At 44.9% G+C, this 288,358-nt stretch overlaps 1 protein-coding gene across 1 annotated transcript; it reads right to left on the bottom strand.

The window, feature by feature from the left end:
* Positions 1-64,608: 64,608 nt before the first annotated feature.
* Positions 64,609-188,723, bottom strand: ELAVL2 (ELAV like RNA binding protein 2). Its single transcript, XM_035140883.3, has 8 exons — positions 188,594-188,723; positions 122,054-122,144; positions 119,123-119,366; positions 97,693-97,796; positions 86,183-86,336; positions 81,253-81,478; positions 69,366-69,404; positions 64,609-67,461 (listed from the first exon to the last, which is right to left on the bottom strand). Exons 2-8 carry the CDS (start codon positions 122,123-122,125, stop codon positions 67,131-67,133), a joined length of 1,170 nt encoding a protein of 389 aa, XP_034996774.1. The 5' UTR covers positions 122,126-122,144; positions 188,594-188,723; the 3' UTR covers positions 64,609-67,130.
* Positions 188,724-288,358: the final 99,635 nt, after the last annotated feature.

Here is a 288,358-nt window from a genome sequence, read left to right as displayed (position 1 = left end):
TTTCACAGGGAACCCAAGATAGATGAAATGGCAGAGTAGATGGTTAACAACCAGTCAAAATCTATACACAAAACCACGTGTTTAACGATACCCTCCACAGAGCGACTCAGATCAGCAAGGGGTGGCAAGGTGTTCATGGTAGCTACTTCCTAGGTTTGGGGGGGGGGAAACCTCCCCCCTCCCCCCGGGTTTAGTAACATTCAACTGTGAAAAATTAATCTGGGACATTCCAGTTCTGCAGCAGTGGTGAGCAAAGCAATGTTCTAAGGATCTGTTGAAGCATTTTGACTAATTTTTAGAAATGTTTCCACTCTTAAGGTTTTGGGTGTCCAAATGAATGAATAAATGCACCAGCTGTTATGCAGATTATATTATTATTTACAGCGACTTACAAAAACCCCTGCAAGAGTTCCCTATGAAGGCGAATTGGTTGTTAAACCACTCTAGAAATTATGGCTCTTTGAGGGGGCACCCTTAACAAATGCCAGCTCCCAGAATTCTTCAGGGGAAGCCATGACTGTTTACATTGGTATTGTTGTTGGTGGTGGCTTCGAGAACACTGTCCAACCACCTCGTCCTCTGTCGCCCCCTTCTCCTTGTGCCCTCCATCTTTCCCAACATCAGGGTCTTTTCCAGGGAGTCTTCTCTTCTGGTATTATGCTATGGTATAACAATACCATAATTGGTATTATGATGCTTTAAATGTATGGTGAAAAGAAAAAGTTAGCAGTAAAGGATCCCTGGAGGGTTAAGTCAAGTCGAATTCAACTATGGGGTACGGCACTCATCTCCCCATCGCACAGATTCAAATTGCTGGCCTTGTGATTGGCAAGCCCCGGAGGCTCAGTGGTTTGGAGCACAGCGCCACCCATGTGCAGATGCATGGTGCAAACATGGTCCAAGGCTAGATTAGAATGAAGCTGTCAGGAAGGAAAGCCAGTTTCTTACTGAGCAAGAAATTAATTTAATCAGGTTTTGAGGGTGTGCCAACAGTGAATGGCGGCTGTGCAAGTACAGAAACAGGATAGCAGCTTAAAGTACAAATCATTAATTGTGAGCAATGTATGTGCTTCACTTGTAATAAAATCGAGGATTTTGAGCCGGTTATTTGTGAACTTCCATCAGTCGGCAGAGCCGGCTCAAATGCTATGGCCAGTGTTCAGTAGCCATGGCAATCCTTTGATGTTGCCTCCAAGAGCCTCTTATCATAACTTTCATTACAGGTATGTTTGTTTTGTTCAAAGCTAGAGGGGTGACATTCTTAATGCACCAGGCTAATGGAAAACTCTTCAAACAACATTAAATGTTCTGATATCATTGTCAGTATAAAAAGGGAAAGAAATACGGAGCGGATATTGATATACTCTAACACGAGGTCAACTGTAAATAGCCAGCCATTTCCAATAGATTTTGTGTGCATTGCAAACATCAAAATCAATGGCCCGGGGCCCAGAAAACAAATCCAATTCCTCTTGTAATTCTAGGTAAATGTAAAGGGAACCCTGACTGTTGGGTCCAGTCGCAGACGGCTCTGGGGTTGCGGCGCTCATCTCGCTTTATTGGCCAAGGGAGCTGGTGTACAGCTTCCGGGTCATGTGGCCAGTATGACTCCACCACTCCTCATCTAGTCAGTCCCTGACATCGTTCCTCCTCTGGTCACTGCTGTGGATCCACCACCTGACTGATCGCCTCCAGGCACTGAGATGGTCTGCAAGTGATTCCCACACAGCGGAGTCAACGTTGCCAGTTTTCATCTCATGTTTGCAGACCTCTGTGTGTTGCAGAGTAGGTCTGCCAACGGGCCTGATGCCTGAAGCCAGCTTGGGGATCTTGTCATCTTCCATTCTGTGAGCATGGCCAATCCAGTGTCACGGTCTGGTCGGCGGGAGGTAGCAGGCCCGCCTGAGGATGTCAGGACCGGGGGCAAGATGGTGGTGTGGAAGCAGGAACGGGGTCCGGGTGGTGCAGGGCTGAGGGTCCAGCAGCAGGCAGTCACAGGGTCAAGGAACCGAAGGTTGGGAAGCAGGGCGTTACGGAGGCGAGGGCCCGAGGGTCAAGGGTCAAGGTGAAGGCGAAGGTCTGGGAGTTGAGGAGCAAGGTGTCGGCAAGGCAAAGGTCCAAGGGTCAAGGAGCAAGGCGAAGGATCAAGGAACAGGAGGCCAGATGCAACAAGGCAGGGATAGCGTTGCTGTGGCAAAGAGCTGAAGGGAAATGCTGAGCTTTTATCCCTCCCAGCTCCTGCCACCAGGTGCAGTGAGTTATCAAGTGGCCTCACCTGAGTGGCCACTCCTTGCTTCTCCAGCACAAGCTGAGGCTGGCCCCAGTCCTGCAAAGCACTACAGGCCCCAGGACTCCTGCCCATACTCCTGACATCCAGCATAGATGGCGCTAAGACAGGAGTGTGAGCATGCTGGGAATGTGGGCCCCAAACCCGATGCACTGTGTCAAGAAGATTTGGGGCATCCCATAGCAGGATCCCCAAGGACACATTCTACGAGGAGCCGGCTTCAGGCACCAGGCCTGTTGGCAGGCCAACTCTGCAATACAGAGAGATCTGCAAATGTGGTTCTATACACCTATTCCTGCTAGCAATAGAGTGATATGGTATCACTCCATTAAAAAGATATGGCCCTGCCCCATTCTTGTGTGGGGACATTTGTTAATGACTTCCAATGCAGTACTAACAATGTCTACTCAGAAGTAAGTCCTGTTGAATTCAGAAGGGCTTCCACCCAAGTTAGGATCGAAGCCTTAGACACGCAGAGTTTCAGAACATTTGTTTGCAGTTTGATGCCCATCCTTAAACAGATATACTAGATTGTCAACGCGTACATTCAGACACATCTATCTCTATACATCTGTATTCCAGACAACATGGCCAATGGAAAAGGTTGATGGGAGTTGTAGTTTACCAACATCTGGACAGCCAAAGTTCCTGCTCCTTGATATAATGAATGGCATTTGGAGGGTATTTAAGAGCCAGTCATTGGCCACCGCCTCCCTTCGCCTTCTGGAATGTGGCATTCAGCTCTTCCTCCTGGTATGCAGTGTGAGGTTAACTAGTCCCTATATTGGGGGCCAAGTAGGATTTTTTTCATTTCTTTCTGCAACTGGCAGGCAGCAGGGAATAGATGCACTGGATGTTGATTATCTAGACCAGGCATTCCCAAACTCCAGGCATCCCCTCCAGATGTTTTGGCCTACAACTCCCATGATCCCTAGCTAACAGGACCAGTGGTCAGGGATGATGGGAATTGTAGTCCAAAACATCTGGAGGGCCGAAGTTTGGGGATGCCTGATCTAGACTGATTGCTTTAAATTATCTGCTCACTTGGCAGGTATGTGTGCAGGAAAGGGAAGAGGTGGACTTAGATGGCGAGTATCATGCAGCAGTTTCAAGTGACTAGTGGTTCCAGAGGCTTGCATACAGGGTGCCAATGCAGTTCTTAAGTTATTGTTTAACAAGGTGGTCCTGGTTTATCTCACACATGGAGCCTTGGGTCTCTATTTTGGGTCTCTTAACAACTTGGAACCCTGAAATTTGCAGTCTTAATCTAGAATTGCTAAATGGTCTCTACTAAACAGCTGGAGGAAGCAGCATTCAAAAATATGAATTCTGACACAATATGGTTATGTGGCACTGTCTTGAGAGTGGAAAAATAATTCCACTGTCTTGACTGTGGAAAAATAATTAAAACGTATGAGAGAAAGTTAAAGCAAGGCATTCTCAAAGAACCTAAATATAAATCCCAAGATTTCATCAAATGCTTCTAGTCATCAGACCATTTGCAAACTGAAGACAACCTGTTTGTTTCAGCTCTGCTTTATTCCCACATGCACATTAACCTAATTTCACAGCAGAAAACAAACATTAAATAAATAAAAATGATTACTGCAAATACATTACCTTTCATCTCATGACTTTGGAGCCCAGCTGTTATCAGTTGCTTTTTATTGTGGAAGTGGGAAACTTCACAGGCCCCCAAATTAATGAACTGTCATAACACATCCATATTTATTTATTGGCATGTGTAGTCTGCCAATTGAAGTCACTGAACAGATCTGAAAGTGTGTTTAAATTTGCAATAATTTATTGTGCTAGAGGGAGCTGCATCGAACCCCCTTTTTAGTTAATCTCAGCTGGCACTTTATACATGTAAACAATGTACGAGATTGTCTGCATGTATGAAATAGCACCCTGTTTGTATAAAATCAAGGCCCCTAATTAACAAAAACCAGCATCTGTTTAAGATTCTGGGCTGATAAAATATGCCTTGTGAGTGCCATATCATTTGCATCCTGCAAATCTTTAGAACTTGCTCAGCCAAAAGTACAATTAACTTTTAATCTAGTTATGAAGTTAGTCTCACTTTATACATTATCAGCTCTAACACTGCTCATTAAATTGTTGCAGATACCACAATCCAAAAGGATGGGAAAATCTCTGGAAAGTCATTACGGATTTTAGAACTCACTAGCTCTATAAAACTGGGTCTGTTTCAAGCTCCTCTTTCCACAATTTGCCAATTGATTAAACTTCCTGTTGCCAGATAGTTTGATGATGTCACAGGGCTAAGAGGATATCATAGAATCATAGCGTTGGAAGAGACCACAAGGGCCATCCAGTCCAACCCCCTGCCAAGCAGAAAACAGCTGAGGCAATTGCACATCCAAACATTTCCCAAAGACAGCATCAAAACAGGACCACCTCATATTTAACAACATGACTTTGTAGGTGCCTAGGCGTGAGTCCGTATCATAATAAGAGAGTAACAAAATGCCATCACAGTTATTTGTTGTAAAAGTATGAACTGCTTGCATTATTTGTTGTTGTTGTTTAGTCGTTTAGTCGTGTCCGACTCTTTGTGACCCCATAGACCAGAGCACGCCAGGCACTCCTGTCTTCCACTGCCTCCCGCAGTTTGGTCAAACTCATGTTCGTGGCTTCGAGAACACTGTCCAACCATCTCGTCCTCTGTCGTCCCCTTCTCCTAGTGCCCTCCATCTTTCCCAACATCAGGGTCTTTTCCAAGGATTCTTCTCTTCTCATGAGGTGGCCAAAGTATTGGAGCCTCAGCTTCACGATCTGTCCTTCCAGGCTTGCATTATAACTGCCCGCATTTAAGAATATGAAAGCTGCAAACAGAACATTTTAAAATTACTATGAAATTCCAAGCAAGATCTACAAAGGAAGGCTGGTATACAAAATTAATAAATAATACAACTAAATAAATAATATACCCTTGTGCAAATTAATTGAAACAAAGCCCGTTTTCTATCTTACTCATAATCCTGTACTCAAAGCAAACACGAAAAGTCAGTTGATCATTATAGTGCCGAAAGCCTTCAGTCACAAGAAGGAATGATGCGCTCACCACAATATATTGGGGTTCTACGAAAGAGAGTTATTCCAGAGCTGGAAAAGAGGTATCCTGGCGGTACTGGAATATTGCAGCAGGACCTAGCCCCGTTACACATCGAAAGTGAAGAAATAATTCATGACAGAGAAGCAAATACAGGTACTTGATTGGCCAGGGAATTCCCCGGACGTAAACCCATTGAGAATTTGTGGGCTATATGCAAAAGTTGCCTCCATGCTGTAGACTGTACGACTATGGAGAAGCTCATTCAGGCGCTGATTCAAGTGTGGTATAGGGATCCGAAAATCAACAGTGACTGTTCAAAACTAGTAAGCTCCATGCCAAACCGTGTTCAAATGCTGCTTAAAAATAGTAAAGGTTAGGACATCATGATGGAGGATTGGGAAAGGTTGTGGAAGAAGAATATGAAGTTTACCACGTGTAATGTTTTAAGAGAAAATACGATGATGTTGTATAGATGGTATTTAACACCGGTAAAACTAGCTAAGATATATCACAAACAAGATAATAAATGTTGGAAATGTAAGAAAGTAGAAGGAATCTTTTACCATATGTGGTGGACTTGCCCCCAAGTAAAGGACTTCTGGGATAAGATTTATAATGAAATAGAAAAAGTGTTGAAAAACACTTTTGTTAAAAAACCAGAAGCCTTCTTACTTGGAATAGGCAGAGAGGAAATCCCCCCCCCCAAAAAAGACACTGCTTTTTTCTGTATGCCACAATAGCAATAAGAATTTTATTAGCTAAAAATTGGAAGAGAGAAGACTTACCAACAGTGGACGAATGGCAAATGAAGATGATTGAATTTATGGAACTGGCCGAGCTGACTAAGAGACTCTGGGATCAGGGAGAAGAATTGGTGGAAGAAGATTGGAAGAAATCTAAAGCATACAGTATATAAGAAATAAATGCAATATTGAAAATGTTTAATATAGATTTGGAAGTATATAGAGGTTGTAGAGGAAAGATAGGTTAAGATATTATAGTATATTAGAATTTAGATATAAGTGTTAATTAAGAAATGAAATGAATGTTAAGGTAAAATAAGGTGATTGGAATTATTATATAGAAATTGCTAAGGATGAGATACAAGGAAACACAGTGGGGAAGTCAAAAATGTTAAGATACAAGAATGATGAATAGGATTTTTTTTATATATATTTTGTATTTTTGTGTGTTATGTTTTTGGTATTATGTGTATTTTTGTGTTTTGTGTTTTTGTATTGTGTATTTTTTCAGTTTTATAAAATGAATAAATATTATTTCAAAAAAAAATAGTGGTCATATCCGTTACTAATGTACGTATATGTGAGTTTTGTACAATAAACTACATTATTTGTTTCAATTAATTTGCACAAGGGTGTAGTATAGAGATTCTTACAAAACACAACTTCTGAGTCCACTATCTTTGGTATGTTCAGGAGACTTCGTCTCTGCTGTTCCAAACAGAACTTATTTACATGGCTTTCCAGCACGCTCAGTTTGGCCCTGCCTGCCTCCCGCTTCTGAGAGCTGCAATTTAGCCCTTAATTTGGAATGGCAGCCTAAGGATAATTAATGAGGCTTCTTCTATTTTTATTCAATCACCAGGTAATTCAGAGGGGAATCGCCAGCCCTCCAAACGCACCCTTTACCAGTTAAGCTGAATTCCTTTGTCTCAAAGACCGGCTTGCTTTCAGCAAATGAAGGGGGGAACTCAAGTCCAAAACAATGCCCTTCCCTTTGCAGAGCTGCAGGCAATTATCCCTGCCTTTTTATACCAAGTGTTCTGCAGAGTTAGGACAACCCAGTTTTCACATGAGACCCACAGAAAGGAGGAGGAAAGCAGAACCTCATCTGTTTTGGCCTTCTATCCATCAAGGAGAATAGTCTGTTCAGCTTCTCAATAATTTGCTCATACCTTAAATAAAGACATCTTTTTAAAAAGTGTGTGTAGATCATACAAATATTTAACAGTATCGTTCACCAAGATTGTGGTGGGGAGGTGACAATGGTGGTTATCAAACTACAATGAGAAGCCTTTTTTCAGTGCCTCCTATTACGGGGCTTAATTGCCATAAGTACTAGTGAAGTCGTAAGATTTGTCAGCCATTGTGCCATAATACCAGCCCTACAATTTGTGTCTATATTGAAAAGATGAGCTCTCAAGTTAACTATTGGTAAGATTTACTAGAGGCGGACTTCTTAAAAGGCCTTCCTTATACACCAGCATTCCCAGAATATATGATGATCACAGTAATTTAGTTTTGATCAAGCTCAGCTCCATTTTTCTAAACAGATACTCGTTTCTAGAACTGCTGAAATTCTGTAAGAAAAGTGGAATTAGAGGGGATGTATGATGACATCAATTGGGACCCAGGTGGCGCTGTGGTTAAACCACTGAGCCTAGGGCTTGCTGATCAGAAGGTCGGCGGTTCGAATCCCTGTGACGGGGTGAGCTCCCGTTGCTTGGTCCCAGCTCCTGCCAACCTAGCAGTTCGAAAGCACGTCAAAGTGCAAGTAGATAAATAGGGACCGCTACAGCGGGAAGGTAAACGGCGTTTCCATGTGCTGCTCTGGTTTGCCAGAAGCGGCTTTGTCATGCTGGCCACATGACCTGGAAGCTGTACGCCGGCTCCCTCGGCCAATAATGCGAGATGAGCGCGCAACCCCAGAGTCGGTCACGACTGGACCTAATGGTCAGGGGTCCCTTTACCTTTACTTATGATGACATCACCAACTTTGCCCAAATTCAGCAGAATAAAAATATTTTCACAGTCGTACCTCGGTTTAAGTACACCTCGGTTTGAGTATTTTCAGTTTAAGTACTCCGTGGACCCGTCTGGAACGGATTAATCCACTTTCCATTACTTCCAACGGGAAAGTTAGCTTCAGGTTAAGTACGCTTCAGGTTAAGTACGGACTTCCAGAACCAATTACACTCATACTTCGGGTTAAGTACACTTCAGGTTGAGTATACCGCAGACCTGTCTGGAACGGATTAATCCACTTTCCATTAGTTTCAATGGGAAAGTTCACTTCAGGTTAAGTACAGACTTCTGGAACCAATTGTGTTTGTAAACCGAGGTACCACTGTATTCTTTTAGTAAAATATCCAGGTCCAAAGCCATGTGAGTATAGTTGCTTCTTTTTTAAAAAAGAAGAGACTGATATAATTATAGATTACATCAGTCAATGGCTCTGCTGGCAGGGGCTGATGGGAATTCTAGTCCAAAATATCTAGAGCAGAAGGTTCCCAATCCTTTCTCCCAAAATCCACATGAAAATTGCTGGGGGTCTTTGTGGACCACTCAATGATTTTTCCTCCTGTTGTTTCAATTGCAATGCCCTGCGCTGGATGCTTTTTAATTGCATTTTTTTCTTCTTCTTTTCTTTCTTATATACTGCAATTTGCAATGCAAACAAATGCAATGTAAGAAATAAAAGCAAGACAAATACAGTTAAAAATCAGAATGAATATTCAATGCAAGTATTTAATCCTGTCTTCAACCCCAAATCCACACACACACACTGCAGACCACCTGAGCAAACCCTGAGGACTGCTAGTCGTTCACAGAACAGAGTTTGGGATCCCATTATCTAGAGAGCCCCAGCTTGGCGAAGGCTGGACCTGCTGGTGTCTATGAAAGCTCAAACTCTCAGGATGAAATAAACTGGCCTTTAAAGTGTTATTACGAAGTTTATTGTTTTGTGTGTGTGATCTTTATGTCTAGCCCAAACCTTTCTGCAGGCCTGTGTTTAACAGCCCTGGCAGGAAGCTGTATGTAACCTTGCAAATAAATCAGGTAAGTAACATCTTGCAGAGCCTTAATTCAATAGCGAAGGTTCAACGGGCAATACGACATAATCCTGAAACAGATGGATGTGATTCAAATGCTAATCTCATAGAAACTGCCACTGGAAATGCACAGCATGTAAAATAAATGGAAGAGCATTTAGTTCTTTCTTTCTCTTTCATTGCCTGACGATTGGCCTTTGCTATGCTACATCTAGCGCTAACATGTGCATCAACAGCTATGTCCTATGTAAGAAAGATGTGCCCTTTCTTTGCACCTCAAGTTTTCCAGCAAGTCTTCTTCCTCCTTGCTTTATTAGTCCTGTAAAGAGGTGATCTAGCAATTAAATTAAAGGCCCTGTCGTCCTCTGTGATGTAAAGAAATAGAAATAAACAGAAATACTTTATTGTCACTGTACCACTTTGTTTACAGTGAGATTAACCGAGCCCCCCTCCCCCCCACTATCTTTCAGTCCTTGTTGCACTCTGTGTGCTGTCGTATGACCACCCACCCTGAACGTCAGCTGCAATGTTGCTTTCTTCCATTCAGCAGCTTCACGGCCCATGGGTAGAAACTGTTCTTTAACCTGTTGGTGCGGCTTATCATGCTTCTATATCTCCTGCCCGAGGGCAGGAGATCAAAAAGGTGCTGGCCAGGGTATGAGTCATCCCTGAGAATGTTCCTCGCTCTTTTGAGGCAACCGTCTCCTGCGATAACATCTAGCGGATTCGGGATAGCCCACAATAGCATGTGCTGGCTTCACCACCCTCCGTAGGGACTCTCTGTCCATGGCTGTCAAACCAGCATACCACACCATAATGCGGTATGAGAGAACAGTTTCTATCGTGGACCAATAGAAGAAAATCACCAGTTGCTGTCCAACCTTGTTCTTTTGCAAGACCCTAAGGAAATTAAGTCTCTGTTGGGCCTTCCTAACCACCTGAGCCGTATTGACCTTCCAAGTTAGCTCTTCACTAAGATGGACTCCCAGGTATTTAAAGGAAGGGACTCTCTCCACACAGCCCCCCCTGATATACAATGAGGCTAGCTCCCCTCTCTTCCTCCTTTAAGGCAGGTAGAGGAGGAAGTGAGGTCCTCTCCTGTCTGAACCAAAGCTAGAAGGTTGCCACACCATCACAGCAATGCTGGACCATAGCCCCCCAGCTGGCAGGAACCGGTCATTAGCCCTTGTTTGAGGCAGGAAATAGGTGTGATCAGTCAAATAAGTGTTCAGTTATAATACAAGAAGCACCAAGGGACTTTGATGATCCATCCATCCCTTTGTTTTTATACAACACATACAAATCTGTGTAGTCAAGTGTTTCATTATACTTTGCTACCATTTTCATCGATCTAATTAAAATGCTTTGCATGTATTGGAAAATCCTAAAATTCATGAGGAAGGCGAGATTTGAAGCTTAGCAAATGCACTAGACTAAACAGCATGACAAAATAAAACAAAACCCTCCATTGATTTCAGAGGATAAAAAAATCCCAAGGAAGTCCAATTAATTCGGGGGAAGGAGTACTGGAAATCATGTAAAGCCAGAAGAAGAAGTTGCTAACATTAATTTGATATTTTGAATTAAATTAATGCAGTTTTACTCAGGGATTACTCCAGGCTTTCTTCTCACAAGCCTTAACACCAGCGGTAAAGGAACACAGGTTTAAGCAAAAATGCAATTTCAAAGAAGGAGAAAAGTAAATGTAGTTCTCATTCTTACTAAGCTTAAGCAACTACACTGTTGGCAAACCCACTGACCAACAAAACTTGCACTGTTCATATATATATATATATATATATATATATTCCAGGAATACTGAGAGGGATGGCATTTCACAAAATAGCAGGCCTTTGGATAAATAATGAAAAGATGATAAATGCTGTATAAAAACTAAAAGCAAGGAAGACTGGTGTGCGCCTTACATAAAATGGTATTATGAGGCCGATCAAATTAAGCTGCTGGCCTCCAGGATTTAAGCACGATAAAGAACTTTCCGTACACTCAAAGAGCGAAATTAAGAGCTCTGCCTTTTAAGTAACGTTAGAAATTCCTTTTTTAAAAAGGTGACACTACAGGCTTGGGCAAAGTGGAAGAGGAAAGAGACCATGTGAACATGGCTTGGAAGATTCCTGCACGTTATTAGGAAGGAAATCTACAAAAACCATTGTTGGGCTGTACATAGACCTCTATAACTGTGGTGCTGACCAAAGTGGGCATTAGACTGGCATATTATTAGAAACAGCCAAAAATTCCAAACTGGCAGTGAAAAACTACCATCACAACATGTTTTATCTTCATCTTCCTTCCTAAGGTTGCAACTTTTACATTTTAAAATTCCTCATGATTCTGCTATTGCATAGATTAATGGAGCTGGACTTACTTTGCATTTCCCGCAATGGTTAAAAATGGGAAGCTCAGCTTTCAACAGCCTGGTCACCCTTCCGATGATGTTGGACTCCACCTCTAATCACCATGGCCAACTGTCAGGAATCATAGCAGTTACATCCAAAACAAAAGGTTGTGAAGAGCTGGTGGGGACCATCAGATTTAAAAGTATATTTGTCTCTTTGGTCTTTTATTCCATTTTATCTTACTACAAACTGTTTTGATGGCTTCCTGCTGCAAAGAGGTTTATTTTCAATTTTTTGTAGTCATTTTTAATTGATATTTCAAAAGTTCAACATATATACTTCAATGCATAATTTTTTTAAAAAAGATTTTTATTGAAGTACGAGAATTTTTACATACATTATATTCTCTCCTTCCAATTTTTAATTTCCCGTACCATTTTTTCTTTCCCTTCCCACCCCTCCCCCACCCATAATCCATTGGAAGGGTTCAAACTGTTGTCCTCAGCCACGGGCACAATGTCTTTAATTTCCACTGAATGTCTTCTGGTCCAGTAGTTGTTATCCATTGAAGAAAGGGGTTCCATCTGGTCCTTATAATAGTAGACTTGGCCTTCCATGTTATTTCCTGTGACGTTACTGCCATGATGTCTGACTGAATAAATTCAAACAAATAATTAGTCCAGACCTCTACTGTCCATTTTTCTCTATCTTTCCAACCTAAAGCTATTGTTGCCTTTCCTGCTAGTATCAACTTCAATGCATAATTTATCTTTTCTCGACTTTCTGCCCCATTTTCCATGAAGTTTTAATCCCCCCCCCCCGCTGCACAATACCTTCTATTTCTTATACCAACACACCAATACTGTATTTCTCTAATTCCTTCTGTGGCTCATAAATCCTGCTCTTGAGTTCCTCAAACGATAATAGTCCAAAAAGGGCTTCCATTCTTTGACAAAGCAATCACCATTAGATTTTCTTATTTTGGTTGTTAGCGTTGCCATTTCGGCATAGTCCATCACCTTCCTTACCCATTCTTGTTTGGTGGACACTTTTCCCTTCCATTTTTGTGCATAGACAATCCTTGCTGCTGTTGTTACATATATAAGCAACTGAAAGATCCTTTTTTTTTGGGGGGGGGGTACTTCTGTCCCTATAATCCCTAAAAGACGGGCTTCCTGTCCTTTTGGTATGATCATGAGGTTTCTCCATCATCATAATTCCCCACCTCCACAGTCTCCCTCCCTCCCTAATTTTCACAAAAAATAGGGGAACCCATCACTGGCCACTCTTCTTAGAAGAATGCTATGGGTACAAGTGTGTGTGTGTGTGTGTGTGTGTGTGTGTGTGTAAAAAGAAGACATACATTTGCTTTACGGTTTAATAATGCTGTTCTAGACACGTAAAGATACGTGTTTTCAACATATCGTTTCCATTGTATGTTAGAAATATCCATGCAATTGTAAAAATAGATTCCAAATGTGGATTCCAAATCTGTAATAGGTTAGGAGCTGGCAAAGTACAATATCAACCTTGTAAACAGGTAGGTAGCCATGTTGGTCTGACGTAGTCGAAACAAAATTAAAAAATTCCTTCCAGAAGCACCTTAAAGACCAATGAAGTTTTTTATTTTGGTATGAGCTTTCATGTGCATGCACACTTCTTCAGATACACTGAAATAGAAGTCCCCAGACGCTTATATATAGAGAAAGGGTGGGGAGGGGTATCACCCTTTTGAGTGATACGAAAGCTCATACCAAAATAAAAAACTTCGTTGGTCTTTAAGGTGCTGAAGGATTTTTTAAATTTTGTTTCAACCTTGTAAAGTATAGAGTTTGGGGGTTCCCCCCTTTATTTTCCCTTCTACACGGGTTCTGTTTCTCTTTGTGTGGCGATGTCCCTCCCTCCCCGGAAATAAAGCACAGGACACAGTGAATTAAGTTTAAGTGGGTGAAAAGGCCACAACTTTATTGGTTAAGGATGTTGAGCGGTATTGGCTTAGGCATTGGACCCTAACCGACTATATCTGACTGCAACCCGTGTGTTACAGTCTGGGAGAAATTAACCACCAGAAAGGAGCCCAGTGATATGTATCTACTGAGACACCTCCTGTGGCCACCGTTGGGGGGTGCTCTAAGGCCCTGACCTCCGCAGGCCCAGGACAAAGCTACCGCCCCCGGAACCCCTTTAACGGGATTAAATCTCCAAATTTGGGCAGAGGATGACGCAATCTGCCCCCCCATTCTTTATCTATGCAGCTTTCCAATGCCTAACCGCCAAAACCAAGTTGTGACGACATGCTATGAGGTAGGCGAAAAAACCAGATTGGCTAATCCAAGTGGAAAAAAATCCTACCCGGCCCCACGGCCAACCGAGGCGACCGACTAATTCCATAGCAGCGCCGGCCTGCCTACCTAACTGCCTAGCCTAGAGGGCGGGTGGGTGGGTGATCCGCACGCTTGCGGTGCTGGGGCGAAGAGAGGCAGAATTCCCGCCTCCGTCTAGATTTAAACACCGATGAGGGCCCGCCTCCCGGCCGGCCCTATTGGGCGGCTGGGGTATGACGGAGGCGGGAACTTTAATCTCGCGAGAGGCCTGAGCTACAGCCCTCTCGCGAGGGTCGGGCCGGGCCACGCCCACAACACCACCTCCGTGAAATGCGGAACTGGAGTGAAGCGGCTGCTAAGCCTGTTTTAAAGCGAAGGGCCCAGTCCAAGAATGTGCTGAAGGCCTCGAAGGCTGAACATGCAACAGAGCAACCCATCGGCATGGCTTTGTCAATGAAAAACGCACCCTCGAACTTGAAACCTAACCATTTGTAGTCGTGAGGGTGAACCGGCAGAAGCCGAAATGCCGATTCAATATCGCATTTGGCTAGCAGTGCCCCTTTACCGAATTGCCTAACCAGCTTAACAGCCTGGTCAAAGGATGCGTATTTCACCGTGCAAAGGTCCTGTGGGATGCCATCATTGACAGATTTACCAACTGGGAAAGATAGGTTGTGTATAAGCCTGAATTCGCCTGGGGTCTTTTTTGGTACCATGCCTAGGGGGGAGATGTGGAGGTCGGGTATGGGAGGTGTCTTAAATGGGCCCGCCACCCGACCCGCGTCAATCTCCTTATTAATTTTTCTAATTGCTATATCCGGTCTATCGCGGACGGACTTTTGGTTCGGCGGGTCGCCGGTTAACGGTGGAGTAAGTACTGGGATTCTGAAACCCTGCGAGAAGCCGTCCCAAATGAAAGAGGAGGCAGTGGAATTAGGATAGCTGTTTAACAGGATGCGTAGGGGGTGAAGTTTTATGGGGGTGAATGCCAGAGATAGGGACTCATTAGTACCTACTCTGGCCAGGGGCTGGTCCCTGGGTGGCACCTTGAGAGTTCCTGGGGCCCTGGCCTGCACCCCCCCTCTTCCTCCACGAAAGGGCTGCCTCCCTTTGTAGCAGGAGGCTCCAGGGTGCTGGCCAAGACATTTGTCGCACTCGTGTGCGTACTTACAATTGGGCCTCTGACAGAGGCCCTTGTTGTACTCCCAGCAGACCCTGCGACGTGGGTCCTTCCTGGGCTCAAACCTGGCTGACTTTTGCGGCTCCGCCTGTTTCTTTTCGACGAAGGGCACCACGTGGTTACTCCAGTAGTGCTGATTTCTCTGGTCCCAGCGCGTCCTTGAGTTCTGCGAGGCGTTTCTACGGAAATCCTCATCGTAGTTAAGAGCCGCCGCCTCCCCCGCCATCGAGTAGGCCAGCCTAACGTCCGCTATGTAGGCCAACAAATGCATCGCCCTCTTAGGGTATGCTGCCGCAATTACCGCCAGCCAAATGTGGATACCGGTCTGCCAGTTCTCAAACGTGCGGTCTGCACGCAGGGCTCTATACCTGCGCTTTCCAAATTGTTTCCTTTTTTCCCCCTTCCCTAGCATTTGAGACAGGGGCAGCAGCGTGAAAATGTCGATGTAATCACCGTTCAAGATTTTCTCGCGCTTACGATTGGACAGATGGGACCCCAAAATTATATCGATGTCGGAATTGGTGGAGGATTTAGCCTCAGGCACCAACGCACCACCCCTGCACTCAAGGGTGCCGTTAAAACCCTTGCGATGGGAACTAGAGCGCCTCCTGTGTACCCACAGAGGAAGGCCCATCTGGTCTTCTGCCACCCCCCAGTAATCCTCCATGGGAATGTCTGCATCCGAATCGGACGATGTACCTGAGTCCTCGTCTGAGTCGTCCTTCTTGCTGCGTTTCCTCTTTTCCGTCTTCTTCCTTGCTTTACCTCCGGTCTGACCTGTCTCAGCGCCCGCCGACTCGCTATGGGGTTCGACCACCGCTCGCATGCTGTCATCCACCCGTGACGACATCGAACCTGCAGGCAACTGCGGAGGCCCTGCCTGGGCCTGTGAGGGTTGAGACCTAAACATTTCTGAAACAGACTGAGCAGACATGAGGGGCGAAACCGGTCCCTGAGGGGGGTTACTGGGGAGCTGAGTGGCCTGAATAAGGCTATGGGAAGCTGACTGGGAAGCTTGGGCAATGGCCTGACTCTGTTGAAACGGGGCGGCCTGAAGAAGGTTATGGGACGCTGGTTGGGAAGCTTGCGCCATGGCCTGACTCTGTTGAAGGATCTGGAGTGAAGCGGCTGATGTGCCCGGCTGAGCACTCATGTCCCGCAGTGCGCCATGTGGCTGAGGGGCCCCTGCACTTGAGACTCCCCCCCCACTAGACTGGGAGCTGAAAAAAGAGAAGGAAGAACTGGATAACTGACTGTTACCGGGGGGGGGACTCAGGAACACAGGTTTGTGCATTGCCAAGTCCATTTTGTACCCCCCTGTTCGCGGAGGCAAGCGAAACACAAAGAGGGGCGAGCGTGGAACACAGTGGTCCTAACTGATTGCAAATGTTCTGTAAATTGGAAGCCACTTGGGCCAAAGCCTCCGGGTTAAAGGCAGGAGCCGGGCCCGGTGAGGCGGTGCCAGCATCCGCTGCTGGGGCAGCGGCCTTAGAGGATTTGCTGCGCATACTGCGTCCTGAAGACATGGTCTTGCCTAGATATCAGTGCGCTTTGAATAATTAACCCCCAGTGACTTTACCTGATACCTGAATGTACTGAGGCTAATTGACCACTCAATAAAACCAAAATAAATCCTGGCCCACTGAAACGATTTGCGCCAAATTACCCCGCGATCTGATCCGAATCTGCGGGATGACCAGTGGCCCTTAACAGCCAGATGCTAAGCAATACTAGAGATATATGCCAAATGAGCCAAACAAATTGCCAGCAAGACGAATTAGCGACTATTAGAACACCACAATGCTAAACGATACTAGAAGCTGCTGCCTAGGAAACCAACCAAATTACCATAACAAAAATAGTGACTTTTAAAACCAGATAGTCACCAGTACTTAAAATGAGGCTGAAAACGCAAATAAAGCTAAGCTATAAACAGAATAATCAACGGAAAGACCCCAGCCTGTTAACTAACTCCACCATTGAAGGAATATATAGTAATATAGTAAAACCACTATTAATAATAGAATCTACTAACTAAACACGGCCCCCCCGATGAATGGATCCTTAAGAATTATATTCCCAAAGCACAACTTTAATCAACCAAATAAAGCCAATACAGGTAATTTTTCGCAGGTCTCATCAATAATTAAATTGAGACAAAATTGTAGCAAATAATGGCAATCAATGACTGGAACAACGTTCTATGCAAATGAACCCAAAATGGTAATAATGTCACACGCGGGGCAATTCGATGCTAACTATTCCCCCCCAGCAACCTATACCCCTGAAGGCAAGGGGTAAGCCAATGATATGACTCTACCGCTGAGTAAGGTATTATGGGACTTAGGCCTCTGCTAATGCAGCAGTATAAAGGCAGCGAAAAGACAATAGGGGCAAATGAAGCAGAATTCTATTACGACTATTATTATAATTATTATTTTATTTAAATATTTTTAATCTATTTATTCATTTATTTATTTATTTTGAGTTGGGGAACACTCAAAATGGCTGCCTCAGCCGGCACACGTGGACCTTCCCAAAATGGCCGCCAAGGCCGACACACATGTAGGGTGTTCCCTCACTCAAAATGGCTGCCGCTGCCGGTCCACACTCAAGATGGCCGCCGCAGCCGGCCCACGTGTACCCACAAGATGGGAGGAACTAAAGTTACCGGGAACTAAAGGCTGGGGACAGAATTCGGCCGGAACAAAAAACAGGGTACACAACAATACTGGGAAGGAAAACAAACCCCACAATATCACAGCTGCGCGTGCAGCTAGCTCACCACCGCGTCAGCAAAGCTCCTCTGAAGTCTGCGCTGCTGGCTGGGCAGGACGGGGGGTCTGGCGCTGGATGCGGGGAGGCAGCCGCCTCTATCCGGCTAACGTGGATGGCTCCCGCCGGCGCTCTCCGCAAGGTCTTAAACGGCTAGCTGGGCAGGCGCGCGCGTTGTAAGCAAATCACGATGGTGCCCAGCAAGAGCAAGCTCCGCGGGGCTGGAAGCGGCTGCGAAAATGCCCCTCGTGGCCGCTGGAGAGCGAGGGCGATCACGCTTCCCCCAGGGGGGCAGAGCCGCGCCAAACAGAGCCGAAAGGCAAGCGCCGAGCCCGCTGAATCGGGCTGAAAATGCTCCTCCTGAAAAATGCTCCTCCTGGACGATGGAAAATTGGGGGGCGATCCAACGGAAGCGCGCCCGAACGGGGAGAAAGGGAAGCGCCGAGCCCCCCGAGCCGCCTCCTGAATGCTGCCCACGCCCGCACGCCTAACAGCTGTTCAGCGGGCGCTGCCGCCTGCTGGAGGAGAAAGCGGCGGCGCCGGCGATCCCTTGGAGCACGGCAGAAGATCCGTAGGGGAACCTGCAAAGGGAAAAACCTGCAAAAAAAAAAAACCAAGGCTGAAGTGGCACGGAGAATTCCTGCGAAGAGGTAAGACGATCCGCACGCTTGCGGTGCTGGGGCGAAGAGAGGCAGAATTCCCGCCTCCGTCTAGATTTAAACACCGATGAGGGCCCGCCTCCCGGCCGGCCCTATTGGGCGGCTGGGGTATGACGGAGGCGGGAACTTTAATCTCGCGAGAGGCCTGAGCTACAGCCCTCTCGCGAGGGTCGGGCCGGGCCACGCCCACAACACCACCTCCGTGAAATGCGGAAGTGGTTTTCTCTCTCTTTTATTTACGTCTCACAATGTTTAGTGCACATATAATTATGTACTTTTTGAACTTTCAATAAAGATGTTGAAAATCTTTATTTTTTTAAAGAATAAATAAAGTGGGAGGGGGGAGGAAAAAAGAAATGTCTGTGCACCAACAAGCAAATGCTTGGGTAAACAGAAGTGGAAAAGAAGAGTAGCAAAATACAGGTTTTTTCCCCTTTTTCCTTTGCTTTGTCCAACATAGTAACAAATCTGCATATCCCCCCCCCACTTGACTGTGAGAAGCAGGGGGGGGGGTGATGCATCACAGTGACAGGATGCCTGATGGCGGATAGAGGTGTCAGCCGGTCTCCTTTTTTACATCCCCCGTTCCCCCCTCCCCCCCGGATATAATCTCTCATCTTTTCAAATGCGTTTAAAAGCAGAGCCGAAAGTGCGACAGGGCATACCGGCTTGTCATTTCGCCTGCCTCTTTCCTTCATTACTGTACTTTGATGAATGGAGCGGCCTCAAGCTTGGAAGCCTGGGTGAACTTGCCACTTCACACACACTGCACAAAAGCAAGCCTTGGCTCGCTATCCTGGCAAAGTGAATGGGGAGCTGCAGCCAACTGTGGCTGCAGGGCTGACCCGAGACCTTTGGATGCCTGAGGTCAAGTTAACAAGATGGCCTCCCCCTCCTCTTTCGATGTACAGGACTGGCTCTTGAATCTTAATTCAACATTAGGGACATGGTGTCACCATCTACCGCAACCAAAGCAGTGGGCAGTGGTTATGGGAGGTGTAAAGAATGTCCTCCAATAAGTGGAAATGGCAAAGGCCCCTAACCCCCAGAAACTGCCACCTGAGGCGGCTTTCTCACTTTGTCTAATGGTAGGGCCAGCCCTGTGTCACATGAGCATAACATAGTTGTTTTTGTGTGTGTGTGTATGTGTGCACACTTTGAATGAAGTCGTCCTTAGCCACTGAAGTGGCTCTGTTGGGTGACTGAGCACATCTCCAAACATCATTTTTAAGCAAAGTATTCTTGACCATTTTCTAATTTGCTTCTGAAGGAACGCTGGGCAAATACTGTGAATGTAGTAATAATGGATGAATGTTCGTTCATTCCCAACTTAAGAATGGAAAATGTGGACAACAAAAGAGATTTAAAGACGCTCATGGATGACTCATGGATAGGGCCAGCTATATATTTACAGATTTATTAATGAGTTTCTGGAAAAAATGGTGTTCAAGAGTCCATTCAGAAACCCCATTCTGCCTCTCTCTAGCTGTTTAGCCAAACTACACATGTTGAAAACAGAGCGGTGTGTTTAGGGCTGGATGGATCCGTCTATTTTCCATCTATATCACATTCAGATTCATTCATTTGTAAGTCCATTCTATTCCATTTCCCCATTCATCTGCAAATTCAAATACACTTGAAAATTCACATTATTTTTAAATGTACGTTATCCTAAAATACATGTTTTGAATGCATTGTACCATGAACCACAAATTTCCCCTTAAAATATTTTAACCTAAAATGCATATTTTCTTACATATTTTGGTACTTTTTTTAGAGCAGAGAATTACTGGCATGTTGAAGATTCAGAGTAGGAGTGAAAACCAAAGGATAATTATGTGAAACGAACAAAATAATCCAACTTCCCTAGCTGAGATAGCAGACAGCAAATGTAATGGAGCAGAGCCACAGGAGCAGCCTGTTGTTGGAATAAGGATGGCAGGTCCTTGTCTGAATTAAACTGCATTAAACATGTGGCCCAAGATATTTCCATTCCAGAGGCCAAAGAAAAACCCACCTCCAAATGACGATTGATGGTAGTCAAGTTAAACACTCATGTTTTTTTTTAAAGTGACAATTAGCTTCTGCTTAATGGTACTCCCAGAATCTACAGTCTAAACTGGGACACCTCACCCCCAATGAAATGGTCGGGCCAGCCCTGCTTCTGAAGGACAGTCTGGAGTTAGAACCAATAGCTGTGCTATGTTAGAGGTAAAGGACTTGCGCACAAGATAGCTGTAGTGATTGTGCAATTCTGAGAAAAAGAAATGGACCAGGAAGACTGTAACACAAAGAAGTCATAAAGAGCAATGAACAGAGATGGGGAAGGCACAGCACGGCGGTTACGTAAAAGCAGCCCTTCCGCAGCCAAGATAATGTGCTCTCTGGCAGCCTGAAGACCCAAACGGGAAAGAAGATTGCCTTCATCTCTTGCCATTTGGTTTATGTTTATTTTTCTCCTGCTCATTTCCCTGTATCAATTATAGCATCACCATCCTCATGTGCTTTAGAAAGCATCCTTTTAATCGTCCTTGATTCTGCTAACTGCTTTTCCTCTAAAAAATACATTTGAGTTGTGCTCCAATACTTTAAACGCCGACAGCCCGAGACAGTGCCCCAATTACAATGGAAGGGTGGTTGGTTGTGGAAAAGAGCACGTCAGGACTGGAAATAGACAGTTGTGGGTATGTTTATTTGTTTGTTTGTTTGTTTGTTTGTTTGCTTGTTTGTTTGTGGCTGGCACTGTAACAGAAACAGCACTCTGCAAATTGTGCAACAGAAAGAATCACCAAGTCTTGACGTAAAATAATGGGTTTCTGGATGGGGCTTTGGGACAAAGCTGTCAATCAAGAAAGGATTAGAAGAAAAAGTCCAGCTGGTATGTCTTTATCTCAAGGTCAGCTCAAAATTAGTTACAGGTAGGTAGCCGTGTTGGTCTGACGTAGTCAAAAGAAATAATAAAATAATAATAATTAATAATAATAATAATAATACAGTGGAACCTCAGTTTATGAACACCTCGGTTTATGAATTTTCGGTTTATGAACGCCACGGACCCATCTGGAACGGATTAATTAATTTTCCATTACTTTCAATGGGAAAGTTCGCTTCAGTTTATGAACGCTTCAGTTTATGAACAGACTTCCGGAACCAATTACACCCATGCTTCAGTTTATTAACATTTCAGTTTAAGTACTCCGCGGACCGTCTGGAACGGATTAATCCACTTTCCATTACTTTCAATGGGAAAGTTCGCTTCAGTTTATGAACGCTTCAGTTTATGAACAGACTTCCGGAACCAATTATGTTCATAAACCGAGGTACCACTGTAATAATAATCCTTCCAGTAGCACCTTAGAGACCAACTAAGTTTGTCATTGTTATGAGCAGGCATCCCCAAACTTCGGCCCTCCAGATTTTTTGGACTACAATTCCCATCATCCCTTGACCACTGGTCCTCTTAGCTAAGGATCATGGGAGTTGTAGGCCAAAACATCTGGAGGGCCGCAGTTTGGGGGTGCCTGGTTATGAGCTTTCGTGTGCATGCACACGAAAGCTCATAACAATGACAAACTTAGTTGGTCTCTAAAGTGCTACTGGAAGGAATATTATTATTATTATTATTATTATTATTATTATTATTATTTGTTTCGAGCACAAAATTAGTTTGTACATCTGCGGTGATGTAAATGGTTTAATTTCAAGACAGTGTCCCCAGGGAACCAAGGCACGGTGGCATGTGGCAGATGTTCTATGAAAGGAGCTGGAATCTTTGGAATAACACTTAGTGAACAGATGCCTTTAAAGGGAGATGGGGGGTATCTCTATTCACCCATTGGAAGAGAAATTGAAATGTCCTCCATCCTCACCAATATGATTAAAAGATGGTCCCCTTCAAGAACAGGTTCGAAAGAGGGCTATTGGCTGCTTGAAACTGCAAAACACCTGGGCTACAAAACAATATGGAAGGAAGAAATGTAATGAAGTATGCCGAAAAGTTCCACAAGACACATGGCATGGGTGGATCAATAGTCTAAGCTGGTGCAGCCTTGTGGGCAAAAAAAGCACATGGCTACCATGATTTGTGCCCTCGTGTTGGCTTTTTCTCAAGCTGCCACCAGCTGCCGCCCTCCGAGCCTTCACACTCTGCTGGCCAGCCTGAGTCAGACATTCCTAGAGAGCAGTCTAGGAATCCGTTGAGAGACAATATCAGGTGGCAGTCAGGCACCTCTCACAACAAACTCAACGCTTTCAGTTGCAAAGGTTGGCATTCACGTGCCACGACCAGCAGGCAGTTCTCAATTGTCACCATGATGGGCGCCCATAAATAGCACCAAGCAGTGCACAGGAACGTCTCCCCTCTGCCACGTCTTTGTCTGAGAATATGCTGGAAGTGCCACATATCAGTTTTAAGTGGGTCGGTTCTTCACTCTCCGCTCAAGGGCTCTTGAGTCCCACACTTTGGGCTCCTGCAGGCAGGCATCCTTCCCATATGCATTTCAAGTGCATTTATAAAAACAAACACAGCCATCACAAGTCACAGAGAAAACAGCCACTCTTTTCATGGAGTGTTATTTCCTGACCTAAATCAGTCTTTTGCCTTTGAATCAGTTTATGTTGCTAGTTATTTAGTAGATTGATTGCTGCTATGGCAACTGCGCATCCCGCCTGGCAGACATGAGCATTAGTCCTTGATGCATTCCCAGGGAACGTTCCCTTCACCAAATGCTTTTTTTTTTTTGCCTTTGCATTCACTCAAAATTAGAAAACATTTGGGGAATTAATTTGCTTTGACGTTGCTGATACCAAGCTCATATTGTTTTGCAAAGATAAAATGAGCCTTGAGGTGTTAGCCACCAAAAAGAAAAAAAGAAAGAGAAGAAAACGAAAAGAAAACGAACAGAAAAAAGGAAACTGCTTTTCTTTCCAAACAGCAGCAAGCAATCTGGGTGGAATTGAAAAAAAGTACTGCCACATCAGTTCTCCTTATCTTGGGTTTGCAAAAAATTCCAACCAACATGCCAAACTGGGGAGTACACATCATAAGAGACTGGATAAGACAGCACTGGCTATAAAATATCATGTGTGTATCTTTTACTTCTCTTTCACACTAACGAAAGGCAATTCTGCTTTTCCTGCCCTCTGCACAGCCCCTGATGTTATAGGGGCCACGGCTGAATGGGAGAACACACACACCGCACATCCCAGGTACAGCTTCCCTGGCAAATAAGGGGTGGGGAAGTTGTGGCCCTCTGGATAATGCTAGACTACATATCCCATCATCCCTGGCCATTAGACGCGTTGATTTGGACTGATGGGAGTCAAACAACGTCTGGAAGAGATCCCTCACCCCTGAGTTGGGGAATCTCAGGTAGCATGCTAGAAAAGTTGTCCAACAGAGAACTTGGAGAGCCGCTGGCAACCAAGAGCGAGAGATACTTGGCAAACAGAACAAGATTGCACCCTGCACCCTTGAGCAATTGATGTCACCAAGCACAGCAAGGTATAATAATAATAATAATATATTATTATTATTTACACCCTGCCCATCTGGCTGGGTTTCCCCAGCCACTCTGGGCGGCTTCCAAAAGAATATTAAACAGAACAAAACTTCAAACGTTAAAAACTTCCCTAAACAGGGCTGCCTTGAGATGTTCACACAGGACACACATAACTGGCGAAGCTTTGGAGTGTAGTGTGAAAAGCAGCCTACTAAAGGTTATCCTTGCCTTGCAAGACCTTTTGGGTCCTCCCAGAGCTACAAAACTATAAAGCTCTTGGCTAAATAGATGTGTGGTGCCCACTAGTAATGACACTGCTGGTTTCTGGACAAGAAGTAGGCTGAGAAGCCAAAAACACAGGCTGCCCTTCTCTGGCCAGGCTATAAACCCAACCATCTGCTGGATTGAACAAGGCTTGGGGGAGACAGGTGTGTGTGCTGAGGCTCTAGCAGCAAATAGCTGGTATCAAGATGCCAAGCAATCAAGATTGGCCATGCAGGACCTGGGACAGCTCCCGGTGCCATTCCTAAGGAAAACATGCAGGGCTTCAAAAGGGATCTGAGTGCAGCTACTTGCATTAGATGGTGCCTGCAAACACACTTCCAGGGGTGCAATTTCACCTGGACTTATTGTAGGTTCCACAAGACTATCAACAGTGCCAGCAGCTATACCAGCATCAATGTCCCCACCCTCGATCTCCTCCTTGATTGCCCCACCACCCAGCGATACAAATTAATGGCTATGTATTGTATTGCAATCAACGGCTGCACGGCTCCTTGGAGAGAATTTGATTGAAAGGCAGTGCATAAATCTGTAAAATAAACATTGAGTGGGCGACTCCTGTGGGGAAGGGCCATAGCTCAGTTAGAGAACATAAGCTTTGCATGGCAAACCTCCAGGTTCAAACCCTGGCATCCCCTAGTAGGATTAGGAAAGACTCCGGTCTAAAATGCTGTCACTCACTGCAGACAATAAAATGGCACCTTGGTACTCAAGTGGCTTGGCTCCTGGACAAATTGGCCCCTGAAAGCCAAAAACCCGGAAGTAAGTGTTACAGTTTGAGAACGGATTTCGGAAGCCGAATGTCCGACGTGGTTTCCACTTGAGTGCAGGAAGCTCCTGCAGCCAATTGGAAGGTGTGCCTTGGTTTTTGAATGGTTTCGGGAGTCAAACGGACTCCAGAAACGGATTAAGTTTGAGAACCAAGGTACCACTGTACTGGGATGGATGGAGCAATGGGATGTCATGTTGCAGGAATGTTCCCTATGTTCCACAGCACCCACCCATAAGCCACCCAGTTCACCAATGTCGGGGAAGGGAACCATTAGATGTCACTGTCTCTACCACGAAGGTCCCCTATCTTCCTTTGAGTTCCCAAGTCCTATGTTGGAGCTAGAAACCAGCAGGAATTTGAAGCGACTGAGCCCTGGGTTTCGAGAACTGTCCTTGGGCAGCTGTAGAAACACTGGAGTTATGAATTGTTTGTTTGTGGGATCTGAACCCATCCTTTAGCTGAGTAAAGCATTCAGTCTTTCGGAGGTATGTGGGACGAAAACATATGTTTCGGTTACCGAAAGCGCCCTTCCTTTCAGGTCTCACTTTTTTGTTTGTATTCTTCTTGTTGGTGGTGTTAAGTCGTGTCTGACTCTTCGTGACCCCATGGACCAGAGCACGCCAGGCACTCCTGTCTTCCACTGCGTCCCGCAGATTGGTCAGACTCATGTAGGTAGCTTCGAGAACACTGTCCAACCATCTCGTCCTCTGTCGTCCCCTTCTCCTTGTGCCCTCCATCTTTCCCAACATCAGGGTCTTTTCTTTTTGTATTCCCCAGTAATTTGAAGAGGAGACTCACAGCTACCTGCAAGTTCCATGTTTTCCACCTAACTGGAATGACTTTTCAGACGTATGACAACCTCATACCTCTGCCAGATTCCGGACAGGTAAGAAACAAGCATTGTATTGGAAGGAATCATGCAAGGAACACACAGACCCTGTTTGCTTCATGTACACACACCTTTATTAAGAAATGAATGTGCAGCCTCACTGCTATGTGGTCTTCCATAGACAGGCCACTAAGTCTGGTTGGAGTCCATCATATCTGCAAGGTATCTCATCCACAGCCCCCCACCCCACATTGGACTCGCTGCCTGAGATGTTTGGGGCCATGGTGGTCGTCAGCCTGCATGAAGTGTCTCCCTTTTAATCAGCTCAAACTGCTGTCAAACAGCAGCCCTCCATTCCAGTTCAAGCTTGGCCTATCATGCCAATGGCACACACAAAATGTTGTTTTCTTTTCATCTTTCAAGAGCCCCATGGAGAACGGCAGGTAGGCGACAGAGAGGCTGCAAAAGGCACGGGGAGACCAGAAGTGCGTCCACATAAAGAGACGCACTGTCTTACTACAAAAGAATTTCAGAAACAGACTGGAGAGAGAAGTTGCTGAATTGCAACTTATCACCAAGCTTAAAACCATGGAGAGACCTGGCTTGAACAGAGACGTTGGATTCTTATCTCATTATACAGGATAAAGCGATCCTCAGCCACCTCACCCCTTGCTTTTTCATGCAAGTCCATTTGCAGTCGTCAACAGCTATCAGTCAGTCTATCACCCATTTCCACCACCCCTCCCCACCCTTTCTCTACATATAAGCATCTGGGGACTTCTAATTCAGTGTATCTGAAGAAGTGTGCATGCACACGAAAGCTCATACCAAAATAAAAACTTAGTTGGTCTTTAAGGTGCTGCTGGAAGGAATTTTTTAATTTTGTTTCGACTACGTCAGACCAACACGGCTACCTACCTGTCACATAAAGAGATGGTGCCTTTCGTTTGTGATTGACTGAGTTTTCATCAGAGTGAAATCTAGCCAGCTCAGGAAAACTGACATTAATTAAAATAATCCCATACATACCTGCAGCAAGCCCATGTGAAGGATGGATCTTTTAATTACTTGTTTGTTTTTAAATCATTTGTTAAAAACACACACACACACAAACTCAGCAACTTCAATACAAGGGACTTGCGCTGTTGCATCAGGAAGTATTTCAAATGCTTATATTTTCAAGTGAGAAGCCCTTTCATTTGGTGTTTTGCTGTACTAAAAGTATTGGTGTTTATTATAGTTTCGAAATCAGAGTACAAAGAGGCGGAAGGAAGAGAAAATTCCCCTAAGCAGGCTGCCTACTGCCTTTTATTTTGATCAAATACACTATGCTACACACAAAACACACAGACGAACACAACCCTTTGGAGAAATGCAATCTCCAAATAACTTCCTCTGCTCTGTGACTTTGCTTGAAGAAGGAAGAAAGCACGCAGCTGCCGAGTTATAAATAAGCTACTGTATATGGATAATTTCATAAATACGATGATGGAACACGATGTTGCTGCGATCCATTGTCCCTGCATGGAGTTAAAGAAGAGCAGATAGAAACACAACTCGGTGAGAAAATTTGCTAAAGTAAGAATCGCCACGGAGGCTGGAGCCTCTCCCTGTGATACGGGCTGGAGGGCTTCAGGGTTCGGTATTCCCAGGCTCTGGCCAAGTCCCCATCTCACAGCAGGGACCCCATCACCAACTCCTTGCATCTTCCTCCTCTTTTATTCCTACCAATTCACATCTGTTGCAGGGAATGAGCAGTGATAGGAGTAAGAAGGAGGAGGAGCCATCTCTGCTTGCCTAGCCCCTTCTGGCAACTGTGCAGATTGCACTCAAAGGAATAGGGGGAATAAATGGGAGGGAGGAGGAAGAAGAGGAGGGGCGCACTGAGGACATTTTGCCCAAGCCACTCCCCTCCCTCCCCGAAGGAGTTGACACTGTTTAGAGAGGTACCAACCCTAATTGCAAACTAGAAAAGTCCCGATTCAAATTCCACCTCAGCGCCAAACCTAACTAGGAATTACGTGATACATCCTAAGCTGATTCTGATTAAAAATCCTAGCCATTAAGGGCTCTTCCACACTTCTGCTTGCCCCGTGCTTAGAAACAATGGGTCCGAGGGGTTTTGTCTTTGCCCCACCCGCTTTCTGCTGGAAAGCCTGCTCTTTAATGCTAAACTGGAAGAAACAGCAATCTGCAGAAAATTGCCAGTTTGTTCTGATTCAATGCTAAACGGTGGGTTTTTCCATGGGGGAAAGAGGCAAGGCTGCCTCTTCCTTCTGGGAGAAAGAGAGAGCTCACCCGCCTGCCCCCGCTGGTGAGGGTTTTATCCACAGGGCTGCTGGTGCCTTCAAGCAAGTGGGCTACCTCTATTCCCAGAAGGAAGAGGCAACCTGCTTGCCTCCAACTTCCCAGAAGACGGAGGGAGCCCTGCGGATGGAGCCTGGCAGCCTCAAGCACAAAGGGCCCCCAACTTGCCCTCCGGCTTGTGCGAGCCATAGGTGAGGTGGGGGCTCCTTTAAACTTCTCCATTCAGGGGCGTGTGGCTGCCTACCCCTCATTGGAGACATCGGGGCTCGCTCAGCTGTGGGGCAAGAGCCCTTCCATTCCCATCTGAGCCTCGCAAAGAAGCCCTGAGGTCCCTACCACCTGCCCGCCCTCCTGCCCCCCAGCTGAGCAGCGCTAACAAGCTGCATTGTCCCGGCCCGCAAGGCACTGGGGAAAAAGTGCCTCAGCTCCTGCGGTCAGAGCTGCGCCAGTTTCACTCTGTGTGTCACCAGTTGGGGCCAATGCAGCTTGCTTCAACATTGCGGTGTATCACCAGATCGCGATGTTTTGCTGGTGATACATCGCAATGTTGAAAACTCGACATCGCCAAGCCCTCTTCTGCAATCGAAATAAGCCACAACCGACAGTCCTAGTTTGCTAAGACTAGATCTTGGGGTCATGTCTGGAAGGTTCCTAAGTTAGGGTGTGTACATCAATCTTACACACACAGACACAGCAGTTTCACGCGTGTAATTTTCATGGTTTAATCAGTTTCCCTAACTTGGGTCTCCAGCTGTTTTCAGACTACAATTCCCATCATCCATGACCACTGGTCTTGCCACGTAGGGATGAAGGGGAGCTGCAGTCCAAGGACAGCTGGAGGCCCAAGTTTGGGAAACGCCAGTTTAACACATGCAAAGTACGTGCCGTGGTGTATATTTCTGAACATTTCTGGTGCGGGGCATTTTATCATTTTGAAAGCAGCCCTTAGAAAGGAAAACTTTTTTTATTTCCCCTTACTCCGATCAGATCTCTAAGATATGTAAAGGGAGGGATAATCTTAACGGGGAGGACCAAAAGACCATCTGTTCAAATCCTCTGCTAGGAGCTGGGATGATCCATCCATCCATCCTTTGCAGAAGAAGCATGCAGCTGTGTGGCAGAATGTGCCCGCAGAGCAAATCGCTTCAGGAAGACTCGGGGAAGCAAAGATGCAAATATCTGTAATACATCAGTCATCAGATGAGAGTCTGACACGCACACAGCACCAATTAAGCTCCTCAAAGCTGGTCTGACAGTTTTATTTTGCTGGTCCCACATCTATTCTGGCAGCAGTAAGAATCGTAAGCCCTATTCAAGTCTGAAGGGGGCTTTTAAGCACATTCCGCTGAACGCGCTTAGAAGACTCGCTGCAGTTGGGGGAACCAGCCTTATCAAGATTTGCAAGGGGGATTATTATTATTATTACTATTTTGTTTCAATTATGTGAGGGGTACAACAACAACAACAACAAGAAGAAGAAGAAGAAGAAGAAGAAGAAGAACTTATTTATACCATGCCCATCTGGCTGGGTTTGCCCAGCCACTCTGGGTGGCTTCCAACAAAAGATTAAAAATACATCAAAACATCAGTCATTAAAAACTTCCCTAAACAGGGCTGCCTTCACATGTCTTCTAAATGTCAAATAGTTGTTTATTTCCTTGACATCTGATGGGAGGGCGTTCCACAGGGCGGGTGCCACTACCGAGAAGGCCCTCTGCCTGGTTCCCTGTAGCTTTGCTTCTCGCAGTGAAGGAACCGCCAGAAGGCCCTCGGAGGAGGATCTCAGTGTCCGGGCAGAACGATGGGGGTGGAGACGCTCCTTCGGGTATACTGGGCTGAGTCCGTTTAGGGCTTTCAAGGTCAGCACTTTGGAAACGTACTCATTTCTAGTACGTTTTGGAGATCCCTTCACACTGGCCTGCTCAACATGGACCACGGGTAACAAACCGTATGGGAAACAGCCCTACTAGAAAAGCTAAGCAACAAATTGAAAACAGCACAGGGACAAACCAAAGAGGATGGCTTTGCCCCTGCGTGGCTCCCCTTTATTACATACACAGCCCAACGGGACAACAAGAACCCACTGAGAGCATACAAATCGATTTGGCTAACTTGACCCAACAACCCCATCCCCTCTTGTAGACGCAAACAAAACTCGCTGCAGTCCGCTGAAGGCAACCAACCCTGGGCCCTAAATCTCTCTCACTACCAATGAAAACTAACAGACGAATAGAAACAGAACCTACCCATGAGATGTTGGCAGAAAGAACATCGCGCACGCACTATGTGAAAGGATGAAAGTTTGCCATCACTCCTCTCCCTCCCCTAAACTTTATACTGTCTATAACATTAGTGTCTCACATCAAATATAACTGATCTGTAGACTCTATGAACTGAAAGCAGAGACACTGTGTGTACTTTTGTAACCCAAGAAAATCTTAAAAACTTTTTTTTTTAATGCTGCCCCCCACTTAGTGCCCTCACCCTTTTTGGCTGAACACCTGAACAGGGTTCAAGTCCTTGCCCATTTCCCCTCATTCCTTTGCAGCATCAGACACGAGAGGTGCTGGGTATTTGCACTTTTGTCAAAACCACAGATGTTTTCGGTGGGGCTGTAGCTCAACAGCTTTGCAGGCAAAAGCTGTTTCCAGGAAGGGATGGGAAGACACCCTGCTTAATATCCTAGAGAGCGTACGACGGCTGCCCGAATGGTATATGCTCAAAGATGGAAAGAAGAAACAGTCCCAACAAAAGAAGATTGGCAAATAAAACTGAGTACGCAGTGATGGTGAAACAGAAGAATAAGAGACCACGGTGAGAGACTCTGTTTAACAGAATGGGGGAAATGTGTGGAATATATGAAGACAAATCGCAATTAAAAAACATTAGCAGGATTGACATTAACACAAGCAGTACAAAACAACTTATAGAGAGCAAAAAGATTAAATTTATTAAAAGGCTGGAATTGGTTATGCAGCAAGATTGTGATATAAAATAAGGAACTGCAGAGAGGGAAGTAGAACCAAATGTTGGTTTTGGTCTAGGTGCCATTTTTGTGGTAGAGTGCAGAGTGGTCTGACTCGGTATAAGACAACTTTCTATGTTCCTATGTTTTGACCCCCCCCCCTTTAGCTGGGTGTTTGTTCTGCATTCTTTCCAAGGTGTTTATTCTACCTTTAGTTGTTGCTTTGTGTACTTTACTAAAAGCTATTCTTAGCTGTGGTTATGTACGTGACCTTGAGAAGCATATGGAAGGCAATCCATAAACAGATGATGATGATGATTGTAATTAGTATTGTTGGTGCAGAGGCAGAAATCTTCCTTGGTATGAAACGGAGGAGACTTTTCCCCCATACATGTAGAAAATGCCAGACGGGGAAGAGAAGCCAGCTTATGCAAATTAATCGAACGGCAGCCCCTCCCTTGCCAGTGTCCACGATCTATAAAAAGGCAGAGGTGAGCAGAGTGGGTCCTGCCCCGATTACTTGACCTGAGTGGTGTAGCATGGGGTGGGGCAGGGGCGTTTGGAAAAATGTTGAGGGTGCAAAATTTCAACACCTGGTGCTGCCTCAGTTCAGCTATTCTGGGCTCCGTTGAAAAAGAATTCTCCATGTGAACTAGGAAGTGACCTCTCCAGACAATGGAACAACTATTCCATTGATAGCCATGTTCAAATATATAAAAGGATGTCATATAGAGGAGGGAGAAAGGTTGTTTTCTGCTGCTCCAGAGAAGCGGACATGGAGCAATGGATTCAAACTACAAGAAAGATGATTCCACCTAAACATTAGGAAGAACTTCCTGACACTAAGAGCTGTTCGGCAGTGGAATTTGCTACCAAGGAGTGTGGTGGAGTCTCCTTCTTTGGAGGTCTTTAAGCAGAGGCTTGACAGGCATATGTCAAGAATGCTTTGATGGTGTTTCCTGCTCGGCAGGGGGTTGGACTGGATGGCCCTTGTGGTCTCTTCCAACTCTATGATTCTATTCTTTTCTTATCTCTACAGCAATGGTCTCCTGGGTGATCCAGACCCTGTTAGGCAGTTGAATGTGCATGCGAACTGTGTCCATTTCCCTCCTTCCTTTTTGCATGGCCCCGGGCACAGGCAACCCAGCTATGCCACTGCTTGCCCTGAGCCACAGCTTTCTGCACACACAATTATGAGCAGGGAATTAGAGGGAACCCGTTTTGCTTGAAGACTTGTACACACGCATACTGGGCCCTTTGCCAAAACTGGGTCTTCTGGGTCTTCATCCATTGGAGGAACAGCAGGTGGAAGGAAGGGGTGGCAGGTGCAAGGGGCTGCCCCAGCCCTTGGCTCGTCTGTGCAGCCCTTCATGGAAGCTGCTTTAAGCACCTCCATCAGCCTGCATGATGGGCTGATTGCGTATCTCAGACAAGATGCTCTTAGGACTGCAAGGCTCCCTAAAGTGAAATGGGAAATTAAAAGTTTTAATGTTGATGTTGGAAAGCTCGTAAGGAAAGAGGCCTTATGCTTGATTAATGAGGCCTTCCTCGGAGAGCATCCCCCCACAATGTAAGGGGGGAGGAAATATAGAGGAGACATAGCTAAGAGCACATTTAGAAATCTTTTCCCGTTGCCGCTAAACCTACGAGGCAAAATGCAAAACATTGCTGGTAAAAGGCTGTCATATTAAATGAATGTTGCCAGCAACCCTTTTCCTGTTCTCTCTTGCTGAAAACGTTTGAGCACATGGATTTACTGCAACTTTCACATACTGAATTTTAAGTACATATGGCAATGGCCATGGAAAATAAATGTCTGTTTTGTAACTGACACCCTATTGGCATTCAAATGTGGAATGGAAACACCTGTGTTGTTGTTGTTGTTTTTGCCTGTCTTATGAGACGCTCCACAACATCTTCACCTATTTGCCCTCACAAGGTGTCATTCATCACACAATAAGAGCTCTGCTGGATCAAACCAAAGTATCCTGCTCTCAAAGCTATATAGTTAGATGTGATGGAAGCTACAAATTCTGCCTGGTCCGGTAGGCACCTTGCTTCCTGGTCTACCTTGTTCTGAGACATGCCTGCATTTGAGCTAATGGCCAGCAGGGCAGACTTTGGGCTCCTCTATATTTAGACCTGCTGTGACCATAGTGGAGATCGGTCAATGCCACCCAGAGAGGTGAGCAGAAGATGCCAGAGCCTGACAACCTGCTTATGTGCCCTATATGTCCCTTCCCATGGGCAAGCTCTTCTGCTGGATCGCTGGCTCACATTCTGCTTTCACGGTAGTTCGGTTTCCCTTCACAAAGACCAGGGGTAGCCAACATGGCGCTTTCCAGACATTGTGGACTACAACTCCCATTAGCCTTAACCTTGACCTTGTTGGCAGGAGACTGGATGATGGGAGTTGGAGTCCACAACATCTAGAAAGAACCAGTTTGGCTACCTATGCCTTAGACGCTGGCCTTCAGTATGATCTGGATTTCAGATTGACTCTCCTGTAGATTTATTCCAGTGCTGCATATTCTGGTTCCTGTTTCGCTGGGGTGCACTGCATTTCAGCTCCTCGCGAGCTTGGCTGCATGTCAGTACCCAGATAATTGTGGTGAAGTGGGGGGGTCCTTCATACAATCCACAATGCACACTTCCTGAATCCTAGTGCAGCGTAGTGGTTAAAGAGTCAGACCAGGACTGGGAAGACCAGATTCCACTCAGCCATGAAGCTCACTGGGTGACCTGGAGGCAGTTTTCCTCTCTCCACCCAACCTACCTCACAGGGATGTTGTGAAAATAAAATTAATACAGTAGGGGGACCATGTGCACCACCTAGAGCTCATTGGCGGAAAGATGGATGCAAATGTAATAAATAGTAAAATTTAGCCAAAATGTGGTCCTTGTAGCCTTCTAAAAACAATGACTAATGCGGGCATCAGGCTATCCAGTACCCCACTATATAATTTGAGCACAGACCGATGAATAATTTTATAGGGGATTGAATTTTGAAGATGTGTGTGCTTTAGATCTGTTTTATATTGGGACCTGTCCTGTGATCATTTTTGGATTAAATGCATTTTATAAATAATAAAGAAAATGCAGATCCAACTTCCACAACTTTCCATCTTTATAGCAATGGGAAATGTCCCCCCTTTAAAAAAACCCAAACACAAATACTTTAATTAAAAAGTGCTAAAAGGTGTCTGGAATAAATATGAAAACACTGATGGCTTTCCACATCCATGTGAAAGCTCCCCCCCCCCCATTAACAATACACAGCTGTGCCATTGGGCCATAAAGATGGGTAGAGTTTATTGCCTCTATTAAAATATTTTGGCCTTGTTTGTTCATTAAGTCCAGAACTGTTTCATTATCGCTTGGGTCTGATAAACCGACAGAGAAAATGGAAGATTTCTAAGAGGGATAGCCTAGATCTTTTGTATGACGATTCGTTCCGGATCATTAGCCTTGATGGTACCAACAGATCCTGGACCCACTTGTGGCAATGAATAGTATGGAAAATTTAAGATGTGTGTGTGTGTGGAAACCCTGTGTTCTCTGCCCATTCCATTATTTACAATATGCTACTTACAATATAATGGGACGCGGGTGGCGCTGTGGTCTAAATCACTGAGCCTAGGGCTTGCTGATCAGAAGGTCGGCGGTTCGAATCCCCACGATGGGGTGAGCTCCCGTTGCTCGGTCCCAGCTCCTGCCAACCTAGCAGTTTGAAAGCACGTCAAAGTGCAAGTAGATAAATAGGAACCGCTACAGCGGGAAGGTAAACGGCGTTTCCATGCGCTGCTCTGGTTCGCCAGAAGTGGCTATGTCATGCTGGCCACATGACCTGGAAGCTGTACACTGGCTCCCTCGGCCAATAATGGGAGATGAGCACCGCAACCCCAGAGTCGGTCACGACTGGACCTAATGGTCAGGGGTCCCTTTACCTTTAAATGTGATGTGATGGTGAGACGTTGGGTAACATTATAAGGTTTGGTCCAATAGTGAGTAGAGCAGGGGTCCCCAAACTTATCCAGCTTCGGGCCAGTTCCTCCGGCGCCAATCGCGCGGCGGGCCAGAGGGCAGGGGAATGTGCTCCCATACGCGCGCACACTCGCTTTTTCCGGCGCGGCGCCGGAAATGGCTTCTGCACATGTGCAGACATCATTTCCAGTGCACTTCTGGGTTGGTGCAGCACCAGAAATAGCTTGTGCGCGTGTGTATTGGAGCGCGTTCCTCCGCCCGCACGTGCGCACAAGCTCTTTATGGCGCCACGCCAACCCGAAGATGGGCCACCGCACCACGGCGCGCCGATAAGAGCGGCCGGCAGCGGGGGTCTTCGGGGGCCGCACAATTGGCTCACGCGGGCCGCATCCGGCCCCCGGGCCTTAGTTTGGGGACCCTGGAGTAGAGGATGTAACGCAGGGATGGGGAATTTGAGGCCCTCAAATAATCTCTCAGGTTCAGCCCCCTCCTGCCACACTAAAATATGCATTCTTTTTGGGGAAAACATCCCACTCCATTTAGCTGAAAGGGTCTGATGAGATCATATATTCCTGTGGAAAGTGCAAGTCTAGGCAATTTTCAGTTTACTTGCCTTTTCTCAAACACGCCCGTATCTCAGGAATCCGGTGAATAGGAAAAATCCGTATAAGAACAGCGACACCAGCTCCTGTATTTAAAAAGCTTCTAGAAGCTGAGGAAGTGTAACAGCGGGCAAGCTTAGGACATGTCTGCCGAATGCTGTCAAACTCATACTTTGATTAAGCATAATAAAACTGAAGAGGCAAGATGCTAAAATGTTAATGAAGTGTTTTTGCTTTCCCAGTCATTGCCATCTAATAAAGCTGGCTTGATCTGTTTGCAAAATAAAGTCATATTACTTGGGACTCAAGGGTAGTCCTTTGGCTGTGGGAGGTAATCGTATTCTAATTTAATAGCAAAAATGGCATGCATAGCTAAAATATCTATTATACCGGCTCTCCAGTTTCCAGAAAATTGCATATTGCAAAGGGATGGAGGCATGTCAGAGCTTGTTAAACTGTTGGAATTAACATGTTTAAACTTCATTTACAGCATACGCGATTTGATTCATTCTTCGAGAGCCCATTAACAGAAATAGCTTTTAATGAATACCTTAAATATGTTGCTGGGGAGGAAGCAGTCTACTAGGCTCCCCAGACGCATATGAAAAACAGAAAAAGTTGCAGTAGTGTAAAAAAGTAATCAGAAGAAATGTATCTACACAGAAGCAATGCTGTTTAAAATTTCTGTGTGTGCCTGTATATTCTCTCCTTCCCTCCTTCTCTCTCTTTCTACACACATGCTACACAATGCTTCCCTATCTATCATCTATCATCTATCTATCTATCTATCTATCTATCTATCTATCTATCTATCTATCTATCTATCTATCTATCATCTATCTATCTATCTATCTATCTATCTATCTATCTGCTTTTTATCTCTGTGTTGAGGTGCCTGCTAACTTAGAGAAGTAAGTCCTATTGAACCTAAGTGGGACTTAAAGGGAGCAAACATGCTCAGATGTATTCTGTGACACACACACACACACACACACACACACACACACACACACACACACACACACACACACACACACCTGGTTAGGAGTTCAATGTGTTTCTTAAACTGGAAAATGCCCAGAAACACAAAGCCAATCAGTGACAAAACAGATATGAGAGGCTACCGTTAAAATCCACACCAGGCATTTAAATCAGGATCATGCCACTTTAAACAGTCCTGGGCTTCCCCCAAGGAATCCTGGGATCTTTAGTTTGTTGTGGGGGGTTGAGAGTTGTTAGGAGACCTCTGTTCCCCTCACAAAGTTGCCAATCCCCTATTCCTGGGGAACAATTAGCCTTCTTCAGACTACCTTCCCCAGGGGTGCAGGAAGTGGGGTGGGGGCGGACCGCACCGGGTGCTCTCACTGAGGGGGGTGACATTTGGCGTGCCACCCGTCCACGACTCCTAAGCCTACCCCGAACCGTCGGGGTAAGGGGGCAGCTGCACCGCTTTGCCGGCGGCATTCCCCCCTTCGTTTTGACTGTCTGGGGGTGGCTCAGGAGCCGCAGGTGGGCGGCGCGCCAAATGTCCGCCATGGGCGGCTCGCTTCGCCCCCGTGGGCGGCTAGCTCCACCCCCAGATGGAGGGTGCGTACGCCACTCCAGGCATCCGAGCAGCTATCCTGGCTTCCTCTGCTGCATTATACGCTAGTGTAGCTTGATCATTACCGGACCAAAGTTTCAAACGTCTTCGCTCCGATAGCAGCAAGATCCAAGACAGGTTGGGCTCATTTCTATTCAGGTCCTTCTACCACACCCGAAGCACACTGCAGCTCTGAGAACTGGGCGGTTCTGCTCTTTATGTACTGAGAAAAGGAATAAATCACCCAAAGTGTTCTCCGGAGTTTTGAAAGGAGGCATAGAAATATGATCTCCCTACCAAAATGGGTTGAAGCAAGCACTCCACAGGAGAGGTCCCTCCCTGTCTGTCTGCTGCTACAGACACAGACACACAAGAGTCTTATGTAGCGTTAAGACTATCGATTCAATAAACCGAAAGCTTCAAATTCAATCCAGGCTGAAAATTCTCCTTGCAAATTTGGTGTGGGGAGCAATAATGAAAATACTTTTGCAGTCAGTCAGGTTAAAGCAACTGTCTTTTGTTTCAACTTGCTTACTTGCTACTGAGCACTGAAGTTCTGCTAAATGCTTCTTGAGCTTGGCTGAATGTTTTTCTTTAAGGGAACTTCAGTTTTTTTAATAAAAAAATATATATATTGCAATAAATATATATAATACAAATAAAGAACTGCTTAGAAGGGTTTCTTTTCTTTTTACAATCGAGTGGTATAAAGTTTTCGTTAAACAAATAAATACAACAAAAGTAGGATCATCTGTTTATGCAATTCTTTACAATGCTACCATTAAAGGCTGTATAGTGATTGCTTTGTTGTTTTAAACTATTTATTTGTGCTTTTACCTTGATTTTTTACCTTGTGAACTGCTCTTTAATAAAAACAATGAGAGACAAATTTTACTCCAAGTGCCAATCTGCAAAAACAATCAAGGCTTCTATAATTTTACAATAGGATTGGCTAGTTCGTCTAGGATTGGGTGTTGTTTTGTACATTATCATTGCAAAACGTTCTGAAAATACTCAGTTTTTCAATTAACTGAGTACCTGTAAACTTTACATATCACATTCTTAAAAGCCAACCTGTAACACAGAGCTGATGCTACTTTTTCTTTCTTTCTTGCCACCATTAATTAATGAACAATCATTTCCATGGCATTCAGAATGACCACAGATGAAACAATGCAACCAGCGAAATGAATGACCACAAATGAAACAATGCAACCAGCGAAAAGACATCAGCTTTCATGTATTTAATTTGACAACAAATTAAATTTCTAACCATGGTATGCCCAATGAACATGGAATATACTTACTCAGGGAGGGCACGTCTGTTAAAGTTATGTGTTCTGCACAAAGTGAACGGACAGAGCAAACCCAACTCTGGTCAGGAAGCGACAGGATAATAGAATGGTCGCATCCACTGTTCTGACACTCCCACTAGCTAGACCAGAAGGCAGGCAAATCCCTGTTCTGTGCTGTGCTATGTTCTAGGTGCTATGTTCTTGAAAGACCTACATTGGCTCCCAGTACGTTTTCTGAGCACAATTCAAAGTGTTGGTGCTGACCTTTAAAGCCCTAAACGGCCTCGGTCCAGTATACCTGAAGGAGCGTCTCCATCCCTATCGTTCCGCCCAGACACTGAGGTCCAGCTCCGAGGGCCTTCTGGCAGTTCCCTCACTGCGAGAAGTGAGGTTAGAGGGAACCAGGCAGAGGGACTTCTCGGTAGTGGCACCCGCCCTGTGGAACGCCCTCCCATCAGATGTCAAAGAGAAAAACAACTACCAGACTTTTAGGAGACATTTGAAGGCAGCCCTGTTTAGGGAAGTTTTTAATGTTTAATAGATTATTGTATTTTAACCTTCTGTTTGAAGCTGCCCACAGTGGCTGGGGAAACCCAGCCAGATGGGCAGGGTATAGATAATATATTATTATTATTATTATTATTATTATTATTATTATTATTATTATGCCAGAAACATCATGAAGTGATGGCCATGAGGCTAACAATAACAACAACAATAATAGTAGAAAAGGTAAAGATGCCCCTGACCATCAGGTCCAGTCGTGTCCGACTCTGGGGTTGCGGCGCTCATCTCGCTCTATAGGCCGAGGGAGCCAGCGTTTGTCCGCAGACAGCTTCCGGGCCATGTGGCCAGCATGAAAAAGCTGCTTCTGGCACACCAGAGCAGCACACAGAAACGCTGTTTACCTTCCCGCCGGAGCGGTCCCAATTTATCTACTTGCACTTTGATGTGCTTTCGAACTGCTAGGTGGGCAGGAGCTGGGACCAAGCAAATCTGGTAGCTGTTTTTCTCTTTGACATCTGATGGAAGGGCATTCCACAGGGCGGGCACCACCACCGAGAAGGCCCTCTGCCTGGTTCCCTGCAACTTGGCTTCTCGCAACAAGGGAACTGCCAGAAGGCCCTCGGAGTTGGACCTCAGTGTCCGGGCAGAACGATGGGGGTGGAGACGCTCCTTCAGGTATACGGGGCTGAGGCCGTTTAGGGCTTTCAAGGTCAGCACCAACACTTTGAATTGTGCTCGGAAACGTACTAGTTTAGGATCAGCCCTTCCCTGTCCCTGGAACGTCCTGTTCTGAGAAATTCCATGGGCTAGAGCCAGTGGAAAATTCCACTCACCCTCTTGCTGAGCAGAATGGGATGCATCACATCAGAGAAGAGATGTTGGCTCCCCTCTGCTGGTGGAGGCTGGTGGAGTTGTTTTAAGGGTGCAAGAAGAGAGACCTTCACTTCAACCAATTGCCCTTCACACTAGCATGGGAGATTGTGCGTTGGATCGCCATCTTTAACCTAAATGGAGTCACATGCAATCTATATAGAATATCTATATCTCCTCCCCTTAATATTCATGCATTAGCATATTGCCAAATCCCTTCAGGTATTGCCCTCCTAGGATCTGAATAGTTCCTGGTATCAAGTCCATGATAATCTTACACACCTCACTCAGAATAGTCTGATTACCTGAAATCAAAGACTCAGGTGGTGCTCAAGGGACCTGCAAAGCGATATATTTGCAACATGCCAAACATGTCAGGACTGACATATTTGAAGTCGGCAGGCAACCAGCACTTCTTAAATATCCCCAGACCCCTATCAGCTACGACTTTGCATATTTCAGCTAAGTCATTATCTTCCCAAGACAGCATATTTCCCAATAAATCCCGATTTTTCAGTTTCCCATTATAATGGATTGATGTCAGTGGAGATAAACCTGGACTTTAGTTCTGTTTAAACATATGCGGGGAAAAGAAATATGGGCTTCAGTATATGGAGTAAATAGTCATTTTCCTATTGCTAGAATACCAGGGTGTGTGTTTAAAAGATGTCCCTATCTCCTGTTTCTCCAAAATCTTCAACCTATATTAAATGAACAAACCTTTCAAATGACCCAACATTGCTCAATTTAATCTCTCGAAAGTGCTAGCTGTTACTCATGCATTAAAATGCAGGTGATCTTTTCTGCCAAGTTTCAAATAACGAGGAAGTAACCTATATTGGTGGAATCTGCAGAAATAAAACCAGAGCCTGTGGCAATATATGCATTTTCAAAGGTGAAATTCTACCTAGTCACAAAAATTTGAATTGGATCCATTTAGGCAAATCTCATCTCAGACGTTTGTTATGATTGAACGGCCCTAAATCTAAGTTCTGGATTATCCAAATCCTGAGAGAAGTCAGACGAGAAGTTATTTCCAGTGAATCTACATTTGCTCCAGTTATTCTGCCTTCACCAGTTTTATCTGTGTTAAATCTTTCCCACTCAGCTCTGGTAATTTTTTACCTTGTGGCTTGGGATATGGAGATAATTGGTTTTTTTCAACGAGCATCAATCGTTCGTGTCAACTGAACCAGCATATAACCCATGTGCTCGGCTGGCAGTTAGGGAAGAAAAAAGTTTAGAAATAGAAATAAAGTTCCACAAGTGTTGCTTTGGAGGGAAATTGATTCTGAGTGTTTCCTTTGTGCTCAACATACAGATTTGTAAAGGGAGATCAGAAGAGTCTGTAGCATTTCCTCCAAGAATACATCCCTGTACTATGTGGACTATGGGACACGGGTGGTGCTGTGGGTTAAACCACTGAGCCTAGGGCTTGCCGATCAGAAGGTTGGCGGTTCGAATCCCTGCGACGGGGTGAGCTCTCGTTGCTCGGTCCCAGCTCCTGCCAACCTAGCAGTTCAAAAGCATGTCAAAGTGCAAGTAGATAAATAGGTACCGCTACAGCGGGAAGGTAAATGACGTTTCCGTGCGCTGCTCTGGTTTGCCAGAAGCGGCTTACTCATGCTGGCCACATGACCCGGAAGTGGTACGTTGGCTCCCTCAGCCAGTAAAGCGAGATGAGTGCCGCAACCCTAGAGTCGGTCACGACTGGACCTAATGGTCAGGGGTCCCTTTACCTTTACTATGTGGAGAAGTGGAGAAATACACTTGCATAAAACAAGAAACACACACACACACACAGAGAGAGAGAGAGAGAGAGAGAGAGAGTGAGTGAGTTGGACACTTGGTTAGAGTGTCCAACTAGGACCTGGGAATCCAGGGTTCAAATCCCAACTCACTGGGTTACCTTGAGCCAGTCACTGCCCCTCAACCAAACTTACTTCACAGGGTTCTTGTAGGGATTAATTGAGGAGGGGGAGACAACCATAGATGCCACCTTGAGCATCCCAATTCTTTGGTGCCTAAAATGTTCATCTGCAAGCATTTGACGCAGCCCCAAATGTTAGACACAAACGCCTTTCTGCCAATGAAAACATTTGCCAACTCTGCAGAATGTATCTATACACACAGTTCCCTTTTGGCAAAGCATTTAGAAAACAGCTCAGAACCTGACTAGCTAAATCCGTCTTCTCCCCTGCCATATTTCATATTTACATTGCGTATAGAGTCAACACAGCATGTGTTCAGCTATTTTTCTTCACAAACCAAGCATTTCTCCAATACCTACATACATTCCAATTCTTTCAGACCAATTAAAATGCATCGTTGAGTTGGCAGCAGCATGAATTATTGGTCAAGCAGCTAGCATATCATTACATTTTTACAGTTAAATGCAGGATTGCTCTCAACCATAAATATTCACAATTAAGCTACGCCGGTTAATATTCATGCATAGTCAGGCTTGGAAACAAGGGTAAAAAAACTGGGAATCTTTAAGGATGACTAATGTTACATGACTAGGTTGATATTCTCTGCATCATCTCACTAAAGAGCATGCAGCTTCAAGATAAAAGATCTGTACCTGCGGTGGACGACAGGTGAAACCAGAGCGCATAATGTACAGATGCGAATAAGGAGAGGGCCACAGTTGTGGTGCACCACAAGTCTCAGGGACTAAAACAGAAAGAAAGAGTGGAATGCAGATGTCATACCTGTCTACCACCGCTAACCATTACCTGATGGTGTCTTTTCTTCTGGTCACACTAGAACTCCCTGGTGACTTCCTTAAGGAGCACCACCCTCCTTGAGGATTGTCTGTGGCTGTCAGGCTTCGGGGAATCAGATCCCTCCCCCGGTGGCAGTAAATAAGCAGATCAAACAAAAGGAGTGCAGTCTTACCAGATAAGTTCTTTAATAATCACAGCGGGAGACAAAGGAATGCATCTCTCTCTAAAAAATGGCGTTGCTCCCAATAAAGGTTTACCCACTCCATCCCCATTAATCTACGTCACTACGTCAGGTAATCTGAGCTTGTTGCCGTTGCACGCTCTGTTCTATCACCCTCAAAGCCTGCCTAGTCTTGGGCGAAGGGGGGTCAGAAATGCTCCCCAAGGACCCTGAATCTGCCAGCTGTCTCCTGGTGGTGCTTCTTCTTCTTGCTGCTCCTCACCCAGTATTTCCCAGCTTTCCCCCTCTGGACTATGCCCTTCTGCAAACCACTGTTCTAAATCAATACTGTCCTCCTGCCCTTGGGAAGGTTCAGAAAAGGTGGGGGGGATGGCTCCCACCATTTCTCCTTAGTCCAGTCCCTGACAGTGGCCCATTAGCTTGTGGAAAGGGCCATGGGCCCAGTGGATTGCTCACAGAAGGAAGACTAATCCCTGGTGTTTCTGGGTAGGGCTGGATGTGTATCCAGTCTGTGTATGTTGCCGCCAGTCAGGGTAGATGATACAGACCTAGCTAGACCAACAGACTGACTTGGTATAAGCCCATGTTCCCTATCTATCCTTGCAATCTCTGCTTCGTGGCAAAGCTTGAGTCAGGCAAGAAAAGTACCCAGCATACATGAAAACCCAGAAACATGTGGATCAGTTATGGGTTGCCATATTTCAAGAAGTAAAATTCTGGATGTAAAAAGTTGCTGGGTTTTTTGTTGCTGTTGTTTTTGAGAAAGCTGTTGAGCTTTTTTGGGGAAAGTTGTTGACATTTTGCCGATTTCCCGAAATTACCCCCAGATACTAATTCCGTCATTGGAATCCCAGACACGTCTGGGAAAATCCAGAAGTATGGCAACCCTAATTAAAGAGAAAACGCTTGTTGCATGAGTTTTCTGACTTTTAGAAGACATCTGAGGGCAGTCTTGTTAAGGGAAGTTGTTAATGTTTGATGTTTTATTGTGTTTTTAATATTCTGCTGGGAGCTGCCCAGAGTGGGTGGGGAAGCCCAGCCAGATGGATGGGATAAATTATTATTATTATTATTATTATTATTATTATTATTATTATTATTATTATCATCCTCACCCAACACAACCTGCAGCACCATAAAGCACCCTCATACCACTTTCACAGCCACAGCTTCCAACGAAAAATCTGGGAACTGTAGTTTTTTAAGGGTGCTAGGAGTCATTAGGAGACCACATATCCCCCTGCCTCCCACAGCTACAATTCCCATAGAATAGTTCATGAGTAGGCAAACTTAGACCCGAGGGCCAGATCCGCCCCAACCGCCTTCTCAGTCCGGCCAGCGTGTTTTTACACGAGTAGAATGGGTCCTTTAATTTAAATGCATCTCTGGGTTATTTGTGGGGCCTGCCTGGTGTTTTTACATGAGTAGAATGTGTGCTTTTATTTAAAATGCATCTCTGGGTTATTTGTGGGGCATAGAAATTCATTCATCCCCCCCCCCTTTCAAAATATAGTCCGGCTTCCCACAAGGTCTGAGGGACAGTGTACTGCCCCCCTGCTGAAAAAGGTTGCTGACCTTTTTAAAAAACTAAAAAAACAATTCCTCTTTCCAAGAAACTTTGTACCACTGAGAGGGGAATAAGGGTCTTCCAACAACTCTCAACAAGCTATGCTTCCAGAATTCTTTGCGGGAACCCATTGCTGCAAAGGTGGTTTCAGAGTGCTTTAAACGTGTGGTGCCAATGCGATAATACAGTGGTACCTCTGGTTGCGAACGGGATCCGTTCCGGAGGCCCGTTCGCAACCTGAAAAGGTCGCATCCTGAGCTCTGGGTCTGCGCAGGGGCATGATGTAATTTGTTGCTTCTGCGCAAAGTGTGATTTAGAGTTTCTGCACATGTGCACAGGTCACGGACACGCCGAACCTGGAAGTAACCCATTCTGGGAATTCCGGTTTCGGCGCGTCCGTATCCCGAAAAGACGCATCCTGAAGCGGACGTAACATGAGGTATGACTGTAAAGAGTCACATTCCTGGAATTATGGGAGGGAGGCTAGTTTCGCAAAGCAGAGACTGGGAAATTTCCCATTCTGCCTTCTTCTGGGGGTGATGCTGGGGGGTGGTCACCCAGTCCCGTGCTCACGGTCACAATCCTCTCCCACTTCTCCAGCAAGTAATGTACTTTTCCGTCTAAAAGACGACTCCATGTATTGGATGACCCCTATTTTTGGGGACTCAAATTAAAGAAAATGGGGGGAGATGGCACAGGGTTGTTGAGATTTCTTTTGGGGAGGGGAAATTGTCCAGAGTTGTTGAGGTTTCTTTAAGGGGGGATTGCCAGAAATTGCTCACCAACATGCGTCGTTAAATGCGCCTCCTGCCAGTCACATCACCGGCAGAAGCTGTAAATCGCCCACCCAACGGCCAGAGCTTCAGCCAATCAACACCACCCATTGACGCAGCAACCAATAGCATGCACAATAGCCGCAGACAGCCTCGGCAGCAACCGGTCAAACGTCCACCTTATGCATGTGTAAGACGACCCCAACTTTTTAGCATGATTTTTACATAAATAAACTTAGACTTATACACGGAAAAGTATGATGGATATGCAGATATCTGCTTCGGGCTGGGGCAATGATCAATCTTAAATGGAGAGAGGACTCGGGAGGATTTTTTTTTTAAAAAAAACCAGCTTTTAAAACAAAATATATGTGCATTTATTTAGGTCTAATGCGCAAAGATGCCTTTATTTCTGTTACACGGCGCTTCAGTAAATTCTGTTTACATAGCAATACTTTCAGCTGCCATATTGCTAGCCTTTAGAAATAATCACATCTGACAAGTGCAGCAGAAATATATGTTCTCGACTATCACGCTCCCGACAGCCTTCTGCAAAAGCGCACTTGACCTAAAAAGTTAAATATAAGCTCTTTGGAAACAAAATGCAAGCCTTTTGCCTTCCAATAAGGCACAAATGTGCATTGCACATAGTAGGGTTGCCATATTTCACACAGCAAAAAAGAGGACACCATGAAGATTCTCATTTTAAATACTCCTACTATAAGTAGGCTATAGAAGCTGTGATATATTGCTGGGGGGGGGGGCAGGAGAAGAGAAGAGGAAAGCAAGTCAAATGCAAAAAACCCCACCCGGACAGAAATTTCACCCCTGAAAAAGAGGACATGTCCTGGAAAAGGAGGACACATGGCAACACAGGACAGTCTGAACACTATTATTGTGCGATTGATGCATCCTGCTCTGAGCACAAATGCACCAGGAATCTGCTATGTGTTTCCCATAGCCATTTCCCAACACAATTATTGATAACCGTGTGGCTAAAAAGGGATTCCACGCAAGGGGAAGGCGGGTAAGAGACCATGTGCCTTAAAAATTGTCTCAAAGTTACAAGCCGACAGATTTCATACTACGCCGATTTTTGTTTGTTTCATGCATGGATTACAATTTAAATGCTTTCAATAATACTACAGTTTTATTCAAGCACATTGGAAACCCAGAATAGCCTTGGGTCAAACAAACACATGAGTCATCATGTCTCTGTTTTATTTAAATTTATCTATTTCCCAAAACTCTTTCTCTTTAATATAGGCCTACATCATGCTGCTAATCCATAAAACTATCAAAACAAATTATTATTATTATTATTATTATTATTATTATTATTATTATTATTATTATTATATACCCTGCCCATCTGACTAGGCTGCCTCAGCCATTCTGGGCGGCTTCCAACATAATATAAAAACACAACTAAATAGCAAGCATTAAAAACGTGTGCGCTTTTATAAAACTTATAAGCTCTCCAAGTAAACCATTAGGAGCAAACAAGATGAATTTTAACAAGGAGAAATGTAATGTACTACACTTGGGCAAAAAAAATGAAAGGCACAAATACAGGATGGGTGACACCTGGCTTGAGAGCAGTACATGTGAAAAGGACATAGGAGTCTTGGTAGACCACAGACTTGACATGAGTCAGCAGTGTGATGCAGCAGCTAAAAAAGCCAATGCAATTCTGGGCTGCATCAATAGGAGTATAGCATCTAGATCAAGGGAAGTAATAGTACCTCTGGTCAGACCTCACCTGGAATACTGTGTCCAGTTCTGGGCACCACAGTTCAAGAAGGATACTGACAAGCTGGAACGTGTCCAGAAGAGGGCAACCAAAATGGTCAAAGGCCTAGAAACTATGCCTTATGAGGAACGGCTTAGGGAGCTGGGTATGTTTAGCCTGGAGAAGAGAAGGTTAAGGGGTGATATGATAGCCATGTTCAAATATATGAAAGGATGTCATATGGAGGAGGGAGAAAGATTGTTTTGTGCTGCTCCAGAGAAGCGGACACGGAGCAATGGATTCAAACTTCAAGAAAGAAGATTCCACCTAAACATTAGGAAGAACTTCCTGACAGTAAGAGCTGTTCGGCAGTGGAATTTGCTACCAAGGAGTGTGGTGGAGTCCCCTTCTTTGGAGGTCTTTAAGCAGAGGCTTGACAGGCATATGTCAAGAATGCTTTGATGGTGTTTCCTGCTTGGCAGGGAGTTGGACTGGATGGCCCTTGTGGTCTCTTCCAACTCTATGATTCTATGATTCTATGTAGCATGGAAACTAAAGTGCCACATCTGAGGACACAGGGATATTGGACATTTTCTCCTGCAGCTGGCAATATGCATTAAAAACGAAAAAACTGTGTTCGGAGACAGCAAAACAACTCAACACTCCCGTGATCAGTTGACTTATTGCTCTTATTCTTATTATTTTAATATGAACGTGATCATCACCCTTCTGTAAGAGGAAAGCTTTGCTTCTACACCAAGGGTTGGGCCAGACATGTCTCCTGAAAAGAGGAGTTCCACAGCTGCGGCATAAGAAGGACCTCTGCTTCTTCAAGCCCCTCAACCCAGAGCTTTCCAAACTGTGTGTTGCAACACTGTCGTGCAAACACTCCCTGCCCTCCTCCCAGGGCTGGAAAGGGGTTAGTTTAACCTCCAGTTTGCCAGTAAAACTGAATGGCTGTGTCGTGAAATGATGCATGTCTAAAAAGTGTGCAGCTAACGTGACAAGTTTGGAAAGCTCTGCCCTCACCTAACCTCCAAAGACCACATGGAGAGCAAGGCTTCCCAAGAAGATCTTATGCCCCTTGGTCTATATTCAACCAGAAAAGTGCAAAGCCCGTGTTCAGATTAACCTTCCACCATGTATTCTAGTCTAGACAGGTATCGTTTCAATCACAGCATTCCGTATTTGAATAAGATTTGTTTTTCCTTTAAGGAATCACACAAAAGCAAAAAAACAACACCCCCTTATACTCTTGAATATAACACGCACTAAGGATTGTATTTCCAGGCAAAGACATTCCACTTCTCCCAGACCTTTTGGCTAATTAAACCATCTATGGCCCTGCGAGACGGGGTATCTTTCTGTATGTATTTTTGTCTTTTTATATTGCAAAACGCCCTGTGATCCTTGGATGAAGGGCTGTATAGGCATCTAACAAGCAGCCAGCCAGCCAACTAAGCCAGCCTACTGAAATTACTAGACCTAAGTTAGTCATGTGTCCATTAAGTTCAGAGGGCTTGCTCTGGGAATAACCAATGTTGCATACACAGCTAGGCCACTGCGTTCCCCCAACACAGGCCCATCTGTGCCAAAAAAATTACCTGATGTTGCCAGGTGTACTGTGATGTCTCCTCTCAACTGCTGACCATTGATGTGTTTGGGATAGTACTTCCAAGCCGTGTGAACACAAGAGATGCTGTAAACGGGAAAAAGAGCGTTCCAAAGTGGCATTAGTATGAGCACATTGCAAGAAGACTTGGCGGCATGTACAGTGGTTCCTCGCTAGACGAATTTAATTCGTTCCACGGGTCTTTTCTTATAACAAAAAATTTGTCTAGCGAACCCCATAGGAATGCATTGAATTTTTTTTGAATTTTTTTGCCCATAAGAACGCATTAATTGAATTTCAATGCATTCCTATGGGAAACCGTGATTCGCTAGACGAATTTTTCATAAAATGAATTCGTCTAGCGAGGCAACCTCCGCTCGAAAAATCCTTTCGTTAAGCGGAAATTTCATTAAGCAGGGCATTCGTTAAGCGACGCACCACTGTATTCAAGCAAAAAGCAAGAACCTACCTTCAACCAGCTGATGCAGCCATACCGTCAGAGTGGAAGTATCCCCGCCATGCTGGTATTTGGGGAACTGGAGGCAGACGGATTTATCATACTGGATCTTCGACAGCATGGTTCTCCTTGCGCTGCCTGGTGTTTCGACAAAAGAGACTGAAGCAGAGGCGTAGGCAAGTGGTTAAAAGCAGTAACAAGCAAGGAAGGACCAGAAGGGAGAGCTCCAGTCTCAGATCCCAGATCTTTAGGGTCCAGGCTTTGAGTGTGGCAGGTTAAGCAGATGGGAGATAGAGGGTTGGGGAACAAGGGTCACTTCAACAGCTTCTGGGCTGCAGCCTGCACCATTGATGGCCATTGGCCATGTTGGTTGGGGTTAAAGGGAGCTGGAGTCCAGAAATCTGGAAGGCTACAGGTTAGCCACTCCTGGGGCAGAGGAAGAAGACTCAGGTATTGAAAGTCTAGGTTCCCAGACTCTACGTCCAGTTAGAGCCGGCCAGTCCTGCACGGCAGGGGGTCTGTCTCCATGACCCTTGGGGGTCACTTCCAGCTTAACAATTTGATGATTCTAGGCTTCTTTTTCAGTCTCTAGCATCTGTGCGTCACTTTCTTGTGTGAGGTGAACTCAAAGGGAACAAAACAAGAGTCCCTGCTTCCTTTATAGTATCATAGAATCACAGAATTGTAGAGCTGGAAGGGACCACAAAGTGTCATCGAGTTCAACTTCCCGCAACGTAGCCATCTCAACACGTGCTTCCCTCCGCTCCAATTTGACACCATACCAGACCTTGCTTAGCTTTGCAAATGTGCTGGCAGCTTTACTGCTGCACCACTGCTAGAAGGAAATTAAGCATTCCGGTTTTTACATTATTTTTTAAAGGATTAATACTGAATTATTATTATTTTTTAAAAAAATGGCTGCTCAACCGCTTTCCCGGTGGGAGCCGGTTGCAGATCTTCGCTGTCCGCCTCCTTCCGGCCAAATTCCCCTCGGCTGTTGCAAGCACAGGGGCGTGACCTTGGTCAGGATTAAGCATATTTTATTTATTCAACCCCCCCCCCCCTTTACGCTGAGCAGCTCAGAATATGCAAATTGTATTTGCTTTAGCCTTCCAACATGGCAAAGTTTAGTCGCCCCGAGAGGAAGCAACTCGTCTGCGGATCAGCCTGTGAGCTTAGGGCTCGGCAGAGATTTGAACCTGGGTCTTCCTGGACTGCGTCAAACACGCCGTCTGCTCCAGTGTCGGCTCTCCAATTTTACGACACTGAACTGTTATCCAGTGTTTGTAAGCTCACAGATTCTGACAGAGACGGTGCACCAAAATATGCTGCCCTGCTTAGTAACACATGCAAGAAAAAAAAATATTTATGTCTCTCATTGAGGCACAAAGCAATCGGAATTTTAGCCTGGCTGCTGCTTCTGTTAGCAGCACATTTGGTTCGTCTCCCCTTGTCAGTGCTCTGAAACACACTGACAAAGAAATGCAGATCCCCAGAGCAAAACTGAAACAGAGGTGCAAATTAGAATCACACCTCCCCGTCTCATTTGGGTATCACTTCTCGTCTTGATAAACAACACTTAGTTTCACTTCCCTACTCGGTGGCAAGTAGCCATAGCTAACACATGCGTTCGGGATCAGTCACAACACATTACAGTTAAATATCTCCCGAGTCAGGCATAGCAAAACCAAGAGGCCTCAGCTGGTCCGCGGATTTGGATAAACAATGTTTCTCGAAAGACAAGAGTTATCTGCTCTTATAAAGGAACCCGCCGATCTGAAGAGCGATTCTGTAATAAGGAAAAGTTTATTGTTCCTGACAGCTTTAAGAAAAAGAAAACAACCCAAAGCAACCAAACAAAGAGAAAATGCTAGTTAAGGGTTGGATTTAGATACAGTGGTACCTCGGTTTACAAACACAATTGGTTCCAGAAGTCTGAACTTAACCTGAAGCGTACTTAACCTGAGGCGAACTTTCCCACTGAAAGTAATGGAAAGTGGATTAATATGTTCCAGACGGGTCCGCGGAGTACTCAACCTGAAGTGTACTTAACCCGAGGTATGAGTGTAATTGGTTCTGGAAGTCCGTACTTAACCTGAAGCGTACTTAACCTGAAGTGAACTTTCCCATTGAAAGTAATGGAAAGTGGATTAATCCGTTCCAGACGGGTCCGCAGAGTACTTAAACTGAAAATACTCAAACCGAGGCGTACTTAAACCGAGGTATGCCTGTACAAACATAACAACAGCAGCACAACAGCCAAACTGGCGTCCTCACAATTAATTGTGGCGAGCAGCTATTTATGTATGGCAGGTATGTCCAAAGTCGGTTTTGGGGGACCAAATCCGGCCCACCGATCAGTTAAATCCAGCCCATGGCAGTTTATTTCCTGGGGTAAAATCCTTTTTTAAAAAAGCAACAACTCCAATCTTTAAAAAAAGCTTGGGCAGCCCTCACGCATGCTCACTTCATCAAATGTGGCCTTCTTTGAAAAAAGTTTGGGAACCCCTGATGTATGGAATACATCCAATTAGCTGGTTGAAGATGCTCTCATGTGAGATGCTATTAAAATTAAATATTTTGCTGTACACACATGCACTGGGGGGTCAACAGTCACTGAAGTGGTCAACCTGGCCAGAGTGTGTGGCCAGGGTTCAAATCGCCACTCAGCCATGAAGCTTACTGGGTGACCTTGGGCCAGTCATTGCCTCTCAGCTTAATCTACCTCATAGGGTTGTTGTGGGAATTAAATGAGGAGGGGGACCATATAAGCCTCCTTGAGTTCCGTGGAGAAAAAGGTGGGGTACACATGGGGGAAAACATGATAAATACCTAAATAATGCTTTATTAATACAGTGGTACTTCAGGTTAAGTACTTAATTGGGTTTCAGAAGTCCGTACTTAACCTGAAGTGTACTTAACCTGAAGCGAACTTTCCCATTGAAAGTAATGGAAAGTGGATTAATCCGTTCCAGACGGGTCTGCGGAGTACTTAAACTGAAAGTACTCAAACCGAAGCTAAACAACAACAATGATTGTACAGTGGTACCTCAGAAGTCGAACGGAATCCTTTGAACTTCCAAAATGTTCGGAAACCAAGGCGCTGCTTCCGATTGGCTGCAGGAAGCTCCTGCAGCCAATCGGAAGCTGCGGAAGCCGCATCGGATGTCTGGGTTCCAAAGAAGATTCGCAAACCGGAACACTCACTTTCGGGTGTGCGGCATTTGGGAGCCAAAACGTTTTCACAAGCCGTTTGTCAACACGGTACGACTGTATCAGCAAAATTACTAACAGTAGATAGGAAAGTAGCCCATCAAAGTAGCACGGTTGGTAGAGCATGAGACTCTTAAATCTCATGGGTCACAGGTTCGAGCCCCATGTTGGGCAAAAGATTCCTCCATTGCAGGGAGTTGGACTAGATGCTCTTCGTGGTCCCTTCCAACTCTACCATTCTAGGCTTCTATGCCAATGATAAGGTATAAACGGCATCTCCAACTCCTCAAAAGATTCCATCAATGGTGTCTCTGAAAATTTTTCCATATCACTTGGGAAGAAAGGTGAACCAATGTCAATGTACTGGAAGAAGCAAAGATCACCAGTGTCAAAGCAGTGATTCTTCAACATCAACTTTGTTGGACTCATAATGTTGTGCGGATGCCTGATGATCGTCTTCCAAAGCAACTACTCTATTCCGAACTTAAAAATGGAAAGCGTAATGCTGGTGGTCAACAAGAGGTTTTAAAATGCTCTCAAATCTTTAAAAATGTAGAATAAACACCAACAACTGGGAAACACTCACCAGCAAGCGCTCCAATTGGAGAACAGCCTTTACCAAAGGTGTCATGGGCTTTGAAGACACCCGAACTCAGGAAGAAAAGGGAGACATGTGCTAAGAGGAAGGCACGTTTGGCAAACCCTCACCGTGGTAAACTCCCGTGCGTAAACCTATGTCCCCACTGTGGAAGGATGCATCCAGAATTGGCCTCCACAGTCAGTTACGGACTCAGGGTTAAGACCATGTTCATGGAAGACAATCTTATTTGGCTACGAGTGATCTCCAAAGAAGAAGCCTTCTCTTCACCATGAGGTTTTCTTCTTTTAATACAACTTTTTGGTATAGAGGATCATTCACTCAAGGTGCCTTACTTGTGGGGGAGCTCATGAATGAGAATTAGGTCATCATGAGAATGACTCAAGGATAGCAGGGGTGGAAGCCTGACTAGAGCCACTCACCGAGTTCTTAGATGAGCAGAAATCTGAACCAGGGACGCCTCAGCTCACAGCTCATGCTCTTCATTCCTTAATTCTTGCACATGCCAAGATAATTAGCAGTGCTATTTTGTGTACCTGCCAGTTGTTTGCTCAATAGGCAGCGGAATATAGAGGGGAAAGAGAAAGAAACCGGGGCGGGTGAGAGAGGGAGAACCATTACTGAATCCAGCTCAATGAGTCATTTAGGGGCAGAAGGAAAAGAATTAGCTCTCTGAAAAGAAGTCACACAGAGGTTATTTCCAAAGAGGGCTCTGCAACATGCATTTCACGTCAGCAAATACAAAGGCAGGCTTCAAACGACAGCAATGTTACAGAGCCGATGGACCAAGCTGTGTGTTTTGATTCCGAATGCACCTGCCGGTTGCCTTCTTTGTGTTACCTTGAAGACGATGCGTATTTAAGAAACGCCCCCCCCCCTTTGGTAACTCTACACATTTGCACACATGTTGAAGGAGAGCATCAAATCTCCCCCCCCTTTTATTATCACTGTTGGAGGATAAGCCATCTAACAGCTGCGACAGCAACTGTTCCAGCTAATTGCTCCCAGCTACAAAAAGAACAAACAATCACTACGGGAAGATGCTTTAACCAGTGAAATATTAATACATCTTTCAAACGTTAAAGCCTTACTATTTGAGCTGTTTTGCCTGCACAACAGAAAGATTTGGGAAGAGGGTGGGTCTTCCTCCCCCCCAATATCCACCAACACATTCCATCACTTGTCAACATCAGAGGATAAGGAGAAAGATTAATACCTGGCTTTCCATTTTCAGCAGATCCTAGAAATGGTACTTCAGATGCCGAGACACAGCTATGTCAATCTTTTACAGGCAGCAAATTCAACAAGGCCATCCCGCAGCACTATAAGGACTAAGAGGCCCTTCTTTGTAACAGGAAGACTGGAAGCTGCTCTATCTAGTTCAGCATTATCTACACAAGTGCCCTTCAGACTTAGGTCACCAGTTGCGGTAGGACTACAACTCCCATCACCCACTGCTAGCTAAGTCAATGGGTCAGGGATGATGGAAGTTGTAGTCCTACAACATGTGGGGACCCAAGGGTGAAGAACACTCATTTGCAGCAGGGATGAGGGACCTCATGTCTTGGTTCCCATTGGATGAAGAGCTGGAACACATGCAGCGTTTTCTACCCAAATCTTTACTGTTCAAAACAGAGGAGTGTACAGGCAAAAATGAGGTCCAGGGGCACAGCAGGTGAAGACAACAACAGCACACCCCCTGCAACCCCATTATAAGGAAAGGGGTCAGTGACCTGGACGATGGAGGAAGTGTTCCTGGGCGGAAGAGACGCAAGAAAGATCAGAACATTGGGCTACCTAAAGGTGGACAAGGAGGTCAACTATGGAAGGCAGCCAAGTCCCAGTGAACACACCTAAGCGACCATCGCACCCAGTGGTTGCTGGGATTCTCACAAGAAAGCTGCATTGGGGAGCTCTTGGTGTGAGATACCCCTTTTTAACACTTACAAGCCAAGAAAGCCAAGAAAGATGCTGTCTAGGTTTGTCATTGCTTTTCTGCTTCTTGGGAGAAAAGCAATGACAAACCTAGACAGCATCTTAAAAAGCAGAGACATCACCTTGCCGACAAAGGTCCGTATAGTTAAAGCTATGGTTTTCCCAGTAGTGATGTATGGAAGTGAGAGCTGGACCATAAAGAAGGCTGATTGCCAAAGAATTGATGCTTTTGAATTATGGTACTGGAGGAGACTCTTGAGAGTCCCATGGACTGCAAGAAGATCAAACCTATCCATTCTGAAGGAAATCAGCCCTGAGTGCTCACTGGAAGGACAGATCGTGAAGCTGAGGCTCCAATACTTTGGCCACCTCATGAGAAGAGAAGACCCCTGGAAAAGACCCTGATGTTGGGAAAGATTGAGGGCACTAGGAGAAGGGGACGACAGAGGATGAGATGGTTGGACAGTGTTCTCGATGCTACCAACATGAATTTGACCAAACTGTGGGAGGCAGTAGAAGACAGGAGTGCCTGGCGTGCTCTGATCCATGGGGTCACGAAGAGTCGGACACGAGTGAACGACTAAACAACAACAACAAGCCAAGAAAGCATGTTTTAGATCTCTTAACACAGGTCCCTTGCGCCTTAGGTTTCCAGAGATCTCGAGTGTACACATTTGGTTTGCAAATTACAAATATCCACCGCGGGGATCGCTGTGTCTTTAAAAAGACCACTCAGGAGTGACACTACCTACCCCCTGTGAGGTAGTATTTCTTCTTAAACCCTGTTATAAAGGAAAGTGGGTTTTCTATTGACAAGGTAAATGCAGGAATTTAACGTTGCTCTTGCGTTCTTTCACCTGAAGTGGGGTGCTTCATATCATACCCAGTAATTAGGGTTTTAAAAAAAGATCTTCCAGAACAGTACGCAGAGGAAAATGGAATGAGGAAAAGTACTAGTAAGATCATTTCTCTTTATGCCTGGGTCCTGGATGAAGTGTTAATCATGACTAAGCTTTTGTTCCCAATCCAATCACCAAGGCAAGCGCAATCACCATAAGAAAGTACTTGCACTCCACAGCAAATATCAGCAGGCAGAGCTATTCAGAGGAGACTGTCTTAATCACCCCAGTAAATATAGCCGAATCGCTTGTGGGCCTACGCTCACCTTTCGCACTCATGTGCGTAGGCTGGGGGGGGGGGAGTGTTGTCAGCAGCCAGGCTCAAAGCCCGGTGACTCTCACGCCTGAAGTTCTGCATGTGTGAATTGGCTCCTTGGCTCAATCCAAGTAACTGCTTGGGCTATGCCAGAAGCACCACCCTGATGACCAAAGGAATTCCTCCCTCCTCTGCAAAACTCCAGCCTGATGCGAGATATAACCTTGCACTGAATTGGCAGCACCACTAATGAACAAACAAACAAAATGCAAAAAGGAAAGAATGTCTAAGGGCCGGCCTTACTAAATAAAGTAAGGAATGCAACTGTTCACAATCCATCTGCATTGGTGAAGACCAGAACAACAAAATTTGTAGTCATACCTTGGATCCCGAACGCCTTGGTACTCGGACGTTTTGGCTCCCGAATGATCAAAAACGGGAAGTGAGTGTTCCGGTTTTCTAATGATTTTCGGAAGCCGAGCATCCGGCGCGACTTCCGATTTGCAGCCAACCAGAAGCTGCGCTTTGGTTTTGGAAGTCAAACGGATTTCCGGAACTGATCCCGTTCAACTTTCAAAGTACCACTGTATTGTCACCTGCTTTATTTTCAGCAGATACTTACCGTGAAAGGTATTTCTGGATCCCGTAAAAGCTGCCGCCATATTGGGGCTAGGTATGGCGCTGCCTGGTGGTCAACAGGCAACATTGCAAGCTTGCAAAATAATAATAATAATAATAATAATAATAATAATAATAAAATTCAAACAGGAAGCTGTCATCTTGGCTCCTCCCTGCTCCTCCCTCCCTCAGTTTTTAGATAACAAGCCAGAAAACGAGGAGATTTGGTATTAGTATAGTATTAGTATAGATTCACTGAGACTCCCTGGTAAGAAAGGTAGAAAAGTAATAAAGGGAGAAAAGTATGATGGGGGGACTATCAGAAAAGGCATGCAAGGGTAGAGGTACCACAGAATAAACAGCTGCTGAAGGCCCAGGATCTAGAAATACCTTTCACAGTAAGTACAACGGCCTTTTCCGGAGACCCCATAAAAGCTAAGGCCAAATTGGGATATGCAAAAGCCTTTGGAACCATGAAGGGTGGGGGAAATAGAAAGCAGGACATACTGTAAGGCCCTCCTGCAAAAGGCAGCCTCAGGTGAGGCGAAGTGTCAATTATGTCATGATAAAGGAATGTAAGGTAAAGGTGAAGGACCCCTGGACGGTTAAGTCCAGTCAAGGGTGACTATGGGGTTGCAGCGCTCATCTCCCCTTTCAGGCGTTTGTCCACAGAGTTTTCTGGGTCATGTGGCCAGCATGATTAAACTGCTTCTGGAGCAACGGGACACCGTGACGGAAACCAGAGCACACGGAAACGGCGTTTACTTTCCCGACACAGTGGTACCTACAGTCATACCTCAGTTTAAGTACACTTTGGTTTGAGTACTTTCAGTTTAAGTACTCCGCGGACCCGTCCGGAAGGGATTAATCCACATTCCATTACTTTCAATGGGAAAGTTCGCTTCAGGTTAAGTACGCTTCGGTTTGGACCCGTCTGGAACGGATTAATCCACTTTCCATTACTTTCAATGGGAAAGTTCGCTTCAGGTTAAGTTCGCTTCAGTTTGGACCCGTCTGGAACGGATTAATCCACTTTCCATTACTTTCCATGGGAAAGTTCACTTCAGGTTAAGTACACTTCAGTTTAAGTACTCCGCGGACCCATCTGGAACAGATTAATCCACTTTCCATTACTTTCAATGGGAAAGTTCGCTTCAGGTTACGTACACTTCAGTTTGGACCCGTCTGGAACGGATTAATCCACTTTCCATTACTTTCAATGGGAAAGTTCACTTCAGATTAAGTTCGCTTCAGACTTCCGGAACCAATTGTGTACTTAAACCGAGGTACCACTGTATTTATCTACTTGCCCTGGCATGCTTTCGAAGTGCTAGGTTGGCTGGAGCTGGGACAGAGCAATCGAGCTCACCCCATCATGGAGATCCGAACCGCCAACCTTCCAATCGGCAAGCCCATGAGGCTCAGTGGTTTAGACCACAGCACACAACTCACTGTGGAATGTGGCAACCATATGGGTGCTCTGCCAATCTTTTGTGGAGGGGTATTAAGGGAGAGGGCTGCAGGGGTTGCTGTAGGCCTGGTCGAGTGAGCCTTGATTCCAATAAGTAGAGGGAAACATAAGCCAACAAGATGGATCCTTTTAGCCATCTAGCTTGGGTAGCAGCTGAGACTTTTTTCCCCATCAAGGGAGGAAGAAAGGAGGTAAAGAGCCAGCTGGTCTGACATAGGGATAGTGTACGATGGATATAGACCTCTTGTGTTCACTAAGCATCAAGGGACTGTCATGTCTACTGATGGACGCACCGGAGAGAAGCTGAATGACAGAAGGATCAGTATCCATTGGCAGCGGAACTGTGAAAGTACCTTTGGTTGGAAGGAATGATGGGTTGGTTCGCAGGAACGCCCTATCCATCCCTGTGGAGAATCCCAATGATGTCTGATGACTGACAGCGCACTGGTTCTGAAATGCATCTGGTAGAGGTAATGCCTACCAGGAACAGAACTTTAAAGGGCAGTAAGCACAGAGAGACCTACTTTTAGAAGACATCTGAAGGCAGCCCAGTTTAGGGAAGCTCTTAATGTTTAACAGACCATTGTATTTTAATATTTTGTTGGAAGCCGCCCAGAGTGGCTGGGGAAACCCAGCCAGATGGGCGGGGTATAAATAAATAAACAAAACAAACAGATTATATTATTATTATTATTATTATTATTATTATTATTATTATTATTATTATATGGATGTTATAGACTCAATAGGATAGTACACAGGTCCCAGTTGAGGAACGTATTTGGGGCGAGAAGTCTTGCTCAACGGAAAATGAAGCAGGAACTGGTGAGCTGACTTAGGTCAATCCATGACTTTGGAGAGGATAGATGGAAGTGTTGAAGCCTGACAATGCAAGGTATTGGTCTTGAGACCTATAGGTAAGCCTCCCTGGCGAAACTGTTGGCCGCCTGGGACAATTCTATTTATTTGACACCCAGGAACAGACCTGGCATCAGGTCCTCCAATATAGGTGTACTGAGGACAATCTTTCAGAGGCCAGAATAGTGTCTAGTGTTGGAAGACTGGCTTTTGAGGAATTCCTTACGTCCAAATTCCATAAACGTAGGTGTAGCCAATGTGGGTCCAGGTGCACAGAGGGCCCTGAGAAAGGTCTTACCTGATGGTTAGTGGGCATGAAAACTGCGGTTAAGGACATGAAAATGCAAGGTTGCCTTGGCCCTTTCTTCTTAAATCTTGCTTGGGCTTTTGCTATCAGGGATAACTGAGAGGAGGCATTCTGTAGCCCCTATAGCCATGCTGTGAGGGCAGCTGTTGCTTCTGTTGACCAGAAGTAAAATTGGAAGAAGGATATCCTGACTTGTCGGTGTCTATAGTGGTGAAGAGACTAACCTCCGCTTCCCTGAAGTGACTGGTTATGATGGAAGATCTCTGGATGAAGTTTTCATTCCCCACGTTTGAGACATTCTCTGCTCAGTCAATTGTACACTAGGGGTTTCTGCTTTGATGGAAAGCTACCTAGAGGAGTAGTTTGGCGGCTTCCTGCTTTGAGGCACAGGTTTTCTTACCTCCTTGCCTTTTTATGTGTGTGCCTTTACAATGAAGACTTATCATGTGAATCAGGATTGCCCAAATGCACCTGTGAGCTGCAAGTGTTGTACTGTGAGTGTGATCGCTCAAAGTTCCATTATGACTCATTGGTAGGAGAGCTCTTCCCTGGACCAGGGATTCTGGTCTGGATGTTCTTCACAAACTGTTCCCCAACCGGTTGGAATGACTTCTGTGGTGGTTAGTATTGGTGGGGGAACATTGCCTAGGGAAGCCATCTGCAACATCAATGGAATTCAGCCATCAGTTCAGAGAATTTCCCACTGACCTGGGCAATCGGATGAGAATTCTGCACTTGTGAGTGATAAATCTCTGATGGGGAAAGAGGAGCCACTGAGTGGGGCGTGAGTGAGGTCTAGCCCACGGAATCACTGGTAGGGCAGATACAATTAGCCCTAGCATCCTTGATATTAACATTAAGACCACAGATTGATGGGGTCAGATGTAAGGACATAGTTGAGAGTTTTTTCTTCCCAGAGATAATGCAATTGTCTCTGCCTGAATGCATGTGAGGACTCCCGATGGATCGTCTGGTGGGATGGGAAGGGATGGCCCTTTGTGTCACTGATCATGAAGCTGGGACCTAGGAGGCTGATAGAGCCACATAAGGTTTTCCATTGAGTGATACAATTATGTAGTGGCAAGTAGTATGTTGTCAAGGTAAGGAAAGAGCCAAACCGCATTACGTTGTAATGGAGATGAAGGCCATCGTAGGCACACCTGAGGCACCTGCCGTGTGGTGGAAAAAATTAGGAAAGACTAAGTAGGCTTCTGCCAGGTAAGATTGGGGGCTAGAAATCTCACCTTTTAGAGACTCCCAAAAGTGGTCTCCATCCAAAAAAACAGTAGTCCTTTGTGAACTGGTTAGTAAAGGTAGACTAGAATTCCTGATCTGCATTCTCCTGAAGAACATGCTCCACCACTGCTACATCGAGTCAGTTTTGTATTGCGTCTCTGAACCAGACTCTCTCGGAGGGGTTTGATGAGACTGGAGAAGGTAAGAATTTGTGTGAAGACTAGGTTAATTCGAGACAAAGACCATTGCGGATAGTGTCCAGCACCCACCGGTCTGACGTGGAATGCTGCCGACTGTGGGAGTATCGCATGAGCTACGGGAGTGGGCACATTGCTGCGAGTGATAGGATCATTCTGTTGTAGGTAGGAGTAGGATGGCTGAATTCTTTTGAATCCTCTGCCCTGCTTGTTCTGGGGAGTGGGGAGGACCAAAAAATTCTTGTCGGATTGAGAAGGCGATTCGGCCAGATCCGGCCCCTGGGCCTTAGTTTGCCTACCTATGGGTTAGGGGTTAAAGTAGGGAGATATTGCTCATGTTTATACAAGTGGGATTTTCTTTCCCCTTCAGGTGACATTCTGGAGTCAATGAACATTGGATGAGACCCGTTTACTGCAGTGGTTTAGAATTGGTTGGTGGTTCTCCAGATAGTTCGCCTATCATCTTTGACCACTGGCCATATTGGCTGGGGAAGATTTTGGCTGCTGAAGAGCCACACGTTCGACATCCCTGGATTTATTAAGATGGGGAAAGAATCTGTTGTCGTAACCATAAGGGTATCACTGGAAAAGAGAGTAAATGAAACAAGAGATTTTGGAAAAAAGGGGGGAGGAGATCCTTTACAGTGGTACCTCGGTTTATGAACACAATTGGTTCTGGAAGTCTGTTCATAAACTGAAGCGTTCATAAACTGAAGCGAACTTTCCCATTGAAAGTAATGGAAATTGGATTAATCTGTTCCAGACGGGTCCGCGGAGTACTCAACCTGAAGCGTACTTACCCCAAAGCATGGGTGTAATTGGTTCCGGAAGTCTGTTCATAAACTGAAGCGTTCATAAACTGAAGCGAACTTTCCCATTGAAAGTAATGGAAAGTGAATTAATCCGTTCCAGATGGGTCCGCGGCGTTCGTAAACCGAAAATTCGTAAACCGAGGTGTTCATAAACTGAGGTTCCACTGTACTTTTGCTAGCGGGATTTCATGTTTTTGTTTCACTAGTCAAGATCTATTTAGTGATATGCAAGTGAAATGCTACTGAGCTATGCTGTTTTTTTTTTAAAAAAAGCCTTGTAAGCTATTTTAAACAATCCAAAAAGACATACATCGTTAAATGAATAAAATTACTATTTTCTAAAGCTGCTGCCAAGCAGCTTCATTTGATAAACAAGCATTAGTGATAAAATGTATTATTCAAACCACTTACATCAAAATTTCAACAACGTTAAGCTAAAGAGCTCCAAATGCTTTAAACCATTCATCCCCGCCCCAAAAGATGATCTACTCCCCCAAGCATTTTATAGCTGATGTTTCCCATTTCTTCTCAAGTTGTATTCTATTCTTTTAAAGATATGAATATATGGAATGGCACACTAGCATTCTGATCATAGACAACATTTGTGTGTGTGTTTGTTTTTAGGATAGTGAAGAGGGTGCAAGAGACAGCTTACACTTATTTTCAAAATAAAAGCTGCCACTCACTGTTTGGAATCAAGGCAATCTTCAATATTTTCTTTTTCGTTTCCTATCACTCCGACACACCACCGAAAAAAATAAATCCTCAGCTTTCCATCTAATTAGAAGTGGCCTCTACCACTTCATAATCATATGAAAGCTTTAGTTATTAACCTGCTGATTAAAGACTGCAGAGTCCCAGTTTCAGCACACTGTTATTGGGTTGATGCTGATGGTAAACAAACATGAAATAAAGAGCAGCAAGTCAGATGTCTGCAGCAGTTCATGCACACATCAACATATGAAAACAAGGAGCACTGTAATTTAGCACCTTTCTACAAAACAAGCCATTCGCACTTCCCGTTTTGATGAAAATGATCTCTTGCCTTTACAGTACTGAACATTTTTAGTGGGTAAGGATTATCTCAGTGGTAGAACGCACAGTGTGCGCGCAGAATGTCTGAAGTTCGACTCCTGGCACTAGGAGAGATCTCTGCCTGAAACTTTGTTTTAAAAGAGGAAGAAAAGGCAGTCCATAATGAGGTTCATGAATTAACAGTGTGTGTAAAGACAGCTTCCTCCGCTCCCAATATTTCGCTCATCTCAGATTAAGGCTGGGCGATATATCGATATAGCTTCCAAAACCGATTTGAACTCCATAGTGTGATATCAGTTTCGCAATATTTGACATGGCAATACAGTGAAACCTTGGTTCCTGAACACCTCCGTCGTTGTAAGTTTTGGTTGCCGAATGCCGAAAACCTGCAAGTAAATGCTTCCGTTTCCGAACCTTTTTCGGAACCTGAACGTGCGACACGGCTTCCGCTGAGAGCAAGAAGCTCTTGCAACCAATGGGAAGTCACACCTCGGTTTTCGGATGTTTCGGAAGCTGAACGGGCTTCTGGAACGGATTTCATTCAAGAACTGAGGTACCACTGTATATCACAAATCATGTTTCTTAGGGCTGCGTGATATATTATCCAAAACTGGTTTGAAGTCCATATTGTGATATAGGTTTCATAATTTTTGACCTGGCAATATATTGCGAGTCCGTGTGTGTGTGTGTGTGTGTGTGTGTGTGTGTAAAAGGGGGAAGAGAGAGAGCTATGCAAAAATCACAACGTGAGAAAAACCATGAAGACAGCCAATAGTTCTCTCGATTCCTGCACCCCCTTGTTAACTCTGCTGGCTCAGCAAATCACAAGAGCAGCGCCAGCAAAAACCACTATGCAGGAAAATCTGTGAAGCCAGCCAATGCCTCTACGTAGCTCCATCTTTATTTCAGGCTTCGCAATATATCACGATGTTTAGCTGGTGATATATCACAATGTTGAAAACCAGGTATCGCCCAGCCCTATCTCATATTTTTAACAATTATGGAGCGAGGCGATAGCTCATTTCCTTGTTGACGTCCACTAGACTCCTAGGTTCAAGGGGCTCAGAATGCTAGCAATCCATCCACCCTATCTCTTAGACCCTCCCCACCATGCAGAGATTGAAGAAAATAGAGCAGGGCGACAGGTTCTGCTGCTTCTCTCGACTCAAGTGTAAAAAAGTTGTTATGGCGGTTAGCAGCACCGCATCGGCATCCACACTCCACACTTTAACAAGCCTTAAACAGAAAGGAGACCCCTGTACTACAGTGGTATCTTGGTTCTCAAACGTCTTGGTACTCAAGCAACTTGGAACCCAAACACTGCAAACCCAGAAGGAAGTGTTCTCGTTTGCAAACTTTTTTCGGAAGCTGGACGTTTTTCCGATTTTGAGTGCCACATTTCCGTTTTGAGTGTTACACTGAAGTCTATCTGATTTTGCTATTTCACATTTTTGTTTTCGTGGCTCTTTTTGTTTTTGACTGTGTGGAACCCAGTTGAGCTACTGATGAATGGATGGATTTGATTGTTGTTTATTCCTTTCACTTTATCAATCAATGGTCTCGCTAGATATTCATGTCAAACTGCTGTTTTAGGGGTTGTTTTTAAAAGTCTGGAACGGATCAATCCGTTTTGCATCACTTTCTATGGGAAAGCACACCTTGGTTTTGGAACCGACTTCTGGAACGGATTAAGTTTGAGAACCAAGGTACCACTGTATAAGCCTAACATAACCCCTGCCATTGTTGTCTCTCTTCCTGGCTTTGGCTTCAGGCTCAACTCTGCTTTTTTTACAAACAGCAGAAAGCCACTCAGGTGCTCAACAGAGGAAATTTCTACTGCCTTGAATTAACAGGGGAAAATACCAGGCTTTATTTCAATACTGTAAACACAGATTGGCATTGCATGTAATCACATCCACTTCTGTATGCCCCCTTACTAGCTTGCATTAACACCTGCCATCTTGAAGAAAATGCTTCTGCCACCTTGGGAAGGTCAGGATGCAAACTTGCCTGACTTGTGGGTGCATGTGAGCTTGTGGGACTGAAACACCCACTTTCCTCAAACCAATGGGTGTGTGTGTGTGGAGAGAGAGAGAGAACTCTTATGCCCACGAAAGCATACTCAAAAAAACAAAAACTGGTAAAGACCGCTGTACCACACTGTTCTTTCCCTTCAACTTTTGTTTATTGATGTACTGAACATGAAAAAGTACAAAGGATCCAAACACAAAAGAAAACATGTACAGCCTCTTTTTAAATACTCAACAGAATATATTTTTGTTCTACTCCAACAGATGTGAATTAAGTCATACTGTACAACTTCAAATAAATACCAGCCTTACATTTTATTAAGTGCTCTGATAAACAGTGCAAAGTGAAGCCCAACAGACACATGCCTCCTCATCAATGCCCCCTTTTGCGTGGATTTTTCATTTTTATTTTCACTACAGTCGTATAAAGGCTGCAGGTACCAGATGTTGGACACCCCCACCCCCACCACAATGGAACCCCATCACCTTCTGAAGCACAGGAAATTTGTGTTAATGCGGATCCCAAAACGAGTGGGGTGGAATTAGGATTAAGCCAATTGATCTGAGGAGCATTGAATGAGTCCGGCATGAGAAAAGTTGTTTTGTCACTTTAGCACACTTTATTCTCTCACAGGTTTTTTTTTAATGTACTGTACTATACTGAAAATTTTATAACTACAATTCTTTTCTTAAAAAATAAGAATCGGAAAGCAACTGCAAATATCATGTACAAGAATGTTATGCATAGCACATTGCTTGGTTCTAAGGGGAAGCTTGTGAGCATCTCAGTTTATACAAAAAGCAGGACGGATCTATATAGTTAGTCAGTGCATCCTGGGAAAGGCTCTGCGGCCTTCAGCTTTTTAAAAATTTATTATAAGCTAGATGCTAATCAGAAAATATTTGTACTTTTTTTTGACCTTAAATTTCTTCCATACATGGTAAAGTCTTTATTATTTTCCCCAAATAAGTGTTTTTTAAGCGTCATACAAAGTTAAATTTCAATAGCATACAGGTATTTATGATTCTGGTATGAAAAATGTAAGGAATTTGTTCAAAACCTATGGTTATACTCATTTTTTTTTTACCACAAACATATTTATAAACAAAAATTTGGCATCACCATAAACAGCTGAAGCTAGACTATCTACAGACAAAATTGCAACGTATCTGATACACTGTAAATTCAAGTCCTCAGGACAACAGAAATGAATTAAGCAGACCTCAAGTAACAATCTTAATGCCATTTATACAAAGGAAAAGGAAACATACAAAAACATTCAGAATTTTGAACATCACTTGGCATGTTAAATAAGGGAAAACGGAAAAACCAGAAGGAAACTCAAAAGTTATCAGCTGAAAAGAGGTTCATAAAACAAAAAAAAGATATTATTTACATTACACAAAGCTCAGGTGTTAGCCTTGAACGTAACTTTCAAAATACCTTCAAATATATCCAACGCAAGACTGCTTCTTTCCTGGTCTGCCATTGGTGCAAACCGTGTGCAAACATCTTTTTTTAATTTTTTTTAAGACAAAACAATTCTTCAAACAATACTGGAAGTACATCACTAAACACCATGAGCTCTATCTGAAGGGAATTCTATAGGAAGAACAGATTTATTTTTCCCCTATCTCAGTTAATTTAAATTTCTTGCCTGCTCTTATATACTTTTAATTTTTTTTCTCCTTTTGTTTCAAAACCGCACAAGTTAATGTGAGCCACCTATCACATAGTAACCAGGATGTTCAGAGACTGCACCAACGATTACAAAATCAAAAACCAGCCGTGCATTTCTCAGTGATTCCAACTTCTTGAGTAACAAAGATCTCTAAAGAATTTCTACATCATAAATCTCTCTAAAGTGTTTTTTTCCCCCAACCACTGCAAATTTCCTGGTAAGTTTTAAAAGCTCACTAGGTGTCATATGAAGAGATTTCTCAAAGTATTCAAGTCAAAATATTTGTTCCAGGACCTGTAAAAAGTTTCTCCAAATTTTCTCTTTTTTATAAAAATAGATGCTTTGTTTTGTTTTTTTTAAACCCACATCAAAGAGGCTCTTATCTCTTTGGCAAGGTTCTGCTTTACGAAAAGTTCTCCATTAATCTTACAATAAGCTTTTATAATGCACCACCCCACCCCTTCCCCCAGACCCAAATAATAATAATTACAAAATAAATACTTTCAAACTTTTATAAATAAAAATGTAAACTTCGAAACACTTTTCTTGAACAGACTAAACTGCAAGGCATTAAAGTGTAAATCAAACACAACGAAAGACTAAACCAACTCAAGGATCGTTAACACAAAGCCTCAATTAACTACTCACAGGTTCAAGGCAGTCGTGTAAAAGAAATCGTCTCCCCTTAAGCTCAAACATTTTAAAAGGTTCCGCCTTCTTCAAAGAAGGCAATAGAATGCATTGTGACAGGTAAAAAACCCTGCACCTCGTCCATATTCAAACATAAGATATTTAAGAAGTTTTTTTTTTATAATTCAAATACTAGCAATAAAAAATCTCGCATATTTCTTAGGATGCTAGTCTTTTATCCCCGCCCCCCCATCTCAACACTGACTTACAAAGACATTTACTAATGTATAAAGTTTATTTTAACTTGCCTTTGTCGAATAAGTTTTCAAATATAAACTGGGCCGAGGGCAACTCATTAGGCTTTGTGCGTTTTGTTTGTTTTAAACGAGACCTGCAAAACTCTGTCTCCAAGGCGGTATCCGTTCAGGCTGGCGATAGCCATGGCCGCCTCGTCATAGTTTGTCATAGTCACAAATCCAAAGCCTTTGCATTTGTTTGTGTTGAAGTCGCGGATGACCTTCACGTTGGTGACCGCCCCGAAGGGTCCGAACATTTGCCACAGGATGCTCTCGTCTGCGTCGGGAGCTAAATTGTAAACAAAAATGCACCATCCGGTCCCCGCATGTCCCGGGATATTGATCCCCGCCAAACTGGTCATTCCATCAATGGTCATTGGAGAAAACCTACTAACCAACGGAGAGGGGCAAACACAAGAGAGAGAGAGAGACAAAAAGGAGATGTTTTATTTTAAGGAGAAGGCTAGTTCAGAACATGAATTTAAAAATGCAGTATGGTATCAGCATGCTGCACAAGTTAAAACTGAGAGCCTTTCTGCCTAGTTTTGTGCCTCAAATACGCACTGATGGAACGGCCTTGTTTCCAGCGCCTGCAAAGCATGCGTTTGGGGGTGCCAACTTGAATGAAATATTGGGGAGGGCCAGGTAAGTCCTGCCACACATAATCACATGACACAGAACACCCACACCCCATTTGAATTGCAATGGCCATCAACTTCAGGAGGCCCTGGCTCCTTCAAATATTTTATTGGGGGGTAGGTGGCAGCGAATGGATCTCGGCCCCTAGGAGTTGGCTCCTTTGCAAACATTCATTGCTGTAGCTCGGCAGTTTTCATACTAGGTAGAGCACAGGGCGCAAGCACAACTCAAGAAAAATGCACATCCAGGAATTATCATTAAGGCTTTCGTCAGGCTTTGTGGATCCCCTTCGACAAGACTATTCTGCTGTTTGCCTGCATTGGGCCTCAAACGTCCTCAGTGGCGTGTGCCTCAAAGCCAGGAGACATTTGAGAAATGCTGAAAGTGTCGGCGCTTGGAAGCCAACTCCTCATACAGTTAAAAATGAGGCAAATTGCAGCCCTCCCCACCAATTCACCTTCTCTGGAAAATCACCTTGTCACTGCACAAAAGTCGAAGGGAAAAGCTCCCCCCAGCGGGCAAAATGTTGGCCTAGCACTGGTGTCAATATTTTTGTGAAGAAGTTATTTGTAGGCTGTACTCTTATCGTACAGCTCCAATGCAGATAGGGTCATCTAATCCTTTCTTCTGCAGTGAAGTTATCTCCATTTACTGAATATTTTTGATTTGTTCCTTTATTATAGCCTTGCGAACTATCAATTGCTCAAAGATCCCCCTTGTCTTATGGCGCAGTATCTAGTCGGACCCCTGAGCTGCCCTAGGAAGACGTTAACAGCGACACATCTGACTAACAGCGACACATTATTTAGTTTCTAGTTGTCCACACCTTTCCTTCCTGTCGGGACACTCAACGTGGCGTTTGCGGACTGGTCAAACTTTGCCTTAGCCACAAAAGCAAGAACAAAGGGTCCCTAAGACAACTGGGTATTAGAAATCCAAATACTGTACTTGTCTCTTTTTAAAAAATGCAGATCTGCAATGAAATATCTACTGCAACCCTTCACTATTCGTGAAGTTGCAATACGGAAATATTACCACCCTGCAGGTTGCGTTAAGATTTACCAAGATAATACACGTGAAGGACTTTTAGCACTAAAATAATTGCATCTGCGTTACATAGCCATTATCATTGCACCAAGTGTGGCCCTTATAATGCCAAGGTTATGGGCTTGATCCCCTTATGGGACAATTGCAGGTTCCTGCATTGCGGGGGGTTGGACCAAATGATCCCCACAGGATCCCGTCCAATTTCATGGATCTCTGGACCATCTGCTGGAACAGATACAATACTATTGGCACTGGTGGGGAAGGTTGAATAAGCAAAACTCTAGTGCAGAAAGGCCCTAAGTTGTTGCAGATTGCTAGAATGATACAAAAGGCAATGCGATAAAGATTAATAAAATGCCAGCCGTTAACTGAAAAAGACAAATACCACTGAAAACAATGCTGGAAGCTCTTGAAATTATGGATGTGATGACGAGACAGAATGTGTTAAGTGATGTACTGAAATAAAAAATAGCTTTTGTTTAATGTCTGAACATGCAGAGACAATTCAACTAAAAATAAATTGGCTCCAAAGTACGTTCAACTCAAAACAGTATAATTTATTATTAGGAAGGGTTAAGCGTTATGGACCTAACACAATTCTTCATTACCTCTTTACTCCATAAGCCATATTGAGCAGATTGTCCAACCTGCAAAACACATTTAGCAAAAGTGTTCAGTCTTTGGATCGTATACCTTCAAGTGCAAGTTGCTAGTTGGGTCTTGAAAGGCTTCTCACAGAACAGACTTACAAGGCTGAAGATGCACAATCAATATATATTACCTCCATCGTTCTCTGCCCTCCCCGCCCCCGATACAGAGAGATCCTGCAAGTATCCCCACAAAGGCAGCCTTGATTAAATTTCCATTAGGTGTTTATGCAAAAGAGCAGCTCAGCCTCAGGAGGACATAAAACAAGGCTTTCCAATTCCACGCTACCAAGACAATTAGGGATTTTTTTAAAGGGACAGAACACACGTATTAAAATACTGGTTCAGAAAATGAATTTCACACAGAAGTCTTTACATGAGGGACCAGACCATTTTGTCCACACTCCCACCCCATTATTGGAAAACCCTTTGGGCTGAAACACGTATTAAGTTACTCCTGCACACGTTTCCTAGAGTCCGTTCCTCAAGATTTCTGACAAGACATTACGTTCTCGTACCACAATTAAATATTATGCTCTGGGTTTATCTTCAAATGTTTATAAATGTTGTGCCCTGCACAGACACTTGCTTAAATGTCAACCGTGCTGTCACACACTGCAAACATTTTCTACCGTGCCAGCGTAACTTGCAGAAAGGAATGCCGATTTGATTTTACTTTTAACCCACCGTGAAACATGAACGTTTTACGCAAAGCAAGAAGTTTTATGCTCAGTCAGAGCGATAGAGATAACCAAATGGGTCAGTGCTGGTTCCTATCACTTACTGTTGAGAACTCAGAAGCCACACTTGAGAACATATACACTTACTTACTGTCCAGGGGGGGGGGGAATCTCCTCCTGCCCATCCCATATTAACTATATTTGGGACTGCAACTCCCATCATCCCTAGCTAACAGGACCGGTGGTCAGGGATGATGGGAGTTGTAGTCCCAAAATATCTGGAGGGCCGAGTTTGCCTATGCCTGGCTGAGTGAAAGGTCGGCACCAGCCGTTACCACGATTAATACTAAGTCACTTTAATCCGCTCTCAAAATGGATGTGGCGATCGGAGGACCAACTCTGCATTGCAAGTGTGACATGAAGGCTGGCAACATTAACCCCGCCATGTGGGAATCCCTTGCAGATGACTGCAGGGCCCTGGAGACAATCGGTGAGGTCAGATGTCCGCAGCAGTGACCAGAGGAGGAATGACCGCTGGGAGGAATGCAGAGAGAAGAAACACTGTGATATACTTGCACCAGCACAACAAGATGCCTTTGTTTCCCTGTGAGCTGAGAGGGTTAATAGCTCAGCAGTCGTCCTGTATCACGGGGCCTGTGTGTGACGTGTCCATGTAAACAGGAAGTAGTACCTGTTGCTGTTGTATACTTTCTGTGATATAGGACTGTGTGTATGTATCCTGTTTTTGTTCGCGTCGCAGCTTCCAGCGAGATGGGTTTGAACTCTCCCAGCTGAGTTGCTCTAAGCAATAAATCTTCTTTGTTTTAATGAACAAGGAGTCGGCGTGAGTTATTTTCCACAGGCACGGAAAGTCGGATTAAAGTTTCCGCTGCTACAGGCTGTTATCTAAACTTGGGAGGAAAGTTTTCTGGACGTTTTGAAACAGAAGCAAAGACATTTGTGACGGAGTGTACTGGGCGAGTATTTTTTGCAAGTGTCTGCAAAACACAGCTAAAATTGTTCGTAGGCAGATAGATTTCTCTGCTATCCTTCTGTCTCACAAAGCTGTGTTATTGGTAACTGCCAGTTAGACAACTGGACAGGTCAAGACTCCCCACCTGCAACAAAACATGTCTCTCCTGTATCGGTCTCCACAGTCACAACAGGCGCCCTAACTCTCCAACAGTTTGACTTCACCCTGAAGACACTCTCTTCCATTTCCCCCTGAAACAGATGGATGCCAACCAACCAAGCAAGGAGGAGCAGAAGTGCAAAGATTTGCCTTGTGCGCTCACAATGATGGATGCAACACTAAGCTGCTGCTGACTTGGGATTTGGAAACACACAAACATCTATTTCTGAGCTTTGACTGAAGCAGGAGTGGTTTGGGGAGTTGGCCAACCCTCACACACCGAGGTAGCTCCAGTCATCCTGCCGATGTCTTCAGAAGAGACTATCATTCATGACCATCTTTGAGAACCGGCACTTCAGCGGCTCTCGAGAGCGATGGCGACAGGTCACCCCTCATTGGAAGGAGTTCATCCGAATACAGAAGGGCAAACAGCCGTGCTGCTGAGCAGCGCTATTAATGAGCGACCGGAAACCAACACAAAGCACACACATACAATCTGGAACTCAGCTGCCCGAGTCTCTTTTCTTGGGGTGGAAGAGTTACTACATACAGTGGTACCTCGGTTTATGAACACAATTGGTTCCGGAAGTCTGTTCATAAACTGAAGCGAACTTTCCCATTGAAAGTAATGGAAAGTGGATTAATCCGTTCCAGATGGGTCCGTGGCGTTCGTAAACTGAAAATTCGTAAACCGAGGTGTTCATAAACCGAGGTTCCACTGTAATGGAAATCACCTGAAAAATCACCTGGGGCCCTTGGATGAAGCCCAGGGAACCCATGTAAGGTATAAATCTGTGGGGAAAATTAAAAATAAAGGATGCGTATGTCCCAGACATTAGCCACCCCTGACCTAAAGGGCTTGTTTGTCAATTAAAGAGTAGACTTGGGGTGGACAGGTGTACAAAAGCACAGGAAAGAATGCAGCAATCTTGAAGCAGAGTGTCTAAACCAGGCATAGGCAAACTCGGCCCTCCAGATGTTTTGGGACTACAGCTCCCATCATCCCTGACCACTGGTCCTGTTAGCTAGGGATGATGGAAGTTGTAGTCCCAAAACAGCTGGAGGGCCGAGTTTGCCTAGGCCTGGTCTAAACCCTGAGAATCAGAGAGGTGAGTGATGAGGCCAGTAGACTTCTCCCAAATGCAATGCTCTGTTTTATAAAATGTTCATTGCATCTCTGATTTTTTTGTATTGCAAGCCACTCAGGGAATGCAGAGACGTAACATTTAAATTTCTAAAATTAATAAATGATAAAGCTTAAGTGGCAATATGTAAAAAGAAACTGATTTGTTTTCATTCTGCCTTTCAAATCTTTCATTCCGCCTTTCAAATATGCTCGCAACCATGATTAAAAGCAGTTTTAAAAGTACAAATTGGAAGCAGTGCGTTTTGAGTTTAATGAAAGATCCTGAATTCCTAAGCATAAAAGTGTGTGCTTTATTGGCTTCTTTTGAAAGAAATTAAATTTCCGTAACAAGGTAGTCACCTTAAGAGGAAGTGGCTCGTGGATCAAGCCTGCTTTAGTCCCATTATTTAGAAAAAGGAGCATATTCTACAGGCTACAAAATACATTGGTCTGTGTTCATAAGATTCATTCATCCCATTATCAAGCCAGCCACAAAGTTGAGGTTGGATGGCCATCTGTCATGTATGCTTTAGATTCCTGCATTGCAGGGGGTTGGATTCCCTTCCAACTCTACAATTCTTTGATTCTAGGATAGCAACATTCATACAGTAGTACCTTGGAAGTCGAAAGGAATCCGTTCCGAAAGTCCCTTCGACTTCTAAAACGTTCAGAAACCAAGGCGCAGCTTCCGATTGGCTGCAGGAAGCTCCTGCAGCCAATCGGAAGCTGCGTCGGACGTTCAGGTTGCAAAAAATGTCCATAAAACTTCCAGGTTTGCAGTATTTGGGAGCCAAAACGTTCGACTTGCAAGGTGTTTCTGCCGATAATTCCCTGTCCAACACAAGCCACTTTGACACTGAACACGTCCACACTTTGACCCAATTTCCGCACCCAAAACTCCCAAGAAGCAGCTCTGTTTTAGACCTAGCTATTGCAACCTTCAAATATCTGCGGGTAATTATGCACAAACTAATTTGCACAATTATAGAAGTAAATGGAAGACTATGTTAAGCACTTGATGTTATCAGCCTATGGAATAAATTACTTAATTACGCAAATTGTTCAAGTGAAGGGAAGTTGTCACTATGAAAACACTCTGATCACCTCAACATGAGATGTATGAACAGTGACAAAGTCTTGGAATTAATCGTTGCCTTTTTATGGAAAGAAATCCTCTGGAGATGAAAACATCATATGAAAACTGGAAGTGGTGCAATAGGAACACTGTTTCTTATGTCCCTCAGTTGCCTTTGGCGAAAACCTGTCTTGAATAGCCTCTGAAACCACATTACACACTTCCATGTATGTGCTCCTCATCTCATTGTTGGCCCTAGTGAGGCTTAAAAAAGCAACAAAACTCAACTCAGACTAGATGCGATCGTGGGATGAACAAGCAAATCATGAGCATCAACAGGGTTTTAAAATCACTTTTGCAACCCATCAAAATCTATTGCCTATGCTTGCTTTTCAGCAAATTTCATAGCTAAACTGACATGTGATTCATTGTAATCAAATAAAAGTTTTGTGAATGCCAAGGGATACACATCTCTTCATTTTTTTCGGCAGGGGGATATACATGAATTCTGTCAATTAGGCAATTATCAGCATTTACTGGTGAAGAAATAAATAAATAATAGTTAAAAATAATAATAATAATTATTATTTATTATTATTTCTACCCTGCCCATGTGGCTGGGTTTCTCTAGCCACTCTGGGCGGCTTTCAACAGGAACATTAAAAACAGAATAAAACTTCAAACATGAAAAACTTCCCTAAACACGGCTGCCTTTAGATGTCTTCAAACATTCATCAAATTAATCTGAGGTTGTCAGTAGGCAATTAACGACACGCACAAAGTTCTGGGCATTTACTTGGTCGGTGGCCACGGAGAGAGAATATTTGTAAGGCGGAGTGTTTGTTGCTCTTGAATGCTTGCTTAAAAGTCTGCCCCAAAAGTCTGCCCCATACAACCTTTCAAACTCTTGCTATCACCTTTTTAATGATAATCAGTGTAGCTATTTCAATTCAACCGTCTCTTAGTTCCAACTGCTCCCATTTTGCCGTGCTTTAATCCAAAACATGCCACCACCAACTAGTAAGAGGGGCAAGAGCAGGGGTCCCCAAAACTAAGGCCCGGGGGCCGGATGCGACCCAATTGCCTTCTAAATCTGTCCCACGGACGGTCTGGGAATCAGCATGTTTTTACATGAGTAGATGTGTTCTTTTATTTAAAATGCATCTCTGGGTTATTTGTGGGGCCTGCCTGGTGTTTTTACATGAGTAGAATGTGTCCTTTTATTTAAAATGCATCTCTGGGTTATTTGTGGGGCATAGGAATTTGTTCATTTTTTTTTCAAAATATAGTCCGGCCCCCCACAAGGTGTGAGGGACAGTGGACCAGCCCCCTGCTGAAAAAGTTAGCTGACCCCTGGGCAAGAGCAACACTTTATTTGCAAACAAACAGAATCCATGTATTTCTATAATGAAGACCATTATTCTGAACCCTGAAATTTCTATATACTTGACACACAACTTCTACATGGTATTTTAGCAGCAAAGAACTAACCTTGACTGATGAAGCATAAATATCAATGCTTGGGGGGGCGGGGGGGGGCAATGGTAGTTGCATTAATGAATGCAGGATTCCCACTTTTCCAAATCAAATTGAGACAGGCATTAAGATACCTCTTTAAGTATACAGTTTTAAAGCTTTTTTTTTGCAAGTTTTACTTACGATGTCTATGCTTTATAATTAATTTACAATAATTATCATATTGCACTTTTTTTGTTTACTATTAGTGAGCTGCTCTGGGAACTAGGGCTGGGCGATGTATCAAATAGATTATCCAAAAACCGCTTCAAACTCCATTTCATGATATCGGTTTAAAGTCGATAACCAGTTTAAAGTCTGTATCATGCTATAGGTTTCATCATGTTTGACCTGACAATATATTGCAAATCACTATGTGTGTGTATGTGTGTGTGTGTGATGCAAAAATTACAATGTGGGGAAAAGCCAGCCAGTGCCTCTACATCAGGCATCCCCAAACTTTGGCCCTCCAGATGTTTTGGACTACAATTCCCATCATCCCTGACCACTGGTCCTGTTAGCTAGGGATCATGGGAGTTGTAGGCCAAAACATCTGGAGGGCCGCAGTTTGGGGATGCCTGCTCTACATAGCTCCAGCCTTATTCCAGACATCGTGATATATCAGTATTTCACGATGTTTAGCTGGTGATATATCACAATGTTGAAAACCAGGTATCTCCCAGCTCTACTGGGAACATAAATTTATGTTGAAGGTACAGGTTTTAATTAAATAACGCAGGTGTACACGACCTTTACATCTTAAGTCTCGTGTCCTAACTGTTGAACATTTGGGATGGGAGTTGAGAAGCTTGCAACACCTTTTCTCCCCACTGACTCCTGCTTCTGCCACCAGTGCAGCCAAGACAGAGCTAAGATCAGGCACCCCCAAACTTCAGCCCTCCAGATGTTTTGGACTACAATTCCCATCATCCCTGACCACTGGTCCTGCTAGCTAGGGATCATGGGAGTTGTAGGTCAAAAACATCTGGAGGGCCGCTGTTTGGGGGTGCCTGGCTAAGATGAAGGGAAAACATGGGCAGCCATTCTGGACCAGGAATATTTCCTAGACCTTTGGCGGCCCAAAATTTGAGCAGCCGAGTAGCAGCCCGAGTATCTGATAACTTGCAGAAAACTTATTAGGGCGAAGCAAAGGTAGGTATATGTTAAGTCTGGTCTATTTTACTGTATTTTACTGTATTCTAAATATAACTTTAAATGTAACATTCGTTGGGAGGTTAAGGTATAAATACCACAGATCTAGACACTGGCAAATGCACAGTGGGAATCCCCTAAAATCTTGGATAAGACCTACACTTAGAAATGAGACCTCAGATTAAAAGAAACCAGCATAATTCTCAAATCACTTCAGAAGTAAGAGCAAGAGGCTACAGGACATTCTGGATTCCAAAGTCTGCAAATTACATTTATGTAATGTGAAAAAGGGTAAGATGGAAAAAGGGTAAGATTATCAAGGAACTATATTGTTCTGGCAAATTCCAGACAGCAAATGTGTTGATACATTCATCCTGCTCTAGTATAAAGCATGAAAAACTTGCCTTGTGTTTTAATTAAGTGATGGGCAACCTTTTGAACTTGGTGTTTCAAAATTCGCAATAAAAACCCGAGCATAACTCAGGTGGTGTGTCACTTCGAGAAAAAAACCATTTCGCGATATTTATAGTTTAAATAACAAATATGTATAATTGTAATATATAACTCTATTTAATAAACCAAAAACTAATTATTTAACCAAACCAAACCAAAAACCCCTTATTTATCACAAAGTGCCCAGAGTTGTTGAGTTTTTTTGGGGGGGAGCTGCTGACCAAAGTTTTGGAGGTTTTTTGGGGGGGTGCAAAAGTTGCTTTGCTTTTTTTGGGGGGGTGCCCCAAAGCTGCTGCGCTTTTTTGGGGGGAAAGAGAACAGAAATAAACGACGAATAATACATTCGCTGGAACTAACATGCAGCACCGACATAGTCTGCCAAAGCGGCCAAATACCAGCACAGAACGAGTTAAAAAACGAATGTTGTTACACCTAATCATAGTCTGCCAAAGCGCCAGGAAAAAACAGCACAGAAAGGGTTAAAAAACCAATCTCTGGCTACCAGCAACAACAACAACAACAAAAAAGGATCCGGGTTTTAACAGCGGAGACAAGCTGTAGCGTGAGGAGGAGTGGGAGAACAAATTTGGGGGGGGGACAACAACAGCGTGAATGGGTCGATGGGGCGCATGCCAGCAGTGAGGGCTCTGTGTGTCACGTCTGACACGCGTGTCATAGGTTCTCCATCACTGAATTAAGCTGTTGAGCAAAGTGCTTGGGCATGAAGTAATATGCCATCAGAAACATGGGTCCAAGTGAAACTGATGGTCTTAATTTTTAATTGAATTTTAATTAAAATGGAAAAGTTTTAATTGAGGGAACTGAGTAAGAGGATAATTTATCAACCTCTGTGACTAGTTATCTGTGCTACAGCTATTATACATAGGTGTCACAGTGTCTTTTTTTGGGGAGGGAATTCCAGTGCCAGATTGGAGCTGATTAAGCACACCTGAAAATCTTCTGCATTGCATCACGATCTATCCTATCCCAGCAGTGAATAGGCTACAATCCTAAGGACAGGCCCTTGAAGAGCCCAGGACGGGAGTCTTGTTAGAAACAAAAAAGCAGCTCATCCCTGGCGGGGAACCCACGGGCAGCTTAGCCCTCCGATGTCCCGGGCAAGTGTACCGGGCGGCTCCCGCTATCTGCCCAGGCCTGCCAAAGGATGCAACCGGTAATTAACACCCACTGAAAATAGTCCGACTAGCTTACGAGTCACAGGCAGCAGTGTCAAGAACTAGAATCAGAGGTGCCGAAGTTCTCCTGTGTCACATTCAAAGAATGGCTTCAAGGGCTTGTGGAAATTAAACTAGAAGAAAACTTTGAAAGCTGCTAGGATCAAGTTCTGAGCCTTAAGTTCCCTGCCCTCTACTAACCCATGCTGTTCCACAAAATGGCAGTAGGAGCAGCAGTCAACAGAGAGGGAAGGTAGTTTTTCCACTTTGATACACTGAGTAGCAGGTACACTGGGTTGTAAGTCCCATAGACCAGTCTAGCTACTGCACTTGCAGAAGTCCTAGAGAGAAACACGTCCTTCTCCTCTCCCTGTGTGCCATTTCTGCTTCCTGACATTACTACGTGATGGAAGACAATGGAATGGGGGTTCTGAATTTTTAACGGGCTCTGGGTTGGGTTCGGGAGAAAAAACGTTCAATTTGGGGGGAAGAACTTTGAAAATCTCCAAGTCCCTCTGGGATGAGCCAAGGAGATCTTGCCCATCCTCTACGCCAGGGGTGGTCATGGTTGCCCACTCCATTTACTGTTGGACTACAACTCTCATTATCCCTAACCGCAGGCTCTGCAGACTGGGGATGGTGGGAATTGAAGTCCCAACAACATCTAGACAGTAAGAGCTGTTCGGCAGTGGAATTTGCTACCAAGGAGTGTAGTGGAGTCTCCTTCTTTGGAGGTCTTTATGCAGAAGCTTGACACGCATATGTCAAGAATGCTTTGATGGTGTTTCCTGCTCGGCAGGGGGTTGGACTGGATGGCCCTTGTGGTCTCTTCCAACTCTACGATTCTATGATTCTAGAAGGCTCCATCTCATTTGAAAACTTAATAGTGGGGGAAACCACTCCGGTTCACAAAATTAGTGCTGAAGGATGCCTTGGCAATAAAGTGCGTTCTCCAGTCAAAGAGAGCGAGGGTTGCGGAAGGGGTTAAAGACAGCCCCAGGGTTGGGGGTGGTGTCGGTGGAGAAGGAGTGAATGTAATAGGACCCTTTTGGGTTGCTGGGGAGAAAAGCATGTAGCAAGTTTGATTGGCAGGTACTGACCCTTAAATCCTCAGCGTCCTCCAGTTTGTTCCACTTTTGCAAAGAGCTTCGGATCTCCCTCCCGCCCACCGCCTTTTCTTAATGGCTAGCCTGACATTGCTTTGCCTGTCATGGGGTCGCTTGCTTTGCAAGGGCCAAGTAGGAATTTTGCCAATTGGCTCTTGCCATTGGTTTTTGCCTACTGCTTAGCAAACCGTCACAACTTGTTAGGTTGGCGGTTAGGCATTGGTTATTAATTCTGGTTGGTGGAGGGGCTTGGCATGGAGGTGCCTACCCCTCATTAAATTGTCGCTCCACATAGAAGTATTCCGTTAAAGGAATCCTGGGGCTCCGGGGCTCTAGTCCATACACCCCCGCAATGGGCAGGGCTGGGGCCATTACAGAGCATGAGCCTTGGGGAGCATTTCTGGTCGGGGGGAGAGTGCCTGGACACAGTTACCTCCTCTCCCATGGGGTGTTTACTTGACTTCCCTATACGGCTAGGGAAGTCGGAGCTGATCTGTCCAGGGCGGGGGACAGATGGATTAACCAATGCCCAAGCCAACACTCACATTTAATTTGTATTTGAATAAAGTTGTGGCCAAAATAATGCCAAAACCCAAACTAAAATTCTGAGTGCTCTGTGAGTTATTAGGGGGGATGTCTGGTACCCTCGATACGCCAACGCCAACATATTCTCTCTCTCTCTCTCTCTTTCAAACTTTAAGAAAGGTACAGTGGTCAAAGCAAGCCTATACTGGAAGTCGTTAAGGAATGCAGGTACCCAGAAGTAATGGCAGCTCTCAGAATTCATCCCAACATTTCCCAACAAGTACTGCGTATTCCAATGGTTCTCAAAGCTACCAACATGAGTCTGACCAAACTGCGGGAGGCAGTGGAAGACAGGAGTGCCTGGCGTGTTCTGGTCCATGGGGTCACGAAGAGTCGGACACGACTAAACAACAACAAAATTTGCGTATTCCAGCACGCAACGCCACATTCCCCTTCAGATCCAGCTGCCCCCACTCGGAACACAATGAATATCACTCACAATTTGTAAGCGTGCAGGTGATCTAGGGGAAAGCTGGGCTGGTGGGATCTTGGAGAAAGACTGCTCAGTTTGTGTGTCCCAACCCTGGCAGTCGCCATTTCTGCAGGAGTTTCTTTACCTCTTTTTCATGTCAGTGCAGCCATTCCCCAATGGCCTTAACTTCAGGCACAGGGCATTCTGGGGTTCCTCTTCTGAGCAGTGCTACCTCTGCCCCGGCACTCAGTACTGGAGCAGGCATTCTGCCTATGGAGAAAGGGCAAGTCTACTTTTATTCAATATTCAGCGGCTTGACAAGAGTATCCTTTTGATGAAAAAAACACAAAAAAAAACAAAAGAAAACCTCCGGGAAGATTAGAAAAATCCACTGAATACTGAATAAAAACAACTGCCTTTGCTCCGATAGAAGAGCTCGCCAGGACGAACGCTTTTAAGGGTGAACAAAGTTAATGGAACAAAATGCAAAGAAGTTGCCTGGATTTCGTTTAAGCATGCCATTGGCCAGGTGCTTAATTGAAACATTAAAATTAAAGTCCTGGCAAAGCCTAGGTTCCCCTACCCCCCCCCCCCCCGCCCAATGTGAGTATTCTGCTTCTCTTTGAAGGACACCAACTCATCCAATTCTGTTTTTGCTCTACTTTGCAGCAATTCTCGGCCGACTCCAACTCTTTATAACCTTCCTGGAAAACCCGGATTCTAGTGCAAGCCAGTGTCAAAGTTTAGAGCATGCATGTGCAAGTGTGCATACGCACATGACACAAAATCTCTCATAGCACGGCGCTAAATAGAAAACCCCAAAGCGGTTACTGAATGTAGATCAACACAGTATTTGTTTCAATTCACACCATCTGTCCTTTTCAGTACACTAAAATATCACAAGTGAAAAACATATGGCTGCAAAGCTCTGTGTCACAGGAACAGAGACCCACACAAAAAACTGTGCAAACTACTTAAAAAAACAAAAAAACCCACATTTTTCCCCCACAGGAAAAAAGAAGGAACAAGGTTAGAAGGATGATCCAGAAAGTAGAGAAGCGTGAACAATGTCCAAGGCAAATTTTTAAATAAAGAGGATTGTATGGTTGAGAAAGGATATCTGATTTAGTAGAATTATTTGCTCTAGAAGTTTAAAAATAACCCTAAAATCCTGGTTGGAAAAAAGAATGTTTCCCCATTTTAAAGCGTTACTAATTAGTGGTTTAAACTCTTCTGTTTATAGCTGCCAACAGATTGCAGTGCTGTTAAATAAGTGTTTACTGCTATGCCTTCCAGACACACACAAAAGTTTAAGAAACTCAATAACTCTCATATGAGGAAAAGCAATTCCTACCAGAGAGAGGACAACCTGGTTCAAAGGAAAATTCAGACTGAATGGTTGGGGTCTCAAGGGGGCTACTGTACATTTCCACTTACCTAAAACGTTGAGCCTGCTGAGCTAGAGGTCCGGGGTACCTTCTGTTTGGAGACTGGTACAGCTGGGAAAGGATGGCCTGGTTTGTTTTTTGGCTTGGATTGTTGGCGAACTTTACAGTGATTGGCTCTGTGGCACTCGGAGGTTTCTGTCCGTTCAAGCCTTTGATGGCTTCTTCTGCCTCAATCCGCTTGTCAAACCGGATGAAGCCCACACCCCTTGAAACTCCTGCATAAAGGTAGAAGGCTCGTTCACTGCTCTCTTCCCAAACAATGCCCACCCACCCAGCACACCCATTTTCATAGCTACATGTAAGCCAACAAGCCATGTGAAGCAACGGAGGACAAGACCATCTGCAGAAGCTGAAGAGGTCATTCCCGCCCCCACCAAGGTTGTAACACACTTGTTTCCCAAACTTGGGTCTCCGGCTGTTTTTGGACTACAACTCCCACCACCCCTAGCTAGCAAGGCCAGTGGGTTATGGAAAATTGGGATTGTAGTGCAAAAAGCAGCTGGAGAGCCAAGTTTGGGAAACCCTGTTGTCGTAGGAAAGGGAGTCAAGGGGTTAGGACAGGCTTCCCCAAACTTTGGGCCTCCAGATGCTTTGGACTACAATCTCCATCATCCCTGACCACTGGCCCTCTTAGGTAGGGATCATGGGAGTTGTAGGCTAAAACATCTGGAGGGCCGCAGTTTGGGGATGCCTGGGTTAGGACCTAACAAATGGGTACATAACCTTTTCTGCGGTGGCCCCATGCTTTAGGGGTAAGAACAAAGGGTGACCCGAAAAACAACACCTGCGGTGCTGAATATTCTGAAGTGGTTCACCATCATATCCAACCCGCTGTAGCCTGGTCCTGGTTGTGTGCAGCAACAGCTGGAATGTTGGAGGTGACACAACAGTGGGCTGCTCCAGGGAGCCCCATCAACTGTGGTGCCTTCCCCAAAAAGCAAGCCTAGATTGAGAGACCAGGGTGAAGTCAGCAGGTTCCAGGAACCCTCTTCAATGCACAATTTTGGGGGGTGATCTGTGAGTTTGTGCAGGACCTGGTGAGACCCAGGAAAGATGGGTTGAGTCTTAAAGAAGCGCCAGCAGGCAGAAATATCTTCAGTGGGGAGGTGTGTCAGGAGGAGAAGAAAATGCTACATGTGTGTGTGTGTATATATATATATATATATATATATATATATATATATATATATATATATAATATTATTAGTATGTTGCATTAATTGTTTTATTGCATAATTTTGGAACATTTGTCCTTGTTGTTTAGTTTTCTGGAGACTGCTTAGAGCAGTGTTTCCGAAAGTGGGCAATACCGCCCTTCTGGGGGTGGGGGGCAGACGGGTGCTGGAACGATCCAGGGGGGTGGTAGCAACCTTGTATGCAATTGGCAGGCCTTGAAGAAATACAAGCGGGAGGTGGTAGCATAAGGAAAGGAAAATTGGAAAACCCGTTCTTACTACACCAGTTTCATCAGTTGTGTAATGACATTTACTGTCAGGTCAGGAGGTGTTGGGAGGCAGCAACCAGGCCTCCCCTGGATCCGGTGATCATGCTGGAGGCAAGGGGTTTCCAAGGCTTGGGGGAACTCTTTTCGGCTTCACCCAGGCCTGGGAAGTGGATTGTAGCCTGCCTGCCTATTTAGCCAATGGCAGGTGGGCTGCAGCGCTAGCCCCACCCTTGGGGCAGATGGGACTGAGCCATCAGGCTTCACCTGAGTAATTTTTTTCCTGAAAAGAGGGCGGTAGGCCAAATAAGTTTGGAAACTTCTGGTTTAGTGGTATTTCCACCTATTAAGCGGTACACAAATTGCTTCACACTCAACGTAATGTTAACACTTAAGCTTAAGGGATCAGAGAAGATCATAGCCTTCTGGAGGCACAGAAGGCCCCCAGGTTCTAACTCTGGAATCTCCAGGTAAAGGTAAAGGGACCCCTGACCATTAGGTCCAGTTGTGACCGGCTCTGGGGTTGCGGCGCTCATCTCGTGTTATTGGCCGAGGGAGCCGGCGTACAGCTTCCAGGTCATGTGACCAGCATGACAAAGCCACTTCTGGCGAAACCAGAGCAGCACACGGAAACGCCGTTTACCTTCCCGCTGTAGCGGTACCTATTTATCTACTTGCACTTTGACATGCTTTCAAATTGCTAGGTTGGCAGGTAGGGATGGGCAAAACCCCCTGCCTGAATCCCCTGAAAGCCACTGTTTAATTAGTACAACATAAGGCAATGATATTAGGTGACTTGGTTAATTTTCAGAATCAGGCACTTCTACTCAAAACCACGCCATTTTGCTTTTGCGCGTGAATTATTATTATTTGCCTTTCGCTTTTCCATACACGGTTACTTTGTCTGCCCAACGCCGACACAAATCTGTGTGTGGTGGAGAGGGAGAATTCTCTGGACCTGCCTTTCCTAGGTTCGGGCTATTCCCGATTTTGCACACACCGCTATGAGCAGCGAGATGTAAAATCACATGTGTCATACAGGAGGGACTGGATTAATGCATACGGCAGGGGAGAAGGCAACACACAACACCAGGACTCTACCGAGAGCCCTAGTCAATGGCTATGTTATGTTGCAGCTGCATCTACCCTCCTTCAAGGAGTCAGGCTGGAGGGAGGCATCCCCACATGCAGCAACAGGACTAATTTTAATGTGGATTTCCATTTTGCAATGTTAACTGGGAGTACGCCCTAATCAGCATTGAAGTTCCAGAGTCTACCAAAGCACAGGAAAACTTTACAATCCTCCCAATTGAATGCATGTTTTAGAAACACACATTGTTTTTAAGTAACACCCCCCTGGAATGTGCTATTATATTTTTTTGAAGAGGGAATTTCAGGGAACCCTGAAAAAACTCATTAAAGGTAAAGGGTAAAGGGACCCCTGACCATTAGGTCCAGTCGTGACCGACTCTGGGGTTGCGCGCTCATCTCGCATTATTGGCCGAGGGAGCCGGCGTACAGCTTCCAGGTCATGTGGCCAGCATGACAAAGCTGCTTCTGGCAAACCAGAGCAGCACATGGAAACGCCGTTTACCTTCCCGCTGTAGCGGTTCCTATTTATCTACTAGCATTTTTGACGTGCTTTCGAACTGCTAGGTTGGCAGGAGCTGGGACCGAGCAACGGGAGCTCACCCCGTCACAGGGATTCGAACCGCCAACATTCTGATCAGCAAGCCCTAGGCTCAGTGGCTAATTCCCGTGTAATACTGCAACAATGCATCTTTTTTAAAAAGCAGACAAAACAGCAGGCCTGCAGATAATGCAGCGTTCTCTACAAAGTATGTCTGCATAACCGTGGTTATGTTGATGGTGACAAAAACAAACCCCTGTGTTGCAATACAGAATAATCTGCTCAAATACAGCTGCAACCATGGTTATGGACATAACTAATATGTGGTACTCTAACCTTGCCTCTTGGTTTACCACAGCCCAATAGGATGCTGGTCTAGACATGCTTTTGAGTGATCCATCGGTACGGTTATGTTCTTACAGTGGTGCCTCGCAAGACAAATTTAATTCATTCCGCGAGTCAATTTGTTTTGCGAAAAATTCATCTTGCGAATCGCTGTTTCCCATAGGAATGCATTGAAAAAAATTTCCCCCATAGGAACGCATTAATTAAATTTCAATGCATTCCTATGGGAAACCGCGATTCGCAAAACAAATTCGTCTTGCGAGTCACCATCAGATGAGTCTTGCGAAAAATTCATGTTGCAGGGCATTCGTCTTGCGAGGTACCACTGTACATACTGAATTTTTCCTGTGTATAACACGCCCCCGTGTATAGGACGCCCTCTATTTTTTGGGGGGACGACGACTCCAAATTAAGAAAATCCCCCCTATGCACTATCCATGTATAAGACGAGCCTCAAACTTTAACACAATTATTTAATAAGAAAACCTAGTCTTATACACGGAAAAGTGCGGGACTTAGCCTTTGCATATGCAGTTCCATGGCTGAAATGGGACCCATGCACAGAAACCTACTTTCTGTTCAAATCAAAACCTTGGTTTAGCATAAGCAGCTGATGGTCACAAAGTCACCTGGTCCCATTTAAATTTTGTTCATGACATTGAAGAAAACGCTATCTAGCGCGCAACGCTAGGAAATTACGGCAGAATAATAATAGGAAAGCCTGCTGTATATTTTCCTAGGATTTGAAATGTGTTGGGAGAAAATAGAAGGTCCCTGAACCCTTAATAACGAGAAAGGGTGCTCCATCCTCCAGCCCCTCTAACGGATTAGTCTACTTTACTGAGATTATATTATATCAGAAACAGAAAAACTATCGAGCAATATGCTTACTAGGATAGCAGTGCCTGGAGAGTTAAGACTGAGTTTAATATTTATGCATCAAATCAATATGCCTTTCAGACTTGTTTTTTTAAAAAACCTGTGGGATTTGTTTTCCTCTAGATCTCACAGTTAATATTCTTCAGCACTAGGATAATGCAACATTATATATATATATAAATCTAAGTAGCAATTACTAGTTTGCATTTCATGTAGACTTAACCTAAGATAACAGCAGAGCACTTCCATGTTAAGATTTTGTATTTCCTTATTTTATTTTTAAGGCTGTTTATTAGCACTTTATAAGGAGTACAGGGACTATTTTCACTCGGCGGCTTGGAAATGGGGATTATAGCAGCTGTAAATTTATTACAAGGCATGAAACAGGCTTCAAAACCTGCACCTTCGAGGTGGAAATGACTCAGGGTTGGCTGACTACACTCTACAATCTATTTTAGTCCATGCATATTTATGAAAAACTCCGGCAGAAAATTGCATTTTCTGGCCCATATATACCTTTGATATATTCTGAAGGCAGGCTTGCTGTATTGGAAGGTGGAATATCTCACAACCTGCTAGGCTGAGAAAGGCGAGAGAGATAGCAGGCAACAGCTGTCCACTTACCAGTGACTTGGTCCACTAGAATACGAGAAGTAATGATACGTCCGTACTGGGAGAACAGCTGCTCCAATTCTTTCTGGGTCATCGTTTTTGGGAGACCACTGACATACAGATTTGCATCTCTAATGGAAGCTGAACTCGGTCGCGCATAGGAAACCTGTGGGATGAGAATAAAGCGTTGGCTGTTTCGTCATGAATGGCCATACAAGGAGAACGGAAAGATTGAATTGCGTTTCAAAACCAGATGGGCAATCGAAACGGAGAACCCTGCAGCCTTTGCAACTGGCACCGTGCCGATTGGATAGGTTATCCAATGCCAACAAACTATACCAAATAACTTAGACGTATATTTAAATGTCCTTGTTTTTCGCAATTGCTCTCTAAATTGTGTGCTAAGACACCAACGGTTACAGAAGTCGTTGACGCCATCTCTTTCATCTTCAGCGATGGGTCAGAATTTATAGCAAAATGAAATCAAATCAAAAGCCATCATTGACAAAAAAAAAAAGAACCAATTAGCTAAGGAAGGGAGAAACCTGAAACATATCTAGGGAGGGCAAAAGGAGAGGCAAGTACCCCCTCTCCACAGTGATCCGTGAGTCATTGGGGGTTAGTATAATATACACTACTGATTGTCAGTGTTAGAAACTCATGATATGCAAGCCATAGCTGCCAAGTTTTCCCTTTTCTCACGAGGAAGCCTATTCAGCATAAGGGAAAATCCCTTAAAAAAAGGGATAACTTGGCAGCTATGATGCAAGCTAGGCGCCAATTGGCTCCTTAAACCAGGATTACAGTCACCTAAACTGAATGCCTAGTTGCCATTTGCGGGGGCAATATGACCTGTCACCTGGGCATTGTCACATGGCCGACAGCCAGGTGCAAAATGCGCCTGGTGCCTTGCAAATTTCAAAGACTGCTGTTAGTAATAAAAGCTATAAATGGAAGCTGTACTATGATCTCATTTAGCCAAAGCAAAAAATGTATTTCCCTTTTACAATTTCCAGAACCATCAACAGGGAAGCAGGGCAAGAAGTACATCAGCAGCACCCGCTTTCTGCCCCCAGAGCCCCCAACACTTGTGACACATGAATAATAATAATAATAATAATATTTTTTTATTTGTACCCCGCCCATTTGGCTGAGTCTCCCCAGCCACTCTGGGCGGCTTCCAGTCGAGTATCAAAACAATACAGCAATAGCACAATTACAAAAGTCACAAACAATACATAAACCACATCAAAAAAGACACAACCGAATAGAAAACAATTTCGACATAAATCAAAATCTAAAACTAAGAACACATCCTTAATAGAGTTTAAAATAACTGTATTGAGCATTTGGGGCATTTACTGAGAAGAGGATCACAGACTTGCAGAGTTCCATGGATTGTGTTTCCCATCGCCCTCACAGGCTGCAACAACTACCCAGCTGGCAGCATTTAAGCCAAATGAAAAGCTAGGCCTGTCACCCAAAACAAAAATCAAAAATAACCGATGTGTTATTAGAGACTGTACTGCAATTGAAACACCAACAGTTGCAAAGGTGGCAGGCCAACACTTGTGATTCCAGGAATGGGTCCCACGGCGATCAAATTTGAGGTTTTTGTCAAGAGGACAGAAACAAACCTACCAACTGTGCCAACAAGAGAAAGCCAAGAAGCAGAAAAGGACCTAAACCAGGCATAGGCAAACTCAGCTCTCCAGGTGTTTTGGGACTACAACTCCCATCATCCCTGACCACTGGGTCCTGTTAGCTAGGGATGATGGGAATTGTAGTCCCAAAACATCTGGAGGGCCAAGTTTACCTATGCCTGCCCTAAATCCTTCTTTCTTTTGTGAATGGCAGTGCCCTGTATGTACAGTGGTACATCGACTTACGAATTTAATGCGTTCCGAACGCACATTTGTAAGTCGAACAAATTTGTAAGTCAAATCCCATAGGAATGCATTGGGAGAAAAAATTCGTAAGTCGAAGCAGCCCTATCTAAAAATCCGTAAGTCGAAAAAATCCTATCTGAACCGCATCCAAGATGGCGGACAGAGCTCCGTTCGTAAGTAGAAACATTCGTAAGTAGAGTTATTCGTAAGTCGAGGTACCACTGTAGTTGCAGAAATCCATCTTGTTCTCGCATTTTTAACAACAACCACTTTTATTATTTATACCCCGCCCATAGTTTTCCCGACTGTTTTTCCTTTCCCCTCGCCTTCACACCTGCAGATTGGCTCCATGTTTGAATGGTGCTCATCAAAGCACCACTATTTGCTGCATGACATGGCGAGAGTTGGCCTTGCGCGGGACCAACATGCTGCCTTGGTTTCAACGCCGCCGCTGCTGTAACGGACTTTGCTACGATTTAAGCTAACCAAATTTATTTCCTCCTGTTGATATCTCAGTGATTTGGACTAGAGTGAGAAAGAGGTTTGCAAGCTAAACGTGCCGAAACAATATCAAATTGCTCTTCGTAGGTTATGGGAAATTTTAAACTGTGGTGTCTCCCCCCCTCCAGCTTGCCAATGTGGGAAGGCATATATCATACTATGCAGGGCGCAGAGATTGGATGCCTGTCACCAGCCTCCAAGTGTTTTTTGCTTGCCTGGAAGGCATTGTTGAAGTTCAATGCAAGGATGCAACAGTGTACAGTATTTGTGTGTGTGTGTGCCGAACTCCGATGTTTGTGGGGTCTACTGTATTAAGTTGTATGGATTGCTCCACTCAAAAGGCTGCGCACGAGGGAGGAGGCACTGGCCTCTGGTTAAAAATGGTCCGTCCCCCCCCGATAGAAAATGTGTTTGATATAACAAAAATATTGTCCTAAGCATCCATGAAACAATTTATTTACATTTCTTGCAGGGTGGGTTTGATTTAAATCAAATGGATTTAAATCACAATTTAAATCACTGGTCAGTAAGGCTTGATTTAATTTTTTTTTTTACATTCTTGCTGGCATAATCTTAATATTTACAATCAGATGAAGGTTTCATTTTTGGAATAATAAAATTTCAGAATGGTTTTTACAGTTCTCTCAAAGATTACTGATTTGGTTATTCTAGAAATACATAGATGATTATGAAATTATTGCTTATACTGTATTTGGAAAACTTTTCTGCTGTAATTTATTGGAAGGAGAAAAGTAATCATTTCCTTAAGAACAATTTAAACAATTTATTTAACTAAAACAATAACACTGTAGCATATGTATCCATGTGTGTTAACTGATGTGGTTTAAACGATTAAAAAAAAAAAAACCAGACTGAGTTTAGCACACATTAAAAACTTTAAACAAATCCTTATTTCCTGATGGATATAGCCTTTGGATGTAACTTAAATAGAAAACTATCTCTAAAAGATTTTTCCTCCAACAGCATTTTATTTTAAAAATCCGATTTAAATCAAAAGAAATCTGATTTAAATTTTAAAAAACCCGATATTTTTTAAAAATTGAAAAATCATTGATTTTTATCCATCCTGCATTCTTCTGAGCTGTCTTGAGTGTGAATGTGGGAAAGTGGCGTAGAAACCAGAGTCGGGGAACCAATAGCTCTCAAGATATTGCTATACTACAACTCCTATCATCCTGACTATTGGGCCAGGCTGGAATAAGAGCTTTTCAACAGGTTTTGAAGCAGAGGTTGGATGGCCAATGGGTCAGGGGTGCCTCAGCTGAGATTCCTGCATTGCAGGGGGTTGGACTAGATGGCCCTTGGAGTCCCTTCCAACCCAACAATTCTATGATTCTGCGATAGATTGCTGGAGCACATTTGGGAGGCCACAGGCTCGCCATCCCTGAAATAAATAAGCTTGACGATGGAAGAGATTGATGAATATTTCAATACTGTCGTTCAGGCAAGTTCTCCCAGCAGTTTACAGAAATTGAATAGCATCCACAAACAAAATGTGTGTGTGTGTGTGGCATCCCACTCAGACTCAGAGTAGACCTGCTGGAATAATTGAAGTCCAGTGATTTTAATAGGATTACTGAGTAAGACTCAAGGGCTTTTTTGCATCCAGAACTGGGCACTATTGCCAAGATGAGAACAAACTTGTTCATGGCAAGTTCCAGCACCTCTTTTTTTCTAGAAAAATAGCAGTGATATGACTGATATTTGCTATCGGTCAAAACAATTCTGATCACAATTTTTAAAACTCGTGTAGACAATTTAAAAAGGGACCTAGATTTTTTTTTATTATTATTTTTGGTCCCAACACAAATTGTTATTCTCCCTCGCATCTGCAGAAGCACTTCACTTTATCTTGAAAGTACAGTCCTGTGGTATTTAATTACCCTGTCAAGAGCACTAAATGGCTTGGCACCAAGCCCTTTCCCTCAATCTCCACTGATTGATAGCATCAATAAAATCCACTCACTTTAATTAAACCTCCAAATAGGACCTCCTTTCGCCACTCACTACGATCAATGTTCTTTAATATGGAAAGTACAAAATGCAGAGGTTGCAAAGGGGGCTTCTTCCTCCTCACCTTCACAGTTCATTTCCTTCAGATGTTCTAAGGGGATTTTTATACAATGCATACATATTTCACCGTTCTCTTGACACGTTGGGTAATGGAAAAGATCGCCGTTAAAAACTGTCGCCTACCAAACCATACTTCTCACTTGCATGAGATTTTCTGCGGCTGTTTTTCTCTTCTTCAAATATGTACACTGGAAAGAGGCGGTGCTACTTTCCCGCAAAGTATATTTGGTTATCTATATTTTCTAACGTCCGACAACTGTAGTTCAAGCATTTATCCCGCTCTGAAAAGCATGTTCATAAATTCAGAAGTTTGCAGAATACAGACGGCACTGGAACAATTTATTACACCAGTGTATGTGTTTGGAAGTAACCCTTGCTGCCAAGTGGAAGCGAGACCTTCCTTAAATACAGAAGCCTATTTAAGCTATTTGTTGTCTTTGTCCATGGAGTTTTCTTGGCAGGGATACTGGAGTGGTTTGACAGTTCCTTCTCCAGGTGGATCACGTTTAGTCAAAACACTCCACTATGACCTGTCCATCTTGGGTGGCCCTGCACGGCATAGCCCATAGCTTCTCTGAGCTATTCAAGCCCCTTCGCCACGACAAGGCATTGATCCATGAAAAGGTCCGTATAGTTAAAGCCAGGCATCCCCAAACTTTGGCCCTCCAGATGTTTTTGGACTACAATTCCCATCATCCCTGACCATTGGTCCTGTTAGCTAGGGATCATGGGAGTTGTAGGCCAAAACATCTGGAGGGCCGCAGTTTGGGGATGCCTGGTTAAAGCTATGGTTTTCCCATTAGTGATGTATGGAAGTGAGAGCTGGACCATAAAGAAGGCTGATCGCCGAAGAATTGGCGCTTTTGAATTATGGTGCTGGAGGAGACTCTTGAGAGTCCCATGGACTGCAAGAAGATCAAACCTATCCATTCTTAAGGAAATCAGCCCTGAGTGCTCACTGGAATGACAGATCCTGAAACTGAGGCTCCAATACTTTGGCCACCTCATGAGAAGAGAAGACTCCCTGGAAAAGACCTTGATGTTGGGAAAGATGGAGGGCACTAGGAGAAGGGGACGACAGAGGATGAGATGGTTGGACAGTGTTCTCGAAGCTACGAACATGAGTTTGACCAAACTGTGGGAGGCAGTGGAAGACAGGAGTACCTGGCGTGCTATGGTCCATGGGGTCACAAAGAGTCAGATATGACTAAACGACTAAACAACACCAACATTTAAGCTATTTAAGTGCAATGTGACTTTTAAGCATGTACATTAAAACTTCTTTGCTGCCTGCATTTTTAGGTTTACCTAGAAATAAAAAATCAAGAAACATCCATCTCGCTACCAAAGAGGCAAGTCAATTTTAAACTCAAACGTGGCTTGGCTCTTCAACAGTAAGCCTGGTTGCACTTGGAAACAGAAAGCAAAGCAAAATAAATGTAGGCCTGTGAGCTCTGATACCCTTTAAAAATCAAGTTCCTTTATCCGACTCTTATATGAACCAATACATTTCACAACAAAGTTTGGCAAAAAACAATTTCAGTAACTGGGACAGTTATTGCATAGGTAACTATTAAAACTTTAGAGCAGTTGCGTTAAAAAAAGAAGAAGTTTCAAATTCCACTTGCCAACACCTCCGTAATGGCAATGCATTTATGATTTTTTAAATACTGCTGAGTGGGAAGAAAACCTACAGAGATAAAATGAAGGTTGTTTTTTTTTAAGCTATATTCCCCTGACAGGTGATAATTATACATACACACATTAATTGACAATGCCGAAGAAATGTCATGTCAAGAAATCTTCCATGAAAGAAAAATGGAATATTTGGCTAGCCTTTGCCCGGTGAGGAATTAATTCTAACCTGCACTGTGGATTTAAAGACAGGTTTGTTTGTTTTGTTTTTATTAGCCAACCCAAAAATAAATAAGTAGGAAGAGTTGTTCCAATATTCCTACTCTTCTCTCTATGAGCATTTTGTAAATGCAATTTACAAAAGCCCCAATTTGCTTTATCTTACCCATAGCATGTCCTGCCTAGAGCTGACAACTAAGCAGGTTAGTGAAGTCTAGTAAATTTAATTAGATTCTTCTATTTTTCTGAGAGAGTAGGGAGGGCAAATTGCTTTGGCTGAGCAACCGAGGAGTTTCTATCCTGGTATCATCTCTGGCTGCCCATCTCACTTCACAACGTGTCGTTGTGACTAAAAATGCAACCAATGTTATGCTTTTCTCTTCAGAAAGCATAGTATCCCACTGTTTAAAGTCTGATGACCATGCTTAACGTGCGTCAAATCCACCAAGGGCCAGGGATGCCTAAAAAGTAGCCTTCTGGCTTCTACTTCTCATGTAGCAATGAGGTATTTGCACCAAGTCCACCTTCCCTACCAAGATTTCCTCTTCTCCATCACTGTATCGGAAGGCATGCAACGTAATGCTGCCATGGCAAAAAGGGATTAGACAGAGGTCTGCCTGTAACTTTGGAAACCAAGATGTATGATCAGCAGGGAGGGTAAAGGCAAAGGTAAAGGTAAAGGACCCCTGGACGGTTATAAGTCCAGTCAAAGGCGCCTATGGGGTTGCAGCGCTCATCTCGCTTTCAGGCCAAGGGAGCTGGCGTTTGTCCGCAGACAGCTTTCTAGGTCATGTGGCCAGCAGGACTAAACCGCTTCTGGCGCAACAGGACACCGTGACAGAAACCTACCTCTTTTAAAGACCGGCATGTGAATGAGTCAGCTTTAACTAAAGCCTCTTACTGCTTTGTGCAAGCCACATCTCCTGAATCTTTACTTCATGGTTAACTGCAATGGTAGAAGTCCACTAGAGATGCAGGTGGCGCTGTGGTCTAAACCACAGAGCCTAGGGCTTGCCAATCAGAAGGTCGGTGGTTCAAATCCCCGTGGCGGGGTGAGCTCCCGTTGCTCGGTCCCTGCTCCTGCCCACCTAGGAGTTCGAAAGCACATCAAAGTGGAAGTAGATAAATAGGTACCGCTCCGGTGGGAAGGGAAACGGTGTTACCGTGTGCTGCTCTGGTTCACCAGAAGCGGCTTAGTCATGCTTCCCACATGACCCAGAAGCTGTACGCCAGCTCCCTCGGCCAGTAAAGCGAGATGAGTGCTGCAACCCCAGAGTCGTCCGTGACTGGACCTAACGGTTAGGGGTCCCTATACCCTTTACCTTAGAAGCCCACTAGATCAGGCATCTCCAAACTGCAGCCCTCCAGATGTTTTGGCCTACAACTCCCATGATCCCTGGCTAACAGGACCAGTAGTCGAGGAAGATGGGAAATGTAGTCCAAAACATCTGGAGGGCCGAAATTTGGGGATGCCTGCACTAGATGGTTCCATTTTGGCTCTAAGTCCTAGAGGACCTGCTCCCTACCTTGCAGGCCTTTTTCTACCTGACCTGGGAGGGCAGGACCCTCACCAACCCCATCAGCCTCAGCTAAGGTAAAGGACCCCTGGACGGTTAAGTCCAGTGGAGACTATGGGGTTGCAGCGCTCATCTTGCTTTCAGGCCAAAGGAGCCAGTATTTGTCCACAGCCAGCTTTTCCAGGTCATGTGGCCATCAGGACTAAACCGCTTCTGGCTCAACGGGACACCATGACAGAAACCAGAGCACACGGAAACAGGGGCGTAGCCAGGATGAAAATCGGGGGGGCAAGGGGCGGGGCCAAGGGGCGGGGCCACATCGGAGCAGCCCGAAATCGGGCTGCTCCGACTCCCTCCTTCCCCTCCGCGATAGGAAGGGACGAGGGGGAGCCAGGATCAGCCCGAAATCAGGCTGCTCCGACTCCCTCCTCCCCCTCCGCGATAGGAACGGACGAGGGGGAGCCAGGATCAGCCCGAAATCGGGCTGCTCCGACTCCCTCCTCCCCCTCCGCGATAGGAACGGACGAGGGGGAGCCAGGATCAGCCCGAAATCGGGCTGCTCTGACTCCCTCCTCCCCCTCCGCGATAGGAACGGACGAGGGGGAGCCAGGATCAGCCCGAAATCGGGCTGCTCCGACTCCCTCCTCCCCCTCCGCGATAGGAAGGGACGAGGGGGAGCCAGGATCAGCCCGAAATCGGGCTGCTCCGACTCCCTCCTCCCCCTCCACGTTCGGAAGGGACGAGGGGGAGCCAGGATCAGCCTGAAATCGGGCTGCTCCGATCCCCTCCTCCCCCTCTGCAATCGCTGGGGCAGGTGGAGGGAAAGCCCCAGAGCCGCGCAAAGCGGTTGCCTGGCTTTCCCTCCGCCCGCCCCACAGCCAGCCGGCTAGAAGGGAGGTCTCCCTTCTCCCTTGCTGGCTGTGGGGCGGAGGGAGGGAAAGCCAGCCAAACGCTTTGCGCGGCTCTGGTGCTTTCCCGCCGCCCGCCCCACAGCCAGCCAGGGAGAAGGGAGACGGCACCGGGCGGGCAGTGGGGCAGGCTGGCCAGTGGCCCTGCTTCTAGGGGGGGCAATTGCCCCCTCCCGCCCCCCCTGCCTACGCCCATGCACGGAAACTTTGTTGCCCTTTCTGCCGCAATGGTACCTATTTATCTCATTGCACTGGTGTGCTTTCGAACTGCTAGGTTGGCAGGAGCTGGGACAGAACAACTGGAGCTCACCCCGTCACGGGGATTCGAACCGCCAACCTTCTGCTCGGAAGCCCAAGAGGCTCAGTGGTTTAGACCACAGCACCCCCTGGGTCCCTCAGCAGGGAAGACGAAGTGGTTAATTACTAAGACAAAGTCTTAGTTTAAGTCCTGATGATAACACAAGCGTGACCACACTGCCAAGGCCACTATACACACTGAAGGGGTATAGGTGGCATCCTGCAGGCAACACACAAGCACACTGTACTCAAAAAGGTTCACGCTTGGCTCCAGGTCATGCGTAGGCAAACTAAGCCCCAGGGCCCGGATCAGGCCCAATCGCCTTCTAAATCTGCCCTGCAGTCCATCTGGGAATCAGCATGTTTTTACATGAGTAGAATGTGTGCTTTTAATTCAAATGCATCTTTGGTTATTTGTGGGGCATAAGAATCCCCCCCCCCAAAATAGTCCGCCCCCCAAGGTCTGAGGTCTAGTGGACCGGCTCTCTGCTGAAAAAGTTTGCTGACCCCTGCTCCAGGTAATAACCGTGCAAAAATTCCCGGGAATGGATTCCGAAATAGCATAGCACATTCAAGGAAGGTGACCTTCAGTATGAGTAACATGCTCATGGGGTGTTTACAATGCAGTCAAACTAACCATGTATGTTTGCTAGATGGGCGCATGAAGTGTACAGAGTTTCCCAGTAAGTTTAAGGGGGGGGGGAGGTGTAGCCACCTACCTCCACACCTGGCCAGGCCACTTCCTCTTTGCACTTTGGCTTCCCATCACCAAGCCATAAATGTGAGAACCATCTGCATGCCTGAGCTCCATTGCTCAGACACCATCTTAAGCCGTTTTAACCCCGCCAGAACAAAGCTGCTGTATCTGTTACTCTTCAATAGGTATTCCGAGTGAGTAAATTCTATTTTTACGTTTTACAAGATTTGTTTGTGCGATTACTGCTTTAAGGTGAAAATACCTTAAAGCATCCTGGGTTACTTAAACAAAAAGGCTACAACAAGCCTATCTAAGCTTCCCTTTTAAGCTGCAAAGGGATGCACTTCTGCTGAACTCACAGATGTGAGGAAGGAAGTATCGTATCTAATAGATATACTGTATTTCACTGCATAATGGTCCTGTTTTTAATGCTGATTTTGTTTTTCAAAAAAAGGGGGTGCGACCAGAGGCATGGGGAGAGCAAGCGGAAGCGGAAGACAAAGCAACTGTTGCTATTTGGGCCTGTATTTCTGTAACACACCACTTGAGGCGACGGCTTTGCAAGAATGGAACAGCCGTTCCAAGTTTGGACAGGAAGTTCCAGTGAGGAATGCCGCGGGAACAGAAAAACGAGCGGTGATGGCGCCACCTGCAGCCAGGCCTGCTAGCGCCCAACGCATCTTCCTGCAGCCCAGCAGACCCCAGCATTGGTTTCCGCCAAAATTAAAGGTTTTTTAAAAAGATTTTAAAAAGGAGGAGGAGGAGGATGGGGAGAAATGTTCCCACCTGCTCCGCTTCCCCTAGGAGCTCGTGGCGGAGGAGGAAAGAAAGGGGCCTGAGGCTTAGCAGAGCCTCAGAAGCTGCCCTGCGACTATTATGCAGTGAATGCTTTGGGAACGATTTCCAGGTCTTGGAAAAAATGGGGTGCGACTATTATGCGGTGGCAATGATTATGTGGTTAAACACTTTATCCTCTCCTAGCATCTAAACCAGGGATCCCCAAACTGAGGCCCGGGGGCCGGATGCGGCCCAATTGCCTTCTAAATCCGGCCCGTGGACGGTCCAGGAATCAGCATGTTTTTACATGAGTAGAATGTCCTTCTATTTAAAATGCATCTCTGGGTTATTTGTGGGGCCTGCCTGGTGTTTTTAAATGAGTAGAATGTGTCCTTTTATTTAAAATGCATTTCTGGGTTATTTGTGGGGCATAGGAAGTTTGCTGACCCCTGATCTAAACACTAGAACGCTATGTATTATTACCAAGTGTAAGAATGCCATTTCAGAAAACAGTGGTACCTCTACTTACGAGTAACTCTACTTACGAATGTTTCTACTTACAAATGGAAATCCGTCCGCCATCTTGGATGCGGTTTAGATAGGATTTTTTCTACTTACGAATTTTTATATAGGGTTGCTTCTACTTACGAATTTTGCTTTATATAGGGTTGCTTCTACTTACGAATTTTTTCTCCCAATGTATTCCTATGGGATTCGACTTACAAATTTGTTCGGCTTACGAATGTGCGTTCGGAACGCATTAAATTCATAAGTAGAGGTACCACTGTATTTGCAAATGCCTGCTATGGGGATAAAAACTTGCCCTAAATATCCTTGCATATGCAAACTAGTAGAATAGGCCCCGGGAATCAAAGGAATAAACCACCAATTCCAAAACCAGGTATAGCTTTTGGAAACCCTCAGGACAAATAGCAACGTGCATTGTCTTCCAGTAGCACTTAATTCCCTCCATAAAAATTCTACATACTTTTATTGTTTTGGTTTGAAGTCTCAATCCATTCAGTGTGTTGATCGCCTTTTCAGCATCCTTAGGGTCAATGTAGTTCACAAATCCATACCCCAAGCTTTGTCCTGAATGTAAAAAAGAAAAAAAGAGGAGGAAGAAAAATATTATTACCGAACGATGCAAGCAATTACATTTGTATCTTAACCCTTTATTAGCAAGAGGTAAGTAAACTAGTTTACGCTGAAGACAAAAAAAGACAGCCTAAGTAACTTTTAAAATAATTTATAGTCACCGACTAATTTACTTCCTAAGTACTCACTGAAGCACACAAACAAACTATGCTATTGTCAGAAGAACAGCAATGGTGCAATTTGTCACAGAACTTTAAACAGATGCTGGTACACAATGTTTGGAATTTCTGAAGCACAAGTTAGCATACAGCAAATATACTTAGATATACAAATATAGGTATTCTATTCAGGGAGCCTGGTAAAATGGATCCAAGCTTTTTGCAGGGTGAGCTCTGCTCTTGAGATATGAAACACATTTTCTATCAGGGTAGGGGTACCATTTTTAACCAGAGGCCAGTGCCTCCTCCCTCATGGGCTGCCTTTTGAGTGGAGCATAGGGTTGCCAGACTCAATAGAGGACAGGACTTCTGTGCCTTTAATTGCCCTGCTCTCTTTTGAGTCTGGAAGCCTTAAAGAGAAACCAGCAGACCCTTTGCTTGGAAATTAAACAAAGGGTCTGCTGTTTTCTCTTTACGGTTTCCAGACTCAAAAGAGAGCAGGGCAATTAAAGGCACAGAAGTCCTGTCCTCTATTGAGTCTGGCAACCCTAGTGGAGCAATCCATACGACTTAATACCCCCACAGACATCAGAGGAGTTTGGCACCCACCCACACAGAGATTTCTCCATCCTTGCAGCCATGAGGCATCGTTGAACTTCAACAATGCATTCCAGGCAGGCAAAAACACCTGGAGGCTGGTGAGAGATACCTGCTTATGATGCAATTATCCCCCATGTTAGGCAACAGTCGCATATAATAAATATTGATAGTGGACATAAAGTGCATGTCCTTTCTGATACACTGGTTTGTTACTTGTGGACACATGCATGTTCCCATCAATTCCCTCTTTCTCCCAAAGGTCTCCTGCGCTCTCCAAAAATCTGAATTTGGAGGGTTCACCCCAGAGAGCTGTAAGACGTGTTGTGGGGGAAAGGGAAAACGAGTCCCTTGTCTTTCTACCAGTGGGAACCACCATTGTATCAAATGCTATTTTGTTGACCTGTAAAAGGATAGCAAAGAGGAAAGCAGGCTGTCACCATAAAAGACCTATAAACTATTAATATTTATTATATTGACAGTGACATAAAGTCAGACATGAAAGATGCTACAGTGGGGGGGGGAGTATTTGAGCCCCTGCTAAATTTGCCCGTTTGCCCTCTGACGAAGAAATGACCAGTCCATAATGTTAATGGTAGGTTTATTATTGCTGTGAGAGACAGAATAACAACAGGAAAACCCCCAGAAACACAGAAGACAAAAGTCAGAGATTGAGGTGCATTATAATGAGTGAAATAAGTATTTGATCCCCTATCAACCAGCCAGATGTCAGGCTACCTGGTAAATTCACTGTATGTAACCTGTAATCCCGGCTCATTACAGTACCTGTACAAAAGACACATGTCTACAGAAGCAATCAATCCAGCAGATTCCAAAGTAGCCACCATGACCAAAACCAAAGAGCTGTCCAAGGATGTCAGGGACAAGATTGTAGACCTGCACAAGGCTGGACTGGGCTACAAGACTATTGCGTGACGAGGCTACCAGAAATCCCCCTTAAATAACTCACAACACACACACTATTTTAGGTTTGGGTTTTTGGCATTATTTTGGCCACAACTTTATTTAAATACAATTAAATTTTGAGTGTTGGCTTAGGCTTTTGGTTAATCCATCTGTCCCCTTCTTGGGACAGGACCATCTCCATCTGTCCCGCTTGGGACAGGACCAGCTCCGACTTCCCTATGCGTATAGGGAAGTCAAGCAAACACCCCATGGGAGAGGAGTAGCTGTGCCCAGGCATTCCCCTCCTCGACCAGGAATGTTCCCCAAGGCTCGTGCTCTGTAATGGCCCCTCAGCCCCGCCGATGTATGGACTAGAGCCCCAGAGCCCCAGGATTCCTTTAACGGAATACTTCTATGAGGAGCAATATTAAGTATTTATTAACCAAAGCCTAACCGCCAACCTAACAAGTTGTGACAATTTGCTAAGCAGTAGGCAAAAACCAAGTGGCAACAGCCAATCAGCCAAATGGCAAAATTCCTACTGGACCCTTGCAAAGCAAGCGGCCCCGTGAGAGGCAAAGCAAGGTCAGGCTAAAACAGGGGTCCCCAGACTTACCGCGCAGTGAGCCGGTGCCCGCTGCGCCGACCGCGCGGCGGGCAGGAGGGCAGGGGAGTGCGTGCGCAGCGGGCCGGAGGGCGGGGGAGTGCGCGCCCGTGCGCATGCGCACACGCACACGGGCGGGGGGAAAATCGCCGAAAACCGCTTGTGCGCATGCGTATGGGCCTCCCCTGACCCGGAAGTGCATCGGAAATGACCTCTTCTGGGTCGGGAGAGGCCCATACGCATGCGCAAAAAGGATTTTCGGCAATTTTTTGCCGATTTTTCTGATCGTCGCCGCGCCGTGCGCCGTAAGAGCGGGCGGCGGCAGCGGGCGGCGGGGGTCGTCGCGGGCCGGATTGGGAGGCCGATTGGGCCGCATCCGGCCCGGGAGCCGTAGTTTGGGGACCCCTGGGCTAAAACCTTCAGAAACCGCGGCGGGTGGGAGGGAGATTCAAACTTGCAAGAGTGAGGCAAAAACGAAAGACGCTGAATATATAAAGGGGGCCAACCTGCCAATCAAATGTTGCAGCATGCTTTTCTGCAACCACACCCCCTTATCCTTCAGCTCTGGCTTAGCCCAACCCCCACCCAAACCCTCAGGAATTTCTTCCTAGCCCTTCCGCAATCCTCATTATCCCTTATTAGATAAGGAGCTTTGCTAAGCAGCTTGGTGAGAAGGTGACAAGAGTTTTGTCTTCTGGGTTTCTGGGGGTTTTCCTGTTGTGTTATTCTGTCTCTCACAGCTACAATAAACCTACCGTTAAAATTATGGACTGGTCATTTAGCAGGGGATCAAATAATCCCCCCCCCCACACACACTGTACATATGTATCAGGAACACTACATGTGGAGCAGAGGAAAGCAGGGAGGTCCAGCATCTCTGCGGCTTAGAGGGATGGAGCAGGGTCCTGTGGTTGCGCCAATGGAAGGTCTACCACCAGAAAGGGGCTCCCATGAGTCCTATGGCATGTTCCTGCCCCAGCTACACAGTAAGGGAGATTAACAATTATATGTAGTGTGAAAAAATGCACAAGAAAACTAAAGTGCATGGCAATAATACCAGGGTTTATTTTATACCATGTAAAGGATGCTCTAGCACAGTGGTTCTCAAAGGGTGTGGTGCGCCACACTGGTGTGGCAGAAGCAGCATGGCAAGTGGGGTGGGAAGATTCAAAACTATCAATGGAACATTTAAATATTTCAGCATAGTGCAGTATAGTATCAAAATTATTATTTTTATTTGCAGAGTATGGATAGATTTTTTTTTTCAAAGAGCAAGAGCATTGGAGGTGGGCCTGGATACCTCAGCTGGTACAGCATGAGACTTGATCTCAGGGTCATGGGTTCGAGCCCCCACATTGGGCAAAACATTTTTGCATTGCAGGGGGTTGGACGGGACAAACCTCGTGGCCCCTTCCAACTTTATAATTCTACGACTCTAAGTGATATCGAGGATATCACTTAGAGAAAGAAGGAAACCAAAATCACGATATGCACTTCAAATCGTTTTTGGATGATATATCAATATTATCGCTCAACCTCACCCCTGGAAGTTGATTACATGTTAGCAGAGAGGAAGAGATCATGGTAGTGAAGGCAGTTTAGGATTTCACTTGCACAACAGAACTTTCCCCCTCCCTCCAAAAAAATCTGCGCCAAAAGATTAGGGAACCCCCAGAACAATTTTTTTTTAAAGGGCGTGTGGAGGGGAAGGGGAAGTTTTTTCTGGCAAGTGGAAATCCTTGCCCTGATGGAATGAGCTAGCTAGATACCACCTAATGCACTCACACTTTAGAAAAAGTAATACAGGATGTTTTACTCCCCCAAAATGTTGCATAGCTACTATTTTTAATCCGACAAATTTCACTTGAAAATATCTCAAAGGGGTATGTATCATTGAAAGTCCAGTGTGGATCAGTGGAAAACCTTTTCCCAGTGGACGTTCAATTTCAAACCTTTGCTACGAAGAGAATTTCCAAGATTGGGACATTAATAATGCTTGTCATATAGCACAAGCTGAAAGTAATTTATACAGTAGTTGGGAAATGAAATTCCCCAACCTGTGGATAAGCTTTCAAACAAAAACGTTTGAAAATGAATGTTTGGCAAAAGGCTCTCTCCCCCCCCCATTTTTTTTAAAAAAATCCTGATTCAAGTGCACAGATATTTAAAAGCAAACAAAATTAATGTGGGGGAAAGGCAAAATGTTTTGTTGTTGTTTTCGCAGCACTTTTTTCCAAGATGTCCCCTTTAAATGCATGAAGTAACTTTTGTTCCCAATTAACTGCTTAGCAGTTTTAGGAGTTGCATCAGTACTTAAGCTTTATGACTTTCAGAAAAGACTGCTGGTTTACCTAATTCAGTGGTACCTCTTGTTGCGAACGGGATCCGTTCCGGAGCCCCGTTCGCAACATGAAAAGGCCGCATCCTGAAGTGCCGCATCTGTGCATGCGTGTGACACAATGTGAGGCTTCTGCGCAAAGCGAGATTTAGCTCTTCTGCGCATGCGCGCAGGTTACGGGCGCACCAAACCCAGAAGTAACCCGTTCCGGGTTTGGCGCGTGAAAAGACACAACCCGCAGTGGACGTATCATGAAGTATGACTGTATACAACTTTTGTGAACCCAACACTACAACTTTGGCCTGCAGGACATAGAATCCATTCTCTTCTGCCTCTCCCTCCTACTGGGACAACCCAAATGTTTTCATACTGTCCCCTCTTTCCCTCCACCACCATCTCGCTGCCACAAGGGGCGAGGGAGCAGGTAGGGGGAAAACGGCGGTGGCAGGGGTGCAGTAGGGGGGGCATGGTTTCTACTGGCACCCACTGAGTATGGGTGTGTGAGAGACAGACAATGTCTGAGATATACTGACGGTTGCCATCTGCTTTCTAATGCTATTTTTATATTGTTTTAAATGGTTTTATTATTCTTATTTCAGTTATTATTTTTCTGACCCATGCCAGAAAAATAAAATTATTTTTCTGACCCATGCCATGACCATAAAATTTTGAAGAATGGAGGAGAAAATTTAAAAATAAAAAAGATGACAAGACAACTGAGCCTTTATACCAGGCTTCCTCAATCTCGGCCCTCCAGATGTTTTGAGACTACAATTCCCATCATCCCTGACCACTGGTCCTGCTAGCTAGGGATGATGGGAGTTGTAGTCCCAAAACATCTGGAGGGCCGAGTTTGAGGACACCTGCTTTCTACTAATACCAGAATGATCAATTCCAGCAGCAGGCAAGCTCTATGTGCACCTTTCCACCCTGCAGAATACTTCATTTATACCCCACTCTTCGGCCACAAAGCACGATACAATACAAAGCCCGTGGAAAGTACTGTATTAGCAAAATACTTCCGAGTTTAAATAAATCACTTTGTCACTTTCATATCTGAATCAGCCAGTTGTACTCTTGGATCATTCATTGGGCCCAACGAACCACAAATTTTGCTAATGGGAACCCACTCGAAGTCGGCGCTTGCCTGATCTCAGAGGGTAGAGGGTGCCACTGTTGAGATGGCTCTACTCCAGATCCCAACCAACCAAGCTTCCATCACCAATGGTGTAACTAGTAAGGCATTCGTATGTAATCAGGTAAGTCACAGCAATCCAAGTATCAAGAAGGAAAAACTATAGGGGATCATCCCACAGGGGGGAAAAAGGCATGCTCAGCTCTACTCTGTTGAGCAAGATGATAGATCCCATTCCTTTTCCCATTCCCACAGAAGAGTTGAGTGGGAAAGCAATTTTTCACCCAGCTCACCTGCTACAAAGTTATGCAAAGAAAAAAAGAGAAGCGAACTTGCTCTCCTGCTCCCGTTGCATTTAGTCCAGCACCAACAGCCCAGCATGGGTTAATTCTGGTTGCTTATTTTTAGGGGCCTAAGAGCCCATTTACAGTGGCCAAGGCTGAAGGTGTTTCTTCAGCAAAACCATACTGGCAAGGGTAGAAGTGTTATTATTTGTAAGATTTCTTAGCTGCACAACACCAGGAAGTCCCAGAGCAGGTTACATTTTTTTATTTAAAAAAACACGGTATGAAGGTTGGTTAAAACAAACGCAGAAGGCTAAATAGAACATTCACAAATCATAGAAAGGTATGAGTGGAGTTTGGGAGTCCCTTGAGCCATTTTATATGCCTGTTGTCTTTGTCCATGGAGTTTTCTTGGCAGGGATACTGGAGAGGCTTGCCAGTTCCTTCTCCAGGTGGATCACGTTTAGTCAAAACTCTCCACTATGACCTGTCCATCTTGGGTGGCCCTGCATGGCATAGCTCATAGCTTCTCTGAGTTATTCAAGCCCCTTCGCCACGACAAGGCATTGATCCATGAAGGGAAATCAGCCCTGAGTGCTCACTGGAAGTACAGATCCTGAAGCTGAGGCTCCAATACTTTGGCCACCTCATGAGAAGAGAAGACTCCCTGGAAAAGACCCTGATGTTGGGAAAGATGGAGGGCACTAGGAGAAGGGGACGACAGAGGACGAGATGGTTGGACAGTGTTCTCGAAGCTACGAACATGAGTTTGACCAAACTGCGGGAGGCAGTGCAAGACAGGAGTGCCTGGCGTGCTATGGTCCATGGGGTCACGAAGAGTCGGACACGACTAAACGACTAAACAAGACAAACACGAGCCATTTTTAGCAGGATAAAAGAGAATATCCTCACATATGGACATCATGTGGTCAAGGTTTAGGAGTTGGAACAGGCAGTCCACCTGAGGATGTCCAATTCACCACTCAGTGGTATGGGGTACAGGTGACAGTGACAGAAATACCTATGAACAGCTAGTGGACCCATCTTAAATAGGGAGACAACTCATCAGGTGCTAAGAAAGGTTGAAGGAAAGGGCTCCAGTGTCTTGGATTAATATAAATCTACACCAGTGGAAAGGAATTTAGTAGTTACGTTTCAATCCACTGTGGATCCTTTAAAATTCTTATCAACAAAGCTGTTGCTCCATCTTAAATTCAAAGGTAGCCCCACGTAGAGCTCATTGCAGTAGTCTAAGCGGGAGATAACCAGAGCATGTACCACTCTGGTGAGACAGGGCGCTGGCAGGTAGGGTCTCAGATGGAGTTGGTAGACAGCCGCCCTGGACACAGAATTAACCTGCGCCTCCATGGAAAGCTGTGAGTCCAAAATGACTCCCAGGCTGCACACTTGGTGCTTCAGGGGCACAGTTACCCCATTCTGGACCAGGGAGTCCCACCTCACCTGCCCACCCTCTGTCCCGCAGAAACAGTACTTCTGCCTCAACCAAGATTCAACCTCAATCCATTAGCCACCATCTCCCCCCACCCCCCAAAAAATATCCAGGAGATTTTAAAGTCTTATCTGCAAAAAAAACCCAAACAGCCCACCTCACCAGTAGAGCATATTTCTGCTAGGAAGCTCAAAGTAAGGAAATTGAACAGGAGTAAAGATGAACTGCGAATTTACACAGCTAACCTGCACATCCCAGAACAGTCAACTTTAATTCTGAGATAGAAAAATGGAGATTTGTTAAATCAGTATAGAAAAGAGAAGCAACGATTGAAGATAAAGAAAATGAGATGCAGTAAATTAAACCTGAATTGCCTGAGGCAAACGGAAAGTTTTAAACATATTTCTTCACTTTCACACTTTAGGGATGTGAAGGATTATAAGCCAGCCTCTCTGCTACCAATAGGGTTAGCTTCCGCTTCTGAAAAATAAAAATGTGTTTGTGCACGCAGATCTAAAGGCTCAAGTTGAGTAATTTACGCTCATCTGGGTATTCATCCATGCCATTATGCTTCCCATGCTGGGTAATTATAAAAATACCAGCCTTTGACAAGTAAAAAACAGGGACATCATTCAGACTGTCAGCTGTAATGAGTCAAGAATTATTATTGTATATTAGAATTTGAACACAACGAAGTACACACGCTGGTGAAATCACCCTTGCAACTTCAGAAATAGAACCTTTATGAGTTAAATAATTAACCTAACTCAACCAAAGCCAAACCACACTGCTTTCAAAACTCCCCTGAAATTTTTCCTCTTTTTAAAAAATGTAACGTTAATAATGTTTCAGAACATGGGTAGGCAAACTAAGGCCAGGGGGCTGGATTCGGCCCAATAGCCTTCAAAATCCGGCCCGCGGACGGTCCGGGAATCAGTGTGTTTTTACATGAGTAGAATGTGTCCTTTTATTTAAAATGCATCCCTGGGTTATTTGTGGAGCATAGGAATTCGTTCATCATCATCCCCCCCCCCCATATAGTCCGACCCCCCACAAGGTCTGAGGGACAGTGGACCGGCCCCTTGCTGAAAATGTTTGCTGCCCCCTGTTTTAGAACAATCCTTTTTGCTACACAGGCATAAGCAAAAAAACAAACAAAAACAAGCTCTTAAATATTCATGCGAGAAACATACTGGATGCAGGTAAGATCACAGCACAAAACCAAACTTATGAAACGTTGCAGAATCATAGGATATTAGGACGAACCAGCTTCCTACGCTCTTTCCATGAGACTCTCCTCTGAAAAGGCAGAATTCCCCGTGCGATTCTACCCGAAATGGCATTTGAGAAGGATACAGCAAGCAGGGAATGTAGGGAGATCAAAGAGGAAATTGACACACCCCATAATTCCATTTACCCAAAAATCCAGTGGTATAATTTCTTCCAAAGCGTTATGTTAATCTGCTTCTGACTCTGGACTTTGAAAGGCAGAAGGAGAGCTTTCTCTAATGCTTAGCTAAAGTAACCATGCTCCCCCATTTTAAATACTAAACCAGAATAGACGCATGTGGGCTTCAAGGCACTCAAGAAAGGGAGTGAAAAGGAAGAAGCACAAACAGGGCAATTCAGAATGCCAGACACAAAATTTCAGGCCATTAATATCATTAAGCACAGATGTTTAAAATGTGTGTGTGTGTGTGTGTGTGTGTGTGTGTGTGTTTCTAGTGTTTGGTTTTTGCACGTTTGAGAGTGAAAGGAGGCCTTTTTCAAAACCAGACAAATAAAGGCGCCGTTCATATTATGAATTATGAATTCAGAAACTGGAGAAGTTTTACACATTCTAAACCCCTAGCAAATTGGTGCTTTTCCCCATTAACAGCTACAGGAAAAACACATGCATAATGAATCACACAAGAATGTTGCATCACTTGGGAGAGAAAAAAATTACAAATGAAAACCGTGAAACTGTAAACATTAATGGATATTCCAGTAGCAAGCTTCAGAATTAAACTCTAACATAGTCAAAGCTAAAGATCTGACAAGTGAGGGAAGAGGGCCTTCTTGTAGCACCAGGGGTAGGCAACCTAAGGCCCGTGGGCCACAAGCGGCCCACGAGTGTTGTTTAACCAGCCCATGAGCCGGCCGCTCGTTGAGTCCCTGCGCACTGCACTAAACCAGCATGCACAGAACCGGTAATCGCATCTGCGCAGACGCCGGAAACCGTGGGTGTGTGCACTCACTCACACGCACGTGCAATCCAGTCCACGGAGGGATCTGCGCTGGAGTGAACCGGCCCAGGTGAGGTAAACCTTGCCGACCCCTGTTGCAGCAGGTAATTTATTTATACAGTATTTCATCAATAAATAAACTCTGAGAGCACAATGTTTTATTTAACTATTAAACTTCTAAGTCCATCCTTTTTGGGGGGTGCTAGGTGCAGGCAATCATATGTAATAAGAGCATGAGATTGGGTGAGGGAGTAAAAAGTCACACCCAATAGCCATTGATTTGCTTTAAATTTTGATCAACACATACACACATTAACTTTGACCATTTGCACCAACAGAGGAAACTTCTCTCCAAATTTTGAAATATGCCGCTTTCTGGAAAAGTGCAAATGGGATGGGGTTGAGGAATGTAAGCAGGTACAATACTAACTTGCTAATGAAACTTTGAATTCATAAAGAACCTGGACGCTGGACCATAAAGAAGGCTGATCGCCAAAGAAATGATGCTTTTGAATTATGGTGCTGGAGGAGACTCTTGAGAGTCCCATGGACTGCAAGATGATCAAACCTATCCAGTCTGAAGGAAATCAGCCTCGAGTGCTCACTGGAAGGACAGATCCTGAAGCTGAGGCTCCAATACTTTGGCCACCTCATGAGAAGAGAAGACTCCCTGGAAAAGACCCTGATGTTGGGAAAGATGGAGGGCACAAGGAGGAGGAGACGACAGAGGACGAGATGGTTGGACAGTGTTCTTGAAGCTACGAACATGAGTTTGACCAAACTGCGGGAGGCAGTGCAAGACAGGAGTGCCTGGCGTGCTCTGGTCCATGGGGTCACGAAGCGTCAAACATGACTAAACAACAACAATCACTTTAAGAGCATGGAATGTCTTATGAACAACTCAACACTTGGGGCAAAAATAGCACCATGAGAAATCCATAACTGTTAACGACTGCAATTGGTCTTACAGGAAAAAGCAAGGGGTGAGATGGCTAAAAAGAGCTTTATCATGTATAATGAGATGAGAATCCAATGCCTCTATTCAGGCCAGGTCTCTCCATGGTTTTAAGTTTGGTCATTTAAGTTAAGTTGCAATTCAGCATCTTCTCTTTCCAGTCTATTTCTGAAATTCTTTTGTAATATTGTAATAAGACAGCTACTTTGAGATCTTGTATAGAATGTCCTGGGAGATTGACGTGTTCTCCTACTGGTTTCTCTGTCTTGTGATTCCTGATCCATTTATCCTTTGGCGTAGGGTTTGGCCTGTTTGTCCAATATAGCTGAAGGGCACTGTTGGCATTTGATGGCATACACAATGTTAGAAGATGAGCAATTAAATAGTCCTGAGATGGTAAAGCTCAACAACTTCAATCCTATAAAAAGCTCAACAACTTTGGCCGGCCCTCACGCACATTCACTTCATCAAATCTAGCCCTCTTTGAAAAAACGTTTGGGCACCCCTGGATGTGATGAGCACAGACTCTTGGTGGGCAGAACAGAGGAAGATGTCACCTTGGCACAGATTGGCTGCCCTCACTGTGGCAGTGCTGAGATGTAGATGTAACGGATTAGCCCCAGGATGGAAGATTTATTACACCTTGGATTAGAAAGAGTTAATCCACCTCCAGAGGGAAGAAGAAGGTTGTGGGGCCAGGATAGTGGTGGTTTAGGTTAGGCTTAGGCTTGAAGTTAAAGTCTGACAGAGTCAATGTATAACTGTAACTCAGCTTGTAAACTTATGCATCGTTAAGAGAAGAAAAGCCTATGTTCTCAAGAAAATAAAATTCATCTTCTTTTTGTGCCAAAGAGTATCGTCTTGGTTATTCCAGCAGTATATTAAAACTCACAGAGGTGGAGACTCAGAAAAGGGCAAAACTTACCTAAGGAAAAGGGGTAAGGGTTTGTGTCCTAGAGTCACACAGGAAGGGCAGTATGGTGAAAACCTAGAGTGCCACAAGTTTGCCAGGGTGATATGGCAGACTGATACAGTGGGGATCTGAGTTGAGGGAGTCCCTGTTCTGTAGGCAAGAGGTTGTTCATTCAAATAGCCCTGAGTGTTTGTGAGATCAGGCCACGAAAGCTGGAATTAGACTCTCTTTTCTGAGAAGCCCAGAATTGAGGGGTTTATTTTAAGGTGTAAGGAGTTGAGTGGGGATTGCTTTACCCCTGTACCCTTTCGTCTCATAAACTATAGGCAACATGGTCGAGGGGGTTCATTGCAGTAGACATCTGCCCTGGCTCTGTGTACATCTTCAATGACAAAGTGAATGGAGTGATTCAGGTGAGTTTTCCCTTATGCCTGAGTTGGACTGGCCGGTCAACCAGGTGTCTCAAGTCAGATCTGGGGCTCCACTAAAGTTCTGAGCTACTCTGTGGACTCTGGGTGCCCTCAAAATGCAGTACTTTGCAAGCGACCACTTCCATTTTGCTGGTTTACAAAGGAAGCCAAGCTGATGAGGGAAACAGAGAGGAGGGTGTGGAGAGATGAGGGATCTTTCATTTTGACTGATGGGTCTAGTTGTAACCACCCTCCCCATCATTCTCACATAGTACTGAAACTCCCATTTCAGCATAAGGCAGCCAGCTAAATCGTCTCCCTTCCACCCCCCAAAAAAGCCCCAACCCACCGATCTCTCCCTTTTTTTTAATCAAAGGGAGGGAAGGAGGGCAAGCAAGCAAGCAAAAAGATAAGACTCCTTTAAAAAAAAAATACCATTCTTTCTTAATATGGAGGAAAGCTACAACATAAACTCCACCAGAAAATCAAAATTAAAAACCGGTGGGGGTGATTGTGAAGGAGGAAAGTGCTTTCCAGTTCTATTAGGTTCTTCATTTACTTTGCTGCTGGATCTTTGATTGTGTCTAGCCGTGGGGGGTCCCTCTTGTTAGCAGGCTCTGCATAATTAGCTAAGCTCTAAGTGGAAAGATACCAGGTGAAGCTGAAAGAGCTTGCTGGTTTGTGTGAGGGCTTAGGGTCATTTCCTATCAGTTAGGAGGGAGGAGGGAGAGAGAAAACAAAAAGCAGGAGAAACAAATTATCTGCAAAGTATCTGTTCAGCTGAGCTACCCCCCCCCTCTTGTTCAGGGGTATATTGCCTTGTTGAAACACTTATCAGGATGCTACAGTGGTACCTTGGTTCTCAAACGCCAAAAACCCAGAAGTAAGCATTCCAGTTTTCAAACATTTTTCAAAAGCTGGACATCCAATGCGGCTGCTGGCTATTGTTTCTGGGGCGCCTGCACCAATCAGAAGCTGCATCTTGGTTTTCAAACATTTCGGAAGTCTAACGGACTGCCGGAACGGATTAAGCTTTTGTTTTTGCTATTTATTTTGCGTTTTTGAGGCTTTTTCGGTTAATTTGTTTTTGTGACTGTGTGGAATCCAGTTCAGCTACTTACTGAATGATTGACTGACTGTGGAAATGGATAAAAGCCCCACCCCCTCTCATCCAAACAGTCAGACAGACAGACACATAAACATAGGTGTCTTTGAGAAAGGAATGAAGAAATAAAACTCTCAACCGGGGGGGAGGGGAATTGAACTGTTGGGCCTAAGACTCCTGATGTATATTTTGCTCCAGAAAGCTTAGTTTGGTCAGAATTGAGTACACACTTTCAGAGTTAATGTTGAGTACATTACGTCTGGGAAATGTGCTCCCATAGCCACAAGGGGGTGAAAATTTGCGCCCCGGGCTGTTTAGACTAGTCTACCCATGTACTATCTGAAACGCGGGTGGCGCTGTTGGGCTTGCCAATCAGAAGGTTGGCGGTTCAAATCCCCGTGACGGGGTGAGCTCCTGTTGCTTGGTCCCAGCTCCTGCCAACCTAGCAGTTCGAAAGCATGCCAAAAAGTGAAAGTAGATAAATAGGTACCGCTCCGACGGGAAGGTAAACGGCATTTCCGTGCGCTGCTCTGGTTTCGGTATTCCATTGCGCCAGAAGCGGCTCAGTCATACTGGCCACATGACCTGGAAAAACTGCGGACAAACGCCGGCTCCCTCGGCCTGTAAAGCGAGATGAGCACCGCAACCCCAGAGTCGTCTGCGAATGGACTTAAAGTGTCAGGTGTCCTTTACCTTTTGCCTTTACATTACTTCTGGTAAATGAGCCACTATAGCTGCTAGGGGGCCGTGAAAATTTGCGCCCCAGGCTTTTTAGACTCGTCTACCCATGTACCCCATGGCGTGCCTCGGTCCATGGGGTCACGAAGAGTCTGACACTACTAAAAAACAACACCCATGTACTATCTGAAATCAAAGGGGTTGCCAGATGAGAATTTTTTCAGCTTTCCTACCCCACTAATATAATCAGCTAGGCTAAGTAAGATTAGAATGAGCCTCGGTTGCTATAATAAAAGTTTTCTGCCATCTCTTCAAAATCAAGACTTACACACACACACCCAACTGCACCTTTACTTGAACAATTGAGAAGAGGAAGTATTTTAGCTGAATCTTTGCCTTACAAGCTAAAACATGCAATTCCCCCCAATCCATGGTAATTTGGGGGTGCCGGGCGGATATTTGCACCCCGGCGCTGCATCTGCTAAAGACGGCTCTGCCCACGATTGCCAGTGCACAGATTTTCTCAGTCGGGTAAGAGATTTTTTGCTGGGGAAGGGTCTGTTTGCGATTGCCTGTCGCTGTGGCAAGTGGGCGATTGTCGGCGAATGTCAGCGTTGATGCTGCATGTGAGCAATTTTTGGCAATCCCCCCCCCCAAAAAAAGCTGTAAAACTCTGGGCAATCCTCCGCAGTTCAGACCCCATGCCTGTTTATGTGAAAGTAAGATATATATTCTTTGCTTCGCTGTGTCTCATTTTAGACTTGCTTACAATGAATTGTGTTTGCCATATTGATGCCCATTCACCCGGGGTGGAGAGATCCTTTTGAAACTCACTTTCAGGTTGAGACTTGAGAGAGGTTTTAAATAAACTATCAAGATAAAACTAAGGCGCCTGGACGAACTGGAAGTGATCCACTTCTTTGAGAAGTGACTCCCATCCCGCAAACACGCCCCTGCTAGACAAAGCCTCAAAACCACACAACACAAAGGCTGGGTGGTTAACGAATTCCGCACATGCTTATGTAAGTGAACAATTGCCAAGAAAGCCTGGCACATTCACATCTGAATTCCAACATCTCAAAAATGAGGGGGATTGGTAAAATATGGTAAAATATTTAAATACAACAAACAAGAAACTGGCTAGAGATGCAGTTGGATGAGGATGGAGTCAAATATGCGCTAAGAGAACGATGAGGAGATTGTAGACTACTTGCTGAAGAAATTGGGCAGATAATAATAATTAATAATTTAATAATAATAATAATAATAATAATAATATTTATTTATACTCCGCCCATCTGGCTAGGTTTCCCCAGCCACTCTGGGCAGCTTCCAGCAGAATATTAAAATACAATAATTCATCAAATATTAAAAGCTTCCCTAAACAGGGCTGCCTTCAGATGTCTTCTAAACATCAGATAGCTGTTTATTTCTTTGACATCTGATGGAAGGGCATTCCACAGGGCGGGCACCACTACCAAGAAGGCCCTCCGCCTGGTTCCTTGTAACTTCGCTTCTCGCAGCGAGGGAACGGCCAGAAGACCCTCAGCACTGGATTTCAGTGTCCGGGCAGTTCAGATACCTGAACTGAACTTTTGTCAAAAAAGGAGTGTGAGGAACAGAGGAAATTAGTGGAAACAGGGATTGTTTTAGGCCTTGTTGACAAAATAGAAATGAACAAGTCCCTGGTTTTGGATGTGTAGGCATGCACAATGCATTTAATTAGGGTATGAAGGCAAGGATTTTTTTTTAAGGTGAATATTCATCAAACGAAAGAAACTAAAACGGAACTAAACTTTTTTTTAAAAAAAATTAAGAACTAAATTTTACTTGTGCAATACATACTGGCTCCTTTTCGCTTGCATGTCATGAAAGCAGCCCCTTAGCCCCATAGATCTCTCTCCACAAAAAGGTGGAGATGCTTGGTTTTTTGAAATACTGGGGTGTGTCAGGGCCACTGTAAAGCTTTACTGAGAAACAGTCATAACAGTGCCATGTTTGCTATTCTCTGTGCTGAGTTTTATACCATTTGTGCTCTATAGCAGACATCCGATCAGATTCATCATTTGCAACAGCTCCCTGGAAAACCAAGGAGCGTTGTGGGATCTGTAACCAAGAGGGCACTCGGGAGCAATTCTGTTGAACCATTCTGGCACCTTGCAAATATTCACTGTTTAGAAAGTCAAGTCTTTGGAAATCAGATAAATGTTGTTTTCAAACAATCAATAGATTTCTTGGGATACTGTGTTTTCCAGACTTCCTTTGTGCATGCGAACTTCTATGGCATCTCAAGGGTGCCACATCAACCACACATGTTTTAACATTATGTGGAAATGCAGCCATATCAGTGCAACTTGCGCAAGCTCCCACTATTGCATTAAACAACATCACGCAAAAGCAACACAATTACTGTTTCCTCTTTCTGTGCTGAGCAGCTAACACATGAGGGCCAGCCTGTGAATCGTGAATTCGCCCTGTAAAGTGACCCTATTCCCAGGTAAACCCTTCACACAAACCCTCAGATCCCATTTCCATAGTCTCATAAAAGAGGCATAAAAATAAAGCTGGCAGCCATCTTCCCCAATTCTTTAGTATGGTAATAAGAAGAGATGAAGTGTGGAACAGAACAATCTCAAAGAGGCAGACAGAGACCTAGTTTTCCAGTGAGCTAAGCAATGCAGTCAGATGGGCAAGGTACTACTATATTATTATTATTATTATTATTATTATTATTATTATTATTATTATTACTATTCCATTATGTGAGCACACACCTATACTCTGAAGTAGTATAGCCTAGAGACAGTTCTAGCACACTATGCAAAAGTTAGGCTCAAAGTAAAGTTTATCAAGGGGCAAACTTTGCCCTTCGCCAATTTATCCAAGCTTGGTTAATACAAGCATGGGAACTTGCTATATACAGTACTTGATATGCAAAATGCGAGCAGTTTATTTCATGCCCTGTGTGCCTGAATATCAACTCACGCGAATTTCATCAATTAAGGATGCAGTGCAATGACAAAAAGGAAGCACATTACTGAATGGACTTGCCTTCTCAGTCCATAAAGCTCTGATGAACCTCAGTCATCTTCAGAGTCAAGTTTCAGCGATTCCATGGGACACAAAGGAATTCCATAGAGGTACAAGTCATTTTATTATGGTCAATTGCCAATCTCAAGACAGTTAACACCAATGGCAAAATTGAAAAGCTCGAAAGAGGAAAACATGATGTAAAATCACGTAGACATAAAAGCAGTTCTAGGTGGTCATCTACCTCTCAGAAAGGAAACCCTTCTCACCTAGGACTGTCTTAACGGTCAATATATTACACTAATCCAGGATGCTAGTCATTATATGTTGTATTTCAATTGCTGCTGCACAAATTTTGGCTACTTGTATGTTATAGCAGGATTCTTATCTAGGAGCATCAAAGGGGGAAGAAAGTGTTCAGAGAACCCAGTATATTTCTGGAGTATAGGAGTATAACACCAGAGCTTAAATCACTACAGAACAAGCACTGGAAAAAGCACGTGTCCTACAGTTTCAATTTGGCCAGAGTCACAGGGGCAGCATCTCTCCATATGAGACTTTTCTATTGCTTCCTTCAAGAACAGCAGATGGGAGAACACAACATGAAGAAGAAGAAGAAGAAGAAGAAGAAGAAGAAGAAGAAGAAGAAGAAGAAGAAGAAGAAGAAGAAGAGGAGGAGGAGGAGGAGGAGTTTGAATTTGATATCCCGCTTATCACTACCCTAAGGAGTCTCAAAGCGGCTAACGATCTCCTTTCCCCTCCTCCCCCACAGCAAACACTCTGTGAGGTGGGTGGGGCTGAGAGACTTCAGAGAAGTTTGACTAGCCCAAGGTCTCCCAGCAGCTGCATGTGGAGGAGCGGGGAAGCGAACCCGGTTCCCCAGATTACAAGTCTACTGCTCTTAGCCACTACACCACACTGAGGTCATTTTCAAGATGTTAGAGAGAAGAAGAAGAAGAGTCTGGATTCGATATCCCGCTTTATCACTACCCGAAGGAGTCTCAAAGTGGTTAACATTCTCCTTTCCCTTCCTCTCCCACAACAAACATTCTGTGAGGTGAGTGAGGCTGACAAACTTCAGAGAAGTGTGACTAGCCCAAGTTCTCCCAGCAGCTACATGTGGAGGAGCGGAGACACGAACCCGGTTCACCAGATTATGAGTCTACCGCTCTTAACCACTACACCACACTGGCCACATATAGCCAGGATAAAGGCCCTACAATGTTTAGGCAGTTCTGGATTGCTTAGATACGCCATAGGAGGGTACCTGCTACAATAGCTGACAATCAAAGAGGGGGACCTACCCAGATCAGTTTGGCATTCTAGTTTGGTGATACGCTGCTTGATGGCTGGTTTAGCCTGATCAAAACCCATTCTGAGCAAATGATCAAGGGGAAAACCCAGAGCTAAAATTTCAGTTTTGACTGCCTAATACCATCCAGACTGAAATTCATCCTTAAGGACAAGGGGAGCTAGCCCAGTAGGAAAGAAAGATAATCTTAGCTAATAGTTGAGTATAGACATCCATACTCTGGCCCCCACAGAGGTACGGAATTTGGGCTAATGGTTCTGGAGGAGCCGAGCTACTTTGCACACAATATAACTAGACACAATGCGAATGTAAGTATCTGAAGACGGGTGCATGCACATGAAAGCTTATACCCAGAACAAACTTAGTTGGTCTCTAAGGTGCTACTGGACAATTTCTTTATATATTGCAAATGTAACAGTAACAGATACAGGACTTGAAAGTGCCCCTGGGAAACATGGAGATCAGATTCAGTCTCCCTTGTTTAGAACATTGCCACAAACAGGTTTTTTCAGCAAGCATGAACTGAAGACTACAGTTACAATGCAAGACTACAATATGGGGAATTTTCTTTCCAAATATAGTTGTTTTTGACCACTTTGCTCGGTCCCAGCTCCTGCCAACCTAGCAGTTCAAAAGCACGTCAAAGTGCAAGTAGATAAATAGGTACCACCCCGGAAGGAAGGTAAACGGCATTTCCGTGCGCTGCTCTGGTTCGCCAAAAGCGTCTTTGACATGCTGGTCACATGAGCTGGAAGCTGTATGCCGGCTCCCTCAGCCAATAAAGTGAGATGAGCGCCGCAACCCCAGAGTCAGTCACGACTGGACCTAATGGTCAGGGACCCCTTTACCTTTTTATAACGTAAAGCAAAACATGTATAAATCCTAGCTGCCTATTTTGTAAATTTTATTTCTGGTAGTTTCTAAACCTGGTCTTTTGGTTTGCTTCACTCTGTTACAACTGCTAAAAATAATAATCAGTTGAGGCCCTAATGTCTGCACAGGATTCTGTTAACAGATCTCTCCCTAGAGTTCTTCGATGACCATACTGCAAGTCGGAAATACCTACATTCTCCCTCGCCATCTCCCTCAACGTTCCCAGAACATAGGACTTCAATCAATAACAGGTGCTCCTCTTGGAAAGATAACAATTTTGCACTCCTCCAAATTTGGACATTTCTACATAAGATCGGTGAAGCCTGGAAGAATAAACAGTTGGCACCCATTTTCAAGTTGAGTGGGCATGTTTAGGACAGCTTTCCTGCTAGTAATCCAAAATGAAGATGTTGCCAAGGATTGAGCTGTGGTTGCCCAACAAGCGGCAGAGCAGGAAATTCGCAATTTGCCATGGCAGTTCAGAACTGATTCCAGAAGGGGTCTCAAAAGCTACTGCGCTATTTCAGCCTTTTCCCACCACAGTGGTGGTGCAGGAACTTTCTCAGCCAACGAATGAGCCCAGTGGGCTTTGCTCTGAGAAGGACCTCCTCTGCCCCTTCTTCAGACAGAGGAACTGGGGAGGTGGTGGAAGCCAACAGCATGGTACAATCCTTTCCCCCGGGTCCTATAAGAAAGTATTCTCTATGCTCCCCATCTCACTTCAGTGAGGGGCCACTGGTTCTCCACAGAGCCTCTTAAACCCAGGCTTATTGCCTTATCCATTGCAGAAACTGTGACTGGACAGGAGTCCCCTCAAAACTTATAATTACAACTTGCTTGAATTGCAATTCTTGATTTTCCAAAAAAAGACGCTCTTCCATTATCAAATACAAGCAGTGAATGTGCAGATGGCGAGCAGAACAAAGACTTAGCAAGGACCACACACTTTCTATCCCCTTCCATAAAGTGCATTAAGCCAAACCATGCTCCCCCCTCCAATCACTTAAGTGGCTAACATTTTATATACTGCTAATTATTCAACCCAACTTTCCAGCTGCAAGTGCAATTCTTTTCAAGCACTGGAGAGTCACAACAACTAAGCTTCTTTACTGCCTTTTTTGGCCCAAAACCTCAGGAGAGATTCCAAGATCCAAGTGTCAATATGGCAGCCAACTTTGGAACAGGGTGATGAATGGGAACAAAGAGGGGGAAAGATGGCAAGCAACACTGGGATGCTGCCAAGAGAATAATGCAAATGCAGAACCTTGAGACAAAGTCGGGGGGGGGGCTTTGTCAAACTATTAGCACATGAGCAAACTTAGGTTTATCAGCCAAGGGTGACCTGCAATGAACTAGAAAAGTACAGGGTGGATTCAGTGCCTTGAAGTCAATGGAATTTGCTGCGCTTGAGAGAGACCTGCAAATCCATACCTTCGTGTTATGTACCGTATTTTTCCATGTATAAAACGCCACCATGTATAAGACGATCCCTATTTTTTGAGCCCCAAATTAAGAAACAATTAATTCAAACATTCCGTGTATAAGACAACCCCCAATTTTAAACTTAAAAAAAATGGGGGAAAATATAGTCTTATACATGGACTATAAAATACAGTTTTTCACATGGTCTACTTCTGTGAGCAGAAAACAGCTGGGGGGTGTTTAGTACCACGTGGCTTCCTCAACTTGGACTAAAACACTAACTGATTCCTGTCCTTAAGGTTCACTGGGCATCCATACCTGTATACTCTTTGGACGTTTTCTGATCCTATATTGCACTTTTTAAAAGACCTTTATTTTACTACCCAAAATTGCCACCGTTGGGTTTTGTTAAAAGGAAAATTATTTTCAGCTCTGCATTGGCTATGAAGGGTTAAGGGATATATAAGGCCAATTTTTAAAAATTTCCAGAAGCGTCCACACATGACTCATTTGATCTTTTTTCTCAGAACATTTAAGGTGGATTGCAAAGGTCAGCTTCACTTTCTGGTGTTTTCCAGTCACCTTCGCCCCATGACAACAATTAAGCTACAAGTAGGCAGTTTCAAAATCTGTCAAGACTTCATTTTTCTGTAGAGAAAACCAAGAATTGCTAAGAAGATGGACGTGCATGTTGCCTTGGCAATAATATATTGCTCTCCAAAAGCCTTTGCAGCCTCCCCAAACTATTCTTTGATATTAAGCTTTCTAGTTCTCACATTACAGATGAGATAAAACACCACGTTCCCCACCACCACCATTGAAATTCGGAAGTAATGCAGAAATTCAGAAGTAATTCAGACTCCTGTTTAAGCAGTGACACCTATGTGTCGGTGCATATGCAAAAACCTAGTGGGTTACGTACCTGTTATTTTGTCTCTTACAAGTTTGCAGGATTCTATCTCGCCAATGCTCCCGAACAGACTTTTGAGCTCCTCCTGTGTCATATTCTGAGGAAGATAGTTGACTATTAAATTGGTTTTGCTGTCCTCCGTGTTTCCAGAGTCCACTGGTGATGAGCAGTTGTTGTTTATGGTAGTAGGACCATTGGCTGTGTTATTGCAAGTTGGCCCATTAGACAGTTGTGTTTCCATGGCAGCAATTACCTGCTAAAAACAGAGAAAATGGGAACTGTCAGAATTCATATTTCAGAATCTATCAGCGGTTCTAGCCAAGAACTTAAAGCTTTGTCACTATAAAACAGTGCCCAATTGTCAGGTCTGCAATAATGGTCTTAACAATAAAATGAAACAGTTTTAATTATCTAGCAATAAAATCCATTTAGAAGTTTTTTTAAAAAAACAACAACAACAAAGGTTTTACTGAAAGATTTTATAAGTTAGGGCTGGGGGAGAAATCCCATGGGCTTTAACTGACAGCAAGGGATTAGAAATATTTTTCCCCCTAAGCCAGGGCTGTTATTTCAGTAAATCCTAAGATTCAACTGTGCAAATACAAAATTCAGATGAAGTCTCAGAGTTGTTCAGATAAGGGGAACACAAACTAGAAATTTCAATGGTGATTGCAAAAGCTAAATTAACAATGGCAATCAATGGCAGACTTCACGAAAGGCATTACTAGAAACGATGTACTGTTTTGGTTACTTTTGCAGTATTGAAGAGAGTTGGCTGCATTGGTCACAATGCTGGCAAAATACGAATTTCTGCTCCAAAATCTTGCATTTAAGTGAGGATTAAAACAGAGTGGGCGTTTGCCTTCTGACATAAGCCCTTTTTTGCCGGTGACTCTAAGATAGGAAAAGGTGCACCCAACAATTATTACAAGTATTTTGACGTCACCTGCTCTTCTCAATGTTCCTAGAGAAGAGCGTCTAGATCTTTGTATCTAGGCTTCTAGTTTAACTGGACTAACCTCAAACACTGCCCACCAGAAGAACTGGGGTTGCTCATTTAAGATATGGCTATTCTAAATGTGTGAATTCATTTCAATTTAAGGTTTGCTACTGCTTGGCAATCGCTGGGTACTGCTGACATTTTACAGCTCAGAGCCTGAGATTTCAATCAAATCTGGCGAATTCCATCAATTTAAAGAATTTCAATCCATTTCTTTTCCAATACGAAACACAAAACCCTATTTCAACTTGCACCAGTAAAACTGTTCTCTACTCTAAAGCTCCACAAAGGAACCTTCAGCTTAGAGTCAGCAATATGCCTTTTGGCAAAACATGCTTTTTTCTGCCTTTGTTCAAGAAGACTTACAATTGTATATTGACAATAATGGGAATAAGTCTGTATTTACGTTAACTGCACATATTTTGCGAAGGGATGAGGGGATTATGGATTAACCCAGGAGATAACTGGGTTCCAGGAAAAAAGAAGAAGAGAAAGATTCTCTTCAGTGTGTGTATCTAAAGAATCACATCTTCTTGACAAGCAATCCTTTCACTTCAACCAACAAACTCTACACAAAAGACTCTAAGCAAAACTAAACTGCCTACACACAAAATGACCAAGAACACTTTAAGCAAGTCACTGTTCAAATATTCCTGTTATACCTGCCAGAAGTTGAATAACTGTTGGGCCAAAACATTGCTTTCAGACTAAAGCTTTCTAAAAATAAAAATGTTTTTTTAAGTGTTTGTTGTTTGAAACAATTTTTAAAAGGCTTCTTCAAACAAAAAAACCAACCACAGTATCATCCTATAGCTGCATACTGTATTTTCATATTCAGACAGCAAGAATGAAATCCTATACCATCATTCAAATGAACAAATTCAGGAGTCTGGATTCCATGGAACAGCTCAATCGTTAGATAATGATATTTTTAATCTCAGGGTTCTAAGGTTCCAGCTCCATGTTGGGCAAAAAGGTTCCAACTCTACAATTTTATGATTCTATGTCAGGCACCCTCAAACTGCGGCCCTCCAGATGTTGTGGCATACAACTCCCATGATCCCTAGCTAACAGGACCAGTGGTCGGGGAAGATAGGAATTGTAGTCCAAAACATCTGGAGGGCCGAAGTTTGGGGATGCCTGTTCTATGTTCTGTAATTCTGTCTCAGCTACAAGACCATCTGCACTGTTCCAAATAAAGCAATGCTATTAAACAGGGGTTTTTTTCCCCAGCCAGAGCTCACCGCAGCCTCTCTCATGTGAGAGCCATTGGCCTTCTAAGAGAACAAGGGAGATGTTCATGTGAGCTCCAGCACCTCTTTTTCTAGAAAAATAACACTGCTAATAAATCTGTATTTTAATACATAGTTCCTATCCCACTGAAGGTGTCAGAATAAAATCTTAGCTGTCACCTGATACAGATCAGGCTTTTCAATATATTTAAAAATATATTTCCCTCTCTCTCTCTCTCTCTCTCTCTTTTTACCGGCCAAAGTACCGTAATTTGAATGGAATTCTATTAATTTCATCAGTAACCAAAAAAATACACAACATAAATATATTTTCTCTCTCTCCAAAGTTACTGTTATTCAGCATTCAGACCATACCAAAACCAGCTTTAGTGCAAACTCTGCTCTTTTGAAAGCAAGTGTTCGACTTATGTGTTCGATTCCAGTACCAAGTTACTATGAGGAAAGTCGGGGGACGTTATTCGAGGAAGTCACTTGTATTATTTTACAAGTTCAGAGGATGCCCTGAGAGACCCCCGTCCCCAAACCGGGGAGACAGACTGATTCCTGCACCACCAAAACTTGAAAGAGAAGGTGTCGTATGCAGAGGTATTCCGAATATAATTTGAAGTGTTTGGTATGGCCTCAGCACTACTTTTCAACATGTCGAAATTTATCCTACAGAATTTAATTAAAAAAAAATATCCCACAGACCCCAGTCCACGGCTCAGCCGCCCACGAACCACTTCTAAGCAGAGAAGCCACATCACACAGTCTGACTGCCATGTTAGTTTGGAGTTGCCGGCTGCAATATGGACACAAAAAGTACCGTAATGTTAGATTAGCAAAAGATAATGCAACAAATCAGTCTGTACAAATTTACCGTTAATTGTCTTTATTATTCCCAGCACGTCCATGCAGTGTGGCTTAATAGAATTTTCAGGCAATTCCAATCTAATCTTTTTCAAATTCGTTTAATGTGCCGCCGCCATTGCTTTGCATGAATTAAGACACTTTTTTTAGAAGCTTGGCGGTTTTTTTATTTTTTAAAAAAAGGGTGGCACAAGCTAGCTTCATTTGCACCCAAGCCTTAAACCCAGTGCTGCTTCTCCAAACCCCCCCCCCCAAATGTTTAGGGGTGCTCTCGTTTTGACTCAAGAAAACCACCATTTTATATTTCAAATCGGGGGAAATAAATACAGTAAATGGAAAAAAAGTATGAAGATTCACAAAATGTTTAGGGGTGTGCGTACCCCTGCGTCCCCCCCCCAAGAAAAAGCACTGCTTAAATCTTTAATAAATGCATGGGTTGTAGAGAAGTGTCTACGATGAGCACATTGGGGCAGGCAGGGAAAGGGAATTAAATGCCTAGTGGAGACAGGTAAAATGAGAAAATGTAGCTGAACTGTGTGTCCACAGGCAATTTTATACATATTCCCCTTAATAAAAGCCTTCTAAATTACATATCAGTTCCCGTCTAGCTCTGTAGAATCCACCCTGTTCATAAATAATATCCTTAGTAGGATGTAAGTTGCTTTGTTCAATTTGATGTTGTAATAGCACCCTCATTCAGTGTGTATTTATTGGGAAGCATTAGTGAGAGCTGAGAAGCATTGCAGAGATGGAACAACAGAGTCACTATAAAGAAATTGTCTTCAATAATGCATTGTTCCCAGGCACACAGAGAAATTAAGTTAGGCCCCTTGCAAATTGTAAACCTGCCAGGATTGAAAATTTTGCGAAACTAGGCACTGACAAATACTGCTAATGTGTCGTTTGCAGCTTTCTGAACTTGGTCAGCGCTGGCAAGATAGTCAAGGCAGGACAGAAGTGATTTTTTAAGAGAATACACAAAGCTATCTTTGCTAACTCTTCCAAGCTGGACTTATTTGCCAAAATACGATTGTATGCCAATCTGTCCTGTTAAAACATAGATACATGTATGTAAACACAGCATTGGGTGGGGGGGGGGACTGCCTTTTGGAGCAAATTCATTCTTCGGGACAATTATTTTTGTGCTTTCAATCACACAAATTGAAGAGCTTAGCTCAGTCTTGCAAAGAAGAGATCCACAAAAATTCCCAGCTAATGGGAATAGAGTTACTGAACACCACAGCTTTCGTTAGGTTGTTTGTAGCACAACAAGAGCTTGAAATAAAATATTATCTTCCAATTTACAAAAAAGGGGGGGATGCCACCTTATCACTTATACACAATGCAAGTGCTACAGACAACCATGTACACGGCAGGTTCAAACTTTCATACCGCAAACATCATTTGGTCAAAAGTTCAAAATCGTTAAGATTAAAATGCAGCCGTTGCAAAATTAAGTATATTAATAGTCAACTAGCTCACTGGATTGCTTGCAAATCTGCACCCCTACATATATGGCCTCAATTAAGTGGTAAGGCACCTAAGCTGTAGAATTTTTCTCTATCCACTGCAAAAAGCACATACTCTGCTGTAAAACAGTGAATCCTCCAAGGACAGAATTATCAAGTTACAAGTTGAATATGAATGAGATAAGCTGGGGAAAATTCAACACGAGATGGAACACATACTGAACAGGAATGACATTTATTAGCTGTTCATGTAATACCTTGACAAACCTGATAAAAGCAGTTGTACAGGATACATTTAGTGTCCTGTCATTGTACACATTCGCTAGAAGACACATCACACTTCACTGTATCATTTAAAAAAAAAACTACATTCTTCCAAAGGAATAAAAGATGTCTGCAGCTTCAGTGGCACCGTGAGCTTTTAATACAATGGTAAGCAAAGACGAAAAGGCTGTGCTCTTTCTGAGCCAAGCCAGAAGATGATGGCTGCTTAGGACTATATCCAGACCTTCAGCAGGGGCAAGGCAGGCTCCACAACCAGTGTTGGAAACTCAGGTATATAAGCCAGGCGCCAAACGACTCATTAAACCAGGGTCACAGTTGCCGGACCAGAATGACTAGTGGACATTTTGGGACTGGGCGGCTCAAAAGCCGTATTTCTCAATGGTTCCTGAAATTCGTTCTGATTGTGTAGGTAAAATAGGACGGATGGAATTCTACAGGATGCGTTGCTAGTGTGTGAAAACAGTCGTCAAGATCCAAAGATCTCCAGAAGGTGGAGACATCAAGGTGCCACCTGGAGCATGGGCATCTACCTTCACTTGGTCACAAGTGGCCGATAACCAGGTGCAAAATGCACCTGGTGAAATTCAAACGCTGTACACAACCAGTCTTTCCTTTCCCCTGAAGCCCTCTGTAGCACCACACCTCCAAAAGCCTTTCCAGAGGGCAGGAGGAGACCTATCAACATAACTGCCAAGTACCCCGTTTTCCCCGGGAAACCCCCATTTTTTCATCCGTTTCCCGGCGGTCCCCGGTATCTCTTCATCCCCCGTTATTCTCCCTTATATTCTCCTTCCGGCGGCCATTTTTTCTGATTTGCCCATCTACGGGCACAAAAAATGGCCAGCGCCGGCTTCAAAAGTCACGTCTACGCATGTCCGGAAGTGCGTAGACGTGACTTCCGGTGGCGCCGGCCATTTTTGGTGCCCATAGATTGGCAGAGTGACACCGGAAGTTGCGTCTACGCACTTCTGGACATGCGTAGACGCAACTTTCGAAGCCGGCGCCGGCCATTTTTGGTGCCCATAGATGGGCAAAGCGACACCGGAAGTTGTGTCTATGCAACTTCCGGTGTCACGCACCTCCCGGTCCCGGATTCTGCAGTCCAGGACTTGGCAGGTATGCCTATCAAATGTTTCCCGCAATGTTTGCAATGGGCATGGGAACCAATACAAAATATTTGGCAAAGAAATACAATGTCCTGAAACCGACTACCTCTATCTCTGTGTTCTTGCTACTAATAACATGCAACGTGTGAGATATCTTTCTCACTATTAAGACAACACAGAGCTCCTTCAAAGGACACCAAACCTCTACAAATTGCCAAGGAAATTTCCCAGGACTAAGGGGAAGTGGAAATGAAAAACCTCAAGAGAACTATTTTATGTACTCTTAACGTGCACAGAAGCAACACTGGCCGTTTAAGATTAAAGGGAAATTGTCTCAAGAATAAACGGCAGCCTTTGGGAAAATCCCTCTTCTAACATCACAAAAACACCCACTCAATTGGAATGCAAACCAAGCAATTAATGTACAGAGGTTTGAGGTTTGTAAGGAAGCACAGCGGACATGGCAGAGACAAGCAAGTTATTGGAAGGAGGACAGCAGACACTACAAACACCACTCAGGTTAGCGACCGAAATAAATCGATTTAACCAGAACACTGGAAACTTTTAGGATGTGTTCTAACTCTAGGAACAAGTAATGGTGTGTTCTTGAATCAGCACCATTGCTTACAAACAGAAAAATATCCTACCTTGTCATTTAAGAAACAAAGTGAATCGCCTTTTAGCGATAAGAAATCGGCAGGTTATGGCAAGCGATAATAAATAGCATTAGGGCCCATGGTAGAAATACACAACACTCACAACAGGACTGGCAAATCCCACATTCTCCCAGTATTATTTAAGCCAAGGAATGAGCCTATGCTTAATCCCTATTTCTGCCAGTGGAAGCCCGTGAAGAGGCACTGGGGAAAATAGGGATAAACATGGCCTCATTACAGAGGGGAAGAAAACATTTTGCTAGGCCCGTGACTAGTATGGTGCATAATGCAATTTCAGTTTTGTTGTGTTTTTACGCAGGTAACGGAAGTTGTCTGCACAAATTCAACATGCCCAATTATCCATTAACAGACTTTAGCTACCCTGACACAAAATTTTAGGTATCAGCTGCAGGCAAGCCAAACACGCGAACGAAAGTCGAAATAAAATTTCTCACAAGGTCAGCCAGCCTATTTTTAAATTGCTTGTATCTAGCATACCTTTTAACACCCCCCGCACCCCCATTTTATGTACCTGCATATCCATGGGCAGAAACGGAACAGTAATGTAAATTCAAGCTAAGAGTATAAGCTACTTATTTGCTTTCATTCTAGTCTGCTGTTACATCAAACACAAACCTTTGTAGTACCACAGAATCATTAGTTGTTCCATACGGGCATCGAACCTGCAACCTTGGCACTATCAGCGCCACACTCAAACCAGCTGAGCTATCCAGGCTTTTTCACTTTTTACTTGCAACCCGAAAGGATGCCACCAAGTTTAACATGGCCCAGAGCCCAGCCAGCTGGCAAAACGCTGCCCATCCAGCGGGGGGGGGGGGGCTTAATTGGGCCTTTGGATGCCAACATTTTGGCGGGAAATCCCCTTTTCCTTGATTCTCTTCCGCCGAGACCACATAACACCAGTCCTGAAAGACCTACATTGGCTCCCAGTACGTTTCTGAGCACAATTCAAAGTGTTGGTGCTGACCTTTAAAGCCCTAAACAGCCTCGGTCCAGTATACCTGAAGGAGCGTCTCCTCCCGCATCGTTCTTCCCGGACACTGAGGTCCAGTGCCAAGGGCCTTCTGGCGGTTCCCTCACTACGAGAAGCCAAGTTACAGGGAACCAGGCAGAGGGCCTCCTCGGTAGTGGCACCCGCCCTGTGGAATGCCCTCCCACCAGAGGTCAAAGAGAACAACAATTACCAGACCTTTAGAAGGCATCTTAAGGCAGCCCTGTTTAGGGAAGCTTTTAATGTTTGATGGATTTCTGTATTTTAATATTTTGTTGGAAGCTGCCCAGAGTGGCTGGGGGAACCTGGCCAGGTGGGCGGGGTATAAATATATTATTATTATTATTATTATTATTATTATTATTATTATTATTATTAGGGCTCCAGTTGCTGGGGATGGTGGACAGAACTGAGGTCCACAACCATCGCCCACCTGGGAAGGGATGGGCAGCCAATTTGACCTAAGCTTCTCCACCCCTATTCCTCTTTCTTCATAATCCTAGAAACAGTACATGAGAGGAAAAAGCCTCTTGAGTATCTCGGACTCTCACTGTTTGTCAGGTGCCGTCAAATTGCGAAAACACTAAAATGCTTCGTAGTGTGCTTCAAGTCCTGGCATTAACCTCCTGAAAAGGCAGAAAGCCACGGCAGAAGCGATGTCTGAACAAGACAAGAGAGCTCCAAAAAAGAGCAAACTTCAGTAGCCTTGCTACAAGACCTGAAGACTCTGGATCAGGCCTAGGCAAACTCGGCCTTCCAGATGTTTTGGGACTACAACTCCCATCATCCCTAGCTAACAGGACCGGTGGACAGAGAAGATGGGAGTTGTAGTCCCAAAACATCTGGAGGGCCAAGTTTACCTACGCCTGCTCTGGATTTTCACCAAGAGAGGTGGTGAAGATACTTGGGCCACGCCTGCAACTGGAAGCAGCATGCCGATGGATTATCCAAGATCACTCCCAAAGCTAAGTCTAAGTTGTTCCAGAAGCTGATCACCATTCTCCCTGCTACAAAGGAAACCCTGCTTCTATTTCCGTTACCCCAAGGATCCTGGAAAAAGAACTTTTCTTAAGTGTAGGGCTGGGCGATATCTGGTTTTCAACATCGTGATATATCGCCAGCTAAGCATCACGATAAACTGATGTATCACAATATCTGAAATAAGGATGGAGCTATGTAGAGACATTGGCGGGCTTCACGGTTTTCCCTGCATCGTGATTTTTGCCAGCGCCTGCTCTCGTGATTTGCTGCCCCTTGCAAATCCTCCCTCAGGGGACAGCTCCACAGTTTTTCCCACATTGTGATTTTTGCATGGAGCAAATGCATATATGTACGTCATGATTCACAATATATTGCCGGGTCAAAAATTATGAAACAGACGGTCACAAAATGGACTTCAAACCGGTTTGGGGTGATATATTGATATATCGAGAGCTAGTGTACCATAGTGATGCAAGCATAACCTGGGAAATACAAGCCAAATATTTGCTCATCAGCCTTGCAGAAACCACTCCAATCTACTGTTCCACCTCACTGTGTTGGTGTTGACCTTTAAAGCCCTAAGCGGCCTCAGTCTTGTAAACCTGAAGGAGCGTGTCCACCCCCACCATTCAGCCCGGACACTGAGGTCCAGCTCCGAGGGCCTTCTGGCGGTTTCCTCACTGTGAGAAGTGAAGTTACAGGGAAGCAGGCAGAGGGCCTTCTTGGTAGTGGCACCCGCCCTGTGGAATGCCATTCCAACAGATGTCAAGGAAATAAGCAGCTATCCTATTTTTAAAAGACATCTGAAGGCAGCCCTGTTTAGGGAAGTTTTTAATATTTAATGCTGTATTGTGTTAATATTCAATTGGGAGCCGCCCAGAGTGGCTGGGGAGACTCAGCCAGATGGGCGGGGTACAAATAATAAATTATCATTGTCATTGTCATCATCATCATCATCATCATCATCATCACTGTCTGCAACACAAGGAGCACAATAGGGACCACACCTTTATAGGACTGTTGCAAAGGCTCTCTACCAGGGTGGATTTGATTTGATTTAAATCAAATCAATTTAAATCATGATTTAAATCACTAGTCAGTAAGACTTGATTTATTTATTTATTTTACAGAGAGACTCATTCTTGCTGGTATAATCTTAATATTTGCAACCAGATGAAGGTTTCATTTTTCGAATAATAAATTTTCAGAGTAGTTTTGACAGTTATATCAAACATTACTGATTTGGTTATACTATTAGAAATACAAGGACAGGCAATTATGAAATTATTGTTTCTATTTGGACAGCTTTTCTGCTGCACTTTATTGGAAGGAGAAAATCAATCATTTCCTTAATAAAAAATTCAACAATTTATTTAACTGAAACAATAACAATATAGCATATGTATCCATGTTTGTTAACTGGGGTGGTTAAGCGATTTATTTTTATTAACCCTTAGACTGAGTTTTAGCACACATGAAAAACTTAAAACAAATCCCTATTCCCTGATGAATAGCCTTTGGACTATTATGTAACTTTAATAGAAAAGATTTTTCCTCCCAAAGCATTTTATTTTAAAAATCTGATTTAAAAAATAATAATCTGATTATTATTTTTGTAATAATTGATTTTTATCCACCCTGCTTTCTGCAATGTACGCCAAGGCACTTTGGTCATCTGAAAAATGTCAAATACCCTGTTTCTCCGAAAATAAGACGTAGCCATAAAATAAGCCATAGCAGGATTTTTAAGCATTCAAGGAATATAAGCCATACCCCGAAAATAAGCCATAATGATAGGCAGTTTAACCTTGTACAGTGGTACCTCGACTTAGGAACGACTCGACAACTGAATTTTTTTACTTACGAATGGGGGTAATGGCCACGCGCTTACGAATGTCTCGACATCCGGGGAAAACCGGTAGCGGTTTTAGATAGGGATTTTTCGACTTACGAATTTTTAGATAGGGTTGCTTCAACTTACGAATTTTTCCATTTTCAATGCATTCCTATGGGAAACAGGAGTACAAGGAGGCCCGGCTATCAGTGTTAGAAACTCAAATATATAAGCTAGGCATCAAATGGCTCCTTAACCCAAGGTTACTGTTATGTACTAAGCTTGGATTCTAGAACAATAGGCAGGTAGGATCCTAGAATGAATTTTCTTAATGGCGACTGCTCCTGTTCCAGCTGCACAGAAAAAGCAATTTGGCTCCATAAATTCATTCCGATCATGCAGATAAAATATAACTGATAGGATTTCACAGGATGGGGGATGTGCATGTGAAACTAGTCCAGATCCAATGATCCCCAGATGGTGGCCATCCTGGAGCTCAGGCATCTTCACTTGGCTGCAAGTGGTTGAAAGTCAGGTGCAAAATGCGTCTGGCGCCCGGCTAATTTCAAACACTGCTTTATTGAACTAGCCTACTGCCTTGCCTCCTCTGAAGAAGACAGAAGGTTATGTAAAAAACGACAGCACACTAAAAAAAGGAAAAGGAAAAAAAGACAGCACATGTTGGTGCTAATGAGTAGGTCCTAGGTGAGACGCAAAATTACACCACCTATGTCACATGTTCATTCACACAATTTACACCAATACAGTGGTGCCTCACAAGACGAATTTAATTCGTTCTGTGAGTCAATTCGTTTTGCGAAAAATTCATCTCGCGAATCCCATAGGAATGCATTGAAAAAATTATTATTATTATTGCCCATAGGAACACATTAATTGAATTTCAATGCATTCCTATGGGAAACCGCGATTCGCTAGACGCATTTTTCACAAAACGAATTCATCTTGCGAGGCAACCTCCGATCGCAAAGCCCATTCGTTTAGCGAAAAATTCATCTTGCAAGGCATCCGTCTAGTGAGGTACCACTGTATACCCCAACATATACAGTACTTTACTATTGCTATAAAAGTATATTGGCACAAAGGAGGATAGGATTTGCATCAAATATTTGCAACATGTTTTAAGTAAGTTATCTGAGGAATATCAGACAACTACAAAGGAACAAAAAGTAGAGGGGAAAACTAATAAATGTGGTCCATGAATTCTTCACACACACACACAATTTAGTATAGGCTAAATTAATAGGGTACCAAGGATGTAAAATAAAGAGTGGGAAGAATCCTTTAGAAACAAGGCAGATACGCAAAATACTAATGAAAAAGCACATTGACACATGCAATATTTGGTACCTGCCATTCTAATGCAGAGGACCACATCCACAGCCCACATCCTGCTCTGCAAAGAACATGTTACCACTGTGAGCTTTTAAGTCTCAGCCCTATTTTTGATAGAAGGAGACTTAAAAAGGTATTGTTAAAGGGATCAGACAGCAAGCCATTCATAATGGAATCCTGAGTTGCAGGCTTTCTTGGTCCATTGCTGGAGCAAGGACATTCTTTGATGCACATCTTCTCAGCCTAAGAACCACCAGCAATTTGTAAAGCTCAATGAAGCTCCATGCATTATAGGGTCTCATTTACTTGCTTTTGCAGATTTTAGCTATGAAAAGTCTTTTCCTTCAACCTTAACTCTTAAGACTGGAGTCTGTCAATAAATATAGTAATAGTTTTATGATGGTATACAATAATTAATTAAATAAATAAATAACAAAAATTACTACTACTAGTAATAAATAATAATAATAATAATAATAATAATAATAAATAATAATAATAATAATAATAATAATAATATTTACACCCCACCCAGCTGGCTGGGTTTCCCCAGCCATTCTGGGCAGCTCCCAACAGAACAGTAAAAACATGATAAAAGATCAAACATTAAAAACATGATAAAAGATCAAACATTAAAAACTTCCCTAAACAGGGCTGCCTTCAGATGTCTTCTAAAAGTTGGATAGTTGTTTGTTTCCTTGATATCTGATGGGAGGGCGTTCCACAGGGTGCCACTACCGAGAAGGCCCTCTGCCTGGTTCCCTGTAACCTCACTTCTCGCAGTGAGGGAACCACCAGAAGGCCCTCAGAGCTGGACCTCGGTGTCCAGGATGGACGATAGGGGTGGAGACGCTCCTTCAGGTCTACAGGGCAGAGCCGTTTAGGGCTTTCAAGGTCAGCACCAACACTTTGGATTGTGCTTGGAAACATACTGGAAGCCAATGGAGGTCTTTCAGGACCAGTGTTATATGCTATCTTGTGCAGCCTTTTTTTTTTTTAAAAAGGACTTACGAGGAGCCACATTAACAAATATGCATCTTCATTGAGACTTTCAGAAAGCCTTCTGATCGCTGTGTAAAGTTCTGTGCCTGAAAAAACTGCATTAAAGCATTTGGCTGCTCCATGATAATACTTTTATCTGCATTTCTACAAAGCTCAGCTATATTTCGTCAATAGCCCATTTAGGTTTGTTACAAGCATTTAAACAAGAGTTCCTTCTGTATGGTTGAAATGGGGAAAATGTCATCATTTTCTTTTCTTTTTAACTACTTTTTATTAGGGTTCATGAGGAAAAATACAAAGATTATACCTTCAAATCTCTCATTTTTGTCCAAACTAAAAGATGAAACCAGAGGCAAAATAAGAGGAAGAGGAAAAGGGAAAGGGAAAAGAACGAGATAAAGAGAAATGAATATAAAAATAAACAGTAGAGCTGAACAATAATATTGCTTAATTGTCTGAAACCGGTACAGTGTTCAGATCGCGATACCAGTTTCAGGCCGTTTGAGCTGGCAATACATCGCGCACCAGCTCTCAAATTCCTTCCCCTCGAGCATCCCACTATTCCGAAAGGTACAGTATTTATGTAAGTAGTTAAAAACATGTGATCATAACCTCAGGAAATTATGCCTCAAGACCAAGAGGGAAGGGAAAGCAGGCTTGCTTGCTAAGGAGCACACAAAGGAGAAGTGTGTTGTCTCATGCAACACACCTTTTCACCAAAGGTGTTTCATTTACACCTAAAAATGTGAAGTGTGGATGCAAACAGCTGCTGTTTGCAAACACTTGCAATACAGATTTTATTAATATCATAGGCTGATATTCTTTCCATTTATATCCCATCTTCCCTCCAAGCTGCCTAAGGCTCCCTTTCGATTTTATCCTCACGCCAACCCTGTGAGGTTGTGGTTAGTGTGAGAGATGGTGACTGGCCCAAGGTTACACAATGAGCTTCGTGGCTGAGTGTGGAAATGAACTCTCATCTCCTAGGTCCTTAATTCTACCTACGGGACCGCCTCTCCTGGTATGCCCCCCGGAGGACCTTAAGGTCCGCAAATAATAGGCCCCAGCAAGATTAGACTGGCCTCGACCAGAGCCAGGGCCTTTTCGGCCGTGGCCCCGATCTGGTGGAACGCTCTCTCACAAGAGACCAGGGCCCTGCAGGATTTGACATCTTTCCGCAGGGCCTGCAAGACGGAGCTGTTCCACCAGGTCGGGGTTGAGTGTGATTCTTCTATTTCTGTACAAGAACAAGCATTAAAGGGGCCTCCTAGCCCGCTCACATGTCCTTTATAAGACCAGTGGTAACAGCTGGCCCTGGAGAATATTAACTACTCTCAATTTTACCCGTGGACTGCCATCTGTCCAGATTTTCATTTGCTCTGAACTAATTTTAAGATGTATTTTAATTAACTGATTGCCTGTTTTTATGTTCTTATCTTCTTTGGATACTGTGTTGGTTTTATGATGTTAGCTGCCCTGAGCCCAGCTCCGGCCGGGGAGGGTGGGGTACAAATAAAAATTATTATTATTATTATTATTATTATTTATTATTATTATTACTACTACTACTACTAACTATACCCCACTAGGGCTGGATGACATACAGTGGTACCGCCGGTTACGAACTTAATTCGTTCCTGAGGTCCGTTCTTCAGCCGAAACTGTTCTTAACGTGAGGCGTGCTTTCGCTAATGGCGCCTCCTGCCATCGGCGCGCAACTTCCGCTCGCATCCTGGGGCAAAGTTCGCAACAAGGGGCATCTACCTCCGGGTTGGCGGGGCTCGTAACCTGCAGCGTTCGCAAGGACAACGGTACGTAACACGAGGTTCCACTGAATCGATATATCATCCAAAACCATTTTGAAGTCCATATTGTGATATTGGTTTCATGATTGTTGACCTGCCAATATACTGCAAATAATGTATATGTATGTATATATGTGTTATGTAAAGGTCAAGGGGGGAGGACGTGAAGCTAGGCCAGGCATCCCCAAACTTCGGCCCTCCAGATGTTTTGGGCTACAATTCCCATCTTCCCTGACCACTGGTCCTGTTAGCTAGGGATCATGGGAGTTGTAGGCCAAAACATCTGGAGGGCCGCAGTTTGGGGGTGCCTGAGCTAGGCAATGCCTCTACATAGATAGCGCCATCCTTATTTCAGACATTGTGATTTATCAGTGTATTGTGATGTTTAGTTGGTGGTATATCATAACATAGAAAACCAGATATCGCCCAGCCCTACACCATACTGGTATATATCCCAACCTTCAAATAAAAAATCAGTGTGCCTTTCAAAGCACCAGGATAACACATTACAAAATACAAATTTTCGGTAAGAAATCTAAAGCAGCTGAAAACCAGATCCATTTCCAATTTGTTTTTTTAAAAAATAAAAATAAAAAGTTCAAACTTATCTCAAAGGTTTCGTTAACAATATGTATTTCATCTATTGTTGTGGTTTCGGTTTTTGTTTGCAATGCTACCCCGAGAACTTGACTAAGGGGAAGGGTTTACCCTTCTTAAAAACAACTAAAATTCATAACAAAATGCCTTCACTTTGTTCCAAAACGATAATACAGGCGAGCCTCTTTGAAAGCATTTCGTGGGCAGCACTCGGCCACAAGGAAAGCTCCTCTCACTGTACCTCAATTGGTACTGGCACCTAAAGAACCACTTCCAACATTGGCCTTACAATACAAGAAGATGATCCTACAAGATGTGACTGGCAGCTGGAGGCTCAATTTCCTTCCTTTTGCATAAATGGAATTTATTAAAACCTTCCAAATTATTACATAAATCCAATCATTCATATATATCCCCCTCAATAGCTGCATTAAAACACATCTACGTTTACTTTCTCAGTCCCAAAAATCCATTCTCTACATTCTTCTGTTGCTCGGCTCTCAAATCCTGCACATGATTTCATATAAGAGTGTTAGTTCGATAGGTTGCCCACTAATGGGCCTCCGTTCTTCTATGAAAGTATCATCGTGTCGTCCTCTTGGTTTTAAGCAGTCGGTTTGGCCATTTCTGCATAGGCTGAGGTTCGAATTTATTCCAAATAGCCAGAGGAGCTCACTTAGAACGTCATAGCATAGATACCAGGGAGCAGCTCTCTAGTGCCACCTTCTGGAATCAGATGTAGTAAAGAAACCACTGTGAAATGTGGCCCCAACTTACAACCCGGAGAGGCTGTCCGGAAGCAGACTGTGGCTGAGAGTATCTAAAATAAGGTTACCAGGTGTCCCCGTTTCCCGGGGACAGTCCCCGGATTTACAAATCAGTCCCCATACAAAATCCATTGAAGTTGAAAAGTGTCCCTCGATTCATTGGGAAAAAAATCTGGTAACCTTAATCTAAAATACAGTGGTACCTTGGTTCACAAACGCCTTGGTACTCAAACAACTTGGAACCCAAACACTGCAAACGTGGAAGGAAGTGTTCCAGTTTGCAAACTTTTTCCGGAAGCTGGACATACTCCGTTTTGAGTGTTACACTGAGGTCTGTCTGTTTTTGCTATTTACAGTGGTACCTTGGGTTACAGACGCTTCAGGTTACAAACACTTCAGGTTACAGACTCCACTAACCCAGAAATAGTACCTCGGGTTAAGAACTTTGCTTCAGGATAAGAATAGAAATCACACAACGGCGGCACAGCAGGCCTCATTAACTAAAGTGGTACCTCAGGTTAAGAACAGTTTCAGGTTAAGAACAGACCTCCAGAACAAATTAAGTTCTTAACCCGAGGTACCACTGTATTTTGTGTTTTTGTGACTGTGTGGAACCCAGTTCAGCTACTTGATTGTGTGACTGCAGTACATTGTTTACTGCTTTCATTTTATGGATCAATGATCTCGTTAGATAGTAAAATGCATGTTAAATTGCTGTTTTAAAGGTTGTTTTTAAAAGTCTGGAATGGATTAATCCATTTTGCATTACTTTCTATGGGAAAGCGCACCTTGGTTTTGGAACGCTTTGCTTTTGGAACGGACTTCTGGAACGGATTAAGTTTGAGAACCAAGGTCCCACTGTAGCCACACACAAAAATAAGCAGGGATCTCACAGCCCTGTCCTTTTCTTAGCAAAGGCCATTCGTCAGAACAACCAGGGCTATTTTGGAACGAAAGCCGGACCTAAAAATCAACTGAAATTATACAGAAGACAGACACAAGGATTGACAGCTGATCTTTGCCAGGTGTGCACTGAGTGATAAAACACCCAGGTTTACCCACTGTGCTACATATAGAAAAGCAAGACAATTCTCAACTGCAGGAAACAGAAGCTACTTAGAATGCCTTGCATTTTGGGTTGTAGAAACACAGCAAAGCAAGCAAACCTAGGTACCTGATGGTTTAACCTTTTAAAATAATCTTAAAAGCTCTAATGTTACTTATTACAAGTAAGGTAAGGCATGGGTGGCTAACTTGATGTTTCTGGTCTCACCCAACATCCCCGAACATTGGCCATCCTGGATGATCATGATGGGATTGGTACTCTAACAGCATCCAGGGGCCACCAATTCAGTTGCCTTTGATTTTAGGGGATGATGCACTATAAAGCATGTCAGCAATGAAAATAATTAGCTAAATGATTCATGCACTATAAAAGCCCTATACAGGGCTTTCTTGAACACTCTGCCCACCCCCAGCACCACAAATCTCAAGGAAACACCTGCTAAACACAGAACGTGGCCCACCAGAGATAGGCAAGACCAGGCGTCGGCAACGTTTTCCAGCTGTGGGCCGGGTCATGCGCAAAAACGATTTCCAGCGCTGCGCTACCCATGTCCGGGGCACCGGGAATCGCTTCTACGCATGCCCAGAAGCCGAAAATTGCACCTGCGCAGAAGCAATTTTCGGTGTCTGGGCATGCGCAGTTTCTGGCATCTGCGCATGCGTAGTTAATCACCAGTGTTGTGGATCCATTCCTACCCAAAGGACGAAATAGTACAACTACTTCAATTCCGTGTTGACTTAAATATGTGAACGAGAAAAGGGATGTGTCAAGTCATGTCCAAATTCTCTGGACCTTGAAAAACACAGAGACCATGAAATGCACTGAAAGAGAGCTTGCACCAGTATTACAGACCCTTTCATCTTCCAAAATATAAATTCTGCTGATTTCAGTGGAACACGTTTCCAAATGAACTTTATATGAAGAGAAATCATAAGCTAATTCTCCAAGTGCTGTAAATTTAGAGTGCTTAGTGACTTAAGTTGCTCGAGAGCCACAAAGAAGTGGCTTAACCCCGGATCAAAAGCTTTGCTATCGATAAGTAGAAGGAATGGAACAAACATAATGTACATGCCCTATATAATTCCACAACTGATTTATCTGAGCTTTTTTTGCACAAGGATGAGACACCATCCAGGCAGAAAGTCTACTACACAAAGAGCCTATTGGGTTTGTAACAGCCACTTATCAGCTCACCTGCGGCAAGAACAAAGGGGTCTCAAGCAAGCAGGTACTGACCCCCAACCTCCCCATGTTACAGGTTTCCAGTGAAAACCTACCTCTTTTAAAGGTCAGCATGTGAATGAGTCAGCTTTAATTGCTCATGTAAGAGGCACCACGTTCTAATTAAAGCCGCTTACTACTTTGCGCAAGCCATGTCTTCTAAATCTTCACTTCACGGTTAACTGCAATGGTAGAAGTCCACTAGATCAGGCATAGGCAAGCTCCGGCCCTCCATATGTTTTGGAACTACGATTCCCATCATCCCTAGCTAACAGGACCAGTGGTCAGGGATGATGGGAATTGTAGTCTCAAAACATCTGGAGGGTCCAATGCACGCAGCGAAAAGAGGAAGCTCAATGCTGCAACGCAGGGAATAAATGGCCCCTCATCAGTCACTCATAACATTGCTACGCCAAATTCTCCCCAACGACTGAGGGGTACCCAATCCGATTTGTGGCCATCTATACTAACCCGCCCAGCAACAGAGGGATGTCTTGGTTACCCCCACCGTAACTCGTGATCTCCATGATGGAGAACACGCTTTCTCAAAACAGCTGTTTTCTTCTCCTGTGCCCCAAGTTGACTGGGATTCAATTGAGATGGTCAGACATATTTAGTAAACAAAACAGATGTTAACCTGTATATGGTATAAATCTCTCAAGTGCTTTTCTAATACCCAAAAGTACACACACCAAAATGGTCAATTAGGTAAAGTGTCAAGAAATGTACAGTGTGTTTTAGTGTCATAGTCCAACTAATGTTAATCTTTAGTCCAAATAATGTTAATGTTATCTTTAATAGCATGCTTGTAAAATATTTACAAAATGTGAGAAATTCAACAGCATGCTTCTTTGTGTTTTAGGATAGAAGGAAGTCATTTACATTTTTATGTTAGGTTTTTGTTGTTGTTGTTGTTGTTTTACTTCATGCTATGCATTGATATATTTTCCTGCATGGAAGGTTCGCAGGAATATGCCCTAAAAAAATTAAGTGTTTTAAAATGCCGGTTTACTGATGTATTTAAAGATTGTGAAAAGACACCAGGACTAAGTTTAACAGTTATATGAGATCCTAACAGTGAAAATCAGCCAACTTGCAAAATTGCTTAGGTATCCTGCCTTGAACTACCCTGCATAACTATTATGCATGTTAACCAAAAATTCCAGAAAGGGAGGAAGAATAAAAGTCTTAAACTAACCAATTAAGCGGGGGAGGGGGGGTTGGATTTTTCTCTGAAAAAAAATTGGTCAAAGCCAACATGACTGGGGTCAGTGGAATAACTCCAGTAAACAGATATGTGGATGTTAGGAAGAGAGAAAAAGAGTAAAAACAAGCTGGAAATGGTTTATTTTCGAAGATTTCAGATGGTGCATGAATTAAGCAGCAGCAGCAGCAGCACACAGAGAGGAGCTTTGAAATTTTAAACAACCCTCCACAAGGGGGACGGAAAGGTTTTCAGCTCCAATTCCAAAAAAACCACACCAACCCAGCTAAGTTAAGGCAAATTGTAAAAAGAGCAATTGAGCAAGTCAGCCAGAGACAGATATCAAGTCTGTTCTTCTTGTTGGACTTGCCACTGGTTGCCTATCTATTTAAATAACAAACCTGTCTTGTTTTGCATCCCACTTTCTCCAAAAAAATAGTTTAAGCAGCATATAACACATCCAAAACACACACAAATCCCAACAAATGGTGGTAACTACAACATCAGCAATCTGCATTTGCCTCCAAAGCCACCAGAAATCATTTCCAAATGGAGGTGCAGCGTGTGGGACAATACAGTGTCACGACCAGGTTGCCGGGTTGATCGGTGTTGCCCCCCCAATGAGAAGGTGGGCTAGCCATCCTCAAATATCTGAAGAGCTGTCACATAGGGGATGGAAAAAAGCTTGTTTTCTCCTGTTCTGGAGGTTACAACGCGAAGAACCAGTGGATTCAAGTCACCAAGAAAGGAGAACCCGACTACACGTCCGGAAGAACTTTCCGACAGTTAAGAGCTGTTTGCCGGTGGAACAGATTCTTGGAGGTTTCTAAGCAGAGGTTGGATGGTCGTCTATCATGCATACTTTAATGGAAATTCCTGCGTTGCAGGAGGTTGGACTACAAATGACTTGTGGTCCCTGTGGTCTCTAAACCACTGAGCTTCTTGGGCTTGCCGATCAGAAGGTCGGTGGTTCAAATCCCCGCGACAGAGCGAGTTCCCGCTGCTCTGCCCCGGCTCCTGCCAACCTAGCAATTCGAAAGGACATCAGTGCAAGTAGATAAATAGGTACCGCTGCGGCGGGAAGGTAAACGGCGTTTCCGTGCACTCTGGCCTCTGTCATGGTGTCCCGTTCCACCAGAAGCGGTTTATTCCTGCTGGCCACATAACCCGGAAAAGTGTCTGTGGACAAATACTGGCTCCCTTGGCCTGAAAGTGAGGTGAGTGCCACAACCCCATGGTTACCTTTGAGTGGACTTAACCATCCAGAGTCCCTTTATCTTTTCCCCTTTTTCTATTCCTCTTCTCCCTCCACTTCAAACACATGCGGCCTGACCCTATACATGGGCTACACCCCATGGAACAGCTGGAGTGTGGGCACAAGACTGCAATACGTAGGCCTCAAGCTGTGAATGTCTTGTTAAGATTTAAATTCCCCACACTGAGTCAGCCTGGAAAGTAATAGGGGTCTAGTACAACGGCCGTGTTACAGGTGGAATAGGTTGCTGCTGCTGCATTCTGCAACCATCAGTTTTAAATGAAGCACTGATGGTCAATGTATAACATTGTCCAGATGGTCAATGTACAACAACTGCTACAAGTGCATGGCATTTACAACAACTACTATAACTGCATGGTTAAAAAGCAGAGACATCACCTTGCCGACAAAGGTCCGTATAGTTAAAGCTATGGTTTTCCCAGTAGTGATGTATGGAAGTGAGAGCTGGACCATAAAGAAGGCTGATCGCCGAAGAATGGATGCTTTTGAATTATGGTGCTGGAGAGACTCTTGAGAGTCCCATGGACTGCAAGAAGATCAAACCTATCCATTCTGAAGGAAACCAGCCCTGAGTGCTCACTGGAAGGACAGATCCTGAAGCTGAGGCTCCAATACTTTGGCCACCTCATGAGAAGAGAAGACTCCCTGGAAAAGACCCTGATGTTGGGAAAGATTGAGGGCACTAGGAGAAGGGGACGACAGAGGACGAGGTGGTTGGACAGTGTTCTCGAATCTACCAACATGAGTTTGACCAAACTGCGGGAGGCAGTGGAAGACAGGATTTCCTGGTGTGCTCTGGTCCATGGGGCACGAAGCGTCGGACATGACTAAACAACAAAAAAGCATTGCCTGCCACCCTGCGTTATCCTTGTACACTCATTTCCATAGAAAGAAGTGCAAAAAAAAGAGGTGAGACTCAAAGCTCAATGAATACGACATGAAATTTAATGCGTTTCGTTTTCTGGTCAACCAATATCAGTTTCTGCTTTTGTATTTGTCGTCATAGTTACAGACTTTTAAAAGCACGCTCCTCTACACCTTTACGCGCCATAGTCCGACCTGTTCCACCCAAAGGGGTGTTTTTCTTCTATGTCCTGTCATCGCCGCCACCGCCCAGGCCCTCACATCTCTACATGTGCTCAGTCGTGAAAACTGCTTCTTCCATTTTAAAAAGGGCATGCTGCCCTTACCTTAATATCAGGCGCTAGAGTCGGGAGCAGGTCAGCAATAAAACACCCGGCACCAGTGAAGTGAACATATTCCAGGAAGCCAAGATAGCTCAGACCTAGTGGTCACCGCAACTCTTCCCAGTGGGTTTTGCCCCAGTGAGGCAGTTATGAAGAATGATGGTCCCCACTTTCCCACCACTGCAAGTCTTCCCCTAGGTCCTTTCCCAGCAATTTGAGGCTCCTTCTCTTCCCTTTCTTTGCTCCACCCCCTTCATACACCTTCTTGTTCTGAGAGACCAGAGAGGAGGGGAGATGGTTACAGTAGGAGGGGGAGACCTCCCCGCTTCTTCTGCATCCTGGTTCATCGCTGCCTCTTGACCCCTCCTCCTCCTCCTCTCTTGCCTCTATTCTGGACTGCTCTCTGTCCCAGCCTCTTCCTGCTCACTAAACCCTGTTGCCCCTTCAGCTTCCAACACCTCCGCCTTCCAGTCTGCTCCCTCTTCTCCCTCGTCATCGTCCCACCACCAAACCCTTGGGCTCAGAGACCTCTTCCCTTGGGGGTTCCCCAGCTGATACCCACCCACCAACCCCATAGCATCCAGCCGGTCCATGACACTTAGATCCGATACTCAGGTTAGAAACAGGTCAATGGAAGTTGTCTCATGTGTTAATGCTTTGCACTGTTCCGTCACATTCTTAGGCACCAGCCCCTGTAATGCAGCCCTATATCAGGAAGTTTTATTATGTTTTTATATTTTGCAGGAAGCAGCCCAGAGTGGCTGGGGAAACCGAGCGAGATAGGTAGGGTGTTGTTATTAATTTATTATTATTATTATTATTATTATTATTATTATTATTATTATTATTAGTCTGAGCAGGTCATTGTGCCCAATGAAGGAACAGAAGCATTGACAATTTGTTCAGAAACAGACCAAGATTCTCTCACTCTATCCTAGCCCAGTGTTTCCCAACCAGAGTGCCTCCAGATTTTTGGGACTACAACTCCCATCCTTCCTGACCACTGGTCTTGCTAGCTAGGGATGATGGGAGTTGTAGTCCCAAAACATCTGGAGGCACACTGGTTGGGAAACACTGTCCTAGCCCATGCTGACTAGGCAGTATGGGCAAGAGTCACACTTAATTCCTTCCTGCAACCTTTCTCCAGTTTTCATAAATACTAAGCACTTGTGCCTTTACCCTTCAGCTACAAAGATTCTCTTTCATTACAGCCATACATTCACAAGGTAAAAAGGTAAAGGTAAAGGACCCCTGGAGGGTTAAGTCCAGACAAAGGTGACTATGGGGTTGCAGCGCTCATCTCGCTTTCAGGCCAACGGAGCAGGCATTTCTCCACAAACACCTTTCTGGGTGATGTGGCCAGCAGGACTAAACCGTTTCTGGCTCAACAGGATATCGGCTGATCATAATATGCTGCCAGCGACTGCTAGAATAAAATTTTCTTTCACTTGAATTTTACATTCTGCTGTGGTTTCTCACCTGCCCCAGATTTTCAACAACTGTTAAGAATCTAATAAAAAGTCTGGTAACACACTCAATCTATCGACAAATTAGCATGTGAAGTAGAGGTGCTTTTCTCGAATCCTGCCATTTTCCACGTTATAAAGTTTCTGTGAACATGGAAGTTTTAGAATCAAAAGGTTTGGATCGTTCAGAAAGGTGCAGGATAAACCTATGGATTGCAGGCAGACCCAAGTCAGAATATGACCATTTGGACCAAGAGTCAAACCTTGGTAGATGAGGATCAGAACTCATGAATCACCGCAACAAGGCATAAAGACCTTCAGGATTCATAAACGCAATGCCCAACTATGGGTTGGCACCATAAAAGAGGCTCCACCAGTTCTGGTCCATTAAAGGTGAGTTATGTTAGTATTTTTAAGATGCAATGGGATATAAATCAAGTAAATAAGGATTCAGTTTAGCTAATTTGTCTGTTTACCTTAACATCTGAAGTCTGACTCTACACATTTCTACTCAAAAGGAAGTCCCACTGAATTCAGTAGGCTTGACTTACAATTAAACATGCATAGCATATAGTGCAGCTGGTATATAATGACAACATTCTATTGATTTTAACCAAATATTTTCTCAGCTCTCCCATTTCCAAATACAGAATTTTGTTATAATTCGCTAGATGTTTTAGCTGTTTGTTCCATTGTTTCACAGCAACATTCAATATGCTTGGTTTGTAATCCCCATAAAAGTATGAAACTTGTTGAACAAAAAAGGCTGATATTACTGCTGCTTTAGGAATAACTGACTTATATATGACTGGTCTACTGACCAAATATTTTACCACTAGTCTATGTCTACTCCCAAGTCACAGATGTCAGAGCAGACATGTAAATATCTTAATTGTGTGTATACAGTACATGTTTATCAAAAATCCTTGATCAAGGCCTTACCAATATTAAATAATCAATAATTTAGAAATCTTTACTTGGAACAGCAGGGCAAATCAATGTTATCAGATACATCTTCATGCATCTTCCATGCCCGCAAATGAACTATCAAGTGGGTTCCCAATCTCAGCACCCAACCCAAGAGGGTCTTCGTAGGAGATGCTCTTCCAGATATTTGGGGCCTCGGTCATTTAAGCACCAACACTGAATTGAGCCTGGAAACAAGCCGGCAACCAGGGGCAGCTGTTTTAAGATAGGGGTTATATGTTATCTAAATGGAACCCCCCCCCCCAGCCAATAATCCGGCTGCTGCATTTTGGACTAACTGAAGTTTCAAGGACAGCCCCACGTAGAGTGCATTGCAATAATCCACCTGGAAGTTACCAGAGCATGGAGTACAGTGGCCTGCTCACCTCTGTCCAAAATGGGTCATATCTGGCGATCCATCTAGAGTTGGGAAAAAAGAAAACTCCTAAGCCACCAAGACCTCCTGAGCCTCCAGTGACAGCTTTGAATCCAGGAGAACCCCAACAAGCTGTGAACCCAACAGGCTGAGCTCCTGGACACTGGAGCTGGGAAATATCTGGGTTTTCAACATCACAATATATCACCAGCTAAACATCACGGTATACTGATATATCACAACGCCTGAAATAAGGATGGAGCTACGCAGAGACATTGGCTGGCTTCAGGGTTTTCCCCACACAACACACATCATGATTCGCGATACAGTCATACCTCGACATCCGAACGACTCGACTTCCGAAGGTTTCAACTTCCGAAGTCGACAACCCCGGAAGTCTTTTCGCCGCATGCGCACTTCAACAACCGAAGACTTCGACTTACGAAGACTGCCGCGGAACAAATCGTCTTCGTAAGTCAAGGTACCACTGTATATTGCCAGGTCAAAATTTTTGAAACCAATATCACAATACGGACTTCAAACCGGTTTTGGACGATGTATCAATATATCACCCAGCCCTACTGAACATGAGAACCTGGGGCACATAACACCTCTGACTTTTCAGGGTTCAGCTTCAGTTTATTGGCACGCATCCAACCCACCGCTACTTCCTGAGATGCTAGGTTCCTTACAGTTCAAAGCAGGTCCTTCCTCCAACTGCAACAGGAAATGTAAAAAAGCAAATTCGACTGGTAATTATTGCCTGAATGACCCGTACTTATCCTATATTCCAAACACGGTAATTTTCTGGGAAACTAAATTATAAATACATGTTGTGTTCCTAAAATGACAAAGTAATTCTCTCTGTATAAGAATGCTTAACAACAACATTGCATAGTTTCAAATTTTCTCCAAAATCTCTGTTAAGCAAAAGAAGAAGAAGAAGAATATGAGGTTTTCCATGGCTTCAGAATTTCCAGGAATTTTTACATCTGTAAAAGAGACTGAAGGACAGAACTGTACCCAAAGCAGATAGATGTGTTTTAGCAGGTAGCTATGCCTCAAAACACAATACAATACATGCAACTTTATTTCTATGTATCATCTGCATATAGATGGCCTCACATTCTCAATCTTCTGATGAACTCTCCCAGCAGCTTCATTCATATAGATACATATATGTGCATGGTAAACAGGATGGAATCCTGAGAAACCCCACTACACAATTTCCATGAGACCAGGAAAAGGTCTCCTCATGCTACTCTTTAGAGCAGGGGTCCCCAGACTTACTGCGCAGTGGGCCGGTGCCCGCTGCGCCGACCGCGCGGCGGGCCGGAGGGCAGGGGAGTGCGCGCGCAGCGGGCCAGAGGGCGGGGGAGTACACGCCCGCGCGCATGCGCACACGGGCGGGGGGAAATCGCCGAAAATCGCTTGTGCGCATGCGTATGGGCCTCCCCCGACCCGGAAGTGCATCGGAAATGACCTCTTCTGGGTCGGGAGAGGCCCATACGCATGCGCAAAATGGATTTTCGGCGATTTTTTGTCGATTTTTCTGATCGTCGCCGCGCCGCGCGCCGTAAGAGCAGGCGGCGGCAGCGGGCGGCGGGGGTCGTTGCGGGCCGGATTGGGAGGCCGATTGGGTCGCATCCGGCCCGGGGGCCGTAGTTTGGGGACCCCTGCTTTAGAGGCAATCTTACAGCTAGGAGCAGAACAAGCACCATCCCTGTATTTCCAATTCTCATCCCACAAAGCCTCTCCCCGGAGGATACCATGGTCGAAAAATTTGTAAGTCGAAAAACACCATTGGAAACGCGATTTCCCATAGGAATGCATTGGAAACGGAAAAATTCGCAAGTCGAAGCAGCCTCATCTAAAAATTCTTAAGTTGAAAAATCCCTATCTAAAACCGCCGGGGTTTGCTTTCAGATGTCGAGACATTCATAAGCGCGCAGCCATTACCCCCATTCGTAAGTCAAAAAATTTGGTTGTCGAGTAGTTCATAAGTCAAGGTACCACTGTAATTGGAATTACCAAAACTTCAACTTCTCAATTTCTACTCCTTTCCACACTCTGGCAACCTGGTTGCCGAGTATCCAGTTGGCGAAACCACAAGTCCCTTCAAGCCAGTGGTCTTAAATTCTTCCCCTTTGTTGACTTCGAGTAATATAGAACAGAAAAGGTCAACAGGGAGATGGGGGGGGTTCCTCCAGGCTTTGGAGCTGGGAGGGCAATGAGGGTGACCACACAACTGCCAAGATATTCTCTGTCCACCCCTGTACCTCAAAACTGGTAGACTGGCCACTCACCAGACTCAACTGAGGGCAGGGAACGTGCCCTTTGAGTGAAATTTTTGATGGCCGTCCATTCGTATCATTACTGCATTATAAAAACTGACAGCAATTCAAGTCACCTAGCCAAGCTGCATGTTTCATTAAGTGTGTGTCTTAAGTTTCCATCTGCTTTCTTTTAAAAATTTGCAACTGCTTGAGCAATATGAATTAGAATCACTTTGTGCACGGGAGAGGGCTTAAAATCCCACCAAGTTGCTATTTGTACCAATGTACAAGTAGAGTAGGCCTACAATCAATCATTCATTCATTTATTCCTTGCCCATCTAGACGGGTTTCCCCAGCCATTCTTGGCTGGGTTCCAACCACAATAAAACATCAAACATTTAAAACTTCCCTAAACAGGCCTTTCTCCAGACGTCTTCCAAAAGTCAGATAGTTGTTTATTTCCTTGACATCTGATGGGAAGGCATTCCACAGGGCGGGCGCCACTACCAAGAAGGCTCTCGGTAGTGAACATTAATTCCTCTGAGTTAAATTTAGTAGAATGCAAGGGTTATTTCCCCAGCCGGAACTCAGTTCCGGCACCTCTCAGATGGGCGCCATTGCCATTAGAAGTTCACTGTGGTTTCCAATACCTCTTTTTTTGAGAGAGAGAGAAATAGCACTAGTTGAATGCCGGCATCAGCATTTCCCCTCCCAAACAGCTTCATGAGGGATTTGCTGCAGGGGGGAAAGGGGAGCAAACCCATTTTGTTCTTTTAAAAAACAAAAACCCAACTCAAAATTGACTATTTAAAACATAAGCTCTGAATAAAGACAACCCTCTGGAGCAGGCTTCCTCAAACTCGGCCCTCCAGATGTTTTTGAGACTACAATTCCCATCATCCATGACCACTGGCCCTGCTAGCTAGGGATCATGGGAGTTGTAGTCCCAAAACATCTGGAGGGCTGAGGTTGAGGAAGCCAGTTGTGTCAGAAAAGGATCTTTGTTCCAAAGGCAGCTTCTGTAAAATGAAGACAGAGATGTCTTGCACAAATCCCCCTTTACTCCTGAAGCTCACCACACTGTCCTGAGGAGTCCTATCAACCCCCTTATTTTGCGGGGGGGGGGGGGTTGCCTTTTCCCTCCAGTCCAAAGTCATCTCTCCTGGACCACAGACACAACCCATTGAACACCACATGCAGTGACGCCGATTTATTGCTGAAGGAGTGGGAAATAGGTGTGTCTTAAAAGTAATTCAGTTTCAGTATTCAAAATAGTGCTAATTTGGAGCGACAAACTCCCTTGCACTAAAATACAGATTCCCAACTTTAAATAGAAACCGTGCGTGCAGTCAGCTCCCAAGAGTGAAACACTTAAATCCTTTTATTACAGTTCTGCGGAAGTATCGTTGGTTACAGTTATCGAATCCCCACTGAATATAGCAGGGTGCCAATCCTCCTACTGCGTTGCAGCAGAGGCGTTGCAAGACTTCCTCAGCCTGAATGCCATGGTGCCAGTCTGATATTCCAAGAGTCACGCACCAGGATAGGTGTGTGGTCAAGATATGCACACACATGCACCACAAATACACACAACTGCCCCTCCTCAAGGATGGGATCAGGGGCTTCTGAAGACATTGCCTTTCATGACTATTCTCAAACAAGGAGGGGGCTTCATCTCCCAATCTCAGCACTGTGGTGCCAAGCACTAAAACCGGAAGATTAAAAGCAGGCAAAGGGATTTTGTCCCCATCCCCCCTCCCCATCTCAGTGCTGAGTTCAGGAGATAATATTGCAGCATCTGGAGAAGCCTGCAGGCCACAGGTTAGCCCCTCCTGCATTACAAAATGCTCTCAACTCCGAAGCCCCAATGGCAAACTTGTTAATTTGTATTTCATTACTGTGGGATATGATACATAAGTAGCAGTCAAGTACAACATTCCTTGTTTTCCTAGAGTGGACATGTTTGGTCCAGCCAGTTAAAAACTTCCTGTTTTCTCCTGGCTAGAACATCCTTCCTTTGCATGTGACTAGAGGTGGCCATGACCTTACCTGTGCAGGTAACAAAAGCTCAAGGCATGCAGCACACACGCTCTCTTTTGACTTCCTCTGTCGTTGGAGCAGCTTTTTAGCTAGAAATGCCCTGTTGGCTTTCAGCCAACAGAGGACACTGGGAGTATCCCCATGTGCGATAGATCTACAGTGGTACCTCTACTTACGAATTTAATGCGTTCCGAACGCACATTCGTAAGTAGAAAAAAAATGTAAGTCGAATCCCATAGGAATGCATTGGGAGAAAAAAATCGTAAGTAGAAGCAACCCTATCTAAAAATTCGTAAGTAGAAAAAATCCTATCTAAACCGCATCCAAGATGGCGGACGGAGCTCCATTCGTAAGTAGAAACATTCGTAAGTAGAGGTACCACTGTACATGTATCTACCCTGTTTCTCATATTTTAAGACATTCCCATAAAATAAGCCATAGCAGGATTTTTAAGCATTCAAGGAATATAAGCCATACCCCAAAAATAAGACATAGTGATAGGCACAGCAGCAATGCTGGCCGCGGCAGGAGGAGGCGGAAAAAAATAAGACACCCCTTGAAAGTAAGCCATAGTGTGTTTTTTTGAGGAAAAAATAAATATAAGACATGTCTTATAATATGAGAAACACGGTATCTGCAAAGGTAAAGGCAAAGGGACCCCTGACCATTAGGTCCAGTCGCGGATGATTCTGGGGTTGCGGCGCTCATCTTGCTTTACTGGCTGAGGGAGCCGGTGTACAGCTTCCAGGTCATGTGGCCAGCATGACAAAGCCGCTTCTGGTGAACCAGAGCAGCGCACGGAAACGCCGTTTACCTTCCCGTCAGAGCGGTACCTATTTATCTGCTTGCACTTTGACATGCTTTCGAACTGCTAGGTTGGCAGGAGCAGGGTATGAGCAACGGGAGCTCACCCTGTCGTGGGGATTCAAACTGCCAACCATCCAATCGGCAAGCCCTAGGCTCTGTGGTTTAATCCACAGCGCCACCCGTGTCCCTTATCTGTAAGTAACAAAATAAACAAATACACGGTGTATCCGTGTATCTGAAGAAGTGTGCATGCACACAAAAGCTCATACCAATGACAAACTTAGTTGGTGCTACTGGAAGGATTTTTTTATTTTGTTTCAACTACGGCAGACCAAAATGACTACCACCTGTATCTTTAAGTAAGTCTGCCTTCAGGGATCCCACTGTGAACTGATGTGAGTGAACTTCTTTTATATACAGTACTTTAAACAAGACTGTGGCGTGTTTATTCTTTTTAAGAGGGATATAAGGAAACTTACCAGGAACATACAATTCAATACTGAATTGTATGGTAGAGAAAGGCTTACACAAGCCTGCAACCAGCTATCCGCTGTGCGTTTAAAAGGGGAATGTAAAACTCTGCTAAGATAAAACCTGCTAGCGCAAGTTAGGAAGGATATTAATAAACAATATATCCTCTCCTGCCTCCCTGAACATCCCCACAATTATAATGCAATAAAGGGGTCTCAATGAACGCAGATCAAATGTTCCACGTGGAACTCCTGCATTTATATCATCCCCCTGCTGGCAGTTCAAAACTATAAGGAGGGCCTTCTCGGTAGTGGCACCCGCCCTGTGGAACGCCCTCCCACCAGATGTCAAAGAGAAAAATAACTACCAGACTTTCAGAGGACATCTGAAGGCAGCCCTGTTTAGGGAAGCTTTTAATGTTTAATAAATTATTGTATTTTAATATTTCTGTTGGAAGCCGCCCAGAATGGCTGGGGAGGCCCGGCCAGATGGGCGGGGTATAAATAATAGAATAATAATTATTATTATTATTATTATTATTATTATTATTATTATTATTATTATTATTACATTATAGTATATGTATCCCTGTTTGTTAACCGACATGGTTAAACTTTTTGTAAAAAAAAAAAAAAAACCAGACTGAGTTTTATCACACATGAAAATAAATCCTTATTTCCTGATTAATAGCCTTTGGACTATAATGTAACTTAAATAGAAACTATCTTTAGAAAGATTTTTCCTCCAGAAGCAGTTTATTTTTAAAATCTGATTAAAATATTTTAAAAATCCTTTAAAAAAAAGAAATCATTGATTTTCATCCACCCTGATCTTTAACAAATCCAATAGATGTAAACAGGGTCAAATACTACCCGCAAGGTTATTTGCACTCTTTGGTCATCTATCCTCCCATCTTACATTCAAGCCAGGCTCAAATCAGATTCTTTTCCTTGGCTTATGAGGCAGATTGACTACGACAAAGCTAAAACAAACAAACAAAAAACCAGTGCACTATTCTGCTCAAACTCTCTTCTTCCCCTCTCTTCCTCAAGGCAGTTCTTCTGTGGCAGCTTCCTTATCAGAAGGCAGCAGACAGGACACATTGCACCTCTCCGGATGCATTGAAAGCAAATACACCATTACAAGAAAAAGCTAAAGGATTGGAGAGGCAGCATATTTATATATTCATTGTATGAGCTTTCATGTGCATGCAGAAGGTATGGTATCTGAAGAAGTGTGCATGCAAACAAAAGCTCAGACCAATGACAAACTTAGTTGGTCTCTAAGGTGCTATTGGAAGGAATTTTTTTATATATGGTACCAGCTTGGGTAAATAAGGTAAAGGTAGAGGACCCCCCTGGACAGGTAAGTCCAGTCAGATTTGACTATGGGTTGCAGCGCTCATCTCTGCTTTCAGGCCGAAGAAGCCGGCATTTGTCCACAGACAGCTTTCTGGGTCATGTGGCCAGCAGGACTAAACCGCTTCTGGTGCAACGGGACACTGTGACGGAAACCAGAGCGCACGGAAATGCCGTTTATCTTCCTGCCACAGCGGTACCTATTTATCTACTTGCACAGGTGTGGTTTTGAACTGCTAGGTTGGCAGAAGCTGAAATAGAGCAACGGGAGCTCACCCTGTCTGAGGATTCGAACTGCCGACCTTCCAATAGGCAAGTCCAAGAGGCTCAGGGGTTTAGACCACAGCCCCACCAGCGTCCCTCAGCTTGGGTAGGGAAGAGCTAAGCATTCTGCTTTTCGTCTTGGCCACACAAAAATACAATCGTACCTTGGTTGTCAAATGCCTTGGTATTTCGACGTTTTGGCTCCCGAACGACGCAAACCCGGAAGTGAGTGTTCCGGTTTACAAATGTTTTTCGGAAGCCGAACATTCGACGCGGCTTCCAAATGAGTGCAGGAAGCTCCTGCAGCCAATCGGAAGCCACGCCTTCGTTTTCGAATTGTTCCGGGAGTCGTATGGACTCCCGGAATGGATTAAGTTTGACAAACAAGGTACCACAATATCAGTGCAATAGGGGAGATTAATCATTGGTCACGCTGGCTGTGACTGGTGAGAACCGACATTATTATTATTTATTGCATTTATATACTGCCCTTCATCAATAGATCTTGGGGTGGTTCACAGAATAAAATACAGGATAAAACACAAGCAAATAATTAAACCAAAACAATAACCCCTCCTTCCCACAGACACATATAAAAAGCTGTAGGATATTCATCAGCCCAAGGCCTGGTTGAAGAAGAATTTTTTCCCCCCTGGTGCCTAAAAATATATGATGAAGGCACGAGGTGAATCTCCCTGGGGAGAGTATTCCACAGACGGGAGCCACTGCAGAGAAGGCCCTGTTCTCATGTTGCCACCCTCTGGACCTCTCGAGGATGAGATACATGAAGGACCTCAGAAGATGATCTCAGGGTCCAGGTAGGGTCATATGGAAAGAGGCAGTCCTTGAGGTAATGTGTTCCTGAGCCATTAAAGGCTTTATAGGTCTTCTGCTGCCACAGAAGAACCACCACAAAATGATTTATTAGAAGCATTTTGCTTTTTTAAGAAGAAAAAATCTAGCCTGTATTTTCAAGTGACTCCTCCGTAGCCTAAAAAGAGAACCACACATCTTCAGGAAAGCATTTCTGTCTGGGTACCCAAGAAAAAAAACGTGATTCTTACTTGCCACAGATAGAGATGGGGGTGAAATTTGATTCAGTTGACATTTAAAGGCAACCCGACCTAATTTGCCCTTTCCAAAACAATACACTCAATGAAAACACAGCCATCCTTCGAAATTCACGCTTCCCTGAATTTTGCAATGAAGTTTTCCACCCAAATAATGTGTACAAAAATGCATGTTGTTAGCGAAGATAAAATTGCATTATGTTAGGGGAGACCGCTTTGCGAAAACATGCACATTTAGCAAAATTGCCTACAAAAACGTTTAAATAAGGAGAAATATGCTGACAAGTTCTCATGAGGATTTTTTTTTTAAGCAAAACTGTTCTGCAAATATGAACATCTCAAGAGCAGAAAAATGAGGAACCGAGAAAACTAAATTGACAGTTTCCCCATCACTAGGCAATCTTGGAGATTTTTCATGTTTTTAATGTAACATTTTCATTTACATAATTTATTTATATAAGTAATATTCTTATTTAATTTTATTTAACTTGTTTTAAAAACATTGTGTTTTACAGTTGTCATTAACTAGGGTGAAGGGTGGGCAATTAATAGTAGTAGTAGTAGAGATGATGATGATGATGATGATGATGGTGGTGGACACATGTTGGTATCTGTCCATCGGTCAGTTAAAGTGCAAGCGCAAACTCGAGGGCCTATGTTATCATCTGTCACTCACCCGGAGGTCCCATGGCAGATATACACCGACTTCAGAATCAAACTTAAGCAAGCGTAACTACAGTAGGAAGCCAAAATACAAAATATCCAATATACCTCACCCCTTCCCCAAAGTCCTGGGTAAAAAGGTACATCTTCATCTGTCACCAAAATGAAAGACGATAGTGAAGATGCTCTGAAGTTATGTTCCATTATATTGCCTCGCCTATTCCTTTATGGGACGCGGGTGGCGCTGTGGGTTAAACCACAGAGCCTAGGGCTTGCCGATCAGAAGGTCGGCAGTTCGAATCCCTGCAATGGGGTGGGTTCCCGTTGCTCGGTCCCAGCTCCTGCCAACCTAGCAGTTCGAAAGCACATCAAAGTGCAAGTAGATAAATAGGTATCGCTACAGCGGGAAGGTAAACGGCATTTCTGTGTGCTGCTCCGGTTCGCCAGAAGCGGTTTTGTCATGCTGGCCACATGACCCAGAAGCTGTACACCGGCTCCCTTGGCCAGTACAGCGAGGTGAGCGCCGCAACCCCAGTCATCCGCAACTGGACCTAATGGTCAGGGGTCCCTTTACCTTTACTCCTTTTTTGGGTTTGCATTCTGTTATTTTGTTATGCTATTTTACTCATGTTCACCAGGGCAACCCAACCATGAGGCAAGGAGAGGCAGCCACCTCAGGCGGTAGGATGCATAGGGACAGCAAAATCCAATGTAGATCTTTACTGCCCCCTTGTTCCCAACGTAATCTTTATTCACCCCTTCTTCCCCGGCAGGGAGAGGGACGCCATTTTGTGGTTTGCCTCAGGTGATCATCATTCAGGGGTCAATGATATTTGAGTTGTCCTCAATCAATCAATCAACAATAAATAAAATCAAGACGTCTTGGTTATTATTCACAGGACTGCTTTCGTGAATGGCTTTGAGCATTTCACATCCGTCAACGTTTTCCATCAAATTGCCTCTTCTTTGAGCCTAGCATGATGTTCAGTTCTCAGATGACAAAGCTCTCGAGTCTGGAGTGCCCTCTTCCTCTAGCACTGCAGAACACACAACAGCAATGTTTGGAGACATTGTCTTTCCAAGCGTAAACATAACCAGATGGGCAGCGAAGGGCACCTTTGCGGGGAAGTGTGAACAGAAGGAAAGGAAGAAGATGCCAGCCAACCGAGACGCCACCAGCAGAGCCTGTCAGAGAAGAAGCTTAGAAGGCTGAAGATGGAGAGTCAGAAACTGAACATTTGACTAGTGTTACTGCTCATCAATGAAGAATAGGGTCCACAAAGCTGGTTATCTCACGGCGTCATGCAAAATACTGTTTTCAGCGGTTGTGAGATGCACCACTGCTGCTAAGCGGAAAATGCTGTTAAGTGGGAAATGCTCCACTTTGAGGAGCCCAAGCAAAAAGGCACCTGCAATTTTTGGTTCATAGAATCATAGAGTTGGAAGAGACCACAAGGGCCATCCAGTCCAACCCCCTGCCAAGCAGGAAACACCATCAAAGCATTCTTGACATATGCCTGTCAAGCCTCTGCTTAAAGACCTCCAAAGGAGGAGACTCCACCACACTCCTTGGGAGCAAATTCCACTGCCGAACAGCTCTTACTGTCAGGAAGTTCTTCCTAATGTTTAGGTGGAATCTTCTTTCTTGTAGTTTGAATCCATTGCTCCGTGTCCGCTTCTCTGAAGCAGCAGAAAACAACCTTTCTCCCTCCTCTATATGACATCCTTTTATATATTTGAACATGGCTATCATATCACCCCTTAACCTTCTCTTCTCCAGGCTAAACATACTCAGCTCCCTAAGCCGTTCCTCATAAGGCATCGTTTCCAGGCCTTTGACCATTTTGGTTGCCCTCTTCTGGACACGTCAGTATCCCTCTTGAACTGTGGTGCCCAGAACTGGACACATTACTCCAGGTGAGGTTGCGTGTCCCCAAAGCCACCCCCTCGTTGATGAATAAGACACAAGGACGCGGATATTAGGTTAATGGTTATCGGGCAAATTTAGGCCACAACTTGGTTACAGAATGTGAGCGGTATTGGCTTAGGGCAGGCACCCCTAAACTTCGGCCCTCCAGATGTTTTGGACTACAATTCCCATCTTCCCAACCACTGGTCCTGTTATCTAGGGATCATGGGAGTTGTAGGCCAAAACATCTGAAGGGCCGCAGTTTGGAGGTGCCTGGCTTAGGGCATTGGAATTGATCCGACTATATCTGACTCCTGCCCGTCACGCAGGGAGTCCAGTAAGGGTCAACCACCCGTAGGGGGAGCCCCGTTAATGCAAACCAACTTGAGCTCCCCCTGGGTTCCTGATGGGGTCATGGCATAGCCCTAGCCACACACCCGGATTCCTTTAACAGAATACCCTTGTGCTTGGAGGGGCAGGCGATGGCCACACCCTGCCTCCCCCATCATAAGATCAACCAATACTAACCGACACTCGAGCCCAAAGCTTGCCACCAAATACCCTCACACCTGCAACCAATCTTTTACACCTTCTGCAATATCAGCTGTTGAAAACGCTCCACTTTGAAGAGCCCAAGCAAAAAGACACCTGCAATTTTTGGTTGGAGTTGCTGTGTCTTAACATCACCAATTGGAACAGATGATGAAAGGCAGTTTGGGTTCTTTAGATTACCTTGAGGATTAAGCACAATACTACACTGCAGAAGTACTAAGTTGCTTGCAGGGGTTTGTATTCTCAACAGATCACAGGGCCTGCCCAAGACCTTGATTTTGTCTGAATTTCAAAAAGCTTAACTTGGAAAGCTTTCAGTGTGAGAAACTCAGATATAAGCTAGGCGCCAAGTGGCTTCTTAAACCAGGGTTACAGTCACCAAAACAGAATGCTTAGTTGCCATTTTGGGGCCAGACACCTTGGAAGTTCTGTTTTCCCCAATACTTTTAGGTTCCTGAAATTCATTCTGATTGTGCAGATAAAATATCACAGATAGAATTCTACAGCATGTACTGCTAGTGTGTGAAAACAGTCAAGATCTAAGGATTCCCAGGCATTCATCTCCTGATGGTGGAAGACATCAGGTGCCATTCTGATGCCCGGGCATCTTCACTTGGTTGCAAGTGGCCGACAGTCAGATGCAAAATGCGCCTGGCGAATTTAAAGCGCTGTTCTGAATGCTATCGCTGCAAAGTGTCAAACTAAACTTGGGGTCCAGATTATGGATTATGCTACAGTTTTCAAAAGATGTGCACCACAGTGGGGACATACATCAAGCTTGTAGTTGTCTGACAAACAGATAAGGCTACAGGTGGGCCCACATTTCCATGAAAGGATCCCGAAAGGCAGGAGAGAGAATATAAAGAGAATATAAAGTCAACATGAGGTTCCTCTGATTATTGAGAGATGGGGTTGGAGAGAACTATGAAAGCAAACACAGTGGTATCTTGGTTCTCAAACAACTTGGAACCCAAACACTGCAAACCCAGAAGCAAGTGTTCCAGTTTGTGAACTTTTTTCAGAAGCTGAACGTGCTCCGTTGTGAGTAAGCCTGTCTGGTTTTGCTATTTATTTTGCGTTTTTTGTTTTTGCGGTTCTTTTTTGTTTTGTTTTTGTGACTGTGTGGAACCCAGTTCAGCTACCGATGGATGGATTGAGGGCCTGCAGTACATTGTTTATTGCTTTCATTTTATGTATCAATGGTCTCTTAAGATAGTAAAATTCATGTTAAATTGCTCTCTTTAAAAGTTTGGAACGGATTAATCTGGCGGTTCTCTCACTACGAGAAGCCAAGTTACAGGGAACCAGGCAGAGGGCCTTCTCAGTAGTGGCACCCACCCTGTGGAATGCCCTCTCATCAGAGGTCAAAGAGAACAACAATTACCAGACCTTTAGAAGGCATCTCAAGGCAGCCCTGTTTAGGGAAGTTTTTAATGTTTGATGGATTTTTGTGTTTTAGTGTTTTGTTAGTAGCCGCCCAGAGTGACTGGGGGAACCCGGCCAGATGGGCGGGGTATGAATAATAAATTATTATTATAATTATTATTAATCCGTTTTGCATTACTTTCTATGGGAAAGCGTGCCTTAGTCGTTAGCTAGGGATCATGGGAGTTGTAGGCCAAAACATCTGGAGGGCCGCAGTTTGGGGGTGCCTGGTATAGAGGGAACCAACGTCAAGAGTTGCTAACATAGCTCCTCTTGGTAAAGGAAAATTCTCCAATTTAGCTATAAGGTCTTTGGTATCTCGGATGTATGTAGTAATGGCAATAGAATATTCAAATATAAATGAATCAAGATATTTGGACAAGGGTTCAGGAAGCGAGCAGACGGCCGAAACAATAGGACGGCCAGGAGGTGGAATTACATTTTTGTGAATCAAAACACTATAGGGAAAGATGGAAACCCTAAACAATTACTTCTGTAAATGCTTCTGTTTTCAAACTTTTTTTGGAACCCAAATGTGCGACACTGCTTCCGCTGAGTGCAAGAAGCTCTTGCAACCAATGGGAAGCCGCGCCTCAGTTTTCGAACGTTTCGGAAGCCAAACGGGCTTCCAGATCTGATTTCGTTTGAGTACTGAAGTACTACTGTACAGTGGTGCCTCGACTTACAGATTTAATCCGTTCCGAAGGCACCTTCGTAGGTCGAAAAATTCTTAAGTTGAAAAGCGCCATTGGAAACGCGATTTCCCATAGGAATGCATTGGAAACGGAAAAATTCGTAAGTCGAAGCAACCCCATCTAAAAATCCGTAAGTCGAAGAAACCCTATCTAGAACCGCCGCGGTTTCCGTTTGAATGTCGAGAAATTCGTAAGCGTGCGGCCATTCGCCCCATTCGTAAGTCGAAAAATTCGGTTGATGAGTCGTTAGTAAGTCGAGGTACCACTGTGTGTGTATTTCATTCATCCATTCATGTGTATTCATTCCCCAAAGAGTTTGAACATCCTAAACATGTGTACTTCTTAATAAATTACACTATGTCCAACAACCCTACCAGATGGGTCATTCTTCAGTGAATCCACTGAAAATTCCCCCCACTCACATGTTAGCGTCTCCTTTAATCCAACCCTAATCTTTAACAGCCCAAGACTTGAGAAACCGGGTCTCTCTAAAGAGGGAACATGGCACCAATACATGGCTGGCCTGTGTACTACAAAGTGCACTGCGAGACCAATTAATTCTTGTAACATCATTATTCTGCTCTAAGCCACAATAAAGAAACACATCGGATCCGAGCAAACAAGCCAGAGCAACCCGAGGACACTTCACTTCCGTCAGAACGTTGTCAGGAACAATTCCTCCCAGTACACAATTACGAATTTGTCATCTCTGCAGAGACTCGCGTTCTTAACATGCAGTGTAGCTCTTTGCAGTGAAATTTAAGCATCTCCCTCCTAAAAAGTTAGCATCCGCTTATATTACCACTTGCACTGTTGAAAAATGGCCAGCTTTACAAGAGAACTCTTTTTGTAAAACCAGAGAATCCTCTGTTCTGTAATTTCTAGAAATTTTAAGAGACAAGCGAGGCCGACACACAATGTTAGAAACTCAGATATATAAGCTAGGCGACAAATGGTTACAGTCGCCAAAACGCACCGCCTAGTTGCAGTATGGGGGCCAGGCGGTTCGAAAGTCGTATTTTTTAACATGACTTTTTTGTGCCTGAAATTCATAGATTGTGCAGGTAAAATTTAACAGATAAAAGTCCACAGGATGTGCTGCTAGTGTGTGAGAACAGTCGAGATCCAAGGATCCCCAGGCATGCGACTCCAGATGGTGGAGACTTCAGGCGCCATCCTGGCACCCGAGCATCTTCACTTGGTCGCAGTGGCCCGACAGTCAGGTGCAAAATGCGCCTGGCTCCTAGCTAATTTCAAACGCTGCTAACAGAGTATACTATGCTTATCGAAGTAGTCCAACATTCATTCAACTGTTCATGGAGAATTGAGATGGCATGGTGATGTGGTATAATACGAAAGAGCCCCCTCTCCCAGCAGAAAAACCCACCCAATTTATTGTAACACCTATTGGTGTTCATCACTATGCTCCTAAGCATCATTACTGCAACTTTTAAACTTCTCTTCTTCCCCAGAGCCATGGCTTTTGTTTTAATGAACGAAAGAAAACAGTTGGCACAATACAAGCAAGAAAACAAAATCTTACACTGGGAAGGCTTCACGCACCACTAAATTCCTACATTTGCCTTCTACATTTCGCTTAACAGCTTAATAACCACTCTAGAACCCAATCCTGAATACTGGCTAGGTAGGTCGACCAAAATGTTTTGAACATTGCCTTGTAGAGAGGAATGTTTGCTTACAAACACCTACCTAATTAGGGCCGTTTTGTTTCTACCAAACAATAAACAGGTACAATACTGGCTCCGACAATGAAATAAACCCCCAGAAGTCTTAGTTCAGTACAGCTTCTTAACTGAATATTTACATCAGGCCTATAAACACTAAGAAAAGCCATAAATGCAACCTACTGCCAATTCTGCATAGCAATTCCAATGGAACAAGAACTGGCTTCCACCTGACCTGCCAGTTAAGACACCACTCGATGCCACTATGTTGCTGTATTATTTACAGGCCCATCACCACATGGGAGGAGCCATTTTCAGAAATGCCAGCCCAACAAGGGATCATGTGAATTGTCTCATGGTGGCCTAAGGAGCCTACAGAAAATCCCTCCCTCCCTTGCCAGCCTAGTAACCTGCTTGCATGAAACTCCTTGTCTCCTGCGGCACCTAGACTAGTTGCTAAATACAAGGATGCATCGTGTCAATATATGATTAAAGAAACTAGATTCGGGTGTGAAGTCAACACAATTCAGAGTCTTGGTGCTGACCTTCAAAGCCCTGTAACAGCTTTGGCCCTATATATCTGAAGGAGCATCTCCACCCCCATTTTTCAGCCCAGACACTGAGGTCTGCATCCATGAACTCAACAGGTACATTTTATCATGGAGCTCCAGTAATAGGAGCTACACCTGGTGAATTTCTGTGTTAGCTTGTTCCTAGCCATGTACCTTATTGAGGTGTGTAAATTACACGACGCGGGTGGCGCTGTGGGTTAAACCACAGAGCCTAGGGCTTGCCGATCAGAAGGTCGGCGGTTCAAATCCGCGCGACGGGGTGAGCTCCCGTTGCTCTGTCCCAGCTCCTGCCAACCTAGCAGTTCGAAAGCATGTCAAAGTGCAAGTAGATAAATAGGTACCACTACAGCGGGAAGGTAAACAGTGGCTTTGTCATGCTGGCCACATGACCTGGAAGCTGTACACCGGCTCCCTCGGCCAATAACGCGAGATGAGCGTCGCAACCCTAGAGTCGGTCACGACTGGACCTAATGGTCAGGGGTCCCTTTATCTTTAAATTGTAACTTGATCTATGTTGATACCATGTATTGACTTGTGGAATAAAGCCTTCAGGAGTAAACAATAATAATAAATAATACTAATAGGAATAATAATAATAATATATCGCCCCGCTCATCTAGCCTGAAGAGTTCTGGGCTCAAAATGCTTGCCTGCTATTTAGTGACATTTTAGCTGACCCTAATGGGGGGGGGGGGAGTGTTGCACGTATGAGAGCAGACGAGTAGGTATTATTTAACTTCCATAATTGCCCTGCATAGATAACCCAAGTTTTGTTTCATGTTTGGAACTTCGGAACGCCGAACTTTCACGAGAGCTTCCCAATGATACAGCAGGGAGAGATAAATAGCATCTCTGCAGTTGCCCTTTTGATACACGCTAAACAGTTTCAACTAGAAAATCACTTTTATTTCTCACTAACAAAAGCCACTGAAGAGAAGCTTCTTTGGTGAATTAACATTTGACGTTGACAGCTTTTTAATTAAAAAGAAAAAGAAAAAGGCAGAGCAAAGTAGAATGGTGGACAGTTACTAATTAATTGTTTGTAATAACAGACATTTATAAACACACCAGAAAACAAGAGCCCAAAACTTTCCTGTAACTAAAGGGTTTATCCCAGCAGTTTTTGCGTGTCCCGCATATCAGCAATAATCTCATGGAAAGACGAACGAGGCCATTGGGCAACACTGCACCTATTATTGATGAGCCCCCAAGCTACTGGAGGTAATGGGGCCCTTTATATGTCCAGCTGTCCTTTGTCAACAACAAATTGTCACTTTTGTGTTGAATATATGCTATATGGCAATTTATGGACCTAATAGGTAAGCCATTTGCACATGCAGAATGTAGGCACCCTAAACACAGAAATGAGCAAACCAGTGATATTTTAGGGAGCAGGCGGGGCCCATGACTTACATCATAGGAGCCTACACAACACAAAACACTGTTGCTGTATGTAGGTTTTACTTTATTGGTTTTTCATCTTATATTTTGGAAATGTACATGCCGTGGTTTTTTTCCCTTAAATTTTTTGGGAGGCCCCCAAGAGAGTGGGGCCCTAAACTATAGCTTGTTTAGCTTATACGTAAATTCGGCACTGATTATAAAGTACGGTACTCTGAAAACAACCATATGAGCCTCTAGATGCCAAAGCTTTACCATCCTTCTCTGTTCAAAAAAGAAAGAAAAAACTTTAGTCCCATTTTATAGATGGGGAATCAGATGAAGTGATGTAGATAGAACAAATCAATAAAAAATTCCTTCCAGTAGCACCTTAGAGACCAACTAAGTTTGTCATTGGTTTGAGCTTTCATGTGCATGCACACTTAGGTAGCTGCCGATGAGCCTACTGTTCAGCCACATTTTAAGGCACCAATTGGATTCAGGTCTAATCACATTAATCCCAGGTGGAAGGAGGAGGCAGAAAGGAGCTCTCGATTCGCTAGTACTTATAGAGTAAGATGTGATTATCTTCGAATTGCCGCCTTGGGGTAACCTGCTCAAACAGTCCCGCAAAGTAATTACTCAGCCTGCAATTAAACTTTGTGTCCATTACCACAGTTCTCGATTTTACCTACTTTGGTTTCCACACACACACACACACACACACACACACACACACACACCAAAGGATGCCAAATATTTACTCCCAACCCCCAAAAGGGTCTTGCGTGTTGTGAGCTGGTTTGTGTTGGCAGCTGCCTTCTGGACGCACAACCCATTGGGCTTCCACAATCTGCTTGAACATTCAAGTGGCAGGTTGAATAGATGGGCAATGAAGGCCATCTTTCAATGGCTTCCACTAGGACCCCAAAACATTATCCTTTTCAGGAAGCGAATTTTATTTCTATCAGGATCAAATCAAGCAAGAGCTCGTTCCAGACTACTGGCATGCACAATATTCGACTGAGGGTTGTTTCGAAGACTTTTTTTTCATGCAACCATCAAAGAAAATAGAAAGAGCACGTTGACACAGAGAAACAAACACAAGAGCACATCATAGAACCAAAGTCAAAAAGAGCTTCCTTCTTACCAAGCTCAGCTTTTATTAACAAAACCACAAACGCTAACAAGTGCAACTCTCTCCTATAGCGCCACACCAATCACAGCTTATGCTCACACCTGCGGTGTGGTTTCCAACTCAGATATATAAGCTAGGAGCCAAATGGCTCCTTAAAGCAGAGTTGCTTGCAGCTGCCAAAATGGAAATGCCTACCTGCCATTTGTGGGGCCAGGCGGCTGGAAAGTTTTTGGTACCCGAAATCCATTTTGATTGTACAGATAAAATATGAGGGATGGAATTCTACCAGATGTGTAGTATTAGTGTGTGGAAACAGTCCCGATCCAAGGATCCCCAGGCCCCTAGGCATGCACCTCCAGATGGTAGAGACGTCAGGTTCCCTTCTGGCAGCCGGGCATCTTCACTTGGTTGCAAGTGACCCGGACAGCCAGGTGCAAAACGCACCTGGTGAATTTCGAACGCTGCACAAAAGCCATGTTGAGATGCACGGACAAACTCCCAGACAGACAAAGCAAACCCCAAGCAGTTGTCTTACGCATTCCCCTTTTTCTACTTTTACCTTTTTCCATTGCTTCTCAACAACTGCCATTACAGCCAGTAGTACGCCAATGCACAAGCTCCATATTCGTTTCAACGAACAAGCCAATATTAACCAAAATTTGTCCAGGTTAAAAACAAACAAACGAAAACTCGGTTCATTGAAAATGGAAGCAAAAGCTCCTGATCTCTTCCTCACGGCCATGTCGGAGGAAAATGTGGGGAGGGGCACCCAGGCCCATGCGCTTAGCTTTCCATGCGAATTAGACCCCCTGCGCAAGTCCCGTGTTGATTCCAGCACCAACACACCCCTCTGCTCTGCCCACTTCTCTGCAATTCAGGGAGAACTCAAGGTGAAAAGCTCTCACCACGGGGAAGAAAGCAAAGGGACCTTCGAAACCATTCTGAAAAGGTGAAATGCAAAGAAGGCTTTTCAGGAAGGCTACTGCACTTGGCTTGGAAGCATTCCAATATACAGCATGTTATAGCGAGGCATTTTGCCAACATAAGGTGATGGCTGCTACTCAAATATGGCGCAAGAGAGGTGTGAGAGAGCCGCCACTCTCATCCCATGGCTAGCTCTCACCTTGCGCCAATGAAACGGGAAGCCTTATATCGAGTAAATGATAATAAAACTCCTAAACCATCAGTGCAACATAGAATTTCGCTGGGAGGAGGGGGTCCGGCTTTGTGGTGGCTACCACACCAAAACGTTCACATGTGGATTTTCACAGCAAGGTGTTCTTGTTTTTACACGTTCTCAGAGTTTCGTGGCATCACCGGTGCCGGTTCCCAGCAAGCGAAAGCTGGAGGACAGTGGTGCAATTTCCTGTGGCCTAAAGGCCAGGGCGCATTGCCTGCTACGTTACAGAAAGGGAAGCTCGAGACAGAATTTAAAGAAAAAATGCAAATCACGTACCCAGAACGGGATACAGTCCTACTCGTGTTGTTGTTTCCACAGCGCAGTCGCTTGTTGAAAGCAAAGCCGAACGTACAAATTGCGGTATTGCACAAGACCCCCTGTCAGCTATCACTTAGGAGAATAGCTTCCTCCATGTCTCATTCTGTACAGTGGTACCTCGGGTTACAAACGCTTCAGGTTGCAAACACTTTGGGGTACAAACTCTGCTAAACCGGAAGTAGTACCTCGGGTTGAGAACTTTGCCCCAGGATGAGAACGGAAATCGCGCACCGGCAGCAACGGGAGGCCCCATTAGCAAAAGCAGACCTCAGGTTAAGAACGGTTTTGGGTTAAGAACGGACCTGTGGAACGAATTAAGTTCATAACTGTATTTATAGAGAGAGCAGAAAGCGAAGGGATGATATCAACCACATCAGCAGGCATTAAAACTTTGGGACAGCAACTGCACAAGCCAGAAAGCCGAACTCTGGCTCACGAAGAGTCGTTTGCCAAAGGCAAGCAGATACTGTCCCCTGATTTTCACTGCGCTTCAGAGGAGAAGCTTCACACACAACTCAATGGTTAAAGCAGCTAGAAGAGAAGGAGAGGGTGAAGAAAAAGCTGTGGGAGCTGGGGGGCCTTTCCCCATCCTTTGACCCCCCCCCCGGAAACCCAACAAACCTGCTGTACCTGGAACTGGGTTTGGAGAGTGCACCTTTACTGGGACACCTGAGTGGGCAGCCTGAAGGGAGAACCACACACTTGAGCCTGTCCGTAAAAAGCAAGCCTGGAGTGAGAGATTAGGGCGATGCCTCTTGTTTCCAAAAACTCTTCCTGTTGCAAGACTTTTGTGGGCGAGCCAAGAGTTAGTATGGACCCTGAGTGAGAAATTGGGAGAATAAGAGGGAGGGTGTTTCTGAAAGAAAATGAACCGATATCAATTTGCATATATTAGTCACTTTGTATTAATGTGACGTTTTTATATGCAACTGTGTGTTTTTGTAATGTTTTGCTTATGTTGTGTGTTGTTTCTTCTGTGTGTTTTTTTGTAAACTGCTTAGAGGTATTTTTAATATATTAAGCAGTATAGAAAATAAATAAAGCAAGCAAAGAGATTAATTTTAGGACACTTGGGCTGGGTGATATATCAATACACCACCTAAAAATCGGCCTGAAGTCCACATCGTAGCAACGGTTTCATAATATTCGGCATGACAATATATCGCAAGTCACGATGTGTATTTGTGCTGTGTAAAAAATCGTGGTATGGGGAAAACCATAAAGCCGGCCATCGCTTTTCTCACAATTCCTGCTGCCCCTGTTGCTGGGTACTATAAAGTAACAATTGTAATAGTATGTTAAAGGTAAGTAAAAATGTATCGGTTTGGGACCCCTAAACAGCAGCAGTTGCCAGAACATTGACCCGTTCGCCTCTACAAAGTTACACATCCTTATTTCAATCATCATGATATATCGGTATATCGCGATGTTTAGCTGCCGATAATGTATCACAACGTTGAAAACCAGACATCGCTCAGCCCTATAGAACACATAATCCTTTCCCAACAGGAAGGGTTTCGCGTTGCTTTTCGAAGAGTTTGCATCGTTATTGCACTCAATCCAGATAAAACATGTCAAATCAAGCCTTAAATTGAAAATGCATAAATGTTTGCCTGGGAGTGTGGGCTTATCAACACTTCTTCTTGTCCTGTTGCTTCCACCCCAGGGAAAAAATGCTCTTTTAGCGCTCAAGCAGAGCAAATGGCAATTCGGGCTCCTGCCGCCGCCATCGATTGCCATTTGTTCCAAACTATCACTAGAGAGCAAGTTTTCCCCTGGAAAGGAGCAAAGGACAGGGACTGGTCAGACCCGTACTTTCTAAACACACCATAGGCGGAAATGTGGACAGCGCTCAAGTCTCACTGAGATGAACGGGGCTTCCTTTTGAGTAAGCTCCTAATATCTGGTGTTGTATTGTGTTTTAATTTGATGGAAACTGCCCAGAGTGGCTGGGGCAAACCAGTCAGTTTGGTGCCATATAAATAAATTATTATTATTATTATTAAGGTTGTATTTTCCAATGTTGTCTCTGATCACCCTAAGAAAGAAAGAAAAGGTATATAAAAAGCACAAGGCTCTTCCTCTTCAAGGAAAGTTGAAAAGTATTTTGGTCCTTTTTTAGTTTAGGGGGAGGGGAGAAGATGCACGAAATTGTGACTCACTGGGGGAACAGGCAGGGAAAATCCTCTCTCAGGACAGAGCTCATGGTTACGCAATAAACTGCAATATTTCACCAAGGACAAAAGGGAAGAATTTTGCAAAACACGCAATTGTCAAGTTCACCGTCATGGAATATGGTCATATTCAGATGGGTTTAGGAGAGGGTTAAACAAATTATGTGGAGGCTAGGTCTATTAGCAGTAGGGTGGATTTGATTTAAATCAAACTGATTTAAATCACGATTTAAATCACGATTTAAATCACTAGTCAGTAAGGCTTGATTTAAATCATAGTTGATTTAAATCATAAAGACTAATTCTTGCTGGTATAACTTTAATATGCAAGTAGATGAAGATTTCTAGAATAACAACTTTTCATATTAGTTTTTTTATCCCCAGTTTAATAGGTTAATCATTCATATTTGGACAACTTTACTGTTGTACTTAGGAAGGAGAAAAATAATCATTACCTTAATAATAACAATTTAAATAGATTTATTCAACTGAAACAATAACATTTCAGCAAATGTTATTTGCTTAAACAAACATCCATGTTTGTTAACTAATTTGGCTAAACAAAAACAAAATATATATATTTTAAGAAACTTAGACAGTCAGCCCAGCCTACACATGAAAAACTTAAATACTGTCCACTCCAAACAATCAGAAAAATATTGTTTCTATTCTATTCACTGAACTTCTTGAAACTTAGCACTGAAGGGGTTGTTTCTGTATTCATAGGTTTGTAGAACAATAGGATTAAGGTCTTTTTCTCAACTCTGTTCATGTTATAACATTTTTGCTGTGAAGAAGAGGCATGTGATCTCTGTTGAGTCAAATTCAGTTTTGAGAACTGCAAAAGTAAACCAAGCACCTGTGATAATATCTTGTAGGCAGAGAAACTGCCCAATAATCTTACAAAAACCTCTGGAAGAGCATGACATTGTGAATGGATTAATGGAATTTATTTACCCCCAAAATTAAACATATACAACCTTATACTACAAAATTTAAAAACTAATCTTTATTTCATGATGGAATAACCTTTGGATGGCAATATGTTTTCCTCAAAAAGCATTTTATTAAAAAAATCCAATTTAAATAAAAAAAAATCGATTTAAATCAAAAAAATCCGATTTAAATCAAAAAAATCTGATTTTTTTGATTTTTTTAAAAAATCATTGATTTTTATCCACCCTGATTAGCAGTTATTATCCGCAGCGGATAAGCGCCACTGCCACACTTGAAAATAGTATATTTCTATCATCATAAGCAGCGTTAGAAACTCAGGATATATAAGCTAGGCGCCATATGGCTACCCGTCACCAAAACAGAATGCCTAATTGCCATTTTGGAGGCCAGGCGGCTCAGACGTCATATTTTTCAGTATGACTTTTTGTTTCCTGAAATTCATTCCAATTGTCCAGATAAATTATAAATAGAAGGAATTCTACAGGATGTGTTGCTAGTTTGTGAAAACAGTCGAGATCTAAGGAGGGACCTCCAGATCCTGGCGTCCGAGCTTCTTCACTTGGTCACAAGTGGCCAATAGCCAGGTAAAAAAGGTCCCCGGCAGCATGCACTAACTATGCTGTTTGTTCCTATTATTTGATTTTAACTATGATTTAATGCAAACCAGACCAAAATCTCCAAGCCTAATAGGACAGCTGAAATCCCTCGTCATGGGCTCCAACGAAATTGTCTCGCTTAAGAGGTTGTACTCCCAAAATGAGCCCCCCAAAAGGGGGGGAACGCAAAAACAAACTACAAATCTTACAATTTAATCACACTGGATAAAACCCGAATGCGTTCTTATTTTGACTAGCACGCTCCGCAAGGGGCTGCTTTTTAAAAAGTGTTTAGAAACTTTCACCCGGAGATGGGGAATTTGTGGCCATGAGACGTTTGTTGGAGGAATGATAAGAACTTGGCAGAGAAGCTGCTGTTTCCTCGCAACAGGCTGGACTGGCCACAGAGACCCCTCGGTGATTAAACCTTTTGCAGAGATTGCGGACAGCCTTTTGCACATTTAAATGCACGGCTCTATTTCAGTAGGTTCGATTCCTGCTTGCATTTTGCCTACATGCAGAGGACTGCGCCAATATTGAAGTGCGGTGCCATTAAGAGATGGAAATTTCCTTGCCATTCCTGAATATAAAAGTGTGTTCTGCTTTTATTATCAGCTTGATGACACAGCAGATGCAACTCTTTTCAAAGTACTTTTAACTTTTAAGTCCTTGACATGGGCAATGGGCAGGGTAAAGTAGCTAACGACCCTTTCCACTTCCTCTCCCCAAACTGTTATAGGAAAACTGTGAGGCTTTTCTAATAGAAAATTTTAGAGATTGAAATTCTGTACGCCCTTGATTAGACAGGTACAAAAAGGTTGCTGAAAATGGCAAGGGAATCCATTATTATGTTAGTTGCAAGTTAATGGCAGGTGCAAGCTGTTAATATGAGCCTGTTGCACATTTCAGACTCTGGGGGGAAATACTAGATAAAATGATAGAATACCCGCCTCCTACGTTTTAATTAATTATGTTTGCAGGTTCAAAATTTGCAGTGAATTGCACATATAGAAAAAAGTGAATCAAGTCTTAAATATCCTTCTCCACCTTGCAATTAGGACATATAAAATGTTTTGCTAATGCGCGGGGGGGGGGGGGTCAAAATATTTATCTTCCTAGCTTTCTGGGAGGGAAACATATTTAAATTGGACCTGCACTGGAGGAACTAGAACAGGGCCCCCCAAACCCGGCCCTCCAGATGTTTTGGGACTACAACTCCCATCATCCCTAGCTAACAGGACCAGTGGTCAGGGATGATGGGAGTTGTAGTCCCAAAACATCTGGAGGGCAGAGTTTGGGGGGGGCTGAACTAGAAGCTTCTTCCACCAAACTGTCCAAAATGCCCCTTGAAGTTCCAATGTTCACAGCAATAAGGCCCACAATCTTCACTTGCGGTTGGGTTTGAAATGGTCAAAGGAGCTTTTGATATAGTAGTCATTATTTGCAGTTTGCAGTCTTTGTGAAACATTAAAATTAATTTATTCCGACCTACAATGTTCTTCCGGTTTCTCTCGGCACAGCGGCATCCAATCCCGTCCCAGGGTTTCTTTCTGAGCATCCACACACTATTACAGGGGTCAGCAACCTTTTTCAGCCATGGGCCGGCCCACCATCCCTCAGACCATGTGGTGGGCAGGACTATATTGGGGAGGGGGGAAATGAACGAATTCCTATGCCCCAGGAATAACCCAGAGATGCATTTTAAATAAAAGCACCCATCTACTAATATAAAACACGCTGATTCCTGGACCATCCATGGGCCGGATTGAGAAGGCGATTGGGCCACATCTGGCCCACGGGCCTTAGGTTGCCTACCCCTGCACTATTATGTGCCGCCTTCTCCGCAATCTCAGGTCACTGAAATCAGAACGCCTTCTAGAAGACACTATAAACAGCAAGCGACTTGAAGGTGTTATCTTGGGGCTGCTGCACCAAACACATTTTCAGAACCCTTTAGCTACACTGTACATGCAGCAAGTATATAAGCACATCAGTGTGCCTCAAACCAGCACCAAATGCTTCAGGACACATTGATCAGAACAACGGAAGTGTTTTTCAAAAGAAAAAGCTGGTTCCGAAATGTATTACAGTGGTACCTCTGGATGCGAACAGGATCCGTTCCGGAGCCCCGTTCGCAACCTGATCAGTGCGCAACCTGAAGCGCCAAATCTGTGCACGCTTGTCGCATGATTCTGCACTTCTGTGCAGGACGTTATTTGACGCTTCTGCACATGCGCGAATCGCCGAACCCGGAAGTAACCCGTTCCAGAACTTCCGGGTTCAGCACGTTCGTATCCTGTGGTGTACGCAACCCGCAGCGAACGTAACCAGAGGTATGACTGTATATACTAACAGCGTTGAAATAAAATTTAAAAAATCAAAAATTGTCCAGTAGTGCCTTAGAGACCAACTAAGTTTGTTAAGCTTTCGTGTGTATACACACTTCTTCAGGTGCGCTGAGGCAGAAGTCACCAGAACCTTATATATAGTGGGAGGTTCTCAGAAGGGTAGGAGGAGATGGGTGATTGACTCAATGGGTACAGCAAACCTGTTGACGACGGTTAACGACTGCAATTAGTCCTACAAGAAAAAGCAAGGGATAGTATGCAGATGGCCGAAAATAGCTTTAGCATATATAATGAGACAAGAATCCAGTATCTCTATTCAGACCAGGTCTCTCCATAGTTTTCAGATTAATAATAAGTTGTACACACTCCTACAGACAGTTCCTGCATGAGAACACAGCCTTATACAAGCATGTTAATCTCCAAGTAAATTTCCATTCCCTAACACTAAACTAGCTTACATAAAAGCATATTTTTTAAATTGTTCACATCCAAGTGCTTCACTCATTTTATAAGAAAAAAAAATATTCCATAGGTGTGGTGTTTTTTTTTAAGTACTCCTGAAGATTTTACACTTTATAGACTTTTATAGTACGTTTCCGAGCACAATTCAAAGTGTCGGTGCTGACTTTTAAAGCCCAAAACGGCCTGGGCCCAGTATACCTGAAGGAGTGTCTCCACCCCCATTGTTCTGCCCGGACACTGAGGTCCAGCTCCGAGGGCCTTCTGGAGGTTCCCTTGTTGCAAGAAGTGAGGTTACAGGGGAAAAGGCAGAGGGCCTTCTCGGTGGCGGCACCCGCCCTGTGGAACGCCCTCCCACCAGATGTCAAGGAAATAAACAACTATCTGATTTTTAGAAGGCACCTGAAGGCAGTCCTGTTTAGGGAAGTTTTTAACGACTGATGTTTTATGGTGTTTTTAATGTTCTGTTGGAAGCCACCCAGAGTGGCTGGGGAAACCCAGCCAGATGGGCAGGGTAGAAATAAAAAATTATTATTACTATTATTATTATTAAAGCAGCCCCTATGAGGCAGTTATGGGGAATGAAGGTCCCCATCTTCCCAGGAAATCCAAGACTCTGTTGAAGCATCTGTCTTTGGCTCTGCCCTCTTCATACCTCTTCTTGTTCTGGGAACCTGGGGGGGGGAGCTGGTCAAACTAGGAGGGGGAGACCTCCCAGCTTCTTCTGCATCCTGGCTCATCGCTGCTTCTTGACCCCCTCCTCCTCCTCCTCCTCCTCCTCTCTTGCCTCTATTCCCAACTGCTCTCTGCCCCAGCCTCTTCCTGCTCACTAAACCCTGTTGCCCCTTCAGCTTCCAACACCTCCTCCTTCCAGTCTGCTCCCTCTTCTCCCTTGTCATCGTCCCACCACCAAACCCTTGGGCTCAGAGACCTTTTCCCTTGGGGGTTTCCCCAGCTGATATCCACCCACCAACCCCATAGCATCCAGCCGGTCCATGACACTCAAACAGATCCAATACTCAGGTTAGAAACAGGTCAATGGAAGTTGTCACATGTGCACTGCTCCATCACATGCTCAGACATCAGTCCCTGTAACGCAGCCCTGTATAAGGAAGTTCATATATGTTTGATGTTTTATTATGCTTTTATATTTTGCTGGAAGCCGCCCAGAGATGGGTGGGGTATTATTATTATTATTATTAGTCTGAGCTGCTCTCTTCTCCCTTGTCACCGTCCCACGACCAAGCCCTTGGCTCCAAGACCTCTTCCCTTGGGGGTTCCCAAGCTGGTGCCTCCCCCACCCCCCACCCCTCAGCATCCAGCCGGTCCATGTCCCCACCCCCCAAAAATGGATGGGAATAGCATGAAGTTACGTAAACAGCAAATGACACCTTCATTTTCAGCACCTATCTCATTGATATCCGTGCAACTTAATTTCTAAGTATGCATAACGTCTCTCTTAGCCAAACCATTATTTGAGGTACCTGGTTGTAGCTCAGGCATCCCCAAACTTGGCCCTCCAGATTTTTGGGACTACAACTCCCATCATCCCTAGCTAACAAGACCAGTGGTCAGGGATGGTGGGAATTGTAGTCCACAACATCTGGAGGGCCGAGTTTTCCTATGCCGTTGTAGCCCAAGCCTGACTATAGCTTAAGAGTCTGAAGATCTCTGCGCGTAATGTATATACAAAATCATTGTAAGCAGGTCAAAACCTTAGCAGGATTTTAAATACACTTGTAATGTAACAGAATGTATAGGTAACTTAGGAAGATGAAAAATTGGAGAAGTATTGATATGCACTTAGAACTAAAAGAACCCATGGAAGGGATCGGGGGAAGCCAGGAGATTCAGCGTAATCTCGATATTTGGATTTTGTACTGTTTTTTGTTGCATTTTTATATTTTTTGAAAATCAAATAAAATAGATAGATAGATAGATAGATAGAAAGGAAGTGTCTGGAAATTTCAGATGGTTGCCATACTTCCAGAATGTGTTTTCGCAACTGCAATATTGTACAAGTTGGGGGGTCTAGAGTATTTTAATACAGCAGCTGTCATGCATTTAAGAATTTGCTGGTGACGACTATGGAGACTGCAATTCAATGCAGCTTTTCAGGGAGGAAGTCCTATGGAAATCAATGGGACTTTCTTCCAAGTAAATAAATGTAGTTAGAAGCTGACTATGAATCCTGATAGCAGTATACCAATTTTATATTATTATTATTATTATTATTATTATTATTATTTGTACCCTGCCCATCTGCCTGGACTGCCCCAGCCACACTGGGTGCCCAGAAAAGCAAAGAAGCAAAAGTACCTAATGTTGGGCATTTCATATTTTCTTCTTCAATTTGGTCTGCAAATTGCTTGGGACAGGAATCTCTGTCTTTTGCTTATTCTTATTTGCAGGACAACCTGCCCACTCCTGGTGCTAAAATCATAGATCTATTTTAAGGCTGTGCCTGCAGGATGAGCGGAACTGAATTCCAAGTTATAATTAAAATTATGAATTAAAGCATTTTCCACTGAAATTATTTGTAAGCCGTAATTACTTCCACAGCAGCCCTATGCAACAACGAACACTCCTTAGCATCAATAAATTTCCAGAGGGGTAGTCATGTCACCCAGAGTGTCTTTGCAGCATGTTAAAGAATAACACATTTATTATGACTTTTGTAGACCTAAAATTCACATGAAGTAAAAATCCCAAATCAGAAAGCATTATTTATACACACAGAATTATAATTGGGGGTGGAGAAGGGAAGGGAGAGCAGAGAGGAGTGAGGCCAGCGGATAACAAAATGCAAAAAAGACAGAAACAATATCTATCACCGGTGCTTGAATTGAAATTACAGACTTTACAGGATGTTTGTGTTATCAGCAACACAGCCTGGTTTATTATCACTAATTTGCTGTTGCATACTTATCACTGTGTTCTCTTTCTGTTTTTGCATTTTGATTTCCTCTGCCCCCCCCACGCCTCTCCATTCTCTCACCATGTGTGCATATACGCCTGGCAATGTGGGATTGTATGAAGCGACCGCTCAAAAAAGCTTATGCCAAAATAAAGGTGTTAGCTTAAGGCACAGCAAGACTCCTTGCTGTTTTCACTTAGCATAAAAGCAAGGCTGGGGGAACCTGTGTTGTTATATAATAAATAATAATAATTTATTATTTGTACCCCGCCCATCTGGCTGAGTCTCCCCAGCCATCCAGTCCAACCCCCTGCCAAGCAGGAAACACCATCAAAACATTCTTGGCATATGCCTGTCAAGCCTCTGCTTAAAGACCTCCAAAGAAGGAGACTCCACCACACTTCTTGGCAGCAAATTCCACTGTCGAACAGCTCTTACTGTCAGGAAGTTCTTCCTAATGTTTAGGTGGAATCTTCTTTCTTGAAGTTTGAATCCATTGCTCCGTGTCCGCTTCTCTGGAGAAGCAGAAAACAACCTTTCTCCCTCCTCCATATGACATCCTTTCATATATTTGAACATGGCTATCATATATTGTGGAAGTGAACTCCATCGTTTTAACAACGCGCTGTGCATTCTTCCTTTGCCTGTTCTGAATCTTCCAACAGAAGAGGGTCCTAGGAGACGTCTGCCAAACGTTTTCCGGAGCTTTATACACCCAAAGTGGCTTTTGAGCCGAACCTCTCTTTAGTCTGGGATAGCACTCACACACCTGAAGACTACTTAAAATCTCAGCTGCAAACCACAAAGGACGCAGATTATATTCACGCTAATTCTGAATGGCGGAAATGAAAATCTTGTAGGAAACTGTGCTTTTATATTACAAAACACCCTGTGATCTTCAGATGAAGGGCAGTATAGAAATTTGATAATAATGATAATAATAATAACACCTCGCCAAATGCCTCAGAAACCTAAGCGTGTTTATTAAGAACCAACCTCACTGCCCATTCCCCAAGCTCAACAGGGCTTACCTCCTAAGGAGGCATGCTCGGAAATTGCAGGCCAAACCTGAACGTTACTTGCTAAAACTATCCATATCGAGCAAGGCAGAATAGCAAGCCTGCAGTTGCTTTCTGTTTGTGTAATTTGGCAGATATTACAGAAGTCTAGCTTCAGTTGTAATCCATTAGATGTTGGAGTCCCAGCAATTTGACAACAATGCCTGCTGGGCTTATAGCACAGGATGATCGTCAAATACTGGCAGCACAATCACAATTCCTCTCTCCAGAAAGGAATAAAGCCCACTGCCTGCTCTCCAGCACACCCATGCGGTTTTTTGGGTGCGTGGTTTTAGTTACCGTTATCTTCCATTGTTTTAAAACAAATGTTTGGGGTACAATATTGTTTGCCGTTTAAAAAGGTACTTCCTGCTTCAGTAGCCTTTATAACAGAAACACACAAGCCATCCCAACCAGAAAGTGTAATCTAGGTAATTATCTCCGCCCCGCCCCCCCAAAAAAAGAACAGAACTGAATTCAAAATTCGGTTTGGGGTTCCTTTTCCGTAATACTTAATGCAATGTTAAAAACTCACAATAAAGAAAGCTCTGTATTTATTTGTGGCCAGGGCAAGCAAGAGAAGCAAAGAATTGTCATCGCTGTCAATGATACAGAACAGAAACCTTAACCTCTAGAAGGTTTAACCATTTGCGGAAAACAAAATATTCACCGGGAGAAGAGAAACAGCCATGGATACTTAAAATGCAAGTAAAACCATCTGTCAACTGCAGTTTCTCTCACCAGGAGAGATCAGTAAAGCAGGCCAAAAGAAAAAAATCTTCAGCAGGCAGCAAAGGAATGAATCCTAACACATATATGCATGCAATATTTTATGATGGGTGGTAAAGAATGTGCAGGAGAAATTCCCTTCTCGGCATGGCTGAAAATCCTGAAGTACAACTGTTTATTTTGAGTTCACAGCAAAGCAGAACGTAAGAGGAAAGGGGGACACCACGACTTGGACCTGACAAGTTTGTCACATGCTTTTAGGAGCCGTTTCAAAAGGGGGGGAGGCGTATACCATGTCTCTCAATGCTAACTGCAACAGGAAGCTCATGAAGGGAGGCTACGAATTTCAGACAAGAGTCTCAGGGTTTATCTGAATGTCAGAAGCTACCTGCTTCACAAGAGAGAACTGAGCTTGCACCAAAACTCACAGAACATAACACAAACAGGCAAGTGTGCAAAATGTGGAGCTGGGCATGGAATTTAGCATCCTGGAAATTGCACGTTTCCTTGAAGAGCCCTTACGGTTGAGAATATATATTTAAGAGTTCATGTAGGCAATACTTGGAAGGAAATGCTGAGCAAAATTTCCAGCTTAAGCATGGAGATTTGCTGCTTTCCATACTACATATCCCCATAGCTGGGGGGAGGGGAGAAAATGTAATTATGCAAAATATAAAAATGATGTGCGTGTCTTTAATTTGCATAATATAAACAGGTTACACAGTATTGAGCTTTTTATTGTAGTTGTGGGGTTTTTTTTTTTTGGTACAGGGTGGTATTCAACTGTGTTTTACTCAGAGCTGACCCACTGAAATTAACACAACAATGTTAGGTCCATTAACTTCAACTGGTCTACTCTGAGCAAGGTTTAACTGTGTACCACCCACAGATTACACACAAACCTGACTAATAAAAAGAGAGACTTGTTCAAATGTCAATTGGCTTTTTTTTAATTAAAAAAGGGGGTGGGCTTTCTGGCTGCACTCAAGACTAAAGTAATTTTTTGCAGTGCCGAAGCAGAATAAAAGGCCTTTTTTAAACACACACACACACACACACACAGAGAGAGATCAACCACAGCTGACAAGCATCACCATAAAAGAAAACATCAGTTGAAGTATATCTACAAAACGGCTTTAGTAAGGGGAAATAATACATCGGTATTTCAAACCCTTTAAATGACAATACTGTACAACTCTTTTCCATCCTCAAGGTCATTGACAATTGATCTCACTTGCCACACAGAGATATATTAAAAGTGGCAACATAGAAAGCTTACTTTACACCTGAAACCATTCATTCCGCTTTTAGACATAGGATTACTTAACAAGCAAATACCTTTTCATTCAGGTATTTCGCTCCATCAGCTCAAGAGCTCCAGAACACATTTGATCTAGGGGTGAATTTACTATTATTCTAATTTTCAAACTGGAAACAGGTGCCTCTCAATCTTTGTTTAAATGTTTGCCCGCACAACACATATAGTCCCACCCTCTCCCACCCCCCGGGACAAAACATTTGATTCATCTTGCAAAGATCTGAAATCGTATGGGCATCACAGCTGTCAGGTAAGTTGGTGTACAAACACACCGAGTGCAGCAAAAGGCCAGGTGCATTTTTGTCAACAGTAGGCATATATCCTCACTTACAGAATAATTGCACACACACAAAATTCAGTTCTGAGCATATCTGAAAGGTCATCTGTTTAATCCTTACCTAATACAGTAGCAATCGTGTGATGATCTTAACTAGCCACTAAAGCTGCAATCACATTTCCACGACTTTGAATTTAACAGAACTTCCAAGTACTCATGTATTGAACTGAGCTGCAAGTCGATCGGTTTTGCTAAAACTTAAAACGGTTGCTCAAACACAAACATTTGGTGGAAGCAATTCAAAAATTAAACTTTTGCTCAATAAAACCAATGTTTAGAAAAAAGCAGCTGACACATTAAAAACTAGCATGGGGAAAGGAAGGATCATAGAATCTGAATTGAAGAGCTGCAAGGAACCATGAGGGTCATTTAGTCCCACCCCCAACAATCCAGGAATCTTTTGCCTAATGTGGGTCTCGCACTCACTACCCTGAGATTAAGAATCTCATGCTCTGCCAACTGAAGAGGACAAATATGCATACTTCATCGCCAAAATGCATTTACCGTATCATTTTTTCCCCCAAGAAAGATTTCCTTCTAAGTAAAAGTCGTCGTTCTGTTATATTCTCTTTATATTAATCCTTTCTTGATTTTATATTTTTAGCTGGGCGGAGGGAATAATATGATAGAAATGAAGTTAAATACCCATTACCAATCATCTCATATAGTTTATTTTAGTTTGCTGATGTTCACAGTTTTTGTTTTAAATTTCACCTTTGACCACTTCTGCTATCTGAAACACAATCCTGATGTTCATTTTAAGCGGCTTGGGGGTGCTCCTGTGGCAGTAAACTCTTATTTGAATCCCAGAAACAGGGTAGAGGCACATACTCCAGGTTTGTGGGATATACTTTGAGGTTTCTTGTTCTACTAGAACCCGAAAAACAGAGTCAGCTGCAAAAGACACACTAAAGAATTCGGAGCCCGGGAATTTGTGTTGAACTGAGCCCCAACCTTTCTTAATTTCAGAAGCACAACTTGTTAGGAAGTGGCCATTTTGTCAGGCGTTGTTTTAAAACAACTGGGAGTCAGAATCTTGGCCTGCATTTGCAGCAAAGTACCCAGAGATTGTCCAATAGGCAAACAGAGAAAAAGGCACTGGGTTCACCAGAACATCAAGATGACCGATTCTGGTTCAGCTTTGAAAAAGGAATGCAACTTTTTTGTGCAAGAATGAAAGTATGGGAGCTCGCAAATTGGAGTTATTGCTTCATTTCAGGGGCAGCTCTTATCAGCTCAATGTTTCTGCATACATTACCTTGGGAACTTTCAATTCCTTGTATTAAGTCCCCATGTTGCACTTAAATAGACACACAAGTTTCCCCCCCCCCCTTTGATTTATCTGCCTCTATTCGCTACCTCTTCTCGGAGAGCCAAAGGTCCACCTTAATTTTAGTAATACAAGCTTGGTGTGGGCAGAAGGCAGATTTGTGTCTACTGGCAATTTCCTCCTCTTCAAATCCAGCTCCGACTGCTTTCTTTCTTTGCAACATGGCATTTTCAATTTCTGCTCACTGCCAAGCCAATAACCTCTCCTCTGTGATTCATTTCTCTAAAGCAAGGCTGTAGGAGTGGTTGAAGGTAATGAGTCAAAGTCTCAGCAGTAGACATTAACAAAGTTGAGCCACTTGCTTCAACCAGTTGAAAGGCAAAAGAAGATGTCAACTGGCTATTTATATCTATATTAGGAAAATAAAGATTCCCTTCCACTGGCTTTGCAAACTGACATTACTCATCATGCTCTCGCTTGTACATTATGGTTAACACTGAGGTCCAGTACCGAGGGCCTTCGGGTGGTTCCCTCGTTGCGAGAAGCCAAGTTGCAGGGAACCAGGCAGAGGGCCTTCTCGGTGGTGGTGGCGCCCGCCCTGTGGAACGCCCTCCCATCAGATGTCAAAGAGAAAAACAGCTACCAGATTTTTAGAAGACATCTGAAGGCAGCCCTGTTTAGGGAGGCTTTTAATGTTTAATAATTTTATTTCATTTTTCTGTTGGAAGCCACCCAGAGTAGCTGGGGAAACCCAGCCAGATGGGCGGGGTATGAATAATAAATTATTATTATTATTATTATTATTATTATTATTATTATTATTATTAATTATGAAAGCAAGCTCAGATTACTTTATGCAGGAACCCAAGTGCTATTTTTCTAGAAAAAGAGATGCTTGAACTCACCCCCTTGTTCTCTTATGATGGCAATGGCACCCACCTGAGAATACTTGGGGGCGGGGGAGCCCTGAAAGCACCCCTTTCAGGAAAGTAGCGCTGCTTAAAGTGCATTTTACCAACAGAAGAGAGCCTTTCTTACAGGACTTTGCCCTTCCACAGGTTCCCCTTCTTACTTAAAATGCAAACTGCACTCCACAATCTTGCTTGCAGAGCAGGCCAAACGCAGCCCTCCAACCTTAAACATCAAGGTTTGCCAGCTTGACAATATCACCCACCCAAGACAGGCGGCCGAAACCAACATTTCCTGGAAGACCCCCAATGCACAGCTGCTGGGCTGAATTTCAGTCTTGCAGGCGACAAGTAATGAAACCCTGTTCTGGAGCTTGCTCCGAGTTTGACCTTTAGCACCTCAAATGCTGTGAGCTCGGCTCGATATGAATACTATTATCACACCACTTTTCTAAAACCAAAGATACATGATGGGATCATTTAAACAGCATGCATTGACCGTGACAAAGCAGTTTGAGCGGATTTTTTTGCAATATAAAGTTATGAAACCCTAATAAACTACAATCCCCATCATCCTTGGCCACTGGTCCTGCTAGCTAGGGATGATGGGAGTTGTAGTCTGGAAACAGCTGGAGACCCAAGTTTGAGAAACACTGCTCCAGAGCCAAATTTTGTGGGAAATGAGAGTCCAGATTTCTAGGAATATCCTTCCCCTTGCAAAGAATTACTGTACGGTGTAAAGCAGGCATGTCCACAGTTTCGGGGGTGTAATCCGGCCCACTGTTCGGTTCAATCCGAACCCTGTGGCAGTTTATTTCCTGGGGTAAAATCCCCCCAAAAGCTCAACAACTTCAATCCAAAAAAAAAAAAGCTCAACAACTTTGGTTGGCCCTCACGGCCCTTCACTTCATCAAATCTGGCCCTCTTTGAAAAAAGTTTGGAAACCACTGAAAGCATGGCCAATGGGTGGTTCAAGTTCGGATCCAGAAACATCTTCAAGGCTAAAGTTTCCCACTCCTAATTTAAATTAACAGAGGAAGTCTACCCTGAGAGAAATATGCTGGCTGAGGTGATATAAATTTAATGGAAGTGTGCTATGTGTCACAAGAGAAGCAGATGTGTTCACATTCATCTCTGACTACCATTTCTTACCAGTTAGCCAAGAACAGGTGTGAAGACCTTTGGGCTTCCAGCTGTTACTGAGCAACTCCCAGCATCCCTGGCTATTGGATATGCCAGCTACGGTCAAGAGTTGTAGTCCAGAAACATCTGGATGATCAGATGTTGCTGCTTTAAAGAAGACTTGCCTCATCAGCAGCACAATCTGAATGATGCTGAACAAACCCTCACTGCTTTCAATGGAATTTAAGCCCCAGCCAGAAAGGAAAATGAGGAAGGAAGGTGAAGTTGTCCTCCAAAACTTTTGGGCAAGCTCTGCTCCAGAGCTAACGAACAATGTCAGTTCAGATCAACAGAACTTGACTTTAGAATACGCCCCATAACTATCCAGTTTTGGAAAGGGCAACACCAGTTTTGTGGCCAAGCATTTAAACACAGTCCTACTGCAGACTTGAGAAGACGCCATCTTTCCCATGCAAGCTCATTCACTCAAATATTGTCTCCAATCCAAGACTCTAGCAAACCTCATCTCTTTGTGATCTTAAGCCACCTGCCTCGCCTTCCTATTATGCTAAATGGTTTTCAGCTGTACTGAATGAAACCTGCATATTTCCCACATCCAAACCAGAAGACCTCAGATAGCCCCAGTCTCAAAAGGTCCAACTACGTACAATAATTTCCCCCTAAAAGGAAATTAAAGTAAAGCTCAACATCTGCATTTTCAGCCTTTACCAAGAGATTCCTTCTAACATCAGTAAGGATTGAAAGTCAACATGGATTCTAGAGTACAGTAATTTCAGCACATAGGAAGAGAACACTTGCCTCTCTAGAAGCAATTGTGTGCAGCCACACGCACAGGGAGAATTTGCCTCCGCCTGAGAGAAAAAGAAAGAAAAAAACTTTCCCCCTGAACGTTCAGCTCTTATTTTAAAAGAATACCAAGTCCTTTGATGGAAGCATTTTAAACCTGCTCCTGGCTTTCAATATTGTGATCAGCGAGCACAACAGCACTAGGATGACTTGGGATTTTTCAAGCATGTCTCCTCAGAAGGAAGCCCCACTGAAGCTTATCTCCAAGCCAATGCGCCCAAGGTTGCAACCTTAATGCCATTAAGAATTGCACTGAATACATTAAACAGCTTCATTCTCAAGGTTCTGAGTCAAACAGCAGTTAACAATAGCTAATGTTGACTATTAGCTGCTTTGCTTTGATTTGCGATAGCAAAAAAAATAAATCATTAAGTTGTTGCAAAGGGTCTACAAGGCTGCATGCAGAGAGCTGTTCACACAAGAGGGCAATCTGATGGACTACAGCCTCCTCTTTGAAGTTTAGAGCGCATCTCCTTGAGCTCTCATTCCAGCGTAGCCCAATGTGCTGATGAATATATATGATTCTGGAAATCTGAAATACTTGGTCTCCCCATACTGTAATGCCAACTGTGCCATTTTGAAAGGGGGGGGGAATCAGGAACTCTGCATGTACAGAGAACGCTGCCTTTTACAAAGTGGAGACCATTGGTTTTATTTATCTACAATAACTGGCACCAGCTCTGCAGAATTTCTTGCCAGCCCTACTTGGAAGTTGCAAGGGGCTAGACCTGGGACTTTTCACACGTGAAGCATGCAGCCTTACCAAAGATTTACAGTCCTTCCCGGAATACCGGCATGTGCAAATGAGCATATGCCCTCTGGTCTGGATACCAGCTACAACTCTGGCACTCCCAGAAGCCACACGGGGCACACGCAATCCAGATTTTCAAATGCACCTTTACCCAAGCCACTAGCCAAAAGAACAACCTTCACCAAACCAGTTGCAAAGAGAAAAAAACAGCAAGGAAACAACAACTTAAAAATCGCCATCCCCTTCTCCACCCCTCCCCAACCCACCAACACGCCCCCCTCGCCCCCCAGAAAACAAAAGGGTGGAAGCCGTTCATAGCTCCACACAATCAGGCTTGTTGGCTAGCTGAAAAGAAATGAAAAATGAACTTCCCGAGGACAAACGTCTAACCTGACCAAGGTCAAAAAAGGCGACGGTCGTCTTCCGACGTTCTGGCGCCCTTCCGAAGGAACCCTGCGGAGGACGCGGGGAGGCGCGCGCGCACCTGCCTTTACCCTTCCGCAGCCAACTGCTTGCAGCTGCGTCCGCCTCGCACCTGCGCGCGCGCGCGAGCTGCTAAGGAGGGAGGGCGCTAATCAGAGGCGCCAGGCGCGCCCGCGGAACCCCGCGCGCGGCCATTCCAGCCCCTGGGCTGCGCCAGCGCCTCTGCGCAACCCCAGGAAGGGCGCAAACGCAGCGCAGGCGAGCTGACTCGCTTCAACCGGAGACCTGTTACTTTCGCACTAGCGTTGAAAATCGCCCCATTTTGCAAACCCGATGGTAGCCCCGCGGCTACTACGAGAAAGAAAGAAGAAAAAGCATTGCCCGAGCAAGGTCTCCTTTGCAACGACTTTTTTACCTCCCTATTTAGTTCTCCTCCTGGCCAGGCAGCCGTTGCAAGCTGTCTCCGGGAAGCCCCGCCGAGCTCAGCACGGCCTGCTCTCCAGAAACTGCACATACGGCCCCATTATAACTGTGCAAGTTAATGCGAGGTCGGTGGGGCTTTTCGTTTCTAAGAAACGCTGTCCGTTAAGACCTGCAAGTGAACAGATCCGGATGGAGTTACGCATTGCCCGGAACCTTAAGGACTTGGTTTAGATTTCGCGTCCGCAAACGGTCGGACGCCACTGCAATGCCAGCGACGTTTTCCAAATTAAGTACGACATAAACCTACATGCATGCTTATGCAGAAGTCACATGAACCTTACTCCCCGGTAGACGTCGAGGATTGCAAACTAAAACCGCGTCCCTAACGCATACTGCTTTGGAAGGCCTACTGAAAGAAGCGAGATGTCTTTGCAAGTGCGCACAGGATTGGCCTAAAATCCTGTTTCGCTTTCAATACAGATAAATAGCATGCGTATCGATGTACGGCAACCCCCTGCCTCTTAAAAAGCAACCCAATACTTATTGCAATACGTATACTAACTTTGCAATGTCTGCTAGCGGTCATCACAGCCGGTCGTGCACCCTTGCAGAAATAAAATAAAATCTGACCTCCGGCGTTTTTAGTGCAAGAATACTCTCGGTGCAAGCGAGCAACGTCTTAGCACAGAACTCCAGTCGGGCGCCGGCGGGAAAAATAAATAAAGGAACGGCCCCCTGGAGCAGTTTCTGAGTGGCAACAGGGGGTGCTCTCGAAGTGCGCCTGCGCCACTGTGGGGAAGGCGGGCTCAATAATGCAGCTCAAACTGAGTTTCCATATTTAAGCTTGAAAAAACAGGTTGTGGGGGGCGGGTTGGAGCCCCCCTTTAATGGTAGGAATTAGAAGACCCTTAGCTCTGGACCTAGTGCAACAACAGTTCCATTTCGAGAGCCTAACGTGATGCTCTGTAATTTCTGGAAGCCTTTGCGCCGAGTTTATTTCAATACGGCCATTGAAATCACAAGCTTGTCCAGTGGGTGAGGCTGCAGCCAACTTCCAGTCTGATGCCCCCAAGGCCCCAGTTTCTCCCTCCTCCAACTTGCTGCCCTCCAGATGTTAAGACACCAACTCCCATCAGCTCCAGCTAGGATGATCAATGGTCAGGGATGATGGGAGTTGTAGTCCAAAAGTTAGGTGGGGAGATGCGCCAGGGCGGGGGCGGGAGGAACTGACCAATTCTATGCACGCTTGCTAGAAAACAAATCCTGCTGAAATTAATGGTGTCAGATGGTGAATACTGTCGTGGGCTTCCTCAGAAACAATCCCCTTTGTTTTCCATAGGAATTAATTGCCACGTGGCAAGGTCTTTAAGCAGAGGCTTGACCGGCATATGTCAAGAATGCTTTGATGGTGTTTCCTGCTCTGCAGGGGGTTGGACTGGATGGCCCTTGTGGTCTCTTCCAACTCTATAATTCTATGATTCTAACAGTGTAATAAATAAAATTAATGGCTTTACTTCTGGGAGAAGGTGGATAGGATCGGGCTGTTGGAAGGCGATCCTAAGCTCCGGGGGTGCCAACTTGAATAAAATACCTGTATTGGTGGGACCAGGCAAGCTCCGCCCCACAGCATCAATCACATGACAAGGACACCATTTGAATGGCAATGTCCATCACAACTTTTGGAAGACCTCTGAAGGTTTTTATGTTTGACGTTTTACAGTACAGTATTATGTTTTTAAATTTTGCTGGAAGCCATCCAGAGTGGCTGGGGAAACCCAGCCAGATGGGCGGGGTATTAATAATAATAATAATAATTACTACTATTAGGCACCGGCCCCCTGAAATATTTTATTGGTGGGACCTCGGCCCCTAGGAGCTGGCTCCTATGCTGAACTCACAGCCATACATATGTACTTGGAGAAATATATTCCCGAGTTACATGGCACTTACTCGCAGTTGTAGGTGCGGAGGGTTACAGCCATGGAGTAATATGCGCAATTGTTAGGAAGCCAACCCCGTTGGAACTAATGCGGCCCAATCCTAGGCATGCAGGCGTGGTGGGCATAAGTCCCACTAAACTCATTAGCACCGACTTCCAAGTGCACAGAATCGGGCTGCACCACGGCCGTATAACCGAACACTTGGTGCAATTTAGTGTGCACACTTCCTTGGGAGTAAAGCGCCCCTGAACCCGCCGAGACTTCCTTCAGCTTAAGCACGGGAAGCGAGTAAGCAGATAGACCTGCTTTGGAAGCCGTCGTTGCACAGCTCAAGTAAATGACTCCGGAGTAAACTGTGTCGAACGAGCGCCTTTTTGGCTGTAATCCACCAAGCCTCTTAACTCTGCAGAACACCTCGTGAAAGATTAATGGGAGACTATGGAGCTACGTGAAGGGAAATCGTTGGTGGCTCTCGTCCATAAAGCACTTAAGCCGTCATGCCAAGATTCGCCGGTCTGAACAAAAAAAAGGGGGGGGGTTGCATGCATCCTGCTTTAAAAACCTTTTTAGCTTTCAGCTGCCTTAAGTGCTTTCTAGATAGGTGTGGTTATGTCCCTGTGCGCCGTCTTTCTCACCAGCAACTTCTGAGGAGTTGGAAAAGGCGTTTGACTGTCTTCAAGGGCATTGGGGAGAGACCTCCGTCCTTGTCCAACCCTCCGAATACCGAACAGCAGCGCCCCTCAGATCCAGAAAGCAGGAGCCGAACTGCAGCCTCGAAGCCCACCCCCCCTCTCTCCAAGGACCGCGCGCACCAGCCCACTTCACCGGGAAGCAAGCCCCACCGAGTTCAGTGGGGCGTGGGCCCGGCCCTCCACGGAAAAGGAGGGCTGTCTCGCCTAGGCGAAGGCAGCAGCTTGGGCTGGCTCCTTCGGGGGTCAACGGGCCTAAAGCTCGGTTGAAATGTAAGAAGGGCCGGGTTAAGTGGCTTCAGGATCGCGAGCCAGAGCGCGCCGTCGGCGCAGGAAACCACGGAAGACAAATTCAGAAGGGCAGTTTTGCAGCGATTCAATAAATCGGCAGCAGCACCCGCTCTCGTAAACGCGGAACGACCGAGTCCTGCCCTCGAGGCAGCTCTAAATCCCACCGACTACAACAGCATTATTTGCTACCGGCTTCCGCCATACATAACTTGACCTTCACCAGACAATTAGGTGCCATTGCTCGCACCTGCCCCCCCAGCGCAGTCCTTCCTCTGCCAGGAGGCTGATCTCCTTCACCTGCAGCCTTGCGCAGCCAGGGGAGGTTTAGCCGGCGCAGAGCCGGGATGGAAGCTCCCTTAAAGCGGCGCGCCCTTGAAGCCCTCCAGACGCGCTCAGCGCAGGCCTACAACCCGGTTTTACTAGGCAGGCGGACCCGGGAAAGGAGCTGCTTCGGAGTCACCTTGGCCATCTTACTCCCCAAGGCAGAGGGGCTTCTGTTGCGTGGTGGAGAGGGGAGGGCAGATAAGGTCCGCGTGGCTTCTTGGGGGGAGGGAGGGGGCATACCCAGAGCTCATCTGCTCCCATCCACCACAGAGAAAGAAACAAGTAGCTCCCTAGGAAGCTGCCTCGCCCAGCCAGTCTGCCATGGGCCCCATCTTGGCCAGTGTTGCTCACACTGACAAGCAGCGGATTTCCAGAGTCTCAGACACGCCCGACCCCCTGATGAAGGGCTTGAACCGGGAACTTTCGAGCGTGCAAAACATTTGCCCTATAGCACTTCCACCTGGCCTTCTTCCGTAGCATATATAAGCTTTCCACGTTTTTACTTCAACTACTGGTGGTGACACCCGTCTCCCAACTAGCTTTATTGGGGTGGTTCTACCCCTACGTAGCCCCAGTACTCCAAATATTAAGTACGCTCGGTTGTAAGTGCCAACGGCCACTCTGAGCTTGGATTCTATACGTCTCTCTCTCTCTCTCTCTCTCTCTCTCTCTCTCTCTCTCTCTCTCTCTCTCTCTCTCTCTCTCTCTCTCTCTCTTTTTAAAGCGTGCCTTCCACAAAGAGAGCAGCTCAACTTCCCAGCGTTGAGTGCCTGGCAATGTCACTTTGAAGCGTGGCCTGAGAAGGAGAGATTTAAAAGCCAGCCGAGCTGGCGCAGGGAGACGAAAGACCAAGCGTTCCCAGAAAGGTTGGGGGGGCACCAGCAGCACGAAGCACGTTCCAAACCCCTCCAGAAGAAGGTTCCTTATTACACTGAGCCTCGTTTAAAGTAAGAAGGGCGGAGAGAGACCCTCTTGGGAAATCTGACGCTGCCAACCCCTCAGCCACTTGCTCCAGATGAGTCCCACTAACGTCTCCCCCTCGCCGCGGCCAGAGCTTTGAACACTGCAGCCTTGCGCGCGCCTGAGCGCATCCGGAGGCTGTGCAGGGCGAATAAAACGTCGCCTGATATTCTGAGCAATATCTGATAAGCAGGCTCCAAGGCATGGCAGGGGGTGTGCTTCAGAGGTATAACACACTGACTCTACCTGGGTTTCTCTCTCTAGCTCTACATAGTCGCCCCCGCAAAGAAAAAAACACCATCACAAAAACCCGCCCACCCCGAAGGCAGCTGGTTAAAAAACACAAACACACAAAAAAACCCCACCACCCTTCAATTGTTAATTAAATCTCGGCGCTTCGATCCCAATTTCCTTTGCTCCCCAGTTGGAACAAACCAAAGGGGAAACAGGACGCCCAGGCTACCGATTTGCTCAGAGTGATAGAGCTCTACTCTTAAATGCTTCCCGGAAGCGAAATAGGTGTACACACACACACACACACACACACACACACACACACACACACAGCAACGTGCTGGGCATAAATTAAGCTACAACGGCAAGCCGGAGCAGCTCCTTGCCGGAATCCAAGGCCCCGGGGCGAGTCTGCGGCCACTCACACATAACCAAAAAACGACACACACGGAGCGAGACTGCCACAATCTCATCGCCCACGTCCCCCCCACCTTTTACCACCAACTTCTTCCATGCAACATTCAAGGAAGCGGAGGGAGTGGTGTGTGTGTGTGTGTGTCCTTCATTAAACCAGAGGAGCAGACGCTTTCTCCCCCAAATGCTGACACCAGGCGAAACGAGAGCGGGCTGGGGACTACGAACGCCTCGCCTCCTCTCCAGCATGGTATCAGTTTCACAATAGGAGGAGACTGTGGGAGGACTGTCTCGTCGCCGGGCTTGACTCTACGCTTTCTCGCTTCAGGGGACCGGTTTTTGGTTCCTGGGCTCTCGAGCCGGCCGCCCTCGCAGCCGCAGTTTCAGGACCAAGGACAGCGACGCGCGGAAACGCTTCGCTCTCCGCCCAAGCAGGTGCGCGAACCGGGCTGCCAGCGAGGACGTCTTTCGGCTGCATCAAGAGCTGAAGCATCTTTCTCTCTCCCCCCCCCACACCACCACCCTTCTCAGCTTTCTCAGAACAAAGAAAATCGTGTCTCCCGGATATAAAAGCGGAACCCTCCCTGCAGAGCGCTATAATCGTCATTGGAAGATTCTTTAAAAGTCTGGTTCTCCCACCCTGCTGCCACCTCCCCATTTTCTCTCTCTCTCTCTCTCTCTCTCACACACACACACACCCTGGAACATCTCCAGCCAGCAGCTCTGACAGCTAACACACACCAGGATTCGCAAATTTTTGCCAATATCAAGCTATTGCTTCTCCCATCTCGTCTCTTGTCTGCTGTGTGCGCGCCTCTGTCTCTCCTACCCACCCACCTCCCCGCCGCCGTTTCCACCTTTCTCTTTCTTTCCAAGCCACCCAATGCTATTTGGCTAATGCAATTACAGCGGCGAGCTTATCCCGTCTGATCTGCAAACGCCGGGTTTAAGCTCCTCAAAGCGATGCTCATTCCACTCATTCATCCTCATGCCCGTGTGTGTTGGGTACTTTCCGCTGGTCCAACGCGAGAGACGCGTTTCACGATCAGAGGTGGTTTAAAAAAAAAAAAAGACTGAACTTTACACCTCCAGCTAAGCTGCTGTTTTTTTTCCCCTCCCCCGTTTTTCTCCCTGTGAGCACCTAGCTGCCTAAGCGCAAGTAATATACATATATAAGGTATATCACCCTCTACCAATTGCTCTATCTCATGCAGATATTTCTACAACGGTGCAGCGGGTCTCTAACCCTATTAGCAGGGGGCACCAAGCGCTGGAAACCATGCACAGAAGTGTGTGTGCGGTAAACTTAATTGTCTACCACTTTGGATCCTCCTCCCTCTGTGGGCGAGGTAGCCACCCTAAGGGCTCGCAGAGACACAAACAGCAAGAGCAATAATAATACTAATAATAATAATATAGTAACAAAAAAGCGCAACTTACCTTTCTCGCTTCAGTTTTGAAAAAGGAAAAGGAAAAAGGGGGGAAAGGTAGCGGTGTCCCAATAAAGATGAGTAAGAAGCAAAAGGGGGAAGGTCTCACGACAACACCCAAAACCTAAATTGCGCGGACAGTTGTAAACAGAAGAAAATAAAATAAAAAAATGGAGGGAGGGGGGCGGAGAAACGTAAAAGAAGATTGAAATATATTTATATATATTATTATTATTTAAAAAGCTGCTTTCTTTCTCCGCTCCCACAGCGCGGAAAGAAATTTGGGAAGGGGGGGATGAAAAAATAAATAAAGGGGGAAGAACTTAAAAAAAATAAGGAGCGTGGCAAGAGCGAAGGTTCCCCTGTTGCAACACAACTAAACAGAAAAAGGGGGGAGGGGAGGAGAAATAAAAGGTAGGAACAAAGGAAAGAAGGGATGAAAGGAGGGTTTCCTAAAAGGCTGCCTCCCTCTCTCTGCCTCCTTCGCTCTAGCAGCTCCCAATGGAAGTGGGCTGCTGCATCTCTTTAAGTGAGAACAGGCACGAGGGGGGAGGACGCCTTAAATGGGAGGCGAAGTGGAGCACAGATTTATAGGAACCGTATCACCCGGCGCTCCTCTGCTTCCGCACGAGGGTGCGCGCCTATGTGTCTCTGCAGCCGCGCCAGGCTCTCCCACCTATCCAGAGTGCCACGCGCGGAAGTATACGCCGGAGCCAGGGACAGCTGAACATGCTCGCAGGCCTTTCGGAGCCCCCGATTGGTCCGGCAGGCTCCGGCAGGCACCGCCCCGGCGGAGAGGCTGCTCCGGATTGGCCACAGGGCCGTGTCACTCCGGAGGGCTCAATGGAGTCCCGTTTCAAGGGTGCGTTGCGCCGAGCAGGGCAGGCAAGGCAGAGGAGAGAGAGAGAGGCAGCAGCGCAGGATTGGGCAAAGTTGCCTCTCCTCCTCTTGTCCTTCTCTTCCCCAGCACCCGCCGCCCGCCCGCCCTTCCTTCCTGTCTGTCTTTCTCTCTCTTTTGGAGAGGAACTTCCACACGCCAGACAAAATGCAAGACGCTGGCAATGCTTGCCACATTTTTTTTGCAGCAAGCTGGAGCACTGCTAGATCGGCTGGGTTTAGGTCGGATGCTGTTGCCACGTTTCTTTAGGCGGAGGAAGGAGGTCTGGTCTAGCCCTCTTTTGGGGGGTTTGTCTCGAGTTCTCTTCACCAAAGAATAGACACCTCTCTCTTACACACACACACACACACACACACACACACACACACACACACACACACAATTCTATGTTCCCCACCCCCTCCAGTACACACGGTGTGCTGCCACTATGTAGGTCAGCCAGCTGAAGAGAAGGATGCACACCTTGAAGACTTGTAGGGACTTGGGCCGGCTCCCTCTCACTGGGAGAACACAAAATTCTTTCTTTAAAAGCGGGGGGGGGGAGGAGAAGCAGCTCCATCCCAACTGCATCTGTTAATGCCATGCGTTTTAATTTCACAGGGCGTCTACCGGTCTTCCCTTTGAGGAGGAGGAAGCCTGTTAAAGACGAATCTGCCCCACGCCCAGGCTGCCTAAGAAGCGCCTTTCACCTCCCTCCCTCAACTTCCCTCCTCTCCAGGAAAGTTGCTCGCCATCCCTCCAAGATGCTCTCCTAACCTGCTAGGGCGGAGGGAAGGGTGCTGAGGATGGAGGCGGCGGCGGGAAATGCAAAGACTCTCCACCACCACCACCCCACCTCCACTCGCCCTCCTTGCCGATTGTTCTGACTTAATTCTGTTTGAGGATGGTTTTTTCCTTCTGCCTCCCCCGGTGGGTACACCGCAGAAGCTTTCCGTGCTTTTGCCCTTCCGTGTCCTTCTCTTGTACTTCAATCTCTCTCTCTCGCTCTCTCTCCAATCGGAAATGGCTTCTAGACTATATTTGGTGGGAGAGGGAAGGAGGAAGGGGCGAGCCGCTACGTGTAACATCTAAGCCCTCTATGCCCCCCGGGGGAGGCGGTATTATATGCCCATCCCTCTCCCCCTCCTCGCCGAAGTACAACCGAACATTTTGCGTGTGGAGAGGAGTGCCAAAAAGTAGGTAGGGACCGTGAGATTAATGTTAATTTGGGACCCCTGGGAGTGTGTCCTTAAGTGTTTACAAGGGATGAAAGGGACGGATGCCAGAGCCTTCGGTTATCCGACTGTTTGGTCCCTACAATGGCAGGATTCAATCGACGTCAGATGGGGGGGGTGTTGCGTGTGCTCATTTCTACACCGCCTAGCCACCTTCAGGTGAACTAAAATGGGCGCTTCATCCTCAAACGAACCTTTCCCCTTGGGCTGAAGTTGGTACTGTGAAGCACTGGGATAAGGCTAACTGCCTCTTTGGGGAATGTGGGATGGGATGGATCCTGAAACCCTAAAACAGAAGAGGTGGGGGAGGGAGAAACAGAACAGTGCTGTCTTTATGACTGATGCCTTAGTTAAGTTTTAAAAGGATACCCACCTCGATGGGGCTACATTTCCAACGCTGGTGTCCCGTAAAACACCAGGACTTTTTGTTTGTTGCTTTTGAAATTTTAGATGTGGGCTCTGCCTAATTATGACCACCTTTGTTTCACTAGTGATGCCATCATTATTTAGAACAAGAAAGCCAGGCTGCTTTTTGCTCCCTTTAACACACTAGCCATGTATTATAGACACGCCCCTCATTTAGGAGCGTCTCTTCATGAAGCCAGATTATTATATGTCAAATCGGCGTTTGAAGGACGAGTTGGGGTGGTGGAGGAGGAAGAATGAAGAGCAGCGGCAACCTGGACTATTGATAGGCTAATAGAAGTCAGGCGAAACTCTCTTTGAAGTTGCCTAAGTGACTAACTTCGGGGGGAGATGTTTTAAGGGGAGAGTTGGCAGCCTTGGAGAAGCAAGGAAGGAGAGTAACCTTGCGAAATGCCAGAGCTGATAAAAACGTGTAGCAAAGTGGCATTCTGTCTTCAGTGGAATCGATTAAAAACAATACTCTTGCTAAGTTTTCAAAAGCAGCTGCTCTAGAGAAATCCCTCGAAGGTGTGTATCTTCTCTCTCTCTCTCTCTCTCTCAACTTAAGAAATGGGGTTTCGTCAACTTTCCCAAAGGACTACATGGAGATTCTAGACGAAGATGCCACATGCCAACATTGTACACAGCCCAAATGCCATGTTAACCGCTAGTTTGAACTCATTTCTTTGAAAAATATATATGCTCCCGTAAATTTACAAACACTTAGCAAGGTAGCAAGTGAAATTAAGGAGAAGTTCAACCAGCAGACTGACCCGAAGGCTTACCTCCGGATCCCTCTCCTATCCCATTCGTGTTTAGGCAAAAGATGGTACTCATCTTTTTTTGTTTTAATTTTTTGTTTTTTAAACAACTTTGCAGAAGAAACCACATTTCCGACATCAACGCTTGACACATAACACAAATAAATGGAGAGACTCTTTTTCTGGTTACACAGCTGCTTTTTCTACGTAAGAACACAGCGACAAAAGAAAAAGTAACGCACACAACTGTGTTCTTCAAAAATAACAGCACCTTCACTTTTCGGACGCGGGCAACATAATTTTTAAAGTTTAGGAGGTCCTGCTACCACCCAGTCACACGCAAACCAAACTCAAGAATTTAGGATCTTAGCAATTTCAAGAAAACAACAGCAGCAGGAGCAACAACACCACCACCACAACAACAAATAAACAAGTTGTTTTTAACGCGCCTGCCCGGGAAGGTACATTTCATGTGGCAGAAGAATACTGTTTTGGGGGCTGGACTGGTTGGGGGAAACAAAGAAATCCTCCCCAAATCTAGCAACCTCTTAATCTCCAGTTTCCACTCTAAAACTAAAGTTGGAGAGTTTCAGGACCATGGACAGAGGTGCCCAACGCGCCTTAGCCAAAGCTGCTCCCTCCTCTCGCCCTGCTTTCTCAGCCGTCTCCCACGGTGGGCGAACGAGGAAGTCACACAGCAGCTAGGAGTTGAAGAGCCATGTTTAAACACACACACACACACACACACACACACACACACACACACACACACACACACACACACACTCTTTTAGAAAAACCACTTTTTCACAAGAACCGTAAAGAGCGTCGCTTATAAAGAGAGGCTGGCTTGTCCACGCTCAAACAGGGAGCGGGGACGGGAAGGGGACTTCAGCAGGAAATAATCTGAGATGTAACTGTCTATTCCGTTTGGAAAACATGTTATCTCAAGGCGATAGTGCTGCCCATGTGTGAAATTGTGCGAGTTGAGATATCGGTCTTTAAAAGAGCTTCCTTTTGAAAGGGCTCTCATAATGTCATGTTTACTGGGCGTGCTCCCTAAACGCAAAGGAAGTACAGTATATAATAAACGGGAGGGATCGCGCACGAAATGGTTTAGGCGTTGCTTAATTCAACACACTGACTCCTGCAACTTCTCTCTCTCTTTCTCTCTTAACTGGAGAGAGAAAGTCTCGCTTCTTTCCTTGTTGCAAAATAGCCACCCAACGGGCCTCAACTGACTCACTTGTTCCGACGCTCCGTTTCAGTGGACGCCTGTTTCGGAGTGTCTTTCGGAGCGCCACTTGGGCTCCGCACTTCCTTGGGGATAAACCAGTGCTGACTTCCGAGTAGACACTGACAGGATGTTGCTACTTGGAAGGAAGTCCCGCTGACACGAAAGCTTGCAGTCTTCAGCCTCTTGCTGAGGACTGAGTCCAACTGAACCCAATGAAGATTTCTTCCAAATCATACACGTGTGTGTGTGTGTGTGTGAAACATATATACAGTCTATAGACTCACGCCTAGACTCGCGCTGCACATGTTGGCAGCACGTTTAGGAGTTTCGAGCCTGACTAAGCAACACTTAAAAAAAATGAAAATGATGATGATGATGCAGCCTGAATACAAATGAGCTTTCTGCTCCCCCCACATACACTCCCCGTGAATGTTTGGTATGTACAAAGGCAGTTGCGAAGAAGGGGTTGCTTTTAAAAAATTATTCTTTCCGGGCAAGGGCACGAGCAATCTCTTAACTTCTTGAAAGGGAAGATAAATGATCGTTATTTGGATTCAGATTGGAGGAAGCCATCTGCTTGCTTTCTCGTTGTTATCCCTCGCCCATTTGCTAGTTTTTTTAAGGGTGTGGGGGAGGGAGAAGGGGGAGTTTCTGGCTTGCTGCTTGTGGGCGAGGGGTCCCTGTCCTCTCCCCCCCCCGGCTTCTCTGCAACTTGGGCGGGGATACATGCCGCAAAGCCATGCCTACTATCAGCCAGACGATCAGCCCCATCTCTTTTCTCTCCCCTTCTCCCTCCCTCCCTTAGTCTCTGTCACTCTGCAACACCCCCCCCCCCACCGCACCTCGACCCAGCCAGCCAGCCACCCTCCCCCTTTTGTGCTCGGATCAAACGCCCCGCACAACAGAGAAAGTGACAGCAGCAGGCCAGGGTAACAAAGCCACAGTTTGTACCCAAAGACAGACCGAGGCCCGGAGAGACACGGCGGCGAGAGAAACAGCTGTCTTATCAGCGCGCTGCAGAGATGGAGATGGCTCTAGAGGTCTTCGACAGATAATCACTTGAATGGGGCGGCGGGCTGAGCGGGGATGGGGGGGGGGAGAAGAAGGATGAGGGAGGCGAGCTTGCAATGCGCCAAACTTTCGCCTCCACAAGGCCATCATCGCGGTGCTGTAAGGGAGCAAGCAGCAAGCATAGACGCAGCTGCGTTCTGCTCCGGCAAATAAATACGCAAAGCCCTCCCTCCCCCCCACCCCCAAATATATGCTCACACGCACCTGCTGCGCTGTATTCCAGCGGGCTGAGCTAGATGACCCCCCCATTCTACAATTCTATGAAATTAAGAAGTTGAGATGTGGGGTAGGTGGGTGGGGTTGGAGAGCACGTTGCTAGCAGGACACTTAAAGGAACGTATATTGTGCAATGCATTTCCACTTGCAAGGAGAGAAGGGCTCCGGCGAGCCTTGATTCAAGAGAGAGAGAGAGAGAGAGAGAGAGAGAGAGAGAGAGAGAGAGAGAGAGAGAGAGAGAGAGAGAGAGAGAGAGAGAGAGAGAGAGAGTGTCAAGAAGCCAATATTCCTTGTCCTTAAATGGCCCCTGGATTAGGAATGGAATAGCGGGATCTCGTGTTCTGCTGGAGACAGGAGTCCCTCGTCGCAACAAAATTCATCTTCACAACTGCACTGTGAGGCCACGCATAGCACCATCCCTTTGAAATACAAATGAGGACTGCATGTTGGGTGTGCACGTGTGCTAATGCAGTTTATCTAAATAAAAGGCCCCAATAAGTTTAGGTGTTGTGTTGAAGATGGCTTCTCTCCCTGTACCGCACAGAGACGCAGACACTTCATCTCCCAGGGATCATAAATTTGCCAACTCCTCTCTGAAGGTTGGGAGGGGGGGGGGCTGACTAATGAGCTTTGGAATAATTACTGAATTGGTGTAAGAAAAATGAGCCATATGTTTGTGTAAGCAAGGCTGATGGGGTCAAGGACTCAGCTCTTCCCTGCTTCAGCTCCTGTTGAAATGAGACTTTTGTTTATTTAGTTGAAGATGGAAAGTTTGGAGAGAGTGACCTAGCAGGTGAAAGTTGCCACTGCAAATCTCAGCCCCTTTCCCTAATATAGGGGACAGCCATCAGCAAGTTCCTATTTCTCAGACAATGCACCTTGCCATGGAGGGAGAAAAGTAACATTGCAGGCCTTACAGGCTTGTTGTTAAGATTGCTGAGATACGCTATAATGGAGCATTACTTAGAAGAGAAAATATTTTATGGTTAGGCAGCCAACATAGCTGGGGATTTCATAGGATTTTTAGTTTATCTTTTAATGTCTTCACTTAAAATTCTAAATAGACACAACCAGCCATTTATGACTTGTTCACTAATCTGGTCACTCTAGACCAGTGTTTCCCAAACTTGGGCCTTCAGCTGTTTTTTTTTTTGGACTACAATTCCCATCATCCCTGATCACTGGTTTTGCTAGGTAGGGATGATGGGAGTTGTAGTTCAAAAACAGCTGCAGACCCAAGTTTGGGAAACACTGGTTTAGTTATTTATGTATATAAAACATCTGGCCGGTGTGTGTGTGTGTGTGTGTGTGTGTGTGTGTGTGTGTGTGTGTATATACTGGCTTCCTACTACCATTGGCCCTGCCAGAATGGTCAGAAGTCAGGGATGATGGGAACTGTGGTCCAGGAATGTTTGGAGAGCCAAAGGTTAGCCACCCCCTCTCTAAAAATACACAAGGCAGCAAATAGCAGTAAGTCAAAGCATGCAATAAAACAGAATGCCTAAAAAAATACCAAACCAGCAGAACACACCCACACAAAGTACAAAGCAGCTTTTCAAACAACCAGGTATGTTCAGCCAGTAAAACAATTCAGCTCAGCTGCTTAAAAACCATTTGTGGCTCAAAAGTCTTCCTATACAGGAAGGATGTTCCCAGCCAGTGGAAATCCATTTAAATGGGGGTCAGACCAGCCTCCTGTCGGAGAGAGTTCCAGAGGCTGCATAGGGCCAATGATAAGGTCCTCTTCCTGGTTTCAGCTAGGCATACTTCTGCAGATGATGGGATATACCAGGCATCCCCAAACTGCGGCCCTCCAGATGTTTTGGACTACAATTCCCATCACCCCTGACCACTGGTCCTGTTAGCTAGGGATCATGGGAGTTGTAGGCCAAAACATCTGGAGGGCCGCAGTTTGGGGATGCCTGGGATATACAAATGAACTGAAAGAAAGTGTGTGCCATGCATCACAAAGCATTTGGCTCTTGCCTTGGTGCCTGTGGTTTACTGGGCGCAGGCAGAGTTGATACCAGAAGATGAAATCCCAGCAGTGGGTTTCATAGAAAATGCTAGGGAGCCATTGACCCAGGTGTCTGTGAATTGACGCCATATAATTTGTGTGACATTGTCGTTTGCACCAAACAGCATAGTCCTACATTTTCGGGTCCACCTCGGATAGCACTACTCTGTGTAAGGGCATAACAAACAATAGGTGACTTCTGTCAGTCTGTATCAGAATCAATAAGAATGTTCACAGTTACCATTTTGTTTTCCTAATATTCCACCAGCAGGGGTGGGGAAACATGCGCCATATTTGTCTGTGTCAGATATTAGCCTGTGTCAAATATTAGCCTGTGTCAAATAATGTGCACCCAAGACAGGAAAAAGGTGGTTGTAGCTGAGGTATCTATCTCACTTTCCGCAGCATCCCAGAACTACTTGCAGAGGAAATAAAGGAAAAGATAATCGCCTGTCCACAAATGAGTAGATACCAATATTTATTTACAGAGTGACAGTAACTTCAAACAGCATGATATGTAAGTCTAATTTGCTTGCCTTTCATGCTGTTTGATACATGCTCTTTGGTGCTAACTGACTTGTATACCAAGAGCGAAATGCTCATTCATTACAACTGGCTACGTCCTACAGAACAGTTGTAGCTCAGTTTTTCCAGTAGCAAGGTAGTTACCTGCTCAGCATGCAAAAGTTTCCAGGTTCAATCTTTTGCACCTTCAGGTAGGAGTGGAAAAGATTTCAGCCTGGTACCTTGGAGAGCTACTGTGAGTCTGGGTGTAGACCAGGCACCCCCAAACTGCGGCCCTCCAGATGTTTTGGCTACGACTCCCATGATCCCTAGCTAACAGGACCAGTGGTCGGGAAAGATGGGAATTGTAGTCGAAAACATCTGGAGGGCCGAAGTTTGGGGATGCCTGGGGTAGACAATACTGAGCTAGATAGACCCATGATTTAACTCAATATAATACGGTTTCCTACGTTCAGAAAGCAACAAATAATTACCCTAAGATGACAGTAAACCCAAGGTACAACAGATTTGTAATAATAATGATAACAGTAAAAACATTTTTTTTAAACAACACCACAGAAGTGCTGCACAACCATTGTCAATCATATGGTTACCATTGCTTGTTGCTGTTCATTAACTCTTTAGATCAGTATGAGAACTCATACTGAAACATTCTGAGCATTCTAGCAAGTAAACTCTACGACTCTGAATTATATGTACCAATTGGGCAAAGCTCCTCCAAGAAGGATTAGGGAGGAGTGAGGAATGATAACTATTGGAAAGATTAGCATGCACCTATGATATGAAAAGTTAAAACCAGCCACACAAGCACTTTATTATCACGAGCACGAGTTTTATGTTTTCATGCAATTATCTAAAGGATAAAAGAGTGTGCATTGTGCTAAAACATCTCTCCTCTTCAGTAATTGTTCTGCTAATGATACAGAGTTGTAAAATAATGGCTATTGCCCATTGATAGTTACTACCTTTAAATTATTATTTTTTTAAAAAAGCTTCCACGTTCCTTATAGTTGGAGCACTATGTAATTATATCTTAAGATAATAAGATCACATGCATAAGAGACAGGTTTATACTGTGGACTGGGACACATTTAAAGTACTGTACACTCAAAATAATGTTAGGAACAAAAAGTATGGTTTTACAGTCTGATCTGAGGGAGCAGGATGAGATGGCTTTCCTCCTTCCACGGCCAAAAGTCCAAATAACCTTTCCTCCCAATTACATATATACATGACTGCATCCGCCATCACTTATGGTGGCAACATATGACATTCATACTGTTTTTATTATCTGTTAGTGTATCGGAGAACCGTAGGCTCAGTCAGATTAGAGCAGGGGTGGTATTTGTGGAACAACTGTATGACCTTTTGGAAGCAAATATCATTTTTGTAAATATACAAAAGATGAGGAATACTTGGCATTTATAGAGTTCGTTTAAAGTGTCCAAAGTGCTTTGCACATATTATCTCGCTACGGGCCTGTAAAGTAGGCAACAAGGAGAATCACACAAATGAATGAGCAGAAGATAAGCTGGACCGTGGTTTGAGAACCCACTGCTCAGTTGCCACCCTGAAGCAAGGAAGGGATGGTCCTGGAGGAACGACTCCCTGGAAATCATATATAAGCTGCTCTTTGGAGATATAGCGGAGTAGAAGAGTAAGCCTGTTTTGTCATTTAGTGCTATATGCATTCCACAGAATCACAGTGTTAATTAATTAATATTAATGTATGATAATTGCTAATAACATACAGTGGTACCTCGGTTTACAAACACAATTGGTTCCGGAAGTCTGTACTTAACCTGAAGCGTACTTAACCTGAAGCAAACTTTCCCATTGAAAGTAATGGAAAGTGGATTAATCCGTTCCAGACAGGTCCGTGGAGTACTTAAACTGAAAATTCTCAAACCGAGGCGTACTTAAACCGAGGTATGAAGGCGCTCCTCCAGGCTCCTGTATTCCGAATGGCCGACCTACTGTGTTGTCTTGCAAAATGCACGCTTTCCCCATTCTCTGCCAAACTCTGCACACTGGTTGTGATGTGGCTGTTGCCATGCACAAGAGCACAGCCTTCAAAGAAATCCTTGCTTTCCAAAACAGGAGAACGGTCTTGTCACACAACTAATACAGCTTGTCTCCTGGTAAAGGGGTGTGTGTGTGTGGTAAGGAGAGACGGGGTGGTGGAGGAAATCCGCTGACAGCCCTGCTTTTACAGATCTCCTTGACAGGCAATCTTGGGCTTATGAAAAGGTAATGCAGCATTCTCAAGCCCGAAGCAGAAAGGTGTAAGATAAATGGCACGGCCCAGTGGTGGAACTTGTGTAGAGTACAGTAGGAGAAGTGGGATCGCAGCATAAAGTCATGCGAGGCTTGCATGTTGCATATAAAGTGTAGACGGAAGCTGTTTTGATTAGATTTTTTTTAAACAAGTGCCGCAAATATTTGGGAAGGCATTACATTCCAAGAGATATCTGGATCTTTCTCTATATTAGTTCTATTAAATTAAGATGATGTAGTAATTCCTATCTCACATGGCTTTTTACCACTGCAGGTATGAGTTACACCAAGGTCAAGAACTGTCAGGCAACTGCTAGTGCCCCAGAAGTGCCCACTGGTTCTGCCACTTGTCCTGCGTCCCCTGTGCCACAAGGCCAAGTTTACAAGCCACCCTTTGAAATTCCCCATAACATCATTGGTTATGCTTTGTTGGGTATTTCCAGGGCATTGAGGGAAATTTAAAACGGCTGCTCACAGCTTCCCACTGCTGCCCCTGTGGAAGCCCTCAGTATGGGGTCCACCAGCCAGCGGTAGAGCAAGCCGGTCAGGCGCCTGGGGTGGCGCTCATGCCCTGTGCCCAGGGGCAGGGTCAGCTGAGGCAGGACGCTCCATGGGGCCTCCGAGGAGTCTGTCTGCCTCCTCCCACTCAGCCGCCCTACAGCTGAGGGGGAGGCAGTGGGCAGACCGTTTGGGCAGCGCGGAGCAAGTGCGCGCCCAAGCCACTGCGTCACTCCCAGTAAAGATGTGTGGCTCGGGTGCACTGCAGCCCAACAGTGAGTGTCGGCTGCCATTTTGTCACCCCCCTCAGTGGGGACACCCGGGGTGACACACCCCTTCCTCCACCCCTGAATAGGACACAGCCCCAACAACTGTTTTCAGTGCCACTACCAAATCCTAGCTCACCTCCAGACTTTCACTTTCCCCCCAGGAAGGATACAATCGCATACCAGAAATGTAAGTTTACTTAAAGTGGTTTAAAGTTGCAACAAACCCACTTTTTTTAAAAACCACTTACATTTTTGCAATTAGGAAAGTGGTTTTTGCAGTTCGGAAAGCTTGATGAAAAAAGAATGGACATTGCATCACCGCAGGCTAAGTTTTGTGGAAGCCAATCAGGATGAATGCTCCATAAACAAGCCCTCTAAGGTGCAAAGGGAGAAGACATGACAGTGTCCCTGAGCAGAGCCAAAGTGCATGTCTCTCACGACTGAGCAACTGCAATGAGTCCACACTTGGGGAGGAACAATGAGCAGATCAGAGGGCCATGTTTCGAGATGGTCCTCTTTTCTCTGAGAAATCAAACACTAGCTGTACTTAATTCCTAAAAAAAAATCTGCATGTTGTTCAGTCTCCCAAGCAAGATTTGACAAAATGGAGGAAGCCTGTTGTGCTCTAAACTATTCTTCACTTGCAGGGCACTTTCAGACTGCGACTATTTTCGGGTGACATTCAATCACACACTTGGAAATTCAGGTTGTACAATTATAGCTGATTGGGAGGCCTTGCGCGCGCACACACACACACACACACACACACACCCTGCTAATCCCCAAAAAATCAGACAGAGAAATATATTGGCGAGTTAGATCATGTTTGCTTTGACACCAAAAAATCAGAACGAAGGCTTGGAAATAGCCAACACCATCTCATCTCCCTGCAAGCAAATTAGGATGGGACAGGGTGGGGGGGAATCACAGGGATAAGCTGGGGTGGGGTGGGGTGGGGGGAGGAGGGGGCGGGATACATCATGGATCGGCACAGGGCGGGTGGAATCACACGGGTGAGCCACAGCAACGCGTGGCAGGGCCAGCTAGTAACATATATGAATTTAAGAAGTGTTTAGGAAAATACAAATAAATCCCCAGTTGTCCAGAAATACTCAAAGTATCCTGTCTGCCAACCCCTGTATCTCTTTTCTCTCCTCTGACTCCCATAATGATGCACTGCTTACTATAATGCAACTTCCCGCAGAGCAGGCAGGCAGGGAGATGTGTTGCAAAACATCTGTCAATCTGCTATCATAGCCATATCTATGAGGTTGGGCTTAAGAAATTCTCCCTTCTCCCCTCCCTCCCTTTCTTTCTTTCCAGAGATGCTGAAAAAGGGCACCTGTCCTGCAGTATTCTTGGCTGGCCTACATTCTAAGCTGACTCAGGGTTCTCGACTCTCCAGTGGAAAGGTAACTGGGCTATAGGCTACAGTTCCTCCTCCTGGAAATCCCCCTTTAACACCCCCTGTTAGCTCAATAAAAGCAGTGTTTAAATAACCAAAGTGCCTCCATTGAACTATACTTGCCATTTCCCTCCCGCTTCTTAGTGAGATAAAATAGGGATAATTACAAAGAGGGATGAGCAGGTTTAATGAAAGCCAGTTTCTTTTTGGTATATTCCTGAAGCAGCAATCATCATCTGTTTGGCTTTTGAAGAGCAACAATTATAATCACTTAAAAACCCCAAGGGGAACAAAAATAGAATTTTAGATTAGCATATAAAATATACAGCTGGATTGGGCAAGCTTGCAAAAAATAAAAACAAAAAATTTGGGAAGATCATTCTCATTTGAATGCTATTCAGTATCAGAAGCAAAATGAGTTCGAGAGGATTTCATATGCATCTTTCTCCCTTTAATAATAAAAAAGTAGACAACATTTTGAATGATTTTCCTAAATAACAGGACATGCAAAGCAGCTGAGCTTGGAAAAGATTCCCTAAGGCAGCAAGGCTATATCAAAGTGTCAGGATGTAGCTCAGTGGCAAAGCACATACTCTGTTGCAAAAAAGTCGCAGGTTCAATCTCAAGCGATTTCAGGTAAAGCAGGAACAAGACTTCTGTTTGGTACAAGGAGAGCTTCTGCATTGGCAGAATGTTGGGACCCAACTGCTGGGTGACAGTGTGGCCTAATCTGTACTGCCATCATACAAATACTTTTTTTAAAAAATTAAGAAACGAGACCCCAAAGGCATGTTTGGGCTGACCTAAAGGCGAGTCTTGGGTTTGAAAAAGGTAAAGGCTACTGACATAGACATTACTCAACCAGACTCCATACAAGGCAACTGCCTATGTCCTAAGTACAAACATCCCTGGGTGGATGTGCAGAAGAAATATTCAGGACATAATTCTGGATGTACGGCAACCCTGATTTACTCAGAAGTAAAGGATGCTATGGGGGACCCAGGTGGCGCTGTGGGTTAAACCACAGAGCCTAGGGCTTGCTGATCAGAAGATCGGCGGTTCGAATCCCTGCAACGGGGTGAGCTCCCATTGCTCGGTCCCAGCTCCTGCCCACCTAGCAGTTCGAAAGCACATCAACGTGCAAGTAGATAAATAGGGACCGCTCCGGCGGGAAGGTAAATGGCGTTTCTGTGCACTGCTCTGATTCGCCAGAAGCAGCCTTGTCATGCTGGCCACATGACCCAGAAGCTGTCTGCGGACAAACGCCGGCTCCCTTGGCCTATAGAGCGAGATGAGCGCCACAACCCCAGAGTTGGACACGACTGAACCTGATGGTCAGGGGCTCCTTTACCTTTACCTTTTAAAGGATGCTATGATCAGTGGAGCTTACTCCAAGGAAGTGTCTATCAGTGGGCAGCCTAAGTTTCTAACATCTTCTAAAGCAGTGGTTCCCAACTAGTGGTCCACAGAGGCTGGGGGTGGGTGGGACAGGACAGTCTGCACAGCAGTGGAGCAAGGGGCATGGCCAGCCGCCCACAGAGCAGGGCAGGGTGAGCCGGGGCAGGAAGCTCCGCGGGGCCTCCGGTGAGTCTGCCTGCCTCCTCCCACTCAGCCGCCCTACAGCGGGGGGGGGGGGAGGCTTCAGGCGGACCGTTTGGGGCAGCACAGAGCCTGCAGGCGCCCAAGCCACCGTGCCACTCCCAGGAGAGACGCGTGGCTCGGGCACGCTACAGGCGCTGTGGTGAGTGCTGCCCGACATTTTGTAACCCCCCTCGGTGGTGACACCCGGGGTGGCCCACCCCCACTGCACCCCTCTTCCTCCGCCCCTGGGTCTGCATAACCCACCCAGGGGGTCTGTGGCACCATTCACATAAAATTAACATTTCAAAAGTAGGGGGGTCCATGGCTTGGCTTTTGAAAAATCAGTGGGGTCTACAGTACTTGGCAAATTGAGGCCCATGCACAGTAACTAAGAAGGCAATCATTAAGATGTTCTACAGACCTGGGGGGGAGGGTGAGCAGCATTTTACCCCAGCTGTATTCCCTCATGGGCAAACTTCTGATGGATACATGTCAGGGGTGCATTGGGACAGAAGCGGGCAGGGTAACTGTATCATAGCTGCCAAGTTTTCCCTTTTCTCGCGAGGAAGCCTATTCAGCATACGGGAAAATCCCTTAAAAAAAGGGATAACTTGGCAGCTATGAACTGTATGTAACTCTTGCAGTAAGTGAACAAATGTATAGGTTGAGACCCTGCTGCATTTAGGGGGTCCTCTGTCTCATTGTACAGTTCTGTTCCAAGCACACAACTGCATGGGAAAGTTGCCATGATAACTCAGTAACTGTCATACATGGCATTAGTTTGCAGGGAAAACTATGCAAACACGGAGACACACACATTTTGTCTTCTCATAAAGAAAACAGTAATCAAAAAGTTGTGTTTGAGAAAGCACTTAGCTGCCATCTCGCTTAACATTAAGGTCATATTAAAAAGGGCACAGCAAGTTCGCTCTCCCCCCACCCCACCCCACCTGACACACATACACACTTTTTTCCTGGGCTCCCTTGGCCATCTGTTTCATATTTCACATCCACAGAACAATGCGATGCACTGTAGCGTGCAAAACCCCATCAATGCTTGCTCAGTTTAATGTGAAATCTAATTGCCTGCTTGCTTAGAAGCAAACCAACAAAAAGTGCGGGGAGGAATTAAGTGCAAGGACATCACTTTGCTGGTGGACAGGGAAATCGAGAAAATTGGATATCCCTCTCCACAACATGTGTCCAGAACAGCATGGTTAGCATAGATGACCGGGCTTGTGCTTTCCTACATTAAAGACATCGCTGCATTCTTAGAATGCACCCGCCAGGACGTCAGAGCTGGGCATATTTTTAGAAGAAAATGCTTGACTTGCTAACAAATGGCAGTCAAAAATAGATTCTCCCCTCCTCCTAAAGAAGCACAACATTCTCAACCAGCCACTCCTACAGAAGTACAAGGACCCCATTTTGCTGATTTGCCTCTTTTTTAGGGTCGCTAAAATTTTTAAAATACGTGCCCATGGGGCAAGACGGCTCCTGTATCTGTAAGAGTTGGGCATAAGAGAGTGTCTAAGTAGCTTATTGTGGTGGGGTAGGGAAAGCTATGCTTGCAGGAATCACCTCTTTGCACAACACCCACCTCCCTTGCTACCAGAAAGTTCAATGGAATTTACCCCCGCAGTGTTTATAGGTCTGCAGTCTAAGTTAATTTTGTTTCTGGTTCCAGCATCGGAGGCACTTAGGGGGGTCGAGGAAAAAAATAAATCCTGCTGTGAACCCACATTTGCCAGCCCGAGCTCCTTTTGGGAGAGAGGGTAGGGATGTATCAGAGGAGGGTGGGATATCAATTTAATAATGAGCAAAGTGGGGTGCCAAGTTCTCAGCCATCTCACTTCTTTTCAGGTAGACATGGCTGAGCCTGGCCTAAGCATCTCACCTATTTCTTTTCCTTCCATGTTGGCCATTGGATGTATCAACTCACAGGCTCTACATATATACTGAGCGACTAGGGGAGAGCAGCATTGCACTTGGATTTTGCTTGTGGGCTTCTCATAAACATATTTGCTTTTTCCTAGGCTGCCAAGCTAACATCAGTTCTCAGATATTATAACTAGCAGTTCTAACATCAACTCGGCTGTCTCTTCCAGGATATGTGCATGGATCATTGGAAGGTGTAAGTATCTTTTGTCATGTTTCCTGTTTTGCAGGGGGTTGGACTAGATGATCCTAGGGGTCCCTTCCAACTCTATAATTCTATGATTCTGTGATCTGGTTGGCTACTATGAGAACAGGATGCTGGACTAGATGGGCTGGTGGTCTGATCTAGCAGGTCTCTTGTGTTCTTAAGGTCATTCACAATTTGTCAGAAGAGAGGAAACACAGCAACAATAAAATATATTTTGCAAGTTCTGATTTATATGTATTGATACAATTTTGGAAATTATTGCTATAATATAAAAAGAAATACAATGCAGCTCACCATAGTGAAGAGGTAACTTGTGTTTCTGCTTGGTCTGTTGTCTGGGTGCTAACTGTACTGTGTTATACCTGAGGGAGCACATCCTCTCCCATCGTCCAGCCCAGACACTGAGGTCCATCTCCGAGGGCCTTCTGGTGGTTCCCTCACTGCGAGAAGTGAGGTTACAGGGAACCAGGCAGAGGGCCTTATCGGTAGTGGCGCCCGCCCTGTGAAATGCCCTCCCTTCAGATGTCAAGGAGATAAATAACTATCTGACTTTTAGAAGACATCTGAACGCAACTCTGCATTAGGAAGTAAACAGCAACTCCAAGGGATGGAAAATAGATATGAGCCACAGGTGCCTCCCTCTGAACACTACTCCCCCCCCCCTGATTTTGTGTTTTTTTTATTTATTGACAAAGTAATAATATAAATAAATAAATAAATAAATAAATAAATAAATAAATAATGTGCAGCCCACCCCCGAGACCATTCCATTGTAACTATCCAACCTCTCAAAATTTCAACACCTCTTGTGATGGTTTGACCCATTTCCATTTTAACAGTACAAATTCTACAAATACCTGCCATATCTCCTGTGAACACTACTTCCCCACTCAAATCCAGAGCCCCACACAACTTATTTAAACTTGCTGCTGGTTTTTTTTTTTAAGTCAGATGTTCATATCACCGATCTCTCCTGCTGGATGTTTACGCAGACATGGTAGAATGCCTCCTCAGAGTTCTGTATGCCTTTGCAAATAGGAAACCAAAGAGCTGTGTTTATGCATTTCCTGTAAATGGAACAGGAACAAATTTCTCGAAAGAATTACGTTCTTTGAGCAGGACATCCTGTAATGCAGGGACGAGAACCTTGTTGCCCTCTAGATGATGCTGGACTCCCAGCCAGCCCCAGCCAACATTGCCAACCGTTGTAGACTTAATCTTTCTTTCCATTGCCATTTGCCCACAACATTTACATTCCCCCACCACCACATTAACATTCACATATATATATGTATACAACACCCCCGACAACTGAAGATCACACTCCATACATCTGATGAAGTGGGCTCTAGTCCACAAAAGCTGAAATAACAATCAAACGTGTTAGTTGTTTTTATATTTGGTACTGTATGTATGTATTTGGTACTGTATGTATTTTTCGTATGTGGGTTAAACCACAGAGCTAGGGCTTGCTGATCAGAAGGTCGGCGGTTCGAATCCCTGCGACGGGGTGAGCTCCCATTGTTCGGTCCCAGCTCCTGCCAACCCAGCAGTTCGAAAGCACATCAAAGTGCAAGTAGATAAATAGGTACCACTACAGCGGGAAGGTAAACGGCGTTTCCGTGTGCTGCTCTGGTTCTCCAGAAGCGGCTTTGTCATGCTGGCCACATGACCTGGAAGCTGTATGCCGGCTCCCTCGGCCAATAATGCGAGATGAGCGCACAACCCCAGAGTCGGTCACGACTGGGCCTAATGGTCAGGGGTCCCTTTACCTTTACCTATTTTCACTTTATTAATAACACTAATCTAGATCATCAAGACATGGCAACATTTCTACATTCCCTAAGCCAATGAAATAACACAGTCTCCTTAAGCTTCTCTTCTTCACTGTAGTGCTTTTTAGGTGGGAGGGGGAGGGCTTTGAAAAAGAAATTTTAGAAAGATGCAACAGTACCCTTTCTTTTGTTTCTGCTGCTCATTTCGGCTGCCCAAGCATCTGTTAGGAGCATAGGGCTGGTTTTTCTTTCTGGTTTTTAGTTGCTCTCCTGGGTACTGAAACGCCTTTCTGTGCAACTGCTGCACAGGTGTAATTGCACCACTTGCACCATTCTGCAAACCTCCCATTTTTGGACGTGATAAATCACACAAATCTCACACTCCTTTTACAAAAATCATAAAAAAGGATTTCACAGTTTGCTTGTCACCTCCTCCTCAAGAAATTATTATTTTTCCCTTCCACAATGAGTGCACTATTTTGTTTTGTTTGGGGCACATGCAGAAGAAGGGTAAGTTTTGGCTCCTTTCCCACATGGTTGTGTAAGAAATTTCTACAGGTAGGAATCATCTCAGGGATTAGCCTCCTACACCATGATTGCCATGTAACACCGACTGACGCCCTTCCCCACCTCCCCTCTCCTTAACCATATATTGAAGCTTTTGTATTTTGAGAGAGCATGACACCTTCCCCAAATCTTGCAAAACTTGCACAAACAGGAGAGTAGCTTCCTACTCACTAACCAACTAGCATCAACATCTCAACTAACATCCCAATACTGGCTCAAGAGAGCTTGGTCCAAGAGGAAGGACCTCCTTGAGGTGTCATTAGTAGTTACTGACGAAAACCTCACCTGCAGTTCATATTGCCATCACTTGTAAACACTATTTGTTGTTCTGAAACCAAACAACACCTTCTTTCTTTGTCAGCACAGTGGTACCTCTGGTTATGAATGCTTCAGGTTACGAACTTTGCTATCCTGGAAGTACCTGCTCCTGGTTGTGAACTTTGCTCCAGGATGTGAACGTAAATCATGTGTTGGAGGCGCACGCGCACAGCGGGAGACCCCACCAGTGAAAGCGCGCCTCAGGATAAGAACGGTTTTGGGTTAAGAACGGAGCTCCGGAATGAATTAAGTTTGTGGCCGGATGCACCACTGTAGATGCTAACAAGAAGTGGAGACATATACAATGCAGTCTGCTGTGCTCCTCACATGTGCTTCCTGTCTTGCAATAATCACAAGGGGTATCTTGCCTTAGGAGTACATGTGTATACTAAATATGTACAGTGGTACCTTGGTTTGCATACGTCTTCGTTTGCATATGTTTTGGATTACAAACACGTCAAACCCAGAAGTGTGTGTCCTGGTTTGCAACCTTTTTTTGGATTACAACCCCCTTTTTTTTGGATTACAACCCATTTTTTTTGGAGGCCCCATTGGTGAAAGTGCGCCTTGGGTTACAACCTGTTTTGGTTTACAAATGGACCTCCGGAACGGATTATGGTTGTAAACCAAGGTACCACTGTAAACTAGATTTTCTACTCCAGAGACCAACATAGTAATAGTAATAGTAATAGTAATAGTAATAGTAATAGTAATAGTAATAATAATAATAATTTTATTGTTTCTAACTCTGGGCATTCTTCCAACAGAACATCAAAAACATGTAGGTAGCCGTGTTGGTCTGAGTCGAAGCAAAATAAAAAAATTCCTTCAGTAGCACCTTAAAGACCAACTAAGTTTATATTTTGGTATGAGCTTTCGTGTGCATGCACACTTCTTCAGATACCTGAAGAAGTGTGCATGCACACGAAAGCTCATACCAAAATATAAACTTAGTTGGTCTTTAAGGTGCTACTGAAGGAATCAAAAACATGATAAAACATAAAGCAATGCAGAGTGTTCAGTTTTGGGCAAAGTTCATCTTGGACCAATTAAGAGGTTTTCTGGTGGATGGGGAGATGTGATCAATGTCAAGGCCAGATGGCAGACCTTTCCTGCAAACCTTGTCCCTTTCCAGTATGGGCCTATTTTGGAACCCACCCCCCTTTTAAAGGAAAACAATGATAACCCCATTTTTGAAGGCAACTCTGGCTTACATAGGGCGGTATTCCGAGTGGACCTCTTGAAATTTATAAGCCTAACGTTATTTAGGGCCTCTTGAATAAAACTGAAGACCACTCATATGTGCCTTCTGTAAAATGGAACTGAAGCCACGTATTAAGAATTTTTCAGCATAACACTATTTGATGTCTTTTTCCAGCGAGGAGCACGGCGGTCTGTTTTGGAGTTGATTTCATTTAAAATATAGGGATGATACAACTTCCCAAACAGAGCCAGCCCAGCCATGAGGCAAAGGGAGGAGACTGCCTCGGGCAGCAGGATCTACAGGGGCAGCAGATCTGGCCTGCAAGGAATACATCAGGCATCCCCAAACTGAGGCCCCAGATGTTTTGGACTACAACTCCCATGATCCTTAGCTAACAGGACCAGTGGTCAGGGATGATGGGAATTGTAGTCCAAAACATCTGGAGGGCTGAAGTTTGGGGATGCCTGGAATACATCAATTACAGCTGCTGGGGAAAAAAGCAGCAATAGGATGCAATATGAAACCAAAGAGGCCAGTTTCTTGCAACCTGCCTCCATTGAAGTCAGTGGGAGGTGGGTAACTGCAGCCAAATTTCTCAGAGAATCAGTACTTGAAATGGTGAATTTTGGCTTTAAAGTATCAGTTACCTAGATGCATAAAGATGCAGCAAAAGGAACAAGGCGCCGAGCTCACTTCTTCTTAAGATGGTCTTTCTCAGCTGCTTTGAATATGTCGCTCTTTCTAAACTGGTTCTGTATTTCGGGTGGCCAATGTTTCAAAATCAAGCCCTTCTCCTATGCTTTTTCTCATCATCTCGATACACACACACACACACTGAGAGATGGTAAACATGGTCCTAATGTTGACCCCTGTTTCAGTAATAAAAGTGTAGCTGGCGAGGCTGCCAGTCATCCAGAAAGATAGCTAGCCTAGCCTTCTCTTGAGGTTTTTTAACAGCAGCTCGATCTGCTTTTTTGAAGCATGGGCACCCGTCTTTTCCTTCCTAAAATATGCACTTTCAGCTGCTATTAAAGGCGCAGGAGCTACTAAAAACAGTGGGCCGGGAGAAAGGAGATGATTGGCTGCCCCTCAAACATAAGCACCAGCACCAGCCAATCTGGTGCTCGCCAGATGTTGTTGGACTCCAACTCCCATCAGCCCCCGCCAGCGTGGCCAAAGGCGGCCAGCAACATCTGGAGGGCACCAGATTGGCCACCCCTGATGTAGACAAACTGCTCCTCTTGAAAGACCCCGCCCCCGAGGCAACTGTTAAGGCAGAGCAGCCCCCTGGGATCCTTTCCGACGCCTCCCCTCCCCATTTAACAAGATCACATTTTATCCACCGGGCTGGAAGGCGAGGATGCAAGTTTAGACGTTGCTTGCCTGGTCTCATGCTTAGGGACTTTTCCTTCCCTCCGCCTTTCAGCGGTAGTGGAAGCCTACTAGGCAGCAGGTCTACTCGGGAGTAAGGCCCATTGAGTCCAATGGGATGCGTCAGGTTGCAGCTCGAGCGAGAAACTGCGTGGTATTTAGGTAATTCCTTTGGTGTGCGTGTCAATTTCTCTCTAGCGCTGGGCTAATGCCAGTTGATGGATGGGAGGGTTAAACACACACACAGAGAGAGACAGACAGACCAGACGTGCAAGCGAGAAGAAGACGGGTCTAGTTTTTGAATGGGAGACGGAGTTCCATTGTTCTTGGGCGGTGCTACATTATTACTGGACTCTCTCCTCTTCTGGGGCAGAATTCAGAGCACAATCCTCAGGTTGTGGGTCTGATGTGAACAGAGACTTACATAGAGATATGCAAGACATATATTGTATATGCAAATGTATATATTTACACATGTATTTTGCAAATATATATGCAATATCCTTTGGCAGGCAGCCTTTGCCTTGCATCGCAAGAAACAGCTGAAGTTTCCCCCAGTATCGCTTTCTGTGCACTTTTAAAGAGCTTGGGTGGTTATTCTGAAGCACTCTCAAACACCCCCCCCCAGCCTCTCCCTCCCCCAAGAAAACGCGATTCGTGGTTCTCTAATGCAAAAGGAGAGAGAGAGAGAGAGAGAGAGAGAGAGAGAGAGAGAGAGAGAGAGAGAGAGAGAGAGAGAGCGAGAGAGAGAGAGAAACTGTAATAATAAAAGGGCACTTACCATTGCAAGCTCATAATGCTTTGTCACAACCTTAACATAAAAGAAGTCTTAAGAATTTTCTAAGCGCCCGATGCTGGGTGTACCATAAGGGTAAGTAGGGAGGAGAGACCAGCACTTGAAAGTCAATTCTATAATCATCTCCAAAACAAAAGGAGAGGTGGGTGACCAATCAGAAAGGAAGCAGCAGACCACCCCTCTTCTTTCTCATCCCCACCCCCACTCCCCCCCAAAAAGACCAGCCAGAAAGCATTGGGGAGACAGATCCAAGCGATTATCATCGGGAGAGTGCCTGGTTTTGAAGAATGATAATGAGAGAGAGAGAGAGAGAGAGAGAGAGAGAGAGAGAGAGAGAGAGAGAGAGAGAGAGAGAGAGAGAGAGAGAGAGAGAGAGAGACACTGCCCAGTCACTTGTATCCAAAGGCAGAAGAGCGGGGTGGGGGGCGGGGTAGAGGGGTGGGAGGAATAGTCTTCAGGAACTGAAAGCCCATTTCGGTTCACTATCTCTGCTGTAGCTTCCCAGTGATGGATGGTTTTCCTTCAATAAAACGTTTTCTGAAAGCAGGCAGACAAGAGGACGTCCACCGTTTTCTCTCTGTGCGTAAAAAGCACACACTCCACTTAGCTGTGGTGCTTTGAAATGCCACTCTCACATTTTTTTTGATGTATACTTTTTTCTTTTTTAAAAAGTCTATCCCTAAAAATGTAATGTGTAAATGAGTTATATACATGTTTGGAAACACATGAATCATGCAGGTTTGAGTCTGGTTAACCAGGAGTAGTTATTGCTTGACGGCTGCAGCACCTCCAATGTACCACTTCAAGCGCAGGGTTTCTTAGCAGACTCCTGTCCAGATATTCATCTGTCAGTGGTCATTCAATGGTTCACACATTTGATGGACAGCTGCGTGTGTGAACTGATTCCACTGAGGTGATGTGAAAGGTCTGTCTGTCACATTATAGATCTGTGACGACCCATTCTCACATGCAAAAGAACCCTTTGACTCTGCATCAAATGACAACGTGCATTCTTCTGTGTATTCAAGGGCTGAGAAGTCAAACCATGTACACACACAAACACACACACACACACACACACACACATTCCTGTGTATAAGACTATTTTTTAACCCAGGAAAATCTCAAAAGTTGGGGGTCGTCTTATACGCCGGGTCGTATTTCTTATACGGCGAGTATATCCCAAATTCTATATTTTAACTGGAAAAGTTGGGGGGTCGTTTTATACACCCAGTCGTCTTATACGCCGGAATATACGGTACTTGTGTTTGCAAACTCTCAAGAAAGCCAGGAACTTGTTATCACTCATTGTCAAAAATCACATTCAGTTGTAAACTTGGGTTTGCTGGCATGTCTTGTGTGGAAGGTTAGTCAGAAATGCAAATATTGAGTCAATCTCTCATAATACATACATAAAGGTAAAGGTAAAGGGGCCCCTGACCATCAGGTCCAGTCGTGTCTGACTTTGGGGTTGCGGCGCTCATATCGCTCTATAGGCCGAGGGAGCCAGCGTTTGTCCGCAGACAGCTTCCGGGTCATGTGGCCAGCATGACAAAGCTGCTTCTGGCGAACCAGAGCAGTGCACAGAAATGCTGTTTACCTTCCCACTGTAGCGGTCCCTATTTATCTACTTGCACTTTGGTGTGCTTTCAAACTGCTAGGTGGGCAGGAGCTGGGACCGAGCAACGGGAGCTCACCCCGTTGCGGGGATTCGAACCGCCGACCTTCTGATCAGCAAGCCCTAGACTCTGTGGTTTAACCCACAGCGCCACCTGGGTCCCTAATACATACATACATACATACATACATACATACATACATACATACATACATACTAAAAAAATATACCCCACCCATCCAACTGTGTTTCCCCAGCCACTCTGGTCAGCTTCCAACAAAAGATCAAAAATATATTAAAACATCAGTCATTAAAAACTTGCCTAAACAGGGCTGTCTTCAGGTGTCTTCTAAAAGTCAGATAGTTGTTTATTTCTTTGACATCTGATGGGAGGGTGTTCCACAGGACGGGTGCCACCACTGAGAAGGCCCTCTGCCTGGTTCCCTGTAACTTTGCTTATCACAGTGAGGGAACTGCCAGAAAATCCTTGGGGCTGCACCTCAGTGTCCGGGTTGAATGATGGGGGTGGAGATGCTCCTTCAGGTATACAGGTGAAACTCGGAAAATTAGAATATCGTTGAAAAGTTCATTTATTTCAGTAATGCAACTTATTATTTTTTATTTTCTTTTAATTTTTACAAATGCTTTTGGAAATTCCACAGTAATAACACAAATAGTTACAATAATACAAAAATAAACAGAAATAAACATCCCTATTACATTTCATTAATTACATTCCATTTATAATTGACCCGCCTAACGACAAATAATTACAGTTACAACAAATAAAGGCTCGACATGTCTTGCTTTGCATGTCATGCATCTATCTCATATATTGGTTTCACCTTTTAAGTTGCGTTACTGAAATAAATTGTATATTGTCTAGCTGCTTATTTAACTTATATGCAGAATTCATCATGCGAAAGGCTGGACTAGATGAATCCCAAGCCGGAATTAAGATTGCCGGAAGAAATATCAACAACCTCAGATATGCAGATGACACAACCTTGATGGCAGAAAGTGAGGAGGAATTAAAGAACCTTTTAATGAGGGTGAAAGAGGAGATCGCAAAATATGGTCTGAAGCTCAACATCAAAAAAACCAAGATCATGGCCACTGGTCCCATCACCTCCTGGCAAATAGAAGGGGAAGAAATGGAGGCAGTGAGAGATTTTACTTTCTTGCGCTCCTTGATCACTGCAGATGGTGACAGCAGTCACGAAATTAAAAGACGCCTGCTTCTTGGGAGAAAAGCAATGACAAACCTAGACAGCATCTTAAAAAGCAGAGACATCACCTTGCCGACAAAGGTCCATATAGTTAAAGCTATGGTTTTCCCAGTAGTGATGTATGGAAGTGAGAGCTGGACCATAAAGAAGGCTGATCGCCGAAGAATTGATGCTTTTGAATTATGGTGCTGGAGGAGACTCTTGAGAGTCCCATGGACTGCAAGAAGATCAAACCTATCCATTCTTAAGGAAATCAGCCCTGAGTGCTCATTGGAAGGACAGATCGTGAAGCTGAGGCTCCAATACTTTGGCCACCTCATGAGAAGAGAAGAATCCTTGGAAAAGACCCTGATGTTGGGAAAGATTGAGGGCACTAGGAGAAGGGGACGACAGAGGACGAGATGGTTGGACAGTGTTCTCGAAGCTACGAACATGAGTTTGACCAAACTGCGGGAGGCAGTGCAAGACAGGAGTGCCTGGCGTGCTATGGTCCATGGGGTCACGAAGAGTCGGACACGACTAAACGACTAAACAACAACAACTGAAATAAATGCACTTTTTGTCGATATTCTAATTTTTCGAGTTTCACCTGTAGTTAAAAAAAATAAAATATTATGCAATACTGACAGTCACAGCAAAGAAAAGAACATAGCATTTAGTTAATGGCATCATGTTGTTGTTGTTGTTGTTGTTGTTGTTGTTGTTTAGTCATTTAGTTGTCTCATAGCTTCTCTGAGTTATTCAAGCCCCTTCGCCACAATAAGGCAGTGATCCATGAAGGAGGGCATCGTTTTACATGGTCTTAATTAAAGATTGGCAGTCCATATAGGTTCTCTTCAGACAGGTTTTTTAAATGGGTGGGAGAGATTTATTTTCTTTTCCTCTTATGTATGAAACAAAACAAGAAGAAGAAGAAGAAGAAGAAGAAGAAGAAGAAGAAGAAGAAGAAGAAGAAGAAGAAGAAGAAGAAGAAGAAGAAGAAGACCAGGTTTCACCAAAGACATTTTCCTTTAGAACCCCATTTGTAACTCTTCTAAGCCCAGTTAGTCGTTCGGAACATATTTTCATGCTTGGTGGAAATGCAAAATCGTTTACATGTTTTGGACGAGGGTCTTTGATACTAATTCCAAAATCGTTAAGCAACCTCTCTTGCTGAACCCGGCCTCCGCCTGCTTTCACTAAACCCAGATTACAACCTCACTACCCAGCAGGGAGATTTAATTCCTTTTCTACCAGAAGCCGCATCTCACTGGAAATCGCCAGTGGAGCTACCTCTTGAGATACGGTTCAATAATATTAGGGGTACAGCTTATATTGAAGAAGCTTATATCTGAAGAAGTGTGCATGCACACGAAAGCTCATACCAAAATAAAAACTTAGAAGGTCTTTAAGGTGCTACTGAAGGAATTTTTTTATTTAGCTTATATTGAGTCACTCTCTAAAACAACTTTTGTCTGGGGGATAAATGAATGAATGAATGTATATTGGAGTAGGAGCCACAAGCTCAGATGATAATGGTGAATTTGGATTTGGATTCCAATGTAAAGGGGCACGTTTGGCAGAGGGCCTTCTCGGTAGTGGCGCCCGCCCTGTGGACAGCCCTCTCATCAGATGTCAAGGAAATAAACAACTATCTGACTTTTAGAAGACATCTGAAGGCAGCCCTGCTTGGGGAAGTTTTTAATGTTTTATGTTTTATCGTGTTTTTTAATATTCTGTTGGGATCCACCCAGAGTGGCTGGGGAAACCCAGCCAGATGGGAGGGGTATTTATTATTATTATTATTATTATTATTATTATTATTATTATTATTATTCAGTTCATGTGCCTACCGCAGCTGAGAACTCAACACTTTCTCTCCCTGCTTAACCCACCAACTTTCAATGCAATCTGAGCTTCATCCCTACACTTCTAACGTCATATCCATGCCCACATTCCTTGGCTCAACAGGACGGCTTTTGTAGGCTGTACTGTTTCATTTGCCCTTGTCTTCTGGTATCTGTTCAGCTATGCCTTGCGGAGGACCTTAAGGTCCATAAACAGTAACACCTTAGAGGTCCCGGGCCCAAAAGAAATCAGATTAGCCTCAAGTAGAACCAGGGCCTTCTCAACACTGGCCCCGACCTGGTGGAAGGCTCTGTCTCCTGAGACCAGGGCCCTGATTTCTTTCCGCAGGGCCTGTAAGACAGAGTTGTTCCGCCTGCCATTTGGCCTGGAGCCAACCTGATCCCCTCCCCCATTTCCCTTTTCTTTTCCCCTTTTGTATGAAGCTGCATTTTTAATTTAATTTTGACGTATTTAGTCTTGTTGCTGAGTTGTATTTTAACCAGTTGTTTTATATTTGGTGTTAGCCGCTTTGAGCCCGGCTTTGGCTGGGGAGGGCGGGGTATATATATATATATATATAATATTATTATTAATTATAGTTCTCCATTGGCAACCCCTCCTTCCTTCAACGATTCAAGCTGAAGGTACATAGCAAAAATATTCTATTATGTAGACTGGGGTGGAGAACCCCCAGTCCAGGGGCCAAACTTCAGACATGCTCCAGGCTTTCTGTGAGTCCTTTGGCCTGAGAGAAATGTGTCCGTGAGCTGTGATGATGCCTCTCTTGCTTGCCTGGAACAAGGAAGGTGCTTGAGTGGGTTGGTCTACAAAGTCTGTCTGTAGCTGGAATGTAGAACGGTCTGTGTCACATCCATTGCTCCACCCATGTTTGGCTCTGGCCCCACCCACCACAGCATGCAGTGCCCCCTAGGGGCTCCCCACGAGACACTGCAGCCCTCAGACTGAAGAAGCTTCTCCATCACTGATGCAGACCAGGTCAGAAGTGTATCTTGTTGAAAATGACCACCACGCAGACGGAAGTGGAGCAAAATGAAATTAAATCTGACAACAGGCTCAAAGAAGGCCTTCTAGGAAGCACAGCAGACTTAATTCTAGACCGGAGAGCCTTTCAAACGTTATGTAAGGGCTAAATGCCAGTGCTCCGTGATTAATCGTTTTAACTACAGCGAAGCTCAATAGGAATTACTGATTAAAGAATGAAATGTTTATAACAATCAATGATTAGTCCCAAACCATTTTATGAACCCCCATCAATGAAAATTGCAGCTATTAAATGGATTGCAGTCAACCAAAGGACAAAGAGGAGAATGAAAATAGTATTTTCCTTCACAGAGCTATATCAACATTTGATCCCCAAATTATCCCCCCGCATTTATCAATCTGTACATTTCTAAATATTAGAGCTTTCTGGGGGAAGGTTGGTTGTAGGGAACATCTCTGATATAGTCTTGCTCATTTGCCTTTAGTCACCCCCCCCCCCGGCCAGGTACCAGTCATCTTCTATAAAGTCATAAATTATCTAGGCTGAGTATACCTGAAGGATAATCTGTATACCCCCCCCCCCAAATTTTCTAAAACGAGCTACCTATTTGTGAACGAAGCTCCCTGGATGCTCCAAACAGGGCCTTCTTTGGGGTGGCTCCATGGCTATGGCACAACCTTTCTTAAGATACTCACTAAGAAAGGCAGGCACAATTCATTCAACTGGGAAGACCTACAAGATTGCTTCCAGGCATTTTGCAAACGTGCAAGCTGGCTGACTGTGGAGTGCACAGACTATATGAAACATCAGCACCTTCTTGGGCCGGGGTGGGGGGTGGGGGATGGAAACACAACAGGCAAAACAGTCAAGTGTGTATAAGATTGCAATCTGAGGCTTGCTCTTGGAGCTCTTGTTTCCACATGTACTTTTTATTCCACTCTGAAATCACTATAAAAGGGGGGGAAAGTGGGGGGAAGCAAAATATAAAAAGGTGTGATGCAAAAGGAGAATGGTTTAGGAGGATGGAGGAAATAAGGAAACACAGGGTCAAAGTATTCGTTACAACTTAAGACATAGCTGCCAAGTTATCCCTTTTTTACAGGGATTTTCCCTTATGCTGAATAGGCTTCCTCGCGAGAAAAGTGAAAACTTGGCAGCTATGCTTAAGAACATAGGGAAAGTCTGCTGGATCAGGCCTGTTCTCACAGTAGCCAACCAGATGTCGATGAGAAGCTTGCAATCAGGACCTGAGCCCAAAGAGCACTCTGTCCACCTGCTATTACCAGAAACTGGTAGACATGCCTCTGACAGAAGGTGGAACATTGCCATTAGCAGACTTCCATATTCTTCTCCTGCATGAATTCGTCTAATCCTCCTTCAAAGCCATCCAGGTTACTGCCTCCTGTGGAGGTGAGTTCCATAGTTTAACTAAAGGTAAAAAGGTAAAGGACCCCTGGACAGTTAGGTCTAGTCAAAGGTGACTATGGGGTGTGGCACTCATCTCGCTTTCAGGCTGATGGAGCTGGCGTTTGTCCGCAGACAGCCTTCCGGGTCATATGGCCAGCAAGACTAAACCGCTTCTGGCGCAACGGGACACCAAGACGAGTGCCAGAGCGCACGGAAACGCCATTTACCTTCCCAGCGCAGCGGTACCTATTTATCTACTTGCACTGGTTTGCTTTCAAACTGCTAGGTTGGCAGGAGCTGCGATAGAGCAATGGGAACTCACCCCATCACTGGGATTCGAACCGCTGGCATTTTGATCGGGAAGCCCAAGAGGCTCAGTGGTTTAGACCACCGTGCAGTGGCGGAACTTCATGCTCCGACACCGGGGGGCGGAGAGCAAGCAGGGTGGAGCTGGAGCATGTCCTGGAGGTGGGACGCATGTCCTGGGGGGTGGGGCATGCACCCTGGGGGCGGGGCTAGGGGCATAGGAAGATAGGGGCGGTCGAGGCGGTGCGCCCCGAGTGACGCGATCCCAGAGGCGATATCGCCGCTGCCCGCCCCGCCCCCAAATGCACACCCCACCACTGCGCATGATGCACCCCACCCCAAAACGTGCACCACATCACTGTGCAGGGTGCGCCCTGCCCCCCAAAACATGCATGTCATTGCTCATGGCGCGCCCTGCCCCCAAAACGTGGGCCGCCCACCGCCCCCAGAACGCACGCCATGTCACTGGGGGCAGCGCGTCTGCTCTCCGTCCCTGGTGGCGGAGTATGAAGCTCCGTCGCTGGGCGGGGCACACTGCCTACAGGGGCGGGGCGTGTGTCCTGGGGGCGGAGCACACCTGGAGGCAGCCGCAATGGTACCCTACCGGGATTGCGCTGCCGGGGGCGGTGCACTCCCCCCGCACTTCTCTTCCTCCACCAGTGCCACTGCGCCACCCATGTCCCAAAGAAATAAAATTGGTCTTGGCTCTTTCTTTTCTCTCGTACAGAGAATGTTATGTGCAAGGAGATGAATTAACACACTTTGTCCATAATAGAAGCCTGTGTTATGATGCTTCGTTACTGTATCTGCAGGGTATTATTTTTTTAAGGCAACAATTTCAGTTGGCAAGGGGTGCAACCCCATGCCTTCTCTACAGTCCAAAGTAAGGGATTATAAATCTCTCTCTCTCTCTCTCTCTCTCTCTCTCTCTCTCTCTCTCTCTCTCTCTCTCTGTGTGTGTGTGTGTGTGTGTGTGTGTGTGTGTGTGTAGGGATGGGGAGAATAGACCAAAGGGCTAGAAGAATGTGTCATCTACTCATGGCAATTGCTTCTTTTTCTTCCGCCGAATTGCAGAGCGGTTCCGTTGATGGGAAACCTCAGAGTGCGGAAACAAGGAATCTGGCCTTGCTCCTATTAGCGACATAAATTGTAGTCTCTCTCCCCCACCCCCGGCTTCACTTGCTAAATCCATTGGGTAATGGGGAGGTAGGGGAGAGAGGAGGGAAAGAGATAAAATTAACTAGAGAGCCAGTATGGTATTACTGGCCAGAAGTGTTGGGAGACTGGGGTTCAAGTAACTATTCAGCCTTGAAGCTTACATGGGGGTGCAAATTCACTGTCTCTCAGTCTAACCTACCTCACAGGGTTGTTGCGAGGATAAAATGAGGAAGGGGGAGGTATGCCACCTTGAGCATCTTGGAGGAAGGATGGGATATAAATGAAGCAACTAGATGGATAATACCTAGCATAATTCATATCGCCAAGCATAGCTGAAGGCTACGCAGAGCAAAATTCACCTCCTTTGGGCTTAAATATGAAACCACACATGGATGCTAGATTGCCACGGTTGTGTCTTTGCCGCTGCTAAAATGCTAGGAGGCTGCAGATCTAACTTTTAGTTTGGATTACACATTGTTGTCATATAATAAGAAGAGTTTGGGGAGCGTTAGCGGTGTGTATTTTCTTTTCTTTCAATTTAAGCGGCATGCCTTTTTCTTCTCCGTCTCCTTTAGAATCACAGAAGGAGTTCGCTTGCAAATCTTTTAATAAGGCAATTACATGCAGACAAAGATTAGATCTTGTGGCACAATAGATTTTTGCTTCTTCCTCTTTTTTAGAATTCGGGATCTTTTTTGATACTTCGCTGTCGCCAGACAAAAACTCTGAATACTAATGTGACAAGTCTATTCAGGAGGCGACAATATGAATTTTCTTAATTGTGCTCACTTGCGTGCCACACAAACTGTCACTTAATTTTGTGTGTGCCTGTTTCGAAGGGGGAGAAAAAGAGAGCGGAGAGAAAATACTATTTAGAGTCACCAAAAAGTGCGGTTGAATCACTAAAATCTGCATTTCTGAATTTAGACAGCGGAAATGTTGAGATGCCATTTGACTGAGCCCCCTCTCCCCTGCAGATCAATCAATACCCTTCTTATCTCTTGGTTTCACATGCCAATCTTAATTTAACCATAAATTCTATTAGTTCAGATCCTAACTAAGAATGGTGATAAGAAAGTTAACATCTGCAGGATTGTAGAGATCGGTTTTTGCCCTCGGTATCCAATGAAGTGTCATCTTGGGAGATGTGCAGCCCTCAATATGGCAACCACATAAATATTGTTGCATGCCACCCCAAAAGGATTCCAGGGGTTCCGGGCAATTACCCAGGGTTCATGTTTCCTTTTGGAATGAGGCACAGCGCTCTACGTGGGGCTACCTTTGAAGGTGACCTGGAATCTACAACTAATCCAGAATGCGGCAGCTAGACTGGTGACTGGCAGCGACCGCCAGGACCATATAACACCAGTCCTAAAAGATCTACGCTGGCTTCCAGTACATTTCCGAGCACAATTCAAAATGTTGGTGCTGACCTTCAAAGCCCTAAACGGCCTCGGTCCTGTATACCTGAAGGAGCGTCTCCACCCCCATCGCTCAGCCTGGACACTGAGGTCCAGTGCCGAGGGCCTTCTGGCGGTTCCCTCGTTGCGAGAAGCCACGTTACAGGGAACCAGGCCGAGGGCCTTCTCGGTAGTGGCACCCACCCTGTGGAACGCCCTCCCTGCGAGAAGAGAAGTTACAGGGAACCAGGCAGAGGGCCTTCTTGGTAGTGCTGCCTGCCCTGTGAACACCCTCCTGTCAGATGTCAAGGAAATAAACAAATATCTGACTTTTAGAAGACATCTGAAGGCAGCCCTGTTTAGGGAAGTTTCTTATGTTTGATGTTTGATTGCATTATTATTATTATTATTATTATTATTATTATTATTATTATTATTATACGTTGGGAGCTGCCTGGAGTGGCTGGGGTTTACAATAATAATAATAATAATAATAATAATAATAATAATAATAATAATAATAATAATTACACCACATGTATACCACCTGAGCCTACGATGGAGGGAGCTCACAGCATAAACACCCCATAGCCACAGTCTTGGATTCAAACAGATATCAAACCTTGCTCTCAGATTTTGCTCTGACTTTATCTCTAGCTTCCTGCTTTATCTTTAGGTCATTTCACTTCTTCTTCTTCTTCTTCTTCTTCTTCTTCTTCTTCTTCTTCTTCTTCTTCTTCTTCTTCTTCTTCATTTCACTTCTTCTTCTTCTTCTTCTTCTTCTTCTTCTTCTTCTTCTTCTTCTTCTTCTTCTTCTTCTTCTTCTTCTTCTTCTTCTTCTCACTCATAGCCGAGTAAGATTGTCTTCCATAAACATGGTTTTAACAATGGGTCCGTAAGTGACTGTGGAAGCCAATTCTGGATCCACACGTCCTTCCACAGTGGGGACATTGGTTTCTGGGTGGGAGGTAATCATGGTGTGGATTTGCCAAGCATGCCTTCCTCTTAGCACATTTCTCCCTTGCGTCGAGTGTTGGGAGTTTTGGAAGACGCCTGTGCATGAATTTGTTTTATGTGTGTAGATCAGTGCACGCTGACCAACGCACAGTCTTCTCAGTAGGGCTCTGTTCCAATGGCAGGAAGTAGTCACGACAAACTGGTAGATTCCTATCTGCTGCAGCCTTCATCCGCCTTCACAGCCGTTGTGACATACCGCTTGTTATCATCCGCCTGTTCTGCCGTTGAGGACTTCTTGGATCATTCTTTGTCTAGCTCCTTCCCTTTGACCTTACCGCCTTGGGTGACCCTGCTGGGAGTACGAGATTCCCAACGGCTTCGCTCACAAGGGTCATAGGAACATGCAAGCCCACTCACCATGACAAGGTGATGATCTAAACTCTCAACCTTAGCTTTTTCTGCTGATGGGGCCATTTGCCATCTCACACTGACCCCCTTATTTCCCCATCCCCTCACCGGGAAGCTAGTTTGGCTTCCTTAGCTTTTAGCACTTACTGGATACAGGGATTAGACACAGAGCTTAACACCCCAACTCTTAACAGTATTGTGGCCTTTCTATTGCTGGTTTTTGTTTTTGCATTGAAACCCTTCTACAGTACATCTTAATGAGGAAAACCATCTCCCTTGCTAGGGACAAATTAGGGGAAAACAAAATGGCTTCTCCCCACAGGTACATGGGGGTGGGGAGAGAACCATCTTTCCCCCTCTGAACCCAGGGAGTAGTTCCACATCATAATGTCACTTTCTGAAACTTTTTACAAAACACTTACGCAAACGTAGGAAGCACCATACTTTATAGCTGCTCTAGAAAGCTAGACATAATTTTTAAGATGGGAAAAAGAGACAGGGAGACACTGGACTTCTTCATAAGATCAGTCAATCAAATGTTTACTATGGTCAACTGGCTATCAAAGAAACTACAAAAAACAAATACAAATCACAGCCTCAGAAGAACAAAGGTGACAAGTTAGGAACAAAAGTCCTAGCAGTTCTAAGAGATAATGCAACATTCACATATAATGCCACCTGCTCAGTAATGGAATTATTAGACCCTCAAGGAAGATACTGAAAATGGTCTCTAAGGATCAACCAGGAAACTGCCTCATAAGGGTATATATTATGGGTTCTCTAAATCTTTGATAAAATCTACAATAGAAAAACACACCAGAGACTGTTTCCAGCTCTAAATGCTTGCAAGGACAGCACCAATTCGCAAAGGGAACATTAGCAAATCTGCTGTCCAGGATTTTGCAGGGTGTGAACTGTTAAAAACGCGCCAACGAAACTGATCTTTTGTACTTTGATATTGTTTGAAACTATAGATACGGCACAGATTGAATTTATATTTGCCTGATCTTCCTGCAGATTTGGGCACAAGATCTTATAATCCTCCCAAACTAAGCACTGCTAATGTGTTAATCTTATTTACGCAGATAATCTCACAAACCCAGCTAGGGCAGAGGACCGCTCAACTCATCAGAAAAAAAGTCGAGTCAGTCATTCTCAGAAAGGTCCATAGACGTGAGATAGGATAGCCATCTTCAAATATGTGAAGGGCTGTCATGTGGAAGATGGAACAAGCTTGTTTTCTCCTGCTTTCCGACAGTAAGATCTGTTTGACAGTGGAATGGTCTCCCTCAGGAGGTGGCGGACTCTCCTTCCTTGGAGGTTTTTAGGGTTTTTAGGTTGGATGGCCATCTGTCATGGATGCTTTAGCTGAGATTCCTGCATTGCAGGGGGTTGGAGTAGATGACCCTTGGGATACCTCCAAAGCCTACAATTCTATGATCTAATCTGCATGTCTATTTTCTGATCCAGTTCTGGGTGTGGACCAGAAAGGTTTGCTCCAAATTACGGAGCAAACCAAAATCTCCCAGCAGCACCACCCAGCCTTAGGCTATAGGGGTTGTCATGAAAAATGCCTTCATGTCAGAAACTACAGTCCTGCTCTGCTTTTGCTAACAATTAATCACAAATATACACTCAGGAGGAAGCTGAGCTCCGTCTTCCATGCCGAAGAACGCTAGACAGGAAATGCACAGTTCTTCCGTTCTTAGCTGTCAATCAGAATCTCGTTGCTGCTTATCAAAACTCCACCCGAACGGCAAGGAGAGGGAGTCACAGCCAGCTGATTTCTGCTGTGGCTTTCCTGATTGTGAAGTTCTCCATCCTAGCAGTTAGTTTCAGGGCCAACTCCTACTGCTATGGCCCTATATACTTCAGGAAGGAGAGGAGAGAGTCCCTTTCCTAGCAGCAGGAGGCTTATCTGGGTCTATTAAAATGGGTAGGAAATAGGTTTCTTCACGGCAAATTTTCTACCGTCGCCGGTTACAGAAGCCTGATGCTATCAATCAGCTCACAGATAGGTCTGACACAACTGCATTTCCCTCAACAGATGGGAAGAGGTCCGCGGAACTTCAGTGAGCTTCGACTCCTAACGCTGATCCAGGGTGTCCAATTTATTTTATGTTTCGGTCTGCTTTTGGGAAACACTTTTGAGGTTGGTTTGTCTGTGGTGGAATACCTGTACATTCACCACAAAAGGTTGGCATTCTGCAAAGGAATGTGGGTGGGTGGGTGGTGCTTTAGGTGGCAAGCTTGTTTCCAAATGGCCAAGTGGCTCCACCATTTACATGACCTGGTCTCGCCATCACTTAGATGAGCTGAGACTTGGCCCTCGAACGCAGATGACCCAGCCCCCTTAGAAGGGCTAATGCTTTCCTTCCCACAAAAGAGGAATGGATAAGTGACCGACTGCTCTGAATCAGCAAAGCTAACAGCTAAAATAAGAGCACTTGGTGAAATACACTCAGATTTGAGTGTTGATTTCATGCTTTTTAATTCAGCTCATGGTAAACAGTGAGCTTTCCCCCAAAGCCTCTGGCTATATATACATTATTTACACAATGGGTCCTGTGTGGTTGGCTGATTCCACTCCCCTCCTGATTGGGCTGCTCCTGCAGGCCAACCAGGCTGCTGATTCACTTCCTCCTGGAGCTGGATTGGGCAGATCCTGGAGACCAATCACATTGCTGCCTTCTAGGATCTTACCTGCCTATTGTTCTAGGATCCAAGCTCAGTACATAACACTTAGCAATGACTGTTTCGTGGAAGAATGGAAGCCTTTTTCGGATATTCATAATTAGTGCTTCCCCCCCCCCTAAAATAATTGTTTAGGGGTACTCTCATCTTGACTCAAGAAAGTCACCATTTTACAGTTCAAACTGGGGGAAATAAATACAGCAAATGGACAAAAGTACAAAGATTCACAAAATGCTTAAGCTATAAAAGTGAACAAAATAGAGAAGATTTGACCAAGTAGCAAAAGGGTGGGGTGGGGTGGGGGAAGAGAGATTAAATCTTAAGGGTCAGGGAAATCCTGGGCAAAAAGATGTCCCAAATGAACTCATGGTTGCTTCTTTGGTTGAGGAGTGAATATTTTACAGTGAAACAGCAGAAATGGAATCAGTCCCCCCCCCATCCACTCTAATAATAATAATAATAATAATAATAATAATAATAATAATAATCAGTTATTAAAAATAGCAAAAATTTTGGTGTTGTGTCCCCCCCTTATTATATGTTCTTCTGTGTTATGACTAATAGCCAAGATATGTAAACTAAAAATGAAACAATTGAACTGCTGCAGGTTTATAGGAGTTACATACATTTTTTTCTGGCTGCAAGCAAGCGTGGCCCAGAGTTAAAACAGCGAGTTCGGTCAATCCACCAGCAGGGACATCTGATCTTTGAGAGGAAATAAGCAAATCCCTAAGGAATTTATCACTTTAAAAAAATCTTAATGAGGGAGAAAATGAGTGTTCTTTCTCCCCCCCTTTTTTTACCATGTCGAAAGCCTTTTCGTTTGTTTTAAATAAATGAAAGCTGGATGCAAGGAAATGGGAGCAGAATCTTCCCTGTCTAATCTCTGCTCCGCATATTAGAGTGTTTGTTTTAAATCTTATAAATATTTAATATAATCAATGGGAACTTCAAAAGGCAAACGCTTGCGTATGTCGAAAAGCCGTCTGTCCATCCTTTCAGCCGACCTCGTGCAATAACACTTAAATGTCAAAATGTTCCTTGCTTTTGAATTTCTCCAATACAGGAATCTGCAGTTGCCACAGCAGCAAAGGCCAATCTTGCCCAAAAGGGAAAAAAGAAAATGACTTTCCTCCTATTTTTTTTTATAGTGGTTAATAATGGTTGGTGTAATAAAAAAGTTAAGATCAGTTATCAGTTATGTGGCAAAGACTTTTTATTCTTACTATTATTGTTTTAATTTTTTTTAAAGCTTCTCTTCTTGAGATAAATGATAGAATCATAGAGTTGAAAGGAACCACGAGGGTCATCTAGTTCAACCTCTTGCAAGGGAGGCATTTTTTTGCCCAATGTGGGGTTTGAACCCACAACCCTGAGATTAGGAGTCTATTCTACATGCAAAATTAAGGGCTTTTGTGCATGCAAAATCCTATGACATGAATAATTTCCATAGCTGCCACGTTTTCCCTTTTCTCGCGAGGAAGCCTATTCAGCATAAGGGAAAATCCCTTTAAAAGGGGGATAACTTGGCAGCTATGATAATTTCTGCTGGCCTTTTCCTGTCCCAGTAACAGTTTAGCATTGTGTGATTAAAGGCAATTTCACAGTATATACCCTAGATAGGTAGTTTCACAGTAACCATCACATTTCCGGTTAATTTCATTGCATCTATTAGTTCAGTGATAAATTTCAGAGTAGCTGCAATTTTTCTTGCTTTGTGGGGAATGGTGTTAATTTAGGACAGGCTATTAAAAGAACGGCTTCTGAGCAAATTAATGCTGTTTGTTGTGATTCCTAGCTTGGACAGATTTCCCAGATAATTGTATGCTGATTTTTTTGGAAGATTCCAATATGAAAGAACCCGGGGGAGGAAAAAACAAAAGAGAGATTCTGTGTACATGTTCACATCGTCCACTATTTGAGGTCACATCTGTGCCTGTTCACAGCCAATGTTTCTTCAAAATGCAGCTGTTTTGGGAACATCTTGCCTTTTGAAATGACTTTGTCAGTCCCCAATCTCGGCCCATCAGGGATGATGTAGTATGGACAAGGTAGAGGCAATATGTGTGCCTACATCACGATAGATCTGAGATCAAATTAAACCCTCCTATTGCTCAACTCCGAATGTGTGTGTGTGAAGTGCAGAGTGTTTGAGGACCGGGACATTCGCAGGGAAACAAAATGCTTGTTTACAAAGCTATTGTACTACCAACCTTACTGTATGCTTGTGAAACATGGACCACTTATAAGCACCATCTCCAACTCCTCAAAAGATTCCATCAATGGTGTCTCCAAATTTTTTTACACATCAATTGGGAAAACAGGTGAACTAATATCAGTGTACTGGAAGAAGCAAAGATGACCAATGTTGAAGCAATGATTCTTCAACATCAACTTCGTTGGGCTGGTCATGTTGTGCGGAGGCCTGATTATCGTCTTCCAAAGCAACAACTCTCTTCCGAACTTAAAAATGGAAAGTGTAAAGCTGGTGGTCAACAAATGAGGTTTAAAGACTGTCTCAAGGCAAAATTAAAAAATGTAGTATAAACACCAAGAGTTAGGAAACACTGGCCTGCGAGCAGTCCAGTTGGAGAACAGCCTTTACCAAAGGTGTCATGGGCTTTGAAGACACGCAAATTCAGGATGCAAGGGAGAAATGTGCTAAGAGGAAGGCATGCTTGGCAAATCCACACCGTGATCACCTTCCACCCGGAAACCAATGTCCCCACTGTGGAAGGACATGTGGATCCAGAATTGGCCTCCACAGTCACTTATGGACCCATTGTTAAAACCATGTTTATGGAAGACAACGAGTGATTGCCAAAGAAGAAGAAGAAGAAGAAAGAAGAAGAAGAAGAAGAAGTTTCCAAGCATGATTCAGAGTGTTTAAAGCCCTAAATGGTCTCAGCCCAGAATACCTGAAGGAGCATCTCCACCCCCATCATTCAGCCCGGACACTGAGGTCCAGCTCCGAGGGCCTTCTGGCTGTCCCCTCCCTGTGGGAAGTGAGGTTACAGGGAACCAGGCAGAGGACCTCCTTGGTAGTCGTGCCCACCCTGTGGAACACCCTCCCATCAGATGCCAAGGAAATCAACAAGTATCTGACTTTTAGAAGATATCTGAAGGCAGCCCTGTTTAGAGAAGTTTTTAATGACTGATGTTTTATTGTATTTTTAAATATTTTGTTGGAAGCCGCCCATAGTGGCTGGGGTTTACTAGTGAGGTTCCAGCAAATGGTAATGATGTTTGCAGTATGCTGAGCTTGGGATTTTCAGGCATGCAAATGAGGAAAAAGGTACCGGGAAAAGATTGAATCATAGAGTTGGAAGAGACCAACCACAAGGGGCATTGGTCGGCTGGTTGCTGACATCACAAAGGCATAGATCTCAGCCCTGAGAAAGCCCTTTCCTTCTGGGTGGGCAGACATATGTTAGCTGTCACTGAGAATATTATGATGGAGATTTTTAGTGGGTGCAAGTAAGCCAGGCATTGTTTGGATGAGGTTTAAGTGTTATATGGAGGAAAGAAAAGCTGAAAAAGCTTGTAATAGCTAAATTGCAAATATGAACTTGAATCCATTTTCAAGTGAACTGCTTAAAACCCCTGTTTTATTACAGAAAAATTTCAGAAACAGACTGGAAAGAGAAGTTGCTGAATTGCAACTCATTAGCAAGCTTAAAACCATGGAGGCACCTGGGATGAACAAAGACATAGGATTCTTATCTCATTATACATGATCAAGCTTTCCTTAGCACCTCAGCCCTTGCTTTCCCCCCATAAGACCAATTACAGCCATTAACAGTCGTTAACAGTCATCAACAGGTTTACCACTCCTATCAGCCCATCACCCATTCCCATCACCCCCACCCCCCACCCTCTGAATATACATAAGGGTCTGGTGGCTTCTGTTTCAGTGTATCTGATGAAGTGTGCATGCACATGAAAGCTCATACCAAAATAAAAACTTAGTTGGTCTTTAAGGTGCTACTGAAGGAATTTTTAAAATTTTGCTTAAAACCCCCTTAGCATTTATTTTTTTCATGTAAAATAACTTTGAGGCTATTTAAATCCATATATATATATATTTTCTGGGAATTTGTAAAGAAAGGCATTGAAACTGTTAGCAGCCTGCCTCTTGCTTTCACACACAGATGCAAATGTAAATTGTGGCAGTTGATATGTACGATCTCTCTTGTGTATCATATAAAAGTCCCACTGAAACGTTTTGTTGTTGCTTGGAAATAGCTAATTTCATCACATTGTTCTTTTTTAAAAAAACACCCCAAATCAGTATGGAAATGTAATCCAAATTCATTGTCTCTCAATGCCAGGAGGCTCTGAGGGGAAATAAAGGTGGAATGTTTTAACCTCCTGTCCACTCTGTAGCAAGACTCCTTGGTTCCATGTTCACTTTTCTAAGCGGTTTTGAAGTGTCAGAGACACATTCCTGTTTTGCCATGTCCTTTTTTTAATGTAAAGGTAAAGGACCCCTAAGGGACCCAGGTGGCGCTGTGGTTAAACCACTGAGCCTAGGGCTTGCTGATCAGAAGGTTGGCGGTTCGAATCCCTGTGACGGGGTGAGCTCCTGTTGCTTGGTCCCAGCTTCTGCCAACCTAGCAGTTCGAAAGCATGACTCAAAGTGCAAGTAGATAAATAGGTACCGCTACAGCGGGAAGGTAAACGGCGTTTCCATGTGCTGCTCTGGTTTGCCAGAAGCGGCTTTGTCATGCTGGCCACATAATCTGGAAGCTGTACGCCGGCTCCCTCGGCCAATAATGCGAGATGAGCGCGCAACCCCAGAGCCGGTCACGACTGGACCTCATGGTCAGGGGTCCCTTTACCTTTAAAGGACCCCTAGATGTTTAAGTCCAGTCAAAGGTGGACTTTGCGGCACTCATCTTAATTTCAGGCCAAGGGAGCTAGCGTTTGTCCACAGACAGCTTTCCAGATCATATGGCCAGCAGTACTAAACCGCTTCTGGTGCAACGGGACACCGTGACGGAAGCCTGAGCACACAGAAATGCTGTTTACCTTCCCACTGCAGAGGTACCTATTTATCTACTTGCACTGGCGTGCTTTCGAACTGCTAGGTTGGCAGGAGCTGGGACAGAGCAACAGGATCTCACCCTGTCATGTGGATTCGAACTACCAACCTTACAATCGACAAGCCCAAGAGACCACAGGGCCATCCATGTCTGCAATGTCCGACCTACAGACTCCCAGTCAGTGCAAATACAGGAACTTTTCTGCTGAGCCCCAGATGTTTTGCTACTGACATCATTTTTTCTTGCGTTCATCCTTTTTAAAAAATAAGAATAATAATTTGTTTGAAAACCTTTTCCAGGAAGTTTGGGTCAACTGCCATCTTGATTTGCCAAAGGCCCAAATTTGGTTTTTCCTCATGCTGAAGTTGACCTAAATATGTGTTATATGTACATGCCAATTAGCATATGCAGATTGTATGCAAATTTGGTCCACAGCCCTGAACCTAGAGAGCGTCTTTTAAGGATCTAGCCATGCCCAGCAGAATGCCAAGCACCATCCAGCTAGCTCAGAATGCTTCTTCTGCTACACCTATAGATCTGTGTTTTCATTTCCCCCACTGTCCAACCTCTGGCAAGTTGCTTTATTTATTTCTGTTATTCTGACAAAGAAGTTTCATAACAAATTGTGGCCCTGAAACAAATGATCCAGATCTATAGCATCAAGTATCCACTGCAGCTGTGTGCCTTGAATGCCCTTTACCCTGCCCCATGTGTGAATGGCCCCAAAGAACGTGGGCCGACCCTAATTCAAGTAATAGGGAAGGCAAACGCAATCACTGCTCTTAGGCTGGTGGTCACAGGGTAATCTATGCAGATCTCTGATGAGCACAGATTGAAAGGGGGGTGGGTGGGCGGCCCTCCAGATTTCCTTCACCTTCAGCACCTGGGGATACGGATGTATATTTACCAGTGATAGTGGCAATTAGGGAGAAATTGCACTTTTCAATGGTGGGATCTTAAGAGCTTAAAGGGATTCATTTAAAAAAAGAAGAAGAACAGAAAGAAACCAGGAAAGGAGTGAGCCATCTGGCAGCTGTGATGCTTTGCAACCCCTCAATCTCAAAGCCAGAGAAGAGAGCATATTGAACTGATCACAGACCCCCCAAGCGCCCCCCCCCATTTCCCAGGAACAGTCCCAGATTTACAGAAGCTGCCCCAGCTTCTGATTTGATCCCAGAAGGCCCAGCTTTTTCCTTAGGACGTCCCTATTTTCATCAGACAAATGTCCACTGGGGCTGAGAAAAAAAGCAAAGAATATTAATATAATAATAATAATAATAATAATAATATTTATACCCAGCTCATCTGGCTGGGTTTCCCCAGCCACTTTGGCTGCTCCCAACTAAATAGTAAAAACATGGCAAAACACCATACTTTCAAAACTTCCCTAAACAGAGCCCCCTTCAGATGTCTTCTAAAAGTCATAGATAGTTGTTTATTTCCTTGACATGATGGGAGGGCGTTCCACAGGGCAGGCACCACCACCAAGGAGGCCCTCTGCCTGGTTCCCTGTAACCTCACTTCTCGCGGGGAGGGAACCGCCAGAAGGCCCTCAGAGGAGGACCTCAGTATCTGGGCTGGACGATGGGGGTGGAGATGCTCCTTCCGGTATACAGGGCCGAGGCCGTTTAGGGCTTTAAAGGTCAGCACACTTTGAATGTTTGCATGTGCCCACAGATGACTCCCTTACGGCAAAGAATATATGCAATAGTTGAACGTCTTGCTGAAGTTTTGTGGGTTTTGTGTGTGTGTGTGTGTGTATCCCTGCAGGACAAGGAAAGAGCAGGACTGATTCAACATCTGTAGCCTGTAGACGAAAGCTGCAGCCTTGGCGTTCCCTCGAGGGTCCACTGTGGTGAGCAGCTGATGGTAACTAGCAGGGCACAGCAGCTGGGGCCCTGTAACAACCCTTCTCCATAGAATGGTGGGATTAGGGGATAAGACTGAGATAATGGAATTTGTCCCTGCCTGAGCACCAATACCATTGTGACAGCTGCCCTGCCCTCCCCCCTTGACTACTGCCCTTCCCTCCCTCCCTCCCCCACCACCGCCACCCCCCACAAAGAGCCAACCTTCCTCTCTCTCACGACCAGCAAATGGTGGGGCTGTCTGTCAACTGCATATGTATATTTAGCAGTGACATATTGGCAATTAGAGAAAGAATGAGTCATATTTGTATACACACGGGGGACATGGCTTATGAAATATTTAAGGGCTCTATTTAAGTGCTTAAGAGACCTCAAGTTCTTTTTTTGCGTGTGCGGCCAGAGTTCTCTATTTATTTATATTGATCTTGACGTTTATGTCCCACCATATAACAGTGGTACCTCGGTTGAAGAACAGCCCTGTTTACGAACCATTCAGTATACGGACTCCGCAAAACCGGAAGTAGTGTTAGCGACATTTTCCTTGGTCTAAGAACAGAAGCCGAACGGCGGAAGGGCACCGGTGGCGGGAGGCCTCATTAGGGAATGCACGCCTCGGTTTAAGAACGGCTTTGGTTTAAGAACGGACTTCTGGAATGGATTAAGTTCGTAGACCGAGGTACCACTGTATATAGGACAGAAAATAGACAGAAAAGACACAGAAAATTGGTTCGGAATATATATTTGTGAGACTATATATGGGACAGAAAATACACAGTGTTGTTTTTGTAGAAAAAGAGGTGTCGGAACTCACCACGAACACCTCCCTTGTTCTCTTAGAATGGCAAATGGTGCCCACCTGAGAGGGGCCAGGACTGAGCTCTGGTAAGTTCCAGCTGAAAAAAAGCCCTGGACAGACCTATTTTTCTAGAATAATAGGGCTTTTTTTCAGTAGGAACTTGGGGGAACTCAGCTCCGACACCTCTCAGGTGGGCACCATTTCCATTCTAAGAGGTGTTCATGGTGAGTTCTGCCATATTACCGATTGCAATATGTTTTGCACTTCTGTCTTAAGTGCAACAGAATATTTCTGAACCACATGAATCAGAAACGGGAATGCCTTTCGCATCCAGCAGTTTTTATATCTCATATCAAACATTTATGGTTTGCAAAGATGCACAGCATCCCTAAACCTTGCTTTCAATGCCAAATGTTTATTTCCAGGGGGGAGGGGGAGGGGGAAGAAATGATGAAATAGAGAGCATTCAAGTTTTTGTTATTATCAACCTTGCACACAGAACGTTCTGCCCTTCCATTTCTTCTCTTGCATTCCTTCCTTCCTCAGCTTTAAAAAATGAATTTGACATTTTAGAGCCTGTAAGATCTTGATTTAACTGCAAGGTAAGTCTTTGGCTACACACAGACATCTTTTCAGATTTAATTAATTCTTTTCCCTGACATTTTTCTCATCATGAGGTGAATTTGTTTGTGGTGCTTAACCTTTAAGAATTATATCGGCTTCCTCAGGAGTCATGCAGTGGTCAAAGGCATCTGGGTAAAACATGTGAACTCCTATCCGGACTTGGTGGTCTGAAGACAACTCTACTCCCCCCCCCCCATTATTCTATGTGAGGGGTGTGCCTTGGTTCTGTATGGTGGCTGAGCAAGGAGGTGAATTGGGATGATTTTGGGGGGTGGGTGGGTCTCCAAGTCTTACATTTCTAAGGACAATGTCAATATCTTCTTGAGCTGGACCAGGGACCCCACCAAGCCTCTTTCAGTAGCAGGATTTTTTTAAGAATAAAAAGCCCTGCATTCACAAAACCAAAACCCAGCTTTTTAGAATGGGGTGGTGATCTAGTGCAGGGGCTGAGCATACAATGAGAGCCTGTGGTGTAGTGGTTAAGAGCGGTAGACTCGTAATCTGGGGAACCGGGTTCGTGTCTCCGCTCCTCCACATGCAGCTGCTGGGTGACCTTTGGCTAGTCACACTTCTCTGAAGTCTCTCAGCCTCACTCACCTTACAAAGTGTTTGTTGTGGGAGAGGAAGGGAAAGGAGATTGTTAGCCACTTTGAGACTCCTTCGGGTAGTGATAAAGCGGGATATCAAATCCAAATTCTTCTTCTTCTTCTTCTTCTTCTTCTTCTTCTTCTTCTTCTTCTTCTTCTTCTTCTTATTCTTATTCTTATTCTTCTTCTTCTATATGAAGCTTCAAGTCTTTGGGGGTACCTCCTAACTCTTCTAGTCTGGTGTAAGGTTAGTCCTAGTGCCAGCCCTACCGTTAGAGTGAGGTGGTCACCTCAGGCAACGGACAATGTGGCATAAGGAATGGCAGTGAGCTACTGAATAATAGACCTGTGTGTGTGTGCCACATGGCCAGCCTTGCATCCCCTAAGTCAGCTTTGAGGTATGATTGAGAACCTGTTGCTAGTATCATCCTCACTCGCTGGATAATAATAAATAATAATAATAATAATAATAATAATAATTTATTATTTATACCCCATCCATCTGGCCTGGTCCCCCCTGCCACTCTGGGCGGCTTCCAACACACATTAAAATACATTAAAATATCACAGATTAAAAACTTCCCCAAACAGGGCTGCCTTTAGGTATTTTCTAAATGTCAGGTAGTTGTTTATCTCTCTGACCTCTGATGGGAGGGCGTTCCACAGGGCGGGCGCCACTACCAAGAAGGCCCTCTGCCTGGTTCCCTGTAGCTTTGCTTCTCGCAGTGAGGGAACCGCAGTGAGGGAACCGCCCTCGGCGCTGGATCTCAGTGTCCGGGCTGAACAATGGGGGTGGAGACGCTCCTTCAGGTATACAGGAGCATCACCTTGTCATGGTGAGTGGGTTTGCACGTTCCTACGACCTTTGTGAGCAAAGCTGTCAGGAATCTCGTACTCCCAGCAGGGTCACCCAAGGCGGTAAGGTCAAAGGGAAGGAGCTAGACAAAGAATGATCCAAGAAGTCCTCAATGGCAGAAGAGGCGGATGTTAATAAGCAGTATGTTACAATGGCTGTGAAGGGTGCAGCCGATAAGAATCTACTATTCGTCGTGACTACTCATGACATTGGAACAGAGCCTTACTGCAAAGAATGTGTGTTGGTCACTGTGCACTGATCTACACACATAAAACAAATTCACGCACAGGCATCTTCCCAAAACCCATACCATGTTTATGGAAGACAATCTTACTTGGCTATGAGTGATTGCCAAAGAAGAAGCAGCAGCTAGTATCACCTGCCAGACTACAGCTTCCGCACATTTTTTTTTTGGGGGGGGGGAGGGCGGGCGGTTGTCATCTTGGCTTTGCCTCAGGCAGCAAAATGTCTTGGGCCGGTCCTGGTTGGCTCGCATTACATTGCACTCTGAGTGTCCTGCACCAAGTCTAATCCTTCTAGTAAGAGGATGAGACAAGTTTATGGAAGATACAGCTACCAATGGCTACTAGCCATGATGGTTATTGTTCTACCTCCACCGGTAAAAAGGGAGGAAAATACAGTTGTTTTGGAAGTTAGAAGAAGAGAGTGTAAGCCCATTTTTACATAAGCACGCAACTGTAAATATTATGTTTTAATTCATCTACAGTATAAGCTTTTGAATGTCAATGTCTGGGCATTGGTTTAATTTCCAAAGGAAGGTGTCAGTCATATATATGATTTGAGATTCTTAGCTGTGATTTCACTACTCTGTCTTCAACACGATCAAGCAGGTCTGTTTTTCTGTTCATAAGTTCCACACAGCCTCCAACATTTGACACACGGAAAACAAGGGCAGGCTTGTGTGCTTGCCAGAGCTGTCTTAAGCATACCTGGCGCCCTGGCGCCGTGGTGTGACGGATCCCTCCGGCGCCCCCGCCACGCCCCGTTTCCCAGCGCGGCGGGCGGGTGCAGCACGGCTGCCGCCTGGAGGGCCGGATCCCTGCGCAGCCCAGCTGGCTGTAGGGCCAACCCTGGGCCAGGGGGCGCTGCCCGCCCCCTGTTGCGACGCCCCTGCGCGTGGCAGAGGCGGCCCCAGGCCCGCACGCCTCTGGAGAGCGGCCTGAAGCCACTGAACAGCTGAGAGGTGCGCCTGGGGTGCCCTCTGCCGCACCTCTCAGCGGGCGCAGTGGTGCTCCTGGTGGCCTGGCGCCCCGCGCCACCGAACCCGGGCCTAGAGACGGCCCTTGTGCTTGCAACCCCGTCTTTCCCTCAAGCCTACTTCTTGAGAATAGCAGCACAGAATCATGCTATGTTGCAGAAGCCGCTTCTCAGTCTACTGCGTGTTGCATTTCTTTTTTTTTTTTTTTGCAATAGCTTGTTATACTATGCCTTATAAAACAAGCATATTACAATGTATAGTGAACTCGCCCTAAGCTTAACATTCCCCAGCCGCAACCCTTAACCCATGGTAACTTTTTCTAAACATAATACAAGCTATTCTAGGCTATTTTGTACACACTGGGAGTGTTTTGTGTGAGAGAAGGATTCGAAGATTCAGTTCTCCACCTGCAATTGTACAATCCTGCTGCAGATATATCACTTGAGGTTTCTGCTTGGAACAACTGCTAAGACTGTATCTTAAGAGATCGTCTAGAAGTTTTTATAGGCTGAGGAGATATGGTCCTTGCATTGAGCTGGACCATCTGGATTTTCACAGGGGAATATATTTGTCTAAAAGCATCAAATAAATAAAGGAGGATGGGAAGGAGGCAAGAAAAGGGAAGGAAAAAGACACCAACAGCAATTAAGCAAGAATTAAGTATGCTTTTTTAAAAGTCACAATTATAGCAAACAAATAAGACATGCATGTGTTTTTTTTAAATCATACTTTCTATTGTAACTTTGCAAACCCATTAGAGATTTTCGTAGTTAAGTGTTTAAAGGAATAAAATTTAAAGAATTGTGGTTGGTCCCTTAGCTTGAAAGTGTACTCCATCTTAATACTCGCCATCCCAGAAAATAGGTTGGTTTTGTTCCCTTTTCCAGATATGGCATGTTTTGACATGTGACACCTTTTCCGCCCAAGTCTTGCTTGTTCTGCGTCTCGCATAAATACCACGTACACCATGCCAGTAAAGGTGACTGGGTCCTCTCTGCCCTCTTCCCCCCGGTAGTACTTCAGTGTTTTATTGCACCAGGTATTTTTATACTACGGAGCCAAGTCAATAATAAAAATAAAAAACAAAAGCTAACCTTATCAAGGCTCTGCTGGCAGGTTTCACTAGATGATTTGGCAGTGGGAAAGGTATTAATCCCCCCCCCCCGATAGAAGCAGATGGCAGGGCTACCGAAATGATAGATCATTATATTACTGCAAACATTTAATTAAGTTGTTTGAAATGCCTAACCCAAAGACGGTGTGTGCATCCAGAAGGAAGTCGGCACCACGGGCACAGTCTTGTTCTTCTCGTATGGCATGCTTAGGGTACCTGGCGCTGTGATCTCCCACAGTATGAAGCGCACAAATGATTAAGAAGCATTCCACCTACTACTTGTTCCTCCCACCTCTGATGTTCGGCTTGCGAGTGTGGGAATGTTAGGGATGTGGATTAGGATATATTATTAGATAGACCCTATCCAAGCTTGTGTTAGCAAGCTTCCAATATCAGCAGAGTGACATTCCCCTTTTGTGCGCAGCAAAGCGTGTGCGTTCAGGTTTGCTAAAACCTGTGCAATATTATACTTCCTGGCAAAGTCCCCTTTGTCCCTCTTAAAAGAAATACACAACACAGTGTTTATAAAATAAGATAGAGTTTACTTACCGTTTCATCCTGAGTTAACAGCATGATCTCAGAAAGGCAGGCTTGCTTAGAAAAGTTACAGATATATACATGTGGAGACTACTTAGTAAAGTGAGGCTCCATCTGGTCTCTCTCTTGGCTGCAGGCCAAGAGGGAGAACCATCCTATCTGGAGATTCTCTGGAGATGTGTTCCCATCGAAGGAGAGAAGGCTAAGAGAGAGAATGGCTGCTGGCTAGGGGCTTTTGTCCCAGCTAATCCATCTCATCTGCATATCTGGAGGAACAGGAACTTAGTCAGGTGTCCCTCCAGGTGAGTTCCTGTTAGTGGACACTCTAGGAACTGTTGTGACTTGTCTGCCCCAGTGTTCCATCCTACAGCGAGTGCTAAAGGTAAAAGGTAAAGGTAAAAGACCCCCGGACAGTTAAGTCCAGTGAGAGGCGACTATGGGGTTGCGGCGCTCATCTTGCTTTCAGGCCGAGGGAGCCTGCATTTGTCCACAGTGTGGAGCCAGTGTGGTGTAGTGGTTAAGAGCAGTAGACTCATAATCTGGGGAACCGGGTTTGAGTCTCCGCTCCTCCACATGCAGCTGCTGGGTGACCTTGGGCTAGTCACACTTCTTTGAAGTCTCTCAGCCCCACCCACCTCACAGGGTGTCTGTTGTGGGGAAGGAAGGGAAAGGAGATTGTTAGCCGCTTTGAGACCCCTTAGGGTAGTGATAAAGCGGGATACCAAATCCAAACTCTTTTCTTCTTCACAGACAGCTTTCCAGGTCATGTGGTCAGCATGACTAAACCTATTCTGGTGCAACAGGACACCATGATGGAAAGCAGAGCACACGGAAATATCATTTACCTTCCCGCTCAGCAGTACCTATTCATCTACTTGCACTGGCGTGCTTTCGAACTGCTAGGTTGGCAGGAGCTGGGATGGAGCAACGGGAGCTCACCCTCTCGCGGGGATTCGAACCTCCAACCTTCTGATCGGCAAGCCCAAGAGGCTCAGTGGTTTAGACCACAGCGCCACCCGAGTGCTACTGCTCAAGTAGCCAAAATGGAGCCACCCACAAACTGGAGGGAGGCATCAGTTGGTTTAGGGGGAAAACGAAGTTTGCAGATTTTTTATTTTTTAAAAAAACTTTTTTGGCGCTGGGAGAGGGGAGCCTGAAGTGGGAACTCAAACACAGCACAGTGGGGACTAAGCATGTTCAGTAGTCACAGAATGCTTACAACTGTGGTGGGAAATACTTTTTTTTTAAAAAAGTTTTATTTTCAATTTTCAATTTATCAACAATAATCACCCTTTACATTTGTATCCATCATTTCGACTTCCCTCCTCCCCTTCCCTGGATTCATTAAAAAATCGTTTATTAAACTGCACCTCCCCCTTAACTTCTTTTTTTTTTAAAAAAAAAATATCTACTTTTTATTTATTTACAAAACGACGTTTTAACTTCTTGGCTTTATATTAATCCTGCTAATGTGTTTAATTGTTTACAACAATTTATCCTTTAGAAAATCTACATATCTTCCCCATTCTTTATTGAAAACTCTTCTTCATTTCTTATTCTTCCCGTAAGTTTTGCCATTTCTGAGTAATCCATTAATTTCCCTTGCCACTCTTCCTTGGTTGGGAGAGTATCTTCCTTCCATCTCTGCGCATAAATTATCCTACCACCCATGCTTGCATACAGAAACATTTTTTTCCTGATATTTTTTGAGATGTGGGAAATCCCGAGGGAGGGGAAGGGAACATGGTGGAGTGTCTGGAATTGTAAACGGCAGCTCTCTGTGCTGCAACAATCTGGGCGGTCCAACTTATAACAATATTATAAGTATTCACATTGTGAATTTCTAGCATCCAGAGTGCTTGGAACAGTGCCAGATTTATGTATAAGCTAAACAAGCTACAACTTACGACCCCACTCTCTTGGGGCCCCCCAAAAAATTTAAAGGAAAAAAACCTGGATGTACATTTCCAAAATATAAGATAGAAAACAAATAAAATAAAACCTACATACACTTAGAGCTTAATAATTATTTCACTATTAATATACTTCCTCTTAATTGTATTTCACTATTAATATACTTCTTAATTGTATTTCAGTTCAACAATTACTTTGATAAAATACATACTTTGTTGTAACCAAGTGACTTTAGATTAAGGTTACCAGACATCGCCATTTCCCGCTGTTTCCCAGGCACAGTCCCTGGATTTACAAATCAGCCCCCATACAAAATCCATTGAAGTTGAAAAGTGTTCCCAGATTCATTGAAAAAAAATCTGGTAACTTAGATACCTATTAGGTCCATAAGTTACCATATAGCATATATTCAACACAAAAAACAACAGTTTGTTGTTGACAAAGGACAGCTGGACATATAAATGGCCCCATTACCTTCAGTAGTTTAGGGCCTCATCATACCTAAATTTGGTCCTGACTTGGAAGCATTATCAAAAGAAAACCACTTCCGCTTCCCCACGAAGGTGGTGTTGTGGGCTGGCCCCGAGCAAACTCTCGCGATGGGGGCTGAGAGCTCAGCCCCCTCGCGAGGTGGGAGTTCCCGCCTCCGTCATACCCGGGCTGGCCAATAGGGTCAGCCGGGAGGCGGGGCTTCGCGACTTTTAAACTGGCCGGAGGCGGGAACTCAGCCTTTCCTGCCCCGGCTCCCAACCCGAACGGATCACCCGCCCACCCACCCTGTAGGCTCGGCAGGTTAGGCCGATGCTGCTATGGACTTCGGTTGGTCGCCTTCGTTGGCCAGGGGCCTGGTAGGACTTTTTCCACTTGGACTAGCCAAACTGGTTTTTTCGCCTACCTCATAGCAATTCGTCACAACTGGGTTTGGCGGTTAGGCATTGGAAATTTGCATAAAAGTAGAAGGGGGGCAGATTGTGTCATCCTATGACCAGAAATTGGAGATTTAATCCCGTTAAAGGGGTTCCGGGGGCGGTAGCTTTGTCCTGGGCCTACGGAGGTCAGGGCCTTATGGCACCCCCCAACGGTGGCCACAGGAGGTGTCTCAGTAGATGTATATCACGGGGCTCCTTTCTGGTGGTTAATTTCTCCCAGACTGTAACACACGGGTTACAGTCGGATATAGCCGGTTAGGTTCCAATGCCTAAGCCAATACCGCTCAACATCCGTAACCAATAAAGTTGTGGCCTTTTCGCCCACTTAAACTTATTCATCGTGTCTCGTGTCTTATTTCATGTGGAGGGAGGGGCATTGCCACACAACTTGTGCTGGTCCCATGGGTAATCCAAGAAGCGAGGTCCAGGTCCGGTCCGAGGTCCAAAGAGTCAACATAGAGTCAGTCTGATGTAACCGAAGCAGGGTGCAGGGCAGGAAACCAGGCAAGGTCAGGAACAGGAACACAGGCAGGATGTAGCAAACAGCAATGTTGCTCCCACAAACTGGGGTGGGGTCTGACTGCCTTTTATCTCTGGCGGGGTAATGGCCGGTCCCGATCCCCTGACAACTCACCACCCTGCCTCGCCCGAAGGCAAGCACTCCTCCTGTGAGTATTCAGGTCTCCAGGGCCGTCTTAAGCATATCAGGCGCCCTGGCGCTGTGGTGCAACAATCCCTCCGGCGTCCCCTGCCCCGTTTCCCAGCGCGGCTGGCTGGCGGGCGCTTCACGCAGTGCGGCGCCCCCTGGTGGCCCTGCGCCCTGGCGCCCTGCGCCACCCAGCCTCGCCCTAGGGCCGGCCCTGCAGGTCTCTCCTTCTCTCAAACCTGAGTCTCTGTAGCTTGGGAGATGCCGGTGGGTTACTAGACCCAGGAGAGACTCAGCCGGTAGTGGGTCAGCTGTCGGTGATGACCCAGCTGACGGCAACGAGGTATTCCCCACATCTGGAGCCAGGACAGGCTCAGGCCCCTGACTTGGCCTAGCTGGTTCTTGTTGCAGGGGGAATCTGTGCAGACTAAGGCTCCTCAGAATCAGGCCCCAGACTTGGTTCAGCTGATGCCCGAGGCAGACTTTCCCCTTTTCTCGCGAGGAAGCCTATTCAGCATAAGGGAATTTCCCTTAAAAAAAGGGAGAACTTGACGGCTATGCTTACAAAAAGCCTGTTGTGCCCTTAAAACAGGAAGACAAGAGCTCAGCTCCACTTAGCCACAAAACTCACTGGGTTGTGGGAGTGACTTCGGAGAGAGTTTTTTTTTTGTCATCCTTGCCTACCTCACAGGGTTCTTGTGAGAATTGAAATGGATAACAGATTGGACTGAAATAGTGACCCAGTGATATTTTTCTAGAAAAAGAGGTGCTGGAACACATCATGAACACTTCCCTTGTTCTCTTAGAATGGCAATGGCACCCACCTGAGGGGTGCTGGAACTGAGTTCTGGCTGGGGGGGAACAAAAGCCATGCTTTTGCCAACTGCGTTTGACTCTTTAGCAAAAGCACGAGACAACAGCGTAATAAATGAATGCTGTTTCCACCATATAAATAATAAAAATATATTAATATTATAATTAAAATAAATAAAACCAAGGAGAGCGCTCAAGGACAAACTGTCTCAAGTGGCGCCCTCAAAGTCCTGCCCTCGTGATGCCATTGTAACCGAACCACATCTCCCTTCCCTCTTGCTCTCCCTGTTTGAGAATTCCACCCCTCACCAGAGAACAGCTGGTGCTTCCCCCTCTCATCTTGCCTACCTGCAAGTAGGATGTAGAATTCAGAGGGCACCGTTTGGGAAAAAGATAAGGGGTGGCAGACACCACAATATGTGAACTTAAAAGTGGATAATTCCCAAGGAGCTGGATTTTTTAAATAAAAAAACAAGCCCTCCCCAAACCCCCAATGAAAAATAGAGACAAGAGAATACTTGCAAATGCTTTCCTTACGCAATCCGGGTCTCATTCTCCCTGCTGGAACTGTATGGCCCTGCATTCAGAAAGGATGATAGGAGGGCATGGTTAAAAGAGAACAGTTTAAAACAGATGGCAAGTGTTGTAGCTTCCATATTCCCAACTGAAGCTCTAGTATTTAGAAGGGAGCATCTGTTCCTTTTCCTTGCTGCAAAGTGGGGCTTGTGTGTGTGTTTGGTTTCCCCCCCCCCAACGTCTTCTCACTCAGAGGTGTCTAAAATACGTAAGTTGGTGTTTTATTCGTTTTTGCTGTTTACTGACTTTAATGGCTTATATATCCAATGAAATGTACAATGTTTACCCAAGTGGCAAGGGATTCAAAACACAGGCATTCAAGTCTCCGATGCAGAGCTTTGAAATGTAGGATACAGCTGGCAGGATTTTGTGTTGTGTAACACTTAAAGAGACCAGCAAAATAAATAAAATAAAAAAGAGAGTGAAATGAGATGCTGCATTGTCATAATTTCAGGGTCACAACTGTTTTTCTCCTGCCAAAAAAAGACAATGTCTACATTCAATAAGTTTCGTTAGACGGGGTACCACTACTAGACTATATTTCATAGCCATAGAACAGGCACCCCCAGACTTTGGCCCTCCAGATGTTTTGGACTACAATTCCCATCTTCCTTGACCACTGGTCCTGTTAGCTAGGGTTCATGGGAGTTGTAGGCCAACTCTGGAGGGCTGCAGTTTGGGGATGCCTGCTATAGAACAAGAAGGGGGAACCCGTGGCCCTCCAGATGTTGATGGACTACAATTCCACCCCATCATCTTTGATCATTGACTCTGCTGGCTGGAGTCCATCAACATCTGGAGAGGCACAGGCTGCTTATCTCTCATACAGGGTACGGCCCTTTGCCGTGGGAGCCCCATTTCAGGTCCCTCTGCACCTGCAATGCTCCATGGGCAGCCGTGACCTTAGCTGAACTGACCACACAGGTAAGTTAAGGAATTGTGGGATGGTTTGTACACTGGAAAGTGCTCGAGAATCCATAGCTGATCTTCTTGAATGATGTCCATTCATATTATGCTGTTGCTCGTATAACCCCGAGTTACTTCAAACACCTGACGTAACTTTATTGAACGGGCTACTACGCAGCCATCCACCCTAGCTTTTGACTCCTCGTTCCATTCTCTTCAAGCCCTCTGCCTATGACTCTGCTTGATGCTTTCATGATGTAACTCTCCCATAAGGAGAAATTGCATAAGGCTTGAGCTCACTGGATGATTCATGCGGTTCCTGGGTATAGTATTTCTTTAATGGATATTTTACCACCGCCTGACACCACCTGCTCATTTGTTTTCGTTGTTCTAGATTCTGCCCTGATGAATCCAGAGCGAAACTTAAAAGCTGTCGTTGTTCTGACATTTCCGAGTGCTTGTTGTGTGTGTGTGAGAGAGAGAGAGAGAGAGAGAGAGAGAGGGAGGGAGGGAGGAAAGAGTCTCGGCGAGGTAAGTTTAGACCACTAAAGAGCATTTGTTATATTTACTGCCCTGATATAGCCTGTCTTGAAGGCATGATGGAAAATTTCTCATGTCTCAAAGCTGAATTTAGTTCTCTCACTGAATTTGCCTGTGGAAATTAAGCCAGGTTTGTGGGTGGGCTCCCTGCTCCTCTTGATGACAAAAGAGGAGATCGGGACTTGCCCTTTGCTCCCCAGGGACCCAGAAGGGAAAGCAAAATGTTTTATTCAAACAGGCAGGTTAGGAAGTACCCCACACAAAATGGAACTAAGAGCTCCCCATTAAGTCAACCATTGGTCCCTTCCTATCCCTCCAGAGCAAGATGGAGAGCACAAAGTCTGCACAAATGTCTGAAACTTGGCGAATGTTTACTGATAATTCTGAAGGTTTTAGGTGGCCTGGCAAAAACGTCAGATCTTTTTTGAGCCATTAAGCTTGTGTGTGTTTTTTTTTTACACTGATCCTGAGGTCTGATGAGTTAGCCCCCTCAAAATGACAGCGAAACACTGAAAGAGCACACATTGTGCCTCATGTTGCCTCATTAGATTAGTCAGCAGTGGGGGCTGACAGTGTTGAAAGTTTCCTCAGACAATTCACAGCCAATCTGACACATCCCTGGTGGCATGGGAGAAGCTTTCCCACTTCTTAACCTCGGTTGATCTTGAACCAATCCTCTACCTTCCTCCTCTCATGCACTGTCGCGGTCACTCTGACCTGCACATCACCCCCGGACGTTTGACGGTCTATTGGTGATGTGCCTATGACAAACAAATACGTTCAGTCACTCACACACCTCAGACCAGGATATCGTAAAAATAAAACGATAGTTTATTTGAATGTTCTTATGCGTATTGGTTACTGTACAAAGCTTAAACGGTTTCAAATAACAGATGGTTCCTATACCGGCCTAATACCTCTAAATCTGAATTACCGGCCTATTACCTCTAAATATAACTACTAATATTTATCACTAATCTCATCACACTGTATCCTGTCTGTCTATCTCCCTGTTTAACAACCACCTCAATATTAACCAGCTCTTATCTTCACACCAACTCTAACCTGACTGACTTCAACCAACAACTCCCTTCAACAACTCACTGACTCCAGGGTTGGGGTTTTTATACTCCCCCAGAGCCCTCCCCCCTGGGTTCTTAGGGTTCTAACAGGGTTAACCCTCTACAGCCTGGCTAATTTTTAAACTGATCGCTACATGCACCTTGCACCCAATTCCACCATGGCATCCATCTATGTATCATCTATCATCTATCTATCTATCTATCTATCTATCTATCTATCATCTATCTATCTATCTATCATCTGCCCATCATCATCATCATCATCATCATTCTCTCTCTCTCTCTCTCTCTCTCTCTCTCTCTCTCCCCCATCTATGTCTGTCTATCATCTCAGCTGGGTATGTTTAGCCTGGAGAAGAGAAGGTTAAGGGGTAATATGATAGCCATGTTCAAATATATAGAGGAGGGGGAAAGGTTGTTTTCTGCTGCTACAGAGAAGTGGACACAGAGCAATGGATTTAAACCACAAGAAAGAAGATTCCACCTAAACATTAGGAAGAACTTCCTGACAGTGAGAGCTGTTCGGCAGGGGAATTTGCTGCCAAGGAGTGTGGTGGAGTCTCCTACTTTGGAGGTCTTTAAGCAGAGGCTTGACAGGCATATGTCAAGAATGCTTTGATGGTGTTTCCTGCTTGGCAGGGGGTTGGACTGGATGGCCCTTGTGGCCTCTTCCCACTCTATGATTCTATGATCTCTATCTCTATCTATCATCTATCTATCTATCTATCTATCTATCTATCTATCTATCTATCTATCTATCTATCTATCATCTCTCTCTCACACACATCTATCACATCTATCACCTATCCATCTATCACCCCTCCCTCCCTCCCTCCCTTAAGTCAGAAGCACTGGGTAGAAAACCTGATGCCCTTGCAATGTTGTTGAACTGATTTTGATGGAAACCTTCCTCAGGAACAGAGGAGTGCAATTGGTTAAGGCAGGGACAGTCATTGTAGTAGGCTAAAGATGTAAGACTCCCACTCCCATCAGCCCCAGTCAAGATGGTTGATGGTCAGAGGAGATGGAAGTTGTAGTCCAGCAATATCTGGAGGGTCCGCACCACTGCTCCAGCTCTACTGAGTGCTGCTGAATAATTGCATTAGCACTTCAGCACCCTCACCTTTGAAACTTTCACCCAAGGCACAAGAACAAGAATCGGAAATGATCATGGTACAAAAAAGAGAGAGGGGTTTTCACCTTCCAAGAAAAAGAAAAGGTACAAAGAACGATATTGCAATTGGCTGGTACATCCAGTTCCTGGAGTTTTTGTTTGTTTGTTTTATTGGGCTGGTTGCCAGGAAGAACATTATGAAACTCCTGGCCCAAACAATGTCCTTATTTGTAGTCTGCATCCAATACAGTTTTATATAGCTGCTGTATTAAATATGGATGGAAGGACATTCTGTGTGGGAAGGTGCCTTCCGGAGAACAGACGCGGAAATTCTTTTATAGTTATGAAGAAGAATAAACAAGATCACATATAGTGTCATCACCGACCTGTGAATTAGTCAAATTAAAGCCAGAACTGGATTTTGGCTGGACATGTCTTTTTCTTTCTTGCGCCAATCCTTTAAAGCCATAGGGGCTAGTTCTTTCTCCAGCGGTGCAAATATTTAAAATGGGGGTAGGTTAGAGGAGTAGCGTTGGATATTATTCTCCACGGAGAGAAAAAGTCAATTCACACTGTAATGGAAAGTCCTTTAATCTATTTTCTCAGTGCAAAAGAAGTTTGGAAGCTGAAGCTGGTGTGTTAACTTTTCCTTCCCCCAGTATTTCAGATGTTTATGGATGAGATTTTGCTACTGGTGCAAACAGAGCACAGCTGTTGAGTCTGATCCAGAAATCACAGGGAGCATTTTGTCTCAGTAAAACACATAGGATCAGTGATCCTGTTTTCCATTTGCGCATCCCTTTAATCAGCGATGCTTGATTCCAGCTGCAAGAAAACCGAGGTCTGGATGGCAAGAATGAAGGCAGACTCTGCAGCAGACAAAGCAGGCTGTGCTCAAAGTGCTTCATAAATATTAAGGGCTAGATCTAAACCACTCTTCAAAATAGATCAGTGCTGAGTTGTCTTATGCCTGGAGATAAGTGTTTCCCTGCATCTCTCGCTCTTCTTCCTTCAAATGGAAATCATTTTGCCACTGCTTTTTGACATTGCTGACCAGGAATGGTTTGAAAAGAGCCGATTAACTTAGCTTTGTAAGTAAGTCTACCAAAGTTGCTACTAGTACACACTTTCATATATTAATGAGTATTTTGGAATACAAACCTAAGGTGCCCATGCATAAATTGTGATATATATATATATATATATATATATATATATATATGCAAAAAAGAGAGAAAGAAAATCAACAAGTTTTCCAAAGCTTTTTTTTATCTCGAGGGACCCTTTCACTTCATGTGTCTGCTACAGGGTAACTATGTCTGCCCCGTGAACCCTGCTTGTGTATGTGTGTTGCAAAGGATACTGGGAAATCTTTGGATTCACACTCAGTTTCCATGGAATGATCACCAGCCTTTTGGGACTTCACTTTGCCAATGGAGTTTTCTTGGCAGGGATACTGGAGTGGCTTGCCGGTTCCTGCTCCAGGTGGATCACGCAAACTCTCTACTATGAGTCAAAACTCTCTACTATGACCTGTCCGTCTTGGGTGGTCCTGCCATAGCTCATCTGTATGCAGCCGCTGGGAGAGATCACCAGGGGGTTTGGGCTGGGTGTTCATCAGTATGCGGATGATACCCAGCTCTACCTCTCTTTCAAATCAGAACCAGTGAAGGCAGTGAAGGTCCTGTGTGAGTGTCTGGAGGCGGTTGGAGGTTGGATGGCGGCTAACAGATTGAGGTTGAATCCTGACAAGACAGAAGTACTGTTCGTGGGGGACAGGAGGCGGGCAGGTGTGGAGGAGTCCCTGGTCCTGAATGGGGTAACTGTGCCCCTGAAGGACCAGGTGCGCAGCCTGGGAGTCATTTTGGACTCACAGCTGTCCATGGAGGTGTTAGGATTTCATCGTAGATTCTGTTCCACCTTAAACAGGAACAGGCTTGGAAGAAGGTGAAGAAAGACACGTTTGGTCTATCTCCTGAGATGCTTTAGAATAAAGGCTTGTAAATATGCAAGGACTTCTCTCTGAGTTTCTTCTTGTTGCTGCTGCTGCCAAACCACGCTAAACCTGAAATGAACTCTGCAGATAACGTGTCCAGACTCTGAGAGCCTGGATCGTATTACAGTTGGCTACCGGAGGGAGAAGACACCCGGCAGATGCTTACCGGGGTGGGGTGGGGCTTTGTGGCTCAGGTCTTCTGTGTGTATGTTAACAGGAGGCACAGGTTAATTCTGTATCCAGGGCAGCTGTCTATCAGCTCCATCTGGTATGCAGGCTGAGACCCTACCTGCCTGTGGACTGTCTCGCCAGAGTGGTGCATGCTCTAGTTATCGCTCGCTTGGACTACTGCAATGCGCTCTACGTGGGGCTACCTTTGAAGGTGACCCGGAAAACAACAACATCTGGAGGGCCACAAATTCCCTATTCCTATACTAGTTACTAGAGTAACTGCTCTAGTTATCTCCCGCTTGGACTACTGCAATGCGCTCTACATGGGGCTACCTTTGAAGGTGACCCGGAAACTGCAACTAATCCAGAATGCGGCAGCTAGACTGGTGACTGGGAGTGGCTGCCGAGACCACATAACACCTGAATTGGCTCCCAGTACGTTTCCGAGCACAATTCAAAGTGTTGGTGCTGACCTTTAAAGCCCTAAACGGCCTCGGTCCAGTATACCTGAAGGAGCATCTCCATCTCCATCGCTCTGCCTGGACACTGAGGTCCAGTGCCGAGGGCCTTCTGGCGGTTCCCTCACTGCGAGAAGCAAAGCTACAGGGAACCAGGCAGAGGGCCTTCTCGGTAGTGGCACCCGCCCTGTGGAATGCCCTCCCACCAGATGGCATAAAGAAAAACAACTACCAGACTTTTAGAGGACATCTGAAGGCAGCCCTGTTTAGGGAAGCTTTTCATCTTTAAGAAATTAGTGTATTTTAATATTTCTGTTGGAAGCTGCTTGAGTGGCTGGGGAAACCCAGCCAGAGGGGCTGGGTATAAATAATAAATTTAAAAAATTAATAATAGCTTCTCTGAGTTATTCAAGCCCCTTCGCCACGACAAGGCAGTGATCCATGAAGGATGCAAATAAGCCATTTATCTCCACTCTGCCTCATTTCCAAAGGAAACACAAATATGTAACGCCTGGAATATCTCCCTGCTGTGAAGACTGGGGTGGTGTTTAACAATATCCATCCCCCCATGCCTCTCGACACCTTCAGGTAAGTTTGTCGTGCAAAGAAACCTGCTAGACTTCCAGATAACAAGACATGAAGGGTGCCACTTCTAAATTCTTCTAATATCTAGACCAGGCATAGGCAAACTCGGCCCTCCAGATGTTTTGTGACTACAATTCCCATCATCCCTGACCACTGGTCCTGTTAGCTAGGGCTGATAGAAGTTGTAGTCCCAAGATATCTGGAGGGCCGAGTTTGCCTATGCCTGATCTAGGCACTACTATTCTTGCCGCTACCAGGAGACATCTAGTTAAGGGTTTAAAATGCATTTCTAAATTTCCCCCTAAAACCAAGTTCAATAAACCCTGCTCTATATAGTTACATGATTTTTGTCTCATAATCTTTGTCTGCTGCATCTGTACATTGCACAGAAACAGGAAGGACACCGAGAAACTCCGTTCCCAAGGATGCTTGTTTGACTGCCATCGCTGATCATACTAAGGTACCCTTGGATAGAAATGCCACAGCTTTTAAACATGGTTTCTTGCCCCCCAGCCCTCTGCAATCTAAATAAGGACATATCTATCACTGCCCACATTTTCAAAAAAAGGTGAGTGAAAAGACTAAAAAAAGAAAGAAAGAATTATGTGATGTGGCTTCCTCTTAAAACGGTGAATAGGTTTAGAAAGGAACAGTGGCACTTAAACCTTAGTGGGCCCAAGGCTTAAAAAAATAAATTATAGGTTTTGGTTTACCTAGGTACAATTCTCTCTGCTATGTTTTATGAAGAGTATCCTCATTTAAGGGAACACACCGTGTTTAATGGTTATTTCCTGTAACTCTTTTAAGAGACATAATGTGATAAAAGCACCAATTTGTGCAGGGCTTTCGTGTGTGTGTGTGTGTGTGTGTGTGTGTGTGTGTGTGTGTGTGTAAACAAATGTTGACCTGACAGCTGGAACCTTGGTATCTGTTTTTAGTCGAACTGGCCTACCTCTAATCTTCGTGATTCAAGGCCTCAAGGCTGCGGCCAGTCTTTTGTGTAACATATAATACAGTCCTATAAAAAGGGGCCTTTTCCCGTTTGCCTCCAAAGAGGGCTTTAAAATACCAAAGAGATTGAAAGCCTTTTCATTGTATGCTCCACAATCTTGCTCTCGTGTGCTTGCTTTCCGTGTGTGTGTGTGTAAACCCCATTTTAGTTTAGCCTCAGCCACAAGAATTGACCTCGCCTTATTGTGTTTCAGCAGCTGGGGGAAATAAGCAGCAGTATATTCAAGAGCGCCCACTCATTTTTTGCCACCTTCAGGACAAAGCTGTCCTTCCACATGTCTGCCTTGACCTCTGACCTGGCACGTCCAGCTTCAAGTAAACATGCCAGATGGCGAAGAAAAGTGGCGGGTCAAAGAACAGCCCTCTAGGGGTCAAGAGTCACTGAAATCCTTCTCCACAAAAGCCAGCTTAAAAGCAACAATTTCGACAAATGCCTTAGAGCAACTTCACAGTTGGAATGATAAAGGGAAGGAGGGGGGACGGCGACAGATATTTGGAGATCTCTGCCTAAATGGATATTTCATTGGGCTCTTTCGGCAGGAAATGTTGCGATGTGCTCTTGGAGAATGATGGGCAGATGGGCAGCTGATTTGGAGAGGGTGAGAGTCTGAGCCAGGCAGGAAACCAGAAGGGAATTTGGTATACTAATTAGCATCTTGGATGCACCTCCAGCTCCCCAGTCATCTCCTTTCTGGGAGGGACTCTTGGAGGGGCAGGCAGGAAATGTTGGCATTCAGAGTTGTCCGTCTCTCCTGAAGATCTTGCCTTGCGCAGTGATGGTTAATGTTATGGCCTTGTATTCAAGAATTGCAACAGGATAAATAATTGTGCGTAGAGGTTTCCTTTTTCCATTCCAATATCGACTGATGCCAGTTTCACAAGCCACTCCAGTCCAATCCAAATAACCTTATTGTGCTAGCCGTTGGCCGTGACAAATCCGAATAAAAAATAAATACAAGCGGAAGGGATGCACCGCAAAAAATAATAGCCTCTGCGTATCCCTTACAGTTCACTGCTATATTGTCCAGGGTCTTCTTTCTGATCTTTTTGGCTGCCAAAGCAAAAAGGGCAACTTTGTGAGTCACTGAAGTGTTTACATCGCTAAGAAGCCATAGGACTTTCTCTGACGGGGAGAGACATATTTCCTGTATGGACGGTAAGGTGATAAATCGCCTCCTGGGTCCAAGGTATAGTGGGCAATATAGCAAAGAGTGCAAGAGCCAGTGTGGTGTAGTGGTTAAGAGTGGTAGACTCATAATCTGGGGAACCGGGTTCGCGTCTCCGCTCCTCCACATGTAGCTACTGGGTGGCCTTGGGCTAGTCACACTTCTCTGAAGTCTCTCAGCCCCACACACCTCACAGAGTGTTTGTAGTGGGAGAGGAAGGGAAAGGAGAATGTTAGCTGCTTTGAGACTCCTTAGGGTGATAAAGTGGGATATCAAATCCAAACTCCTCCTCCTCCTCCTCCTCCTCCTCCTCCTCCTCCTCCTCCTCCTCTGCTTCTGCTTCCAACTGTGATTGTCCACATTTACAGAGTCTGTCTTTGTACAGTACCCTGTTATGTCGTCCGTAACAAGTGACTCACAGAGCATCTTTTCCCTATCTCTGATCCAGGGGGACTTCTCTGCCCTCCCCACAGCTCCTCCTTGCACTGGGTGATGGTGGGAGTTTCATCCCCTACCTGACATTTGCATTTTTGTACACAATTCCAGACCCCCCAAGCGTCTCTATTTTCCAGAGATAGTCCCGGATTTACAGAAGCCGTCCCGGTTTCTGATTTGATCCCAGAATGTCCCATCTTTTCCTTAGGACATCTCTCTTTCCATCAGAAAATTGTTGGGAGGGTATGGAGTTATGCGACCCTCGAGCCAAGGAGATAAGTAACTATACCACCTTTAGAAGACATCTGAAGGCAACCCTGTATGGGGAAATTTTTAATGTTTGATGTTATGTTTCTATATGTGTTGGAAGCTGCCCAGAGTGGCTGGAGCAACCTAGTCAGATGAGTGGGATAATAATAATAATAATAATAATAATAATAATAATAATAATAATAATAAATAATGGAATAGGGCATCCCTATTTTCATCAGAGAAGTGTTAGAGGGTACACATTACTTGACTGGATAATGGCATTGCAAAATTAGGATAAGTGGGGCTTTCAAAGAATGGCTGTGTTCAGGTCTTACACACTGTTTTGAAAAGTGCAAATTGGGTCCCTTTGCCTTTCAGTGTGAACTGAATCAAAGTTCTCACCCATCCCTATAACTAGGAAAACACCTGGTTCATTTGCCTGGGGCAAAAAGCATAGCAGTAGAGAACACGCTTAGGAAAAGAGTTCTAGTGTTTGGGCACCAGCATGGAAAAATGTCTTTCTTCGTTTGCAACATGTTTTCATAATAAAACATAACAAAGATATAATTGCCTAATAATCAACACTAAAACAGAACAAGAGTTGAGCAATTTTGTAACCTTAGGAAAAGCCGAAGTTATTAGATAGCTATTATTTATCCCATTACGTTTGGATAACAGCTAAGCTGTTTTCATTGCAAAGCATTATAAAGGGAGAGAACAGCACTTACTTTTCATTAAATGGATGTCGGTATTTGAGAACCGAGTTCCCAATCATAATTATTATTTCCATTTTGAGACAGTTTAGCAATTAAAATTGTCCTGAATAGTCTTTTAAATGAGTGGGGACACCTGCAGCTTAGAATACTCTGAGGAGGCAGAGATGGGCAACTAAGTTTAGGAAACTCAGTGGGAGAAGATTTGGAACAGACAACCCATTAGGACCGCATCAGAAAGAGGCCAGGAAACTTCAAAGAGATCTGCAGGTGTTATTGCACTATGATGTAAGTTTATTCTTTTTATAAAAAATCTATACCATCTTTTCATAAAACTGATTAAGGCAGTTTACACTATAAAACATGGCAATCGTTTAAAATTATGATGATCACTAATAACAAACTGATAATCAATTCAGGTGACTAATCAAAAATTAAACAGCTGCAACAACATGTCAGCACTCAGCACACACACACACACACACACACACACACACACACACACACACACGTGTATTTGAGAGACACTTGAGAGTCAAAAGTGAGGATGTTTGCAGACTCTCTGTGGGAAGAATGCTGTAAAATCCTAGCTTCTAGCTGAGACCAGTTGGGCCTCTGTAACAGTTGGGCCTCTGTAACAGGCAGTTAAGCTCCACTGTTAAAATTTGTAAAAGTCTACTACCTCTTTTCTTTCTTCCTGGACTACCTATCCCTCCTAGTTTATCCACAGGTAAAGGTAAAGGGACCCCTGACCATTAGGTCCAGTCGTGACCGACTCTGGGGTTGCGCGCTCATCTCGCATTATTGGCCGAGGGAGCCGGCGTATAGCTTCCAGGTCATGTGGCCAGCATGACAAAGCCGCTTCTGGCAAACCAGAGCAGCACATGGAAACGCCGTTTACCTTCCCGCTGTAGCGGTTCCTATTTATCTACTTGCATTTTGACGTGCTTTCGAACTGCTAGGTTGGCAGGAGCTGGGACCAAGCAACGGGAGCTCACCCCGTCACAGGGATTCGAACCGCCGACCTTCTGATCAGCAAGCCCTAGGCTCAGTGGTTTAACCACAGAGCAGAGTGCAATTCACAAATGGCAGAGAGATGAACGGTGTTTTTCAGGACAGCTCACACACCCCAACACACATTTCCATTAATTGGACAACTGCAAGCCAGTGTATCGGGTGCATCTGTCTATAGACTGGGATCCAAGGGTGGCATTCAACTCAGTTTTACTCAAAGTAGACCTATTGAAATTAATCATGGAATTGTAGAATCAGGGGTCATGTAGTCCAAGCCTCTATATCATAGCTAAGGAATCCCTGAGTATGCATGTATTTATTTATTGACATGTGTTTGTTAGGTATGTTCACCTTTAAATGTAATCTGAATCCCATTTCTCCTCCATCCCCTTGTGGCTCTTGAATCTTCTCACATTCTATATATTTTGAATTAGCTGAGAAGCGTTACAGGCTGAGATCCAAACCATGCCTGCTCAGATGGAAGTCCTGTTGAATTCAATGGGGCACGCTCCCAGGGGAGAGTGGGTTAGTTGTTAGCTGTTAGTAGCAGTGAGATGGAAAGAAGCATACGAGAGACCACACCACTTGGGTGCATTGGTTGCCCTTCTGAGGTGATCCTTGACAGTAATTGGCCAGTTCTCCTGAATACTAATCCTTCACAGACAGATTTGCTCCTTCCCTGTCATTTTCCGGCTTCCGTTGTTCAGCTCGGTCCCTTCAGGGCCAGCTGTATTTGTGTCACACATCCGAAGAGGGCAGGCAACTGGCTGACATAAAAGCCACTCTAAGAAGAACTGGTCGGTGGGGAGCCGTGAGAGGCCCATCTGCTCTCTTCCGCGGCAGAGATGGAGAATTTTGCCTCTGCAATACTCCTTAGGTTATGGAAGGATAATGGAGTCATTCTTAACTAGGTGGGTTATTAGCCAAAGGAAGAGTCTCAATGCTGTGTGTGTGTGTGTGTGTGTGTGTGTGTGTGTGTGTGTGTGTGAAGACAGTAAATAATGAGGAAACTAATAAAGATTCCACCAGCGCTAATAGGCAGGCAGAAATTACAGGCCGGCAAATCATTTCATTGTATGAATGTGAACGATTAAAAATAATTGCCTGCATGCCACCCACACAGAGCCTTGGGGGTGGGGGTTGTTTTCATTGTCCCAGTTGTCCTGGCCTGGCTTAAATCTATTAGGGAACAGCTTTGCTATTAGGAAAATGCTTTAGGGGGAGCCTTCTGTCCTGCCACGGCCCTATAGAAAAAATGCATGGAGAGAGAGAGAGAGAGAGAGAGAGAGAATTAACTCAGATTGAAGATCTGATAGATTAACATTGCTTCCCCACATTTCTATAGCACTTTTCATTAACCAAAGTGACACCTGTTTGGGGGATTTCACATCAAGGTCGTTTAGAGGCAAACTGGATCTTCTGCAAGGCAATGGGTATGTCATTTCCAAGGGAGAAATGGTGGTCAGGAGTCCAGATATTGTTATAGATATGGCAGTCCAGAAATTGTTATAGTTTTTTTGGGGGGGGAGGGGGACCCTCCCTAGACCCTAGGAATAATAAAAGCTAGAATTTTGATGGTTTGGGATGTGGAGGGAGAAATACAAACCAGGACTAGCTTATGCAAAATGACCTGGCTAAGCTAGGGCCATTAAGAAAAAAAATAGAGGACCACTGGGGTCCATGGGCAATGCAAAAAAACTGTTCTTCCCCCTTGCCCTGAGGTGTGAACAGAGACTGGGGTTTGGAAGGTTGCCTGGGTAACTGTGTGTGAGGTGACAGGGAAAGGGAGCCTGGTAGCAAGGGGTTCTGGGAAAGCAAAGGAGGAAGAGAGACTGAGCTCCATCTTTGGGCAGGCTGGCTGCAGAGCTGACTGGGAGAGATGCCTTGGACACCAGGGCTGATCCTGCTGTGGTGGACAAGTCCCTCTTGAAGTGACCCTGCTGCAAGTTCTGGACTCCCTCCATGCAGACTGAAGGTGTAAATAGGTGAATAAACCATATTTCTTGAAGCTATGGCAGTCTCCGACGTGCCTCAATTCTCCAAAGGACCACAGACCCAGGGTGACTGCCTGGAATAGGATGGGTTCTTGCCACCGCTCGGCAAAGAGAGGGGGAGCCCCCCCACTTTTGTAACAATTGTTTCTGGACTTCAAATCCCATCAGCCCCAGACAGCATGGCACAATGGTTAGGGATGATGGGTGGTGCTCTTGTGCTCGAATCCTGCCTGCAGGTTTCTCACAAACACCTGGGTGGTCACTACAAAAACAGGATGCTGAATCCAGCGGGCTCTTCTTCTGTTCTTTTCTTATGGAGGACTGCTTGTCTCCCATCCCTGGCTTAACCCTTTCCCCACCCATGCCTTCTACCCCCTAGGCATTCCCCCCCTGTGTTTGCCAGCCATGGGTTTGCCAGCAATATAATAGGTGTTGTATAGAAGAGGCACTGGCCCAGAAGCCTTGCACAAGGATGGAAAGTGAAAACCAGTACAGTGGTACCTCGGTTTATGAACACAATTGGTTCCGGAAGTCTGTTCATAAACTGAAGCGTTCATAAACTGAAGCGAACTTTCCCATTGAAAGTAATGGAAAGTGGATTAATCCGTTCCAGATGGGTCCGCGGAGTACTTAAACTGAAGCGTTCATAAACTGAAGCATGGGTGTAATTGGTTCCGGAAGTCTGTTCATAAACTGAAGCGTTCATAAACTGAAGCGAACTTTCCCATTGAAAGTAATGGAAAATGAATTAATCCGTTCCAGATGGGTCCGCGGTGTTCATAAACCGAAAATTCATAAACCGAGGTGTTCATAAACCGAGGTTCCACTGTAGTGTGTAGGATTCAGAAGGCATCTCTCACTGGAATTCAGTTGGAATGGCTATCATTGTTATTGCCATAGCTGCCTTCTGCTGAAAGGCCAATGATTTATGCTCCTCGCCTTGAAACCTATGCAATGGAGCACTGCTGCATAAGTTAAAGATGTCATCTGCGGCCACAGTAGCTCTTTGCAAATGGGAGGCCTGCCACATTATATCCCGGTAATGCAGTTTCAGTAAGCTATGTCACCACAGTAATGAGATGAAGCCAATTTCCCCACCCGCCTCCTTCCCAATGTATGACATCAGGATGGGTAGAGTGCCATTATATTATTAAAAGAGCTTTTTGGCAAATCTGGGTGTCTTTGCAAATGGGTGATAGAATGTTGAGGTGCTTTCAGAGCGGAGCTTAGTATTGGAATATTGCAAAATGGGCACTTGGCAAGAGGCGGCTACTACTACTACTACTACACCAGACACCTCCCCTCAAAGGGTAAATATGGGTCAAATGGGAGCAGGGAATGTAGGCTAGCATTTATGGTGTGGATGTTGCAAAAGACGTGCGTGCATGAAGAGCATCCATCCCATAATCACCACCCATCTAGAAGCAGTCCCAGGCAGCTCCTTATGTTCAGATACAGTTCAATGCATTCCAAGGGGTTGGGTTAAATGGCCCTTTGGATCCATTCCAACTCTTCAATAATTTTGTGTTTCTGTGAATGAGGAATATGAAATACAGTGGTACCTCTAGTTACAAACTTATTTCGTTCTGGAGGTCCGTTCTTAACCTGAAACTGTTCTTAACTAGAGACGTGCTTTTGGTAATGGCGCCTCTTGCTGCCACCGCACCACCGACACACAATTTCCGTTCTCATCCTGGGGCAAAGTTCTCAACTCGAGGTTGAGCGGAGTTTGTAACCTGAAGTGTTTGTAACCTGAGGCGTTTGTAACTCGAGGTATCACTGTACCCCCCAAAGCGGGGCTTGGACCCTTGCTGGGACTATTGCCTTCTTACTACCAAAACCCAACCTAGACTCCCATGTAGGTCGATCCATATATGGAACAGCTGCCTATTCCTGCATTGCAGGGGGTCGGACGAGATGATCCTCAGGGTCCCTTCCAACTCCACAATTCTCTATGATTCTCTTTGTGATTCAATCAGTTTGAGCCCAATGAAACCTGCCATCCACATTCCCATTTTCCCTTTTCGCCCCTCTGGAAGCCATCACTACACACCAATTGCACACTACACACCAATTGCACAAGTGTAGAGCTTGATGTCTCCAAAAGAGTACCATCTGTATGCAAGGAGGATATATTAGCAAGCATGAGGAAACCCAGAAATGCAACCACTACCCTTGATCGGAAAAAACCCCCAAACCTTTCTGTTAAGTTGTGGGTAAGCATAGCAGACGACACAGCAATCTCTCCAAAGCAGCTCTTTATTTGGAAGCTGGAACAGAACTGAACTGCATTGCTGAGCTGGCCTGCTTTTATAGAGGCTGGCTCAAACAACGTATCAAACACAATTCAAAGTTCCCTCCTAAAGTTCCCTCCTAAAACAACTGTCAAGGACCTGAGGACCTGAGGGAAAACTATATATACTAATACATAACACCCCTCCCCACCGAGAAAAGGCATTGTTACATTCAAAATGGTTTCAATTAGGTACAAGAGCATAACAGTTTCAAGGTACATAGCTTCTATTTACAATGCAACGTTTCAAGTGCAGTTACTGACATAGTCCCGTAGGTAGGATGGCCGCTTGGTGACCCTGGTGGAACGCCGAGGGCCAGTACCAGTGTCCAGGGGGTTGGCCGATTCCTGCTGAGACTGTGGCGCCACCGATGTTGGTGGTGAGTCCAAGTTTCCTGTCTCCGTGACAGCTGAAGGAACCGCCATGTGCGCACTCGGTGGATGGTCAGGCACAGCAGTGGCTCTAGACCAGGGGTCCCCAAACTTCGGCCCGGGGGCCGGATGCGGCCCAATTGGCCTGCCAATCCGGCCTGCGACGACCCCCGCCGCCCGCCGCCTGCTCTTACGGCGCGCAGCGCGGCAGCGCTCTTCCGGGTCGGGAAAAAAGCGCCGAAAATCCTTTGTGCGCATGCGTATGGGCCTCTCCCGACCTGGAAGAGGTCATTTCTGGTGCACTTCCGGGTCGGGGGAGGCCCATACGCATGCACACAACGGATTTTCGGCGCTTTTTCCACCCTGGAAGCGCGCCGCCGCGCCGGTAAGCACTCCCCCGCCCGCCGGCCCGCACAGGTGCGCACTCCCCTGTCCTCCGGCCCGCCGCGCGATCAGTGCGGTGGGAACCGGCCCAAACGTCGGTAAGTCTGGGGACCCCTGCTCTAGACTCTGGGGGGCCCTGCTGAACCTCTGACGTGGCTTGGCTAGGATCCACGTCCGCAGCTTGTGAGGTGAGTCCACTAATACATAACACTTGGGGATTCAGGGCACAGTCCAACAATGGCTGCGTTCCTTCATCTCAGGTCGGGGACAGAGAGTGGCGCTAGGGAGGGAGTTGTCGCCGCGGCACCCCTTGGTGTGTGGAGTCCCGAAAGGCGCAATCCTTTCCCCAATGCTTTTTAATATCTTTATGCGCCCCCTTGCCCAGATTGTCCGGAGTTTTGGGCTGGGTTGTCATCAATATGCTGATGACACCCAGATCTATCTGTTGATGGACGGCTGCCCTGCCTCGGCCCCGGACACACTCACCAGGTGCTTGGAAGCTGTGGCTGGATGGCTACGTGGGAGCCGACTGAAGTTAAATCCTTCGAAGACAGAGGTCTTCTGGCTAGGTCGGGGCGACATGGGGTTGGGGGGCCAACTCCCATCTTTTGAAGGGGCTCAATTGGTACCAGCGCCTTCTGTCAAGAGTTTGGGTGTAACCTTTGACGCCTCCCTTTCCATGGAGGCACAGGTTGCATCCACAGCAAAGGTGGCATTTTTCCATCTCCGCCGCATCAAGCAGTTGGCCCCTTACCTCTCTCGCCCCGATCTGGCCACAGTGATCCATGCGACGATCACCTCCAGGCTTGACTATTGTAACTCGCTCTACGCAGGGTTGCCCTTAAAGCTGACCCAGAAACTCCAGCGGGTGCAGAATGCCGCGGCGAGGCTCCTTACAGGGTCCCGGCCGCGGGATCACATTCATCCAGTGCTTTACCAGCTGCACTGGCTCCCGGTGGAGTACAGGATCAGGTTTAAGGTGCTGGTTTTGACCTTTAAAGCCCTATGCGACTTGGGACCCTCGTACCTACGGGACCGCCTCTCCTGGTATGCCCCGCGGAGGACCTTAAGGTCCACAAATAATAATATTCTGGAGATCCTGAGTCATAAAATGGCTAGATTGGCCTCTACTAGAGCCAGGGCCTTTTCAGTACTGGCCCCAACCTGGTGGAACGCTCTTTCCCAGTAGACCAGGGCCCTGCGGGATTTGTCATCTTTCCGCAGGGCCTGCAAGACAGAGCTGTTCCGCCTGGCCCTTGGGTTAGACTCAGCCTGACCCCTGTGTTTTTCTCCCTCATGGCTTGGATTTATGGCCTACTTGAAATGAGGCTGCACTTTAAATTTTAATACTGTATTTTAATCTGTATTTTAATTAATTGTTTTTATGTTTTATTGTGGTTCTGTTGGTGTCAGCCACTTATGGCCTACTTGAAATGAGGCTGCACTTTAAATTTTAATACTGTATTTTAATCTGTATTTTAATTAATTGTTTTTATGTTTTATTGTGGTTCTGTTGGTGTCAGCCGCCCTGAGCCCGGTTTTTGACTGGGGAGGGCGGGGTATAAATAAAAATTTATTATTATTATTATTATTATTATTATTATTATTATTATTATTATTATCTCAGCAGGAACCGAGCATGCTCCCTGATCACAAGGGAGAAAACCAGTGGAGAAGGGGAATGGAATGAAGGATCCTGCAGGAGGCCATGGCTGGCTAGAGCCCTAAGTAAGACCACCCCACAGAACAGCACTTTGTTTGCAGCAAGCCCCACTTGTTCACATATTATTCACCTGGCCTTTCTTCGAGGAGGAATCTCAAAACGGAAGTAGCTTTGCATCAAATTGGGGTGGAAGGGAGATGTGTTTATTTATATCAGGAAAATAAAGATGCCATTTGGTTTTTGTTTTGTTTTTTTTCTGCTTGTCAGCGTTGGCTGTAAAGTCTCTACCCCCACTCCATCGCTGGTGCTTCTTATAAGGTGACAGGTGGCTGATTATGGATGCATTCAAGCATCCTAGGTTTTGTGTTTCTGAGGCAAATGTACGTACCCACACACTTCAAGGTGCGATGGAAGTCTTATGGAAAGGAGATCAGTTTTGAGGCGACGTCTAAATGGGGCTCATTCGTTCAGCGAACTAATGTATGCATTGAAGCTATAAGTAAGGTTTCCTGGTTGTGGTTGTTTTTTTTTTAAAAAAAATAATTTAAATAAATGAAGGAGCCCCTTAAGAGTCATTAAAATGACACAACATTCTATTCCATGAGTGTGGACTGAAACAACTAACAGGGAACAATCTTAGAGCAGCATGACTCTGGAGCAAATGCCCCTCTCTTGTACTTGGGAAATAAAGATAGCACAAGCCTATGCCTGTCTACTCAGAAGTAAGTGCCACGGAGTTCCATGGTGCCTGCTCCCATTGTGTAGGACTGTTTCTATAGGTAACAGCTCTATATGCAGCCTGTTGCTTTATGTACCAATTAATATTTGTCCTGGATGAATTTCAGTCTGGTTACTTGAATGTAAGTGTCCTGCTGGATCAGGGCCTCATCTAGTAGAGGAATAGGGAAATTGTGGCCCTCCAGATGTTGTTGTTTTCCAACTCCAGTTACCTGGAATAACTCATAGGAGTTGGAATCAGCATCTGAATGTCTGCTTTGTTTTGTTTTTTAGTTGTTGTTGTTGTTGTTTTCTCAAGTTACAAATAATCAAAGAACCGTAAAACAAACAACCTGCCCTCTCCTCCCCAGGAGATGAAATTACAGATTACTGTGAGGTCAGCAGCCCTTAAAACAATGCCGTTTCAGTCTCTTACCTGGATGAATAAACAAATTATAGATTAAAATTACACTAGCCAGAAAATTTTGCAGTGTGAAGGAGGATCCTTTTACTACAGGATATACATAATAAACACATACCAGTTTGTTGTAAATGTGTCCTTTTGCAAACTTTAATCTCTTGGCCATTTTTTTTCTATCAAAGCTAACTGCCGTTCCTTCTTATGCCATGTGCCAATTGGTATTCCTTCCAGAAATCCCCATTGCCTTGCTGCTACTAGCCTAGCTGCCAACAATAACTGTACAACTCAAAACTGAACGTCTGTTTGTGTCATTCTTTATTATCCTGTTTTATGGTTTTTATATTGGGTTCTTGACGCGTACAAGGGGAAGGAGAGAACGGCAGCAATGTTACGTATGAAGCTGCCTTAGCTTGAGTCAAGACGTTGGTCCATTCATCTAGGGAGTGGCAGTGGTTTTCTTGGACGTGGTTCTCCTAGGTTTGAGATCTTCTCGGAGATGCCAAGAATGAACCTGAGTCCTTTAACACATGAAGCAGATGCTCTATCACTGAGCCACACTACCTCCACAGTGGAAACTCCCCAAATATAGAAGCAGAGTGGGTGGATCATCAGCAAATATAGAAAATTCTTTTATACCAGGTTGGTAAAGGACCCCAGACAGTTAAGCCCAGTCAAAGGCGACTATGGGGTTGCGGCGCTCATCTCGCTTCAGGGAGCTGGCGTTTGTCCACGGACAGCTTTCCGGGTCATGTGGCCAGCATGACTAAACTGCTTCTGGTGCAACGAGACACCATGACAGAAGCCAGAGTGCACAGAATTGCCATTTACCTTCCTGCCGCAGTGGTACCCATTTATGTACTTGCACTGGTGTGCTTTCGAACTCCTAGGTTGGCAGGAGCTGGGACAGAGCAACGGGAGCTCACTCCATTGTGGGGATTCGAACCACCGACCTTCTGATTGGCAAGCCCAAGAGGCTCAGTGGTTTAGACCACAGCGCCACCCACGTCCCTGGCCATGTTGGACGCTCTAGCCCAATATCATCTACTGTGACTGCAAGCAGGGCTTTCATGAACTCAGACAGAAGCCTTTCCTGCCCCTAGCTCCCTGATCATCCCAGCTGGAGGTGCTAGGGATGGAACTGTGGACCTTCTGCATGTAATGAGCTTTGGTACATGAGCCCAGATGAGGAATTCAGAACTGTTTCCCTGCACATGGGCTCACCCCCTCTTTGGTTTTTTTCCAGCTTAGCCAATCTCCTATCCTGGAAGTGACCCTCAGCCCTTGAGGAGAGAATCGGCATGCAGTTAACAGTAGGGGAAGATTTAGTACCCATTGCCTGTATGCCACATTTGCTGTTGAAAGCAGGCTTCACCTTCTCTTGAGATGGTATCATACTTAATGTCAGGAGTATGGGCAGGAGTCAGGCTCTGGGGCCTGTAGTGCTTTGCAGGACTGGGGCCTGCCTCAGCTTGTGCTGGAGAAGCAAGGAGTGGCCACTCAGGTGAGGCCTCAGCTTGTGTTGGAGAGGCAAGGAGTGGCCACTCAGGTGAGGCCGCTTGATACTTCACTGCACCTGGTGGCAGGAGCTGGGAAGGATAAAAGCTCAGCATTTCCCTTCAGCTCTTTGCCACAGCAATGCTATCCCTGCCTGGTTGCATCTGGCCTCTTGCTCCTTGCTCCTGGGACCCTTGCCTTGCCGACGCCTTGCTCCTTGGACCCTCGCCTTGCCGACGCCTTGCTCCTTGACTCTCAGACCTTCGCCTCTGCCTTGCTCCTTGACCCTGCGACTGCCTGCTGCTGGACCCTCAACCCTGCACCTGTTCCTGCTTCTACACCACCATCTTGCCTCTGGTCCTAACGTCCTCAGCCAGGGCTTCAACCGCCCGCCGACTGGACCGTGACACTTAAGCGCACAGAGCTGTTACTATCTGCTTCCCTCTCCTTGCGGCTGCACAGTCGGCCTTCCTTGTGGCCCCTTCCCATTGGCAAGACCAGCCTTGCGCTCTCCAACCATTCAGCGGTGACAGGTATTTGCAGCCTTCTGTTTGACTGGGAGGCTCATTTGATGCCGGCAACTTCAGCTCCCTGGGTGTAAAATAATCTCTCTGTTTTGTACTGTCACAGGAATTGAAGCGCGGCTTTCATCATGGTTGCCAGCTGCTCCTGCTGTCGGGTTTGAAGTAAAGTCTGCATTTGGAAAAGGAAAGGAAAGGAAGGAAAAGAAAAGATGTTTGGTGCTTGTTGCTGCTTTGCTTGGTGTGACTCCAGTGAGAGTTCACTTCAGCTTAAGTGAATTGCCACTGAAGTGAAGGGATCAAGGAGAGATCTCAGGCATCATAAATATACATCAACCCTTTTATATGCACTACTCAAAGAGTGCCTACTTCAACAATGCTTGTTCCCATTATGAACCCCTTCTCCTTGAACATTTGTAGCCTGAGACCTCTGGAGGTCCTTTACAGATTGCTTCCCCCCCAATAAATGCACCATTGCTGCTTATTTGGTGCAGATGGTTTTTCTCCAGCTAATACCTTCTGTTTCATGGAAAATGTTTACCCAGCATCTGGGTAAAATTTTCTTGCTGGGACAATGCAATAGCTTTGTTCCTTCCCTGCCTGCATGTTCACTGTGATTGGAAATGCCATTTGGAATGTGGTTAGACAACTGTCAGGAAGAACTATGGGTTTGTCCCTATAAACATCACTAACAGGGAATAATGCACGATTCCAGTCCAAGATGGAATTTATTTTATTTTGTTGGGATCTGAAAGTGGGGCTTCAAATTGTCTGATCTAGGGGAGATACTTTTTTAAAAAATGGCATTGCCAGTTCCTTCTGTCTCAACCTTGATTTTTACTCATTTATTTTTTATTTAAAAGATCTCTAGCCATCTTCAAATATCTAAAGGGCTGCCACATAGAAGATGGAGCAAGCGTGTTTGCTTCTGCTCTGGAAGGTAGGACTCAAATCAATGGCTTCAAGCTCAAAGATAGGAGATTCCGACTAAACATCAGGATTATTATTTTTTTAGCAGAGGTTGGATGGCCATCTGTCATGGGTGCTTTAGCTGAGATTCCTGCATTGCCAGGGGGTTGGACTAGATGACCCTTGGGGTCCCTTCCAACTGTACAATTATATGATTCTATGATCGCCCATCTTTCAGAATGCACTGCCCTCACAAGATGATATTCCTATTGGAAATGCCATTTGGAATGTGGTTAGACAACTGCAGAAATGAGTCTAGTCGGCAAAATTGCACACATGTGTATATATTAGGAAAAAATCACACAAAATGATGGTTAATTTCCTTCAGGACCTAGGGTTTGTTTTTCAGAGTTATGTGGAAATGATGTGGAACTATGAACTTAAGATTGGAAAGTTGAGAAACTGAGACAAACTGAAATTGACAGATTCTCCTATCCCTGGTAAATAATTTTATATGCTACACGTGTTAATGTGTATGTGTGTGTGTGTGTGCAATCAATGTTACTGTTTACCTGTCCAATTCCAGAGAAGTGTATCAATGTTCATTTGGTCCTTAATCAGGGTTCAAATTTGCTCACTAGCAGCCTCACGAGACAGCAAAAAACAAGCAGCAATGAAGACCACAGGCTACAAAGGAAACAAATCCGTCTGTTTATCACAATGATTCATTTAAAGCATATTATTATCTGGATATGGAAGATAATGATATTTCTATAGTGCCCTTAGAAAACAGTTTTAAAATGGCATAAGAATAGCATTATAATTGCACTCACACAACAATCAATCAGATCTTATATTCTATCTGAATTTAAGATTTGGCCTCCTCCTGCCTTGCTCAACCCATCTGCTTGCGAAACAGAATTTCTGGTTTCATGGAATATCCTAATTTCTATATTGTGTGCCAAACTTAACATTGTGGATGAAGTCCATAGCTGCCCAGTTAGCTGTAGGACAGGATCCTGCAGCTTTCAGTGGTCAAGAGCACACAAAGCAAAGCTGGGTAGACAGTTAATGCTTCTGCAGGCCTGACATAGTTGACATCAAATCAACAATGGGGAGATAGGAATAACTCAGTAACTCAGATCAATCCCTCCAGCAACAGCTAGTATAAAATACACTAAACCACTGAGCCTCTTGGGCTTGCCAATCAAAAGGTTGGTGGTTCAAATCCCTGCGATGGGGTGAGCTCCCGTTGCTCTGTCCCAGCTTCTGCTAACCTAGAAGTTTGAAAGCACATCAAGTAGATGAATAGGTACCACTGCAGTGGGAAGGTAAGCAGTGTTTCTGTGCGCTCTGGTTTCTGTCCCGGTGCTCCGTTGCTCCAGAAGCAGTTTAATCATGCTGGCCACATGACCCCAAAAGCTGTCTGTGAACAAACGCCGGTTCCCTCAGCCTGAAAGCGAGATGAGCACCACAACCCCATAGTCGCCTTTGACTGGACTTAACTGTCCAGGGGTCCTTTACCTTTTTACCTTACCTAAAATACAACATGCCCAAGGTAAAGTAGCAGCTGGTAGAACAGAGCAGGACAGGGTAGCATTGCTTACCTGGGTGGAATCTACACACATATAAAAAAAATGCTGTGAAAATGCCTTTTTAAAAGAAGTTTTGAAAAATATATTGATTTTGCCATAGCTCTCCACCGCCATCTAGTGTCACGTTTGTACATTGCACCTTACAACATACTTAAAACGTTTTATTTGCAGCTGTACAGCTGAGTCCCTGGTTTCTCATTGTGAAGGTCTTTGCTGGTAAATGAGATAGGGAGAGGCAAGGTGGCAGTGATGTCAGTGGGGGCACAGTGGATGAACTGGCCCACTCTATCTGAAACCCTGGAGTACCACAGCCAGTCAGTGTAGGCAATACAAGAGCTGGACAAGTGATCTGACCCAGTATAAGGCAGCTTCCTATGTTATTGTCCTTCCTGTGTGGTGTGCAGAAGGCACAGAAGGCCTTTTGGCTCTCACAGTGATAGATGGGGAATGTTTACTGATAAGGTCTGCACCACCTGCATCTTGACAGATGGAGGTCTCCCTTGAATTACAAACACACACACACACACACACACACACACACACACACACACACAAACACATTGCTCACCTGAAATGAACTCTCTGGAAAGATGACTTTTCATGCCATCAATTTTTAATTGTTTTGGTAGGTGCACATAACCTACTCCTACTTTTAGGACTCTCCACACAGCAGCAGCACAATGAAACAGTTCCAGGGCTTGCGATGTAATTCTCCTATGTATTTGGCTGGTGTTTGGTTTCCACGTCTGATGGATTTGTTACAGCCACCTACAGGGTACACTGTGCGGTACCAGCCAGCTTGCTGACTTGATCTCCCAGGAATTCCTCACTCTTACTATTTCACAAGAATTCAACAGACATGATAATATCAGCTCTGCACTTCTGCACTTATCAGCTGCTGTGATCGCTGAAGTAGAATGGGTTGCTGCTGTTGCCTTCCATCTTGCAGCCGTCGTCCTCTTGCAGCAAGTCAAATATAGACATTTAATTCCCAGTCAGCTCCATTATGTTGAAGGAATTTATTTATACCAGCCTTCTGCAAAATGGTGTACACGGTGCTGCACATAATTCTTCCTAACCTCCCATTTTATCTCATGACAACCCTGAGAGGGAAGTTTGGCTGAAATATAGAGGCTGGCTTAAAGCAGGGGTGGAGAACCTTTGGCCCTCCAGATGTCAGGGACTAGCTGAATGAAGAAGAGTGGGGGCATCTGCTCAACCTAGAGCCCCCCAGGGAAGGGTCAAAAGAAAAGCATTTCGAGCCTGGGCACTGGTGGTAGGACTCTTGTAGGCTCTTGTAATGTTTCTTAGACTACCCCAGCCCATGTTGGGAAGAGATTTGGGGAAGACTTGGCGCTGTGGGTTAAACCACTGAGCCTATGGCTTGCCAATCGGAAGGTTGGTGGTTCGAATCCCCACAACAGGGTGATCTCCCGTTGCTCGGTCCCTGCTCCTGCCAACCTAGCAGTTCAAAAGCACATCAAAGTGCAAGTAGATAAATAGGTACTGCTACAGTGGGAAGGTAAATGGCATTTCTGTGCGCTGCTCTGGTTCGCCAGAAGTGGCTTTGTCATGCTGGCCACATGACCCGGAAGCTGTACGCCGGCTCCCTCAGCCAATAAAGCGAGACGAGCACCGCAACCCCAGAGTCGTCCACGACTGGACCTAACGGTCAGGGGTCCCTTTACCTTTACCTTACTGCACTGCTCAACAGGTTCTGTGGTGCCCCAGATAGGTAAAAGGTAAAGGACCCCTGGATGGTCAAGCCCAGTCAAATTCAACTATGGGGTACGGTGCTCACCTCCACTTTCAGGCCAAGGGAGCTGGCGTTTGTCCACAGACAGGTTTTCCAGGTCATGTGGTCAGCATGACTAAACCACTTCTGGTGCATGGAAACACTGTTTACCTTCCTGCCACAGTGGTATGTATTTATATAATAATAATAATAATAATAATAATAATAATAATAATAATAATAATAATAAATAATTTATTTATACCCCGCCCATCTGGCTGGGTTTCCCCAGCCACTCTGGGCGGCTTCCAACAGAAAAATGAAACACAGTAATCTATTAAACATGGCATTTGTACTTGTGCTGGTATGCTTTTGAACTGCTAGGTTGGCAGGAGCTGGGGCAGAGCAACGGGATCTCATCGCGTTGCATGGATTTGAGCTGCCGACCTTACGATCGGCAAGCCCAAGAGGCTCGGTGGTTTAGACCAGAGCACCACCTGCGTCCCACATGGTGCCTCAAATAATGTGGACTAGAAGCTTATCATCATTGTGCCTTCTTCCTGGATATTCCATTCCTCACCCTCTTGCTTACCCATCCTTCTCTCCACTGTGAGCCAGCATTCTGTGGCCACTGCGCATGCCCTTTGTGCAGGTTTGTATTTCTGCATACCTTAGGCATTTCCCCCTGCCCCACCCAAGCCAGCTGATATTTGCTTGGGTGGCGCCATTTTGCAATGCACATGTAGGTTATCTGTTGTCACCCTGTTGTCCTGGAACAGGTGAGGAGCAATCCTTTGCTTAAGGACTTGGAGAGCTGTTACTGGTCAGAATCTATAGCAGTAGCCTTGAGGAACCAATTATCTCACTCAGCTTCTGAGGTATTTAGCATAACCCGCTAGGAAAGATGACTTCGGGTTTACGCGATTTAATTTTTCAGGGGAGCTTTAATTGTGTTGCCTCTAAGTGAATGGAAACTAAGTTATAATCGAACCAGCAGATGCAAAAATAAATATATAAATCATTATCGCTGAACAATGGACCGTCCTCTTGCCTTAGCCATCTGGCCTTGCACTGTTGGTGTGTGTGTGTGTGTGTGTGTGTGTGTGTGTGTAATTGACAATTGAAGGAATAGTTATTTGCTGCCTCCCCTAGTCCAGGCTTTCCCTCTCAAAGACCTTCTTGAAGATGAAGTCATAAAACACAAATGGGGACGTGAAACTCAAATTGACAGCTACACAAATGGCGCAAGAAAAGCATTAAGCCTGCATGCCCAAACAGAGAGGGAACATAATCCAATCTTGATAATAATGAAAAGGTTAATCTAAAGTGTGAGCCATGTGGCTTAGCTAGGACTTATTTTCTATTTGCGAGTGTGTGTGTGTGTGTGGACGATCCTGTTTAAAACAATAGGGGGGAAATGGGCTTGATAAAAAGTTGCTTTTTGTCAGCAAGCCAATGTGACGTGTTTTATGTGACCAATCAGCGAACCCTTTGCAATCAAATAGGAAAAGGGATGCTAGGATACAACACCTGAGCTCTTTGGCCAGAATTGCACAAAAATAAAAGGGAATTATAAAGGTCGAAGAAAGGGGCAGAAGGTTACAGTTTGTTTGTTTATTAGACTTGTACACTGCCCTTCATAAGATCTCCGTTCATTTGTTCCCCCACCCCCAGAGAAGCCATTACAGATAAATAATTTATTTGGTCATTCATATAAGTGACATTAAATTTCGGGAGTTTAAGAAACAGCAGTATTGCCTTTGATTGGGAGAGCCTGAATTCCCATCTGAGGATAGAATGGCTTCTTTGCACTTATAAATGCATTATAGCTAGATAGCTAGATGATAGATAGATAGATAGATAGATAGTGCATTCAAGTCGCATTTCTTACCAGTTTTACCCCCTCCCCCCTTTTTTACTAGTGTTACCTTTCCTCCACAAAACAGCTATTAGTTCTAGATTCAGGTAGGTAGCCGTGTTGGTCTGACACAGTCGAAATAAATTTAAAAAATTGTCCAGTAGCACCTTAGTAAAGGGTAAAGGGACCCCTGACCATTAGGTCCAGTCATGACCGACTCTGGGGTTGCGCGCTCATCTCGCATTATTGGCCGAGGGAGCCGGCGTACAGCTTCCAGGTCATGTGGCCAGCATGACAAAGCCGCTTCTGGCGAACCAGAGCAGCACATGGAAACGCCGTTTACCTTCCCGCTGTAGCGGTTCCTATTTATCTGCTTGCATTTTGACGTGTTTTCGAACTGCTAGGTTGGCAGGAGCTGGGACCAAGCAACGGGAGCTCACCCTGTCACAGGGATTCGAACTGCCGGCCTTCTGATCAGCAAGCTCTAGGCTCAGTGGTTTAACCACAGCGACCAGCTAAGTTTGTTCGTTCTGGGTATAAGCTTTTGTGTGCAGTTTGCACGCTTGTTCTGCTGATGCAGTAGGAGAAAAGGCAAGACAAGTAAGCATGGATGTCATATAGTATCTGGGCCAGAAACAAATACATTGATTTCAAATTTATTAATTATTTTTATTGCACAATCCTAAAAATGTCAAAGTGGTGGATACCAAAAATAGGGCTGCGTCTCACAATGGAGCTTCTTCCCTTCTCATCCTGTGAAGGAGGGGGGGGATGTTCTGAGGGTTCCTCCAGACCCAGGGGTCAGCAAACGTTTTCCGCAGGGGCCCGGTCCACTGTCCCTCAGACCTTGTTGGGGGGGGGGCTGGACTATATCTTGAACCCCCCGCACTCTCTCCTCCCTTCTCCACAGCACTGGATGAGCCCCCGTGGCTGCTTACCTGTGCCTTGCGAGTGGCAGGGGCTGGCGACGGCGGGATGATGAGCAGCGCAAAAGGGTTGACTCCGATGAGGGGTTACTTAAAATGGCGCTCAGGCAACTGCGGCTCAATAAAACCCAGCCCCTTTCCTCCTCTAGGCAGGCCGGGGAGAAGCCAGGAGGAGGGAGGGAGGAGGCACCACCGCAGTGTGTCTGTGTGTGTGTGGTGGGGAGTGGCACAGCCTGAACGATCAGCATCCCCACGCCGATCCACGCAGCGATTCCTGGACCGTCCGTGGGCTGGATCCAGAAGGCAATTGGGCATGATCCAGCCCCCGGGCCTTAGTTTGCTGATCCATGCTCTGGATGTCCAGATCAGATTGGGAAGAGGTTGCATGGGGGAGGGGGAGGGAGGGGACATTGCATTGTGCAAATGGAAAAAAAGAGGGCAACATCTAACTACACTGTATAAAAAATAACCCACTGAAATGAATGGACCTAGCTTAGTCATCTTTAAGAATGTCAATGGGTCTACTCTGAGTAAAATTCAGTTGGATACCACCCAATATAAACAATAAAATGCAGTGTAAAATAGGCAGAAAAACTGAGTGATTATATATATATATATATATATATATATGAGAGACTAGGTCACTAACACAGGATTGCTTGGGGAAATACAAAAGTCTCTAATGTGAAATGAAAAACCAATGGTGAAAGAAACATGTCTTCTGTGAACATCGGTGGTATTCTGCAATGTGTGCGCTGCCTCACCAAAGACAACAGAATGAATTAAATTATAATGTAGTGGTCATGATTTAATAATTAGAAGATAGGGTGCAACAGAAGGGGAGAGACAACAACTTCATGGGAAACGGGGTGTGAGGTCGACAAATATAAGGGAAATATGAAATATTGGTTGAATATGTTAAAAAGGTTGAAACTTAATAAAATGTGATTGAAAAAGAAGAAGATCTGCTTAAAGAGGTTGGGGAGTCGAGTACAGACTCATCAGCCACGCACATAAGTTTTCATCAGTGCTGACCCTGAAACCATGTATGATAAAGAATGTTATGGCTTTTGCTTCACAATGAAAAACCGCAGGGAGCAGACAAGGTGTGGTGCTCCTATCGCTGCACTGCAATGCCTCAGGATAGCATAACATTTTTGTCCTGCAGTCCTTTCCCCCACCCACCCTGGCAAGCTTCATCCAAACAAAAGCTGTGTGCTGAGCCTGAAGGGTTACTTTGCTCCATGGGCATTACGAGTTCAACTTCAGCATTCAAGAGTGATGTTCTAACAATAGCTGTCAAATTCAGATTCCACCATGCATGGATTGTGGTAGAACTTGGCTGGTTGGCTTTCAGCAGAAAAGAGGAGGAAGAAGAAAAGATTCTGCTTCTGATTTAAAAAGAAAGAAAGAAAGAAACTCAGCAAGCTGAGACAAGGAAATGTTGTGAAGGGAGATTTTATGAAACTTTGAGAAGGGGACATGCAGGTGGCAGAAATTGTCAGCCTTAGTTTTCTTCTGCTTCAAAATAAAAAATGCAATCCATGACAAGAGACTGTCAGACTTACCTGGAAGTGACAAGACCCATGGCCCGTAATACTGAAAATTAGCCCAAGCTCTGTCCTCGATCAAATTCAGTGTGGCTAGTAGGGATGGGGAAGAAATTACGTTCAGCTCACATTTAAAGGTAGACTACCTAAAACCACACTTCCTGCAACAATTCACAAACTGAAACACAGCCAGCCTTTGAAATTCGTAGTTCTCCAAATTTTTCAATGCAGTTCTCCAGCCAAGGAATGCGTACAAAAAAATGCACACACGGGAATAAAGTATGCGTAGAAACCCATTATATTAGTAACGACAAGAAAAAGAAACGTACCCAATGTGTTGTATTAGAGAAAGGATGCTTTGCAAAAATATGTATATTAGACAAAATCACATCTAAACAGGAGAGTATTACACTGAAATGGTGATGAATTTTCATGGGGATTTATTTTATTTATTTAATGCAAACTGATTTGGAAGGGTGGATTTAAGACTGGGGGTGGGGGGATGAGAAAATGAGAGAAAGTGAAATTGACAGATTTCCCCCATCCCTGGTCACCAGGAAGGAGCAGCTTTGCATTCCATTTTTCTTCTGTGAGTTGGTTCCGCCACCCCGCCCCACGCTGTTTGTCTTCTGATTTTAGACAGAGGGTTTCTAATAAATTAATTTCAGCATTGGTACATTAGCCCAGCTTGCCTCGTTCGTTCGCATTAGATTCCTTCCCCCAAAGTAATCCATGCACATGCTTAGGCACCTAAGCAAATTGCAGGATGTGATGCTGTGCATGAACGCCATTAAGAAGCATGGGCCTGGGTGGGGGTGGGAAGTGCAACCCTAGTCCCCATAAAAAGCTCACCCAGCAGAGAATTACAATGCCAACGGGGTGTGTTTGAGTGATGCTGTTCTCCAAGCCCTCGTAAGGATGTACAAACATGCTTATAACGGTGTGCCGCATCTCTGTTCTTACATGCTCAACGTGAGCATTTTCAACAAGTATTTTCTACAATAAGCCAAATGATTTGGACAAATCATAGCAGCAAAGGTTAGAGTAATATCAGGGTAGCGCTTTTATGCTGACGTTCTACACTTGTATTTTAAATTGCTAGTTTAGATTTGAATGCAGCGTATCTCATGCGTGAAGTAACAGAAATAGCTCAGCTATAATGTCAGAAAGAAAGTAATGGCCACCACCTTGCAGAAACCACCACTCCAACTTTGTTGCCCCAATCCAGTGCTTTTGTACAATTGGGGATAAAACATGTCTTGCTGGGCAAGTTCTGATTAAGCCATATAGACCAGCATTCTCATTTCATCAGTGACCAGCCAAATGCAGGCTGGGTAGGGCTTGAAGGGATAGCTCATGGATATCAGGGAAGGTGGGATGTATGGGGCAGTTGCCCCCCCCCCAAACCATGATATCAAGGCTCCTAGCTTTCATTAAAAAGAGAGGGGAAGTTTCTAGCATTTGTAGAACCTGAGATATGAGGCAAAACGTGCAGTCACTTTTTAAAAAAACCATATTACCTAAATTCTTGAACTAGTGGAAGCTAGCACAAGGATTCCTGCCAGCACGTTGAGAATTCTCCCCTAACCCCATGCACAGATCCTGTGCCATCCCTAAATCTGTTCTGGAGGGTTTGGAGCACCCCCCCCCCCGAACAGATTTAGGGGACAAGGTGGAAGGAAGTTCTGTTGTGCCATGTTGATTACAAACCCTTGTGCTTTTGCGAGAAACTAGGCTGCTCCTTTCTGTCTTTATCTTTGCTCCCCCCTGGAAAAATTCCTGCAGATGCCCATTTAATGAGGGTCCCCTCCATCCTGGAGCTGGCCCTGAGCCAAAGTGATGAGGTTTACCCAGACTACATCGCTGCCCAATCTAGCCCATTAGTCTTATATGGCAGCTTCTGAGAGTGGGGTATACTTATAAATCATAGAATCATAGAATCATGGAAGAGACCACAAGGGCCATCCAGTCCAACCCCCTGCCAAGCAGGAAACACCACCAAAGCATTCCTGACATATGGCCGTCAAGCCTTCGCTTAAAGACCTCCAAAGAAGGAGACTCCACCACACTCCTGGGCAGCAAATTCCACTGCCGAACACCTCTTACTGTCAGGAAGTTCTTCCTAATGTTGAGGTGGAATCTTCTTTCTTGTAGTTTGAATCCATTGCTCCGTGTCCGCTTCTCTGGAGCAGCAGAAAACAACCTTTCTCCCTCCTCTATATGCCATCCTTTTATATATTTGAGCATGGCTATCATATCACCCCTTAACCTTCTCTTCTCCAGGCTAAACATACCCAGCTCCCTAAGCCGTTCCTCATAAGGCATCGTTTCCAGGCCTTTGACCATTTTGGTTGCCCTCTTCTGGACACGTTCCAGCTTGTCAGTATCCTTCTTGAACTGTGGTGCCCAGAACTGGACACAGTACTGCCTTTGACTACAAGAATAAAGGGAAGCGAGTCAGAGCCTTTCCGGGCTTCCATACCTAGCTGACAAATTTGACTTGGTGGCTCTCGGGTCATCCAGCCCCAAATCAATAGGTATGGCTTTCCTGTTGCCCAGAAGAAGTTGGGCTCTGGACTAAATGGGATTTGCGCAATGTTGCTTAAAAGTGGCCAAAACAACAGAGCTGGCCCGTTGTGAAGCAGAAGATTGACAAGGAGTCTCCAATGTTCTGACTCACCCACCATGGAAACATTGATATGGAAATAGCTCAGGAACAATGAAGACAGAAATTTTCGATGCCGGCTTTGTGTGCCCATTGTAGAGCGGTGATGCGACTGAAGCTTGCTCATCCATTTCCAGTCATGGTTCCTAATTTGTTGATAAGGGCTCTTTTCCTGGTATGCCAACTGATTGTTATTAGGCACTGCAAACATTATTAGTCTCATTGCACCAAAAATGAGTCAATATTTTAGTCTTTCTTTTGACATTTTTTTTAAATGTAAAAACTCATATTTGAAGAGTGCATGGCTTCAGTTGTTTTGAAAAGATGGATGGAGCTGCGTGGTTTGGAAAGATTCAATTCTGCAATGCCAAGTCTCTTTTAGATGACTAAGGGGGTTGCCGTTCAAGGCTGGCTTTCTTTCCCCATTCTCTCACCCAGCTGACAGTCAGGCAGACTTTGTTTCATGAATAGGAATAAGCCATTTGGCAAGGTTTCCCACTTGATGGGACTTGTCGGTGGGTTCCCTTGTAGGTTTTTGATCAGGATGCCAGCAAAACATTCTGGCTTTGGGGGAAAAGAGGAGGATGCACAGCAAGCTGAGTAGAGAGGGAGGGAGAGAACAGCAGATAAACTCCAAATTTAGAGCCGGTTCCTATGTTCACTCAGGGCATTTCCCCTACATATTTATCGTATATAGCGTTGTTCTCAATCATTGCATTTGTCTCTATTATTATTTTATCATATCATATTTTGTTACAGTTGTTGTCTGCTATTATTGTTGTTGTTGTTGTTTAGTCGATTAGTCGTGTCTGACTCTTCGTGACCCCATGGACCATAACTCGCCAGGCACTCCTGTCTTGCACTGCCTCCCGCAGTTTGGTCAAACTCATGTTCGTAGCTTCGAGAACACTGTCCAACCATCTTATCCTCTGTCGTCCCTTTCTCCTTGTGCCCTCAATCTTTGCCAACATCAGGGTATTTCCCAAGGATTCTTCTCTTCTCATGAGGTGGCCAAAGTATTGGAGCCTCAGCACCCAGGGCTGATTTCCTTCAGAATGGATAGGTTTGATCTTCTTGCAGTCCATGGGACTCTCAAGAGTCTCCTCCAGCACCATAATTCAAAAGCATCAATTCTTTGGCGATCAGCCTTCTTTATGGTCCAGCTCTCACTTCCATACATCACTATTATTTTATCATATCATATTTTGTTACAGTTGTCTGCAATTATTAGAGATGCACAAATCTGACAATTAAAGCTTTTCATTTTTCCAATATTAAATTCAGGTCAGTTTGCAATATATATATATATTTTAAAGCATCCTTGAAATTTTATCTGCATTTTAATGTGAATTTCTTCTAATATACAGATATTCTAGGCAATTTTGCCTACTATATTGGACTGTACTGCAAACTTTAATGATGCAGTGTTATGGGGAAAACACCCGTTTTTCACTGGGCAAGCCACCACCTTACAGTATAATCCCTTGGTTCCCAAAATGGGGCACACACCACGTTGATTTGATTTTTAAGGGCGGCAATTCAAGAATGAGTTATTAACAGTTAATGGCCTTTTAGGCCTTCTCCACGTAAATAGGAGTTCACTTTTTGAATAATAAGAATTATATGTCACGGGGTGTGTGTGTGTGGAATCAGGAGTTTAGAGATGCTTAGGTGGGGCATGGCCAAAAAGAAGCTTGGGAACCACTGGTATAATCCTAACAACGTCTATTCAAAAGTAAGTCCTATTGATTTCAATGGGGTTTACTCTTATGTAGGTGAGGTTAGGGTTGCAGATTTACCTTTTAAAGATCATAGAATAGTCATAAGCATGACTACATAGAAGAACTCAGAAATAAGTCCAGTGAGGCTAGAATTGGAGCAAAAGCATAGCTGCCGACCCTCCTGTTTTTTGCCGGAAACCCCCTTATTTAAATCCGTTTCCCGCTGTTACCCCAGATTGTAAAATATCCCGTAAATCTCCCGGATTTTAAAGGAAGCAGCTCCTCTCCCTCCCTGCCAGCCAGGGAGGCTCCACTCGGTGCCCCCTATGAGCAAGCGAGCAGGCAGCCACCGCCCGGTAAAACACCTCACTTGGCAGCTGGCTGCTCGCTCACTTGCCAAGTGCTGCTGGAAATTGCCTCTGTGCATGCCTGGGCATGCTCAGAACCAATTTTCAGTGCCGCTCTGTCCATGTCTGGGCACCGGAAATCACTTCTGCGTATGTCCGGGCATGCGCAGAAGCGATTTCCGGTGCCCAGACATGTGGACACGGGCAGCCTGGCACCGGACGTCACTTCTGCACATGTCTGGAAATGCGCAGAGGCAATTTCTGGTGCCCTGGACATGGGCAGAGCCGGGCATGCACAGAGGCGATTTCCAGCAGCACTTGGCAAGTGATCCCTTATTTTAAAATCAGAAAGTTGACAGCTATGAGCAAAAGCTGGACTGGACAGGAGCAACACTGCCCTCTTCCCCACTTTCCAATGGCTCTCTTGTGCAATTAAGCCTAAGGAGAAAGCAATACTTCCTTTCTCCCTGAGCAAATTGCATTCTTTCTCCTGTTGCAATACACACATGCTACCCACTGTCCACCATTTTCCACCATCACATTCCCCCAATTTCCCTCCCAATCTTAGCCCATTCACAAATATAAATGCAAACTGTTTAATAAAAAAGTTTATTATAAAAAGAAACTCACACTATCCACTGCAGCTCTCTCTCCCTATTAAAAGGTAAAGGGAGCCCCGGAACATCAGGTCCAGTCATGTCCGACTCTGGGGTTGCGGCACTCATCTCGCTCTATAAGCCGAGGGAGCTGGTGTTTGTCCGCAGACATGTGGCCAGCATGACAAAGCTGCTTCTGGCGAACCAGAGCAGCGCACGGAAACGCCGTTTACCTTCCCGCCGGAGCGGTACCTATTTATCTACTTGCATTTTGATGTGCTTTTGAACTGCTAGGTTGGCAGGAGCTGGGACCGAGCAACGGGAGCTCACCCCGTTGCAGGGATTCGAACCGCCGACCTTCTGATCAGCAAGCCCTAAGCTCTGTGGTTTAACCCACAGCACCACCTGGGTCCCTCTCTCCCTATTAGCAAATACTAATTGATAAATATCCAAGCTGCTCAAATTAAACACCACCCCCTCCCTCTGCCTGCCTACAGAAAGCCTGCTTTGAGCTTTCTGGATGTGTGGCTTGAATGAAACAGCTCTGACATAATCAGTACAGCTCAGAAACCTCAGGAACCATCATGCAACATTTGGCTAAACCCACTACAGTTTTAAAAGGTTCAGTTCTCCATCTTGAATCAAAGTGGTGTCCAATTGTATCCAAACACAAAAGGAAAACTGCTCCTTGATCTAAGGAACCATAAGGCAAAATTGGGTTGCTGTATCTTAGGTGTCCGAACTTTCCAACAGGCACTGTAAATGATGCCACAACAAGCATCTTTGTATTGTTTTGATCAAATGAGAAGACCTATTTGCAAACTCAAGTTGAGCCATCCTTTCATTGGACAAGCTCCAGTGTTCTACTCCCTTAGACTCAGTTTCCCTTCTGTAAAGCAGCAGTGAATTGCTTTTAGAGAGTCATTGCGAGGATTAATGAGATTAGGAAATGCGGTTATCCATGCTGAGCTTCAGGACTGGGCAAGTTATAAAGTAAACAGATAAAGCATAGCAGAAAGGTAATCAGCTTATTCACATACAGAAATGTTGGTGCACTTTTTTCTCCTAAGCAGTTGGCATTCCAGAAGTGGTCTGTAATAAACTGTTTAATAGTTTTGAATTCAAATACTGTATGTGCATGACCAGAAGCAAGAAATATGGGAAGTGGGAATTCCCTGTTTTTACGCTGAGAAAACAACTTTTCAATTCAGTGAGCCAGCTGAGTTCAATGCCCTCCTGGGGATGAAAATAATTTGTTCTATAATGCTAGGATATTTTCTTCTTCTTCTTACAACTAACACACACACATCTATCTACCTATCAAAAGAGGATGGAAAGTGGATTAATCTGTACAATGAATACTGTCTAAATAATATTGTAACAGGAACCCAAAGGGGGGGAGGTCAGGGGAATCCAAAAGGTGATAACTAAGATTTAAGTTAGAAATTTGTGTTTTTAGTACTTTTGTATTTTGGTTTTTGTATTTTGTATTTTTGTTTTTTTTGTGTGTGTGTATGCATTTTTTATGTTTTGTATTTTTGGTATGAGTGAGTGTGTTTGAAAATCTTCAATAAATATTTTTTTTTTAAAAAAGGAAAGTGGATTAATCTGTTCCAGACGGTCAGCGGAGTACTTAAACTGAAGTGTTCATAAACTGAAGCGATCTTTCCCAATGAAAGTAATGGAAAGTGGATTAATCTGTTCCAGACGGTCAGCGGAGTACTTAAACTGAAGCGTTCATAAACTGAAGCGATCTTTCCCATTGAAAGTAATGGAAAGTGGATTAATCCGTTCCAGATGGGTCTGCGGCGTTCGTAAACCGAAAATTCGTAAACCGAGGTGTTCATAAACCGAGGTTCCACTGTAATGCATTTTAAAGGAATGTACAATACATGAGACAGACAGCTCTTGTCATTTGTTATGATGGGAGTTCTATATATAAGTTCCTATTCACCATGTGAAAAATTCACCCCTTATTCTGCTTGAATCACATCGCTCCTCTTCAGTACAACAAACTAGGCTGACTACTCATTTATTCTACAGCATTCCCCCTATCCGTAAATCATGGTATTTCTGCCCAACTCTGCTGAGCCACTTGTCTGATCCATCCTTGTTATATTTGGGTTATTTCCACAATCAAAACAGGCAGTGCAACATTTCATGCAGGGAGGGGGAGATAATATTTTACTATAATACGACGGCTTTCCCAAACGGCCCCCTTCTCGTTTTTATAATATACTATTACATTTAACAAGGTTGCTTTCATTTCACGCTTAGGGTGCTATATACAAAATGGAAAGGATTATTAAGATACGAATAAAGAGGACCGTGTTTTTGTAACACATACAGGCTGCCTGGGAGGTTTCTGTTTTAATGAAGGGGAAATGATGACAGCAATAAGAATAACAACAAACCCCAGAAACAAAACTCAGGACAAGTGCAATTAACTTCATCGCTTGGGAATACCCAGAATAATCCAATATACAGTGGTTCGGCTGATGGCAAGTCTACCTTCTTGTCCTTACCTTCAAAAACTTTTATCACCTTGCATCCTTATCTATCCCTCTAACACCCCAACAGACCCCTGGCCTTTGCTCCTCTGGCCCCTCCACCCAGGCACACAAAAGCTCCCTGCTCCCTGATATGATTCCTCTCAATCTTATCTGCTGCCTCTTACGTATAGGCTTTTACAGTCATACCTCGGTTTAAGTACGCTTCGGTTTAAGTACTCCACTGGCCCGTCTGGAATGGATTAATCCACTTTCCATTACTTTCAATGGGAAAATTCGCTTCAGGTTAAGTACGCTTCAGGTTAAGTACGGACTTCCGGAACCAATTACACTCATACTTTGGGTAAAGTACGCTTCAGGTTGAGTACTCCGCGGACCCACCTGGAACAGATTAATCCACTTTCCATTACTTTCAATGGGAAAGTTCGCTTCAGGTTAAGTACGCTTCAGGTTAAGTACAGACTACCGGAACCAATTGTGTTTGTAAACCGAGGTACCACTGTATTTTATTTTTTTAAAGAGAAATGAGGAATATATAATCAAACAAATGCTTTCTGTGTGTACATTTAGAGAGAAGGAGCGGAAACAGGGGAAGGGGCTCATGTGGCTAGTGGTCTAGACCAAGCTTCCTCAACCTTGGCCCTCCAGATGTTTTGAGACTACAATTCCCATCATCCCTGACCACTGGTCCTGCTAGCTAGGGATCATGGGAGTTGTAGGCCGAAAACATTTGGAGGGCCGAGGTTGAGGAAGCCTAGTCTAGACCAACACAGCCTTCATGCATGCATTCATCCAGTGTTCATTCATTTGTAGATTTGTATATGGAGTCACTAACTGTCATGCGTCCAAGTTTTCGGCTTCATAACACAGTAAACATCGTTATTTAAAAAGGAGGATTTATTGCAAGAGCAAGCAGATAGCTCCGGATGGCTGTAACATAGCCTCTGGCATCATCAATCAAGATGACCCTCCTGAAGACTGTTTCTGGGTTCTACAGAAGATATTGGATTTTTGAACCTTGCGTCTCTTGCTTTGTTTACGGTCTAACAGCCTGCTCCTTAGCCAACTCTTAGGAGAGACTGGACCAGCTCCAACTTCTTCCCTGTCTGACAGACTACTTCCTTCTCTGTTCCCGTCTGATTGAACTTCCCAAGAGCTTTGGCTGGGTTCCAGCCAGCTTGCAGTTGTTCAACCATCATTCCAAGGGGTGAAGGAGTTAGCTCTCTCTGTTGTTCATCCTGCATGAAAGTTAACCCTCTCTGTTCCTGGCTGCTTTCTTCAGTTGGCTGCAAACCTTCACAGGGAGCTGGCTCATTCCTGACACCAACTCATGAGTCACATCTTCTGTCCATTGTACAATGCGAGGGTGGGCCTTTACTTCCAGTGTTGCCTCTTCTGTCTGAAATGGCTTTCCAGAATATCTCTTTGAGACCACCTGTCTTACTTCCTTGAAACCTTTTCTCAAACCTTTATCAAGAGGCCTTGGGAACAAGTTGCTGGTCCCATTACCTTACTCTAAGCCTAAGTATGTTTAACTGAAATCACAGATCCTTCCCAGCGTGGTGTAGAGAGCCAGTATGGTTTAATGGTTAAGAGCAGTAGACTCGTAATCTGGGGGACCGTGCTCGCATCTCCACTCCTCCATATGCAGCTGCTGGGGGACCTTGGGCTAGTCATACTTCTTTGAAGTCTCTCAGCCCCACTCACCTCACAGAGTGTTTTTTGTGGGGGAGGAAGGGAAAGGAGAATGTTAGCCGCTTTGAGACTCCTTCAGGTAGTGATAAAGCGGGATATCAAATCCAAACTCCTCCCCCTCCCCCTCCCCCCCTTCCTCCTCCTCTCCCTCCTCCTCCTCCTCCCCCTCTTTATCTCTGTGTCCTCCACCCTTGCCTTCCTCTCTTGTATCCATTGTCTCTGTTTTTGTATTGCAAACCCTTGGAATTCTCTTGTCCTTTGTAAAGTGTCATGTGTATATTTGACATGATGATGATGATGACAGAAGAAAGCAAGAACCACAATTGTGCAAAATTACGGCACCCCATTCCTCATCCTTCCCCTTACAGTGATGAGGTAGATCGTATTATTCCATGTCACCAGCCCATGCTAGCTGTGTTGTTTCATTCTCCCTCTGTGCCGGGCTGATAACTGCCGATTATGTCACATAGCTTTGCCTCAGGAGAGTTAAGCAGAAGAACAGGCTTACCTCATTTCTCCTAAACTGAGATCACTGTTTGGGCTTTTTTGGAAAACAGCTGAAGGGGTTTCAGCATTCTTTCCTATTCTCACAGCAACTTTATAATTTGCAAAGTTGGATATCATTCACCCTTTCGTTCTCTCAATGTCCATTTTTAATTCCTTTACTATGTAGCTACCCTATATTTCCTCCAAAGATCTTACTTAGGGTGGCATGCTTTTCTCTTACTCCTCATAAAATCATAGGAAGTAGATTAGTTCAAGAGATAAATGAGGATGTGGAATTGCCTTATACAGAGACAGATCACTGAGCCATCCAGTTCACGGGTAGCTGGTGTGGTGCTCGCCACGTGTTCTTGGACTACAACTCCCATAATCCTTAACCATTGGCCATGGTGACTGGGGTTTATGGGAATTGTAGTCTTACAACATCTAGGGAAGGGTCAATGTGGTGCTCTCTAGATCCAAGGGTAGCTGGTGTGGTGCTCTCTCACTCTACAACATTAACTTAAGTGTTAGAGGCAGGTTTTTGATGAGTCATTTTATTGTACCGAACCCTACTGGAATCATGTATATATGCCAATAAAGGTTTGAGAATTTGAACCCCATAGTGTCCACTCTGATGGACAGGCATGCTCTCCAAGTGGGATGCTCCCTTCTTAGCAGGCATCCAAACTCCTTTCCAATGTCCATGCATTCTCTGCACGTGCTCCCAGTTTTTCCACACAATGGAATTCCAGGAGGGAGAGCCGTACATGTACAGATCTGGAAACCAAAAATTACAGAGGTCCTAACTGGGAGCAGAGCACAGTCATTTCTGGCATTCCATTCCATGTGTGTATGTTGGGGGCAGAAAATGTTTTCCCTGCCGCCCTCCCATGAAGAATATACATGGAGGGCTAGTGACTGAACAACGCTTGCGCCATTAGTTCGGAAGCAAAATTGCTGCCAATATTGTATGTAGATGACCAGGTTTCTCTGGAAGGGCAGAACCAGTCTGATGCATTGATTACATTGCAAGATTTGTTCACATCAGCAAATCTTCAAATGCAAGTAACAGCTTCAGAATATTTGCGTGGACTCTTAACTTCATTAGTTTGATTACTTCTGGGTCATGTTTACTTAGGTGATTAAGCAGCTCAATCAACTAAATGAAGGGGAATCTTGACTTTGCTGATGCAAGTCACATCCATTCAGATGTTGAACATACAGTACACTCCCTCCTTTCTTATATGCGGGAGCTAGAAACACATCACCTCAATCCTCTTGAATTAAGAGGATAGGACGACTTTGTAAACACAGGCGGTAAAATATTTCTTTTAAGGTAAAATATTTTTATTTGGCATTTACATTGACAATCTTTCATGGTCCATACAAACAGAGTACAGTGGTGCCTCGCTAGACGAATTTAATTCGTTCCACGAGTCAATTTGTATAACGAAAAATTCATCTAGCAAATCCCATAGGAATGCATCGATTTTTTTTTATTTTTTTCGCCCATAGGAATGCATTAATTGAAACTGCAATTCGCTAGATGAATTTTTTGTAAAATGAATTCGTCTTGCGAAGCAACCTCCGCTTGAAAAATCTCTTCATTAAGTGAAAAATTCGTCTTACAGGGCATTCGTCTAGCGAGGCACCACTGTAGTATGCAGAGTCCCCAGTCCACAAAGGAACCAGTAGAACTCTTTACTGGAACTGTTGCCACTTTGCATGCACTGCAACTAGTACACTCGTTCCATGACAGGTCCTTGCATGCCTCCCCTACATGAATCCAACAACTGTGTCTTTTCCTCAAGCATTTAAGCAACTCCCAAGAAAGAAGAAGGTCCAAGAAATTCTGCTGTTTGAAACATCTACTCACCCACAAGTCAATGTGCATAGTATCCAAAGCTGGCTGATAATCTCACAAGCACCTCTCTCCCCATCCCTTGGCAGTAAAAATAAATAACTAGCAATTCCCTGCCCTTTTAGGACACCAAAAATATGTTGCCTATAGGGTGTGCCTTGGGTGGCCTGGTGGAAGAGCAAAGAATCTTCTGGATTTGCGGACAGCTCTCCCTGCTCTCCTGTGTGCCTTACAAGATGGCACCCCTTATCAGCCTAATGTTTCCATTTTACATATGGCTGATGACTTTTGATATTGACGTTATGCAACAATTCGTCCAAAACTGAAATGCTTGGATTGGTGAAATCTCAAACCAAAGGGTGCTGCACATGAAAACCAGCCATTTTTCTTCCTGCTGCAGCTTATCTTGAGAGAGAAAATGTGGTGTAGAGGATAGAGTCAGACTATGACCTTCTCGGTGGTGGCGCCTGCCCTGTAGAACACCCTCCCAACAGATGTCAAAGAGGAAAACAACTACCAGACTTTTAGAAGACATCTTGTCAGGAGTATGGGCAGGAGTCAGGCTCTGGGGCCTGTAGTGCTTTGCAGGACTGGGGCCTGCCTCAGCTTGTGCTGGAGAAGCAAGGCGTGGCCACACAGGTGAAGACCTCAGCTTGTGCTGGAGAGGCAAGGAGTGGTCACTCAGGTGAGGCCACTTGATACCTCACTGTACCTGGTGGCAGGAGCTGGGAGGGATAAAAGCTCAGCATTTCCCTTCAGCTTTTTGCCACAGCAACGCTATCCCTGCCTGGTTGCATCTGGCCTCTTGCTCCTTGGACCCTTGCCTTGCCGACACCTTGATTCTTGCTCCGTGGACCCTTGCCTTGCCTTGATTCTTGCTCCGTGGATCCTTGCCTTGCCAACGCCTTGATTCTTGCTCCGTGGACCCTTGTCTTGCCGACGCCTTGATTCTTGCTCCGTGGACCCTTGCCTTGCCGACGTCTTGATCCTTGCTCCGTGGACCCTTGCCTTGCCGACGTCTTGATCCTTGCTCCGTGGACCCTTGTCTTGCCGACGCCTTGATTCTTGCTCCGTGGACCCTTGCCTTGCCGACGTCTTGATCCTTGCTCCGTGGACCCTTGCCTTGCCGACGTCTTGATCCTTGCTCCGTGGACCCTTGCCTTGCCGATGTCTTGATCCTCGACCCTTGTACCTTCGCCTTGCTTCTTGTTTCTTGAGCCTTCGCCTTGCTTCTTGTTCCTTGAGCCTTTGCCTTGCTTCTTGCTCCTTGGACCTTCGTCTCTACCTTGCTCCTTGATCCTGCAACTGCCTGCTGCTGGACCCTCAGCCCTGCACCTGTTCCTGCTTCTACACCACCATTTTGCCTCTGGTCCTGACGCCCGCCGACCGGACCGTGACATTTTGCTGTGGCCTACCCACGTCCCGGCCAGGGTGCGAGATGGACAGAGCCCAGCCTATGGACCTCGCCACTGTGCTGCAGCACCTCTGCATGCAGGTAGTTACGCTCCAGGGGGAGGTGTGAGCACTTCGAGCAGCCCCTGCTGCATCCCCAGCCCAACGGACTCTTCCCGTCCCAGTGCCAGATAAATTCAGGGGGGAGCGTGGGGCTCCTCCAGCCACTACCCCCCCATCGGACTTATGATTGTCCCATTGACCTGCAGCCGGGAGCAGAGATACCCTTTGGCCGCATTTATGCCTTGTCGGCCTCTGAACTTGGGGCCCCCCGAGAGTACCACCCACGCAATCATCCCTGCACCCCCACGGCTTCTCTCGTGCCTTCCGCCAATGATCGGGTCTCCCACATCCAGGAGACACAAGCCGACCTGGTACAGCACCTAGAGAGGGCCAAAGCAGACTATAAGGTACAAGCGGATCGACGGCGGTGGCAAGGGCCTGCGTTCCAGTTTGGGGATAAGGTTCGGTTGTCCCTGGAATGTCACAGCACCGGACGTCCCTTGACTAAGGGAGCATTCCCCATCCCGCAGCAGATAAACCTGGTCACCTACAAGCTAGAGCTTCCCCCCTCCCTGAAGATCCACCCCATGTTCCATGTATCCCTGCTGAAACCTTGCCACACGGACCATTTTCCAGGTCGCACCACCCCATCGCCATCCCGGTCCAGGTGGACAGCCACGAGGAGTTCCAGTTTCGCCCAGGTTCCCGACTCGAGATGGCTCCGGGGCAAGCTCCACTACCTAATTGACTGGGTGGGCTACGGGCCAGAGGAGCGATCTTGGGAACCAGCTGACTTCGTGCATGCGCCCGCCAAGGTTCGGGCCTTCCATCGGAGGTTTCCAGATAAGCCTGGGCCATGACCGGGGGTGGAACCCCATTTCCCTATGGGGGGAGTACTGTCAGGAGTATGGGCAGGAGTCAGGCTCTGGGGCCTGTAGTGCTTTGCAGGACTGGGGCCTGCCTCAGCTTGTGCTGGAGAAGCAAGGCGTGGCCACACAGGTGAAGACCTCAGCTTGTGCTGGAGAGGCAAGGAGTGGTCACTCAGGTGAGGCCACTTGATACCTCACTGCACCTGGTGGCAGGAGCTGGGAGGGATAAAAGCTCAGCATTTCCCTTCAGCTTTTTGCCACAGCAACGCTATCCCTGCCTAGTTGCATCTGGCCTCTTGCTCCTTGGACCCTTGCCTTGCCGATGCCTTGATTCTTGCTCCGTGGACCCTTGCCTTGCCGACGCCTTGATTCTTGCTCCGTGGACCCTTGCCTTGCCGACGCCTTGATTCTTGCTCCGTGGACCCTTGCCTTGCTGACGCCTTGATTCTTGCTCCGTGGACCCTTGCCTTGCCGACGCCTTGATCCTTGCTCCATGGACCCTTGCCTTGCCGACGTCTTGATCCTTGCTCCGTGGACCCTTGCCTTGCCGACATCTTGATCCTCGACCCTTGTACCTTCGCCTTGCTTCTTGTTCCTTGGACCTTCGTCTCTACCTTGCTCCTTGACCCTGCAACTGCCTGCTGCTTCTACACCACCATTTTGCCTTTGGTCCTGACGCCCGCCGACCGGACCGTGACACATCTGAAGGGAGCCCTGTTCAGGGAGGCTTTTAATGTTTAATAGACTATTGTGTTTTATTTTTCTGTTGGAAGCTGCCCAGAGTGGCTGGGGAAACCCAGCCAGATGGGCGGGGTTTAAATAATAAATTATTATTATTATTATTATTATTATTATTATTATTTATTAAACAAGGGTTCAAATTCCCACTTGGCCATGAAGTTTCCATTGAGTGACCTTGGGCCAGTCACTCATACCCTACCTCACAGGGTTGTTGTGGAGATTAAATGAGGAGGGGCAAAGCCACCTTGAGCTCCTTGGAGAAAAAGGTGGGATATATATGAAATATATAAAATTAAAATTTGTTTCCAAAGGCTGCTAGAATATTATCTGCAGGGAAGTGGAAATTGCCTACAGTTGTTGTTGTTGTTTAGTCATTTAGTCGTGTCAGACTCTTCGTGACCCCATGGACCCCATGGACGCCAGGCACTCCTGTTTTCCATTGCCTCCCGCAGTTTGGTCAGACTCATGTTGGTGGCTTCGAGAACACTGCCACACTATCTCGTCCTCTGTCGTCCCCTTCTCCTTGTGCCCTCCATCTTTCCCAACATCAGGGTCTTTTCCAGGGAGTCTTCTCTTCTCATGAGGTGGCCAAAGTATTGGAGCCTCAGCTTCAAGATCTGTCCTTCCAGTGAGCACTCAGGGCTGATTTCCTTCAGAATGGATAGGTTTGATCTTCTTGCAGTCCATGGGACTCTCAAGAGTCTCCTCCAGTACCATAATTCAAAAGCACCAATTCTTCAGCCATCAGCCTTCTGTATGGTCCAGCTCTCACTTCCTTACATCACTACTGGGAATACCATAGCTTTAACTATATGGACCTTTTTCGGCAAGGTGATGTCTCTGCTTTTTAAGATGCTGTCTAGGTTTGTCAT

This window comes from Zootoca vivipara, chromosome 15 (genome assembly GCF_965207765.1).
Source record: "Zootoca vivipara chromosome 15, rZooViv2.hap1.1, whole genome shotgun sequence".
Lineage (NCBI taxonomy): Eukaryota > Metazoa > Chordata > Lepidosauria > Squamata > Lacertidae > Zootoca > Zootoca vivipara.
This window is presented reverse-complemented; position numbering and strand designations above follow the sequence as displayed.

Bases quoted from the DNA above. Each gene is read 5' to 3' on its own strand.
- ELAVL2 (XM_035140883.3), bottom strand. From the start codon at position 122,125: ATGGCAGTCAGACTGTGTGATGTGGCTTCTCTGCTTAGAAGTGGTTCG. The intron at 97,797-119,122 runs GTACGTAACCCA...TTTTACATTCAG, and splicing joins TGTAAGAGACAAAATAACAG to GACAAAGCTTGGGGTATGGA. The intron at 86,337-97,692 runs GTATGTAGAATT...CTCATCCCACAG, and splicing joins TTCAAACCAAAACAATAAAA to GTTTCCTATGCGCGACCGAG.